Source organism: Panthera onca, chromosome D2, assembly GCF_046562875.1.
Source record: "Panthera onca isolate mPanOnc1 chromosome D2, mPanOnc1 haplotype 2, whole genome shotgun sequence".
Lineage (NCBI taxonomy): Eukaryota > Metazoa > Chordata > Mammalia > Carnivora > Felidae > Panthera > Panthera onca.
This window is the reverse complement of record NC_138349.1, coordinates 83,847,560-84,093,590: the sequence shown is the minus strand read 5'-3', so window position 1 is coordinate 84,093,590 and position 246,031 is coordinate 83,847,560. Positions and strand designations below refer to the sequence as shown.

Sequence of the window (246,031 nt, the reverse complement as noted above, 5' to 3'; positions counted from 1 at the left end):
AATGTGCTCAGGGTCACAGCAAACTTAAGTGACACCTCTGGCATCTGCCCTCCGGTCTGACGGCAAAGACTGTGGTTTTCATCGCCTACTTTTCACTTGGATCCAATTCAATTAAAATAAAAAGTCATGAGGACCATAAGCCAAATACTGTGCGGATTTCAGAGTGAGAACAGAGCAGATGCAGGTTGGTGGGTGCAATGTATCAGGTATGTTCGTCTGCGGAAACAGGGTTTAACTGGTATAAGTGAAGGGCAGTTTGTCAAGCCAGTAAAATATAACTGAATAATATAAAATATAACTAAGTAAGATAGAATATAACTAAGCAATATAAGATATAACTAGGCAATCTAGGATATAACTAACATATAATATAACTAAGTAACATAAAATATAACTATGTAATGTGAAATATAATTATCCAAGTAACATGAAATATAACCAAGCATTATAAAATATAACCAAGCAATACAAAATATAACTAAGCAATATAGAATACAACTAAACAATATAACTAAGTAATATAAGATATAATTAAGTAATATAAGACATAACTAAGTAATATAAGATACAACTAAGCAATATAAGGTATAACTAAGTAATCTAGGATATAACTAACATAACTAACATAAAATATAACTATGGAACATGAAATATAACCAAGTAACATGAAATATAACCAAGTAATATAAAATATAACTAAGCAATATAAAATACAACTAAGCAATATAGAATATAAGCAATATAGAATATAACTAAGTAATATAAGACAAAAGTAAGTAATATAAGATATAACTAAGTAATCTAGACTATAACTAACATATAATATAAGTAACATAAAATATAGGTAAGCAATATAAATGTAAGCAATATAAGCTATAACTTAGACTACAACTAAGCAGTCTAGAATATAACTAACATACACTGTAATGGTGGAAGCCCTGTGGGGAAACCCTAGAGGCTGCCACACAAGGGGCTGTAGGTACAGACAGGCTACACCTTGAGGAGGTCATTGGAAAGCAGATTCTCCATTTTCCTCAGATAACTTTTATTCTGACACTTTACCACCTGAACTAGAACATAAGGTACTTTTCCCATCATTCTGAGATATATACACAGCCTCAGCCATTGTGCCAGTGATCAATCTGTTGCTGCTTTTCTCCAAACCCACCCTTCTTTGCCCTGTAATCCCCCTCTCCTTGGCCAGCTGGCGCAGTGCTCTGTGGGGAGCCCCTGGGTGTGGGGCACACTGCAGGAGGAAGGGGAGACTCTTTCCAGGCCGGTGCTGGATCTCTGACTCAAACAGCTCAGCAGCAAGAGGCCAGAAGGCAGGCGGGCAGGCGGCTCCCCTGCCATCGGTGTGACAGGGCTCCCGAGCGCACGCTTTTCCAAACGGTGCGGCCGCTACAGCCATGGGTGTCTTTCCAGCCTGTCTGGGCCCTCCAGGGCGGGTCCTTCTCACAGCTCCTGCCTGCCTCCTCCTTCTGTGGTCCCTGCCCTGCCTTCACCCTTAAAGCCGAAAGACAACCTCCTCCAGAAATCCTTTCAGGCTCCTAATGAATGGTATTACCTCTATTCTCTAAGTTCCCATTAGCCATTTATTTAAACTTCTCAAATTGTTCTTAGCCCTTTCTTATGTTTTTGGTGTAATAAGTATGGATTGTTTCACATGGCTCAGGGTATGAATAAGACCATACTGTTCACTTCTCACATTAAATGACAACTGTGTTCTAGAAACACAGAACAGGTCTAGACCAGAAAGAAGTCCAGAACCCTATTCTTGAAGCAGCTTACTTGCCAACCTAGAACATCCAGGAAAATGGGCCCAGAAAATAGGTCCCAAGTGTTCCCTCCTCAAGAGGGGATGAGTGAATGCTTACCCTTTACACAGAGTAAGTAGGCAAAGGCTCACCCACCAGCAAAACCGGGGCATCAGCAAGACGAAGAAGGTTCATGTTTTTCTTTTTTTTTTCATCTGAAAATACAGAAAGAGGGTATTGATTTTAGCACACACAAAGTTTTACATTTTACGGCTTAGTGTTATGTTGACTTTGATTTACATATAGGGGAAGTAGGTGGAAGTTTCCTAAACTTTGCAGAGCTCTGGACCCCTGAAGGCCTGACTGGGAAGAACTCTGGCATCATAGTCTGCCCCTGACACCAGCTGCCAGTCCAGCATCACTGCTGAGCTGTTGGGGTCTTCCCGCCTCTGCCCATCACTATTGCTTCACGGTGAATCCCTGCCTCGGCCAGCCTGGTCTTTGGAAGGAGGGCGGCTTTGAGCATGACTTCATTGCCCCATTACCAGCTTGGTTATGACTCACCTTCTGTTCAGATTCCTGAGGCCTGAGCACTAGTGTCAGTCCATCCGGATACCCACACAGCCATCCTCCTCTGAGGCCTTTCTGCATCAGAGCCTCTGAATTCAAGTGGGGTCCAATACCTACCCCCACACTGCAAACTATGTCTCCCTTGCCCTGAAAGATCATCCGACACAGAGGGTTCCTTCCACACTCCGATGATTCATTTGCAAAGCTCGATGGTCATTAGGAAGGACTGAAAGACAGCCCAGCCTTCTTCTAGGAGAATGAGTCACTGCTCCATTCCTTCCAATAAAGTCATTCTTTCCAAGGGTGGCTGTAGAACTTCTTGCAGCAGTAACAACAAGCATACACACACACACACACACACACACACACACACACAGTTCCTGAACGGTCACTGCAGTATTGTTTATGACATTACCTTACCTTTTCTATTAGACTCAAAATCCTGAATGTGAGCTCAGCACCTAATTTATTTCTGTCCTTCCTGCAATATTCAAACTAATATTTTTGTGTGTGGTAAGTGAAGAAAGCATTTGTTGAATGAGAGAGTGAATGAACTACATTATTCTTAATTCTGAGAAATTAGGTTGATTAGCATAAATCACATAATTAACATTCTCATTTTAAAATAATGTATCATTGAGAGTAACAGAAGAGTGACACAGAAATTGCTTACCTTAATTAGAGACAAGCTATAATAATCAATCATTCAAAAAACATTTATTAGGCACCTACTATGTTCTCTGGAAATACGTTCGTTTCTAGGGACATAAAAGTAAATAAGATGCCAGTTCTCACGGAGCCCAATGTCTAAGGGGCGAAGCCAGCACATACACAAATATTCACCTTTCAATGTATCGAGGTCAATAAAGGTGAATAGAAAGTACTAGAAGGACAGAGAACACACAGTTGTGTGGCACCCTGGAATCCCCCCAATATAACACTTTGTGTGCTCTAGGGTAGGGTAACTACCACCTGAATAATTGCCCTCCCTAACAGACCTTAAGCAGGGCGAGGTTAGTGGCTCTGTTTGCTACGTTCACTGCAATCTCCAAGTAGCTGGCAGAGACTGGCACATATTAGGCACTCAGTAATCTTTTGAATGAATGAATGAATGATGATAATACTATTACTACCACTGCTACCCTTGCTCCTAGCTGGGGGAGATCAAGGGAGTATAGGATTTTGCTTTAGGAGATGGGACTCTGGTATTGCACGGACTTAATTTGAATCCTGGCTTTGCTACTTCCTCACCAGGTGGCCTAAGGTACGGCTTTTCTATGCCTTGGTTTTTCTATGCCTTGTAAAATGAGAGCTATGTAAGCCATAGCTTTATTGTGAGGATTACATAAACAGTCACTTAGCACACTGCCTACTAATAGTAATCACAGTAACATAATTACGATTTTTATTAATATTACTATTTCCTGTGTTTTGTTTTTTGTTACTTAGAACAAAAGCAAAGGAAAATAAGTGGCAATATTTCTTCTCAATGTAAATATGATAATAGTGCTTCACGTTTGTTGACAGTAAGGGAAAAGGAATCCCCGAACCCTCCCTTAGAATGCGAATAACAAGTCCTGATATACCAATAAGTTTCACAATTTGAGATTCAAAGTCTATGTCCTTAATCAAAACTTCTGTATAAGTTGATGGTAACAGACAATTGACAGAGCACTGGTTTCAAAGACAAACATGATTTTCATTTCATATTGGAAACCTTACAAAATATGAATATCCTTTGTCCTGACAATTTTTCTTTGAGAGGTTTATCCCGAGAATCAATCACAGGATGGATATATGCAGTGATGTCAATACAAGTTTGCTTATGTCAATGATATTCAACGTAAAATTAGCAATCTAAATATCCAATAATGAGAAGTGGTTACTATAATACCGTTAAAAATGATGGCATCAAGAATGTGACATGAAATGGTGCTTAATAGATTAATCAAGCAGGCTTAAAACTGTACATTCGGTAAATGCATACATGTGAATGTGTCAATGTTTATAAATATCCATGTCTTTATATATGTGTATATATATTATATACATTATATGTTTGTATATGTTATATATACATATTGTATATACATGTATATAAATATATATATATACATATTGTATATGTTATATACAAACATATATAACAAAGAATGCAATCAAAATATTACTAGTTGATATTTAATAAGGATAAAGCCATTTTCTGGTGTCCTTTTCATGATTAACTTATATATATTTGATGGTAAACAGCACTTAAAAAAAAATAACATGGTACTTCTTTCAATTTTATGACTCCAAAGAATTAAAGGCTTTATTTAGAGGCTTCAAAATAATTTTTTCCTCAAAAGTGCCTTTTTAAAAAAGCTTAATTAAGTGAACAATGAGCCCAAAACTGATGACCAATACACTTATATACATTAGTGTAAACATCTGTAACAGTATAATAGTTATTAAGAAAGTTGTTTTAATTCTAAATGCTTTACAATTGAAATTTATATAAAAAGAGCTGATTTGGTAATTCTGCATTTTTATTAAAAGAGTCAACTCCAATCTTGCTTGTTAAAATATTTCTTTTAGAGTATAAAGATATATAAGATAAAAGGCATCTGACTGTATTGTAGCTCCATTCGGTTTTCAAATAGGCATCTATGGTAGGAAGAATAATGCTCACCACCAAATGTCCACACCCTAATTTCCAGAATAAGTGCCCATGTTACCTTACACGGCAAAGGGAATGAAGATTGCATACGGAACTAAGTTGCTAATGAGCCGAACTTACGCAGGCAGATCCCCCTGGATCGTCTGGAGGCAGAGGGTCCGATGTAATCACAAGGGTCCTTCTAAGCGGAAGAGACAGAAAAGTCAGGGAGGTGCCCTACAAGAAGGACTTTGCCCCTGTCGGCTGGCTCTGGGGTGGGAGGAAGGGGCCCCGAGCCAAGGAACGTGGGCAACCTCTAGAGGCTGGAAAAGTCAAGGAAACATTCCTCTGGAGCGCCCAGAAGGAACGTGGTCCTGCCCACACCCCTGCTTTTAGCCCAGTGAGACCCGTGTCGCCTTTTAACCTACAGAACTATAAGATAATACATATGTGTGTGTTAAGCTGCTAGGTTTGTGGTAACCTGTTACAGCAGTAATAGAAAACTAACGCAGCATCTCAGAATTAACGAAGCTAAAATCACATCTGGGACCTTTCACACCTGCTGCTCTTCTGGCCTCGGTCACTTAGGAAGGGCTCCTGCAGTCAGTCCTCCAGCCGCCGAAGCTGTGAATCTTGGAGCCACCCTTGCGTTCTTCCTTCTTCTCACATCCCCTCTGCAGGAATTCTGGTCCCATCGGCCTAAAAATATCCACAACTGAAACACTTCACCTTTTCCAACTCTTCTGCATTTGTTAGAACCATGGTTTCCTCACAGACTGCAGAACGCTTTCTGGTCCCCCTGCCCCTAGCCCTGCCCCATCGTTCCTTGTGCTGCAGTCCAGTCAGAATGATCTCTTCGTGCATGTAAGTCACCGTGGGATACTCAGCAGATTTTTCCCCTGGCTTTCCGCCTTAATGAACTGGAGCAGTCTCCACCATGGCTTACCAGACCCTGTGTGACAGGGCTCCAGAATCCCACCCTTCAGCACACACTCCCCTGTCACTCTGTGCCAGCACGTTGTCTTCTTTACCCTTTCTAGAACTCTCCAAGCACTCTCCCTCTGAAGCACTTTCCCTCGCTGGTGGTGCAACACTCTACCCAGATATCCAGCCTCGTGGCCGTTTCCATTGTTTCCTTCTGATTTTCCCAGACACCCCACGTGAGGTAGCCCACCTCCTTCCCCTGGCACCCAGTGTCCCCTTATCCTATTTTAGGTTTTCTTGGCACTTGCTACCACCTTACCTATGATACTGTTTACGTCCCCCTTTGAATGTTACTGAAAGTAGAGATGTGATCCCCCCCCCCCTTTTTTTGCAGTGTTCTCTACTATACCTTCCTCATCCAAATTAGGGTCTGAGCCACAGAGATGCTCAGTAGATACTTGCTGACGGTCTTCAGTCAGCTTGCTTGGTGAAACTCACAGCCATTCATTTGGCACGCTAGACGAATGGATTCTTTCCATTCAGGGAAGGGAATCATAGCGATCATAGGAGACATTTAAAATCTAACCACAAAAAGGAGGCAAAGGTTCAAATTATGTCAGAGCCTGGACTCTGGGATCAGATCGTCTGGAGTCAAAGCCTGCCTAAGGCTGCTGTAAACTGTGTTCTCTTGGGCAAGTCACTTAACTACCCCTGTGCCTCCATTTCTCATCTATAAAATAAGAATAATAATAGCAGCCTGCCTCATAATGTTGCTATAAGTATTAAATGACCTGGAATTTGTATAATGCCTGGAAAGGTGTCTAACATGTGTTTAAGTTCTATATGATAGGTTTGCAAACAAATAAACCCTCTTATTCCATATAAGTACATATGGAATAATATATACAATATAATATGTATGTGTGTGTGTGTGTATATATTATATATATATATAATATATACACACATACATTTGAGAACAGAGAGAAAGTAAACTTCCTGAATGCTTTTTTAAAGTATAACATTGAAACTAAATCTGACAAAAATACATACTGAAGATCAAACTATAGAATAACTTCACTTTTGAAAATATGTGTAAAAATCACATAGATAAAATATTAACAAAGAGTTTAGCAGTGTATTTAAGGTACGTTACACAATAGTGAAGTAGGATTCAAACTGGGAAAGCAAGAATGATTCAATAGTGTGGAATATAGGAGAAAAAATATCTTAATCAACGATGAGAGGCGCATTTGACAAAACTCGATTTCCAACCTTAAACAATGGGGAAAAAAACATTCAACAGTTTCTAATTACCTCTTCTTCCAGATTTCCTGGCACATATGCCACACTTTATTCTCAAAACCAGACTAGAAATAGGGAAGTGTCAGATGGAAACCTTCATTTAACATGATAAAAATAAAATAATATTTCTGTTAACTTTAAATAAGCAATATTCAACTAGCACTATTACACAATACTAGAAATAAACTGTACTATTTATCTTGATGAAAGAACCTAGCCAAATTTCTGGGTTTTCCAACTTAGACTTGAAAGCAAAATTCACTTTAAATCTATAGTAAATATTATCATTACCGTGTAGGAATAATGGTAGTTTTGACCCAAATTATATTGAAATGCCTAGGATAAGGATTTGGGGTGCAATATGATAATCCAGTTAATTCTTTTGGGGTTTTTTTTTTGCTTTATCCTTGCTATGGAAGAGGTCTTAGTCATGGTTGAAGATTAAGTTCAACTTAATTTTGCTGTGACAACTGAAAATCACTCAGCATTATTATTTTTAAGTATTTTAATGAAGTACATTTTCCCAAACTACAGAAGTAGCACATGATCCTTTGGAACAATTTAACAAGAAAGGAAATGTTGATAAACCGCCCTGATTTCACCCTCCATTTCTGCCTTACGGCCATTCTCCGTGCCGACTGCCTACCCCACGTGCATTCCCGCTGACCCGTCTCCGACGGGACACTGATTTTATGTGGCTCCACACTGCCCCTTCATGTAGTCTACCCGCCCAAGAGAAAACCAACCCCTGGAGTCTATGGAAGGGGTTCCAAACATGCGGTCTCAGGATCCTCTGTACATGCCTCAAATTAATGCATTTCCAAAGAGTTTTTGTTCATCTGGGTCATATCTGTTGATAATTACCATTTTAGAAACTAAAACAGAAATGAAGAAATACATATGTGTTAACCCTTTTAAAAGAGCAATGATAAACCCATTATATTCATTTTTATGAAAAATGGGTCTCAGGGGCCCCTAGAGGTCCCCTAACTGCACTTTGAAAATCGCTGGTCTAAGGTAATTTATCTATGTACTGACCAAAGAGCTCAAAAACACAATCAGCATTTGGCATTCCCAGAGGATTTGGATCATTATGGCGACATTACCCAACTCAAGCCAGTGAATCTCGGGAAGGACTTCACTTAGGGCTTCTGAGAAATTGGTTTTTCCTTTCAGGTAAAGTCAGCATAAAATGCCATCTCTCTTCTCCCTTGCGTGTTGTGACATATGAAGTTGGCCATAGACCCCAGTCTCCCTGGGAGCATCCTGTTGTCTGGCAATGAGTATTCATAGCAACATCTTTCATTCTCCAAACTTCCCCTGTTTAAGTGATGAAGTTAGACAGTCACATAGGCATGTGGACAGGAGACAAAGAATTACAAAAGCAGTGCCCAAAACTTTCAAAGGGAGCAGCCAAAGAAATCAAAGAACAGAGCCGGAGAGATATTGACCTCCAAATCACCCCAGCACTACCAGGTTTCTAGAATAGATTTCTATTCCATTCTCTTTTCTCGGGTTCAGGATAAATTTGAATTGAGATCTCTAGCACTTGCAGCTGAAGACAACCTACCTACGTGTTTCCACCTATGTGAGTGGGGATGGTAGTTTGGGGTGGATCCTTCCACCATTCTCATTGGTCACGTAAACATGCACTGACATGTTTCACATGATACGTTTGGGGTTGCAGTTTGTTTTTGTAAGAAGGGAATTACTATACGTATATTACAAAAAATAATTTAATACATTATGTAGAAAGAACCCTCTGAGTCTGTAGATACATATCTGACACCTTTTTCACAGTTCCATAATACTTCATGATAGAAATGTACCACCATTTTTTCCCCTGTTCTTGGTCATATAGGTTATTTCCAGATTTTGCCACTTTTAATAATATTTAAATGAGGATTTTATTTACATATTCTTTGCACTGTTGCTTTTATTATGATAAAAGAGATTCCTGCATCTGGGGCTCTGTGATCAAAGGGTATATGAGGATTATTATTCTTATAGGTAATGGAAACCCTTTAAGATGGAGAAGCTATGTAATAAAGACCCCCAAGACATACCAGAAGGAGCAGTGATCTAAAATTAGTATACTTCTTCCTTTTGAGGGTAAAGTTGAGGAAGGAAAGAGGTTTGGGATCTCTTTAATTGCCACCCCCAATTTGCCCCGATGTTTTGGGAAGAGAATGTGGATGGGGACCAAAGAGGGATACAGCCCCTTCATTTTGGGAATGTTTTTTTCTCTCCCTTGGCATGTTGAAGAAATCACACAATTGATCAGTATCTATATGAAATATAAACTACTCACTCAATTAATTATATACATATCACATTTTATTTAAAATTATAAAGGACATTTTTGGGGGGCACCTGGGTGTCTCAGTTGGTTGAGCATGTGACTCGATTTTGACTCAGGTCATGATCCCAGGGTCGTGGGATCGAGCCCTGTGTTGGACTCTGAGTTGAGCGTGGAGCCTGCTTAAGATTCTCTGTCTCCCCCTCTGCCCCTCTCCCCCACTTGCACTCTCTCTCTAAAATAAAAAAATAAAAATAAATAAAATAAAATGACAATGGGCATTTTTTCAGCATCTAGAAACGTGATTTTACAAATCAAGAAGTATGTAAAAGATTAAACTCTTGAAAACTGTTTTCCTTAATTATGAGACATATAAGAAGATGTGAGTTTAATAGTGCCTCATTCAAGGCACAAAACTAATTTATTTTAAGATTCTGGCATTGTCAACCCAAATAACCATACATAAATGAGTGGAAGGAAGTCATGAACTGAATATTAGATTGTTGTCCTATTAGTGTTCATGCAAAAAAAAAAAAAAAACAAAAAAACCATGTCCTGGATTTTATAGCAATGTCCACTGTATAAAGGAAATGGTTTTTATTTTTTAATGTTTATTTATTTTTGAGAGAGAGCACGAGAGTGGGAGCAGGGGAGGGGCAGAGAGAGAGGGAGACACAGAGTCCGAAGCTGGCTCTGCACTGACAGCAGAGAGCCCAACACAGGGCTTGAACTCACAAACCACAAGATCATGACCTGAGCCAAAGTCAGATGCTTAACCAACAGAACCACCCAGGTGCCCCTAAAAGAAATGGTTTTAAATCTCTCTCTAATCCCTTTTTTTGCCTCTTCAGTACAGAGTAAAGTTTGTAGAAAGCAGGCAGAAGAAAGTGGAAAGAGAGGTTATACCTATAATAAACACTCACCAATTTCTTTCCTTATTTTCTAATTAAAGGGTTTAAGTGGTTCACCCAATCACCAATTCATTCATTGCTCACAGAGTTCACACTCTTCAGAGTTTCCAGTCTATAAATTTTGGGGAATATAAACACACAGGGCAATTATTATCTTAAGTAGCCTTTCTTTAAAAATTGAGGTATCATTGACATATAATATTCGTTCCGTGTGTACAACATAATGATTTAATATGTTTATATATTGCAAAATGATCATTGCAATAAATGTACTTAACCTTTATCACCGTATAGTTACCATTTTTCTCTCCTGATGAGGAGGGCTTTTAAGAACTGTTGTCTTTTAAGTACAAAATATACCTTTTAAGTATGCAGTGTGTACAATGCACCTTAAGAACACAATACAGTATTATTAACTATAGTCTCCATGCTATATATTACATCCCCAGGACTTATTTATCACTAGAGGGTTATAACTTGACCAGCTCCACCCATGTAGCCCATTCCCACCCCTTACCTCTCTGCCCTTTGTATCTAATTTTTGATTCCACATCTAACACAGTGCAGTTATTAAAACTGGCCCATGCCTTTGAAAGGATAATTTTATGCTAGAATATTTCTGTATATTAAATATTAAATGTTTTGTGCTTACAACTACTTATATACATGTGAATTATGTAAACTTGATATGATATTAAAAATATAAACGGTGGAATGTCTCTCTACCATTTCCTCTTTCCCAAAACCACCACTTTTGTTACATGTTCTTTCAGAGATAGACAAGAATACGTATTATTGCTTTTTTCACAAATGATAGTCTACTGCCGAAAGCATCATGCTTTCTCATGCTTAACACTGTGTCATAGGGTTCTAGTACAGTTCCAATCTATATGTACATATGCTCTATATTGATTTATCTTAGTATCTCTTAAAATTTTAATTCCAGTGTAGTTAACATACAGTGTTATATTGGTTTCAGGTGGACAATATAGTGATTCAACACTTCCATGCATCACACGGTGCTCATCACAACAGGTGCACTCCTTCATCCCCATCACCTATTTCACCCATCCCCCCACTCACCTCCCTTCTGGTGACCATCAGTGTGTTCTTAACAGTTAAGAGTTTGTTTTTTGGCTTTCCTCTCTCTCTCTCTTTCATTTGCTCATCTGTTTTATTTCTGAAACTTCACGTATGAGTGAAATTACGTGGTACTTGTCTTTCTCTGATGACTTGTTTCACTTAGCATGATACCCTCTAGGTCCATCCATGTAGTTGCAAATGGCAAGATTTCACTCTTTCTTATGGATGAGTAATATTCCACTGTGTATATATACCTCTTCTCTATCCATTCATCTATGGATGGACACTTGGGTTGCTTCCATATTTGGCTTTTGTAAATTATGCGCAAAGAAACACAAGAAAGTGTATACCTGTGTGAATTAGTATTTTCATATTCTTTGGGTAAATGCCCAGTAGTGGAATTACTAGATCAATAGGCAATTCTATTTTTAATTTTTTGAGGAAACTCCATACTGTTTTCCAGAGTGGCGGCACATACCAGTTTGCATTTTCCTACCAACGGTGCAGGGGTTCCTTTTTGAACACATCCTCACCAATACTTGTTGTTTCTTATGTTTTTGACTTTAGCTATTCTGACAGATGTGAGGTGGTATCTCATTGTAGTTTGATTTGCACTTCCCCGATCATCAGTGATATTGAGCATCTTTTCATGTGTGTTGGCCATCTGGATGTCGTCTTTGGAAAAATGCCTGTTCGTTCGTTTGGAAAAAAGAGCATGGAATGTCTGCCCATTTGAAATCGAGTTATTCATTTTTGGGGGGTGTTGGGTTGTATAAGTTCTTTATACATTTGGATATTAACCCTTTGTTGGGTATGTCCTTTGCAAGTATCTTCTCCCACTCAGTAGGTTGTCTTTTAGTTTTGGTGACTGTTTCCTTCCCTGTGCTGAAGGTTTTATTTGGATGAAGTCCCAATAGTTTATTTTTGCTTCTATTTCCCTTGCCTCAGGAGACAGAACTAGGAAAACGCTGCTATGGCCAGTTTTGGAAACATTACAGCCTGTGCTCTCTTCTGGGATTTTTACGGTTTCAGGTCTCACATTTAGGTCCTTAATCCATTTTGAATTTAATTTTGTATATGATGTAATAAAGTGGTCCAGATTCATTCTTTTGCAGGTAGTTGACCAGTTTTCCTATTTTTTATTTTCAGTTTTGTTGAAGAGACTGTCTTTTTCCTATTGGATATTCTTCCTGCTTTGTCAAAGACTAATTGACCATATAATCATGGGTTTATTTCTGGGTTTTCTATGCTGTTCCATTGATCTGTGTGTCTGGTTTGGTGCCAGTACCATACTGTCTTGATCACTACAGCTTTGGTAATATAACTTCAAGTCCAGAATTACGATAACTCCAGCTTTGATCTTCTTTTTCAAGATTGCTTAGCTAATCTTTTGTGGTTCCATACAAATTTGAGGGTTCTTCCAGCTCCGTGAAAAATGCTATTTTGATAGGGATTACATTAAATGTGTAGATTGCTTTGGGTAGTATTGACATTTTAACAATATTTGTTCTTCCAGTCCATGAGCATGGAATGTCTTTCCATTTCTTTGTGTCATCTTCAGTTTCTTTCAACAGTGTTTTAGAGTTGTCAGAACACAGGTCTTTAACCTCTTTGGTTAGGTTTATTCCTAGGTATTTTATTGTTTTGGTGCAACTGTAAATGGGATTGTTTTCTTAATTTCCACTTCTGCTGCTTTATTATTAGTGTATAGAAGTGGAAGAGATTTCTGCACATTGGTTTGGCATCCTGAAACTTTACCGAATTTATTTATCCGTTCTAGATTTTGGTGGAGTCTTTAGAGTTTCCTATATAGAGTGTCATGCCATCTGCAAATAGAGTTTTATTTCTTCCTTACCAGTTTGGATGGCTTTAACTTCTTTTTATTGTCTGCTTGCTGTGGCTAAGACTTCCAGTACTATGTTGAATAAAAGTGCTGAGAGTAGACATCCCTGTCATTTTCCTGACCTTAGAGGGAAAGCTCTCAGTTTTTCCCCATTGAGTATGATGTTAACTGTGGCTTTTTCATATATGGCCTTTATTCTGTTGAGGTATATTCCCTCTGAACCTACTTTGTTGAGGGTTTTTATCATGAGTGGATGTTGTGCTCCATCAAATGTTTTTTCTGAGTCTATTGAAGTGATCATATGGTTTTTATCCTTTCTCTTTATTGATGTGATATATCACATCAGTTGATTTGCAAATATTGAACCACCCTTGCAGCCCAAGAGTAAATCCCACTTGATCGTGGTGGATGTTTTTTTTTTTTTAATTTTTTAATTTTTAATTCACATATTGTTGGATTCTGTTTGCTAGTATTTTGTTGAATCTATGTTCATCAAAGATACTGGCCTGTAGTTCTCTCTCTCTCTCATTTTTTTTTTTTTTTTGTTTGTTTGTTTGTTTTGTGGTGTCTTTATCTGGTTTTGGCATCAGGGTAATGCTGGCCTCATAAAACTGGGAAATTTTCCTTCCACTTACATTTTTTGGAATAATTGAGCATAGTGCTTTTAAATAAGCCATATACACTCTATTTAACCATTCTCTTGTTATATATCTACATTGTTTTTCTATTTTTATAAATAATTCTGCAAGAAATATCTTTGCACATGTCTTATACATATGTGGAAAATCCCTAGATGTCAAAGGCTTTCTCAATTTTACATTTTGACAGTATTGCAAAATAGCCTCTGTTGAGAGGGAACCAGTTCCACTAATCGTGTGTGGGTTGTCTGCAAGCCACAAAACATTTTAAATCTTTTGATTGCAAATCTGATTTTAAAAAACACTATCTAACTTCCATTTTGTGTAAATATAAATAAGGTTGAGAATCATCTCATGTATTTTGAGAACTTTATTCTTTCCTGCTGTTTATATCCTTTGCTAATTTTTTTCTTCTTTTGAGGCGTTGGCCACGTTTTTAATTGTTTTCCTCAACCCATTTATTGACTAACATCTGAAGAAACACAAAGGCAAGGCCACTGTGTTTCATAGAATTTATTTCATATAATAAATTACGTAAAGAAAAAATTCACATGTATAAAACCAAAATACGATGTTTTAGTAATCAACCAGGCTAGTCTTCCCAATATTTCTTAATTTTTCGGAACTTTTCTGGCTATGTTTGAGTTTGGGGATGTTCTTCAGAGCAACAAACATAGTGTGTTCTGCGAAAGGATATTTGTGGGAAGGGTAGTAGGGTTTAGAGAGTGTTTATTTAATATAATATAATTCTGTTTAAATTATTTTAAAAATTCAAACAAGAAAAGCTTTTATTAAAAGGAGACGATAAATCACTAGGGGTGCAGACATGACATCAAATTATATAAATCCTCCCCGCCCCCCCCCCAAGAAAAACCCACACATGTAATCACATCCTCACTCCTGTGGAATTCTCCTCAGGAGATCATTTTTGTATTCGGTTATTCGGTTGTTGTTGTTTGGGAAATGTGACATATTATCTGAATCCCTACAATAAGAGAAAATTGTGAGCATGTTTTCTTTTTTTTCCTTTTTGCCATGTTTTCTGATCTAGTTCCCACTAATTAAGCAGCAAAGCTAGCCCCTTACCCTTTGAAGCTCGGCTCATTACCTGGCTTCTGTGTGTCAACAAAAGGCAACATCTAAAGCCCTCGGTATTGGGCCATCACTTTGGGGACTGCTAATTGAATGTAATTACTTTATTTTGCGCCAGGGTTCATACTTGTAACATTGCCTTGTAATAATTTAAATTGTCGGCGTACTGCACGGGGGACTGTTTGACGCCAGAGTGGAGACGGCCAGGCAGCCTCTTGGGTCCTGGAAGCCAAGTCGAAAGCAAGGAGACATTGTCATTTGCTTACCTACTCATTAGCTGCCCTCTCTGTCTGTCTGTTGTTTGGAGTGGACAGGATGTGTAGTGACTAAATCTTGCCCCTAAAAATAACTGCGAAAACATGCATTTGGGATGTACAGTAATTGGTTGCTTAGTCGATCACAGATATTTTTAGACTTTGAGAAAAGGCAAGATATTTTTAAACTATGACCTTGCAATACCACATTACTTTTCTCCCTCCCTCTCTCCTTCCCTCCCTCCCTCCCTCTCTCTCTCTCTCTCTCTGTCTCTAAAGAAAGAAGAAGACAGAAGAATTGTAACACAGCAAAGATCAAAAGGATAAAATGTAGGGTTATCCTTCATTATCTCATTTGAGGAATTTGAAGAACGGGGTGTCCTTGAAGAATAAAACCATGTATTTTTGCCATTTCACTGGCCTGATATTTTGATGATCACCTTACTTCCCACAGGAAGCAGCACCTGAACTGCATATTTTTACTGCACACTGGAAGGAAGTTGATTGTAGACGGAGAAAATTACAAGCTAGAATTAACAAGCTCAGGAAGAGCTCTCTGCCCCACACACTAGGTGCGATCCCAGCCGAATTTTTGCCTCCATTTTCCTGATTAATCGCATGGTGAATCCGCTCTCACTCGCTCTGATAATAGGGCTTACTTTTGGCTTTTTGTGCAGCAGGGAAATAAGAGCATCTTCTCCGAGTGTCAGGATCCTGTGCTTTTGTCCATGGTGCCAGCACGTCTACACCACTGGCAGCTAAAGCTAATGTGAACCTTTTATTCTCAAATTACATTCATGTTTAGAAAGGAAAACAATGCTATAGCTTTGAAAGAAAGGTGAAGTGTATGGTAACAGGGAAAAAAATCACTGAAAGAAACAAAATGAGTTTGAACTGGATAAAAGTAAGTATAAATGTTTGATTTACCTGAATCCCCTGTAATAATTTCTTCAAGATGACTGGAAGAATAAAATGACCACCAAAGTACTAGATGCGTTCTTTCCTGATATGGGTGTATTTAGTGTGTGTGTTTTTCTTTAAATTTTTTTTTCACGTTTATTTATTTTTGAGAGACACAGAAACAGAGCGCAAGCAGGGTTGGGGCAGAGAAAGAGAGGGAGACACAGAATCCAAAGCAGGCTCCAGGCTCCAAGCTGTCAGCACAGAGCCCGACGCGGGGCTCAAACCCACAAAACATGAGATCATGACCTGAGCCGAAGTCAGATGCCTGACTGAGCCACCCGGGCTAGTGTGTGTGTTTTTAAAGATATAATTCTCATGCCATAAAATTCACCTTTTAAAGTGTACAATTGAGTGGTTTCCAGTACATACATAGATTGTATAGTCATGATCCCTAATTCCACATTTTCATCACCCCAATGTGAAACTCCACACCCATTAATGGTCACCCCCCCCCCCCATCTCCCCCTTCCCCCACCATCTCAGGAACCCCCTGTTCTACTTTCTGTCTCTATGAGTTTGCCTGATCTGGACATTTCATAGAAGTGGAGTCACACAGGATGTGGCCTTCTGTGATTAGCTTCTTTCACTCTGCTTCTCTTCAAGGTTCATCCATGTTGTAGCCTCAGTGAGCACTTGATTCTTTCTGTGACTGGACAGTATTTCAGCGTATGGACTGACTGCATTTTGTGTATTCATTCATCACCCGGTGGACATGTGGGTTGAGGATACTTTTTGGCTCTTCTGAATAAGGCCGCTATGAGCATTCATATACAAATTTTTATGTGAAAAAAAAAAATTTTGATTCTCCTTGGCATATACCTAGGAGCAGAATTGTTGGGGCATATGGACACTGTTTTAGTTTTTGAGGAACTTCTAGACAGTTTTCCAAACTGGCTGCACCATTTTACATCCCCACCTGTAGTCTATAATCCAATTTTTACACATTCTCATCGACACTTGTAACTGCCTATCATTTTGATTAGAGTCATCCTCGTGGATATGAATTGGTATCTCGTGGTTTTGCTACGCATTTCCCTTAATGGCTAATGACATTAGCATCTTTTGTTGGGTTTGTTGGCTATTTGTATATTTTCTTTGAAAAAAAAAAAGTCTATCCATGTCCTTTGTTCAGTTTTTAATTGGGTCATTTGTCCTTTATTGTTAAGCTATAAAAGTTTTTTTTTTTTTTATTTTTCATATTCTGGATACCTACCATTATCAGATATATAATTCACAAATATTTTCTCCCAATCTGTGGGTTGTCTTTTCACATTCTCGAGAGTGTTTATTTTTTCTTTAGGTGCTGGTGTTTTGGTGTCTCATCTAAAAAAACATTGCCTATTCCTAGATTTCAAGGATTTACTCTTATGTTTTCTTCTAAGGGTTTTATAGCTTTAGTCTTGACGTGTAGGTCTTTACTTCCATTTCGAGTTAATTTCTGAATATGCTGTAAGACCCAACTTACTTCTTTTGCATGGAAATATCCCGTTGTCCAACCAGAATTTGCCGAAAAAACCATTCTTTCTTACTGGATGGCCATGGCATCCTTGTCAAAAATTAATCGACCGTGTATGGCTTTATTTCTCTCGGTTCTATGCCATCAATCTATGTGTCTGCCTTTTGCCAATACCACACAGTCTTTGTTCCTGTAGCTTTGCAGGAAGTTTTGAAATTGAGAGGTGTAAATCCTCTCTTTCAAGATTGTCTCAAGTATGTGTGTTCGTCTTTAATTATTATTATAATCAAAATGACAACAGAAATTTTTGGCCTGAGAAAACCTGGAAACACAACTGGCTTTTAAAAACATTTTTGAAAAAGATCTTATCATAAAATAAATAGTTTGAAATAACCAGAACATCTCACTCTATAAACCACTCTAGTAATAAAAGAATTTTTTTTTAGTAAATTCCTAATTCATCCACAGGCCAATAAACATTTGTCAAATTAATGTTTTAGAATACTAGATTATTGTAGGAGTAGAGACTGCCATAGAATATTCGACTTACATGCTTCGTGGAGAATTTGGGTCCGAATACTTACTGCTGTCCACTGCTGATGATCTTGAACAAGGCACTTTATATTTCCAGTCTTGCCTTTCTTCTGTGTAATTTGATTGTAAGTCCATGTTCCTGGCAGTTGGGAGGGAGGAGAAGGGAGGTGGTTAAGCACATGCCTTCCACATGGAGTCAATCTTGAGTATTGCACACATCATTGCCCCTCACAGTTACCCAGAGCGTGGTTACAAGACCGTCACTAGCTGAAAGGGAGCTGGAAACAGTCTTACTTCTGGGCATCCTTGCTCTCAGCTACAATTTGGAGGCATTATCTGCTACAAGTGAGATAGCACTGCCATTCTGCTATCAAAATCCTCAGTGAAGTCCCACTAACCCCTCACTTTTATTTGCATGGCCACTTTTGTGTCTCTCTCCAGTCAGAAGGGTTTTCGCATGTTTTTAATGACACACTTGCTGCAATTGCCACACTTTCTCAGACCACGCAAACAATATCCTCAGACATTCCCAATGCATTGTCTGTCTTTATTTTTAGATTCGAGTTTGATCAAAAAACCGTAAGGACTTGATAATAAATCAAATACTACAGAAAAGTTTATAATAAAAAACCACAGCCACTCCCTCTGCCCAGAGCTTGCAATCTGTTTCTGTGCTTGATGCTCATGACTGTTACTTTCATATCTATATATGTTTAGACTTCCGTTTCCTGTTTTACCTACTTTAGACAATACCTATTAATTCTCTGACATGGATGATAAAGATTATACACACCTGCTATATCCCACTCACCGTTTACTCATATCAATGTTTAATATTTGCTTTATTGTTATTTTTTTCACTTTACTCTTTTTTTAATGTTTATTTTTGAGAGAGAGAGACAGAGAGACAGAGCACGAGCCAGGGAGGGGCAGAGAGAGGGAGACACAGAATCCAAAGCAGGCTCCAGGCTCCGAGCTGTCAGCACAGAGCCCGACGCGGGGCTTGAACCCACAAACCGCGAGATCATGACCTGAGCCGAAGTTGGACACTCAACTGACTGAGCCACACAGGCACCCCCAAATTTTTTTTTTATTTTTGAGAGAGAAAGGGAGCGGCAGAGAGAGAGGGAGACAGAATCTGAAGCAGGCTCCAGGCTCTGAGCTGTCAGCTGTCAGAGGGGCTCGAACCCACAAACCATGAGATCGTGACCTGAGCCAAAGTCAGACGCTTAACTGGCTGAGCCACCCAGGTGCCCCATTGTTATTCTTTCATTGGTTACCTTTATAACCTTTGATATACTTATACCTGTGGTTCTTATTCCATTGATTTTCAGAGTATTTGATTTCTGCTTTGTACAATAAAATTATTAGCACCCCCACTGTTTTATCCCCCTTTCCTTTATTTCCCATTTTTCTATCAACTACCTTTTTATTTATACACTATCAAAATTGTGAGCAATTTCATCCTGCCTGGCAACTACACGTCTTTCCTATAAGTTGGCTCTAAAAGTTTGAGATTGATTATAGGACTTACATTATTACTATGTAAACAGCAAGGTAAGTTGGGTCAAGTCATATGCTAGAATTAATTTTCGTGTTTACACATTCATTGTCACAAATATTGGGCAAATCAAAGGAGATTATTCCTAGCATTAGTACCAAATGTTCTCTCATGTCTCATCAATTACTTAAAATTGCCCATCGTTTGAGTTTGTAGCTCAGTTGAAACAAAAATTTCTTGTTCTTGAAATTTCTAATGCCCTCTAATTTATGTCAGTATTTCTGTATCATGAACTATTTTTTTTTTCTAATTCTCTATACTATCATCTTTTTTCTATTTTTCTATCGGCTCTTTCACATACACTGATGTCCTTACAGTCCTTCCCCCAAAACCTCCCTCCCTGTGCTCTAGTCAGCTGGTTGTCCTTGCCCCGTTGCTAGTTGTAAACTTACGATCACTGCTTTCCTGGGTTGAAACCTTTGCCTCTTGGATCAAATTAATTCTACATTTTGCTCTCATTTTGCTGAAACATTTTCACACAACTTTCCAAGAAAATGTGCATGAAATGTAAAAAAAAATCTGAGTCCCTCCTCATATGAAAAGAAAGAATCTTTACTCTGTGCTCAGACTTGAATGGCTAGTTTGAGTGAAGAATCTGGGTTGAAATTATTTTACCTCAGAAGTCAGGATATTTTGCCCCATTGTCTTCTAACGTGCCGAATTAACGGAAGCACACCAGTTTGATTTTCATTTCTTTGCACAGCACTTGATGTTTGCTGTTGGAACTCTTTTGTGATTTTGCTTTTATGCTAGGTGTTCTGAATTTCATTCTTTCAGCTAAGCATTCTCCGGGATCCCAAAGCACTCTCAGAGTCACTTCAGGAAGTGCCTGTGTGCACTGGCATGCCTCGCTTATACGTATCAAATCATCAATTTTGGAAGAACCAGAATAGGAAAATCACAACCGGTATAATCATAATTACCCTAACTATAGTTATATTTCTTGATGATGAACTTTTTCTTCCAAATGGGTTAAACATTTAAATTTTAAAATAACAATAAAATGGGCTGGCATAAAATATAGGGATAGGTAGGTAGGTAGACAGATAGACACATACATACCTACATAGATCTAGAAGTGAGACTTTCTAAGCAATGAGTAAAGGGAGATACCAAAGAGAAAAACTTCGTTCATTTGATTCCATAAATGTGGGAAGCTTCCATGCTGAAAAACATAATTAAGATATTATAGGGCAAATGAAAAACTGGAAAAATTATTTACAAAATAGCCATAAAGTTTTGATATAACTATGATAGTGAACTCATAAATCAAAAAGGTGAAAATGCCCTGAAAGGAAAAAAAAAAAAAAAAAAAAGGAAAGATATGAGATCATTCACAAAGGAAGCAATAGAAATCGGAACTAAATTATGAAATAATATTTATTAAAAAAAACCAAATAGCCAAAATTTTAAGTTTTATGTATCAAATTGCAAAACTAAAAAAATTTTAAATAAAGATGTTTATTTAGGGATGACAGACTGTGAAAAACAGGCACTCTTGTACCCAGCTTGTGCCATTAATAAGACAAAAGCATGTGGCATTCAGTTGACCAATATATATCAAAGGTCATAAAAATGTGCGTTGCCCTTTTACCCAGCAATTCCATTTCAAGGAATTTAATCTACAGGTGGAAAAAAAAAATCAAGTAAGTACGTGAAGATGAAGTTATCAAATAGTGGGTTGTTTATAAGACAATTAAAAACAACCTAAGTGTCCAAAAATAGTGGTTGGATTTATGTTGCAGTCATGTAAAATAATAAAAAATTAGGCTGTATCTACATATTTATTGACACTGAAAGACATCTAAAATATCACCTAGCAAAAAATGCATGCTTCAAAAACAGTATGTACAGTATGATTCCATTTTTTAATTGCCCCATAGCATATTATTATTACGATATTATTATGGAGTACAGAAAAAAATGCACAATAACATTAAGAGTGGTGTTATCTGGACATGATTTTGGTTTTCTTCCTTATAATTTTCTGTATGGTCTACAATTTCTAAGATGAGCAAGTATTTTATAACAACAAAAAAAAGTTAGCTAACGTTCTTCTATTGAAAGATTTTTTTTTTTTTTTTGATGCCTCTTGACAAACAGAGGTCATCAGAATATAGATTTCCAATGGCTACGGTGTGGGATGATCTCCCATTTCTCATACCAGCTTTAACTTTTCTTACCTCACTTTTTATGTAGCCCTTCGTAGTAGACTCAACCACGGTAAATATATTTTCCCCACATGTGATTTTCTTTCTGTGGTTTCATGTTTTCCAATTATTTAAAGACAAGTACTCATTCTTTATTTGGACACAATGTTGTTATCCCCATCATTTGGGATGATGTTTTCACAGGATAGTATATTAGGTTTTTCCTTATGAATTTGACTATTAAAACATAAATAGTTCACACTAAATTTAGATCTAACAAATAACCCATTTAATCAGACCCCATGATGTGATTAAAACTGCTGTTCCGGTAGACAGGGTGTAGGCTGAGTACTTATCCAGATAACCTGATTACTGTAAACAGTCAACTTAGCCTGAATTATCTAGATAATTGCCTCGCCTCTCCATTCGACATAGCCTAAGGTTCTAGGTTTATTTTTGCATCCTATGGGCCACTTTTTGCAGTGATCAGCAATCAGAGAAAATCAGATTATCACTCTGTTTAACCTTCCTGTGCCTTGGGTAATTAAGTCAACAAATTAGCTGAAGGCTCCGATGCGGAAGGGGATTGGTAGACTGTGGTCAAGACACGTATTTATGAATTTTCCCTTAAGCTGCTTTTCTTGAGGAAGCTTTGATAAGAAACATATGATCTCAATTATCATTAACTCTCTGTGGTTTCCGTGTTTGGGAGCTTGACCTAGACTTTAGAAGGCTTAGGACCCCTTCCAGTGTGTGCCTGAGCAGTGCACTGCCAGTCCATTCGCATTTCCCACCATGTCGTGTCACATCCAGAAAGGGCACTTAAATCGCTCTTCACACGCTGATTGAACACTTAGGGGCTACCCTGCTTCTGCAGGCTGCTTTCCCTTGTTTTCCTGCCCTTTGGTAATACGCTTTTCTAATCAACCAAACGTCTTTCTTTAAGGCTGGTTTTCAGTGTAAGATTATTTACATGGAATCCGGTAAGGTCAAAGGGAAAATATGTAGACACAAAAACAATTCCTATCATACCCAGGCAAAGAAGAATTTAGCAAACAAAAATACCATTGCTATTGTTTGAAAATCTAACCCTGTAAAAACGGATTTGGTTTTGTTTTTGCTTTTAGAATTTTGGATTTAGTTTTCCTGTGTGAAAGAAGCTTCGAGGATATCAGAATGTTCAACTGCTGATGAGTCATAAAACCATCTTTGAAAACATATATTGAAATGCTCTCCAAATGTTAACTTTGGATTCAGGACCAGGAATCGGGCTCGTAGTAAGGACTTACAGGGGCTCGCTGGAATGTGCGGGCTGATGGGCCCACTGCACAATTTAAAGGGGGCATTTCTGTCTCCCTAATACCATATAAATATGTACACCATTCAAATTTTAATCAAATAACATGTTCTTTCCAATAGAACCCTACGTCTATATAACAGCTTGAAGGAAAGAGGAGATTAGCTCCCAGAGTAATTATCTTAAACATCTTATTTGTGACCAGAGGTGAATTCTTTACTTCTAAATGTATACATTATAATGCTCCAGAAGTAAGAAAAGGGTTTTAAATATTATCACATGGTCTACTACCTCCAAATCTAGTAAACATTTTATCTTAGATAATGAAAGTCATATATGACATATGACCATTAGGAAATCTTGAAAAATGCATGAAAAGGTAAAAATAGTTGGTCGTGTCAAGTAGAGATATATTTTACATCTTTTCCAGTGGTTTCTGTGACTATGCATTTTCCATTATTGAGAGCACACTGCACCATATAATTTTGATTCATGCTTTCCCCCCACTTAGTATTCTAGCACACCGTGTCTCATTTAGAATTTAGTATGTTTCAAAGATCAGCAAGCCCAACTTCAACTGGCTGACACAAATCCAGGAAATGATCAGCGGTCGAACTGCAAAGTCCTGAGCAGAAACCAGAGGTGCGGTGGGGACACTGGTTCCACGTGCCTGTATTTGTCCCAGACTTGCCTCCTCCGTCAGCTCTATCCTCAGGCTAAACTCCCCTCGAAAAAGCACCAGATCCGTCAGCATCGGTTTACGCCCTCTGACCGCAGTAGCCGACGACAGAGGCTCTTTTCCTAAGGTCTAGGAAAAGCTTTTTGTTCCAACACTTCCAGCCAAAGCGCTCAAGTGCACTCTGATTGCACCTGCTTTAACGTCCTTGAAGGTGCACGTCCTTGAAGCTGTTACCAGGATAAGGGAACACGTTGCTGTGATAGACTTAATTCAGGGCCCAGGTGCAGACCCACCCAGGCCGCGTGGGCGAGAGGACACTTTCATCAACTTTTTACTACCACATGAAAAGCATGTTCCCAAATGTCCTTGTAATGTCCATATGCCATCTCATTTTACTCTAATGCCAACATATTATTTAACATTCTTCCCTTGCTAGACATTCAGTCTGTTTCCTGTTTGTCCCTAGCACACGTTATGCTGGGAAAATACTCCTTTTTACAAACTTTTGGCTGCCTTTGGTTTTAACAAAGGTAGCTGTTAGGCCAAGGAGCAGAGTATTTTTCTTGGTTATGTTGCTTTTCAGAAGAACCAGGTGTCTCAGATGCGAGGCTCCCCAGCGTATCACACCCTTGCCAGCGACGTCATTTACAAGCGTTTGCTAATTTGTCTAGTGCAATGTTGCACATCATAGTTATTTTTTATTCAATTTCTTTAATTTATGAATGGGGTTGATCTTGTTCTCTAATAATAACTGCTAATAGTAATAGATCATTACTATTCCTATGCCAATCACTGGTCTGGGCATTTTATACACATCAGATCATTTAAGCCTTATAAAACATATATAACTAATTAACTTATGAAAAGCACATGACTAGGAAGTGGATGGCCAGCCAGGATTCCACCCCATGTCCTCCTGAATCAATTCTTAGCTTTCAACAGTCATGCAAAGCTACTTCCTGTGTTATGCATAGTGACTATTTGTGTTTCCTACTTGAATTGGTTGAAACATTTACTAAGATGCACTATGAAGAAGTCTAATTTCTGCAACCAACATTGAAAATGGAAAAAAGTCATCAATGTTGAATATGACTATAGAATTGCACTTTTCTAAATAAAAACCAGAAACTCCAGGGGAGAGCCACAGTCGCCAGCAGATTCGGATCACTGAGCCCTTCAGTGGGTGGGCGCTAAAGTAGAGCTCCTTCTGTAACTTCGTATTATTCATGCTTGAAGGTGGGTAAGAAGAAAATAGTTTGTAGCTCTACTCTCATGCCTATATCCTGGCCTCTCAAATCCATGTGGCTTTGGTAACGCTCCATTTTTTTTGTTAATGTTTCCTCCAGATTAGTCTGTTCCAGGCTCGTTTGTCACAGCTGAAAGCAAAGTCTACGAGTGTTAGTTACTTAACCATCTCCCTGTAGTTGGTGTGAACAATGCTTACAAACCCAGAAAGGTAAGGTAAAAATTACGCAAGTCGTAGGTTCAGATGTGCCACAATAAAGGGAAAATCAGAAAACCAGTGGCCGTGAGCTTGTATTAGCTCGAGACAGCACTACACTTGCAGAATGCCTCCACGATGCTGCTGAGGGATATTCAGCACGGCGCCAAGACAGACGTTATTCTGTCCATTGGGAGCACAGGAAGCCGCAGGAAAAAGCTTGTGTAAACTTTCTGGGGCGTCAAGTTGCCCACAGGGTGATGGATCTTTACATCCCAACTCATTCCACTAGAAGTCTGTTGAGCCACCTGAATGACACACAGATGTCACGACGCAGCCTCTGTAGCCATTCGAGACGAAAACCAAGTGACAACGCACCGTTTATCTTCACAGAGCCTTCCTCTTCCTCCCACCAACACACGCATGCACACCACACACACACACACACGGACACACACGGACACCACAGCACACCGTACAGACCACACACACCTACCACACGCACACCACACGTGACCATATACCCCACTAACACACACACACACACACACAAACTATAAAATGTTCCTGGTCACTGCGCCAACACCACTGAGAAGTCAACTCAGTTGAGGAGATTTGCAGGTTCTTCCTGCCATTATGATGTCTCCTCTGTGTCCCTCTGATGCGGACTGATATTAAGCCATTAACTTGGGCAAGTCCTAAAGCTTCTGTCTCAGCCATGTTGCCAGATGCTATCCATGTCCCTTTTCTAAAAACTTAGTTTATCTTCTTCTCCTCGGAACGCCAAGTTCTCATTGCTACCTCTAAACCTCTCATGAGCCTATAGCATTTAATTGAACCTTTATTTCACGGTCTTTTCAATCTGAAACTCATTGTACAGAATTTGGAAGCAAAAACTGACACACACACGTATCAAAAGACAAAACCTTTGAAATTTCACAAACATAATTCATGTGTGGCTAACTATACTCTGGAAGAAATATACTTTGTGACAAATAGAAGTATGCTTTTCTTAAAAAATCAACAAATCTTTCAAGAATTTCTGTAGCAACGGTGACAAAGAGGTGAGGTAACGGTATGCTAACTCCTAAGAAAGATTTTTAATGAACTGAATATTCATTCTATTTGGAGAGTTTGATGTATGTTAGGAAGTCACACACTCAACTCTTAGTGCACTTCTGTCACTTCAAAAAGCCACCAGTAGAGGGAGTAAATAATTTAAAAATCAAATTAATTTTTATCTACTTTATTTTGAACTTGTATAAGGATTAACCTACCTATTTCTGTAAACTATCTGGATTTAAAAGCTCACTAATGTAACTTATGCAAGATCTACAGCTATATAGGAAGCATAGAACAATATAAAATAACTATAAATGTAATTTGCAAATCTCTTCCCAATCTAAACCATAATCACAGTGTTAGGAAAGAACAGGGCCTGGGACCCAACAAACACTAATTATTCTTTTTTTTTAAATTCTTTTAATGTTTATTTTTGAGAGAGAGAGAAAGAGACAGACAGACAGAGAGTGAGCAGGGGAGGGGCAGAGAGAGAGGGAAATACAGAATCCGAAGCAGGTTCCAGGCTCTGAGGCATCAGCATGGAGCCTGATGTGGGGATTGAACCCACGAACTCTGACATCATGAGCTGACGTCAGATGCTCAACCGACTGAGCCACCCAGGCTCCCCCAAACACTAATTATTCTGTTCTTGCCCATTTTTTTTCTAACTCAAGGACTTGGGGAAAACCACCCAACTTCCCTAAACTTCATATTTCATGCCTTAGAAATGCAAATAGTAAATCACAGAGACAGGATATCGCAGAACATGTTTGAGGGAACTAGATATGATGATATATGTCAGGAAATTAGCACCAATAAATATGAGGGTTTTTTACTTCATTAGATTTCCCCATCTAGGTGTGATCCTCCTCAAAAAGAATGTAGATCCCACCCTGAAAACACCTGTCATTTCTGGTTCCATTTCTTAGTAGCCACAACCCTGTTTCATGGTGTTGTTGATATACACCAAACTTTCCTAGAGCATTTACTAACTGAAGGGATATAGTGTGTTGAAGGGAGAAAATCAAAGAAAAGTCTTTAAGTAAATATGACTTTTCCTGAGGTCTAATATAAAGACACCTGTGAAGTTAGATATTCGTCAGTGAAGACAGTCTCAGGAATATCCCCTATTCTTTTATTTATTTTTAGAGAGAGAGAGAGAGCAGGGAGGGGCAGAGAGAGAGAGGGAGACACAGAATCTGAAGCAGGCTCCAGGCTCCGAGCTGTCAGCACAGAGCCCGACATGGGGCTCAAACTCACAAACCGCGAGATCATGACCAGAGCCCAAATCAGACGTTTAACAGACTGAGCCACCCAGGCGCCCCTCAAGTTCTTATGTTTTTGATTCACCGTGAATAATTTCAGGCAATGGCAGGATTAACCATCTATTTCCTGCCACTCTGTGGTTGTAACCTTGGATCACATACTGCTCAGTGAAATTAGATAAAATATGATCTCTTATTTCTTTATGAAGTTTCCTTTAAAAACATAACATTCACATTTCAGAAATTTTTTTAACTGTCACAAATAAATAAAATGGCTATAATTTATAAATAGTTATTTATAACAGATAAAATATACAACCATTGTTTATAATAGACAAAAGTCTATTATTTGTAAAAGTTCTAACAGATAAACAAAAATTAAAAGGTATCGTTCCTTTTATGTTCAATTAATTTTTTAAGTTGCTGCGATCAGTCCCATGAATAAATATTAAAGACGACCAATGTATTTTATCATCTGTTGACTTGCTTTTGGTTCATGTGTTCTGGTGTTGAAGGGTTAAAATATTAAGGCAGGAAAGACAGCCACATTTCTTTGAAGTCCCCAAATCAGATTCACAGTAGAAAACTTCCGTTGGTTTTATGAGACTAAGGGCCATGAAACATTCCTTATGATTGGACTCCCCTTGTTTCATCGATCACGGGAAACAGCATTTTCCTGGGGTATGCCCCAAATAACCTGCGGGAAGGCACCATGGAGCCCAATGCCAGCAGGTGCCATCCAGCCCGGAAAGGGGACGCTTCAGGGCTGGAGGACACCTTACGGTGGCCGAGGAAGCAGAGCAAAGGTTCCTGACATGAAGGGAGACACAGGTACAGGCACAGGGTCGCTTAAGGGCCTCAGTGTAAGACAGGCATGAAAACGGCACCTTATGATTCCAGTTCCCCCACCTAGTCTTAATAAGTTCACGTGGTTCTCCTTTATATATTTTTTCTTTACTAGAATTTTCCCAGAGCAGAACATGCATCTTCCTCTCTACCTAAAATCCACAGAACAATATCACGTTCCTCTTAGGTGCCGGGCACAGCGGCAATCACTGAAACTCTACAAATAAACAAAAACATTGGTGCAGGCCAGAGTCATGTGCTCCTACCCTGATTCTCAGCTGGTCAAAGTCTTACTCCAACCACCTGTGCCCATGGAGGAGGAGGTGGTTCCTCAGGCGGCGACTGGATATGTGGTCACCAGGAGAAGAGGGCTGGAGGGCCAGGTGGCCAGGAAACAAAGTCTCCACTATGCCAGCACAATCTTTCAGCTCCAGGATTCCACCTAACGTACATGATGGGCAAGCTTTTACATTTCCTAAGGTATGATGCTGACATTATCTATGCTTATTACTTCTTAACGACCACCTAACCTTCAGAAGTCTTTCTGCATATCCAAGCTCCATCTCCGAAGTGCTACACTGTGCCTGTCCCATGCTTAAGCAAAGACCATCCAAGTCCCCCGGACCCAGCACAAAGGTGACAGAAGTTATCGGCAAAGGATTCTGAAAGGGGGGGATACAGCTGGAGAAGCTTCAGGGCAGCATCGTGGTATGAAGCTTGAATGAACTGGCTATAAATCGTATTAAAGCTGGCATTTCTTTATACGTAAAAAGAGTCGGAGTCCCTGAGGAAAGAGAGGCTGTCATAGGATTCCCGGAGACATAAAGACCTTGTCAGTGTTTTCATGTTCACTTTCATAAAATCTCATTGCTTTTTCAGGCACAAAACTTGAGCTCTGTTAGTTTGAAATGTCGAACCGTTTCATCTTTTGTGCGCTCAAAACCGTTCGTATGAACCAGCTCCTTCTAAAGGTCTCAGCTTTTTCACTCAAGATCTATAGGAAAATAAATAATACTAGTTCCAAGTATCTTTTGTAAGACAATGTTCAAAAGTTTGTTCATATGCAGGCCTCTTTGTTGTGATATAGGAAACCTCTGACTGCATCACACTATCCAAACATGTTTCTCCCGTCTCTTGGTTTGTATGAGGAAATCTAGATTGGTTTTGTTGGTTGGTTTCCTATTTTGTTTCTCTTAAAGCAAAATGGCATCCAGTTGTCCCTGGGGCACTATGTTCTGCTGAGTCTTTCTCTTATCAATCTACTAGAGGGAAAAAAAAAATGTAAGGATGTTTGTGTTTGCAATAATTAGGAAGGAATTCTACCTTCTATATTCTCGCAGATAGCAGGAAATAGACCCACTGGCCACAATCCTAATCACTAAACTTCAGATTCCTTAAAAGCTCTATTATTTTAACTACCATTCTCTTAAAAAAAATGGCTAGTTGTGGAAACCTCAGGAAATGCACAGGAAACAACTGCCTGAGAAAATGTTAGCCCGAATTGGGTCATATAACAAAGTGCTATGGCATAACTAAAACTTCAGCCAGACACTTTTATGTAACTTCCCAAACCGTCTTTGTGGCGTCACGTACGCGTAAATAAATGGAGATCATGTCGTAGAAATATCATTGCTCCGTTAGGCAGAGAGCCAAGACATCTAGTTAATTGTTGACTTTCAAGGCAAGGGGAAGTGGAGAGCTGAGTCAATTATTCAGGCAATAATCTTGCTACTGAGAGGATTTGTGTTTAAAGATTCCGGAGCGATGGGCCGCGGAGGCGGCCCACAATTCACTGTTCATTTTGATCCTGGATATCCATTTGATCCACAAGTTTACAGATACACGAAATTGTGAAGATAGAGCCTCTGACCCTTTCCCTTACATCTTTTTGGCTGACGCTTTGCACTGGAAAGAGCCAGTGTAAATGTGAGACATTCCTTCTGATTGCTCAAGACCCATCCAGATGCAGGGGGATTCCCAAACAGGCAGACCTGGGGTTAAGTCCCAGCTTCGCCACTAGTGCAGCGTGTGTGAATTTGGACATGTTTTTAAAATCACGAAGGCTCGGTCTCTCCATCTGTAACATGGCAACGATAGCACCTTATTCTTTGGCCCGATGATACATTGAGTTTTACATTTGGATGTTTCCAAATCTTGAATGAGTTCTATAATTAAGTTTAATGTACGACTCTTATTTTCCTTAATGAGAGGGAAGGGAAGAAGTTTACAATCCTCAGAGTGCAGAAACGGACAAAATGGTCCTAACTCATTGTACTTTTGTAAGGATTTAAGAGAGAACGCTTCAACTGTTATGGTCAAGCACAGACTGCCAAGGGAGAGTTGGCTGCCGTGACTACCACCAGCAGGGCACCCGTAACCACGGTGGCTACAGCTACCAACCTCTCGGTCTGTTTCCTCGTGTGTAAACTACAGGCATAGGACACACCTTATCTCAGAGTTCCCACGAAATAACTTACCTAAGACCCCTTGCCTGGTGCCTAGCACATAGGTGCTCATTCGATGTTACCACCACTACTGTTCCCACGTATAACTGTGACCACCGTCTGTACCACCACTCCCACAACAATCTTTATTAACAATTACGTCCTCCTTAATCTCAAAGAGCTTGCAGTCTAATTAGCATTAAATCAAAATACCTCAAAGCACAATTTTCTTTCATTGTTATTCCGTTCGGCTCGGGCGGACACTGGAAAAAATGCAACTCGCAAGGCTTAAAATCACCTAATACTACGGAGCAGATCTCTGCGTCTTTTGTCCGGTGTCCTCAGGACAGAGAATGTCAATGTTACCATGCGCCGAAAAGCCTTATAGAGCACCGTCCATTCAAAACAACTGCAGAGCATTTTCTCCGGCGTTTAAATCAGTACAGCTGGGGGCTCGGGTTCCTATCCTATTTCACCCTTCTCCCGAACCCGCTGCTTGTGCCCTGATGCACTTACACAGATGTACACATACAAATTGGCCAGAGCCGGGGTAGGCAGCAGAGGAAACCCCAAATGAGCAGCATATGACTGATTATACCTTGTAGCACTTCAGACAAAAAAATAGTTTCTGGGATATCTGTCTCCTACCTGCCTTCTCTCATCACTTCTATTCTGCCTTTTTCCTCCTCCTCCTCCCTCTTCTTCTCTTACATTTTTTCAAACCTGCTCTACTCTGTCCTTTTCGTAAAAGAGCTTGTCTTTAGGCCACTGTAAGTACAGTGCTGTGCTTGCCTTGGTGTGAAGGGTGTTGGAAACATGTCTGATAATGTCTAATAATAAAAGGGAAAAGAAGCAGTTGGGAAAGAAAAGAAGAACGTGAAAAGACGCTCCCCGTAAGTTGTATTATTTGTGAAAAGAAATATTTTCCTTTAACTAAATTTCCTGTTAATGGGACCATATTCCAGAAGGACCCAGAACCCAATTCAATAGGAAAAGATAAAAAAGTACATGCTAAGCATAACTATGTTTTTTCGTTCTTTCTACAAAGTCTGCAAACATACACATTATAGTTGTTTATATTAGAACCCATTTCTTGGGAGGGACAGAAATCCAAATCAAAGTAGCTTAGGTAAAGGGGGGACGGTTAGCCTGCATTAACAGACAACCCACAGAGGCTCCCCATCTTCTCTCTCAGTCTGGTTTTCTGCTACCTAACTGCAAGATCTCCTGCCCCATGTCACAGCCTTGCCGCTGCAGAGAGGCTGAGAGGTGCTTTCCGTTGTTTACGTTCAAAAATCCTAGGAAGGAATTCTGAGTAAGCCTAACCGAAGCCGAGCCCCCATTCACTTCTGGTTTGTAATTCATCAGGTCAATCTCCTGAGAATTGACTGCAGTGCAGATGAACTACATTCATCTTCCTTCTTCAGTCTCCTCTGGAATTGTGATAATTAAATCAAGAATTTCCACCTTTAATTATGCAAATCAATGCTTACACAAACCGTTTACATTGAATTAAATCAAGTATCTCAGAAACATAACTTCTTATTTGCACCCATTTCTGTGACTCCTAGTTCTGATCTAGGGACTAGTTCTTACATTGCTTTACTTACCAAACTTTTTTTTTTTTCCTTAAATCAAGATACATAGGAAGAGCCACACTAAACTCAGCCAATCCTGTAATAATAAATGTGTTTTTATATAATTTCTTGAAATCAAGTCACAGAGGTTAACTGTATACAGTGTGGTTTGCATGGTTTTGGAAGAAATTAAAGAAATTAAAATTTTTTATGAAAATCCACTCAGAAACCTATTGACTAAAACCAACAAAAACTTACTTAGCATAAGAAGCTGTTTGCATTGTTAAGAGAACCCAGCTGTGATTCTGTTCATCTTAGTTATTACCAAGACAAATGAGAAGGTTTTAAGTATAAAAGGTGCCTTCTTTTCGTCGACAGTTGAGCATCAATTTGTGTCAACCAATTCTAAGTATGAGATTAGTAACGATTCTGAGGGACTTACTAAAATGCAGGTGGGAAGACAGGATTGGTATACGGGGGAAAAAACCGAAGGGAACTGCTTTTTAACTGGGGACTGGCGGGCACTGGGGGCTGGGTCGCTCCGGCTGCACGGGAGACCATAGCTCTGGACTGTAATTAATCACGTTGACTGCACAGTCTCAAGAGCTGATTTAAATTTCTCATCCCAGCAGTAAGGAAATTATACAACTACAGTCACTGACACCAGCTGTTAAGCAAAACACTTTTTTTTTTTTTTTTACTTGCTTTATTTTGTCCCAAGTACTTCCCATGTTTGCCTGGCAACACATTACAGACAACTTACCTAAAGTTACCTCTTGGTTTAGGGCTGAAGGACCATTTAAGGAAAATGAGGAGAAACCCAGTCTCCTAGAGGGGAGGAATCAGATTGGCAGAGAGCGTTTATTTAAATTACTAAATTACCTTTACAGTGACTTGGGGCCAGGGAGGTACTTATTTGCAAAGCTGTAATAGAATGTCTTTAGCAGGAAATCTTAAATAAGGGCAAAACCACTTCAGGACCTTGGCTGGAATTTTGAACTATGAACATTAAGCAATCAGCAAGAAAATAATATAGCATTATTTCATTGATAGAGACCGTGCTATAAATAAGCAGACATGGAGGAAGGAAGCAGAGTGTACTTCATTGTTTTGGTACTAAATGTCCCTGGCAAGGAAGAAAATAAAATAAGAAAACATAATAATTTGCTTTAAAAGAAGAGCAGTAAAGATATTTTGAAGTGTCCTTACACACACACACACACACACACACACACACACACACACACATCATTAGCACTAAACATCTATCAAAACTGGAAAGCGATGGAAAAAAGAAAAAGTGAAGCACGTTTTTCTTTCTGGGGCTTTTTTTAGTCTCTTAGCATTGTGGCCTTAGAGCAGCAAGCTGAAATGAAAAATTCCTGCCCCCCCAGCTCACAGACAATCCCATGCAGTAACTACTGTGTTCTATTTGCCATAATATTTAGCTCAGATGTAGCCAGCAAATCCCACTACACACACACGAGCCAGCCATAAAAAGAAACAGATTTCCTCACGTTGCTCTCTTATGTTTGCACACGGACACACAGGAAAGTAATATATGCGTATTTTTACACACATCAGTGATTTCCCTTTTATCTTCCTTTTGCTTTGCTTTTCCTGTTTTCAAAAAAAATTTTTTTTGTGACTTTACTTTTACTTTTGAAGTAACTCCTGTAGAAACTTGTCACCTCCTTTCTCCGTCTCGACCCCCTCACCTTTTCTCCTCTCTCAAGACTCGGAACCAGGTAGTTACCTGAGTAATTTAGCAAACAACCACTCATCTCAATGGAATGGTTGTGCCACAAAAGTGGTCTTGTTAAGTGCCGGTTTTCTTTATGTTCCTAATTAGCTGTATTAGGCATGTGGCTAGTCAGGAGAGTGCGGTCTGCTCCGAGACTGTAAATAGTGTGTTTGTGCTGTTATGCAAAGCTAACCGGTATTAAATGAAGAACCACCATTCCCTGGTACATACGAGACCACTGGTGAATCCTTCCACACACATCCGTGTTCAACTCGGAAAACTGTGATGTGCTGTGGAAAAATGAATTAAGTAGAAGGCAGTCCTATACCTCCCTCTTAGCTCTCCATGTTGCAAAGTCTTACACACACAGTCAAATAGAGACTGCTATACGACCATTTACAATCTAACCCGCCAGTAGTTCAGGGGAATGCAAAACCGTCATAAACTGGGAGAATTGGGAACCGTCGGTGAAAATGCAGGATTTCACACGAGTCTGAAGTACAGTTTTGGGTACTAAGACCTTGCATACCATGCATGGCTCCTGCCACAGGGGACTGACCAGAAGTGACATTAGACAGAGCCAGACTTCCATCTTCCCAGGTAACCATATTTTCCCATATCCTTTGGCTCTCTGAGCCCACAAAGTTTGAGAAACAATGAAGTTGTATAGGAAGTGGTATGATAGGCACTCTATGCCTATCATTATAGGGATATTAATTTCATCTCTGCTATAATCTCACTGTGGCTTTTTTGAGAGGCATTTAAAGTAATCTCTGCCTCAGTTTCTTAAGGATAATGATTACATTAGTACCAGTGAGTTGTAGAGGATGGATAAGTGGACAACACAATGGTTCACAGTGTGGGGACAGATATCCCGAGATATGTCTGCCAGAGGGAAACTTTCTAATTATTCCTACAGAAGAGAGTCTTAATTGACATTGTAAAGAGCACCTTTTTTAAAAAGTTTTTATTTATTTATTTTTGATAGAGAGAAAGAGAGAGAGAGAGAGAGAGAGAGAGAGCATGAGAAGGGAAGGGCAGACAGAGAGAGAGAGGGAGAGAGAGAATCCCAAGCAGGCTCCACACTGTCAGCATGGAGCTGGATGCCGGGCTCAAACTCACAAAAAAGGAGATCATGACCTGACCCGAAACCAAGAGTTAGACACTTACCCAACTGAGCCACTCGGGCACCTCTGTAAAGAGCTTTTAAGTCACCAAGCCCATTCTCCTGCCTTTGCTATGCCCGACACATACAACTTGATGAGAATTACTTATTTTAAAGATGTACAGATGGGGATGGGGTTGGGAGTAGTGGACAAGTATATTCTTTATTTCTCATTACTCTTGCTCAGTTAAAAATTGTTTATTTTTCATATTCCTGTATTTAATCCTCAAGAATTTTTTAAGGCCACAGCTAAATTCCAATGCACTTTTCAATGACATATCAGAATGTGTTCCTGCTTGACCTAAAAGCTAATCCTGAGAATGCTTTATGATCTGAGCTCAAGGCAGATAATGTCTACATGATCTCTTGCTATATGAATTTGGAAATCATATTCTTAAGTGTATCTTTCAAGGATGGTTCCATTTTTTGACGACAGTGAATTTAAAATTGACACCGATTTATTAAAGATTTTTGAAATTAACATCTATTTCTTGACATTTTTCTACTCTTTTCTGGTTAACCTAATTCTTTAGTCTCTAAGTTGAATAATTGGACTAGGTAAGAACATACCTACATGCTTTACTTAGCTTTTTTCTATTGAGGGGGAAAGTGGGTCAAAATGGATCCCATTCTCAGGGAAGCAGAGAACAGATCCCTTCAGCCTCTAAAAGGCAATACAGAAATAGGTGTAATCGCTGGAACCCTTTCGGCTGGAAGTGATAAAAACCATACTCAAAATAGCATAAGGAAAAAAAAATAAGAAAAAAAAAAACATTTGAGAATCTCTGAGTGCCATGCCATTAAAAGTCCAAGGTGAGTATGGCTGGGATTCAGGGTTGTAAACCATCTCTTTATCCAGTGGCTCTCTTCACATGGCTGGAGGATGGCCAGCAACCAAGTATTAACCTGCTACCACAGAGAGTGACTTTCTTGATAGTTTTGGACCAGACATTCTGATTAGCGAGGCCTGGGTCATATGCCCATCATGTAGCTTGGCAGACAAGGACTCACTTTCACTCCCAACTGAGTAATGCGGGACGCTGCTCAGATGAAACAGGGGATCTGTTACCAAAAGAAGGAAAAGAAAGGATAGGGAAAAACAATATAAGTCTATTACCATATGGATAAATCCTCAAATATGCTAGGACGTCTACATTCTCGCCGTTAGATTCTGTGGCAGCCCCCTCTCTTCCTAAAAGTTGCATAGAATACCTTTTCCCCCTTCAATTAAAATTTTATTTTTGTTTTGAAATACCTTGAGAGAAACAGAAGTGGAGTATTGTGAAAGATCCATTTGTTTAGGGGCTAATTATACTCCAATTTCAAAAACAACCAACGCTCTATATGAGAACTGCAACATCTTCAAGAATTTCTAAGAAAGTAATAGCTAACATTAATTGAGCCTTTACTATGCGGACATTAAGTGTAGTCTACGTGATGTAGGTATATTACCTCTTTTACGACTCACAACCATCCAGTGAGGTAGGAGTTGTTGTCCTGGTATTATAGAGAATAAAACTGAGTCAGTGAAAGATTAAGTAAATGACCCAAGTGACACAACCAAGTTGGGATTTGAATGACTCTTAACTACCTTGATTAAGTTACAGCACCCAACAGTTTACATAGACTTACGGTTTTCCTTCTTGTTTTTTTTTTTCCCCCAGCTGGAGTTTTTGTTGTTGTTGTTGTTTGTTTCCAGAAAATGAGAATTAATTAAACAGAACAAGCGATACCTGTAGACAAACACTGTCTTCTTCTTAGGGCCTAAACTATATATTCTAGAAAACCTTTATATAAAAAAGAAAGTGCACACATTTCATCCTCAAGCCTTCCGTGGACTTTTCCTAACTAAACTGAGCCCCCCAAAATCTCATTATGGCTTAAACTATTTATTAGTCGAACTCTAAAATTAAAGCCAATGAGTATGAGCCTATATCATTTGTAATATCTGATTATTAGAAAGGCTCAGAGAATGAGTTTTTCCATTTGGAGTCCTGAAGTTGTAAACACGTGGTTTGCTTCTTGTGCCTCAACTCCTAAACAAATCCACATGGACACAGACATAGTCATGTGGCCAGTGAGGAATACCGACTCATCCACTCTCCCTGCAGTACGGAAACAGAGCCCGTCTGAATCAGCCTGCCATAACAGGCACTGGACAGTAGTGGTTACAACTTGCTTGGCTGCAAACAACATAAACTCAAACATAAGCCAGAAGGGGAAGATATCAGAGTGTTCCTCAGGAACGTGAAATGCAGATTTTAAACTGAGCCTCAGGGACAACTGAACCCAAGGGCTTACATACCATTAGGGTATTTGTTCTGTTTCAGCTTTTTGCTTTATTTCCTTACTGCTGAGCAGTATTTTCTGCCATCTGTCTGCACAAGAGAAGAAAACACTACCAATGCCCAAATTTATACCTTCCTCTCCAGCATATCTGTATTCTTAGTCCTGATTCCAAAATCCCAGGGACACTGAGAAGCTCACCTCGGATCAGTGGCTTACCCCTGGTCCACTCAGTCGTCACCAGAGAAAGGACAGGCGTTGGCTCAGATCTGGTCAGCCACCAACTCGTGGAAGAAAGACAGTAATACGTGTGGATTGGGGGAAGGGCAATTTCCAACATAAGAGGATTCTAGCAAGTCAAAACAATAGGTATCCACAGCCCTGATCCTGCTATTTAACGTTTTTAACTGATTTCTACTTGGCTGAAAGAGAACTTGACAATTATTTTCCAATAGTGATTATAAAGGTGGTACATTGTCTGCAGATTCTAAAAGAAAAGAAGCCAAGTGCTTGGGGCGCCTCGGTGGTTCAGTCAGTTAAGCATCCAACTTCTGCCTAGTGACCGTCATGATCTCACGGTTCCTGGGTTCAAGCCCTGCTTCAGGCTCTGTGCTGACAGCTCGGAGCCTGGAGCCTGCTTCGGAATCTGTGTCCCCCCCCCCCCTCTGCCCCTCCCCCATTCATTCTCTCTCTCTCTCTGACTCTCTCTCAAAAATAAAAAGAGAGAGAGAGAGAGAGAGAGAAACCAAGTCCTTAACTCCAGTAACTCATGTACAACACAATGATCTGGATAAGCTGCAGAACGATACAAAGACAACAGTTTACATGGAAAACACCAGAAAATCACCTTGTTCGTGTTCATTCTCATTCAAAGCACACCAGTTGCTAAAGGAGAAAATTTAACGGATGAATTTTTCGCCTTTCTTGTCTCTTTCTAACCATGAGGAGAAAAGAATAAAGAGCTAGGAACCAACCCTAAGAGAAAGAGTGAGGAGGAAAGAGGGGGAGGAGGACATGGGGGGGGGGGGTTGGCTTCCATGGACTGAGGACACTCTATAATGAGATTATTTAAAACTGATTACGATTAAGGTTCTTCCACTGGCAGAACATCGGCTCGAAATGGAAATAAAGTTATACCATACACAGAAAATTGTTTCTTGAACAGTATGTTTGTATGCAAAACTTTGTTAATTATTCCTTGTGTCCAACAGTAAAATTGAGAAAATGATGCCCATTATTTTTCCCTTGTTTTTCCCCAGTGAAGTATGTTTTCTAACACAGAAGTTGAAGATAGTTATGTAAAAAAATTGATCCCCAAGCCTACCAATGTATGTGTGCACATGTGTGTGCACGCGTGTGCGTGTGTTATTATTCTCTCCCTGTGTCTGGAAGCCCTGGGAATCAAGCTTCCTGCAGTTTAATTATTTGGCTATATATTCAAATGGGATGGCTGCATTTGCTAGAAATTTTTATTTGCTCCTTTGGGATTCAGTCCTCATTGGTGTTTAATGTATGACTCTTTCTTCTTTTGTCTACTCAAGTCCTCACTTCCTCCAACCTTTTAGTTTTTGAACAACATCATCAGATTGGGACCTCCTTGTATGTTATTCCTCAGTTTGCCAGTGATAAAAAAGAATCTTTTAAATACACTTCTAGAGGCCACATGTGTACCATACACAGCCTTAATGTAAATCATGAGGAGAGGGCCTCCAGCATCCTAGGAGTAAAATCTTGAACTCGGTATGCTATAGTAGTCTGTCTTTGATCCAAGGAAACCCACAATTGAATTAGCAGAGACGATTTCTTTTTTGGCTTTCTTCCCCTTTTCATGCCCTTGGTGGATCTGCAGCTCAGAAAACTGTATCCCCAGAGACAGAGGAGGAATCATTCCACGGGCACTGTCTGCAGCTTCTCTGACCGACCAAGGGAAAGTGATTAAGCTGGACCCTTCAAGGGAACGAAGTTCATCCTGGCCCTGGGGTAAGAGTCTGTCCTCGTTCCAGGGTGGAGAGCCGAACACAGTGAGCTTCATAGCCAAACGGTGAATCAGATTAAGCCGAGTCCCTCTCTACCACGTAACCTTGAGATAGGCATTTGGCTTGTTTGTGTTCTAGCTCTGCACGGACAGGTAGGACAGTGCTGTATGGAAGACATTCACTTAAAGAAAAGAAAATAAAAGCCCTCCCAGCTTGGGACTTCTGGTCTAAGTCAGCCGTTGACCTCTACTCTGTGTAGTATCAGGCTTCCAGCAAAAAGGGACCAAGAACCCGTGAGCCTATGGGCCCGAGCGTGTGGGGTTATGAATAACAGATCTCTAAGTACCCCACAAGCTCCATGTGAATACCTGGTCCTCTCTTGAGTACCCCCCGACACTTTAATGTTACGTCTGTATTTTTGCTCCATCTTCTTTCCAAAGGATTTATAGTGATACGTAAAATCCTTAAATTAATAGAAATCAGAAATGTGTAAGAAAGAAGAAAAACAAGAGTGCTGGCATATTCAATGAAGTTAGGAATGAGGCTGACTCAAAAATGCGTATCGCATGGTCTTACAAAGACGCATAACATTTGTCTAGCTTGATAACAGGGAAAGGAGAAGGGGACACCTGATGGGTTAGGTGTATCTGATGCGTCACAGTGTTCATCAGTCATAATTATCTGGAAGGAATGAGAGGAAAATCAGAAGGATCCTCATGATCAAAAAAAAATTCTTAGCTCTTGCCACAGTGCTCGATAGGTAGTAGGTAGTGACCCAGTCTCACTGGTTTATACATGACTGAATCTGTGACTACAAACTTCAATTACCATTTCAGATCACCCATATTTTGAAGCAATCAGAAACAACAGTCAAAATGCCTTTTAAAAAAACGCCATTCTTTTTTACTTGTAGCAAATTTGGCACAGACAGATTGAAGGCACAGATGTCTGCCGACACTCCAGCGTGGAGGTGAACCCTCTGTCCAAGGCGGCTTCTCGTACCACACGCTGGAATTAGCTCATATGGAAATTTAGGGAGGCCTGTACTATTAGAGAGTGAAACTGTTCTATCTGAGCTTAAAATCTGGAGGGAACAATGCGGGAAAACTTGAATAGTTGGGAACATGCCTTTCAACTGTCATCATCTGACACATGACTCACTTCTTTAGACTACACCGTGGGCTTACCACGTGAAACTGCCCTGGAATCCTTCACCATCCCACCAGGGAACTGATTTTAGACAGAGCCAAGAAACTGCATTTCAACAGTTTTAGAAAAGTTGATGCAAATCTTTATACTTTTGAAATGTGTGAATGTGAACATAGAACTCGTTGAACTGCCCAACCTGTCGATGAAACTGGTCTGATGGTGTCTATTTTATTGACTTCGAATACAGTCATAGAACAAGTAAGACTCTTTACCCCTCCAAGAGGTAGAGCTTCCTCCTCTCCCATCTCACTTGAGGATAGGCTAGACTCAGTGACTCCCTTTCCAAAAACAGAGCATGGAAAGGAGAAAAAAAATAGTGGGGAAATCTGGCAAACACTGGCGTGACCAAATGACGAAGTCAAACATCCCCACTGATGTCGTGTGAAGATCATCTACCCCTGACATGATGTGAGGAGAAGGCATACCGCCTGCGATGTTCTTCTATAGATTCTTTAACCCCAGCCTAACTGTGACACAGCTTCAGATAAAACAGGAACGAGGGCATTCTTCAGGACACCCGGTCAGTACTCCACAAGAAAGCCACAAAACGACTGAGAAATTGTCACAGACTAGAAGGGACTAAATGGAATACAGTAGCCTACATTAGATCCTGGAGCAGAAAGAGGATGTTAGTGGAGAGGCTGATGAAACCCCAATAATGTCTGAAGTTTAGTTAAAAATAATATAGCAGTGTCAGTCTCTTAGTTTGGCAAATGTACTATGGAACGTAAGATATTAACAAAGGCAGGGGCACCTGGGTGGCTCGGTTGGTTGAGCATCCGACTCCGGCTCAGGTCATGATCTCACGGTTCGTGAGTCCGAGCCCTGCGTCGGGCTCTGTCCTTACAGCTCAGAGCCTGGAGCCTGCTTCGGAATCTGTGTCTCTCTCCCTTTCTCTCTGCTCCTCCCCTGCTTGCGCCCTCACTCTCTCTCTCTCTCTCTCTCAAAAATAAATAAACATTATGGGGCGCCTGGGTGGCTCAGTCGGTTAAGCGCCCGACTTCAGCTCAGGTCGTGATCTCGCGGTCCATGAGTTCGAGCCCCGCATTGGGCCCTGTGCTGACAGCTCAGAGCCTGGAGCCTGTTTCAGATTCTGTGTCTCCCTCTCTCTGACCCTCCCCCGTTCATGCTCTGTCTCTCTCTGTCTCAAAAATAAATAAAGGTTAAAAAAAAAATTTTTTTTAATAAATAAATAAACATTTAAAACATTTTTTTTAAAGATATTAACAAAGGCAAAGCTGGGGAAATGGTATCCAGGAACTCTGTGTTATCTTTGAACATTTATTTCAGTGTAAAACTCATTAAAAATGAAAAGCTAAAAGAAATATTCTTGAGACATCTATTATTAAATAGGCTTGTGATCTATTCATTTTGGATAAAGAATGACATCTTTAAATTTAACAGGGAAAATCAGTGGCAAGAGGAAGAGAATTTTCTAATTAAGCAGAAGTTAGCTAAGAAAATAAACAAGGCATACAAGCCATGGCAAAAAAAACCAAAAATTCTCTGGAACACAATGAATGTGAAAAACAACGTGCTGTAATTTTGTGTAAAGATGAAATTCTCCATATTCTTTTATAATTCCTCAGAGACGCGTGTTCTCCTTATATTTCCTCCCTTGTAACATGACCTTCTTCCTAATATTAACCACATATACTCATCCCCATTATACATAGTCCCCTGGGTCTTTCTTTAGGAAGTTCAAAGGGGATTTTTTGTTCACACCCAAATTATTCTGAGGTATTTTCCTTCTTTCTTCTTCTGGCATGTTTATCTTGTTCTAATCACCTTGCCTCTACCATGAAAACCAACAAATGGTGTCTGACGTCCTGCTCTGTCAAGCTAGTAAGCAGAGCAGGGAAGCTGGGGACCAGCTGTTTTCCATCTCCGCCCTGGAAAGGAGAGCAGAGACCAGTGCCCAACTGAAGGCCCTGCATCCATGGGTTCCGTGAAATCCTCTTCCAATGACCTCTTGCTGCCAGAGCAGGCACCAAAGTGAAAATGGATTCTATTTCATTTCACTTTTTAAAAAAACTGTAAGTTTACTTGAGAGAGAAAGAGAGAGAGAGTACAAGCTGGGGAGGGGCAGAGAGAAGGAGAGACAGAATCCCAAGCAGGCTCCACTCCGTCAGCATAGAGCCCGATGTGGGGCTCAAACTCACAAACTACGAGATCGTGAAGTGAGCCGAGACCAAGAGTCAGACACTTAGCTGACTGCGCCACCCAGGCACCCCTCCACCACATTTTCTAAGTACTGCCACAGGAGCATTTGGAACAAAATTGATACACATAGACTGGATCGATTCATCCAAACTGAAACAGAATGGAAGAATGAATGATTAAAAGGGGGAGATTTTCACGCTATATTTTTCTACAAGAACAGATGCAGGACACTTATTTAACGAAATAATTCAAAGCCTTTCTCTAGAAAGTAGAGATGTTTAGGCGGCACCTGGGGGCTCAGTCAATTGAATGTCCAACTCTTGATTTCAGCTCAGGCCATGATCCCAGGGGTTGTGGGATCTGGCCCCACATTGAGCCCCATGTCAGGCTCTATTCTGAGCATACAGCCTGCTTGGGATTCTCTCTCTCTCTCTCTCTCTCTCTCTCTCTTTCTTCCTATCTGTATTTCTCTCTCTCTACCCTTCTCCCCAGCCTCTAAAATTAAAAAAAAAAAAAAAAATAGAGATGTTTGGAAATGGAAAAGAAGTACAATCAAGAGCTTTCCTTTTGTAGCACATATAAACACGAAAATGTGCACAGCACTGTATTAGTTTGCTGGGGGAAAATGGAGTACGAGCTTCATAAACCTAATGGGAGAAATGACACCAATCTCTTATCCTGAGATACGAGATAAATGTTAATTCTGATAATAATACACGTGATACTGTTCTATGAAAATCACATTGACCTCAGGGCACTACTAAGAACTTGTGTCTCTTTAAAAAAACTAAATACATGACTTTTTTTCATACAATATTTAATAGCTTGAATTCATAGTGGGAACTTGCCATCTACTCATTTCCTGCAGGTGGCAGAATTACCCCGGAGGAAACAGATGGTATAAAGTATGAGGAAACAAGAAACAAAATAAAGCAGAAAAGTAAGAGAAAGTTTGTATCTTTTGGACTTTTTCCAAGTTGGAAAATACATTACCAATTGCTAAGATTAACAAAAATTCTTCATGAAATATTTAGCCAGCCATAGCCTAGCCTTTACCACCAAAGGCAATTTCTCCTAGCTGCTGCTCAGTAGAAAGATTGATCTCATACAGCGCTCCATGAGAGCAATTTCTTACTGCTCCTATAAGTCAAGGAGAATAGTTGAGGCTCTAAAAAAAAGAGAAAATAGTTGAGCATTTTCATTCAGGAGAGTGACCCAAAGCCCTCTAAGCTTGTATGCTTAACTTCTCATTCTGACTTAACATCTGAACTTTGTTGAAAATTATGTTCTTTCTAAATAAGCCTTCACTGAATCAAGTGAGAAGTACAGGAGAAAGTTGTAGCTAGTGGTGTGCTAGTCAATGTTTAACAACCCATCCTCTAGAGGGAGAAAAAAAGTATATCTGTGTGCGTGTAAACATCAGCTTATTATAAAGTTTTAAATCCAAAAAAGAGAAAAAAGAGAAAAAGAGAAATCTATGTGATTTTCATAGAACAGTATCATGTGTATTATTATAAGAATTAACATTTATCTCATATCTCAGGATAAGAGATTGGTGTCATTTCTCCCATTAGGTTTATGAAGCTTGTACTCCATTTTACATACCATGACCAAGTGGGACTTACCCTAGCAAGTCTGGTTCAACATTGGAAAACCTAATGCAAACCATCACATCAACAGACTGAAAAAGAAAAGCTACATGATCATATCAATAGATGCAGTTGATAAAACCCGACACCCATTCACGATGAAAATTTCCAGGAAACTAGGATTCAAAGGGAACTTTCTCAGCTTGATAAATGCTATCTTTTTTTAAGAAGCCTGGGTGCCCGGGGCGGCTAAGTAGGCTGAGCGTCCGACTCTTGACTTCAGCTCAGATCATGATCCCAGGGTTGTGCGATCACAAGATCACACTCTGCACTGAGCGTGGAGCCTGCTTGAGACTCTCTCTTGCTCCCTCTGCCCCTCTACCAGCTTTTGCTCTTTCTCTTTAAACAAATTACAAGGCCTCGTAGCTAACATCATACTACATGGTATAAACCTCTGAAACTTTCGGTACAAGCTTAGGATGTCCCCTCTTACCATTGGCTGTTTGTTTTTTTTTTTAATTTTTTTAACGTTTATTTATTATTGAGAGACAGAGAGACACAGAGCGTGAGCAGGGGAGGGGTAGAGAGAGGGCGAGACACAGAATCCAAAGTAGGCTCCAGGCTCTGAGCTGTCAGCACAGAACCCAACGCGGGGCTTGAACTCACAAACTGTGAGATCATGACCTGAGCCGAAGTTGGTCACCCAACCAACTGAGCCACCCAGGTGCCCCATCTTACCAGTGGTTTTTAACACTGTACTGGAAGTCCTTGCTGATGTAATAAGGCAAGAAAACAAAGTGAAAGGTACACAGATTTGGAAGGAAGACAAAAACCTGTCTTTGTTTGCAGATGGTATGATAGTCTATGCAGAAAATCCAAAAGCATCAACAACAACGACAAAAAACTTCTAAAACTATAAGTGATTATGGAAAAGTTGCAGGACATAGGTGAATATACAAAAGTTAACTGCTTTTCTATATACCAACAATGAACAAATAGAATTTGAAATTAAAAATGCAACCTCATTTATATCAGCACCCCAAAATATTAAATACTTAGGTATAAATCTAACAAAGTATGTACATTATCTATATAAGGAAACCTATAAAAGTGTGATGAATAAAATTAAAGACCTAAATAAATTAAGATATTCCATGTTCAAGGGTAGGAAAACAATATATTGTCAAGATGTCAGTGTTTCTCATTTTGATCTATAAATTCCATTTAATCTCAACAAAAATCCCAAAAAGTTTTTTTTTTTAGGATATCAACAAATTGATTCTAAAGTTTATTTGGAGAGGCAAAAATACCCAGTATAGCTGACAGACTATTAAAGGACAAGACTATTAAATTGAAAGACTAATGCTACTTGACTTTAAGACTTACTATAAAGCTGCAGTAATCAGAGCAGGATGAGATTGGGAAAAGAACACTCAAATAGAACAATGGAATAGAATAAGGAAGGGGCCAAGAACAGACCTTCAAAATATAGTCAATTTGTCTTTAACAAAGGAGAAAAGGCAATACAGCGGAGCCAAGATAGGTTTTCAACAAGTGGTGCTAGAAATAGACATCCACATGCAAAAAAAAAAAGGAAAAAAAAGACACAACTTTACACACTTGACAAGATTTAACTCAACATGGATGATGCACCTAAATGTAAAGCATAAAACTATAAAATTCCTAGAAGATATAGAAGATAACATAGGAGAAAATCTAATCTTTTAATGTTTTATTTTTGAGACAGAGAGACACAATATGAGGGGGGAGGGGCAGAGCGAGAGGGAGACACAGAATCAGAAGCAGGCTCCAGGCTCGGAGCTGTCAGCACAGAGCCCGATGCAGGGCTCGAACTCGTGAACCACAAGATCATGACCCGAGCGGAAGTCGGACGCTTAGCCTACTGGGCCACCCAGGTGCCCCAAGAAAATCTAGATGATTGATGTTGGGTGTAGTGACGAATTTTTAGATAGAATACCAAATATACATGATCCATGAAGAAACAATTGATAAGCTGGATTTCATTAAAATTAAAAACTCTGTAAAAGACAACATGAAGAAAATGAAAGAACAACCACAGACTGAGAGAAAATATTTGCAAGACACATCTGATAAAGGACTAACCAAAATATACAAAGACTTTATAAAACTCAACAAGAAAACAAATAATGTGATTTAAAAAAAATGAGCCAAAGACCCTAAAAGACCCTCCCCAAAGATCTACAGTTGGTAAATAAGCATATGAGAAGATTCCCCAGGCCATATGTCATCAGGGAAATACAAATTAAAACAACAATGAGACACCACTACACATCCATCAGAATGGCCCAAATCTGGAACAATGACATCACCAAATGTTTGTGAGGATGTGGAGTGACAGGAACTCTCATACACCGCTGGTGGGAATGCAAAATGGTGCAGCTATTGTGGAAGACAATCTGGGAGTTTCTTCTAAAACTAAATATACTCTGACCCTATGGTCCAGGAATGGCACTTCTTGATACTGACCCAGAAAGTTGAAAAACTTATGTCCACGAATGCCTGCTCATGGATGTTATGGCAACTTTATTCATAATTGCCAAAACGTGGAAGCAGCCAAGATACCCCTCAGTAGGTGATGGATAAATAAACTGTGGTCCATCTGGATGATGGCGTAGTATTCAGTGCTAAAAAAAAAAAAAAAAGAAGAAGAAGAAGAAAAGAAAAGAGCTTAAGCCTTGGAAAAAAGGAGGAAACTTGAACGCACATTTCTAAGTAAAATAACCCAATCTGAAAAAGCTATATACCATATGATTCCAACTACATGATATTCTGGGAAAGACAAGACTATGGAGACAGAAAAAAGATCAGTGATTACTAGGGGTCCGGAGGGATGCAAGGATGAGTAAGTGGAACACTGAGAGTTTTTAGGGTAGTGAAATCACTCTGTGTGGTATTTTAATGATGAATATATGTCATTATATATTTGTCCAAACCTGTAGAAGATACACTACCAAGCATGAGCTCTAAGGTAAACTACTGAGTTTGGGTGATTCTCATGAGTCACGTAGGTTCATTCTTGGTAACAAATGTACTATTCTGCTAAGCAATGCTGAAAATGGGGAATGCCATGCATGAGTGGGAGCAGGGTGTCCACAGGAAATTCCTGCACCTTCCTCTCAATTTTGTTATGAACCTCAAACTCCCCACCCCCGACAAAAGAGGGTCTTTAAAAAGTTCAGTGCCAAACGCACGAAAATAGGAATGCAGTTAAACTTTATTCCTTTTAGTTCCATTAGTACTAATAGTTATAACAGCATTGGAAACAATTGAATTCGTTGATGAGTCAATATATCAATTTTCTGAACACATCATCATACCTAGTAGTACTTTTGTATTTCCCCCAAATATGACATAATGCATCTATATTCTTGTGTTTCTCCAACACAAAGTGATTTACATTACTCATCACTAATGTAAGTGATTTTTTACGTTCGTATTTTCCAAAACTTTTCTTTCAGTTTTCAGGAGACCTTTACAAATTTCAGAAATTTTCTCTAGCTGCGACATGACGATCATTCTAGCTCGTCTGAGCTTTGCTTCCCGGCCAGCTCCCCGCACAGTTACATCACGGCGCTAGCACATACTGCTGTCCCTTCTACTCACCACAAGGGAATGTTTCCAAACGAGATTCCTGAGATTCATTCTGATTGGAGATATTCAGGCCACATCCTCACCCTCGAAGCTAAGGGTGAATTCTCTTCTGTTGAAACATACGGAATCTATCAAGGAGAGGTCAACAGGTACCCAGAATGAAATTCTCAAGTTCCAATTTCTCTGCTTTCAAATTCGGCCACAGTTTTGTCTCACCCCTTACTCCTCAACTTTATTTCCTACTAAGATCTTTCTAGGAGACAGGCTAGTCTCACCCCCAAGGAATAGAAATGTTTAAACCTGGTTTTGTACTTCGTGGTGATCTTGACATGTGGACGATCTTTTCCTTTTTAATTTCTCCCCAAGCCCCAATTCAAAACCTACACTCTGTTTTTCTTCTTGCCATGAACAATGACAGTTCAATTCAATTAAACATTTGTGCACTAAGTACCTAATGGGTGTGACAGAAGATTTTTGAGGAGGATGTTGAGTTAGAAGTACTTGCAAAGATCTACATGTAGAAATTGATTAAGAAGGTAAATGAGAGAAGATCTAGAATTATTTAACGAGCTGGCAGGAGATGCAGACTTATTTCTATAGAAATTGGAATATAAAAAGTTGTCTAAGCTAAGGCAAGACTACCGAGAAAGAAGGAAGGCAAAATACAGGTACAAGAGTGAGATATGCAGCAAAGAGGGGTGACTGAGCCCTGTCACGTAGAGATGGAGAACAAGACAAATCTGTCCACGTAAATCGATAGGAAACTATTTAAAAAGGAGCATATTCAAAGGTATCTACTATAGTTGAATCAAGTATGATATGAACTCTGATTTACTAGGTCTTACCATTGTCTGACTGCAGCCTTGATGTCTCCTAGTACTAATTTTGATAACACAGGATGGATTTGTCACTGATAAAACTGGCTTATGTCTGCCCCCAATCCTGTTAGCCCGGGAAAGAATGAGACAGGCCTTATACTATAAACACAGTGATCTCTTCTCGTCCACATGGCCTATGTCAGACACCTTCCAAAGAGGGAAGCATGGAGGACGCATGGCACCCCAAAGTGAGTCTTCTCCAGCAATTAATTTGATCCTCTGACCACCCCAGCTGACAGCCCCTTTATCACATACCCATCCCCAAAAGAACAAACGATACCCTTAGTCGGATTTCAGTTTACATTCGACTTAGAGATGGCTCTTCAATCTTTGGTATAATTTGGCTGTCCTATGATTTCCACTGGTCAGACACACTAATTTATTGATACGTATAATATATAATAATAGCCACTATATCACTTCAAACCAAGTAAAAACTTTATTTAGATTTAAAAAAAAAAGACCATCTGATCTTAAACCAACTGATTGCACCCCAGCCCTGCCCAAAAGAAGAAGGAGGAAGAGAAGGAGAAGGAGAGAAAAACATCCAGGCATTAAAAAGATTTTTTCCTTCCCTATCCTGTGAGTCACAAAGCTTGATGCCATAAAAAAGGCACTTTCTCATCCACAGACTGAATGTTATATTACATAATTACAGAGGCAACTGTATTTTCTATTACTTATTTAAACTATTCCCCAAAGTATCTTTATCACAGCAGAAGGCTAGCAAGTACATTTTAAGGGTATTAAAATTATGTCAACTCAACACCTGATTTACCAGGGATACTTATATCTTAAGTGGAAATATTCCCAAATGTACTTCAGGAAGAAAAAGGCATTCATATTTTCACACCAGGGCTGCGGCTGGCTGGCGGGAGAAGAAAGTCAGGAACAAATGGGGTATAAGGGAGCTTTTCTGGCTGATGAAAATATTGTCTTGATTGGTGATGGCAGTTACATGACTATATAAATTTGTCAATATTCATAAAAGTATACATTTAGAAAGGTGGATTTTGCTGTTAGTAACAGTAAATGGGGATGTGAAAATGAAAATAAAATAAAATGTAAAAGTTTATTCTTTTAAGAAATTATTTCCTGGGGCGCCTGAGTGGCTCAGTCAATTAAGCGTCCGACTTCGGCTCAGGTCATGACTTCACGGTTTGTGGGCTCGAGCCCCGCAATGGGCTCTGTGCTGATGGCTCAGAGCCTAGAGCCTGCTTTGGATTCTGTGTCTCCCTCTCTCTCTCTCTCTCTCTCTCTCTGCCCCTCCCCCACTCACGTTCTGTCTCTGTCTCTCAAAAATAAATAAATGTAAAAAAAAATTTTTTTTTAATTATTTCCTGAACCTCTTGGTATAGGGAAAAAAAGGCAGGAGGGAATTAAAACTCACCAAAATCACTCTGAGGAATTTCTGGATTATATGATTGTCATTATACTCAAAAGTTGGTAAATATATATATATCCTTTAAGACATGAAAATACAATAAACTTGGAATATACAAAATATATAGATACAACTTTAAAAAAAACTGAAGGACACAGTAATTCTTCAATCCTCAAAACTTGGATATGAGGGTTTTTTTTCAATCTTTTCATTTAATCAAATAGGTTTTGGGCATAAGCATTCTCATTTTAAGGTACTTTAAAACAACTTCCAATAAGACACTTTGAAATGTCATATAGTAATTCACACAATCCGAAACGTAAAAATTGGTGAAATGATTTAATTCCACTCACTGAATACGAACAACACCTCCTAAGCATGGGAAACAATGTTAGCTGTTTAAACGGTGACTGGGAAGATGAGTAGGCTGATGACTGAATTAATGGAAGAAAAAACACACATAAGACAGAGGCTTTAAGCAAGGCTGAGCCCACACACAACAAAAAGGGATGCTGGGGCTGCTTGAAAGCTTGGCTGCAAGAGCCAGAGTTCCACTAAGCGCAGAGGAAGCAGTAAGCATGGCCTGTCGGGAAGTCTGGAAATAAAACCAGTAGATGGAGGAGGAAGCAGAGTAGAGAGAATCTGTGATTGGAATTCAAAGGCACAACAGCGGCGAATCAAAATCATCCAAGTACGGATGGCAGCATCCAGGAGGAAGGGTTCACCTTGTCAAAGAGCTTGGCTACCTCTCTCTCAGACACAAAATACAAATGACCCAAACGAAATACGCTAATATTGATAATGTGCGAGAAGGCAGGCAGTGCCATGTGATGTATGAGGATGGCCGTTGTGCTCCAGGAGATCAGGGTGGGAGAACTTGGGCAACACCGAACACTGAATCGATTATGCCCTCCACCCCACCCCTAGGCGTCAGTCAAAATCAAAATAATATTAAAAACAAATTACCTGAGAGGCGCCTGGGTGGCTCAGTCGGTTGAGAGCCTGAGGGTGGCTCAGGTCATGATCTCACAGTTCGTAGGTTTGAGCCCCGCATTGGGCTCTGTGCTGACGGCTCAGAGCCTAGAGTCTGCTCCGGATTCTGTGTCTCCCTCTCTCTCTGCCCCTCCCCTGCTCACGCTTTGTCCTGCTCTCTCTTAAAAATAAATAAAAACATTAAAAAAATTTACAAAAAAAAAATTACTTGTAACGAAGTTCAATGAAGTCCTGATACTCCCTTAAGAACAACTTTTGTTGCCTTGCTTTAAAAAGAAATGACGTTCAGTGCTTCTGTTCCGCTGGTGCCCGAAATTCACATGCAGTCTGTTGCTGGCGGCTTGCTCAGGCCATGCGTGTGGGACGGCATCACCTCAGTGAATGCACACAGTGATGGGTTGTTTGCTCAGTCTCCCGGGGATGAATCGGAGTAAACAGGCTCCCAAGATTCTGTTAATGTAAGTGAAAAAGCAAATGCATTAATGTAGTGAGAATGTTACAAACAACCCCGATATTCTAATTTCTAGCCCACCTTCTCCCTGTGCTGTTTAATTCACGCTAGGGATATCCTTTTCCAGGGCTTAATAGTCATCTGTCTGCATTTTTGCCTTTATCAGAGAACCTCAGAAACCAGGCACAGGATTAGAAATGTACATAGGGGCACCTGAGTGGTTCAGCCGGTTAAGCATCTGACTCTTGGTTTCCGCTCAGGTCATGATCTCACGGCTTATAAATTCTAGCCCTGCACTGGGCTCCTGCTTGGGATTCTCTCTCCCTCCCTCTCTCTTTCTGCCCCTCCCCCACTTGTGCTTGCTCTCTCTCCCTAAGTGAATAAATCAACTTATATAAAAAAATGTACATTAAGTGAACACAGAAGCCTTCACATACCAGGAACTACACCAAGCACTGGACACGCACTGAAAAATGAAGGAGGTACACTGTAAACTTCCTATCTTAGAGCCTAGCAGAGGACAGTAACATTAAAACAATAATTATAAAAATGGAATTCTGCAAAACAATAGAGGAATTGATTCAGCTGGTGTGGCCAGTGGAAGCACCTCTGAGAAAATCACATTGTAACTCACCTTTTGCTACATGGTCTCAAAGTACACTCTCCCAGCCCTGATGCTACTTGGGAGAAAAATTAAGAGTCTAAGTGCCAGAAGTTTTGTATCCTGCAGATTGAATGTGACAGCTAGTATTTTAAAAAATGACACTTGGAAGCCATGAGGAAGGCGTGTTCTGGGGTCAAACCATCGAATTGGAGATGCTTGCTGACTGCAAGACCCTGGACTAGTGACTCAACTTGTACTAACATCAGTTCTTCATCTTGTAGAATAGATGTATCACATGCTTCGTAAATGATCATCAACACGAATCAGGGTAATCTGTGAAAAGCAATTAGCACAATGACGAAGTGCTAAGTATTCAATATCTGTCGTCACATTAGGTTTCTTCTCTGTAAATGCTTCACAGACCTTGCCAACTTTTGCTGTTGGGAAGGCGCTCTTTTCCCAATACTCATCGAGACTATTCCTGCTTGTTGACACACTCTTTCTTGAAAAACCTTAGTGTCCGATCAAGTTACAGACTTGGTCTTGAAGACATTCTGTAGTTTAGGTTGACTTCTTCAGAAATCTGATACGTACATCAAGATTTTGATAGGTTAAATGTCTCAAACAGAGGTAGTGTCACATCAGAGATTAAGAGGATGGGTTCCAGACCCCACTGACCTGGGTTAAAAATCCCAGCATTACCATTTATTAGCTAAGTGACTTTGAAATAAATACTTAAACTTTCTGTGGCCCGATTTCATCATATATAAAACAATAATAATAATAGTACCTGCCACATACTATTGTTATAAGGAATAAATAAGTGTGTTACGTAGAGAGCTTAAAACCTTGTCTGGCACTTAAACACTGGTATATGCATTAGCTACTATAATGCTTTCATTAAATCTTCTCAACTATACACTTTAAATGCTAATATTTAATGAAATTGTAAGGTCTGTGGAACCTTTAGATATTGTTCATTGTATCTCCAGTACTTAGAACAGCATCTACTCAACAAGTATTATAAACACAAATTAATATAAGTTAATAAACTAAATTCATGGGTGAATGAAGATACATGAATTCCTATGTTACAGATAAGGATATTACAACTGAAGGTAGTTTGCTGATTTCTCCAATACGTACCGAACATGTAACAGGATCAGCCTATGTCTCTGACTATAAAACACATAGGCTTAACCACATATATTTGTAGTGGAAACATGCAGGGCTCAGCCAAGGGAAAAGAGAAAGCAGATCATGGAAATAACCAGTTTGGGGAACTGCTAATGGTGGGGCTGAAGAACAAAAGGGAGTCCAAATTGACGGAAAATCCTATACTAAAGTGTATTCCAAATCAGAATCTTTTAGGATGGTGCTCCAGAATCTGAATTCCTAACAAACAGCCCGGTAATTCTATGCTCTCAATGCTTGGGACGTCCTTCGTAGAACATACTCCAAAGGGACTGACATGGTGGACGCTGAGGTTAGGAAGTGAAAGGCAAGGATGTAGGAATGTAACCGAGGGTAGAAAATTCAGAGAGGTTACAATCGGGAGTAAAGTACTAGTCTCGAAGGGGATCATCAAGAATCTCTCCAGCGAGAGGGCTGAACTGCTGTTGGAATAAACTCGAAGTATCTTAATGATCTATCAAAAGTATATTTTTATTACCTGGACTATTGAAAGTTGTGGGTTTGTTGTTGTTGTTGTTTGGTTTGGTAAAGATTGGAAGAAATAGGATGCTGAGATTCCAAAGAGTTCTCATGGCGTGCACTTGAACCATCTCCGCAATGCAGTTTACCTTTCCCTCCACGCTTCTGTGCCCTGGGATTGAGGAGGGCAGTGTGGCACCTGACTGTCTGTTAGGAGGAGAACTGCCACTGAGTGTCTCCAACATACTCGCCTGTCCTACGGACAAAAGTCACAGTGTCAAACTCTAGCCTATACCGCACAGAGTCCTAAGTGTAGGTCATGTGTATGAAGCTAGCAAGTAGTTGTAACACTTATCTCTCAATTATCATTGATTATTAGATAACAATACATCTGCCTCTGGGGCACCTGGGTGGCTCAGTCAGTTAAGCATCCGACTTCATCTCAGGTCGTGATTTCACTGTTCCTGAGATCTCACTGTTCGAGCCCCACGGAGGGCTCCGTGCTAACAGCCCAGAGCCTGGAGCCTGCTTCAGATTGTGTCTCCCTCTCTGCTCTTACTCCGCTCATGCTCTATCTCTCTCTCAAAAATAAATGAACATTAATTTTTTTTTATAAATTTCACCTGCTTTTAAGAGTCACCCCTCTTTATGGTACTATCTTAAAAATCACAAGCATAAGTTTAAAAATTAAGTAGTTATCGCTTCAAAAACACATATGTCATATATGTATGATTTTTAAAAAAATACTCAGAAAATGTTGTTTTGATGTTGCCAAGAAACGAGCATTAAGTTTAGCAATAGTGGGCCCACAAGTTTTCACACATGATCCTAATTTAGTCCTTTTCTTTAGGCTAAAGAGGAAATGCATTTCCAATTAATAATTCAATGCATTTGTGCATGAAGAGATGAATATTTTGGATGCCATCCTTAATATAAGAAATGGAAACTATTCCTTAAAACTGCTTCATAAATACTCAGTATGTCTACCAATTACTAAATCTGTTTGCATATGCATCTATCTTTACATATTTCGGTAATGTTAAGGAATTCTCAGAGACAACGATCGATTTCCTATAAATGGAAAGCCTCTAAAGTTGATCTAACGGTGCTTACTCAGCCCATCTTATGTAGTTTAGGTATTTACCTACTCTTTCTCCCATAATGTCATATTGGTAAATATTCAGCGAGCTCTTATTCTAAAGCTTCTTTTGTTGGCTCTCTGATGCTCTGTGGTATGCCATCCATCCACTTTTTACCTTCTTCCAACTTTCTGAAGAGCCTCTGGCTCCCTCACTTCCAGCTCAACATTTAACGAAGCCACTCTCTTGAAAGTTATTACAAAATCTAATACTTTTCCCAGTCCTCATTTTTAAAATGAGCCTGTTCTAACAACTTTGCCCTCATATGATTTCCAGAAAATGGCAAGTTTTTAAAGACATTTTCTCAGTCTCCTTTCATTTTGAAAATTTTATATTATGCAACATACTTAACAGAGATAGAAAATAATATAACAGATCTCTCATGGACTCAGCACTAAAACAGATGTTAACATTTTGTCATATTAAACTCAAAATTCACCTTTCTACCAGAATAAGAAGAAAATGATTCACAGCCAGAGCCCTAACCAGAACCTTTTCCCCCCCTCTCACTTCCCCAAAGGAACGTGTACATCATTTCCATGCATAGTTTTGTACATTTACTGCATGTGTATTCATAAACAATGTACACTATGCCTTAATATTTGCATGACTCTTACCAAATTCTGCACCTCTTTCTGCAACATGCTTTTTAATGATATTATGGGTTTTAAAATTAGCCACATTTACACATGTAACTGAACTCTATTCCTTGTATCTGCTGTATACATCAAGATTTATTCATTTCTCTACCCCATGAAAATTCGTTTTTTCCCTCTTTTTTTGCAACACACAGCCCTGAAATCATAATCTTTGTACATGTCTCTGTGTATAAGAATTTCTCCAGGGTAGAACCTGAGGAGTAGAATCTCTAACGCAAAGAGCATGTGTGTCTTAAGTTTTATTAGTTATCAAGTTGTTCCCTTAAGCGAATGCCCCAGTTTGCACTCCCACCAGTTCTGTCCCACCTCTTCTCCATGTTCTCTCCACCACTTGCCATTACTAGATGCACTAATGTGTTTGGATGTGATGGATGATGGGATGGATAGGACAGAGTATCTCCTTCTTTGGGTTTGTATTTTCCTTATTGCCAGTTAGGCTGAGCATCTTTCCCTATGTTTATTGGTCACTAGTGTTTATCTCTTGTCATTTACATGCTCATAGTCTTTGCCCACTTTCTGTTGGGTTCTTTTTATTAATATATAGAAGCATTTTACTTTGTATATATATATATATATATATATATATATATATATATATATATATATATATAATTTATTGTCAAATTGTTTTCCATACAACACCTAGTGCTCATCCAAAGAGGTGCCCTCCTCTATGCCCATCACCCACTTTCCCCTCTGCCCCACCCCCCATCCACCCTCAGTTTGTTCTCAGTATTTAAGAATCTCTTATGGTTTGCCTCCTTCCCTCTCTGTAACTTCCCCCCCCTTCCCCTCCCCCCTGGTCTTCTGGTAAGTTTCTCAGGATCCACATAAGAGTGAAAACATATGGTATCTTTCTCTGCCTGACTTATTTCACTTAGCATAATACTCTCCAGTTCCAACCACATTGCTACAAATGGCCAGATTTCACTCTTTCTCATTGCCAAGTAATATTCCATTGTATATATAAACCACATCTTCTTTATCCATTCATCAGTTGATGGACATTTAGGCTCTTTCCATAATTTGGCTATTGTTGAAAGTGCAGCTATAATCATTGGGGTACAAGTGCCCCTATGCATCAGCACTACTGTATCCCTTGGGTAAATTCCTAGCAGTGATATTGCTGGGTCATAGGGTAGATCTATTTTTAATTTTCTGAGGAACCTCCACACTGTTTTTCAGAGCGGCTGCACCAGTTTGCATTCCACCAACAGTGCAAGAGGGTTCCCGTTTCTCCATATCCTCTCCAGCATCTATAGTCTCCTGATTTGTTCATTTTAGCCACTCTGAGTGGCATGAGGTGATATCTCAGTGTGGTTTTGATTTGAATTTCCCTGATAAGAAGTGACGCTGAGCATCTTTTCATGTGCCTGTTGGCCATCTGGATGTCTTCTTTAGAGAAGTGTCTATTCATGTTTTCTGCCCATTTCTTCACTGGATTATTTGGTTTTTGGGTGTGGAGTTTGGTTAGTTCTTTATAGATTTTGGATACTATCCCTTTGTTTGATATGTCATTTGCAAATATCTTTTCCCGTTCCGTTGGTTGCCTTTTAGTTTTGTTGACTGTTTCCTTCACAGTGCAGAAGGTTTTTATGTTGATGAGGTCCCAATAGTTAATTTTTGCTTTTAATTCCCTTGCATTTGGAGATGTGTTATGTAAGAAATTTCTGCGGCTGAGTTCAGAGAGGTTTTTTCCTGCTTTCTCCTTTAGGGTTTTGATGGTTTCCTGTCTCACATTCAGGTCCTTCATCCATTTTGAGTTTACTTTGGTGAATGCTGTAAGAAAGTGGTCTAGTTTCAACCTTCTGCATGTTGCTGTCCAGTTCTCCCAGCACCATTTGTTAAAGAGACTGTCTTTTTTTCCACTAGATATTCTTTTCTGCTTTGCCAGAGATTAGTTGGCCATACTTTTGTGGGTCCAATTCTGGAGTCTCTGTTCTATTCCATTGGTCTATGTGTCTGTTTTTGTGCCAATACAATGCTGTCTTGATGATTATAGCTTTGTAGTAGAGGCTAAAGTCTGGGATTGTGATGCCTCCCGCTTTGGTCTTCTTCTTCAAAATTGCTTTGGCTATTCGGGGTCTTTTGTGGTTCCATACAAATTTTAGGATTGCATGTTCTAGCTTTGAGAAGAATGCTAGTGCAATTTTGATTGGGATTGCATTGAATGTGTAGATAGCTTTGGGTAGTATTGACATTTTAACAGTATGTATTCTTTTGATCCATGAGCATGGAATGTTTTTCCATTTCTTTGTATCTTCTTCAATTTCCTTCATAAACTTTCTATAGTTTTCAGCATACAGATCTTTTACATCTTTGGTTAGGTTTATTTCTAGGTATTTTATGATTCTTGGTGCAATTATGAATGGGATCAGTTTATTTCTCTTTCTGTTGCTTCATTATTGGTGTATAAAAATGCAACTGATTTCTGTACATTAATTTTGTACCCTTCAACTTTCCTGAATTCATGGATCAGTTCTAGCAGACTTTTGGTGGAGTCTATGGGATTTTCCATGTAAAGTATCATGTCATCTTTGCAAAAAGTGAAAGCTTGACTTCATCTTTGCCAATTTTGATGCCTTTGATTTCCTTTTGTTGTCTGATTGCTGATGCTAGCACTTCCAACACTATGTTAAACAACAGCAGTGACAGTGGACATCCCTGTCGTGTTCCTGATCTCAGGGGGAAAGCTCTCAGTTTTTCCCCATTGAGGATGATGTTAGCAGTGGGCTTTTCATAAATGGCTCTTATGATGTTTAAGTATGTTCCTTCTATTCCAACTTTCTTGAGGGTTTTTGTTAAGAAAGGATGCTGAATTTTGTCAAATGCTTTTTCTGCACCTATTGACAGGATCATATAGTTCTTATCTTTTCTTTTTTTAATGTGATGTATCACATTGATTGATTTGCGGATGCTTAACCAGCCCTGCAGCCCAGGAATGAATCCCACTTGATCATGGTGAATAATTCTTTTTATATGCTGTTGAATTCGATTTACTAGTATCTTGTTGAGAATTTTTGCATCCATATTCATCAGGGATATTGGCCTGTAGTTCTCTTTTTTGGCTGGGTCTCTGTCTGGTTTGGGAATCAGAGTAATGCTGGCTTCATAGAATGAGTCTGGAAGTTTTCCTTCCCTTTGTATTTTTTGGAACAGCTTGAGAAGGATAGGTATTATCTCTGCTTTAAATGTCTGGTAGAATTCCCAGGGAAGCCATCTGGTCCTGGACTCTTATTTGTTGGGAGATTTTTGATAACTGATTCAATTTCTTCACTGGTTATAGGTATGTTCAGATTTTCTATTTCTTCCTGTTGGAGTTTTGGAAGTGTGTGGGTGCTTAGGAATTTGTCCATTTCTTCCAGGTTGTCCAGTTTGTTGGCACATAATTTTTCATAGTATTCCCTGATGATTGCTTATATTTCTGATGGATTGGTTATAATAATTCCATTTCCATTTGTGAATTTATCTATTTGGGTCATATCCCTTTCTTTTTGAGAAGTCTGGCTAGAGATTTATCAATTTTGTTTATTTTTTCAAAAACCTAACTCTTGGTTTCATTGATCTGCTCTACTGTATTTTTAGATTCTATACTGTTTATTTCTGCTCTGATCTTTATTATTTCTCTTCTTCTGCTGGGTTTGGGGTGCCTTTGCTGTTCTGCTTCTATTTCCTTTAGGTTTGCTGTTAGATTTTGTATTTAGGATTTTTCTTGTTTCTTGAGATAGGCCTGGATTGCAATGTATTTTCCTCTCAGGACTGCCTTTGCTGCATCCCAAAGCTTTTTGGATTGTTGTCTTTTCATTTTCATTTGTTTCCATATATTTTTAAATTTCTTCTCTAATTGCCTGCTTGACCCATTCTTTTTTTTAATTTTTTTTAAACATTTATTTATTATTGCGAGACAGAGAGATACAGAGCGTGAGCAGGGTAGGGGTAGAGAGAGGGGGAGACATAGAATCCGAAGTAGGCCCCAGGGTCCGAGCTGTCAGCACAGAGCACCATGTGGGGCTCGAACTCACAAACTGCAAGATCATGACCTGAGCCGAAGTCATTGGCCCAACCAACTGAGCCACCCAGGGGCCCCAGACCCATTAATTCTTTAGTAGGGTGTTCTTTAACCTCCATGCTTTTGGAGGTTTTCCAGACTTTTTCCTGTGGTTGATTTCAAGTTTCGTAGCATTGTGATCTGAAAGTGTGCCTGGTATGATCTCATTTATTTTATACTTATGAAGGGCTGTTTTGTGACCCAGTATGTGATCTTGGAGAATGTTCCATGTGCACTCGAGAAGAAAGCATATTCTGTTACTTTGGGGTGCAGAGTTCTAAATATATCTGTCAAGTCCATCTGATCCAATGTATCACTCAGGGCCCTTGTTTCTTTATTGATCCTGTGTCTAGATGATCTATCCATTGTTGTAAGTGGGATATTCAAGTCCCCTGCAATTACCACATTCTTATCAATAAGGTTGCTTATGTTTGTGATTGTTTTATGTATTTGTGGGCTCCCATATTTGGCACACAGACAATTATAATTGTTAGCTCTTCTTGATGGATAGACCCTGTAATTATTATATAATGCCCTTCTTCATCTCTTGTTACAGCCTTTCATTTAAAGTCTAGTTTGTCTGATAAAAGTATGGCTACTCCAGCTTTCTTTTGACTTCCAGTAGCATGATAGATAGTTCTCCATCCCCTCACTTTCATTCTGAAGGTGTCCTCAGGTCTAAAATGAGTGTCTTGTAGATAGCAAATGTACGGGTCTTGTTTTTTTGTTTTTTTGTTTTTTTAAATCCATTCTGATACCCTGTCTTGTTGAAGCTTTTGGTCCATTTACATTCAGTGTTATTATAGAAAGATATGGGTTTAGAGTCATTGTGATGTCTGTAGGTTTCATGCTTGTAGTGATGTCTCTGGTACTTTGTGGTCCTTGCAACATTTCACTCACAGAGTCCCCCTTAGGATCTCTTGTAGGGCTGGTTTAGTGGTGATGAATTCCTTCATCTTTTGTTTGTTTGAGAAAACCTTTATTTCTCCTTCTATTCTGAATGAAAGACTTGCTGGGTAAAGGATTCTCGGCTGCACATTTTTCCTGTCCATCACATTGAAGATTTCCTGCCATTCCTTTCTGGCCTGCTAAGTTTCAGTAGATAGGTCTGCACTACTCATATGTGTCTACCTTTGTATGTTAAGGCCTGTTTATCCCTAGCTACTTTCAGAATTCTCTCTTTACCCTTGTATTTTGCCAGTTTCACTATGATACGTCGTGCAGAAGATCAATTCAAATTACATCTGAAGGGAGTTCTCTGTGCCTCTTTGATTGCAATGCCTGTTTCCTTCCCCAGATCGGGGAAGTTCTCAGCTATGGTTTTTTCAAGTACACCTTCACCCCCTTTCTCTCTCTCTCTTTCTTCTAGAACTCGTATGACACAGATATTTTTCTGTTTGATTGCATCACTTAGTTCTCTAATTCTCCCCTCATTCTCCTGGATTTTTTTATGTCTCTTTTTCTCAGCTTCCTCTTTTTCCATAATTTTATCTTCTAAGTCACCTATTCTTTCCTCTGCCTCTTCAGTCCGAGCTGTGGTCACCTCAATTTTATTTTGCACCTCATTTAGAGCACTTTTTAGTTCCTCGTGTCTTAGTCCCTTGATCTCTGTAGCAATAGATTCTCTGCTGTCCTCTATGCTTTCTCAAGCCCAGCGATTAATTTTATGACTATTATTCTAAATTCTTGTTCCATTATGTTGCTTAAATCGGTTTTGATCAATTCGTTAGCTGTTGCTACTTCCTGGAATTTCTTTTGAGGAGAATTCTTCTGTTTCGTCATTTTGGCTAGTTTTCTGTCCCTTATGCATTTTAAAAGCTTGTTGTGTGCTCTGACCTGCGAGCACTGCTATATTGAAGAGGGGTCATACATTGTCCAGGGCCTGGCCCTTCAGAAGTGTTCTTTCGGTGATTGTTAGTTGCTCTCTATGGTTGTGACTTTGGTTACTTTATTACCCTACTCCTAGTGGTATTTTGGACCCTCCCCCAGGTGTGCTTTGATTTGTTCCTTGGAGTAGCCCTGGAAAGGAAAACAGACAAACAGGAGACGAAAACACACAAACACACAAATAACACAACAAAGAAACAAACAAAAGCAAAAAACTAAAAACTAAAAACAAAATACCCAAAACACCAACTCCGTAAGGAAGAGGGTGGAGGTGGTGGTGAAGGAAAAGCACAAAGACAGAATGACAGGAGCGGGGGTGGGGTGGGGGGGCGGGGAGAGAAAATAAACACTGACTAGGCAGAGAGACTAAAAGGCTTAATCCAGAGAGAACGGAAAATGAAGAAGGAGGCGGGGAAAACGAAACGAAGGTACAGTTACCCAGACAGAGAAACTATATGGCTTGATTATTCCAGAGGGACAGAAAAGAGTGTAAAGGAGGTGTAGAACATGTGTCAAGACAGTGGATTAAATACATCTGTTTAGACAGACCAATAGCCAGAGTAACCAGCCTAGGGGCGGGAAGAGATAAGGAGGAGAAACGGGGGTTGGAAGAGAATATATCTATATATCCAGAGTTGACCCAGAGTTAATCCAGGAAATGCTGCATCGCCGGTTGGGAGTAGCTCTTTGCAGGGTCTGTGCCGATCCGGTGCATACGCAGTTACCCAGTGCAAGGGGTGAGCTTTGGGGTGATCTGGACCCACCTCCACTGTGGGCCCCAGGAGCCATCCCTGAGGTCCTGCCTTGGTGGGGGAGGGGGGGCAGGGGATGGTGATCCCTCAGTCTCTTCTCCACGGAGCCGGAAAGGTAGACTCAGTTGGAGTCGTCCTCACTGTGCCCCGGGCGCAGACAGGTTGGTCCTTCTCGCTCCACCAACTCCCCTGACCCTGCGCTTGGCTAGGATTCAAAGTCCCACTCCGTGCACTCAGGCACTGGGGAAGCACCTCTCAGTGTGGAGATGTGTGGTCCGGCTGGCTTTGTCCGTGCCCTTGCACTTCGGGGAGGACCGCCTTCTCCTACTGCGGACTGGCCACTGCCCTTGCTGCAAGCCCCCGGGGTGGCGGACACAGGCAGGCTTTGTCTTTTCCCACAGCACTCCAGGGAAACGGCAGCGTTTTCCTCTACTTTCTGTTTTTTGAGAGAGAGCGTGCGTGTGTTAGCAGGGAAGGGGCAGAGAGAGAGGCAGACAGAGAATCCCAAGCAGGTTCCTTGCTGTCAGAGCAGAGCCCGATGTGGGGCTGGAACTCATGACCTGAGCCGAAATCAAGAGTCAGATGCTCAACCAACTGAGCCACGCAGGTGCCCCTACGAGCACTTTAAGTAGACATTACCCCTTTGTTTACTTACATAGAATGTAAAATATCTTCTGACACTTTGTAAAAAACTTCAAAAAATCTTTTAACAAGGTCTTTGCTTTTTCTATTTGCCATGTAAAAGTTTTATTTCAAATATCATTTTTTAAATGTTTGCTCTGTGTTGTGAAATAATGTTTCCCATGTGTCACTCTATTGGTATAGTATTAACAATATCATTAGGTTACTCTTGTGAGTTTTGTTGTTTGAATCTTAGGGATTATTGTTTGTTTTTTAATCTGATTTATCTATTAATGACTGATGGAGGTGTATAAAAATCTCCCATTACAATGATGACCTTCTTGATTCCTTCTTACACTTTTATCAGGAGATATTTGAAGCATGTTCAACCAAATTTGGAATGACTAAATCTTTCTGGTAAATAAACCTTTTTATCAGTATGTATTAACAATGTTTATGTTAATGCTTTTTTGCTTTCCAATCTATTTTGCCTGATATTATACATTTATACCAGTTTTGTTGGAATATCTCTTCAATTTTTTCCTGTCTCTGTGTTCTCCTTCTGAAATCATGATTAGACTCTCATTCTGTGTATCTTTTATAAGCTCTTTGATATTTTCTATCACTTTCTCCACGCTTCATAAAGGTAATTGTTTATCAGATGAATCTTTAAATTTACTCTTTTATCTTGTATTGAATTCTAATTTCAGTGATACATCTTGTATCTGGAAATCATATGTGGCTCTTTCACAAACCTGTCTGTTAGATTTTGTTATACGCTCTTACGTAGTCAGAATTTTTCCTACTTTTATTGCTTGGTGGTCATTAAATACACTTCTTTAAAAATTCACATCCAGTATCTCCCGTCCCTCCAGGGACTGCTTATGCTGTTTTGTATGTCCTACTCATATGAGATTGCTTCTTTAGAAGTTTGGTGATTTAAAAACGTGAGCGCATATTTCTTGTGACTTTATGTGCATGGACCCTTTGTTGGTTGGGACAAACAGGTGCTCCTTTAGAGGATCCATGTGTGCTGCTGTAAAGAACACTTCCAGCCCAGGGCTGCCTGAAGACACACGGAATGTTAGGTGTCTGAGGAACACATTAGTGCTATGTATCCTGGCTTCAAGTTCACACCTGGACGACATCCACTGTGGACTTCACCTGTCTAGACTCTTCACGCACTTGAGTTTCCTCCCTGACCTAGGCTAAAAATGGCTCTATAACGGGATTGTTGGAAGAGGAGATGGACCTTGAAGAACATGGAACAGAGGGGCAAAAGGCAAAACTCAAAATATTACAGGGATACTGCGTGGCTTTCCCAAGACTGGAAAAACATACATGCTTCTATTTTTGGACGTCAGAGTGTGAGGGCCTTGGGGTCCTGCCCACTTACGTACAAAGCCCCCCAGAGAGGTATGGCTTCAGTGTCCGCAATGCCTACCGTTGGCCCAGAGGGAACAGAGTGCACAAACCTGTAAACAGCAAGCATGGGCCACCCAAGGGACAACAAAAATGTAAATCTTTAAAGGTGTCAGCTAATGCCAAGAAGAGAGTTCCACCCACAAGGAGTTAGGAATGGCACTGGATCCACTCGGAACACATATCCCCAAAAGAATGATTTAAGTAAATTTGTGGTTCAGAGGCTATGAGCAAACAGACAAATAAATAAAAACCCACCACTTGAGAGAGCTGCGGTAGGAGAAAGATCATCAAGGGAAAGCCAGGTTGACGTGAGCGCGTTGACGTGAAGCAGATGTTCAGAGGCGAGTTTGAGGTTGGAAGAGGTTTTGCCGATGATGAATTTGAGGGAAGCACCATGCAATCATCCAGTAGATGGGAGCAGGTGAGACATAGGGCAGAAACAGGCTCGTGTGGAAGCTTAGTGAAGTCAAAACGAGGTAGACACAGGAAGATCTGGGAGACTGCGTTCTGATGGCTTCATAGACAGGGATAAAAAGCTACGGTATTTGCCCTGGTGGATTCACAGTCACGACAGTTGGGGGATGAGGGTGACGTGAAGGTTGGGCGCCCTCTGACCCTTGCAGTGGAGATGAGGGTACTGGGATCACAGCAGAGGACGGGAGATTGAGGGAGCACCATTTAATTTCAGTGCTTAGGACTTGTCTTCAGCCCTTTTGTAAATAGGACAACCTTTTTTTTTTTTAATGTTTGTTTATTTTTGAGAGAGAGCCAGAGCATGAGTTGGGAGGGGCAGAGAGAGGGAGATACAGAATCCGAAGCAGGCCCCAGGCTCTGAGCTGTCAGCACAGAGCCTGACGTGGGGCTCGAACTCATGAAGTGTGAGATCATGACCTGAGCTTAAGTCGGACACTTAAGCTCCCCTAGGCACCCCTAGAAATAGGACAATCTTAATATGAGTGAGCAAGAGGGCAGAGATCATTAGAACCACTAAAATATGAAAAACTCCATAGATACCCCAAAAGTATTCATTGATATGATTCAGGAAATTGTTAAGATTGATGAATTCTGCATCTTGAGATGGCTATATAATGCCATCTAGCAGAATATTTCATACACGTCAATTAACACCAAGATATTCCCTTGTCTAATCTAAAGCTATAGACAATTTTTACAGGCATCGAGGCAGCAGATATTTTTCTACCAGAGGGAAAAACTCAGTCTGGTTTCAGCCTTGTCCAGAGCAAATTTTAACACAGAAGAAAACTGAGCAATTGTCACAGGATTTTCAAGGTAAAGAGGTTGTGCCCCAAGGATTACATCCAGCCACCACATTATTATAAAGGCAGCAGGCAGGTACTCATAAAACTCAAAGAACTCGGGAAACACAGCACTCATGATCCCTCTTGAAACACTGCTCAACAATAAATTCTAGCCACTTAAGAAACAATCTATGAATCAAGAATTGAGGAATGGTGCGGCTGCGTTAAAAGGTTTGTTTCTGAGCTTTGAAACCTATTTAAATAGACTCTAGGGAGTCCGTTATTTTTTTTTTTTTACATTTGGTTTTTGGAACTGCTCTGAGAGAACGAATATATATTATTTGAAGTGTTTGTCTTGAAAACACCTTTCTATCGAGAGAACAGAGGATAGGACCGATCAGGCTGTGATATTCTTTGATAAAAAAAAGTACCAATTTAAAATCAAAAGTACAAATTTTGGAAACCTCAGAGAAAAAAAAAAACACTTCTAAGCTTACTGTTTTTTTTCCCCCCTTTTCCCTAAAAGAACACAAAATCAGCAACAGCGAAATTCTGGGAAGACCCTGGAACCAGATAAAACAATCTTACTAAACACTGAATCACAGTTAAAGAGCAGTTGCCCAGCAACCGACGATCTCATCATTTCCTTTAAATCCTCCACACTGCGTGTTTGTGTGTGTGTGTGTGTGTGTGTGTGTGTGTGTGTGTGTATGTGTGTGTGTGTATGTGTGTGTGTGTGTGTGTGTGTGTAACAATCTCGTAAAACTAGGACAGACTAAGAAGTCATGGAAAGAGGTGGGAAATGAAGTTTGCGGGAGGGGTAAACTGAATACAATTTGACTGCAAATCTGATGCAGATGCTCAAAGGCCCCGCACCAGGTCGAGCAGTTTGGGCCACAAAACCCACGAGATAACTCAAATACCTCCCTCAGCCGAACAACAGGCAATCGGAGAAAAACAAATGCCGCAGAAGCTTCAAAGTCCACGGTTACCAAAGGAGAATCACCCACCACTGAGGCAGGAAGGGTTCCAGGGCTCCCACCGCTTCATTTGGCAGATGAGCCAATGCGCCCAGGAAGGCAGGGGGTGGGGGGAGACTGCGGAGCACGCATCCAGGAGCCGAGGGAAGGGGCCACCCGCCCGGGTCGCACTCCCGGGCCACTGTCCTTTCCAGCAGCCGTACTGTCTCAGATTGAATACAGGTGTCATGTGTCATTAAGCAGTTATTAACTAGTCAGACTTGGCTGCAATATCAATAACTCTCTCTTCTTCTAAGAGATCACAACTTTTAACTTTCTAGTAAACGGCAGCCTCCACTGGGTACAAACTTCTAGAGAACGTTTATCCCGAAGCCTTCTAAGTCATGGTCTCGTGGATGACCACAGACGTCCCCTACTCTCATGCCGAATTTACACCTCCCATTGCAAACACTCCGGCAATGAACATCGGAGGCGCACGTGGCCTGTCTTAAGTGTGAACACTCGTCTCGTGTAGGAATTCAAGCATCTTTAAGGGGACCTAGCACCATACTGATTTCTGACATCGCCATCGAAATGGGTGTGTCAACACAATCACCGGGTGTACAGAATACCACTGAGTGACTATCTTAGTGTGGAGTGTGGGCTGCTATCACGAACCTCCACAGACTGGGTGGCTTAAACAACAAACATTTACTTCTCTGAAGGCTGGGAATCCCGTGCCGGCACGGTCGGCTCCTCAGTGAGGGCCCCCTGCCTGGTTGTCCTCATAAGGCTTTTCCCTGGTGGCTGTGCACCGGAAGAGGGACAGGGGATTAAATGGACACGAATGTATACTTTCTATCATCGCTAGGGGAATCACTCTGTTTCGAATAGGTTAATTTAATCTTTCCGGGAGCTCCTTCTGAGTTAGAGAGTGGTTTGGTATACAGAGTAGGGAAAAGTATGTCCTAGGTGTGGGATATGGCTTGAGAGAAGTCTTAAAGTTGACAGAGGGTAAGATAAAATACAATTATTAATGCCCGGAATTGTCCTAAGTGCTTGGTATAGGTGATTTAATTGTAATCGAAGCCTCTACAAAATGGTTATTTTATTACTGCTGTGTTGCAGCAGAAGCTTAGGCCTAGAGAATTGGAGCCACATGCCCAGGATAAATCCAACAAGGCCCGGGGCCAGGACTCAAAGCCAGGATTCCCGATTCCAGGACCGGGCTCGTCAACACCGTACTCATCAGCCTCTCTCTGGATATCATAATGAGTAAATGTCCCTGTTCACAGTAAACTCGTTGTTTTTAAAAAGACTGCTTGATTTTTTTTTTTTTTACTTTAGCTTTCAATAGCATGCTGGATTTATTTTTCTTTTCATAAAGTTTCTGCTGAATATTTAACACTAATAATTCAATTTGCCATGATTTTCTGAAGACATTTAGAAAATGCTGATTATTTAATAATCAACAGATTATCAATTGAACAGAACATGTATTTCCTTTAGCTCTCTTGTTAGTAAAAGTGGTCCATTTAGAACAAAATATAAAATGGAAAAGGCTTACCTGTACATATCAGTTAATAAAATACTGCACTGAGGAAATTATTCAACTAATGAATCAAGAGCACAGACTTACCTGAAACAGAAAACAGAATTTAATATAAATGCTTAATTTCTGTATGTTAGCTTGAATTTCGCTTTTGAATTGAAGAGATCTCAAATGTGAAAGAAATAAGAACCTGTGAGATCTGAAATTTTTTGCAAATGTAGGGGCGCCCGGGTGGCTCAGTCAGTTGAGCGTCCATTTCTTGATTTCGGCTCAGGTCATGATCTCACGGTTCATGGGTTTGAGCCCTGCATCAGGCTCCGTGCTGACAGTGCAGAGCCTGCTTGGGATTCTCTCTCTCTCTCTCTCTCTCTCTCTCTCTCTCTCTGCTCCTCCCCAACTATCTCTTTCTTTCTTTCAAAAATAAATAAATGAACATTAAAGAAGTTTTTCTGCAAAAACCTCCAATCTGTAAGTTCAATTCTGCCATATTCTACTAAATGCATAAATGACAATCGGGAACACTTGGAAACAAAACAAGATATATACCAGACACTGTGAAAAGTACACTTGACTAGATAATCCACAGTTTTCATTTTTTAGTGATAAATGAAAGCTGAGCCTATTCATAACACAATATTTTCAGTGCTTTTGAGACAATTATTTTCAGTCCCCCCATAAAAAAATCCTTATCAAATCACTATTCAGAAACATAGCTTTCTACACATTTTCATTTCTTCTGCCTACACTGTAGCACCTCATAATAACTCCCTGACAAAATTAAAAACAAAAAATCACAATAGTTTTTCTTAAGGCACCCACACGTACTTGGAAATGGCAAACGGACCTTGTTTGTTATTCCCCCCCATTAGGATCCGACTTTTTACTGACTTCTGGGAAACACCCCTTATGCCTCGAAGACCTTAGCTCCTTACTGGTGTCTCCTCAGACATTACTATCATTAATACTGGCCGACTTCCATGTATACTTGGATGACTGGAGACCTGGTCCATGAGCTTCTTTACTGCCTCTCCTCCAGTGATGCCTCATGGCCACCCCCTGCCCTGTCTTTATCAATCACTACAAATTCTCCACAATCTCAATTTCGAGTGTCTTATTCTCTGACCACCACTTTCTACCCGTCCAGCGTCCTGCCTTTACTTGGCACCCAAAGTCCAATGACCCTTTTGCCACACTGGCCCCTACAACCTACTGATACCACATCCATCCATTAAATTTCATGGTGGATCATTCTTACCGCTTCTTTGCACGCAGCCTAACTCCTTCTCCATCTCTTAAAGATTCATTTGCCAAAACCCAGTCTGTAGCTCAATCCAATGACCTCACTACTCTGCCCAGCTGTAGAAAAACACCGACTTGCCGAACACTTGAATTTCAATGACTGCAAATCCCAGGAGAGCTTTTAATAACACCGGCAGCCATGTTTTATTTCCCTGTCCCATTTGCCCTGCCAGACTCCTCGGTAACGAGAGCCTGCTGTCTCCTCCAACCTGCAACACCTTCTCTCCCACGCTCAGTCTCAGCTCGTGACCATTTTCCTCACAAAGTAGAAGCATTCAGGGGGCGCCTGGCTGACTCAGTTGAATGAATGTCTGACTCTCGATTTCGGCTCAGGTCATGATCTCACAGTTGGTGTGTTCGAGCCCCGCATCGGGCTCTGAGCTGACAGTGAGGAACCTGCCTGGGATTTTCTCTCTCCCTCTCTCTCTGCCCTCCCCTGCTTGCTCTCTTTTAATACACATTTAAAAAAAAAAAGTAGAAGCATTCAGAAAGAGATTTCTACAAATCCCCACACCTGCAGCTACCTGTCTGCCAGCATTAGGACACACGTACTCTGCCTTCTCGCCTGTTACTCCCCCACAGAACTGGCCCTAGTCACCCAAACTGCCGACACCACCAGTCGTGCATGAGACCCCGTCTCCTGTCCTACAGACGCCAATCCACCGCCTTCTCTCCTGCCTCAGTAATTCTCTCTCTCTCTCTCTCTCTTTCCTCCTCACCCTTTCCTGGATCATTTCATTAACATACAAACATTCCCTTATTCCCCCCACCCTTCCCATTTCGACGGGGGTGTTTGCTCAGAAATCTCACGAACGACGTCTCTCCCCAGTTAGATAGCCACATACATTGGATGCAAGTATGTCCATTTCACCTTTGTGCAGATTTAAGCGAGTTGGTCAAAGCTAAGAGGGAACGCGAATTATGGATAAATGGTGTCTCTGTCTCAAAAGGAGAGCCTAACGAGGACATCTACTTCAGAACACCGGGTCCTGGCCCTAGCTTTATGTCACGACACCATGAATGGAATCACCTCACACAGCTGAGTGCTGCAAGATCACCAAGGGGCAATGGGGACGGTCTGCCGGAGAAGCGTTTCCATCTGTGCTCAGGGAGCGAGGCTAACGGGGACAGGCTCTTTCCTCAAGTTGATAGGGACAACTTCTTCGGTCTAAAGAACATCATCGACAAGTGAGGAGAGTTCCAGCAGCAAGGCAAGCAACGTCCTTAAGGCAACGCTGTAAGTTCGTGCAGGCCAAGGGCACACAAAACGAAAACAAGGTAGATGATATAGTTCTAGTCCTGGATCCCTCAGTTAGGTTGTGAAGTTTAAACGCAATCAGCCGGACGGTCATGTCTGGGAGAATGATTTGTCTTTGTCTGATGGCACTTCAGTTGGATTGCAATTCACGCTAATTGTGATGCATTATACACTCATTAATGTCAAGAGAACTAACCTTTTAGGGGAAATGTTACCATTGTCAAACGGTTCAATTCAAATTCTAGAAATGCCCGTATTTCTTCTATATTTCCAAATTATTTTCCGCTTTGCCATTATTTTTCCAACTTTCTTTAATGACTGAGTAAGTCTATCAGAAATGTGTGTTCACAGGGGCCTGGGTGGCTCAGTCAGTCGGTTGAGCCTTCGACTCTTGATCTCAGCTCGGGTCATGATCTCATGGTTAGTGAGACCAAGCCCTCCACTGGGCTCCTTGCTGAGTGTGGAGCCTGCCTGGGATTCTTTCTCTCCCCCTCTCTCTGCCCCTCCCTGGTTCTCTCTCTCTCTCTCAATATAAATAAATATTAAAAAAAGAAATGTATTTTCATGCTTAAATAAGAAAGACCAGACCCATCTAAAGAGGCAGAGGCCATGTGGACTGCTAAGTAGCATTCTTAAGACACGATCTCAAAGTGTTACCTCAGATGTTCGCAGATTAAGCTAGGTAAGAGTTGCTGTCCACATATTACTAAAATAATTAACAAAAAGCCAATAATAACCAATATTTGCAAAATAGCTTATGCCATCCCCTGTATAAAGCTTTTCAAATACTATTTATTTGGACTGTCCGCTGCAGCCACGTGAAAGTCCAGACTCCTGCACGTGGTTTAAAATCATCTGGCCTCCACTTACTTCTCTCCTTATCTTTCCATTCTCTGGCCCAGTTCCCCAAATTTAATGCTCCAAAACAAAAGTGAACTCATTTTTATTTACAAAATATGCCAAGCTCTTTTTTTTTCCTGATCTGTGCATATTCTCCCTCTGAAAATCTCGCCTCTTCATTTACTTGCTTGTCATTCAACTGGTCCAGTTGTCACCTCCCCCCGCCCCCGGGGGGGGGGGGTCTCTGAGGCTCTCTCAGATGCACGTCCCCTAAAATGCTGTACTTGCTCATCTGCAAGGACCCTGTGATCAGGGGTCACCCACTCATCATTGCAGCCTCAGTCCCCAGCCCAAAACTTCCCGACAGATTTCAAAACGGACAGTACGCACTTGATCACCACAACGTTTTTACCAACAGGCAGAATAAATGTGACCATTGGTGCCTCGGTTTGCAAACGAGGAGCCTGAGACCCAGGGAGGCGAAATAAGTAGCCTGCAAAGAGACAGATTAAAAAATGGTAACAGGGGGCGCCTGGGTGGCGCAGTTGGTTAAGCGTCCGACTTCAGCCAGGTCACGATCTCGCGGTCCGTGAGTTCGAGCCCCGCGTCAGGCTCTGGGCTGACGGCTCGGAGCCTGGAGCCTGTTTCCGATTCTGTGTCTCCCTCTCTCTCTCTGCCCCTCCCCCGTTCATGCTCTGTCTCTCTCTGTCCCAAAAATAAAATTAAAAACGTTGAAAAAAAAAATTTAAAAAATGGTAACAGGAGTTTGATTCTAGATCTTCCCGTTATAAATGATATATACTCTTTTCACGCGGGTGAGACGCAAGCTCTAAAGTAATTGCACTGCGGCAATGAGAGCCTTCAGGACACAGGTGGCAAATGTGAAAATGTGCACCAATTCCTGCAAAGTTATCGGTGAAATCAGAAATGAACTAGGATGCAAGGACATACACATACGAGCAATGGCACGGTAACGAAGTTGTGGCAACCCAAAACTAAAAGCATGTTCATTCTACAAAAGCTGCTTAATTGTCATCCCAGAGGACATAAAACTTAGGTGTTGCGTCTATGAAATCTGATCGGTGAGGGGATGCAAAATTCTAACAGGGGGACTCTCTGCCTTTCCCTGGCTATTAAAACACCCACTGCACTTGACCTCAGGTTTTGAAGGGGCATGTGTTGTCCTCCCTCAATGTGCCTCACCAAACATGTCTTCTCCCAAATTCTCCCATCTCGTCAACTAACCAACATTACAAACACAGTTGCTTTAAAAATCACAGAACTAAGTAAACAAAAATACTGAAAAAATACTCTGCCCAGGTAATGTCTTAGGATTTAAAATGAGGTGATATTCATTAGTCTGTGAGAGTCAAATGGCTGGTTTCTGCACAGAAACGCTGGTATAGAAAGGTAGATCTTCATCTGTTCTGAGCAATTCTTTCCCTTAACCTACAGAGCTTCGCTATGTACACCATTTCTTCGGAATCAGTGTAGAAGACTCCAAGAAATTCTGGCACGAGATGGAGCTGCGGCAGAATCGGGGAATGCAGAAACGAGTGAAGCAGGTTTCACTCTCGTTTCCTTCAGCTTCTATGTCAGATAACATCTAGTACAGATGATAAGAATCTGCTCCTGAGAAGCGACGTAGATGTTTGATGTACTAGAATTTGAACCCCAAAGTTTAATGACTTATTAAGGGATGTTTTGTTACACAGCAGATGCTGCAATATTTTTCGTGGTAGGGCTTTCTTCCTATTTCATCAGGCTGGTTGCACCATATTGGATTTATACAGGTGACATGCCTCCAATGACCCTCCTTATGGGATCTGGCAGTGATCGCACGAAGACTAGCACAGGGCACAGAAAGTTTCCTGAACTTGTGACTGGGCTTTCTGACCCCAGAGACATCCAATGTCTTAACAGAAGGTCTGGATTTGGAATCCCGGTGTTACACTGCTCTCTCTTTTTTTTTTTTTTTTTTAACGTTTATTTATTTTTGAGACAGAGAGAGACAGAGCATGAACGGGGGAGGGGCAGAGAGAGAGGGAGACACAGAATCAGAAGCAGGCTCCAGGCTCTGAGCCATCAGCCCAGAGCCCGACGCGGGGCTCGAACTCACGGACCGTGAGATCGTGACCTGAGCTGAAGTCGGACGCTTAACCGACTGAGCCACCCAGGCGCCCCTACATTGCTCTCTTAAAATAATAAAATTGGGAGAACATCAGGATAAGCGAGTTATTAAGAAATCACCTTATCTTTGATCTTCCCTAATGAATAAAAATAGATTTCTCTGAATAAATTTGTTTCGGAAATTCTGCATGCCATAGCAGCCCCAAGTTCTCCAAAGTATTCTGGAATGCTATGGTTTTCGTGAAATGTTTCAATAAAGAAAGCGTTCCGACTTGGTTCCCGAATCTCCTCCTGTCTGCTCACTTGACACATCCCATCTTTAACCATCCCGTGAGGTCACGCTGGGAGGAGTGCTGAACTAATCTAACCCTTCTCCGACAGCTGCACCGCAGAGAACGTTCTCTCTTTACTACTATTCTTCCAAAATGTAGACAAGACGTCTGTGTGTTCCCACCTGGTGGCGGGATACGACAGACTGTCTTAGGAGGCCCTTTCGGCTCTGGGTGGACAGGAAACAGAAAGCGTCTCCTGTCGGAATCTGAAATGCATGCCGTCCCCAGACTCATCCTCCAAGCCCCTGACCAGAGCTGGATTGTGAAGCAACACGGAGGGTAGTCACTACTATCAATTTGGTTTGCCTTTTTGGTTTGGTTTTTTTTGCACCGTGAGTTTCCTCACCTTCCTTCTGGGAACACAACCTGTTCTCCCGACAGATTCAGTTCCTGGCACGTCCTGTCTTCTTCCTTCCCAGAAGCTGTGATGGAACTGAGCATGAGCACATCACAAAACAGGGCCAGTGAGGGTCTTCCTGGGACCACGGGGAGAAGCCACACTCTCCTTCTGTTAAGCTGGGAGGGCATGGTGTCTGTTGGTCCTGATCACCTGCTTGTCTGGCACAGAAAGACGGCCTGTGCTGCAGAGGAAAACACACAGTGGAGACGAACAGAGTCTGGCGAGGTGGGGAGGGCTTCCTGATCTTCAGGCGTGAGGACCAGAGTCTCAGAATACTTTGATACTGTGAGAAGCAGAAGTATGCTTCCCGGTATGTAACCCATAAATAATTTTATTGAGAACATTTAAATAAAACCTATGATTAGGAACATCCTTGTTCACAAGGGTCAGACTGTCAGTGCCTGAGTGATTCAGAGATTTTGCGTACGGAATAAAATCTGAATGTAAATGTTTTATCTGGTAAGTTATTTCGGTTTGGTCCTTACTTTGGCAGTTAAAGATAGTTTATTTCTTTCGGGGCCTAAGAGCAGGCAAAAGCTTCTCTATTTAATCATTTGACATCCTACTATCTGGATTTGGTCTTAGGAAATTGTTAAAATTTCTCGTTGGGATCACCTCAGTGGCACTGAGGAACTGTACCTCCCCGTGAAAACTTCCGGACTTCGTGTTCTGGTGTGCTTGCTGGGGAGGGGTGTGAAGAACAAAGTTCCTTACTCTGACTTCTTTACAACATCCTTCATCAAACACTCTGTACACGACCTAGAAAAAACTGTCCCCTCGCTGCCTGTGCCTTTCCTGCTTGGCAAAAGTCATCCTCAAAGTCAGATGTTATCAACTGAACGGAATGTTTTGTGTCTGGGGCTTTATTTAGGTCAGTGAGTCAAGCGTTGCCACAAGGCAGATCAAAATGGTGCCCTCCTGACTTGAACACCCAGAGCGAGCTCCGCTCCGAGAGCATTTAAGCGGCGGGGCGCCACGATACGTACGCTCGTGTCCTGACGGATGTGCCCAGAGATGCGTTCGGTTCTTGGGTTCCTTCCCACACGGCACCTCCCGCTGCACTTTATTGACACCAGATGTTCTTTGTATCAGTGAGGCTCCTACAATGTCTATTTAAAGTTAAATGGAGTAATTGAAGCCAGAGCGTGGTGCTCGGAATGAAGTAAATCAAAGCACATCACAGTCATAAAAATGCAGACTAGGGAAAGCATGAATGAGAGAAATCCATTATAAAAAAGAAAGCCAGACTAACACAGACCAAAAAGCTCTGATTAGAATTTATCATCTCACACAACACTGATAGGAATCAATTGGTAAGTGCTCAGAGCTCTGACGCCAGAATTAGTGAGCGTGCCTCACCATATAAATCAGGCGAGACTCTTCTGTCACAACGACCTTCCCCACGACAGCTCAAGGAAGACAATTCTTCACTAGGATCACCGGGGGGATCAGATGCAGAAATCCAGCTAATGACAGGAGACACGGACCTGAGGTCCGATCATTTTGCCGACGTAACGCTTTCGATGGAGGTTTTAACAAATCAAGGCTTAACCAATAATTGATGGTAGGAAATGGAGACGTGATTCAAAGTGATTTAAAAGAAAACGAAGACAGGAAGGACAGTGTGATTAGAAGGGCTCAAAGCGAACCGTGAACCGTGAGCATTAATAAATGTGGATTCTAATAGGCATGGGTCTGGCAGCCAGCGGACAGCAAGCGCTCAGACAGACTGAAAAGAACTGAGGAATCACAGTATTACCTCTCCTGAAAGGGATCACCGGAGGCAATCGTACATACGCCAAATTACAATAGTAACTGAAAAGCACAGAAATCAAAACTAAACTAACGTTATAAAGTGTAAGCATAGCAGGATAATGTTTTAATGAAGTTAACTACTGTTTTCCTTTTAAAAAAAAAAATTCCAGGCATTTTCCCTATTTGATGCCCCATGTGGGCAAATACTGGTCTGCATTCATCACTTCAGCAAAGGGATGCGACCAGGCACAAAGCAGAAGGAGCCGCTCGGTCTCTGCCTTTTGTACTCCCAAAGATTAAATTCCTTGGGAGAACTGTAAGGATTTAGAATGAAATGTATGGGAAAAGCAAAGGGAAAAGAGGAGTGTCTCGTGCCAACTCCCACTCAGACTGGAAAAACAATCTGATGGGGGGAGAAGAGAAGAGACGAGACGGTAAGGAAATAATAAGGAAGAGAAACCGTAGAGTCTCTGCGAGAGGGGTCCTGTGCCCTGATGCCGGAACGCGATGCTCAGAGTGGGCTCGGGGAGGGCGGCAAACGACCAGTGAAAGTAAGGGACATCCGTGAAATGGATCCAGCCAGACAGAGCCCTGGACACGGAGAGTTTCCACTGCCACATCACGGGGCGGAAGCCACGGGATGACGCCCATGTCTCCAGTTTGGCTGTGGCGTGGAAGTGGATGCCAACAGACTTGAAGGGGCCTTGAGGACAGGAACCTGGGTTATCTCAGGAGGGATCTTTATGGCCGAATGGCAGGGACTAAATAGGGCACAGGAGGTCTCTGAGCATCCCCGCTGAGGTAGAGGACCCCAGGGCCCGATCGCCACAATATCCGGGTGCCACATAAGCCTCCAAACAACTTCTTAGCATTCCTGCAGAGTTTTGGTATCAGAGTTGGGTTGTGATATAGAAAGACAGACTGTATACTTAAGGTTGAGGACCCACATTTATAATCATTATGAAAGTATTTCAAATGCCTTTGAAGAGAAGAGTACCATATGCGAAATGGAGGGAGGTATGTACAATATTGGAGAGAAGAAAGAAATAGCTGTCACAGAAATATGAAGTGTTTTAGAGAATCAAAATGACACGGTCAGCCAAGAGAAATGTGTGACTCCCGAAATCTGTAGAGCCCTCATCAAGGCAGATGGACACCTAGGGCCTTTTGCTTCTTTTTTGTGTAAAGTTTCTTTATTTTGAGAGAGAGACAGCACAGGCAGGGGAAGGGCAGAAAGAGAGGAAGAGAGAGACCATCCCAAGCAGCCTCTGCGATGTCGGTGCAGAGCCCGACCCGGGGCTCGAACCCACGAACCCTGAGACCACGACCTGAGCTGAAACAAAGAGACGCTTAACCGACTGAGCGCCCCCCCAGGGGCCGCCTAATGCCTTTTGCTTCTTAAAGGTAAGCCTAGCTCCTGGTGTTGGCCACTCTGACTCATGACCCCATCGAACAACTGTCCGCCGTATCACTGCAGCCTGAGAAAACACCGGACAAATCAGCCAAGGGAAGGTGTTCTGGCTTGGAGGCACGCGCATCCGCAGCCGTGAAGAAGTAGGCGTGTGCTACCCCACAGCAGAGGAGAGAGCAGGGCACAGGGTGCGAGGTGAGGCAGCCTGCCGTGTGTAGAGTTGTGCTGAGCCGCTTAAAATTCTAACACAATAAAAGAAAAAGACGAAATAGCCTCTCTCTCAGGCTTTTTGAAACAGTCACAAGATGTACTAGGAAAAGCAGACTTAGGACCCTGTTTAGAAATGTCTCCTACCATTTTCAAGTGGGAACAAACAACCATTTTTAAAAGTTTTTGATTTAAATTCCAGTTAGTTAACATACTGTGTAATATTAGTTTCAGCTGTACAAAAGAGTGATTCAACACTTCCACGCATCACACGGTGCTCATCACGACGAGTGCCCTCCTTCATCCCCATCACCTATTTCACCCATCCCCACCCCCCACCTCCCCTCTGGTGACCAGAGGTTTGTTCTCTAGACTTAAGAGTCTGTTTATTGTTTGCCTCTCTCTCTTTTTTCCGCACTGCTTGATTGTTTTCTTTTTTTTAAATGTTTATTTATTGAGAGAGAAAGAGAGAGTGCACGCACACACAAGTGGGGAGGGAGGGAGGGAGGGAGGGAGGGAGGGAGAGAGAGAGAGAGAGAGAAGCCAAAGCAGGCTGTCAGCACAGAGCCTGAGGCAGGGCTCGAACTCACAAACTGTGAGATCATGACCTGAGCCGAAGTCGGACGCTTAACCGACTGAACCACCCAGGTGCCCTGTTTATTTCTTAAATAAAATTTTAATTTATTAATTAAAATTTATTAATTTTTATTTATTAAATAAAATAAATAATTTAATAAATAAATAAAATAAAATAAATAAATAAAATTAAAATAAATAATTTAATAAAATTAAATTTAAAAAATTTATTAATTTTTAATTTCTTAAATATTTGTCTTTCTCTGACTTATTTTGCTTAGTATAATACTCTCTAGCTCCATCTGTGTTGTTGCAAATGGCAAGATTTCATTCTGTTTATTATTGCTGAGTAATATTCCATTTCATATATACACCACATCTTCTCTATCCATTCATGACTCGATGAACACGGTCGGTTTCCATAATTTGGCTACTGTAGATAATGCTGCTTTAAACATCAGGGTGCATGTATCCCTTTCCATTAGTATTTTTTGTTTTCTTTGGGTAAATACCTATTAGGGCAATTGATGGACCATACTGTAGTTCTATTTTTAACTTTTTGAGGAACCTCCGTACTGTTTTCCAGTTTGCATCCCCACCAACAGTGCACAAGGGTTCTCCTTTCTCCTCAACCTCGCCAACACCTGTTGTTTCTTGTGTTGTTGATTTTAGCCATTCTGACAGGTGTGAGATGATATCTCATTGTAGATTTTTCTGTTTTCCCTGATGATAAGTGATGTTGACCATATTTTCACGTGTCCGTTAGCCATCAGTATGCCTCCTTTGGAAAAATGTCTGTTTGTCTTTTGCCCACTTTTTAATTGGACTATTCATTTTTTGGGTATTGAGTTGTGTAAGTTCTTTAAACATTTTGGACGCTAACCCTTCATCAGATATGTCATTTGTAAATACCTTCTCCCATTACCTACGTTGCCTTTTAGTTTTGTTGGTTCCCTTGGTGTGCAAAAGCTTTTCATTTTGATGAAGTCCCAATAGTTCACTTTTGCTTTTGTTTCCCTTGCCTCAGGAGATGTATCTAGAAGAAGTTGCTACAGCTAATGTTAAAGAAGTTACCGCCAGTGTTCTCTTCTAGGATTTTTATGGTTTCAGGTCTCACGTTTAGGTCTTTAATCCATTTTGAATTTATTTTTTGTGTATGGTGTAAGAAAGCGGTCCAGTTTCATTTTTTTTGCATATTGCTGTCCAGTGTTTCCAACACCCTTTGTTGAGGGGACATTCTTTTACTCATTAGATATTCTGTACTGCTTAGTTGAAGATTAACTGGCCACATATTTGTGGGTTCATTTCCGGGTTTTCTGTTCTGTTCTGTTGATCTATGTGTCTGTTTTGTGCCAGCACCGTACTGTTTTGATGATTACGGCTTTGCAGTATGAAGTCTGGAACTGCAGTGCCTCCAGCTTTGCTTTCCTTCTTCAAGATTACTTTGACTATTCAGGGTCTTTTGTGGTCCCATATGAATTTTAGGATTGTTTATTCTAGCTCTGTGAAAAAAATGCTGTTGGTATTTTGATAGGGATTGCATCGAATCCGTAGATTGCTTTGGGTAGTGTAGACACTTCGGCAATATTTGTTCTTCCATTCCATGAGCATGGAATGAGTTTCCATTTGTTAGCATCTTCAATTTCTTTCATCAGTGTTTTATACTTTTCAGCATACAGGTTTTCACCTCTTTGGCTGGGTTTATTCCTAGGTATCTTAGTGTTTTTGGTGTTGTAAATGGGATTGTTTCCTTAATTCCTCTTTCTGCTGCTTCATTACTGGTGTATTACAATGCAACAGATTTCTCTACATTGATTTTTGTATCCTGTGACTTTACTGAATTCGTTGATCAGTTCTAGCAGGTTTTGGGGGGAGTCTTTAGGGCTTTCTGTACATAAGTATCATGCCATCTGCAAATAGTGATCATTTCACTCCTTTCTTGCTGATTTGGATCCCTTTTATTTCTTTTGTTGTCTAATTGCCGTGGCTAGGACTTCCAGCACGGTGTTGACTGAAAGTGGTGAGAGGGGACATCGCTGTCCCATTCCTGACTGTGGAGAAGCTGTCAGTTTTTCCTCATTGAGAATGATATTAGCTGTGGATTTTTCACATATGGCCTTTATTATGTTGAGGTATGTTCCATCTAAACCTTCTTTTTTGAGGGTTTTTATCATGAATGGATGTTGTGCTTTGTCGAAGGCATTTTCTCCATCTCTTGAAATGATCATATGGTTCTTATCCTTTCTTTTATTAATATGGTGTATCACATTGACCTATTTGTGAATACTGAATCATATTTCAACCCAGGCATAAATCCCACTTGATCATGGTGAATTATTTTTTTAATGTATTGTTGGATTTGTTTTGCTAATATTTCATTGGGGATTTTTTCATCAGTGTTTATCAGGGATATTGGCCTGTAGTTCTCTCTTTTAGTGGAGTCTTTATCTGGTTTTGCTATCAGGGTAATGCTGGCCTCACAGAATTTGGAAACTTTCCTGCCTTTTCTATTTTTTGGAATAGTTTGACAAGAACAGGTATTAACTCTTCTTTAAATGTTGGGTAGGGGCGCCTGGGTGACTCAGTGAGTTAGACATCTGATTTCAGCTCAAGTCGTGATCTCACAGCTTGTGAGTTCAAGCCCTGCACCAGGCTCTTCACTGGCAGTGTGCAGCTTGCTTGGGATTCTTGCTCTCCTCTCTTTCTGCCCCTTATGCACCCTCACCTTCTCTCTCTCTCTAAAAATTAATAAATAAACTTTAAAAAATAAAATAAATGTTATATAGAATTCACCTGTTAAGCCGCCTGGTCCTGGACTTTTGTTTTTTGGAAGTTTTTTGATTAGGGATTCTACTTCATTGCTGGTTTTTGGTCTGTTCAAGTTTTCTATTGCTTCCTGTTTCAATGTTGGCAGTTTATGTGTTTCTAGGAATTTATCCATTTTTACCTGGTTGTCCAGTGAGTTGCTATATAGGTTTTCATAATAATCTAATTCTTTGTATTCCTGTTATGTTGCTTGTTATTTCTCTTCTCTCATTTATGATTTTATTTATTTGAGTCCTTTCTCTTTTTGGTAAGCCTGGCCTAGGTACGTGAATTTTATTAATTTTTTTCAAAGAACCAGCTTCCGGTTTCATTGATCTGTTCTATTATTATTTTGGTTTCTATATCATTTATTTCTGCTTTTATCTTTCGCTCCTTCTGTTGGTTTGGGGTTTTATTTGTTCTTTTTCTAGCTCCTTTAGGTGTAAGGTTAGGTTATTTGAGATTTTTCTTGCTTCTTGAGGTACACCTGTATTGTGTATACTTTCCTCTTAGGACCACTTTTGCTGCATCCCAAAGGCTTTGGACTTTTGTGTTTTCATTTTCATTTGTTTCCATGCACTTTTAAAAATTTCTTCCTCGGTTTCGTGGTTGATCCATTCATCATTTAGTAGCATGTTGTTTAACCTCCAAGTATGTGTGGTCTTTCTAGACTTTTTAATGTGTTTGCCTTTTAGTTTCATAGTGCTGCAGTCAGAAAAGGTTCATGATATGACTTCAGTGTTTTTTATATTTGTTGAGGCCTGTTTTGTGACCTAATGTGTGATCTATACTAGAGAATGTTCCATGTCCACTTGAGAGGAATGTGTATTTTTCTGTTTTAGGATGGAATGTTCTGAATATATCTGTAAAGTCCATCTGGTCCAGTGTGTCATCCACAGTCATCGTTTCCTTGTTGCTTTTCTGTTTAGATGATCTTTCCATTGATGTAAATTGGGTGTTAAAGTCCTCTACTTATTGTGTTATTATCAGTGAGTTTCTTTATGTTTGTTATTAACTTTTTATTTATTTTGATGTCCCCATCTGGGATACATAAATATTTATAATTGTTATATCTTCTTGTTGGATTGTCCCCTTTATTATTATATAGTTCCCTTCTTTGTCTCTTGTTGCAGTCTTCATTAAAGTCTATTTTCTAATACAAGTATTGCTACACTGGCTTTCTTCTGAAATCCATTTGCACGATAGATGTTCTCCATCCCCTCACTTTCAATCTGCAGGTGTCTTCAGGTCTAAAATGAGTCTCTTGAAGGTAGCATAAGTAGGCCTTGTTTTCTGACACCCTGTGTCTTTTGATTGGAGTGCTTAATCCATTTAAATTCAAAATAATTAGATAAGATATGTATTTATTGCCACTTTATTACTTGTTTCGTCATTGTTTCTGGAGATTGTCTCTGATCCTTTCTTGTCTTTCTTTCATGTTTTGCTGATTTGCTTTAGTGACATATTTGGGTTTCTTTCCCTTTATTCTTTGCATGTTTATTAATGTTTTTTTCAATATATGGTTACCAATAGGTTTGTATATAACATCTTCTGCAAATAGTCTATTTAAGTTGATCATCATTCAAATTGGAACCCATTGTTTTCTCCTCTCCTCCCCATGTTTTCGGCATATGCTTTTATATTTCATATCTTTTTTGTGTGTGAATTCCTTGACTGATTTTTGCAGAAATATTCATCGTTACTGCTTTTGTTTCCTGCCTTTTCTGTCATTATTGGTCTCTCCTTTCCACTTAACGTGTCCCCTTTAATCTTTCCTGCAGGGCTGGTTTAGTGGTCATGAATTTGTTTGGTTTTTGCTTGTCTGGGAAGCTCTTCATCTCTCCTATTCTGAATGACAGCCTTGCTGGACAGAATATTCTTGGTGGCAGATTTTTCCCATTCAACACATTGAATGTATCCTGCCAATCCCTTCTGGCTTGCCAAGATTCTTTTGAAAAATCTCCAGCTAGCCTTATGGGTTTTCCCTTGCAAGTTAATGACTCCTTTTGTCTTGTTTCTTTAAAAAATTTTTTCTTTATCACTTTATTTTGCAAATTTAATTACAATATGTCTTGGTGTTGGTCTGCTTTTGTTGATTTTTATGGGAGCTCTCTGTGCCTCCTGGATCTGGATGTCTGTTTCTTTTCTCAGATTAGGTTAGTTTTGGGCTGTTATTTCTTCAAACAAATTTTCTGCCCCTTTTTCTCCGTCCTCCTCCCCCCCTTCTCCTCCTCCTCCTTCTCCTTCTTCTTCTTCTTCTTGGACTCCTAAAATACAAATGTTTTCCATTTGATGGAGTCACTGAGTTCCCTAAGTCTATTCTTGTGCTGCATAGTTCTTTCTCTCTTTTGTTTAGCATTATTGTTTTCCATTGTTTTGTCTTCTAGGTCACTAAGTCATATCTCTGCTTCTTCCAGTCCACTGTTCATTGCCTCAAGCCTGTTTCCAAAGTTGTTTATTGCATTCTTCATCTCTGATTATTTTTTAACCCCTTTACCTTTGTGGTAAGGGTCTCCCTGATGTCTTCCATTCTTTTCCAATGCTCAGTGAGTATCTTTATGATTGTTGCTTTAAAGTCTCCATCAGGCATGTTACTTATATCTGTTTCACTTAGACCTCTGGTCATGGCCTTATCCTATTCTTTTATTTGGGATAAATTTCTCTGTTTCTTCATTGTCTAAGTCTCTGCCTTCTGTGTGTTAGAAAAGCCAGTTATGTCTCCTGATCCTAAAAATAATGGCCTTATGAAAAAAAAGGTGATGTAGTCCCCAGGACTGGTGCTCTCCAGTGTGTGCTGCAAGAACTCTGCTCTTGTGTTTTGGCTGCTCTGTCCTCCAGGCAGGTGGTCTGCAGAGGCTCTCCTTGCCTGCTGTGGGCAGTGTTTGGTCCCTGGCCTGAATGTGGCAAGTTTTAACTAGGTGTGCTCTAGTCTGCTCATGAAATGAGACCCGACACCACCTCCACCAGAACTGAGGCCCTGCAGAACTCTCTGTTTGAGGGACATGGTGTGGGCAGGGGTTTGTGCTGGTCTTCTTGGGGAGGGCCTGTGGCACTAGAGCTGAGGCAAGTTTAATTGAGAAGTGCAGTTCCACCAGAGCACGGGGGGCTGGGGCTTGGTGTAAGCAAGTTAGGCCACCCGTGTTGGCACTGCATTGCTTCCTGTAGGTGGCCCTGTGTTTATGCTGAGGAGTGGGGGAGGGAATTGCTGCTAGCCAGCTCCTTTGTTCTGGAGAGATGTCTCCATGAATACTGCCTCACAGGGATGCCTTCTGAGAAGGGAGAATCCTCTCTCCCCTGTGTGCCCTAGGTTTTCTTCAGATTTCTGTTTCTACTGTGTGCCCCAGGTTGTTTGCCTGCCTTCTCTCCAGGAGCAGTGCACTGCCCTCTGGGTGTTACACCAGCTAAGCCCACTGACCTTTAAAACTCCAGGCTTTAAAAAAATAATAATTAAAAAATAATATAACTCCAGGCTTTACTCTCCAACGGTTGCAAGAACTCATGAAATTCATCCCCTCTTGCTTTCCAAGCCAATGGCTATGGGGAAATGTACTCTGTGTACATCCCCCTGCGTGCTCCTCTCTCCCTCATGCCCTTCTCTCTCCCCTCTGCAACACCTGTGATCCTTTCTCCCCTGAATCATGTCTCACATTTCCTACATTCTCCAATGTCACCTCTTCTCTCCCTTTACTTGTGGAGTTTGTTCTGCCACTTTTAGGGTCAATTTCCGGGGTATTTAGGATAATTTGATAGTTATCTACTTGTGTTAATGGGACAAGATGAGGCTAGGGTCCACCATCTTCCTCTCTCCTCAACATTTATCCATTTTTTGACTGAAACAAATGAAGTGTATTTATAAGATTTAGATTGTAGACAAAATTTTGAGAAGAAATGTAAAAAAATGGGCTGAGACTTAGTAAGAAAAAAAAATCCTATGTTTATGGCTACTCTTTCTTCAATGGCAAGAATGTGAACTCCAGGAAGTTAGGGGAAAATACAGAAAATAACCTTATCACCTTAAATAAGAAAGAATTTCTGAAACAAGATGCGAAACTCTCAACCTTTAAGAAAAGGTACATAATTTCATGTTCATTTAACTTGAAAGACACATTTAAAGATAAAGTGTAAGAGGTAAGCTCTTGGTCAGGAGCCCACATTTACCAGATATGCAGAAGACAAAGGTGAATTCCCAAAATATGCTTAAAGCATGTATTCATATACATGCACAGTGAGATATCACTTCACACACTCATAAGACTATTACGATTAGTAAGTCTAATTAATAGCAAAGGTAGAGGAGAATATGGGGCGAAGGCGACTTAGGTGGGTGGGAATGCAATTTGTTAGAAAAATGTGGACAATTAGTCAGAATCTAGTATGACTGAAAATATATATTCCCTCTGGGCCAGAAGTTCTGCTTCTTAGTTTGTAACCTATGGAAAGCATTTACTGCAGCAATGTTTTTAATAGTAAAATACTGGAAATAACCTAAATATCATCAGTAGGGGAAGAGCGTAAATAAAATTTTCTAAGTAATAGCACATTATGATTATAGAAGTAAACTAGATTTCTCTATCTCAAAGTGATTAGACCTCAAAAAATATTTATTGAAAAAAGCCAGTTGCATAATATGTGACAATATAATATATATATTTGAAAATTCTACAGAAAACATTTAAGAGAGAATTTTGGACCATTAGACCAAAAACTGAACAGATTCCAACTGTCACCATCACTCACACAGTTGTTACCTCAGACCAATTCTTACGTATTTAAATAAGACCTCTTTAAATATCTCAGGAGAATACAATTGCTGATGTTTTGCTAACTTCTTGAGTCATTTTTATTAATTTACTCTTTAAATACCTCAAATTCATGCCAGGTTCCACAATAAACAAAACTTCAATTACTCTGTTTAAATGAAGAAATCACATCTTACCAGGTTGGAGAAAAGGGATTAACCAAAGTAGAGACTTTTTTAAGCCTTAAGAAAATATAAGTTCATTATACTGAACATCCAATACAGAGCAAATCACGTATGTCAGTATTGTATAGGTACGTACACTGTGTTACGTATGACACAGAGTGGATGAAGACTTTCGCTGGGGATAGAAGATATGCAAGCAGAGACCAAAAGCAATTGCATGATGACTGCATTGGTCTCCTAGGATGCCGTAAAAAAGCACCACAAAGTAGCTCAAAACAATGCAAATGTATGTTCAAAGTCCAAGATCAGAGTTGGTTCCTTCCGAACGCTCCAAAGGAGGCTCTGTTCCGGGCCTCCCTCCCTAACTTCAGGGGGCGGGCTGGCCCTTCCTGAAGATGATTACACTACCCCCTCTCTGCTTCCATCTTCACATGTCTTTGTCGGTGTCCAAATCTCTCTCATTTTACAAAGGTACCAGTCATATTGGAGTAAAGCCAATCTGATGATCTCAGCTTGATTAAATCTGTAAGAATTTATTGGAATACAAACTGGTGCAGCCACTCTGGAAAACAGTATGGAGGTTCCTCAAAAAACTAAAAACAGAACTACCCTACGACCCAGAAATTGCACTACTAGGCATTTATCCACGGGATACAGGTGTGCTGTTTTGAAGGGACACATGCACCCCCATGTTTATAGCAGCACTATCAACAATAGCCAAAGTATGGAAAGAGCCCAAATGTCCCTTCATGGATGAATGGATAAAGAAGATGGGGTATATATATATATATATATATATATATATATATATATATATATACACACAATGGAGTATCACTCAGCAATCAAAAAGAATGAAATCTTGCCATTTGCAACTACGTGGATGGAACTAGAGGGTATTATGCTAAGCGAAATTAGTCAGAAAAAGACAAAATCATATGACTTCACTCATATGAGGACTTTAAGAGACAAAACAGATGAACATAAGGGAAGGGAAACAAAAATAATATAAAAACAGGGAGGAGGACAAAACAGAAGAGACTCATAAATATGGAGAACAAACTGAGGGTTACGGGAGGGCTTGTGGGAGGGGGGATGGGCTAAATGGGGAAGGGGCACTAAGGAATCTCCTCCTGAAATCATTGTTGCACTAGATGCTAACTAATTTGGATGTGAATTTAAAAAAATAAAACAAGTTAATAAAAAAATCTGTACGAATTTATTTCCTAATAAGGCCACATTCACAGATACCAGTGTTAGGACTTCAACACATGATTTTCTGGGAAACGCAATTCATCCCAGAATAATGACGTCATTCAAATCCCTGAAAAAGGCTCTGAACGCTGCTAGTGGTGAAGATGACCACTTTAAAGAAGCCAGGGAGAGAACTTTTACCAGCACAGAGCATTCCAGGTCAGACAAACTGCATCTGAAAAATGGCACAGCGACACAAATCACATGCATTTAAAAGAATCGCTTTGTTGCTTGGAAGTAGTGTTTTCGGTGCTCAGAACACCGTGAACGGTAATGGGATAAAGCCTCCTCACTCAACTTTTCATTCAACAATTCGTTCACCTGATAACATTATCACAAGGTTGGGACCTACCTAAGTGCAGAGGCTATAATACTGAGGAAGAAAGGCAGAACTCCTGTCCTCACGGAGGAAACCGAGTTAGTAAAACAATCATACAAACAAACGTGAAGTTTGTAACGCTGGGGTGGAACACAGGGCTACGAGAACAGAAAAAAGGCCCGTTTGATCCAGGCAAGGCAACAATGTTTCCCTGAGGAGGTGACCATTTAATCCACAGTCTGAAAATGGATGAAAGTCCACGAGTCCAAGGAGGGCAAGTTCAGCTTTCTGAGAAGGAAAAGCAGCAGGTGCACGCACCCAGCAGAAGGAGGTTGGTGAGAACGAGGGGCTGGAAGAAGTCTCGCTGTCAGGAGGCAGAGAGGGTGAGAACGTGAAGCTAGAAATACAAGAAAGATCCAGAGATTATGGAGGTGAGGAAGACATAGGAAGAAGCCATGCCTGTACAGTGGAGGCAAGGAGAGGTTTAAGGCAAAACAATGAAATTATTAAATGTAGGCTGTTAATAATCACTCTGGCCACATATTATAATTTACAGGTAGGGACACTAGGAATCAAATAAATTGTTTTGCCAAAGTCAAAGGTTCTTCAGAAGCAGAATGAAGACAAAGCCAAGACCTGTGACCTCATCTGTCATGAAAGAAAACAGCAGGGGTTGCTCAAACACCTGTGCAAGGAGAGGCACCTCCTCCGGCTCCCCCACCCGGGTAAATGCCATGCCAGCCCCAGTCCCTTCCCACGTGCAGCTCTCTCCCTGGACCGTGTCCAGTCCATTGGCAAACACAGCCAGTTCTTATAAGATTTTCTTGAATCCACTCACTGGCTTTGCCACCCTCCTCACTGGCCCACGCCATCATCACTGGTGGCCTGGACGATGACATAGTCTCCCTGAAAAACCTGTTCTCTCTACTGCTACCAAATTGATACCATGCTTTTGTTTTTTTTTTTTTTTAAGAATGTATAGTCTGTCATGTCACTCCTCTAGTGAAATCCCCCAGGGGCTTCTCAAAACTCTTAAATCAAAACACTTCACCATAGCCTATAAAATCCTGCAAGATCTGGCTCCCACTTGATATGAACTCTGAACTTTCTCCTTAACCACACATGGGCCTTATCCATTCCCCACACACCCAGGTCTTTCCTACATCAAGTCCTTTGAACTCGCAACTCCCTCTGCCTACAGTGTTCTTCTACCAGCTATTGTAAGACTGGGCCCTTCTTATACTTTACATCTCAACCCAAGTTTCACCATTTGAGAGCCAAGTTTGTGACCATTCTATCTAAAGCATTTCTAACTCAAAATTCTGTTTGATTTTTTTCCTGGCTCTTCTTACATATCTATCATTCTACCTACCTACCTACCTACCTATCTAGATATGTAATGTATTTCTATTATTACTGTCTACTTCGCCCCATCAGATGTGAGCTCCCTTAGGAAGAAGCTTTGTCTTCCTTGTTTAATGCTGCACCTTTTCCTTTTTCATAGTCAGTGATGGATATACAGAAGATATTCGATCACTCTTGGTTGAATAAATGGATAAATACATACAGAGATCAGCATTTTTTTAAAAAAAACACTAAGAATGAAAACATGAGAAAAATACACAAAAACAATTATAACAATCTCCCTGAATTCTCATCTAAAAGAAATGACTTTTAAAACACTTATCCCCTTAGTTGGGGATTTTTCCTCCTTGGAAAAATGTGTTTTATGGTCAAGTTTAAAAAAAATACTGTTTTTAGTCTTGAGTTTGTCTTTATCATAATGTGCTAATGATTTTCTTTTTTATTTCTTTCTATTTCTTTCTTTCTCTTTCTTTCATTCTTTATCTCTGCTAGAAAAATATGTCTGAGCTTAAAAATGAATGAACACACTAGGGACAGTGTTATAAGGGCAGCTGGCATCTCAGTCAGAGGCATCTTGACATACCGGGTCTAAGGACATAATGCTGCCGCGTTCCATGTAATGAAACAAGGTGTAGAAAACATGTCCAACTGCTAAATGAGGAGAGTTGGGGATTTTTTAACACTTTTAATTAGCAACTTTTCATTGTTTACGACTTAGAAGAAGGACTGCTCTTTCTTATTACTCAGTGAAAACAGACAATTGCTGATTTCATCTGATTCATTTTCCATAATGTAAACTAAAACTAAGTGGACCATTTCAATTTGTTCTTTCTCCAAAGTTACTCTGCCTGTAAAATGACTTGGAAAATAAGAAACCATGAATAGATTTCACATATCTGTGTGACATGTGTTTAACTTCTTCTTATCTGGCTAAAGCATTGTGTCTTACTGATTAGTAGAGTTATTTCTTCATTTTTATCACTTGTTTTCAATACATTACAGACATGTTTACAACGCTAGGAGTTTTTCATAACTTAGCAACAAATATTTATAGAGCAGTTACTATGTCCCAGATCCTATGTAGGATAACAGAGATGCAAATAAACACAATACAGTTTGCTTCCCCCTAGTATAGAGTCTCATGGTAGAGCATACACCTAAGTAGTCAAGAGCACAGATTTTCACATAGTAAACACTGCCCCTAACTAGCTACATGATCTTGGGGGAAGTAGTTAAAAATGATTGGATTTGGGGGAGAGAAATTATTTTTTTCATCAGTAACATGGGCACCTATCTCATAGAGTAATTAAATATTTAGTACATTAGTAGCATTCAGTTAATAACAATGATAATGTAGAAAAGTGAGAGAAATTGTTCTTGAAAGGAAGCAAATTTGAGCCAGTTGTTTTAGGAGAAAGGCAGAATCCCTTTTAGGGAAAGAACCTATTTTAGGATAGGATAGGATAGGATAGATGGATGGATGGATGGATGGATGGATGGATGGATGGATGGGGAGAGAGAGAGACAGAGAGAGAGAGAGACAGAGAGAGAGAGAAAGAGAGATAGCTTACATAGAGATAGCAATTAACAATCAGCAAGGAGGCGTGGATTCTTCATGTTCTACTCTGAGAACTAAGGGGATAATGATCTCAAGACACAAAGCATGGGAAACTCTGGTCCTAGAGACCCAGGGACCTTACAATTCAGTTGTTGTTGTTTTTTTTTTTACACTTATTTACTTTTGAGAGACAGAGAGAGACACAGCGTGAGCAAGGGAGGGGCTGAGAGAGAGAGAGACAGAATCTGAAGCAGGCTCCAGGTTCTGAGCTGTCAGCACAGAGCCCGATGCAAGGCTCGAACCCACGAACCGTGAGATCATGACCTGAGCTAAAGTTGGACGCTCACCTGACTGAGCCACCCAGGCACCCCATGGGACCTTACACTTCATAGTAGATTAGGAAAGGCTAGAGACATTATTTTTATTTTCTACTTAAGGGAGATAATCTCTATATACCTATTTTCTTCCACAAAAAGAAGGCCAAAGACTAAACTACTCTAGCGAAGGGGAGTGAACTAGCCATCGATGAATTCCACTGACCTTTCTTCCTTATTGGATTTGCCTTTTGTCAGGTCTCAGCTGTTCTTCCATGGTAGGATCTCTCCACCACACAGGGAAAGCCACCTCAGTCTGGCTCAGCCATATTTGTATGGATAACTCTGGATAGATGAGCGTGCTTAACCATGGACCTAACCCATGTCCTCCAGTTCCACCTTTATCTGTAATTATAATGATATTTTGATACTCCATTTTCTGACAGTGTTGTAATATTCTTCAAATGAATCAGAACACAAGTGCAAAGGAAGGGTGTGTTTATAGTATTTGCTCCGTAGCAGCACTCTCTGATAGAACATGTTATAGTGAGAGAAATGTTCTCTGCTCTACACTGTCCTATATGGTAGCCGTTGGCCATATGTGGTACTAAGCACATAAAGCGCAATTGGTGTGACTGAAGAAATTATTTGCCGACTATACTTACCTTTTTTTTAACGTTTATTTATTTTTTAGAGAGAAAGAAAGCTCGAGTGAGGGAGGGGCAGAGAGATAGGGAGAAAGAGAATCCCAAGCAGGCTCCATGCCACCAGCAAAGAGCCTGATGTGGGGCTCGATCTCATGAACTGTGAGATCACGGCCTGAGCCAAAATCCAGATAACCTAGTGAGCCACCCAGGGGCCCCATAACTGTATTTACTTTTAATTAAATTTAATATTGAACAGCCATCTGTGGCCACTGGCTGTAATATCAGACCACAAACTCTAGATCCCAATGCTTTTCTTGAACTCTCCGGCCTTTTCATTCCCTCTTTGAACCACAGGGAATATTCATAGTGACTTACAGGGCTGACCAGAGAAGTAATGTATGTATTTTTATGCGAATTCTATCTCGACTCTAACCCATGAATGTACCACAAAGGATTGTGAGGGGTCAGGGGGAGAGCTGGTAGGGAAACGTAAGGGACCACCAAGGACAGGAAATGCCAGTATCCAGAAAGACCCAGAAAGATTTCCTAGAGGTGCGTCACTGAAAAGAAACACTGAGAAGTCCACATTTAGATGCTAAATGATGAGGCCCTCAGTATGAACTTCTATGAGGATGAGACAGATATCACCTACTTTGTAAAGTTAACCTGGGTTTTAATCATTTTTGTTTAGGAGTCAGTGGCTCAGTCAGTTAAGCTTCTAACTCTTGATTTTGGCTCCAGTCATGATAGGGTCTTGGGATCGAGCCCCACAGTGGGTTCTGCACTGGGCATGGACCCTGCTTCAGATTCTCTCTCTCTCTGCTCCTCCCCTGCGTGTGCAAGCTCGCTCTCTCTCTCTCTCTCTCTCTCTCTCTCTCTCAAAAATAAAATAAGCTTTTTGGTTTAAGAAACATGTAAGATGTCATCAGGAAAGAGATGTTACTAAAACACAGGTTATCTCCGTAGGTTCCATGAGGACCACATCTGCCTTATTCATCACTCTTTGCTGAGTGGGGGTGATGCAGTAACACCTGCATGGAAACACGAGCAACACCCCATAAGCACAGAGCTCAAGTTCACCAGCGGCCATGGCATGAACAGTAACTTGAGGAACCTGTCTGCTCCTCAGGCTGTCAAGAGCCTCATGGTTTCTCCTCATCTCAGCTTCTCCCGGGACAACCCTTCCTTCTTTCCCTTCCACAGGCCGACTTCCTGTACTTGAACATGGTGTAACCTCACCCTGCATGATCTGTGCTCCCCCAGGTGAAGAGCCCCACACGAGACACTGAAGAGTGGCTGTGTTCCAATTATGCATTGGTCTCACGGGCTCACCTTAAGCCAAGGGCCCCAAAAGGGGCAAGGCAGGCAAATCACCGCTATAAATACTAGCCCTAGGATTAGCCTTGATGGTGTGATTAAGCAGAAATGGATAAGAATGTAGTATTAGTAGTATGTAGGGAACTATTCCAGGGGTTCCATTCACATTGTTTAATTCTCAAACAAAACAAAACCTCGAAATCTAACTTATATTATTTCCTTTCTACAGATGAGAACGTTGAAGTTCAGAGACGCTAAGGAATATCCAAGCTACTAGGGACAGAAACAGCCAGTGCTTTTTGCACTAAAAGGGTCTGCTTCTATTTCCAATTACATTGCCAATATTCCTTAGCAGGAATTTATATTAGGTCAGAAGTAGGGCTATGCTAACACACACCATGATTTATACCTTGAGTCGCCTCTGAACTGTAAGTTCTTGTAGAAATTCCTTATGCAATAATTAGGCGTGTGTGTGTGTGTATCTTTCACTAGATTGAATATGCCTTCAATACAGCAGGACTTTGAGGGTGCCTGGGTGACTCAGTTGGTTAAGCATCCGACCTCGGCTTCGGTCGTGATCTTGCAATTCGTGAGTTTCAGCCCTGTGCTGGGCTCTGTGCTGACAGCTCAGAGCCTAGAACCTATTTTGGATTCTGTGCCTCCCTCTCTCTCTGCCCTTCCCCGGCTCCTGCTCTGTCTCTCTCTTCCTCTCTCTCTCAAAAATAAAGAAAGATTTAAAAAAAAAAAAAAACTAAAGAAAATACAGCAGGACTTTGAACATTCCATTGTTCTGCTCTTCATGTAGACTTATCCCTTATGGTGTTAACTTTAGAAGAGTAAAAGTACGTTTTTAATTGAAGTACAGGTATTTCCAAAGATAGATTTGGGGTCAAGTACACACATTGCCTTTTGCACCTTTTGGTGACACTTCCAATTATATATGACTAAGTCCTGGAGACGTAATGTACAGCATGGTGACTATAGGTGATAGTACTGAATTGCATATTTGAAAGTTGCTGAGAGGGCAGATCCTAAAAGTTTTCGTCACAAGAAAAAACCTGTAATTATGTGTGGTGACGGATGTTAACTAGACTTATTATGGTGGTCATTTTGCAATACATACATTTGTCAAGTCATAAATGCTGTGCACCTAAAACTAATGCACAATGTCAATTATCTCTCAATCACACACACACACACACAAATGTTCAACATATATTCATATATTCACAAAGCATATATACCTTTCTCATGAGGGGGAAAAAAAATCTCAAAAAAAAAAAAACATGGAGAATTTATTTTTTTTTAAAGTGTTGCCATTTGGCCAAATCTCTCTTCATTTGTTTGTCCTTGAAAGAAATACGGGATGGCCAGCCAAGGGCTATGTGTTTTCGATTTTCATTAAATGCTTGTGGAGGGTGGAGTGGGCGCTGCCTAACAATTCACAGCCTCTGAGTGTGTGGATAAGCAAAGACAGTAGAGAGGACTTTAAGAGCCCTTGGAGGAAAGGAGCCACAGTAAGTGGGAAAAAAAAAAAAATAGTCATCTTAAGTGTCCAAACATACAAAAGCTACCCCCTTCCTGGAAGTCTGTACAGACCTACATTTACCAGGATTTTTGCATTTGCACTTCGAAACTTTGGTTTTACATTTTTTCAAAGGCTCTCAAAATTACAATACCAAGAGACAGTATTTGCTGAGCATTTACTATGTTCAACGCACCATGCTAAGAGACAGCATCCCCATGTTTGCAAAAACCTTTCTAGCTACAGGTGTAATTATTCCCATTTTGTATCCGAGGAAGCTGACACTCACAAGAATGAAATGATTTGCCCTGGATCAAGTGACAGAGTGACCAAGTTAGAGGTTGTATCCGCAGAGTCTGAATGTACAACTACCGTTGTTAATTACTACTCCTGCACAGCCTCCTTGTAGCTGGGGCATCTGCTGACACACGGTATTCAACCCATATTGAATCCAGTCTGACTCACCTGGTTTTTGCTCTGCGCCATGGTGTTTCATTTTCCTTTGCAAAGTGGGCCAAGATACAGTTACCTATGTTTCCCAGCTCAGCTCGTGCTTTGCAGCACGGCACAAACATTGTGAACATCCCTGCCTTCCCCCCTGCCGTGGTCCCCCAAATTTTTGACTCGTAGTTTATCAGTTATCATTGACAATAGCACCCAGTGCCCGTCGTTATATGATTATTTAAATAACTCACGGCTCGTCTGCCAAAGGGGTATAGCCACTGAAGAGCGTATTCTAGAAGAACTGACCTGGACAACATTTCACTCTATGCTTCCAGGTAATAAAACAATATATTCTCTATTACCCCTTTTGGTAAAGAAATATACAAAAACGTCATCATCGGTTACTTTGATCTAGCAGAAGTGCACATGCGTGTTTGTTTTTGCCTGCAAGGAGTTTATGTTGGTTCAGTGGCAGAAAAAAAGTTCTACTTTTTTACAAATCATGGCAAATATTCAATATTAAAATCAATTCCTCTGCTTTTACTGGATCTTTGACAGGTAGCTGTGATCACTCTCTAACCCAAACCCCCATGGCACACAGCGCCTCTGCTATGGCAAGTGGCTTGTTTTGTGATTACTATGTATACACGCTTAACTCTACAGAATAGTAAGAACGTCTTGTACATGCTGTTCTTATCCCCAAAAGCAAACACAGTATTGAGATTTCAGCTAGAAATTGTAGCTCAGGGTTCCCTACTTCCTGGTTAACCTCAGGCATTTACCAGACCCTATCACATAGTTCTCCCACATAATTATTAAATAGATACACATACGTCAGACATTTATAAGTATATCACATACCATATTGGGGTGTGGCAAGACTTATCAAGGCAGCTCTTTAGTCCAGGAAGAATTTATCATTCCAACAATATGGAGGGAAAATTTTAAATGATGAGGATCTAAAGAAACGAACTGAGTAGAGCAATTATTGTATATCTGGACCCTTCGGAGCCCTGGGGGCACTTTCTCCCACAACTCCACGTTTACCTTGGGAAATGTCATAGACTTCCCCTAAGAATCATCTTTTGTTTTTATTAAATTTTTTAGTTTATTTTTGAGAGAGACAGAGTATAAGTGGGGGAGAGGCAGAGAGAGAGGGAGACAGAATTCGAAGCAGGCTCCAGGCTCTGAGCTGTCAGCACAGAGCCCGACACGGGACTTGAACTCACAAACCGTGAGATCATGACCTGAGCTGAAGGCGATCGCTCAACCGACTGAGCCACCCAGGTGCCACCACTAAGATTCATCTTGAAAAACGTATTTGATACCTGTAAACCCCACAATGTTTTTGAAAATACTAGACTACAGACTATAAACATAGGCTATAATCTATATTTATAGAAACATACATAGCTATAGACTTTTACATTTTTATATATTACACTTATATATCTAAATGTAGGCTATAATTCGAAGAATGGAAAATAGAAATTTTCAAATGGTCTGTGTCGGGCAGGGGATGTATGTGGAGGTTAAAGGATTGTCCTGAGTCATCTCCTAACACAAACCATAGCAATCCTCTGGCACGTGTTCAGGCCACTGAACTTTGAGTTCCTAGAACACTGGGCATATTTTGGTATCCTACTTTGCTGGCCAATTATCTTGCGCACTTCACGAGCGTGACAATTATTTTATATATATTCAAAGTGTCAAGGGCGTACGAGCCACTGCTGACAACTGGCAAGCAAAACATGCATAGTTCTTGACTTTACAGAGCTTATGACTTAGTGAGAGACATGAACCCCACAATCACGTGACTAGACCTACCATGACAAGTACTCACAGAAGAAAAACACATGCAACAATAAAAAGGGATCTGACCTAACTCAGGCATGCAGAAAGCTTCCCTGAAGAAGTGAACATTGAGGTAATATGTGGGAAACCAAGAGGAGCTCATCACGCTAAGCGGGGAGAGACAGGGATTCCAGGTGGTGTGGAAATAGCATCGGCAAAGGCCCGGGGAAGGAAGAAGTAAGAACTGGTGAGGGACGGAGGGAGGAGAAGGAGGCGGCCCAGCTGGAGGGGAGAACAAGGGAGTGGAGCCCACCCAAGGCCGAGGGGCAGCCTTGTAGGCCAGGAGAGGGTAACGGATAATTTTTAATAAGAAGGTGGTGCGACCAGCTTTTCCTTTCAAAGGAGCATTCTTGCTTCAGAGCGAGAACAGAGTGGAGGGAGACGAGGGGAGAGACTGGTGATCCATTCCGAAGGCTATTATAAAGTCCCAGGTGAGAAAGGACACCTTGACCGGGGCGATGGTGGAGAAGAGGCCGGGTAGATGGATCCAGAAATATTTAGGAGGTCAAATAATAGGGCCTGGCGATGCATTCCATGTGGGGGTGAGGCAGAGGGAGGTGTGCTGGGTGATGCCAGTGTGCTGACTTGGGGAAGGCAGAGAACAATGGAGGAAAAACACGATTAAGGACGTCCTAAGAGTTATGAGTTTCAGACTAAGACATGTTCAGTTGGAGAAGACATACATATATACCTATCAATATCTATACGTGGATGGGTTGATAGAGATATATAAATATAGACAGAGCTCAGAAGGAACTAGACAGAAGTGTGCAAGGCACCGGTGTAAAGGTGGCATTTAAAACTAACGATCTGAATGAGGCTCCTAGAAGCGGTGATAAAGTCAAAGGAGAAGAGCCCTGAGGCCAAAGTGAACCACAAAGGATTCCAACATAATGACCGGGCAGAAGGACATGTGCCCACAAAAAGAGAAAGAACGTAAGTGCCTAGAAAGGAAACCCGGAGACGATGATCAAAGAAGCCAATGGATAATGAGTGTTTCAGGGAGTAGCTGACAGAGGCAAGTGCTATTGAGAAGTAAGGAAAACGAAGACAGGAAGGTGTCCGTGGAACCCAACAACATTAGAGCCATTACTGCCTTCAAGAAAAACCACGCATGCGGGGCCTGGGGGTGGCCAGGCGGTTGAGCATCCGACTCTTGATTTCAGCTTGGGTCATGACCTCACGGTTGATGACACGGAGCCCTGAATTGGCCTCTATGCTGAAAGCACAGAACCTGCTTGGGATTCTCTCTCCCTCTCCTTCACCCTCCCTCTCAAAATACATGAATAAATTAAAAAAAAAAAAAAAACCCGGTCATGTGAAATGATGGGGGCGGAAATGGGAGTTTAGTGAATAGGGAGCAAATAGAAGGTGGACGAGTCGATGAAAGAGGGTAGAAGCAGTTCGTTCAGGAAATGTGGCTGTGGAAGGAGGAGTGAGGCAGGGCCATATCTGCAGAGGTGAGATTTTTATTTGGTTTGGGTTTTCTCTTTTTTTTTTTTAATGTTTATTTTGGAAAGAGAGCATGCACACGAGTGGGGGAGGGGCAGAGAGAGAAAGAGACACAGAATCCGAAGCAGGCTCCAGGTTCTGAGCTGTCAGCACAGAGCCCAACATGGGGCTCAAACTCAGGAACCGTGAGATCAAGACCTCAGCTGAAGTTGGACGCTCAACCGACTGAGCCAGCCAGGCACCCCTGGTTTTGCTTTTCTTAATGAGAAAAAACAATAGGACAAATCCACATGAGAGGAGAGGGTGCATGCATAAATAAAAGAAGGGATTATCTATAATGTAAACAAAAATATTTCACTAGAATAGGACTTTTTAAAAGGCAGGGATCTTTGTCTAATCTGCCTACAGATCTCTAGAATCTAAAATATTGTCTTGTTCTCAGTAGATACAAAATAAAGAGAGTAAGGCATGACTGTGTAAGATACCTTAAGAGCTGGGATAGGAAGGAATTCAGTGTGTATGTGGAAGGATTAGCCTTTAGAGGAAGAAGGAAAGCCTTTATATTATAATAAAAAGGAACATGACAGTATGGGGGCAAATGTAGGAATATTTCTATGCTTTGTTAAGTTTCTAATAGATGGCTTCTGTTTTTTCATTAAGTGAGTCATGACATTGGGGGTCGGACCTCAGTGAGGGGAAAGAGAGGGAGTTAGTTAGAAGGAGACGATGTTTGCAATGGTCATCGGTGGGTGTGTAAGAGATAATACGGTACAATATGCTGGTCATGACGAAGGGCTTTTTGAGGCTGGTGATCACGAATTCGTGGTGGAAACCATCTCCATTTCTGTGACTTTGTGCAGCAGAAGCCAACTGCTTATCAGAAGCAGATACGGAGACAGAAGATGGTTCGTTCATCCCACGGTGCGAATGGAACCCCACAGCATAATGAGAAAACATTAAATTTCTTTTGGAATTATTCAGAAAACTCTTTGTTCTATCTATTGTCACTTTGTCCTTGTCCAAAAGTGGTAATCAAATGATTGTAAATAATTATATAAACAGGCATGAAATAGTTAAGTTGGATACCTCTCCACCAGCTTCTGTAATTAAGAGGACTTGTAATCATAGAGGAGATAAACTAATCAAATTCAAATAGGTCTTCCTAGTCACGGAGGAGACTTTTCAAGCAATAATATAGTCAAAGCGACAGCAATGATAACGGTAAAATATCCCGGTAGAAATCCCCCAAAGGCCCGGCCAACCTCCTTCACAGGTAAAGGGATTTCTTGGTAGGCATTCTGGGCTTTTGATAATGGCCCTTGCACATCAACCCAAACAGCTAAAACTTTTCTATTACTCTATTGTTTCTTTAAGTGGTGTTGCTGACCATAGACTCGATGACATATAAATAAGAGCTCTGCTGAAGCAGTAACAGATGGTGTGATTAAGTTTAGGAAACGGGCTTAAAAAAGAGCAAGAGAGGCTTTTGTAGTGCAGCACCTCTCATATCTAAACATAGGCCATGGATATCTAAATTTTGATTATAGTTTACAGATTTCCCCAGATTATTTGTGTAGGACAGCATCTGTATGAGAAACAGCTTATTACGATTATCACAAAATACTGCTCGAATTTTAGAACTCCACTTTTCACATGGGAATTCATTCTGGTACAAGTTGGAGTGCAATTTTTTTCTTCTAAATAACCTAAATTCCTCATGCTATCACTTGAAGTTTGTTGAGTGTGGCCCCAGATTACTTGTATCAGCATCCCAAAGCCCCTTGTTAAAACTGCGGATTTTTGTCCTTCACCCAGAATGCAAGAGTCTCTGAGATAGAGCCCAAGAATCTACTTTAAGCTAGTGCCCAATTATCATGTTGAAGTTGCAGAACTGAAGATTTAAGTCTTCTTCTTCTTAACAGTTGTCATCACCCGTACAATAAACTTTTAAATACTCGGAGGCTGATAGGAAGTCTCTTCCTTTTACCTGACCCTGCTTTTCACAGGCTACCCTGGGACCCTGCACTTTCATATTAGCCTCTGGCAAGACATCCTTCTTTACCTTTGTCCGTCTCCAGCTTGCGGTTAATGCTTCACTGGTAATAGGAAGTCTTCTACACATAGAATTTGCTAGAAACGTTACAGAAAAACTTTCCTGCTCGTGGAAAACAGCACCATTTATGTCCATACCAGTAAAGGGAGAGATGAATCATCTAAAGAATTTTATCCATTCAAAAACTCTGGACTGATTTGTTTGATAAACAAATAAACTTGCTTTCTTCTTCCTCAGATGAAGAGTAAAAATGACTAAGTTAAGCAGGTTATGGCATAGTACCTCACTCTGGTTTCCCTGTATAAATGGAGTTAAAACAGAACTAAATTTCAGAGTTTTCTGTTAACGAAGGAACTCACTGAAGGTGTTCTAGTTGATTAAAATTCTCATCAGTTGAGAGAAATTTTTAAAAGATCACAATTTTAAATCCCACAAAATACATTTCACATTAACACTGTATTAAAATCCAATACATGTCTTGATGATTCAGAGTATAATTCAAGCTATTTTATGCATATGAACAAGTTTTCCCATTATCATTGCGTTTAAATAATTTGTTTCGTAAACTTTCACGTAATTTGAAATCTAGACCAACACACAGGAATGAAAAACCGACAGAATTTGGACTTTTGTTCTTTTCTGACACCAACACACGAACCCTTAATACTATGTCTCAATTTCTATAACTGTAAAATGGAATTGTTGATTAGGGTGCATTTAAATTTCCTGCTAGTTTAAAACTCTAATCTCACTGCCTTTCTGTTTTGTACAGGTGCAAGTGTATACACACACACACACACACACACACACACACACATGCCCACACATGCCCGCACATGCACCCACACACCTGTACACACGTGCACACACATGCACATGCACACACGCCTGCACACAGATGCACATACACACACACATGCACATGGACACACGCCCACACACGCACACAGGTGCACGCACACCCCCGAAGACACACACGCACACACATGTGTACACACACATACCCACAAACACACGCACGTGCGCGCACGCCTGCGCACACACAGGCACACCCACACATGCACAGAATTTAAACACACTAGACTGCAAAGCTCTGCACATGGAATGAAAGATATTCCCCATCAACCTCATCTGTGGATGTTACGATGCTCGCTGCCCATCAGCAATTAAGACTAAAGGTTGCTTTTCCCTCCAATGACTCTAGTCCAGTGTCAGGCTAACCTAAGAAAGAAGACCATAGAAGCCATCGAAAGGACAGGGACTTGCTTTCCAACGCGTGCCTTGCTCTCACATCCTGTGCAGTTGGGGCGAGGGGTGCACGCCGGCCACGCTTGTATGGGACTCATTACCATTTGGAATGCGGCGACCTGACTGAAGTCCTAATAACAACACAACTTGTATCGATAGTTGCAGCCACTCAGGAGCCACAGCCCCGATGCTGTGTCTCTTGTCACTGGCATGCACCATTGTGAGCGGGGCGGCCGCACACAGCCTGTCTGCTTACTCACAATAACTCCCCCTCCCCGGGGAACACAAAGGCAGACAGCCGCTTTTCTCCTCCTTCCAGCTGACACTGTGAGGGTCTGTTACTTATTATCTTTGGAAGAAAGGACACAGGTTTGCATGGGCAACTTGAGCCTGTATCAGCTCTGAGATCAGAGAAGATGAGGTAGGTCCCTTCTACAAGACCAACTTTACTGTTGTTGTTGCTGAGAAAAGCAAGGTTCACAAACATTCAGCGACTGGACTGGCTTATTCGTTTTTACTAACATCTTTATGACCATCTCTTCTGTGGCGAAAAGGAGGCTTCCCTGGAAAGAAGCTGGGGACCCACTGCATAGGAAGGGTTTAGAAAGAGAGTGAAAAAGCTTGCTTCCGGGACCCCAGGAACAGTCACAATCTGAGAGATGCCCCTTCACCTCTAACAGCACAACCTGGAGTGACATTTAGCATAACAGACTTCCTTATTTGCATCGGCCAGTTGACTTTCAAGGAGCAATCACACTATTTGTTTTTAAAGACAAGAGCACAGCATGAAGGAAGGAGTCTTGGGCTGGACTGTCAGAGAGCCGGGTTCAAATCTTGGTTCTGATGCTAGAGAACCCTATGATATTAAGCATGTGGTTTAACATCCCTGCAACCTAGTTTCCTTGCCTGGAGGATAAAGACATTCATTAGATTATCTCTAAAGTCTCTAAGAGAAAATTTAGGAAATTTTGGGTCGAAAATACATTAAGCTTATTTTCCTTCTGTAGTCTGATGGATGGAGTTGTAAGTTTCTAATGTTTTAAACTAATACCGATTTACTCAGGCGAACTAGAAGCCCTTCGATTTACTTCCACTTTCCGACCAAATATCTATGCGTCTGAAGAGAAAACTTGTATTTCAACAGGGCCACCTAGGAGCTAGAATGGAAACCAGCTGGAGCACCACACTGTCAAGGACTGGCCTTGGTAAAAGTTCTGAATGTGTCTGTTCGTGATGAAAACCAAAGGGAAAACTGAAATGTTATATTTCCCTTTCAGTGGGTGGAAAGTAGTAATATAGAGAATAAAATAAAGGCACCAACCCAGAGCCTTTCTTCTTTTCTAAGCAGAGCAGCTGTGCGGACATTGTGGAGCCACGAAGGCTGAGTTCCCCAAACCCATCAGCAAAATGCTCATTTGGTCCCGAGTGACGAGCTCTCAGTGGAAGAAAGCGACGTCGAGGGGTAAATCGTGCTGAAAACACACATACGGTCACTGATAGCCCTTGGACACGATCCCACAGCAGTGATGCTTCCAAAGAACCGTCCAGAGTCTATCCCCGTTGGGGCTCTGCTAATGGCATGTTTGTTGTGTGGAATCAACCCCAGCTTGCATTTATCTCTTAAATTTTTTAAACCAACATAAACTTTTACCGGCATTATTATAAAAGAAGATTCAGATTCATCGTGGAGCCTAGAAGGCTGCTAAGTGTGTGCTATCCTAGAGATGCTGAAGTCCTGGGAAGACTCCTGTGCATCGAATTACAGAGCTTCTCCTAACATACCAGCCACCAGCTCACTCTCTCCTAAAAGAGACTCATCAGGACACTGCATGCCAATATTTACACAAAGCCAACTGCTCTTTCCTCGGTGGAACAGAAACACCCTTCCTTTTCTGACACACAGCTCAGATATCATTTCTTGGAACCTACAAACACTCATCACACATCTACAGTTTAACTTTCCCATCATTTCCTACCACTCTGGTTTACTTATTCAGTCAACCGATTTAAATTTCACATTTAAATTTCATTCATCCATTTATCAGATAATTGCTGTTGACTTATTGCTAGGGATTTGGGCCTAAGTCACCCCATCCCCCCTCTTCAAATTCTAAGCTAGTTTGTTAAGGGGTACAGCACTCAATGGGGAGTAAAATGTGGTATCACCTTTACTGGAGTCAAGATAGAACTGAAAAATGTGGCTTGAACACAACAAGTTAGATATCTTAATCCCTGCCCCTTAAACTCATGGAATCAGGTAGAGGCAGAGAAGCAGAATGCCAGCTCTTCACTGTGTGGGGAGGGACGGAAATGTGTCCAGGATGCTTACCCATTTATCACAATCATATCCACCTTGCAGAAATGGACCTCCCACCAATCACCTACCTAAGACTGCATTTAGTTCTTCCTCTTCTATTCTTCCTAGATTACATTGCCTTGTGCCTTTCATTGTTTCAATTCAGCCACAAGAACTGAAGAGTCATCCTGTGAAAATATAAGAGATATTTAGAAAATAATAATAGAATTTGCACAAGTAGGCGAGAATGAGATTTACTAGCCACAGAGTTGTAACCAGGCTCACAGTTCGAAAAAAAGATCCAGAAAAATGTAGAGGGGGGAAAAAAAAAAAGGAACAAAACTATGTTTGAAGTTACAGCTGTTTCAACTTTGTGTTATAGCTTTCTGGAAACAGGCAAAAAGTTCAAGTGTCATTAAAAAAAAGAAAAAAAAGGAAACTACTAGATTTCCTGGTAGACGAAAATAATAATTGAGAAAGTCTTTGAGTAATAGTAGAAATTGGCATTCACCCATCATTTACAACATATTTCCAATAATATGCTGAGAAGCCACCAAAGTGGCATATCAAAACCCTGTAAGAATTTTTTTTTTTAATTTTTTTTTAACGTTTATTTATTTTTGAGACAGAGAGAGACAGAGCATGAACGGGGGAGGGGCAGAGAGAGAGGGAGACACAGAATCAGAAGCAGGCTCCAGGCTCTGAGCCATCAGCCCAGAGCCCGACGCGGGGCTCGAACTCACGGACCGTGAGATCGTGACCTGAGCTGAAGTCAGACGCTTAACCGACTGAGCCACCCAGGTGCCCCGACCCTGTAAGAATTTAAAAAAAATTTTTATAACATTTATTTATTTTTGAGACAGACAGAGACAGGGCATGAGTGGGGGAGGGGCAGAGAGAGAGAGGGAGACACAGAATCGGAAGCAGGCTCCAGGCTCCGAGCTGTCAGCACAGAGCCCGACGCAGGACTCAAACTCACGGACCACGAGATCATGACCTGAGCCGAAGTCAGACGCTTAACCGACTGAGCCACCCAGGCGCCCCAATCCTCTAAGAATTTAAAAATCCCCTATTTAAGATCCTTGTTATCAAACCTATAGTTTTGCAGAGTTTTTGATTCAAGGTGTTTTCATGTCCATTATCTCTCACTATGACCACAGCTGCCCAACAAGGTAGAAGGGCAGGGGTGCAAAGACTACACTATCCGCCATATTTATTCTCTTCTCCTGTCATAACAGGACCTTCCATTTTTAGCTGGACTTACTGCAGTCTAAAATGAAGACCCCATTTCCTGTATTCCTTTGAGTCAGATATGCCCAGGCACGTAAGGCCTGACCAATGTAGGGTGTACGCTTTCTGGGAAGTGTCCTTGAATGCCACGATCTAGTTATCTCCTCCCCTTTCTTCTTGCTGACTGAACAGCAAATGGAATGGCTAGTGCTCAAGCAGCCATCTTATCTTTGATCCATCATGACCTTGGGATCAAAAATCACATAAGACAGGGGCAGCTGGGTGGCTCAAGCTGGGTTGAGCGACCGACTTGAGCTCAGGTCATGATCTCACAGCTCGTGAGTTTGAGCCCCGTGTTGGGCTCTGCGCTGATAGCTCGGAGCCTGGAGCCTGCTTTGGATTCTGTGTCTCCCTCTCTCTCTACCCCTAACCCACTCGCATTCTGTCTCTGTCTCTCTCAAAAATAAATAAACATTAAAAAAAAATTAAAAATACATCATGTAAGACGGAGTCATGAGATAGAAGCAGCCTTGACTCCTGACATCATGCAGCCATCATAAAAGCTCAGAACTGCTTACTTTCTGGCCTTTTGCAGGAGAGAGACATAAACTTCTCATTTGAGCCATTTTTGCGTGTGTTTTCTGTCAACCGAAACCAAATATAATTCCAATACAGATGGGTGGAGAGTTCAGAATCCCTACACAGGAAAAATACAATGCAGAAGATGTACGTTATGTGACACACCAATGGCACCCGACGCAGGTTCCCGTAATCAACTTCATTCATACGTTTTCAGCAACATATCAGAACATTTATGTTGAATGGGATAAATAAAACTATAATAGGTTCTCATCACTTCATGACTGGTTTTGCACATAAATCAGTACAGATTTGGTCAAGTTCCACCACCAAATGAATATCAAAAACCTTTTACTTTTCCGAGATTTGAGGACTTTAGTATTGTGCCAAAAGGATCATATTATCTCGTTTCTACAGGTGAGTGAGCTAAGGTGTAAGACATTGAGTAACTTGCTTCCTATTACATGGTGAGATCAAAGTTAGCGTTAAAATGTCCTGACTTCATCAAGGGTCCTTTTCATTGCATGATGCACATTTCTGTTTTTTCCCAAAGTCCTCATTCATATATTTATCCATTTAAAAAATATATGACTGAGCACAGCCCATGTGCAAAGCCCATCCTGTAGGAAGTATATCCTAGGGAGTATCTTAAGGCCATGATTCTCATCAAGGGTATGTGTATGCTGGTTGCTACAAAGTCACAGTATAAATATGAAACATACGTTCGTAAAAAGACTTGCACATGCGTGTTCACAGAAGCTTTATTTATAATATCCCCAAACTGTAACCCAAATGTCTATCATTAGAATGTGTATCACTCTACTATATGGTATATCCATACAATGGAATAATACTCAGCAACAAAAAGGAATGAACTATTCATGCTCTAACATGGGTGAATCTCAAAATCATCATGTAGGGTGAAAAAGAAGAAAAGAGCACATACCGTTTGCTTTTACTTATATACAACTCTAGAAATACTGACTAATCCAAGGTGACGGAAAGTGGAACAGTGGTTGCTTGTGGGGAGAGGTGCCCAGGGGCGGAAGGGAGGGATTACGAAGGGCACATGGACATTCCTGAGTGATGGACAGATCAACTATATTGATTGTGAGGATGGTTTCGCAAATACATACGTAAGTCAAACCATCAAACTCTACACTTAAAATGGGTGCAGTTTTCTGTTGATTATACATTAATAAATCTGTTCTAAAAGGATGGAACAGCTTCCTGGAGTATGACTTTTAAAATTTTTTTTTTTAACATCTATTTTTTAGAAACAGAGAGAGGCAGAGCATGAGCAGGGGAGGGGCAGAGAGAGGGGGAGACACAGAATCCGAAGCAGGCTCCAGGCTCCGAGACATCAGCACAGAGCCTGATGCGAAATCATGACCTGAGCCGAAGTCAGACACTTAAACCGACTGAGCCACCCAGGCACCCCAAGGGGTATGACTTTTATCAAGAGGCTCAAAAGGGAAACGCAAAGGCTTGATTAGACTTTTTAAAAATATGAAAACAACAAAAATACCATAATATATAAAGTAAAACTGCATCCCTTCTCAAGATGAAAACGAGATGTCAAAATTGAACGCTTACAGTGGGCTAGGTCTAGCTAACCCCTTCAGATACCCCAGAATCTGGTTATTTTCACTCTTCTCTGAAGTTTGCAGAGTCTGGTGGTAAAGTCTGAAACAGTGCTTCCAAGGGGTTCACAAGGTCATACAACAGATGTAGAAAGTCCCCAACACCTCTAACATACCACTGCCTCCCTGTTTCCTGTGGTTTTAGTTCAACCGGTGCATCTTCTCACATCATGGACATCTTGCCTATTTCTATTTAGGAGTGCTGGTCATTTACAATCCACGGAGTAAGCAGAGGAAGTCTCCCTCATGCTACAAGAGCTGTACAATCTTTGGACATGGGGAGAGATACCTATATTTTTGTCCCCAATATTTTTTTTCCCTAAAGAATCACAGGTCAAATGTGAGGAAACTCTTGAAATACTCAGCTGACACTGTGGAGGCCATAATGAGTCCTCCTGATCCAGCTGAATAATCAGGAACATAGGGATTCATCAGGAATTTCTGATTTTAGTCAGATGTTTCATATGAAGAATGTGTAACCTTCTTGATGGGAACGCTACCGTGATTCTATGAAGTCCTAGATTTTATAAAAGCAGAATTTAAAAAATTCAAATAAACTCATACCGTAACCATAGGAGCCAACTCCCCTCCAGAAGGTGGTATATATTAGTATACAAAAGAGGCTGTGGGGTGGGGGGGGGGGGTAGGGGGGAGTGAATGACAGAACTTTCTGACTACTCACGAGAAGGATCCTCAAATCCAAAAGGGTTTAGAAAACATCATTCAGAGGTCATTGAAAGCCACGTTAGCAGAAAAAATGATAGAATGCCTAGTCACCCCAAAACATTGAGGGTAGAGTCCAAATTAGTTCATCTCAGGTACTTGCTTGATACGGTCTTGGAGATCTTGGTAATCTGGGAGAAAAATGGAGGAAAATTTTCTAATCTTCTGAAAAGGGAACAGATAAATTATGGAAACTATGGAGAAGCAAGAACAATGTTTTTACCCCAGAAATACTGGAACCAACTGCTCAATGGGGTCTGTGACCATTTTAGGAAAAAATGTTATTAAAATGTAGCATATACTCATTAACAATTTCTGTCTAAAACTATCTCAGTTTCATCTCATACTAAGTAAGACAAAGATGTGTCTGGGCCATGACAGAAAGTATCTTCAATTCATTCCAATTCAACAAATAACAAATCCATCAAATGAAACAGCATCTTGTTGACAGATGAGGTGAGGACACAGGGGGGCTGTTTCTTGTACCACATGAATCCTAAGTGGGGTCTCTAGTTGTTTTCCACAAGACTGTACTTGGAGAAAGCCTCACACTTAAAAGAAAGGCAAGGCTTAGTATAAAAGTTAAAGTAAAAAATAAAAAAGTTAAAGCAAAGACAATAATAAACTGAAGAGGATTATGGGCAGGAAGGGAAAGGTTCTGGAAACTATTTCAAAGACGACTAGCTGTAATAACTGAAAATGTTTTACATGCAAAGGAAAATATTTAGATGGAGCTTTTAAAAACTATTTGAACGTATGTTACATTGATGAAGGAAAATGCTTATGTTTTGCTCTTCCAAAGGGCATAAACAGGACCAGTAGTTGGAATTTACGATAGCACTGATTCAGGTCCGATATGAGAAAGAATTTATAACAATTGTAAATACTCAACAATTGATTTTTTTTTTTGCTTCAAAATTATATCATATCCTTTGACAGTCTTTCAATATTTCAGTGTTCAAAATAAGCATGCCTTTCACAAAGGATTTCTTTAAAAAACTTTTTTTAATGTTTATTTATTTCTGAGACAGAGAGACAGAGCATGACAGGGGGAGGGTCAGAGAGAGAGGAAGACACAGAATCTGAAGCGGGCTCCAGGCTCCGAGCTGTCAGCACAGAGCCCGACACGGGGCTCGAACTCACAAACCGTGAGATCATGACATGAGCTGAAGTCAGTCGCTCAACAGACTGAGCCACCCAGGTGCCCCAACAAAGGATTTCTACCTCAGAGAATTCATGCTCAAGCTTTAACACACACATTTTCTTTTTTTTTTTAATTTTTTAAAGTTCATTTATTTATTTACAGAGACAGCACACGAGTGGGGGAGAGGCAGAGACAGGGAGAGAGAGAATCCCAAGCAGGCTCCACGCTGTCAGCAGGCTCCGCCTGACGTGGGGCTCAATCCCACGAACGGTGAGGTCATTACCTGAACTGAAATCAAGAGTCGGAGGCCTAACTGACAGAGCCACCCAGGCGCCCCGACACACATTTTCAAAGACATGTGCACCAATACACAGTTTGAAGCACTGTTTATAAAAGCCATCAAAATACGTTACTTTCAGAAATCCATACACAGGCATGGTAGGTGACAGCTGCTAAGAATAAGGGAGATCAGGCAGGCCATGTCATTATCAAGTACAATCAATTACAGAACATTATGCCAAGTTTGATCTCATTTGTGTAAAATTAAAAGGGTATTTGTATTTTACATTATGTGTTTATATATGCACAGAAAAAGTCTAACATGTGTAAGAATCATTGTGCTTTTTTTAGACAAACTGGGAACCTAGAAGAATTACTTTCTCCTTTACAACTTTAGAGATAGTTCCACTTTTTCAAAACCATGAATGTACATTATTTTTTAAACATGTAAACTAATTTTTTTTTTTAATTTTTTTTTCAACGTTTTTTAATTTATTTTTGGGACAGAGAGAGACAGAGCATGAATGGGGGAGGGGCAGAGAGAGAGGGAGACACAGAATCGGAAACAGGCTCCAGGCTCCGAGCCATCAGCCCAGAGCCTGACGCGGGGCTCGAACTCACGGACCGCGAGATCGTGACCTGGCTGAAGTCGGACGCTTAACCGACTGCGCCACCCAGGCGCCCATAAACATGTAAACTAATTTTAAAGTCACTGCTTTTGTTATTGAAAGTCTAATCTAATTATATATATATAGATATATATATCTATATATCTATATATCTATATAGATATCTGCTGTCATTATACCTATATTGCTATATTGTATCTGTGTTATATATAATTATCATATCTAATATGATGATCTAATTATTAATTATTATCCACGACATTATATTTCAGAGGATCTGTTGTTTTGCCAAGAGGACCAGGATCGTCTGCAGCTTTCTAGATGTGGACTCTGAACACTTAACATCTCTGAGCCAAACATTTCTTTTCTGTGATGTAAGGAGAACTGATGAAGCAGAATGAGGCTTAAATGAGACCCAACTGAGAAAGAATGATCTGTTTTACTTAATTCTCCTAACAAGAATTTATTAATGTGTATTAAGCTTAAAAAGGCTTATTAGAACAGTATACCCTGGAGATGAGAAAGAGTCATTTTAATTCTCCAAACTTCTCCCATTCAGCACCTCAAATTTGATCATTCCCTTACAGGCAAAATAAATTATTTAAATTTTCTACGTTTCTAACACTTTTCTTTATTATCTTTCTTTTAGTTTCACCAGGCAATTTCAAACCTTAATGTGACTAAACATTACACTAGAGAGATGTACACATAATATTATGCATGCTATGCTTTATGGGTAACTTAGGGACATTATTTTCTTTTTATATGCTAACTAAAAATCTATTATGAATGTGTAGGTATGTAACAGGTTTTTAATTCGCTTATAAAATATATATTATGATACAATATATATTTATCATATATTATAGGTTTATATGATATTATAATTCTATATGTATATATACATATATATACATATACATATGTACATCTATATGTATACATATGTACATATGTATATATATGTATATATATATACGTATATATATTGTGTGTGTCTATGCAGAGGGTTGAATTTTAGTCTGCAAAAGATATGTCCACCCAAAACCTCAGAAGGTGACTTAATTTGGAATAAGGGTCTTTGCAATATAATTAAGGTAAGGATCTTGAAATAAGATCATTTTGGACTCGGGTGGGCCCTAAGTCCAAGGCAAGTGTCCTTATAAGAGACAAAGACAAGGGCAGAGACACAGAGACGAAGACCGTGTGAAGACAGAGCGACGCCACCACAAACCCAGGCACCGCCAGAAGCTGGAAGACGTCTGGGAAAGCACGGTCCCGCTTCACCCTGACACCTTGATTTCAGACTTCCGGCTTCCAGAACCGTGAGAGAAAAGGCGTCTGCTGCTTTAAGTCCCAGGTCTGTGCTCGTCTGTTAGGACACGCCTAGGAAACTGATACGATATATATGCACACTGGCCATAACACTGTTATTCTAACTGGATCATTTTGGAGAATAAAAGGGGGGCACAATCATTGATGATTTTAGGACAGTAGGGTTAAATAGAGGTGCCTGTGACAAGCTGGGTCACATGCTCATTTACCGCAGGGAACATGAGACTGCACTAGAATGTGTGTAAAGTGTTCACAGAGCATCTGTGACACAACATGTCCTCGGTAAACGTAACTCTTAGGGTAACTACGCTGTGTGTAGTTCTGGTATACAAGGGGCTGACGCCCTAGAAGTGTGGACTATCTGACCAGGCTTATAGGCTGGAGGCTGGGCAGAGGAGAGACAGGAAAAGAGAGACGGAGGGGGGTGATTGGCTTCTTCACCCCAACAGCCAGGCGAGTGTCAAGAATCCCAACGACTACAGCTGTTCCCGGCTCTCGTGAGTCCCCTGATACCTCTTGCACACTGAGTGTGCAATGCAGCGACTGTCTCACTCCCTCCTTAGGGCTAAAGTTCAAATCCTACCCCGGCTGTGTGACGTGGAAAGCGTGTCCCAGGCCACTGCTGAGTTGTAAAAGGTATTATCGCTATTGACTTGAAACAGTAGATGGGAGCATGCCAGGAGGTGTGAGGCCAGATTCCTGGGAGGAATCATTCTCACCCAACCATCTGACTAGAACACCTCGGTCTGAGAACTGAACGGGAGGACCTTGGCTGACCAGCTTCTTTATTTTATAGTTGAAGAAACGGGAGACCCAGCAGCATTACACCTGCCAGGTAAAACAGGATCCGGGACAGTCGTAATAATTATTTATTTTTCGTGTCAAAATATCGGGGTGGATTTTGAACCTGTTTTGGCTTATCCACCTGGAGTGTGAGAAATCAAGGTAGCATAATGGAGGTATCTCATCTTTGCTTTTCTCAAAATAGTTCATACGTAATTCAGAAGTACCTGTCCTTGTTGCCTTCAAGATATCAAATTATTAATCTAGAACAAGAAATCTGTGCTCCAGGGACCTGCGCACATCTGACCGCAGAGAGCGAATGGCCTGCTGTAATTTCTGACTTTAGGAAAAGATATCAGAAATGTGTTTTTTTAAATATTAAGAAACTTATTTTGTGCTTACCCTATGCCAGTTATGTCCAAAGCAGTTTCCATACGTTACCTCATTATAGCCCCGTAAGGTAGATATGATGCCTCCATTTCACAGATGAGGAAACCAAAGCTCGAGGACAGAACACAGTTTGCCCTGGAGCCCACATTCAACCACTGTGCTATCCCAGGATGCTGGACTAGAATTCAAGAGGGTCTGAGTCACAAACGTGAAGAACGACAGGTAAGACTCCTTGTTTTTCTAAGTATCTGCCAGACAACAATCTTGCTAAAATATTTTCCATTTCTAAAACCTAAGAATCCAGAATTCGTAATAACCAGGGTCGATATATTTGAATATTTCTATAATTAATGAATATCTACTTAATACAGCAGAGTCAAGAAGGGTGAGACTCTGTGGAATGTGCTGAAGGTCTAACCCACTTTTTAGATTATTTCTTCACAGGACAACTGACTCTTATGCTCATTACAAATCATTCACTTCAAAGGGAAGATAATTAAGGTCTCACACTATATGCCAGTCGGTCTGGAGACCAATGGAAAAATGAGAATTGAGAACCACTATTTATTTCAGCCCTTTTGATTGGTCACAAATTAATTTATTTTCCTGGGTGGAGTGGGAAAGATGGGTGAAAACACATGTTTTTCTAATACAATTCAGTCTCTTGGCAAGAAGTTATTGTGCGTGTCAGCTTGCATTACATAAACCTCCCCAAGATGTTTGCTGTCCTACACACAGGACCACTGCGGCCGTTCTAAGCAATAGTTCCATTCTATTATCTACCTCTGCTTCCAGGAGAATTAGAGGTGATGGTTTGTCCCCTCCTCCTCCCCTCCTCCACTTTCTAAAACCCATAGAGTGGAACTGCTAAAATAGAAATCAAAACTTAAAATGTTTACTTATCTTGAGAGAGTGGGGGAGGGTCAGAGAGAAAGAGAGAGCATCTCAAGCTGACGGCACACTGTCGGGGCGAGAGTGGGATGCGGGGCTCGATCCCACGACCCTGGGGTCATGACCTGAGCTGAAATCAAGAGGCAGACGTTCAACCGACTGAGCCACCCAGGTGCTCCAAAACTTAACATGTTCTTAAATCAACCAGAAGCAAATATCTAGGCTAACGTAAGCGCTGTGAGCGTTATATTTAGCTCTGAACATCTACTTATCTGGATGAAATAAGAAGCATAACATCTGATATAAAAAAAAATATACGCATTAGTCAAGTGGTAAGAAGTAAGCAACCCACCCCTGGGTCATTTTGCACGAGACATCTGTACAACGTAATATACTATCACCTTTAAAATATCATTAACAATGAGGGGCGCCTGGGTGGCGCAGTCGGTTGAGCGTCCGACTTCAGCCAGGTCACGATCTCGCGGTCTGTGAGTTCGAGCCCCGCGTCAGGCTCTGGGCTGATGGCTCGGAGCCTGGAGCCTGTTTCCGATTCTGTGTCTCCCTCTCTCTCTGCCCCTCCCCCGTTCACGCTCTGTCTCTCTCTGTCCCAAAAATAAATAAAAAACGTTGAAAAAAAAAAATATATCATTAACAATGAACTTTTAACTAATGCATTGTCTACGTTACTATTTCTTACAGTGCACGCATGAATAACTGTCACAACGTTCTTTGACTGCTTTATAGGAAAAAAAATATAGCATGGGGGTTTAAAGAGCTCTTTGCTGGGGCACCTGAGTGGTTCAGTTGGTTAGGCGTCCAACTTCAGCTCAGGTCATGATCTCACGGCTCATGAGTTCAAGCCCCACGTTGGGCTCTGTGCTGACAGCTCGGAGCCTGGATCCTACTCGGGATCTGTGTCTCTCTCTCTCTCTCTCTGCCCCTAACCCACTCGCATTCTGTCTCTGTCTCTCTCAAGAAGTAGAAAAACATTAAAAAAAAAATTAAAGAGCTCTTTGCTAACATACGCTTAGGAGGATGAAGTCATAGAGATATGAAGGTACTTTGAAAATAACAGCAGCTATTTTACCATGAGAATATAATACCCAGTTTCCTTTTTCATCTCTTTCAGTCATGTGAAAAATATGAGTTCCAGGCTTTAGCTCATGACGGGAGTATGTAGCTTTTCATATTTTAGTATTTTTGTGTCCAAGGCAAGGAAAGAAAAGGTTATTTTCTGCATTCATGAACCTCTACGTGTGTCTTCCCTCGGACTAGGCATAGTGACAATGAGCTACTAGATGCCAAGAAGAGGAAGAGTTAATAAGCACACACTCTGGGGCACCCGGGCGGCTCAGTCGGTTGGGCGTCCGACTTCGGCTCAGGTCACGCTCTCGCGGCCCGTGAGTTCGAGCCCCGCGTCGGGCTCTGTGCTGACCGCTCAGAGCCTGGAGCCTGTTTCGGATTCTGTGTCTCCCTCTCTCTCTGCCCCTCCCCCGTTCATGCTCTGTCTCTCTCTGTCTCAAAAATAAATAAACGTTAAAAAAATTTTTTTTTTAAAAAGCACAAATTCTTATTTGGTGACTGAATCCTCAAGGTCCTGAACTGACCACGCTTCTGGGATGATCCACGAAAATCCTCCCTGAAGACAGTGAGCTGACTCTGGAAACTATGAGTGCTGTTTTGATCAAAGGTAGTGGAATGCATTCAACAAGAACATTTCCTTTCCACTTACCAGTTCTTTGATTATGGTGTTCCTGTGTTCGAGAACATGTGAAGATTATTACAAAACACTGTGCCCACGATCTTAAGTGAAATTCCTGCCTTTATTCACTTAGCACAGATTTTTAAATTGGAACCTGTAAGCAGACAATTTTATGCATGCTTTGTTTTAATTAGGTGAATATACAAATTTAAAGGTCACATATTTGAAGGAGGTCCCATTAGGCAAGGAAATGTTTTCTGAGTGTATCAACAACATGCAACAATGATTGAGATTGATCTTAAGAGAATTTGAAAACTAATAGAGATTAATTAAATATTAAATGGTTTTCTAGATTGTTAGTCACTGGGTATTAAATGTCAACCAAGAGAAGGAGACTACTGATGCATAATTATGAGTTTCTCATGGCCTAAATATCCCTTTCTCCAGAAAGCTGTCAGTCTTATTCTCCCTCCACTATGCGTAAAACCATTCATCAGCAGATAATGTGGGACAGGGAGCGACAGAAAGAAATGGTGGCACAGGCAGACCCCCAAAAAGTGGCCTCAGTGTGAGACCCCTGTGTCGAGAGAGAGAGAGAGAACGCACAAGCGAGCTCAAGTCAGGGAGGGGCAGAGAGAGAGGGAGACACAGAATCCAAAGCAGGCTCCAGGCTCTGAGCGGTCAGCACAGAGCCCAATGCGGGGCTTGAACTGATGAACCACGAGATCATGACCTGAGCCGAAGTCAGACGCTTAACATAATGAGCCACCCAGGCACACACCCCCCCATGTGTCATATCTAAAAGCAGGGCACCATAAACTAATGCAAGACTGCCCAAACTCTCGTCAAAATAAAGTTAAATTGGAATGCAGTTAAACTGTCTTGCTTATTTTTGTTCGTACACTTAAATTCAATTTAATGTTTTCAGTATGTTCCCTCTGTACTATATTACTAAGCTATTTACAAGTTGAAACAATGTCAGTGTCTTGGAACCTAACACACTACCTTGTAAGTAATAAGAACTGTAGGAAAAACGACCACAACAGCTAACATGTACTGAAAATGTTCCATGTATTAGGCCCCGTTTAAGCAATCTGATGTAAAATAGCTCATTTAATAGCCATAATTACACAGTGAGGCAAGTATAATTAGTATACCCATTTTACAGATGAAATAAAAAACCACTGAGGCACAGAGCAGCCGGGATCTGGACACAGCAGCCTAGCTTCAAAGCCTATGCTCTTAGGTAATCATGTATAACAATATAACCCAAGCAAAATATAAATTGTTTAGATGCTCATGTTACCTGTCAAATTCACATCCCAAATGTGGGCAACTTCCATTACTTGTATCAGTAGTAATGGATTCATTCACCATGTACCACGGGCTAGGCATTGGCTATGTAGTTCATATAAGCAGTCTCCCCGTTTGACATTCAGAGCAACTCAGGATGTTTAAATTATTCAATTAAAGTCACACAGCCTGTGAACTGAATACATAAGCATTCAAATATGGCCACTTCTGCCTTTCCAATCCTGTCTCCCCTGGTGGATAATCACGAAGTAACCACCACTGGTGGCATCATTACTGGTAAGTAACCTGGTAACTGGTAACAGGTAAGCGATCACTGGAGACAAATAATTTCGAAGTTAATAATATTTAATGCCCGTTTTAGCATCTGGTTATTGCAATCCCTTTTTAATAAATGAAAAGGACAGTTACTCTTACCTAATCCAAATCCCTCCAGATCATTGCCAACTGACTTTAGCCAAACTTCAAAAATGCTTCGTGCAGAAAGGAAAACTTCCAATGGGAAAGAGAAGACCATTTCCTATTTTACTGAGTTGACAGCTTTAAGCTCAAAAGTAAAATAAAAATTAGTCTTGGAACAGGATCAGAAAAGGGGATGATCAGTACTCGGCCTGGCTTGTGGATTTCTGTTAACCCCAGCCAGACAGGACACGTGTAAACACTTGTCAGCTCTGTGGCCAACATTGCTACTTTGTGGAGATTTAAAATCGTCTCTTCCTATTACTTTATTTTCTGTAGACTGTTTCTGACACCAGGTGGCGATAGAGAGTCATGAGTGCTGCCCATTTTTCTAGGCTCTAGGGTTCAAACTAAAAGTACATTTTTTTTAAACTACAGTATCACAAAACTATTGAGTTGTTTCTCTTTCTCTCTCTCTCTCTCTCTCTCTCTCTCTCTCTCTCTCTCTCACACACACACACACACGCAAATGCATCAATCAAGTCCCTCTCCAGAAAAAAAAAAAAAAAAAAACAGTAAACATAAAATCTGCTTACAAGTTTTCTAACCAAAATTTTACCAGAACCATTACTAAGCACCACTACCATTTTCAGACAAGGCAGTCGTGATCTTCCACATGCGTGTTTCTCCAACCCTGTCTACACATTAGAAACCTTAAGAGCTTTAGCAATGTCCAGATTGCACCCCAGAATTTCCTAGGCTGAGGCTGAGGCATCCATATTTAAACAAAAACAACAAACCAACTTCCCAGATAACTCTCATGTACAAGCAGGGTTGAGGCGTGCAGCCAGAGACAGAGAGGTGTTTCTTAACGGGGGTTGCAGATTTCTGGATGGGGTTATCACTGAGAACTGCATCTGGTTCTCAATGTAGTAGGTTTCCAGTAACAAATCAGGTTCTAGAGAACTGATTTATGATGACACAGTCATAACATTAGCACTTAGAAAGTAGAAAGTCAAGGGGCACCTGGGGGGTTCAGTCAGTTGAGTGTCTGGCTTCGGCTCAGGTCATGATCTCACCGTTCGTGAGTTTGAGCCCCGCATGGCTCTCTGCTGACAGCTCGGAGCCTGGAGCCTGCTTTGGGTTCTGTGTCCCCCTTCTCTCTGCCCCTTCCCTGCTCAAACTCTCTTTTTCTCTCTCTCTCTCAAAAGTAAATAAATATCAAAAAAAAATTAAAATAGAAAGTCAATACAGTAACTTACTTTGAGGAAAGAAAGTCCTATATGGGCCACCATCCGGGCTAATTCTATTAGCCAAACAGACCTTCCCAAAGTAGATAGCCATGCAGTCATTCACAACTGAGAAGCAACAAAAACACTGAGAAAACCAAATCCAGATCTAAACTCAGGTAATTTGTTGCATGTAGAAACCCAAGGAAGGACAATAAATAAATAATCTTCAGGGACAATGGTGCCAACCTAAGTATGATGGTCTGAGGGATCTGTCTTTGCTAAAAGGGTTGGTTTTATAGACCGAAATAGCTCTGTCCATCAGTCAAGCCCCCTCTTCCTGGATATGGCCAAAGAACACTAATATTTTTGGACTCTCACTCGTTGTTTTCATTTCATAATCACAGACCCACCTGTGACAGGCTGCAGATGATGAAGGGGTTTGTTCCATTTTCCAAACAAATCAAACCAACACAATGCATGGCGTGCAATCGGGACACCTCGGGGTTGTCAGTACCTCAGCAACTACGCAGTAGGCAGAGCAAACGCAGGGCCAGGAAAATGTGGACGACACTAAGCAGGCTTGGTGAAGGCAGCTGGAAGGCCCCTAGCAAAGTGTCTCAGGAACTGCAACAGAATTAAACATGGCTCAGGTACCAGAACCGTAAAATGAGGGTTTATGATAGGAGTCGCAAAACCTGGTTACAAAGAGCCAGGCCAGATCCAAAAGTCTATTGGTGCACGGTGCTGCCTCATTCTGGAGGGTTCCGAGAGCGTGGGCCGGGCTGCGAGGCAGGTTCTCTGCTGTGTCAGGAACACTGTTTCTGGAATCAGACTACTGTGAACTGACCTCAGCTCTGCCCCCTCCAACCCGTGCGTTTCGAAGCACATTTCTTTTCAACATCTGAGTACTTGTTTCCTCATCTAGAAAATGGAGGATGTAATTATTCCTCTCTCACAGGGCCATTGGGAGAATTGTAGAAGATAGTCCGGACAGATGACCATGGTTTCGAAGCGTTTTCCCTGCGTCAGCAGCGTCGGCCCCACTGGGAGCCCCAAACTTTCCAGCCCCGCTGCAGACCCGCTGAATCAGAACTGAAGCTGGAGCCCAGCAACTCGTGTGTGTTCTAAACAAGCCCTCTGGGTTTTTCTGATGCATACTAACGTTTCTGTAGAAGATCAAACAGCCTGGGAAACTGGAAGCAAACAGAATCTCTGTTCTAATTACGGGGAGAAGGTAGGAAATGCTAGAGTAGCTGGGGCATAGGGCTGGGACATGGGACCTGGGGGCACAGGGCTCGCCAGGCACGCCAGCCCCCAGGTCTGCTTAGCAGCAAAGCCACGCAAGAAAAAGGAGACAGCAAATCGGATCCTAGCTCTTGGAAATGAGTAACCTGCACCTAAGTCTGGGGAACACACTTTGTTCCTAACCTGACAGATTCCAAGCTGCTGACCCATCATCCAATCAGCTATAGTTTGCAGAGTGGGGATCCCATGATAGAAACATATACCCCTAACTGACTATCCTTCAGGAAAAAACTGGACATAATAATTTCCCAGGTAAGGAGGCCCTGCTGGGAAGAAATCCTACCTATATTTACTTCAGTCTTTCTATGCTTCTGTTTTCCTAAGTTACATAGAATTGGTTTCTTCTCAAAACATCAGTATCGGGGCACCTGGGTGGCTCAGTCGGTTAAGCGTCCGGCTTCAGCTCAGGTCATGATCTCACACTCCGTGGGTTCAAGCCCCACGTCGGGCTCTGTGCTGACAGCTCAGAGCCTGAAGCCTGCTTCAGATTCTGTGTCTCCCCCTCTCTCTGCCCCTCCCCTGCTCATGCTCTCTGTCTCAAAAAAAAACAAATTAAAAAAAAAAACCATCAGTATCATCCTTCTGCTCCCCGCAAAGGTCTATTTTCCCCCCTCATTGTCCTCTTAAAACATAACTTGGTGCCCCAAATAGTAAATCCTTAGAACGTACTGATCCCATCTCCATTCCATCACTCCCTATCCACTGGTTGACAGTATTAATTACGTTTTCTCTGGCTGTTCTGCTTCCCTGATTATGTTACAAGGCCCTTGAAGCCCCACAATCTGTCAGTCTCTTATAGGACAATTACAGGACTCTAAACTGAATTCAGGTGAAAAAAAATTGTCCAAGAAAGCTATTGTAAATGATGATCTATACAAACTTTAACCTTGTACAAATAAAAACATATTTTTTTTAGACATCGGGTCACCATAATTAGCTCAGTTTTAACTGAACCACTGAACATTTTGTATTTTTATTCCTGCCAGTTGACTCTAAAATAATTTCTCAAAGAAGTGACTAGCATACATTGGTACACACCTACACATTACCCAAACACGTCTGAGGTTTCAGTTTAATGTGTGAATCCGTGCTATCCTCCTCATTTCAGACGAATGCTGTAGCTGATAAAAATGTCTAAAACTGACATATATTCTGGAACTATAGATAACGCACACAATTCAAAAAAGTCCATCCTACCGGGCAATGGATTACGCATACGACGCATATCACCTTTTTTGAACTTCGGTATAATCTATCACCTCTGAGAGTGAGTATTTTTACAACAGGCTTGCTAGAAAATGCATGCATTTGCCAGCTTAATTATTAACACATTCCTGCCCTCTTCCCTTGGCGTCAGATCTGCTGAGTGCCAGAACACTGCATTCTGTTTATTAGAGTCACTTGCTAAAGTCGATACAGTTGCAGAGCACAGAGAGGGAAAACCTCTGTAAAGTCCTTTCAAACTTTGCCAGAAGCAAGTAAGCCGGGGAACTTTGGGATCACACCTCAAAAAAATAAAGAATTGTAACTTTATCACCCCTCCCCACCCCAAAGCAGATTGAAATAGCAAGATTTGGTGGAAAAAAGCCAAACTAACTCAGGCACATGGTCTTTCTATAGATATACTGGTAACTGAACTAGGACCAGATCGCTGATAATGGGGATTCCCATATATGTACATACGTGTATATATATATAAATTTTAATTAATCAGGTCTCTGTAGGTTTCAGGTTAAAACATCATCCTACTTATTATCTTCTTTTAAAGATAATTTCATTCAGGGGCCCCTGGGTGGCTCAGTCAGTTAAGCATCTGACTTCAGCTCAGGTCATGATCTCACGGTCCGTGAGTTTGAGCCCCGCATTGGGCTCTGTGCTGATGGCTCAGAACCTGGAGCCTGCTTCAGATTCTGTGTCTCCCCCTCTCTCTGCCCCTCCCCTGATCGTGCTCTGTCTCTCTCTCTCTCAAAAATAAATAAATAAACATTAAAAAAAATAAAAGAATAACTTCATACACTTTAGCTACACTTTAGTTACACTTCATACACCTCAATGTCAAACAACAAAAATCAAACAACCAAAGATATTTATCATAGGAGATATTTTTCTTGTAACTAACCTGTATCACCCTGCTGAGTAGTCAGCTCACACCGTTTTGTTCTTTCACAGCATTACACACACACACACACACACACACACACACACACACACCAGCTCCTTTAAAAAACTTCCTTGATTTCCTTGATTTAGTTGGCTTGTGAGAATTTTTTTTTACGTTTATACTTTTCAGGATCTTTCAAATTTTCTACAATAGTCATATAGCAATATAGAAAATATCTTAAATATTTTAAATTGTTCTCATGCTTTTTTTGCAAGTTGATTCTGCCCTAATTTTTTTTTTTTTTTGAGATTTTATTTTTTAAGTAACCTCTACGTGGGGCTCGAACCCACAACCCAGAGAGGAAGACCTGCGCACTCCACGGACCGAGCCAGCCAGGCGCCCCTCAACCTCAACTCTTTCTTATCAGACTCAGTGTCCAACCTTATTCATCTTCACTACTATTTTTTGAACCCTCTCCAAACTTAACACACACCTGTCCACACCTCTTGACTATACTTTTGAAACACAATCCAGTATGAGTTGACATCTCTGTAACAAGTTCGCTGTTTGAGAGAAAATAGCCAGCATTGCTGTTGACTTTAGTCTAGTCGTCAGGGGTGGCACCGGGCACCTGGCTGGCTCGGCAGGTGGGGCACGACACTCTGGATCTCCAGGTTGCGAGTTTGAGCCCCAGGCTGGTGTGGAGATTACTTTAAAGGAAATCTTAAAAAAAAAAAAAAAAAAAAGAATTACATCAAATCTATCAATATGTTGCTTCTCTGAAAAGATGATGGTGTAAGGAAGCTACATAATTTTCCTCTACTTTTTATTATCACTTATTTGTAATGAAAAGCTTGATGACTTTGCTTTGAACTTGTAAATTTCAAACGCCGCTTTAAAGGAAAAGAGAAAGAAAGGAAGGAGGTTTGTGTTAATGCCAAGAGATTGAGGCTCCGCTGTGGACAGAACAGATGGCCAAGTTCAACCTCAATGAGGCACTGGGGATCTGTGAAAACCCCTAATGTAATGAGTTACTCAGTCATCCTTTTAAAGTTAACACACATTTTTGTGGAAGCTCATACTGAAATGTGAAATTGGAAAAATAAATACAGAAGAGCATATACACAAACACAGGAATCCCCAGTTTGGATAAAAGCTGAGTTCTGGAAAGAGCACTAGCTTCTGGAAAGCACCTGTTACATGATCATCATCTATAAATGTCCGAATTGGATTTCTGGTAGACTCACTAATTATGAGCAACTGAGGATTCTCTGGCTAATCAAAGGCATGTGCGTTCCTAAGGCTTCTCGGTTCTAACGCACCGCTGTAAGGTTCCCCAGCAATCTGCACTTGTTGTCGGGGTGGATACTTTGCACCTCTGCCTCTTGGACCAGCACCGAATGCCACCAAGTGGCCAAATGATGATGTGGCCAGGATTTCTGCAGCCTCATGCTGGGGTTTTCAGAACTCCACATTATGTCCATTCATCCTCATGGAGGACAGAACGCTCCCCGGAGAAACCCGCTTTTGAACCTCACCCCCTTATTTTAGCATCCACTCCATTGGACCGTCTCCGCCGCCTTTCTGGCACATGAGCCAGCGCGCGGACTAGCCCATCAGCTCTCCCTAAATCGTGCGTGGCTCTCTGTGCTGCACGGTTCCCTTGCTCTCGCCAAACATCTCCCGCTTTGGGATGGCTTCCGCCTGCCTTTAGCGTGTTTCGGTCCTAGGAAGATTTCTTTTCATTGTTGCCCAGGTTTATTCTGGAACTCTCAACTGTAGCAACTTGATGATTTCTAGACTTTCTTCTTTTTCTTTTAATTTCCCTCCTATTCCTATCAGGTCAAGCTTACAACCATTCTACGATGATGTGCTAAGCCTTAGATCCATGGCATGTTCGGAATACATTTTTCTTTCTTTTAATTTCCTCTATGACCTTGCTACCCAGAGAACTGTGATTCAGTGGTGTATGCATCACCTGGGAGAAGAATCCAGGCCCTGGCTGCTTCCTACAGAAGCAGAATCCACATGTTAATAAAACCGGAGGTGATGTATATGCACATTACCTTTTGAGAAGCACTACTCTATGATGTCACTCACAATGGTAATATCTTCTTGAATACCTTTAGTGATTATTTAATTTTGGGGTGGCTTCCATCATAAAAAAGGCCTTCCAGGGCACCTCGGTGGCTCAATCAGTTAACCATCTGACTTTGGCTCATGAACTCACAGTTCGTGGGTTCGAGCCCTGCGTCGAGCTCTGTGCTGACAGCTCAGAGCCTGGAGCCTGCTTCAGATTCTGTGTCTGCCCCCTCTCTGCCCCTCCCCCACTCTCAAAATAAGTAAACATTAAAAAAAAAAGACCTTCCTTATACTGAAATTTAATTTTTTTTTAATTTTTTTTAACGTTTATTTATTTTTGAGACAGAGAGAGACAGAGCATGAACGGGGGAGGGGCAGAGAGAGAGGGAGACACAGAATCTGCAACAGGCTCCAGGCTCTGAGCAGTCAGCACAGAGCCGGACATGGGGCTCGAACTCACAGACAGTGAGATCGTGACCTGAGCCGAAGTCGGACGCTTAACCGACCGAGCCACCCAGGCGCCCCTGAAATTTAATTTTATGTCTCCATTACACGGAAATTAATTTTATGTCTCTGTGAACTTAACTTGTGGGTCCAAGTTCCTACTTAGAACTGCTTGGGTCAGCCCAACATTTAATCTTTTGGTTACATGACATTCTTTCAAATATGTTAATAAGTATCAAGTCCCCATATTTTTTCTTCTATTTTAAAATAGGTACATCCACTTAACTACTTCAGCATATCACATAATTCCAAGTTTCTTCTCCCCTGAAGACATTCCAGTCTGACTCTACCCCCAAAAGAAACCTTCCTAAGTTTGGAGAATCTCATAGTCCAGCAGGGACCTGGTGATTAGTATCACCTCAAGCTGCTAAGACTGAGCGGTGGGATTTCCTCACTAATATTCTTGCCACCACACGATTTCATCACCCTACTAACCACCAATCCACTAGAACAATTTAGCGTGCCATATGTAGAAAACCACATATTTGTCCAATACAAACTCATGTGCTCACTTTCTTTAAAGGCTTCCTAAGTACACAGAAACCGGAAAACATTCTAGTAAATTCACCTAACTTTTTCATCCTTTAAACATGTCTACTAGGACCACTGCCTTGTATGGAAGCGTTGGGAGTTTTTCCTTGCCCTCAGTAAAAGCATCACCACTAATGGGAGTATGATTTGAATTCTCTGAAGTTGCATCAAATAAAAGAAAACCATTATGTGGACTCAGGGAAGAATACGGGCAGAGAATTGGAAGAAGCCAGTCTTAAAAATAGAAGGCTGTGTTCTCACAGGGGAAAGTGCAATCACAAACTCTACGATGACATTAGCCCTGTGGAAATATGAGTGTCCTAGTGTTCCAGCACTTACACATCGATTCATGGTGGTCTCCAGCTATGTTTTTGTTCTGGCACATTAAACAGAATGAAGACATATGTCTAAATTTAAGACATCCTTTTAGTGTTCTGTGCACGAGAGCCAGCTGAGAAATGTGAACTATTTCAAAGCGCTAGGAAAGGAATTGTAGACACATCCTTTGTTTGGGCATATATTTTTAATTATCCTGCCTTTTAATATTCTTCTCCATTTGAGGATAATCAGACAAAATGGATCCTGCTGGGCATTGTCATGCTTAATAAAAGTAAGCCTGAACATCTGTGCATATGGCGACAGTGTGGCGCATGGGACGCGCCAGTGACTGACCTGCATTCTGATGTAATTATGGCGCCACATGTAGCTGTAATCATGTAATGCCCTGTTTACATTAGTTCTAGCACTTGGAGCAAACTCTTCTTGCGTTAGGTGCTAAGCGACTTCAACCAGGGGAGGCACGTAGACTAATAAACGCGTTGAATGCAGGATGCAGATAATGGCAGGGACAGGCGGATAAAAGGCTGCAGACTATTGTGTTGGGGTCTGCGGACCAGGGGTCAACTCCCTGGGTCTAATCCCACATTCATCAATTACTAGCTGCGGGACCCGATCAAGATCTCGACCTCCATGAAATGGGAGATAGTAACTGTGCTTTTCTCATAAGACGACAGTAAGGCTTACATGGCATAATACACGTCAAGATTTCTCCTGAACTCGTCTTCCCCACCCCCCTTTCCTCCCTTTCTCTTAACTTCTTCAGATAAAGATTTATTGCCTTTTCTCTTTCCTAGAAAAGCCCAAATAGAGTGGGTGGCCCGGAGCTGTCAGCCTCAGGACGGTTGGAGCCAGTGTGCACAGGGAGTGGCAGGCGGGTGGTAGCAGGAAATTGGCTGGGTCCCCCACTGTCGGAGGAGGGAGGTGCAAATGTGCAAGCGGGGAAGCCAGAAGAACCGCGTGGCATTCCGACGGAGCTGGAAGTACCAGCAGACACTCAGCCTTCTGAACGCGGTACCCACAGATAGAGACATGCATACATATACGGACGTATTCCTATATACATAGGTTTCATACGCTGAAACCTAATCCCCAATGTGACGGTGTTAGGAGGTGGGCCTTCAGGAGGTGATTAGCTCATAAGGGTAGAGCCCCCACGAACGGGATTCTTGCCCTTATATAAGAGAACCCACAGAGCTCCCTCATCCCTCCACCAGGTGAGGACACAATGAGGGTCTGTGATCGGGACGAGGGCCCTCACGTGGCCACGCTGGCACCCTGGTCTCAGACTTCCAGCCTCCAGACTGTGAGGAAGAATATTCTGCTGTTTATAAGCCACCCAGTCCACGGTATTTTGCCATAACAGCCCAAACACTCAGACAGTGCATATATGTGTATGGATAGATTTCCCAGCTCAGTGCCCTGAAGGAGCCCGGGAAAGCAATGTCACAGTAGCAATGAGCACATCTACTGTCCAGATGTCGGTGTCCACACAGCGTTCTCCGTGGTAAAGAACCAGGGCTCCTTAGAGAAATGAGTGATTCTGAGGCCGAGTTAGGAAATGAATAGAACGAGCCTAGAACTTTGTCTTGCGCCAGAAGGTAAGGAAACACTCAAAGAATGATGGGAGACTTCTGAAAAGAAGAGACGACTAGGTTGAAGGGATCTAACTGGTCACATGCAGGATAATTATGATCATCAAAATAAATCACGATAGTAGTAAATTATAACGCACTGAATAATAATAGGAACCCGAGTCCACAGGGACGTACGTAAGTAAAGAAACAGACCGATACACAAACGAATAAATGGATAAATGAGGAAGCTCTTCCTTCTCATAGAAGGCCAACTAATAATAAATGTAGAAGAAATGATGACAGTAGAAAATCGCCATTTGGCAACCACGAGGGTAATGATTCGGACAAGAAACAGTAATAATGTTATACACTGATGGGCAAACACGAGGGGAGGGATGGGATTTTGAGTTGGAAGCTTTGACCTGTAGGTCCGGGTGGCCACACGGCTGCCGTGGTTCCTGACACCACGGATGCATGTGGCTGTGCCGGAAAAGCAAGCAGGTCTTTCCTCAGACGAGGGTCTTTAATTAGGAAGAAAAATTTTCCCAGAGGGTGTAAGGGAGACTTTCTCTGAGGTCCGATTTGCTAGAATTAGGTCGCAAAACTGTTTTGAAACCAACCACTAATAAAGGGAATGAGACCATAATTGAATGAAATTTATGATTAACTCCCTGAGGCTAGAGTTTATCTCTTTCCCTGGGTGAAGTGTAAACCCCAAAACATAATCAGGATTATTCCGGAAAGGGGGGGTGGTGTTGAGGGTAGGCGCATGGCTATTGCGTAAGAAACTCACAGGGTCTGACGCATCAGAGGGAGAGAAAAATCCCTATCGCTAGTATAATCTGGACATTCATGAATCATCAACTTCATCGAAACAAAATATTGGTGTAAGCTTCTTAATTTCTAACACAAAAACGTCACTAATTCTAAAAATGCACATTTGGGGGCGTGTTAGCATCTCCAAAATTGAGTCCACCTTAACGGTGTTATGTACATTTTTAATTGGCACTCTCTTCTTTGTGGTCCACAAAATACTAGCACACCTTGTATCTGATGGAGTATTAGATGAGGTAATACGCAAAGAGCGGTTACCTTGGTCACTGTTGGCAAACATTATCTCACTTACTCCTTGTGATAGCCCTAGAATATAAGTAGTCTATTGCCCCTATTTTAAAGATGAGAAGGCTGAGGTATATTAAGGCTGACTTGCCAGATTCCACACTAATTTAAGGGCACAACGGGGACTGGAGTGCACCGTTCGATACCGAAGTTTGACTTTTGCCAACCTCAGTCCTGGTTATCAGTAAGGATGTGCATTTATTCATCCAGTGAACACACATGTGGGGCCCTCGCAGGTGCCAAATACTACATGAGGGCACTGAGTAGGACGTCGTGGGGCTTAAACCAGAATTCGGGCATAACAATAAATAGATCACGAAAGTTATCGTAAGTAATTGACACTGTGCTAGATTTCTCACAAATGTTGATACCCTTCCTTAGGAAGAAGACTTCACTCCCAGTCCCATTAACGGTCAGTTTTGTCCTGGGACATTACGGCCAGCCAACTGTGGGAGAGAGTAGCGTAAATTATGTCCCAGAAGAACTCTAAGCACCAGCCAACGTGGTTTGCTGTGTGTCTTTCCTTTCTGCCACAACGACCCGCACTTTATTTCCTAGACAGAAAAAGTCGCTGTGTCAGCCTAGCTCCCAAGGTGGAGAAGGCATGGAGCTCACTTGCTGTCACCCTGCAGTGTCAGAGGAACAAGAGGCTGAAGTCACTCGTGAGGTTGGAAGCCACCGAGATTTGTGCGGTCACTAGTTACCACAGCACATTCTGCCTCACGCTGATGATTCAGTGACTTCGCTTTCACATAAAAACAAATAAACATGTAATGGTGTGAGCGGCCCCATAATAATAATAATATAATGATAAAAATAAAGAAGAAGAAGAAGAATACAGCAAAGCCTCTGCAGCCAGATTGCAGGAACTCAAAGCCCATCTCTCCCATTTACTAGAAAACCTGCCTTGGAAAATGTGCCCAACATCTCTGCCTCGGTGTCCCACGGGATGATCCCGCACTTAACGCAGAGCATCGTCGGGAGGATTACGCACGTGACTGTTGGCGAACTTCTGAGGACAGGGAGTGACACACAGTGAGTGCTACATAAATGTTCATGAAACAGAAATTCTCTGTTAGGAAATAGTAGAGGGAACTCAGTTCAAAGCGGGGGGTGGGGGGGTGGTTTAGGCAATCCAGAAAGGAATATCCTGCAAAGTTTTAAATTATGCTTCTTAAACCTTCCAGTTGGTGGCAATTCCCCCAAGGAACACAATTTCCTGAGAAGTGCTGCATGTTTAAGGATGACAAGAAAACACAAGGTCGCAGTGAAACGTGCATTCTGGCTGATGAGCGAGTCTACCCCAAGGGATTGCTCCCGTGAAACAGTCTTACAGCTCAGTGTTCAGATGAGTGCCTCCACACAGATACAAATTTCTACACCTCACCGACCTCCTGGACAGCTTCAAATCAGCCAAATATACAAGTGTTTAAAGACCCGAATGCCCCCAAACATTCCATCACTGAACTGATCTCGCATCTGTCCATTTGAAGCTGGAACTGCCAAGAAAGCTAGAAGTTCTCTAGCTGCCTTCCTCGCTGGCAGGTCACGTAGGCCATGATTCTCCGATAGAGCCTTCTGCCCCCACTCCTCAGCCAATCCGGCAGTCTTCTAGAAGGAGAAAAATGCTCGCATTTCCTGAGTAGGGAGGAGGTTTAACATACAAATCTTCCTGATAGGAGTAAAAGCTAGAATTACATTCACAGTAAGTTATAAGTTGCTGACATCAGACGCACACACAGCAGAGGATTCCGTGACACTGGGATTTGAAAGAACGCACGGAACGTGGAAAGGAACGGAGGGCAGATGATCGCCCAGTTTTGCCTCCATGCTGGTCTCTCAGAAGCTTCCTTCGTCCTTCTTTTCAAATTCCTCGTAATTTACTTCAGACACGACCTTCCTCATACAGCAATCCCAGTGTCACCGAGCCTGTGTTGCATTGCACGAGCTCTTTGCCTGAGCTGATTCTACTGGTCGGCGAGTGCTAACGCTCTGGGGCCCAGGCCCTGCCTCTGGAGGTGCTGATTCGGGGTGCCTGGGCATCTGTATTCCACACCGCGGGATGCGCGAGTAGCGCGTGTTACACGCAGAGGAGATGATGCCCTGTGGAGACAGATTCTGTCTCTGCTGGTCTGCACATTCTGCACAACTAGAATTTCTGTTAGTCTCTTTCATCTTTTACCTGCACACTGATACATGTTTATCATGGATCGTGTGGAAAATCACGTAGGCAGTAAGTAATTGTCTCCAATAAACCCAACGCTCAAAGATAACTGTATCATTCATGAACATTTTCCAGTATGTTAAGTTTTATTTAAAAATTCACATATGGAAGATTGTATCTATTCCATTGAACAAACGTTAGCATGATCCCATGACCATGTGAGACAGGTATTTGTTGCCCTCTGATTTTTCTGTATGACTTTTAACAATATTAAAAGCATAGAGTTAAATATTGACTATATCCATGAGGATAAATTCTCAGGTCCAATGAAAAATCTTAGAGTTGGGAGATTATTGCCAAATTGCCATCTAGAGGCAATAACATCTACATTCATTCTTTTTTGTTTTTCTTTTTAAAATCCACATTCTTCAAAGTAGAACATTATAAAGACAACAATGATTTTCTGAGGACTGCCCTCACACTGTCATCTCCAAAGCACTGGGAGTCTCTGGCATTTTGGAATTGAACCCTGAAATCATTTACGACTAGCAGCGTGAGTTTTCATGAGGTGGCCATCTGATTTTGCTGGGGTATGATTTGAACAGCACACCCTGCAAAGAACGAATGCGAGACTCAGTCAAGGGTCCCAACACCGACTCTTCAAATTGGTTTTGTGGTTTATTACCTATTGGTCCATTCACAAAAATCCCACGGTGTGACAAAATGAACGCTACAAGTACACTGAAAATGGAAACTATAATTTGCATAGGATACAATGTCACATAATTCTTTAATACAATGTCACATAATTTTGGCTTCTGTAGGAGCCAGGAGCTTCTACAGATATTTTTCTACTTAAAAATGTAGATATTCTTGAAGGTTTGGGCACAGATTCCACATGAGCATCAAGGGTGTGCTATTCACCTAATTATTGTGCAATTACCTACTGTCTGTGTATAGCAAATTATAATATGTATTAGGTGTTGATAGGAGTTTTGAACTTTATCTTTGCAAGAAAATTTACAGACTACTCAGATGTGATGAAAAGGCAGGTGTCTGGGGCACCTGGGTGGCTCAGTCAGTTGAGTGTCCGACTTCGGCTCAGGTCATGATTTCACAGTTCGTGAGTTCGAACCCCGCGTCGGGCTACCTGCTGTCAACGTGGAGCCTGCTTCGGATGTTCTGTGCTCCTTTTTCACCCACCCTTTCTCTCTCTCTCTCAAAAATAAATAAACATTAAAAAAAATATTTAAGAAAAGTTTTTTTTTTTTTTTTTTTTTTCTGCAGCTCCCTTCTCGCTTTTCCTGTGTCCGCGTGACTGCCCTCACAGGCTGGCTGGTGCATTTCACCTCACTGCATCAGGACCCCTACTATTATTTGCAGATGTTCACAAGACCGTTTACAGGATGTTGCCGAAACATTTACAACAGCTTCAGGTTCTTCTTAAGCACCAAAGCTTTGGCAACAATGTCTCCCAGGTGCACCTGCTAGTAACTGGCCTTCCAAGAATAACTTACATTTCCTTTATGCTATAACTGCTCCCTAACATAAGCATTCCGTGTGTTTTTAAATGAGTTTTGCTTCTTTGTTAGCTTTTCGGGATCTGAGTTTAAATGAAAACCCTACCAGCAAGCCATTAGGCAGAAACATGGCACCATGACACTTCCCATTAACATAAACAAACCTTTCTGTAAAACTTTACTTTATGCCTGAAATAACAGCAAAACGGTTGATTCTCACTTCCCCTACCCTTCCCCACTGTTTGGGGAACTCTTGTTCCTCCAGTGTAATATTTGCCACAGGGCTGCCCCGTTAACCATGTTGCACACTTGAGAGGTACAATGAACTGGGGGGAAAAATCAACAAGAAAATGCCATGTTTCTTTCCAACTTCTGTATACTTTCGTCTGATATCCCAAAGTTCAATACTTTCCAAAGGAACGGGGTTTTAATACCAGCCCTCTAACTGGTGAAACGGGCACTCACGACAAAATCGTACTGACACGTAAACATTTCCTTAGAGTCGGCTACAATCACTGGTGACTTTGTCCTATTGTGGAGACAGTACATCCATTAGTCACTCACCAGCAGTAACTCAGACAATAGAATTCTTAGGCCGAGGCTCGTATTTTAAAATTTCACTTATTTTCAATTGTGCTCACACAGAAATAGGCTCCATATGGATAGGACACTTCCACATAGAGATAATTTCACTTTATTGCCTTTAAACTTTACCATCCGTTCTACCCATGCGTATGGTCAACGTGGGGACCCAGGCAGGGGGGTCCAGATGTCTCGGACAGACAGCTTTCAGTGTGCCTTTTATAATGCCACACAGACAATGTGCACGGTAATTTTCCTCTTTGTGATATAACATAAAACTCACTTTATTTCCTTATTTATTATTTTTTAACATAATTTATTGTCAAACCGGCTTACATACAACACCCAGTGCTCATCCCAACAGGTGCCCTCCTCAATGCCCATCACCCACCCTCCCCTCCCTCCCACCCTCCATCAACCCTCAGTTTGTTCTCTGTATTGAAGAGTCTCTTATGGTTTGCCTCCCTCCCTCTCTGTTTGTAACTATTTTTTTCCCCTTCCCCTCCCCCATGGACTTCTGTTAAGTTTCTCAAGATCCACATATGAGTGAAAACATATGATATCTGTCCTTCTCTGGCTTATTTCACTCAGCATAACACTCTCCAGTTCCATCCATGTTGCTACAAAAGGCCAGATTTCATTCTTTCTCACTGCCAAGTAGTGTTCCATTGTATATATAAACCATAATTTCTTTATCCACTCATCAGTTGATGGACATTTAGTCTCTTTCCATAATTTGGCTATTGTTGAAAGTGCTGCTATAAACATTGGGTACAAATGCCTCTATGCATCAGCACTCCTGTATCCCTTGGGTCAATTCCTAGCAGTGCTATGGCTGGGTCATAGGGTAGATCTATTTTTAATTTTTTGAGGAACCTCCACACTGCATAAAACTTATTTTAGACTCGTGACTTATGGTTTACTGTTTATTCCCCTGGGACAGTTATTTTAAATTTTCGTTTATTAATTTTAAATGAAAACCCTACCAGTATCTTCTTCCTCGATCTCCCTTCTTTTTCCCCTGTCCCTCCCCTCCTCACCCACCTCCATGGCTGCATATATGTTTTAAGAATAATTCAATCTGAAGGTCTGCATCTAGGCACATAAACAAAGGACGCCCCACTGCTCAACCACAGGAGGAGAATCTGCCAGTCCGAGTCCTGCATTCAACCAGCTCTTAGAGAGATTTTATTTGTCTGGTAGGAACCAAAGCTGGTGAATGAATCACGAAGGTCAATCGAGGGCACCGTGGTACCAAAAAATATAGACACCTTCCTTCCTGCTTTTTAACTGCCCAAGCTGGAAATAAGAAAATCAGGGTGAGGCGGCAAATGCCGAGTCAGGAAACATTTCCATCTGATCCAAAATTTCATTAAGAGACGAGGCCCAGGTAATATTCTCTTTTCCCAAATGTGTCTCGCACACATTTCACATCCTTAAGCTGAGAAAGATGTGAAAACACAAGCGGTCACTGTTCACCCACACGCCGAGTTCACCCATGACTTCCAACCTGATCGGGGGGAAAACACACGCAATGAGGACGCTGTGCTTTCTCCAACCACACGATGGCAAATCAGAAAAGACGTTCCGTGGGGCTCTTACGGGAATGATTAACCAGACAGTGTTTACCTTCCCTTCCTGGCTAACCTGCTCGGAGCAAGTAAGGAGCTCAGAGGAAATAAAGCAAATACCGAGCTCCTTTCCAGTCCTTCCAACTGCCCTGCCTCCTCCCATTTCTTTGAATGTTTTCTTACTTGTGTTTGTTTGACCCGAGTGCTCCAGCTGAACTGAGCGAGGGTTTCCAGGAGATGGATGGTTGGGGACGGGCAAAGCAGGTCTCTGTGTTTGTTCGCTGCTGGGAAGGTTCTCGGAGACCTATGTCGGGTCAACCCACTGCCTCCATGAAACGTGTAGCATTTATGTTAGCAGAGCCTTCATTTCACAGCCTTTGGAATACTGCTGGCCAGAGAAGGGAGGTGTTCGGGGTAAGTGCATCCCGTGAGGCCCATGGGTGGCCTGCCTGCCTCTCCCTTCCCCACTGCTGCAGCTCAGTAAAGGAACCCTACCGCTGGACAGGCCAATGAGACGTTTCACTTAACCACCATCAGTCAGGCCATTCTGCAGAAGACAGGGAAGGCCACGTAACTCACCGCTTACTTGGAATCACATCCTCATTTCCCACTGTCGGGAATGCTTTTAATTTCCGATAAAAAGAACACCAGAGATTAATGGCTCTTTCATCAACGTGCTTACTACTTCTCTCTACTGAGGAGAACCCCAATGCATGAAACTCCTTTCATGGCTTCCGGCAAATGGGGGACGGGATGAGGGAAGAGACGACGGACGGAAAGAGGGTTGAAGGGCTGAGGGGCAACCAAAGGCAGCAGGCGTGAATTACCAAGGTTTCCAAGAAGAGACAACATGTGAACGGGAGAAGCAGTCACCTGGCACCTTCCAGCCTTTCTGCTTTCCGGGAGGCCTTCTCGCCCACGGGGCTGAGGCTGAGCCCTGGGCCCTGAGGGTGTCGCACGCACAGTCGCTACCCAAACCCACTCCTCACATGAGCACATTACTTCCTCAGAACTAAAAACTGTGACTGACTGCTTTCACGTACAGAAATACCCTAACTCTCTGTTAGCAAAACTCCTGTGCTGTCTACAGTTGTGAGCATCATTCATTGAAACACTTTTGGAATTTATAATTTGTTATCCACCTTGCCCTCCTTTACACAGCAGTAGTCAATCTAATTTACTGTAATACATCGAATGAAAGCCATTTTTAATACTGTGGCATATTAGGAAATATGCCTATTTGAATGTTCTTTTCAAATGACCTTGTAAACATAGCCAAATTATAATTCTTTTACGTGGCAATAAAATCTAAACATTTAGAAAGTTCAGTTTTCTTATACAAAATCAAGCATAAAAGCCTGAAGGTTATTTAATTTTTTCAATGCATAGGTCTTCCCAGCTGAGATCTTGCCCAGGAAAAGAGAAAAAAAGCTACAGAGAAACTGTAAGCATTAAGATATTTGATAGTAACTAAGAAAGAGTATAATGTTAGTAGTGGCTTTCTCTAAGGGGGTAGATACCATGATGAATCTTAAAATAATTTTATGTCTCATATTTTCTACATTAAACATATACCACTTTTATCATTTAAAATAGCCACTATTGGGGTGACTGGGCGGCTCAGTGGTTAAGCACCCGACTTCGGCTCAGGTCATGATCTCACAGTCTGAGTTCGAGCCCCGTGTCGGGCTCTGTGCCGACAGCTCAGGGCGTGGAGGCTCCTTCGGATTCTGTATCTCCCTCTCCCTCCGCCCCTCCCCACCCACACTCTGTCTCTTGTCTCTCAAAAATGAAAAAATGTTAAAAATGTTTTTTAATGGGGGGTGGGAGGGAGGGGAGGGTGGGTGATGGGTATTGAGGAGGGCACTTTTTGGGATGAGCACTGGGTGTTGTATGGAAACCAATTTGACAATAAACTTCATATATTGAAAAAAAATGTTTTTTAGTTGATTAAAAAATAAAATAACCGTTACTTTTTAATGGAAAGATTTCTTCCTGCCTTAATTCAGATTCAGAGGTCAAGGGAGACAAGACAGAAGGTTTAATAATAGTCATAGTAAAAACATTACAGCCCTTACAAGTTCATGATGACATCAAGCTTACAGGTAGACAATCAAGAGACTGACAGAGGCAGCTTCCTGTATCACTGGCCAGCCCTACAGGGGATGCCATTGTACCCTAAGTCAGTGAATATTCATGTAGCCCAGGCTAGACACCAAATCCCCTCTGTGTGTTTTGCAAACACTAACTCGTTCATTGTGCAGCAAGCTTATGAAACAAACACCGTTATCATCATCCCAGTTGACCGATAAGAGGTCACGTCACTTGGCCCAAGGCCTCACAGCTCGTGGAAACACTGGGACACGGGCAGACTGGCTTCAGAGTGCGTGTGCCTCGCCACCACGCTGAGCAGTGAGCCAACATACGCTCGCGGGTTATGTCAGCAGGCGAGGGCCAGAATCCTTCGGGGCTAGGTTAGCCTCAGGGCAAACTACAGACAACACGCAGGGGTGGAGGGACTGTCGTCATCGTCTTCCCGACCAACCGGCCTGCCCGTACACTTCCTGACCCTTGGGGTCCGGTCTGGACGAACCGATTTCTACCCTGAACTTCTGGGGGGGCTCGGCCCATTTCACGGACAGGGAAACCGAGGCCCACCCTCCGCCCAAGGATTATGTCATTGAACCTCACCACCGTCAGCTGTTACAACCGGCCTAGACGCTTCACAAAACGTGCAACACAAAATGAGGAAACACAAAATGTGCCGCTGTGCTGGGTGGAACTTTCCACCCAAAGGAAGAGCATTCCGGCAGGACTGAGGCTGCCTGGAGGCCCGGGGCTTGCGATGAGGTTGCTGTAAACTATGAAAAAGAAAACGAAAAAACAAACAGAAACAGAGCCCTGGATTCAGTCACACACGCGTGTTGCCCGGGCCGGCCCCCAGGGCGGGCCACTGTCAGGGGAGAGGCCTCCTCGAAGCGTAGAAAGGAGGAGACACGAAGTCGGTTGTTTTATCCTTTTGAAAACTCGTGGAGAAACGTGCCACCCGGAGCGATGGTGTTAACCGGTGTTCGGGTGCGGTGCGGTGGCACGGGGCCCATCTCACGCCGTGTGGCATCGCCACGGGCGTCCCCAGAATCCCGCGTGCTCCTCCCTCCCTTCCCGCGGCCCCGGCGGCCCCCCTTCCACCGTCCGTGTCCTCGGGCCCGACGCCCGGACTGATGCTCTGCGTTCCACCAGCCCACCCGAGGGTGGGCGCCTGGGTCGCGGCTGCTGTTAGCGGCCGTGCGTCCCCTGCCCTGCACGCGGACGTCCCGCTGCGTGTCCAAGCCGCTCTCCCCGGCAGCCGGGGGGTCCACCCAGACGTGCCGCTGCTCCGTCGGACTGCACTTGTTTGGTTTTGGTTTTTGGAGAAAAACACCACACTGCTTTCTGTCGAGGCCGCAGCATTTTCCGGGAAATCGCTTTTAAAGCCAGCTAACGAGTTCCATTTCTCTACCTTTCCGCCACTTCCTCACAAAGGCCAAGCACCCCGTAGGGGCTGCAGGCTGTTCCTCACGTGATGGCCGTCTCTGTCATTTGTCCCCTCAACCCAACCCAGTCCCGGGCCTCCTCGCCTCCCCGACGTGGGTGAGCCACACCGCCACGGACACCGCAGGTCTTAGGGAAGCGTAGCGTCTGGACCACTACCACCCCCCGCCAGAACGGCGTCCTCCGAATGGCAGACGGAATCGCTCAGGAACCGCACGTGAGCTGTTCCATCGGCCCACGAGACCAGCCTCAGAGACCTGGCCCACTTACTACCTTTACGCTACGCTGATTACTGTTGTGACGTCTGGCTCGCGTCCTGCTGTCTCGTGGCAGAGAGGAAACATGATCCACAGAAAGCACAGTGTGCCCCTGTTCTCCAACATCTTACTGAGGAATTTCACGAGCGCTTTACTAGGTGGGTCCGCGCCCTCTCAGCTTTGACGCTCGTCAAAGTCAGTTACAGACCCAAAAGTCCACAGACGTCAACACCCTTCTTTTACTTAAGTTAGTATCTTTTTTCTCGATGTTTATTTAAGAAAGAGAAAGAGAGAGAGAGAGAGAGACAGAGAATCCCAAGCAGGCTCTGCGCTGTCAGCACAGAGCCTGATGTGGGGCTCAAACCCATGAACCACGAGATCATGACCTGAGCAGAAATCAAGAGTCACATGCTCAACCGACTGAGCCACCCAGGTGCCCCAAGTTAATATCTTTAGTAAGGAAATTTTATAGCACTAATATAGATGAGAAGCCAGTATTCCTTGCTATAAGTAAAATAAAAGCACTGACAAGAAGACAAATCCATCCGTGTTCCACCTAAAATCATTTCACGTATCACCAGTAGGAATTCTGGAGTAGCTGACTTCCTATCTGAATGTGAATCTATTAATCTCTTCCCAAAAAGCACAGTAATAAATACCTTGAGGGAAAAAAAATAAAAATAATGGCTGCCTGAGAATAAAGAATTTGGTGTCAGAACGTTAGCGGTGATTATTTCTTGTGGCGCAATTATGGACAATTTTACTTGTTATGGTTCTATAACGGGAATTGGCGATTTACACGAATAGAGCGTGCATGTCCCTATGTGTCTATAGGTGCGTGTGTCTAATGCATTGTAGATAGAGACAGTGGGTGAATGAAAAAGGCACAATGCAGCCACATCCATTAAATGGATGCCTGGAGATCCGTGGGTTGATGGGCGTAGCCAGGGCCCAGCCTTCCGGCAATGAACGGCACTGCATCGGGAAAGGTACAAGACGAAAGGGGACGTGAGTGAAAGCCATGGCCGCCCGGCACAGGCACCTTCTAAGATGCTTCCCTCCACATTTAATCGACAACGTGTGTTAACGGCGGACTCGCCGTGTGCGGGGAACTATATGATACAAGAATTATAGATCACTGTTCTTGCCCCACAGTCTTTGAATGCAAAGGCTGAAGAGATACAGCGCCCGCGGGTACAGGGAGAGGGAAGCAGGAGGAGAAGGTTTCTGGGGCGAAGTGATGTGGAAGGCTGCCGATGCTCGCAGCACGTCAGATTCAAGACCCTTCTCGTCTCGCAGGACGAGCGCTCCCTTCTCCAGGACCACGAGGGGGAGAGCGCTGTGGCCTGGAGCCCCGCATTTCCCTGGGGGAACTGGAGGATGCTAGGAGGGCGAACGGTGCAACGGCCCCCCAAGGAAGGAAAGTGGGCTCGGGGGAAGCTGCGGAACCACGGCATCTCAGGTGACGCTGCAAATGGGAAGAACGGCCTACCGCTCACGCTTGCTTCTCGGAGGCCGGGGCGGCTCCGAAGCCGCCTCGTGTCCCGACCTCCTCCTCCAGCTGGGCTGTCTCCGGGGCTGACAGCCGGGACCCCTCCCGCGGCTGTGGCTTGGCACCCTGAGCAAGAGCCGGTGGCCAAAGTGCCCTCTGGGCTCGTTTCCCGGGAGCAAAGGCCTGCCTGTTTCTGCTACTGAACTTAGCCACAGCGACAGGCACAGGAGGCTTTCTTTAGATGGCCACAGCGAACTGGCCGGCACGTGTGACATTGCAGCGTGTGGCGGCGATCGGATCTGGCGTCTGGGACACCCCAGAGACACACGTGTGGCCTGTAAGGAGCTTCATACTTTCCCTGCTGTGCATAGAAGCTGGCGGCTTCACAAGCGGAAACACTGGAGACACTGAATGGAAACTCCTGCTCCTACATGACAGTTTGGCTGCGGCCAGAAGGAGGCGTAGTCAAGTTGAAGTTCTACAACAAACAGTTGTTTTCTGGTCCCGAGCTCAGGAAGCGACTCTATCTGGATGATGATAAAACAGGTGCGTACATTAGGACCTGTGAGCCCAGCCTGGCCGCCACCCAGTTCTGTGCACCCCGCAAGCTCAGGAGGGTTTTTCTCTATTTTTAAACAGTTGAGGAAAAAAAAAAAAAAAGACCAAAATATTTTGTGACCCACGAACATGATATGAAATTCCAACTTCAATGCCCACGAATAAAGTTTTACTGGAACCCGGCCACACCCGTCCGCTTACATGTGGCCCCTGGCTGGTTTCAGGCTGCAAACGCACAGTCGACTAGCCTGTGGAGAGGCCGTGAGGCCTGCAAAGCCTGGAGTGTGTACTACTTCTAGGCAGTTTTTCAAGCCCTGTGCTGAAGCAGTGGCCAGGGTCGCCAAGGGCTGGGGCAAATGTGAAGTAACGAGTGGAAAACTTTAAAAATGAGGACGTGCTTCCCCCCGTGCCCCACCCGCCACCCCGAGCTGCCTTTTTAAACGCTCCAGCATCCTTGGTTGTAAACCCTTCCGCACCAAGGAAGAGCTGTGTCTGGAGCTCAGCTCTAATACTTAAAATAACGTTTAGATTTCCTTCTTGCTTTTTTGGATATCTCCTCCGCACACACAGGGGGAAAAGCATGGGCAGACTGCTCAGTATCTCCTAAGAGCACAGTCACACGATTGTGCTCACAGAGGCCCCGCGCTAGGAAGAAATGCAAGGAGCAGGGACTTGCGGACCCCCCACGACGGACCCCAAAGGAGGATTAACTGGAACGATTTTACGGGAATGTATTCAGTATGCACGCATGACAAGATGCCAGCAAGCTGTGTCAGTACAGCGTTCTAATTATAGACGCCGCTCTCGAAGTTGAGTCAAGCTTCACAGCGCGGTCCCTTTCACAGGGTGTGGTTTAAACTGACCACTTAAACGCCGGAGAGGACACTTTTGGTTAACAGGCACGATCCGGGGGCTCAAGGGAACACTGTAGCTCTCATCCTATGGGACTGAGGCTTTATTTTTGCCATAAGACCTTTTCTAAGAGGATTCTTCCCAGCCGGAGAGCTGCGATGAACAGTTAACAAAAATCAACATTGTGTTGATCAACAAAAAGACCTCAGGTCTTCTCACACAGAAGCTGGATAAGGAAGGCTCATTTCCAAAGAAGGCAAGCTGAAGTGCTGGCGTGTTGCCGGGCTGGGTGGGCGGTAACAGGCTCGGGTTTGTGGGTCAAGCGAGGAGGAAGAGGCAAGGAAACATGTTCCTTCGAGACACGCTGGAGTGTGGAGGGCCACTTGACACGCTTGGGCACGAACCCAGCTAACCAACGTAGAGAAAGGGCCGAGGGCAGGGAGTGCAAAGTATTTAAATATGCTGACAAATGATGACAGTCTCCATCCACGGATCTGATTCCCCCATGCGATAAAGGTAATACGGTGCCTTGGAAAAAGCACTGGACTATTAAACAACAGTGCAAGTTGCTCCTGAGTGGGTGGGGCCAAAGGGAAGCTAGAACGGAAGCCAGCACGCAGGGGAAAGGGGTCGGTACTGGAGGTGTCCTCGCTTGAGCTACACAGACTTCCGATGGCATAAAAGGGAGGGCGATCTGGCAGAGAACCCGGTCCAAGGAGAACACAGACTTACGAAGGAGGCCTGAGGAGTGGTTCCAGAAAGGCATAGGGCTTACACATTCTCTAGTCACTCTGAGAAATCCCATTTTCTGTGTACATCGGGAGTGAGGACCAGCTCCACAAACTCTAGTTTCCACAGCACTGCAAGCCTCCTCCCTTCCAGGTGATCTCCCTCGATCCCTACCCCACTCGGCAGGTGCACTCAGAGCTGGAAGGCCAGCTCAGCACGGAAGGATTCTGAGAGGGGGGTGGGGGATGCCCTACCCTGTTCTGAATACAAAGACCTATTCGAGTCCACCAGGTCTCAGTGGTACTGGGTTTTCTGCTACTTCTCCTTCACTCGGAGCTGAGGGCCTCTAAGACACTTCACGTTCCTTGTTGCTCTTGGCCTCGTGGAATCATTCTACTACTTTGACCTCAAGCCTATGTGCAGGGACCTCTGGGGCGGGGGGGGGGGGGGGGGGGAACTGGGCCCTTCTTCCTAGAGGCAACAGAGTCCCCCCCAGGCTCTCTGGCCTTTTCAGTCTTTTGTCTTACAGCCATGGCTAGGCCTTAGATTCAAGGTTGGAATTTGATTGTGTTTTACCTGAATTCTTTCATGAGTTTCCGGGAAACTAGCCTCTGCCTTGATTTGGGGGGGGGGGGGGGGAGGGGTATAATAATAATTAATAATTATTATTAATTTATGGTATTGGGGAAGACTTAGCGATATCTCATCACAATCCAACAGCCAACGTTTTATTATTACACGCTTAATATTTTAGAAAATTAGAGAGGGTAATAGTGCTTTCTTTGGCCAAAGATTCAGTAACAGTGCTTTCTTTGGCCAAAATGTTTTAGTGACACTCTTTTATAACTCAAAAATATGTGTGCAATTAACTTCCTCTGTCTCTTCTGATAGTCTGATAAAGAGTGGGTCAACAGAATGGTCTGCGTTGACCCTATATGTTAGAGACAGTGCATTATCTGTGTTTTGAGCCCATTTTATATCCCTTAGGAATCCCAGGAGCCTTTGAACACCTACATGATGCCATTTTTTTTTTTTTTGAGTTAACTCAACTGAGAAGGTAAAGGAAAAACAGCCAATATTCCTCCCTGAAACACAGAGCTTTGCCTTGGTCTGAAAATTCGAGGAGTTGCCAAACTTGACAGCATCCAATCCAGCTAATTTCTTTTAATATGAGAATAACTAAAAATATGAAAAACGTAATTATTTCCCCCCTCCTTGGATTTAAAATTGCTTTGCTCTGTCTGAATCTCTTACTTGGCACTGAACCTGTTTCTTCAGGAAGTAGGGCAGAATTTTAAAGCGCAGATCATAAGAACAAACTCTGCCTTCATTATTAAATATTTGAATATTCTTCATATTCATCAAAGCACTACAGTTAGCAGAAGCTTGTCTTTAACAAGTTCAGGAAGGAAGGTCTAATTTCTGGCTTTCCATTTGAAGAAGATTTTCTTCAGATGTCTTCAGATTTTTTAAGTCAGAAAGATACCCAAAGAATATACGAATAAACACCCCTTCTTGTACATACATCTCGGCAATAATTCAGGTTGACCCTCAACTTGCTAAGGTATTTTTTTTTTATTTTAGCCAACTATTTGAGTCAAAAGAAAATCAATCCAGTACTCTTATTTTTGTATCCCCCCCCCCCTCCAGATTCAGAGCACAAACACATGTGTTTTCTAGGTTATCATTAAAACTTCATATAATTAGGGGCACCTAGTTGGCTCAGTCAGTTAAGCACCCGACTGCAGCTCAGGTCATGATCTTACAGCTCATGGGTTCGAGCCCCATATCAGGCTCTGTGCTGACAGCTCAGAGCCTGGACCCTGCTTCAGATTCTCTGTTTCTCTCTCTGTCTCTCTCTCAGTCTCTCTGTCTCTCTCTCTCTCTCTCTCTGCCTCTCCCTTGCTTGCACTGACCCTCTGTCAAAAATAAACATAAAAAAATTTTAAGTTCATATAATTAATTATAAGATAATAATACCCTTTATTTACATATATTTCTTTCCAAGCCCTCACTGCTTGATTACATTATTTCTCTCTACAACATCCTATCCAAGTAGAAAAGGAAGGGGAATCCCATCTCTGAAGATAACAATGCGTAATACGTATCAGTTTATAAACACTTCCACATAAATCATTTTTTGGTTCCGACCTTCGCCGCACCCTCCGACGTACGTGAGTCAGTCAGGTGTCATTTTCTTCAATTTACAAACGCGAGGCCCAGAATCAGAAAAGTGGAGGGGCTGCCTGTGTTCTGCACGGAACACATCTAAGAGCCAGCTTTGCCAGCTCGTCCGTGGCTTTGCACCGAGGAGCCACCGAAAGACACAGCAAACAACTCTGGATCACAGAAGCAAACGTTGCAATGGTCTTTAGGGCGCACTTTGGAGCTCTGCTCCATTTTCCTTGCGTGGCACTTTTCCAGTGCCGTTATTTGGCCAAATATACTGCGAAGTACCTCCCAGACTACATGGATTAGAAACAGCTCTACGTGTGCCCTTCTCCACAGAACTCCAGGGGCGTGGCTGGATTTGGGGATTATTTTTCCTTCGGTTTTACACTTTGAAAGCCTTGCTCCAACTCTCAAAGGATGCTGTTAAACACAGAATAAATACTGAATTGTCTCTCCATCCTCACGGCCTTTGTGGTAGCAAATAAATGTTTCTGTGAAGGAGTTTGCTCCCTGAGGACCCACAAGGGGGTGGTTAGAAAGTGTCCACAAATTAAAGGCAATGGAAGATCACTAACCACAAGTAATAGATGCTATAAAAAAAAAAGTAAAATACATAAAATAGTTTTTATATGTATACATATTCTGGACTCTGACCAGGTTGGCTACTGTGTGTTTTCCCAATTACGAGCATTTTTGTGTATACAAAGATGCTTTCATAACGGCAATCTGTGTACGATAAATATTATCCACAATTACATGACTTATTTTAACTTCGAACAGTAGAATGGTGTTAACCGGAGAGAAGACGCAACATTTTTTAATGCCTTCAAGTTCCTGAATCGGTAGTCATTCTGAAAGACTTTTCTGATTTTAATAAACAAAAAAGAAAGAAAGAAAATGTAGGATAAAAACATCGATTCAGCCCTGGAAACCATTCCCAGTGAGGGAGGAGACAGGCATGTATCATTTCCAATCATTCCCGTGTCTTCCCTTCATGTGAAAATCCTCAAGAATTTCATGGTCACACACCATCTATCCGGTTATCTTTCGGGCGGGTCAAGACTGACGTGGCAGAAGCAGACATCAAGTCCCCACTCAGAACGTTTCTTCTCTCTGTCCTACCTCACAAACACTCCATGTGCCTTGCCAGGCTCGTTTCAGAACCACTGTCTCCTTCCTCGGAAATCTACCCCTTTGCTCCATCCTGTTGATTCCATGTCCACCTTTTCTCAAACCCACGTCTTTTCTGTCTCCCCTGACGATGTGCCACCTGAGCCTTTATTGCCCTTCAGAGAGACCCCGGGATGCCGCACAGACCGTAGCAATAGCACACAAACTTATCCCTCCTTCACTCAGTGCCCACCCATCCCTCTGAGAACACCTACTGCTCAACGTCCTACAGAACTGTCCATTTTCTGCTTAGAACTTTTCACGGGCTGCTTATTGCCTGCCACATAAAGTGATGACAATGTCATCTTGTGTTGATTTGCCCCGGGCCACCAACAATCGCACATGCAGAACAGATCGGCGCAGACCCCGATCACCGGTATTCCTCAGGTGCCCTGCGTTCCTCCTCTCACATCCAAACCCTATCCAATCCTCGGAGCTCTGCGTGGACGCTGGCTGTCCCGAAGCCTTTCCTGAACCCACACTGCACTACATCTGCCCGTGTCCTGACGCCCATCACCTTGTACCCCAATGCATGTGTGGGGGAGTGCGTGTGTCTGTATAGAAGAATCACTATGTTCTCAGGGTCAAATTTCCTGAGACTTGACTCTGGGCTATTTATGTGACGTGGAGCAGGGACTAATCTTTGGTGTCCCGGTATTATGGGGAAGGGAGGACGGGCAGTAGCAACCCCACAAGGTTTCTGGGAAGCAGATGGGTGAATACACCTAAGTGCTCAGGGTGAGGGGAAGCCTGTATTGCGCACACCTTCCCCTCCCTAGTGCAGCGGGGCCTCAGGAAGGGACTCTGTCAACGTCTCAGCACAGCGGGGAACACATGCATATGGTGGACACATCTGTGTGGAGTAAACCCTGTGATTGGGGGGGGGGGGGGGCGGGATAAGTCCCCCCGTGCACTTTCCAGCATCTTTGCAGAATGCTGTGAAAGACCATCATTTACTGATGATCTCAGCACCTTCCCCACCTTGCTTCACGATGTGGATGGAAAGACTAATGGGACCTGAAGTGTGTAACACAGTGTCCCCTACAAGAATACCTCTGCTCTTGGGGCGCCTGGGGGACTCAGTCGGTTAAGCGTCCGACTTCGGCTCAGGTCACGATCTCATGGTCCATGAGTTCGAGCCCCACGTCGGGCTCTGTGCTGACAGCTCAGAGCCTGGAGCCTGCTTTGGATTCTGTGTCTCCCTCTCTCTCTGCCCCTCCCCTGCTCATGCTCTGTCTCTGTCTCAAAAATAAACAAAAACATTTAAAAATTTAAAAGAAAAAGAACACCTCCGCTCTTGATGAGAATGGGAGTGGTTATTCGTGCTCATTCCGTGTCTCCTCACGTTAGAGCTTTGGTGGCAAGAAACACAGCAGGGGAGACATGGGCAGTGGGTCCAGGGAACCTCATCTCATGGCTGTATTTACTCTTCTCTCTTTTTATTTTTTTAAATTTATTTATTTTTGGGAGAGAGAGAGAGAGAGAGAGAGAAAGAGAGAGACAGAGAGAGAGCGAGCACAAGCAGGGGAGCAGCACAGAGAAGCAGAGACAGAACCCCAAGCAGGTTCTATGCCATCAGTGAAGAGCCTGATGTGGGGTTCAAACTCACAAACTGTGAGATCATGATCTGAGCTGAGATCAAGAGTCGGCCATTCTACCGACTGAGCCACCCAGGTACCCTTGTATTTACAACTATTTTAATCATACTCTGGGGTGACCGGGGGGCTGCATCAGTTAAGTGCCCAACTCTTGATTTCGGCTCAGGTCAGGATCTCAAGGTTGTGGGATCGATCCAGCCCTGTGTGGAGTCTCCTTAAGATACTCTCTCTCTCATTCTCATTCTCTCTCTCTCTCCCTCTCTCTCCCCCACTTGCAATCTCTTCTCTTTCTTTCTCTGTCTCGAAAAAAATGAAAATGCTTTTTGAGTGACCTGCATTCTTGAGCAGGAGAGATGAGGAATTAATGAACGGAGGAAGTATTAGAGTGTATATGTGCCAACCGATGACACCCAACACTTTGGGGCACCTCTCTGTCCACCACTCGACTATGTGCCTTTAAGGGAGGAGGATGCTGACTCTAGGTTGTGCATTGAAATGTATTAAAAGGACTGGCTACAGAATCAAAAAGTCAACATTCAGAGACATATGGTATTTATTTAGGGGATTCTTAGACTCTGATGTGTAACATTAATCCAGGCACAGACAGAATGAAACCTACGATTTCTCCAAATGGCACTCATGTCTAAACACCAGCTTTATAAATACTGAATTACTCATCAACCTGGAATATGTGTATTTTTTAGGGAGTACCTATGTTTAGCATCTCAAGTTTCTTAGGAAAGGACATCCACAGTGGACACATTTTGTCAAATATATGGGTGCCACATACATGTATGTTAAGTTATAAACACTTCCATTTTTGCTAAAATACTGAAGTTCCTTCCCACTGATAATTTTTGTGGTCCCATGTGAAAAAGAAGAGTGTCCCGGGGCACCCGGGTGGCTCAGATCAGTTAAGCGTCCGACTTTAGCTCAGGTCATGATCTCACAGTTTGTGGGTTCAAACCCCGGGTCGGGCTCTGTGCTGACAGCTCAGATCCTGGAGCCTGGTTGGGATTCTGTGTCTCACTCTCTCTGCCCTTCCCCTGCTCATGCTCTGTCTTCCCTTCTCTCTCAAAAATAAACAAACACTAACAAAAATAAATAAAGGTTTAAAGTTTTGTTCTTCTCTGTGTACTTGAGTCCAACTTTTGACACCCTGCCATGGGCTCAGGACGGTGCCTTCCTCTGGCTAACCACCCTACACAGGGAATATTTATCAGAGGCTCCTCAGGGGTCCTCTCCTGGGAGCCTGGATGTAAATCTGCCCAATTAGCTTAAACACTGGTCTCCTGACCCCAGACCCTTTCTCTTCCCCCATCTTTTTTCCAATAATATCGTATGGCCAGGATGCTTGGCCTACGGATGGACACCCAATCTGAATCAACAAGGGAAGAGAAGACATTTTCCGGGAGGGTTTCCTACACTTGCTCAGGAAGAGATATCTTCTCTTCATCTGTTCCAAGATCGCTGTCATGTGTCACCCATCTCATAAAAAATAGTCCCTGCATGAGGAGAAAAGCAGTTGGAGTTTGGACATGCTACTTGGGTTATAAAAGCAATGGTTGAACACCCACGTTCCTAACAGGATTATTCACAATACCAAAGGAGTGGAAGTAATCCAACCATCCATCAACAGATGAACAGATAAACAAACTGTGGATTATACATACACTGGTAAGGAAGGGGATTTTGACGCGGGCTGCATCACAGGTAAGCCTTGACGACATGGTGCACATGATGTAAACCAGTCACAAAAAGGCAAATACTGATTGCCTTGCTGTGAGTAATGAGAGTAGGCACATTCATAGAAATAGAAAGCAGAATGTTGCCGCGAGGGGCTGCGGGGACGGGAAAACAGGGAGTTGTTAAGGGGTGTGGAGCTTGAGTTTTACAAGATGAAAAATGCTGGATATTAGCTGCACAACCATGTGAACATACATAACACCACTGAACTGTGCATTTAGAAATGGTTAAGACGGTAAACGTCATATTATGTGTGTCTTACCACGTTTTTTAAAAAGCAATGGTAAATGTATGAGAAATGTAGTTCTGCTAAATTTCTAAGATTTCAGTGCGTGAGAAGTGAAAGACGTTTGAAGAATACAGACTAACAGAAAACAGTGGTACCAACCCAAGCCCAAAATGAGGATGAGGGGAAGAACCTCATCTAAGCACGTGTTCTTACATCTCTGTTCAGGGAAACAAGCAAGAAAAATGCTTACAGGAACATTTGGCATTTCATACCATTATTTGACACAAATTACTTGGGTAATTGCCATAACCCTTCACACTATCTTAAGAATGGAAAAGTCCATCACCTAGATAGCTTTCTCTCACATAGGTTTCATTTCAACAGGTACAATGATTTCCTTTGAATTAACACAGTAAAGTCCTTCCGGTTGGATGTATTCAGCTATTGGTAATTGGTTGCATTGATTTCACTTTTTAACTGACAAAACAGGTCCGTGACATGATCGAGTTTCCTTCCTATTCTGTGATGTAAATATCTGCTAGTCTACACAGAGGAGTAGTACGGTACTTTGGGACAGAAATGCAACCAGAAGTTCAGGCGTGGGTGGGAGTCCTGCTCTTCCTCAGGGTAACCCTGAAGAGTAACCTAAAATATCCAGGTCCCAGCCTATCTTTCCTCACTATGAAAGAATTCATCGAAAATAGGGCACATTTATTCAAGAAGGGCCAAAGAGTAAATATTTTAGGCTCTTACCCTTTGTGGAACAAAAGGTAAAATCAAGAGGAAACAAATTTCCACAAATGTGTTTTAAGTGACCAAATGCAAAATATAATAAAATAATTGCATATCTATAAATATATATAAATTGGTAACACAGGCTCACTAATGAGAAGAAGGGAATCCCCTTTTTGGGAAAACATTTTTGCTTTCCTGGAGTTCAAAGTCAGTGTTCCTTATCAATTCAATTGCAGATATCTTTTGTGAAAACCATTTTTAGCTCATGGGCAATAGTAAAACCAGCAAGAGGGCAGCTTTTCTGCACTGGCACAGCAATGTTCTAGGATCTAGGAATCCCAAAAGTCTTTTTTACCCACCGTAAGTGTCATGCTTCTGGAATGTTCCTTCTAATCTCTTTTGCTGGAAGTCAATTCCTCTGCTCAATTTAAGCATCAGCTTATCTACCGAATGGTTTTAAAAACCATCTACGCATGATAACTTCCAACTTTTTCTCTCCGCTCTCGGATATATTTATGTATCTACCTCAGCTTTGTTCTCATCATTTACCCTTTGATGTCTAAGAGGTACCTCGAATGAAACAATTCCTAAAATTGTCACCCATCCTGATCGTCGTCTTCTCGGTAAATGACTCCTTCACTCACCCATGCATTGAAGCCAGAAATCTAGGAGCTATCCTAGATCATTCCCGTAAGCCTCCTCCACACCATCAAGCCATCAGCATCGGTTTGAATACCTCTCATACAGCAAATAAGAGAGCATTCAAGGAGGTTGAGAATCTTTAGAGCTGTATTAGACACAGAAGTAATCAAAAGTGTTCTCGTTATACAAGCGATTATAAGTGTTACAAAGGAGCCCACCCAAACAGATCTTGAACACAGCCACCTCCTTCCACCTCCATCACTGTCACCTTGGTCCAAGCCACGCCCGTGTCTTACCTGAACTACTCTTGCTTCCTAGCTGGTGTTTCAACCCTAGCTTCACCCCTCCAACCCACTCTCTCCAGAGGCAAAATGATCATCTGAAACACAAACTAGGTTCTGTCATTCCTTGCTTAAGCTTTTCCATAGCTTCCCACCTATTAATTTGGCATCTCTTATGATCTGCTCATGTTTCTGGTACCGTTCACATTGCTGGGAACTTGGCAGCAACCTAGATGGACAAAAGTCCTGCCAAACGTAAGCCACATTCTAAAGAGGGGAAATCGATAATAAGCAAAGCAGGGGGACGAAAAGGAAATTATGTAGCATGTTATGATAAACGAGAAATGCTCTGGAAAAAAAATAAATCACGGAGGTGTAAAGGAGTTTGGAAGAAAGAGTTGCAACTTTAAATAGGATGCTCAGGGATAGGTCCCCACTGTGAAGGTGCCCTTTGAGTAAGGACCTGAAAGAGAGGAGGCGCCAAGCAGGTGGAGTCTGCTGGGAACAGCCTTGCAGGGAGAGGAAAGACCAGGTGCCAAGGAGCAGAGAGGAAACCGTGAGGGAGGGAGAGAGAAATCAGAGGGGTCAGAGAGATGACAGGCAGGGTTGTGGCACCCTTGCAGACCCTGGACGAGGTGCATGGCAGGAAAGACCAGTGCTCTTAGGCTGGAGAGGACAGGGGCCGCCGTGGGTGATGGGGACCTTCTGCAGGGGAGCAAGGGCCCCCGTGGGACCAGCGAGAACTCTACCGCAGTATTTGTGGGGCGATGTTAGGGTTGAGCCAAAAGATGCTCAGCTTCTGTGAGGCGGGACAGCGAAGAACCCAGAGTGACTGCCTAGTTTTCAGTCTGATCAACTGAAGATCAGAGTTACCATCACCCAGGATGGGAAGTCTGCGGGGAAGAGGGATTTGGGGTACTTATTAGGAGCTTGGTTTTGCTCAGGATGCCTCTGAGATGCACAGAAGACATCCCATCAGCGATGTCAAGCAGGCAGCTGGGTGGGCAGAGAGGAAGAGGCAAGAGATACATGTTTGTTGGCCATTCTTGCACAGAACAGGACCAGCTGGCTGGGGAGGAGCGGTCAGCAGAGGCGGAGGTAAAGCAGGAGGGTGTCCTGTCGGAGAAGCTGAGGGGAGACAGGCTTCCATGAGGAAGGACCAATTAACTGGGCCAAATGCTGCATGGGGGTCGAGTAGACTTGGAAGGTCTTCCCAAGACGGGAGCGCACCCACATGGCATGATCGCCATCAACTCTGACTTCATCTGGGACCATCCCTCCTTCAGCAGGACGGAGCCCCCGTCCACCTGCCTGGTTCTGCTCACCCGTCTCACCCTCTAGCACTCTCCCTCAGCCCCAGCTGCTCTGCTCTCTGTGGCCGCAGCACCTCGACACTGGGTTCCCTGCACAGAATGCTTTCTCCTCTTTATTACTTTTTATCAATACAGTCTGTTTTCATGACCATGCACTCTAAGATCCCAACATTGCCAATATTCTCTCCAGATCTCCCCATTTACTCTGTATCTCACTACTTTATTCCCCTTACTGTATAGGATTTTTTGACACTCCAAAATTACCAGCCTTTTATTGATTTCCTCACATGAGAGCAAAGATCTAGTCTGCCTTGTGGTTTCTTTTTAATTTTTTTAATTTTCGAGAGAGAGAGAGAGAGAGCAAGCATGCACAAGTCGGGGTAGGGAGAGAGAGAGAGAGAGGGAGAGAGAGAGGGAGAGAGAGAGAGGGAGAAAGAGAGGGAGAGAGAGGGAGAGAGAGGGAGGGAGAGAGAGAGAGGGAGGGAGGGAGGGAGGAAGAGAGAGAGAGAGAAAGAAAGAGAGAGAGAGAGAGAGAGAGAGAGAGAATCTTAAACAGGCTCCGTGCTAAGTGTGGACCCCGACATGGGACTCCATCCTACGACCCTGTGATCATGACCTGAGCCAAAATCAAGAGTCGGACGCTCAACCAATAAGCCACCCAGGCACCCCTGCCTTGTTCTGTTTTATCCCAGACTAGAACATGGACTGATGCAATAGGTGTTCAATAAAAAGTTGCTAAATAAACTAATTCATCTATATTTCAGTAGATTAACAAAATTGGGATACAATACTCTGATAAGCAATCCCAACCTAGAAGTACAGAGGAAGAAAGCTGGGATACACTTTCATGCGATAGTATGATGAAGGAGTTTTTCAAGTTATTTTCAATTGCAATGGTGCTAAAAATAGAAACGTTTCTCCACCCATCCAAGGCATGGTTCACCATGTGGAAGACAGCACTTGCACATGCCCTCCAATATGGCCTTCCATCCACCTAAGAACCATGCTGTACGAGGGCCCTGTGCTATTTTTCAAAGTTCCGGGCATCTGTAATAGCAATGGCACTGTCTTCACACGAGTCCCAGCACAGGGAAGGCGCTTTGGTTGTTTACTGACTGAGCGAGCTAATGTTGAACTCTTGAGTGAAGAGTAGCTGGTGAATGGTCAAGTAAAACGTTCTCATCCACTCTTTTCCTAGAGTCCTTCTCAAGAGGGTTTCCTTTTGGGAGGTCCACTTATCGGAGAAATCTCTTCTGGAAAATCTCCCTAATGAAGTTGAGGGAAGGACTAGGCGTGGGGTGTGGGCAGGCTCTGCGTTTGATGGCCTGGCCCACACTTTCATGTTCCTCTGCTGTCTTACGCCCATTGTTTGCTGCTGCTAAGGCAGTAAATGTTGTTGGTCTTAGCTGCAAACCCAAGTCGAGGAAACTTTGAAGTGTTTTCTGCTGCTTACCGTCACCTACTGTTCCTGTCAGCAAACTGAGATAAAGCTGATGGACAGAGGTGTCTGGTCTAATTCCTTTATTGACACACGGTCCTGTCTTCAAACACCAGTGTAAATGAATAAGCACTGAGATAGTAATGTGTCAGTAATAGGCTGCCAGATAAATGCCATTGTTTACGTACTGATCCCTGCTTCCTAAGGCCCAAACAGCTCCAAAATCTTACAAATTAGCACCTCACTGAGATCAAAGAATTGTCTTTTCTCTCTGCAATTACCTGCTTGAGAAGCTGAGCAAGCAAATGAGACTGTTCAAGCTGTCTCTCTCCAGCACAAACCTTTCTTTTGAGAACAAATGGTAGAATTATACACTTTTTTCAGAAGGGGGTGGTTGAGAATAAGAGACTTTTACTTTATTGTGCCATAGGAGAACAAGGGGATTCTGCAGTTTAATTTTTTTTATGTTACTCACAGCTATCCTCTCCCCATTACAACTCTCATTTCAAAAACCAGTGGATGGAGCTATGTTCGTCCTTAACAACCAGTCTTTTGAGATCATGTTAAAGTTTAAGTTACAAAGGTAAAAATGATTTTAAATTTAAATGACACCGTAGTACCTACAGCTTTGAGCAAAATGCATCTTCCCATGTGGGAAAATTAGTATTTTCTGAAGGGTTGAAAATTTAGACTACAAATCTAATTTCATACTTGGTATGTCTTAAATAGACACGTGCACCATTAAGTCTCTCTAAATAAAAATTTTTTTTAAATGCATCATTCCATTTGTTCATTAAGTAAAGTTCCTTGCCTTGACACATATTCTATTAGCCTATGTCCAAAAAGATGTTTTTTGGAGACACTGAGAGATGAGAGAATAGAAATCATGTACAGAACATCACTGACTTTATACTGCTTAGAAATCACGTCTTTCATATAAGCCATACAACCCCAAAACAAGAAATCAAATGGACAAACTGTATGGTTTAGCAAAAGACTAGCTTATTTATAAAAAAAGACAAGATTCTTGGTGGCAGGCTTTATCTTTTATGTAAATGAAGAAAATATGCTTTCAAATTCTAAGGGTACAATGACCAATCTTAGTCAAAGTCTTGAGTCCTACCGAAGAACGGTTTAAAGAAATAAAAATGGACGATTCTCGGGCGCCTGGGTGGGGGGGCTCAACTGGTTGAGCTTCCGACTCTTGATTTCGGCTCAGGTCATGATCCCAGGGTCATGGGATTGAGCCCCGTGATAGGCTCCGTGCCAGCGTGGAGCCTACTTGGGATTCTGTCTCTACCTCTCCCTCGGCCCCATCCCCCCACTCCTGCTCGCTCTCTCTCTAAAATAAAGAAATAAGGGGCACCTGGGTGGCTCAGTCGGTTGAGCGGCCGACTTCGGCTCAGGTCATGATCTCACGGTCTGTGGGTTCGAGCCCCGCATCGGGCTCTGTGCTGACAGCTCAGAGCCTGGAGCCTGTTTCAGATTCTGTGTCTCCCTCTCTCTCTGCCCGTCCCCTGTTCATGCTCTGTCTCTCTCTGTCTCAAAAATAAATAAATGTTAAAAAATTTTTAAAAATATAAAATAAAATAAAATAAAATAAAATAAAATAAAGAAATAAAAACAAAAAAAACAGACTATTTTCCCTAGAATCATAAACTTGGGCATCTTTTTTTCAGATATGTATTTTCCTTCAGTTATTCATAACATCCAAGATTTTCAAAGGAGCATTAAATACACTCCTAATGCCAAGGGGTTTGTGAAAATGACCGTGCACTAAGGGAAATTTTTAATATGCTTTGTCTCATTTTCCTAAAGCCACTATCCTTAGGAAAACAATCCAGCATCCTTGGGAGCAGCCAAAGTTAGAATAAGAACCCCTCCCCTCCGACCTCCCAGGATGCTCGAATCGCCGTATTTCAGGAACGCAGCTGACTCCGACTCACAAACACTGGCCATGGGACCACCACTGAGACTCCAGGAGAACTCGGACAATTGTCATAAAACAAGGAGACTTCTTCAGTGGCCCTTGAAACACCCTTCAATATTTGATTAGATTTGCCCTCTTGATATCCCTGTGAGCTCCTGATGTTGCAGCACAACATGAGGAAAAGGTAGAAAAGTTAAAGTAGCTCAGGGTAATCAGATGGCTAAGTGACCTCTCCGAGGATATGTATCAGTGTGAACACTTTTAACAGATAGCGCTCAAACTTCGGTTTCGTTACTCGAGAAACATTAACTTGTGGCCAAGATGCAGAATTGGCAAAACCGCAGCAACTAGCTATTAACCATTTGGACTGTCCTGTCTTTGAAGGAAGACGAGGTTTCCTGGTACAGATGAAGGTATGTGATGTTTGAAGGCGGAGCGCCCAGGAGGGCGCGTGACCCACGCAAGTCATGGAAACGATCAGAGACTCACAGTGCCGCCATCTGATGTAACCTGCCGCTTCAGGCCATCATTCGACGTTACAGAGAGGTTGTGAGGATCTACCGCGGCGAAACAGATTCGTAGACAGCTCTCTGCCGATAAATCTACTCTGTCTTGGGAGATGTGGCTATGTGATGTCACCAGAGCCTACAGACCTCCTGTTAGCAGCCGAATTACACTAATGAGTCTGAACAATCAAAACAAGAAGCACGCTTGAGGCACCTGGGTGGCTCAGTTGGTTACGTGCCGGGTCTTAATCTCAGGGTGGGTCGTGAGTTCACCCCCTGTGTTGGGCTCAGTGCTAGACGTGAAGCCTACTTAAAAAAAAAAAAAAAAAAAAAGAAGGAAGCATGCTGTATGGACCCATATATTAAGGAACACAATTTTGGCACCGGAGGGGAGATTTTTCTTTCACATGGGCGCTCATTCTCACTTGCCCCGAAACCGAGATTGTGATATGTGCCAGAAATTCTCAAGTTCTGGCTTGGAAACTGGAGAAGGGGGTCCGCGGAGACGTGCACTGAAAGCACCGATGAGCGTCCCAGGGCAGAGACTGCGGTGAGTCACAGATGTTAATCTGCAACATCACCCTGCTATTCAGACTTCAGGCAGTCTGATGGCACTTCCGGGACCTTAACCTTCAGCCTCGACTTAGCAACAACAGAATCTCCACTGTCCTATGCTTCTCAAGACTGCTAGGAAAGTACAGTAAGATCCTGCACTTTCCTATTACGTCTCTGTTCGGTCTCTGCAACACAAAACATGGTGGCACATAAATTCTGGCGAGGCATATGGCAACGTCCACATCTACTTGTAAGTAACAGTGGAAAAGGAGGAAGGCACAACCCGGGATGGCAGTTCACGACTGAACGGGCTGGGCCGCTCCCGCACGAATGGGTCACCTACACCAGCACCTGAATGCAGGGCCGTCAGCCTGGGTCTGCGGCTCGGCCTCCACTGGGACCCTCAAGGCACCTGTTGTGGAAAGCTGGAAACAGGTCCCGGCTTCAAAACTCATGTTGATTTTTGTCACCCTCTTGAGCAAATATCCTTCACAGATCAATAGTCTCCTGGCTTACTTTTAAGAATGTTTTGTTGTGAATTTCCTTTCCTCTCAACGTAGTTTCAAAAACTAATCCATTAAAAATAACCCTTTTCATGAGAAAAATGATGCAATACTGAGTGGTTACATGCTCAGGTTCAAAGATGCCCATTTCTTTTCTTTATTCCGGCAAGACTTATTTTCAGCTAACTGCCTCGAGGCTAATGATGATCCACTCTGTCCCTCTACTGCAACTTTAGATAATTGTCAACATAATATGAACAGTGTCATAATTTGTGTTGTTCCTTAACTGTGTTGAAAAAATAATTCCAAAATGCACCTTTTTAAAAAATTTTATAAAGCTTAAAATTTATTTTACAGTAAAAATAGTAGGAAATTTTGGTTTTGGTCAATTTTGGTTAAGTATCGAGAGATCTTTTTTTTTTTTTTTTTTTTTGGAGAGAGAGCAAGCAAGCAGTAGAGGGAGAAGATCTCATGCAGGCTCCATGCTTGGTGCAGAGCCCACGGCGGGGCTCGATCCCACCACCCTGGGACCACAACCTGAGCCGAAATCAGGAGTCAGACGCTCAACCGACTGAGCCACCCAGGCACCCCTTGAGGGGTCATTATTAAATAAAATTTGCAGCAATTGTGCTTTTCAGTGTTCTTCTGTGAGAGATCTCCAGAGTAACTGAGGAAGGGAGGAGAAAAGGTACATATGGGCCCAGAGGATCCTATGTTTTTCCAGCAGGGTACTGAAAACTCCTTCTTTTGGGGGAGGGCGAGGCAAAGAAGTCCCTCTCCAGTCTCTCCTTACTGTGATTCATTTCTTGGTCTAAGTTCTTGCCCAAACCAGGAGCGGGCTCTCTCCGGAGTCTCTGTTGACTTACCCGGCTGCCAACCGAGGAGGGTCACGAGGCTCCCAGAATCCATATAATTCTCCCCCCGTGGGCACGCGCAGGGAGCCGTCCGCTGTGTCCCTGCACACCCCACTTCGGGGCTGGCCTGTGCCTGCGGGTGCCGAGAGCCGAAAAGAAAACATTTTCTTTACCTACTTCATGCCTCATAAACCAAAATTCATCCCTTCAAATAAGACTCAAATTCCATCTTGTTCACGAGTGCCAAGCTGAATCCAGCCAAATTTTACCTTCTTGTTTACCTCCTACACAGCTGCAGACCATAGTCTTCTCATATTAGAGTTCGTGCAAATACGTCACTGACCATTCGCGACCCCGCAGAATAGGAGGGAATAAAAAACATTAAGAAAGTGAGGGCTTTAACGGTCTTGATTCACATAAGTCCTGACCAAAGGTTTAACCAGAATGTTCCCTCAGTGCCACTAAATAAATGTTTGTTTAGTGATGCATTTATGTAACACTTCTCCTTTGAAGACAGAACTTGAGGTGGTTTCCAGAACTATATACGTATCAACGGAAGAAAAACAGACCAATCTGTGGAAACTCAAGCAAGGGGAGAGACAGATAAGCCGGGGAAGGAACAGTCAGGTGAGGCGAGGCTGGTGCCCACGACGCTGGTCCTGGGGTCTTCCCAGACGTGCCACGTGTGGGTAGCAAGTCGCAAACAGATCATCCTTATAATCCAGGCAAGCACAGCTCAAAAGCACGCTCGGGCCACGGAGGGCACGGGACGAGCCACGCGGACACCGAGTGCTCGGTGGTCTGTGAGTGGGGATGGGGACTTGTGAGCAGGTGAGACAAATGACAGCGTTGAAGGCCGGGGGGGTGGGGAAGATGTCTTTATGGTATTTGACATGCGCTTGCGGCGATTTGCGACCCTGAGGTGCCAGCTCTGAGTGCGTGCGCTCGGGTCCGGTGAGCTGGATGGAGACCAGCGGTCCGTGCGCCACAGGGAGTGGCGTTTTCTGCCAGGGGCCCCGGCCCACCCGGGCTGCACACCCTTCAGAGGAATCCCGCGTGCACCAACCAGTCGGCTCACCGCTTACTGTCCACAAGCCCTCCAGAGCTGCCGGCCAATAGGAGCCCCGGGTTCCTGGATTTCTGGAAACTTCCACGCTTCCTCATTCGGACCGATATGAGAAGGGGTCAGGGATGTGGGGAGACGAGGAGGTTTGTCCTTGACTTCCAGAGGATGGCGCTTTGCAACTCAGAGGCACAGAAGGGCAATTTGAGCTCAGTCGTTGGCGGTCACCTGTCCTATTTACAACAGAGGACTCCGTTTCATAGCCTGCCTGTCATGAGGAACAGAGACTGCCTCTCACTGAATGCCTACTCTGTGCAAGCTGCTGCGTAGACGTGAATATTTCGCCAAGTGAAGATGAAAACGCACAGCGCCCCATGGCTTATATAATTGGGGTGGGGGGTGGGCTTTAAGAAAATTATGACTATAAAATCAGGCACAGGATCGTGCACACAGTCAGCTCCAGTAAGGAGGAGCCTAAGCTTCATTAACGTCACAGAAAATCTCTCCCTGATGTTTTTTTCCCTGTAATCCTCAGAGTAGAGCCAATGATGTAGGTGACTCCATTCACGTGACATATGAGGACACTAAGACCCAGACAGAGATTAACCTACCCAGTTATTGGGGTTACTAGTTTCTGTAAATAAACATAAAAAAAATTCAAATTAACTCTGAATTTCAGATGGACAACCAATGATTTTTTTATGTGTTCCATAAGATATCTGGAACATATTTATATTTAAAAAAAAAATCCACTGGGATCGGAAGTTCAAATTTCACTTGATGCACTGTATTTTCTCTGGCAGTCACTATCAGTGACATACCTCCAGGCTTTGAAACTCAGGTTTGTTGGACACGAAGGTCAAGTGCATTTCATTCCTTCCTTATTGTAATTAACACATGCTTAACAATAATCAAGCACAATAATTTTCTCCTTAAATGAAAATAATCTTCTCATTAAAATGTCTACCTTTAACTAACTGAATTACGTATAACACTCTACTTTTAAAAACTTACTTTTAATTAAACAATAATAGGTATTGCAGAAAAAAATTATAAAAACCAAACTGAAAAAAGAAAATAAAAACCAAAATCTTCTCTTTCATAAATAGTTCCCTTTTGTCACTTAGTTTATATATCCTTCTGACTTTTTATATGAATGGTTATATGTTGCTTTTTTTAAGGAGATATAATCAGTACTATCTATCCTGTGACAAAGTGATCCACCCGTGCCCTAATAAAAACCTTTATTTTCCTTGTGCTGGGCCTAGTTTATGATGACAGAGGTTTGGCAATCAACTATCAGGACTTGGATTGCAAAAATCAGCAAGGAGAATGCCAGATGTGAAAACTTCCCACCGAAATTCTCCCTTCTTTTGAACTCTGAGATTAATTATGTGTATCAGGTAGCTGACCCTACTGCAGTCAGACTTAATGTGAAGTATTTCAGACAGGATGATGCTAGAAGCCCCTCAGAACGGAAACAAACTGGCTTGGTCTCATCCTTAGGACTCACTGTCTCATAGAGAAAAACAAAAACAAAAAGAACTCCTTGACTAACGATTTGAGTGCTTACTGCAGATCGAAAATAAAGTAAAGCCATGACCCTTTCAGTAGGAACATATGTCAAACTCCTGTACCAGAACTGTCATCAATTATACATTAAGTAGATGTTAGGTTTTCTTTCAGAGGAAAGGGGAAAGAGAGAAAAAAGGATAAACTGTCATGAACCTACACCTAGGAAAAAAATGGAGAGAGAGAAGCTTGCAAATGGGCTTTTTATGAGGTAAAGCTTTTTTCCTCTACAAAATAAGCCCAGAGGGACCCAGATCTTTGCTCAAATGCAGAAATTAAAATGTGCTTACATAGAGCTAAAGAAGTGCCAAATAAAGTATTGGCAAGATGTTCTCCCATGCTTGCGTTATCTTATGTGGCCATGTGACTTTGCTCAGGTTTCCTGAGAATTTCCTGGGACTTTTTGCTGCGTGCACCTGCCCAAGCAGACCAGTCGGCGCAGAGGATGGCTCGTGATGGCCTCTAAGGACGACCTACCCTTGACTCCATCCCTGACGTCCATCTGCCAACCAACACCTACTGTCGCAGAAGGAGGGGCGAGGCGGCAACACACGCAGTTAAGAGATGCTCCACCATCAGCCGGTAGAACAGAGGACCCCAGAGACTTGGGATCTAGTCATGGACCGAACAACGTCGACACATAAGCATGTCCTACAATGACAACATAACGTCATTACTTACCATAGATCTCACCTGCCAAATACAGTGGCCAGATTTTGTTGGTTGAGTTCACTCTCTGGATGCTTGGCTCTAATTCTGAGTTATTTCAAAACATTGTGGGGTTTTTTTGTTGTCTTTTCAAAAGTTCCAGATGCATACCTCAGTTTGAAATTTCCCTAGGGTACCTGAGTGTCCCAGTTTGGTAAGCTTCCGACTCTTGATTTTGGCTCAGGTCATGATCTCATGGTTTGTGAGATCGAGCCCCATGTTGGGCTCTGTGCTGACAGTGCAGAGCCTGCTTGGGATTCTCTCTTTCCCTCTCTCTCTGCCCCTGCGTTCTCTCTCTCCCTCTCCAATAAACATTAAAACAAGACATTTTGTTGAGCAGCTTACTTCTGCTGAAAATTTACTACCGTGTGTACAGAACAGTCATCTCTTTGGGAAGCAGGGACAATCCTGGTAGCAAATTCCTGTTGCCATTTTAAAGATTAAACAGGAAAACTTATTTGTACTCTATTCCTGGAATTTCGTATTTGTTAAAATTTCAGTTTTGTTATATATGCCTGTACGTCTTTGCATGGGCGTTTATCTCTACGCACAGACCTGGTGAATAAATACATGTACGGGTGGGCGTGTCTGTATACACTGACAGGTAGCTATACATACAAAGAGACACAGAGTAGCATGGGTACTGAAAACGACGAGCTAACATAAGGCAAACTCTCTCTAATCCACTGCTTCTCAGTCGATAGTAGTTAAGAACCAGATTTTGAAAACTTGCTACTGTTATTTCTTTCTAATCCTTTGGGAAACAGAAGTTTTATATAATATAATTAATATTGAAATTCCTGTTCAAGTTTTTTAACTGTGTATTTTCCTTGCTTCCTTCCTAGCAGACCAGTAACAGTCTGAGGCAGAACACTGCAGGCTAGAGACCACATTCGCATCTTGAGTAGAATGGCTCTGGGGTATGAGATTACATGAAACTTTCATTTTCTTAATATTTCATATGGTGTGATGTTCAATCCAGTATTTGTTTTTATAATAAGGAGAAGATAGTAGGGGCGCCTGGGTGGCTCAGTCGGTTAAGCGTCCAACCTCAGCTCAGGTCATGATCTCGCGGTCCGTGGGTTTGGGACCCGCGTCAGGCTCTGTGTTGACAAGCTCAGAGCCTGGAGCCTATTTCAGATTCTGTGTCTCCCTCTCTCTGACCCTCCCCCATTCATGCTCTGTCTCTCTCTGTCTCAAAAATAAACGTTAAAAAAAAAATTTTTTTTAAATAAAATTTAAATTAAAAATTAAAAAAAGGAGGGGCACCTGGGTGGCTCAGTTGGTTAAGCGTCTGACTCTTGACTTCAGCTCCAGTCATGGTCTCACAGTTTGTGGGTTCGAGTCCCACATCGAGCTCCACACTGACAGTGTGGACCCTGCTTAGGAATCTCTCTTTCTGCCCCTCCCCTGCTTGTACACTCGGCTCTCTGTCTCTCTGTCTCTCTAAATAAACATAAAAAAAAATCTTTAAGGGAAAAAATTAAAAAAATAAAGAGAAGATAGAAAAAGTAATGTTAATTTCAATAAAATAAATTTAGCAAATTTCTATACATTTAAAATAGGATATTTTCTCAATTGTTAATCAGTGGTTAGTCTGAGTTATCTCTGGTTGAAAATAAACAGAAAGTACTTCTTCCCCTTTGGGAGGAAAGTATTTGCATTTATCAGCATTTCACAATCAGTGGGTATTATTACATGCATAATAAGAAGCAAATTGAAGTTATCCGTTAACATCTGTATAAACTCTCATTTAAATTTTTTTAATGTTTATTTTTGAGAGAGAGAGAGACAGAGTGTGAGCAAGGGAGGAGCAGAGAGAGAGGGAGACACAAAATCCAAAGCAGGCTCCAGGCTCTGAGCTGTCAGCACAGAGCCCGGCGTGGGGCTCGAACCCACGGACGGCGAGATAGTGACCTGAGCCGAAGTCGGACGCTTACCTGACTGAGCCACCCAGGCGCCCCTATATAAACTCTAATTTAAAATAGATGTAATTTGCTACCACAAAATACCGCTCATTAACTGTCATTCATCGGTCAACACACATTTAAACAAGCCACAAAGGTTCACCAATAGGTTCCTCAGGGAGCATGTTTGTGTCGCTCTCTGGCAATGGCTGAGCCACACTGCCAAGTCAGCTGATGCTGGTATTCAACAGGCTTTATTTTTCCAGCTAGCATTTGGATATCTGTTTACTAATTTAGCAAATAGCTCCTCGGTAGAGTACTACGAGTCAGGAACCATACCAGTCTCTGAGGGTACAATGCGGAGGGAAGGGAGACCATCCCTGTCCTCCTGGAACTGGTCGCTTGGCAGGGAGGACCGACAGTGGGGGAGCCAGTGACTACAGGCTCTGGCAGCCTGGTGGGGAGGAGAGGGAAGGAGCGCGAGGAGGGTGCGGGGGAGCACTTGAAAGTCGGGATGTTACTGGACGGTTCCCAGCATGAGCAGCGAAGCAGATACTAGCATGATTCATTTCCCCAGAGGGTCTGTTTTACACCACACAGCAGTCACAAGGACATTCCTAACTGACCTCAGATGTTTTTAATTAAAAAAAAAAAGTTTCCCTTGTTTATATGAAAAGCAACAGAGAAAGGTTCGGCCTGTGAGGGTCCCCTGGATCCAGTATCAGGACCCAAAGAGCCGCCTGCAAAGGCTCGAGTGAGGAGGTGGGCGTCCCGGCACCTTCTGTTCTTACTGCTTCACGGCGGACCTGTGTGTGTGCCCACCCACCGGCCCAACACTTCACGAGGGGGGCTTGTGGGTGGTTTTTATCTTGACAGCAGCAGTGAGAGTCCTAGGTGGTCGATACGTGAGGCAGAAATTCAATTTCACCTCAAAGGAACTTCCACCCATAAACCTGAGCTCTGACGTACCCTTTCTGTCCTCCTGTCTTCACGGATTCAGTGCGATGGGCGCACGGTGTGAGCATGTTCTGTGCTCCTCCCGCGTGCCAGGACAGTGCCAGGCTACGCGTGTCCCGGCCCATCGCTTAATCTGTCTGACCTAGTGAAGGAGGTGCTGTTTTTGTCTCATTTTCAGGGAAGGAATCGGGACACGGAGAAAGGGCATAGCGTGTGCACGCTCGCAGAGCTGAGCGCGAAGGACAGCGGCTCGAGGGGACACCGCAGTCTGCTTCCGGACACCTCACCGACGGCCCCAGGACCACGGCCGTGATCTTTTACCGGAGGCCGCGTGCCTCTTCTTGGGGGATCAGGTCCTCTCGTTGGAACACACTCAGCAATCAAACCCACCAATCTGATGGGGTTTAAGTCAATATCAGATACCGGCCACAATAGAAAATAACGAGTGAAGGACCAGGGGCTCCTGGGATCAAGGGACGCCGGGCTGTGACACAGTGAAAACCGTAGCTTGGGCTGCGCAAAGCAGCAGCTGGTCTCTGCGCCCTCGGGCTCGGGGCAGTCACACCAGCTGCCCTCACGGGGCTGGGACCAGGGCCCTTACTTTAAAGGGGGAACCACGGCCGCCGCTGCTCTGTCCAGCTGTCGCTCCAGTCGTCCGGCCTCACTGTGCTCAGCGCGCATGAGAAGAGGTCCTTGCACTGAGCCTCCCTCCACACGTTGTCCTCCACTCCCGTCACCACGTGAGGACGGTGCTGCTTGGCCCAAACCCACAACTGCAACACGTATGAGAGCGAACCAGCTCCAGCCCCCAACCCGATCCAACTAAATCATTCTAAAAATGGTTTACGGTTCTTGGCCTCGGGATTCTCACGCAGGTAACAAATCACCCTCATGAAAAAAGAAACTGAAATAAATAAAAACCGTGGATGGGAATGCAAGCTGGTGCAGCCACTCTGGAAAGCAGTATGGAGGTTCCTCAAAAAACGAAAAAATAGAACGACCCTACGACCCAGCAGTTGCACAACTAGGCATTTATCCACGGGATACAGGTGTGCTGTTTCGAAGGGACACATGCACCCCCATGTTTATAGCAGCACTTTCAACAGTACCCAAAGTATGGAAAGAGCCCAAATGTCCATCGATGGATGAATGGACATAGAAGATGTGCTAGATATATACAGTGGAGTATTACTCGGCAATCAAAAAAGAATGAAATTATGCCATTTGCACTACATGGATGGATGGAACTGGAGGGTATTATGCTAAGTGAAATGAGTCAGAGAAAGACAACTATCATATGACTTCACTCATATGAGGACTTTGAGAGACAAAACAGATGAACATAAGGGAAGGGAAACAGAAATAATATAAAAACAGGGAGGGGGAAAAAACAGAAGAGACTACTAAATACGGAGAACAAACTGAGGGTTTGGGAGGGGTTGTGGGAGGGGGATGGGATAAATGGATAAGGGGCACTAAGGCCTCTACTCCTGAAATCCCTGTTGCACCATATGCTAACTTGGATGTAAATTTTTTTTAAAAATTAAAATTAATAAATTAATAAAAATTAAAAACAAACCATGGAGGACCATGACCTTCTGCAGGCTGGCTCAGAATTCACTACCCCCACACCCTTGGAGACATCCACCTGTGGATCCGTGGCTGCTAGACTGTCATTCTTTTCTTTTTTTAATTTATTTTATGTTATTTATTTTTGATAGAGAGAGACAGAGCACAAGTAGGGAGGGGCAGAGAGAGGAGACACAGAATCCGAAGCAGGCTCCAGGCTCCGAGCTGTCAGCACAGAGCCCGACGTGGGACTCAAACTCACAAATTGTGAGATCATGACCTGAGCCAAAGTCGGACGCTCAACCGACTGAGCCACCCAGGCGCCCCGTGGACTGTCACTCTTGCCTTTCCAGTGAATTCACCAGATGAGGGCACCTGTTACCAGTGTATCTAAAAATGAGGCCACTATCCACAGACACTTATTACCTTCATCACACACTACTTTCTTAGGAAGAAAAAAGGACTATAAGTAACGGATGGGCTGGTTTCCAGTCTCCAGCCTGAGTCCACACAATTGTTACCCCAGATCAGAGCAATGGTTCAGAACCCTTTATCTTTGCTTTACCTGCCTTTTTTTTTCTTAAATAGAAATCACTTAAATAATAACTAACTCATTAGTTGTTGCGATTTAGAAAGTAAATTGCAAATAATATCACTTTGCCAAGCCTGAGAAATACATAATTATTACAGCTATTATCATTCATTCAACAATTATCCCTCTTGAGGACTGACTGCATGCAAAAATATCACCATGTCCCAAGGGGAGAGAAAGAAGAAAGTCACCTAGATTATCCTTCCCACCAGACCCTACCCTAAGCATCGTGCAAGACACAGGCATGTGTCCATAAATACCCATAATGCACAGCATAGTATACGTTCTATAAGAAAATATGAAAATGTTATGAAAATAAAATGTCGGTGAATCAGGAGATCTTTAGTTATAAATGAAAACCGACTCACACAAAGAGGAAGGAGGAGGAAGAGGAGGAGAGAGGGAAAGGAGTATTTATGACTTCCTTAACCACAGAGTTCAAATGCAGATCTAGTTGTAAGCCAGGCTTCTTCCAACAACCGAAATGTTTTCCCCCAGTGGCTACCCTGAATCCCCATGATCCTGCCTTACAGTAGCAACGTGGCTATAAATGTTCCACAGCTCACACGTGCTTACCCCACAATCTAGAAAAGAAGATTCTGTTTCACGGACCCCTCCAGCAGGATCTCCTTCCATCCCCTGGACTGCCTTCAGTGCCCAATCCCAAACCAATAATTTGGACCAGTAGTTCTGGTATTTTAATTGCTTTAGGCTGATCAGGGCCCAGCCCTTGGGTTTGGGAAACCAAAACAAATGGCTGAGGACAGAGAGGTGGCTTCTGGAAGAAATCAGGGTTGTGTCATCCAAAGGGAGGAAGATGGGTGCTGGACAGGCAATGGTAATGTCTTCACAGCAGGAAGCCATCCTGAGAGTGGCTGGAGGGAGGGGGTCCCTAGAGACCCTGCCCAACAGGGGTGTTGACTGCAAGGGAAGAGGCGTCTATGACTGAGGATATGAAGCCAGTCTCTTCCTTCCCTGCTACAGGATCACTTGCCCCCACTAACCACTTGTCCCCTTGTAACTGTCACCGGCACCATCTTTAGGAGTTCCATGAGCCTCCAGGGTCACACACACGGCCACAGCTTTCCTGGCATTGCCAATGATTGGGTTATGGCCATAACAGAAAGAGTTCTCAAGGGACTCCACGTAAGGCAACCAACACCAGGAGCATAACCTACCTCTAGAAATATGACTGGACTTCATGCTCTCCTCACAAAAAGTCACTGGACCTAAGCACACACATAACAGGGATAGAGATACACTCCCATTTAGTTAGAATTTACTGCAAAGGGGAAGGCGCTCTTGCTTTATGGACATTCTACTTATATGACCATCTAATATGCACACAAACTTAGGAGTACTATTTTTGTTCCTTTGATAGATTAAAAAAAAAAAAAGCTGAAGCTTAACGTTACAGAGAGTATGCAGTGAAAATGGAATTTGAACTTAAGGATTTCCAACACGAACACCTATGGTCTTAGTCACCACCGCCTACAACCTCCGAAAATGTGACGGCCGGAAACCCCTAGGCATGCATCTAACTGACAAAATGAGATGCACTTGCTTTATGTTACGTGACACAAAACGCCCCGGGGGGGTTCTGTAGCTGTGGGTCCCTGAAGATTTACTTTTACACAGCAATGGCAATTATAACACAAAAAGATCTCAGCGGTCATTAAAGGAAATATATGTATTTTGATTTGGAAGGCATTATGTTATTTTCCCCCTTACATGGACACTCAGATGTCATAGTAACTGATCGAAAGATGTTTGGGGGCACCTGGGTAACTAAGTCAGTTAAGCATCTGACTTCAGCTCAGGTCATCACGTCATGATCTCATGCTTCGTGAGCCCGCACTGGGCTCTGTGCTGATAGCTCAGAGCCTGGAGCCTGCTTCAGATTCTGTGTCTCCCTCTCTCTATGCCCCTCCCCAACTCATGTTCTGTCTCTCTCTCTCTCTCTCTCTCTCTCTCTCTCTCAAAAATGAATAAACGTTAAGAAAAAATAAAGATGTTTGGATTCATTAGTAATAAAATAAGTTTCTATTTACTTGAATATACACTGATGAAATTGAGGGGTCAATGAGTATCTTTAAAAGGTCTGGGAGATAAACATTTTCAATGAACAATGCAGTAACTTAAAGTAAGCCCAAATAGTCCATCATGTTGCCACAGTCTAGGAGCTGAGTGAGTCTGGTTCCAGCCCAGTCACAGTTCCTTCCGGATGTGGAACTGGGGGCACCATTTACTCTCATTAAACATCACTTTCTGCTTTTGTATAATGAGAACAGTAGTGGCACCTTCCTAATGGGTAGAGTCACATATGCTAAGCGCAGAGTACTGCGTCTGGCACGCGACGTGCACACCACAAACGTCAGCTCTATTTATCAGCTATTAATGCAGACAGCTTTCTCTCCCCTTCCCATTCTCCCCTATGTAAGGCCATCCAAAAGAAGCAACAATTCTATAGAATTCTAGTATTTCTGTAGGAATACCGACACCAGTCTTTGCCTATACACCTTCAAATCATGGTAACATTTATTTGCTGGCTCAAGGCACTTACCGATTCAATCATTTTACCCCAGCTGAACCTGTCAAACACTTTCTCTCTCCACAAAAATATCTATTTACCCTACTTGATGGTGTGTTGATGGCATCATATCCTTCTGATTTCATAAGGGGAGACTTCCCTCAACCAAAACAACTTAACTCATTTAATTTAACCAACAATTTAACAAAACTCATCAGCAAAGTATCTTTCACTTGGAAAACAAGCAAAGACACAGGCTAGGACATTTTGCATCCCAGGGGACATGTGGCAAGGACTGGAGACATGTTGGGTTGGCACAACGGTGTGCGAACGTGTGTGGGGTGGGCGGTGCTATCTTGGCATCTAGTGGGTAGAGGCCAGGGATGTGCTAAACACCCTACAACACACAGACAGCTCCACACAGGAAGAATGACCAGCTCCACACATCAGTAGTGCCAACGTTCAGAAACTCTGGTGCAGACATATCGCCAGCAAAGTTAAGACATGTACTTGGAGTACATTAACAAGACAGAGAGAGCAAGACAGTGGCCAACCATCCCCTCCTCCTCCCCTTCCACAGCACAACCTTCAACTTGATGTATTTCCTTGGAAATATGATTGAATTCACCAGATTTTAAATCACTCTTTTCTACTCCCTTCCTGCTTCTGAAGGATCCACAGGTTTCTCTGAGCTAACTCCGTGGCTTGGGGAGAACCAGACTCGGATCACGCAGGAAGTGCCGTCCTTTCACGTGTGATTTCCACTTGTCAAGTGACGGTTGAACAAGTCACCTGCGTGAAGGCTCCACCATTTCCACTTGTGGAGATCCACGTCTGTGACCACCACGAAGGTCACACAGCGGGAAGCCGTGACTGACGGGGCCTTCGTGGTTCATGGCAAGGCCTTTGGAAATACTCTCTGTATTACCACTGGGACCTGCTGTTTTCATAAACAAGAAGATTTTTATGAAACATACATTTAGCACAAACGAAATTATTCCAGTTCTCAAACTGTTCTACAAGTGCTTGTTTTTTGGTAGGGAATGGAAACAAACGAAATCAAACACATCTGATTGTTCTAGAATATGAAACTCCTCAGCAGACTTTCACATTCTCTGGGTTTCTGTTGCTATTTTGACTTGTCTAGAAGTGTCACATCCTGTATCTCAGTGGTGTGAAACTGAAACAAATTTACACAGCACGTTCCAATTGCAAGAATTTGTAATTTTGAATTCATCACACAGATGACTGAATTGCAAAAATGTTCTTCAGCACAACGTCACAAAAATACCCTAAAAATACAGAGGATTAAATGAAATACATATTGCTACATCAGCTTAGACATTTATTCACCCTCATGTAATTTTCTCATTTATTTGCTTTTTATAGAACTTCAAGAAATATCTTTAAATCTGTAAAACTGCACATGGGGAGACATGTCTACTTTGGCAGTCCGCATCAATGCCTAGGACTTTTCCCCAGTTTGGTTTCAGTTTCAAATAGCCCTGACGTGTGCTTACCAACACTTCTCTACCTGCCAAATTTTCTCTAGGCACACAGTAAACAGAAGGGAATTTAGGGAGAAAAAAAAAGCACCTCCCTTGAATATGATTTGTTAAAAAAGAAAGAAGCTTTTCTTTCTCTTACTTCGGATTTTCATTTGGAAGGCTTGCATTTCACAGCTTTTTCTTAGAACTGCAAAAGTTTTCCTCAAGATGTTTCAAACTTAAAAGGTGTTATTAGGGAAACAGCTAGAAGGTTTGAAAGCTTTTTTTCATCTCCTTTCTCCCTTAATTTGAAATGGATAGATATGTAACACAAGCTGATTTTCATAAACATTTCGTGGCACTTACATTCCTAGAGGTTTTTAAATAGAATTGTCATTTTTACATGAATTCTGAGCGGAAGGCAACCACGACATAAAAAGATGGTTAAAATATGCACTTTCCCTTATTTCAGAAAGGAACTCCTAAAACATAGATTTAGTTGTGTTAAAGAACTTTGGAGTTAAATCATTTTGCAGGTGAATCAGCACAGAAACATAATAAATCAAAATTCTAATGCAACTGCTAATTGCCAGGAGGCCATTTGTCCTTACATGATTTAAGAGCTAACAGTACGGTCTGATCTTACACATTCAATAAAGACTTTACAACTGCCTAAAATATGCAAGTGTATTACTGGGTAATAACTTGTCATTTCTAGGTGAAACAGGTCTGTTATATCTAGTAAATACATGTGCTGCCCAATGCAGATTGTACTTTTGAGTTATGACAAATTCAAAAGAAGTATATCCAAATGCTTCTAAATATATTATCGTATTTCAGGTGGACTTGGCCTTGGAGTCTTGGCTGACGAAGTTACTGATCCTGAAGTTCATATGAAAGAGAGAACGTTCAGGAATAACAAAGCCATTGGATGAACGAATGAAAAATGTAATCAGACTTCTCTAGCAGGTATTAAAACATACCACGATGCTTGGTAACCAAGAAAATATTTACGCAGGCACAGAAAAATTGACCATTGAAAAACACGTAAGAAACTCATCCTTTATATTGGAAATGTAGTTTCAGATAAAGGTGGCATTTCAAATGGGGGGGGGGGGGGTGTTGGAAAGGCAGACTGGACATATCTACAAGAATTTAAAACACGGATATACTTGGATGAAATGCATGTACCTGTAGAAAATTGTTCAAAAGAAAATTTATATAAATGCACAAAAAAGATATGCAAAATGTGATTCATTGTTTGCAACAGAATACTGACAACAGACTATACACACAAAGGGAGATGTCTTAAAAATATGTATACTGTAAGCATAACAGAGTACCGTGACACAATTAAAATAACAGGTAGAGGCATATATGTATAAAGATGAAATCTCTCAGGAAATATCATGTGAATAAAAGCAAATTTCTAAATACAAAAGAATGATACCATCCATATAAACAGCCAGAGAGTAGTATGTATGAATATTCATATGTACAAAGTACATAGACAAAAACTGGAAGAATATATATCAAATTGTTGACAGGGCTTCTCTATAGAAAGTAGAGGGAAGACTGAACCAGGGCTGTAAATGGAGACTGTCAGTGGAAGAAAAACCATGTATCTCCAAATTGTTTGAATGTTCAAAGAGAACAGTGAGACGAAGTCCACAGTTGGGCTGTCCAGTGTGTAGGCCCTAGCTATGCGGAGCTATGCAGCTCATGCAAAGTGGCTAGTGTGATTGAAGAAACACTTCCTTAAAAAAAAAAAAAAATTAACATTTTATTTATTTTTGCAAGACAGAGAGAGATACAGAGTATGAGCAAGGGAGGGGCAGAGAGAGAGGGAGACACAGAATCCGAAGCAGGCTCCAGGCTCTGAGCTGTCAGCACAGAGCCCGACGCAGGGCTTGAACTCACAAACTGTGAGATCATGACCTGAGCTGAAGTTGAACACTAACTGAATGAGCCACCCAGGCGCCCCGAAGACACGCATTTTTAATTTTATTTAATTTTAGTTAACTTGAATTCAAGCTGTCGCACGTACGGGAGAGTCCAGCTCTAGACCACGGGCCATCTGATAAGGGAGTTACAAACATACTCCACAGACCATAATAGTCATGGACATTTCTAAAGAAACGAGACCTGCCGCTGACCCTTACAATCTTGACCTTGAGCAATAACCTCCCTGACCTGAGTCTCCCAACAAGCCTGCTCAAGCTATTCTGTATGATACAGGACCTACTAATCACATATAGAGCTACGTACTTGGGGTGTCATATTTTGCATATGTCAGGTTAGAATAAGATATACTGCTAAATTCGTTTCACTTGTTTGTTTTTACTTTTTAAAGTCACTCCTAGAAATTTAAAATGACATATTTGGTTTACAAGATACATCTTGAATAGTGCTGTTTAACGCAGTCAAGAAGCCTGTGTATTCTTTCTGCCTCAGGACGTTACATACTGTGTGGTTTAGGAGAGTATCACTTAACATCTCTGATCATTGGTTTCCTTATACAGGTCCTGCGAACAGGATTTTAGTGCCATCTAACAAAAAATAGTATCAACGAAAGCATTTTGGAGACGATTTAAAGCAAAACCATCAAATGAGTTTTTTTTCAGGAAATTCAGTAACAAATGCATGCCTCCCAGTGGTTAAGTCACAGCTGAGGTTAAGTCGAAATTTTCACAGTGGTTCATTTTCCCCAGACACTTAATCCAGGACCCTGACATTACAGATGTTTGTCTAGCTAACCCAAAGAGATAATCAAGACCTAAAAATTCCCCTTTTCTTCTACATTCTGGTTAAATTGCGTATGTAGTGTTTTCTCTACTTCCACAGTCTTATATGCAAAATGGGGCTAGAAGTATTTTCCTTAAAGAAAGAAGACTGAACTAGGTCAGTGTTCTTGAAGCGGGGTCCCAGAACCACCAGCCGCAGCCCTGGGAATCTGGTAGAAACGCAAATTCTCAACCACCAGCTCAGACCTACCAAATCAAGAATTCCGAAGTGTGATCTAGCAACATGTGTTTTAATTTTTTTTTTTTAACGTTTTATTTATTTTTGAGACAGAGAGAGACAGAGCATGAACGGGGGAGGGGCAGAGAGAGAGGGAGACACAGAATCGGAAGCAGGCTCCAGGCTCTGAGCCATCAGCACAGAGCCTGACGCGGGGCTCGAACTCACGGACCGCGAGATCGTGACCTGAGCTGAAGTCGGCCGCTTAACCGACTGAGCCACCCAGGCGCCCCTAGCAACATGTGTTTTTACAAACCTCCTAGGTGACTCACACCAAAGTTTGAGAACTAATGAAATGGACAATTTTACAAGGTTCCCTGGGATCCCAAGCTCTGACATTCCAACTAAATTCCATAATTCTTTTTTTTTAATTCCATAATTCTAATCTATCATGTGGTGGTGAGTCTTTCTTGGGAGTGTTTAACTTAGTTTATGAGATGCATTCTTGAGCTCTTGAGACACTGCTCGAATGCTCAAATGGACAATATCACTCAAACCCCTACAGAAAGAAACATAACATCAAGGATGGGGAAGGTTATGCAACTGACAAAGACTCAGAAGAGTAGAGGTCATTTGATTTACTTGCTTAACAGCCTGAAAAGAAAAGCATAATACCATGGTTCTTTTATTGGGGGGGGGGGGGGGGCAGCGGGGAGGACATATTTCTGTCAAACTGAGTAGCTAGAAAACAATAGAAGACAGTGTACTTAGTTCATTCAAGTTTAAGGTTTTTAGCCAAAACTGGAGTGAGCAAAAGGCCACAGAAATGCTCTAAAGAGAGGAGCGGATTATTTTAATAGTTTTGTCAGGAGGCTTTCAGTCAGCTATGCAGCTAGCCGGAAAAACTGAACATCTTTAGTGAACAGCTGGAAGAGGAAGACAGGTAGAGGAAGGGAGACGTTCTTTCAGCTCAAATGTATTTCCTGTCCTTACAGAAGGCGGTTGTGGGAAGAGGAGGAATCACACACACACACACACACACACACACCAGTCCTCCAATGCCGGCTCATGGTACACGACTTCAAGACTGCCTGGGTGGGTGGGCTTAGAGGAAAGGGAGCATTGGTTCTTCAGGTTAGGCGGGGACAACCCAACCCCTGCACCTAAGAGGCACGTCCTGGGAGCCCGACACAGCTCCGCCCATGACGCAGAGCTAAGCCAGCCTGAGGTGGGGGGCTGGTCCTGCAGGTGGAGAAGGGCAGTGTGCAGGCCCCGGGTCCTGCAAGATTTTGTCTTCGCAGCCATGTCACATCTTTGCAGTAGAGCCCAGAAAATGTCAACAGCCGTCAGGTTGGCTTCGTTCTCCTGAGCTAAGGTCGTAGGAGCTGATGACCATTCCAGGCATGAGCCAGCATCAAAATCGCAAACACCTCCCTCTGAAGGCGGTCTGGGGGCTCTGGTAGACATATCTACAGCCGGTCACGTGCCACCACAACTGCTAACGTTTTCTAGTCACTAGAGGGAGCTTTTCATGTATTTTTCTCATTTAATGCATAGAATAACCTTGTAAGGGATGTCCTCCTATTATCCTCATCCTCATTCCTAAGAGAAGCCGGAGATAATTAACATATCAGAGGGCACCACTTTTCAGCAGTGGTTCTGGGATCTGAACCAGGGCCATCTGGCTCCAAAGCCCACCCTTGTGGCTACACCAGTGGTCCTTATCCTCGAGCATACATAAGAAACATCTGGAGGGCTCGGAAGACACACAGCCCCAGTGGATCCGATCCAGACCGTCTGTGACGGGGCCTGAGGATTTACGTTTCTCCCAAGCACCCTGGGCATGCGACGCTGCGCACTTTAGGAACTACCACACAAGGTAGCCTCGTGCCAGGTGAACTACGTTATATCCGGCCTCTTCACTAAGGACTTCTACCGCAAGTACAAAACGCCTTGATCAGTTGAGTTAGCAATTAAAGACATTCCCTAGTGCCTCACAGCGGCGCCTCCCAAATAGTAACGTGTGTTCAGATCACCCGGAGAATTTGGCTGAAATGCAGATTCTACTTGAATAGGTCTGGGGTAGGACTGCAGATCTGGTGCCTCTAAGGACTTCCCAGGAAATGCCCACGCTGCGGTTACCAAGGCTGTGGCTCCAGAGCGGCCCCAGACCAGTGGCACAAGTATCACATGTGCATTTATTAGAAACGCAAATTATCTGGCTCCCTCCTGGACCTACTGAAAGGGACTTGGGACGGGAAGTAGGAACTTTGTTTCAACAAGCCCTTCCAGTAATTCTGATGCAGGCTGAGTACCCTGCTTCTCAATCTGGGCTGCGCATCAGATTCATCTGGGGAGTTCTCATCAAAAGTGTAGATGCCTGGTTCCCATCCACAGGGACTGATTTAATTCATCTCAGATGCTGCCTGATCATTATGATTTTTTTTTTAATTTTTAAATGTTTATTTGTCTTTGAGAGAAAGAGACAGACAGTGCTCGTGGGGGAGGGGCAGAGAGAGAGGCAGACACAGAATCTGAACCAGGCTCCAGGTTCCGAGCTGTCAGCACACAGCCTGATGTAGGGCTTGAACTCGTGAACCACAAGATCATGACCTGAGCCAAAGTCAGACACATAACTGACTGAGCCACCCAGGAGCCCCTGACAATTAGGATTTTAAAGCTTCTGGTGATTTAAATGTGCAGGAGTGTAAGAACGATGATCTTACAGCGTAATGTAAAAAGCTGCTCCTCAAATTATGATCTCTGAACCGAAAGCATTATAACATGGGGACCTCGTCAGAAATAAAAAATCTCAAACCATGCTGCAGACCTACTGAACTGGAATCTTCCTTTTCACAAGATCCCCAAGTGATTTTTATGCACGTTAAAAGCTGGGAAGCACTGGTCTAAAGAAACACTGGAACAGCATTGTATAATGGAAATTTTGGAGATGCTGGTAATACCCCAGACTCATGCCGTCCAATACGGTAGCCACTAATCATATGTGGCTGCTGAGCACTTGAAACGTGGCTAGTGCAACAGAGGGAATTAATGTTTTATTTCGATTACGTGTAACTAGCCGCACATGGCAAGTGGCTACCATACTGGACAGCATAGCTCTAGAAAAAGAGCCATCAGGGTTTGCCAAATGAGACAGCATGGGCCACCACCTCCTCTGTGTAGTAAAAGCCCAGGACTGGACGGTAAGCAACACTGAAAGGTCGGAGAATTTTGTGTTTGACTTTTTCTTTTCTGGGTACTTGGTACCTTTCTTTGATGCACAGGTGTTCCATAATCCCTAACACCCCATTCATCAGGTTCCCCACTCTCTCCACAACTTATCTACTTTTATTTGAGGAAGGTATTGATCCTTTATTAATGAGAAAGGACTAAAGCCAGGATTTAGGACAGAAAAGGACAATGCAGTTAATTTGGGGCGAGACTGAAAGGAGACCGGGTCTAACTAACCACTGGAGAGGGAGGTGTCTGAGAGGACATAAGACTTTAGGAGATACCTCACTTCATACCTACTTCTAGGCCTGACCGTGGCCACGGTGTGATCACATGGATTACGAGCCCAGGGGCCCTGGGAACAAACTGCCCCTAAGACCCTACAGTTTTGTGAGTCGTTCTGCATTGAAGGAGGAGTTGACGACCTAGTAACAGTGTTGTCCTCCTTTCCTTTATGGTAATAGAATACTCTGAATACTCAAATGTTGGGCTGTTTAATGCAAAAGAGTCGGTCATGGTCGTTAAGAGAGCGCTCATTAAGTAGTGAAATGCTGATCTGTAACATATTTTTGAACTTCAAAATTCTATGACCTTGCAGTAATTCTTTTCAAGTGACGGCCAGTCTGCTGATAACCAGCGCAACCACTCAGGTGTAAGCCCGCAGTAAGCAGGGGAAAAGAGCTTCAAAAACTGGTAGCACTCCCTGCCAGTCTTTAAAATCTGCCCATTTTGCTGTATTTGTGGCCACATTAGAGAACAGAAAGCCTTACGACAGGAAAGCTGATTTCATTCCTCATCAGCATGTTCTTCTCCTGGACACTCCCAGGAAGGCAGTACTCTCTGACCTCCACAGCAGTTTCCCGTGGGCAGGAGTGTTTTCCACGGTCAAGCGGCACAAGTCAACAATCAGTCGCAGAACTGACCGTGGCGCGTGTGCAGCCTCTCCCAGGGAGGCCGACGACACAGGGGGCACGCTCAAAAGCAGGGTGACACGACGGCCGAGTCCGCATGGGGATGGAAGCAGACACCAGCGGGGAACTGAGAAGCCCACGGACGGAATGGAGGAAAAGTGCCCAAGCTGGAATCCAAAAACCATGGAAGGATAAACCCCGGGAGTGGGCAGAAACGTTCCAGACTCCGTTTTTCTGCTTCCTAATTAACCGAGCTTTGACGGGTAGCCTGACGCCTGAGGGTCAGTTTCCTTAGATGTCAAACGGGGGCAACAGCGGCACGTGCCCGTTAGGGCTGCTGGGACGCTGGAAGGAGATGGTCCTACAGGTCGCTTACTAGCTACTGTTTGACACGACACAGAAGCAGTATGGACGCGAGCAAGAGACGGGAAGCGCGGGACCGCACAGATGTGAAGGGCAGTGAGAGTGAAGATGTGAGAGACGGCAGCAGGTGCAGGAAAGCCGTGCCGTCTCGTCAAAGTATCTGGACGTTGAGCGAATGGTGGACACAGTTCAGAACAGAAAACTACACGGAAAGACAGAGGATACAAGAACAACACCTACAGCTACTGAGGCATCCAGAACTCAGTCTCTCTCTCCCCTCTGCCGTGACCGGTTTGAGAAGACTTTGGAATTCTTACAAATTTATAGAAACACGTGACAGCATTGGTGTTTAAATAGCGGACAGCCGCAGCTTTGGTCAGACGCTCCAACTGGTCATGAATTATTTAAAAAATACTGAAACCCACCTCTGTCTACTTATATTGTTCTGCAACTGCAACTTGCCTTTTTCACCTGTAGCAGCGTATCTTCAGGTTTCATTTGGATTTCATGAGCCAACCTGTTTCAAAATGTTGAGGGGGCGCCTCGGTGGCTCAGTCGGTTGACTGTCCCACTTCGGCTCAGGTCATGCTCTCACGGTTCGTGAGTTCCGAGTCGGGCTCTGTGCTGACATCTCAGAGCCTAGAGCCTGCTTCCGATTCTGTGTCTCCCTCTCTCTCTGCCCCTCCCCGACTAGTTCACTGTCTCTCAAAACTGAATAAACGTTAAAAAAAAATGTTGAACATATAGATTGCAGTTTACATGTATCCTATCTAGATAGGTATTAATTATCTATTGCCTCATAACAAAAACTCCAAAATAAAAGTAGCTTGAAATTTAAAACAAAGTAGGCAAACAAAAACTGTCGTAAAGGGTTGTAACCTACCCCAGAGCGTCCCTGACTCATTCTAGCAAAATTTACTGGTGCCGACCCTAAAACAAGTCCTCTGGAACTTTTCTTTTTCAGGCCAGGCACGCTCATCAAGAGTCCGTTTGGGAGCCACGAATGGACTTTTCGTGTCTGCCTCACTGTTGTCACACGGAGACCCAGGGAGCCGCACCTGCCACGACTGGGTACCTGATCACATTACTGGAAGGTGGCCAAGGAGCACGTTTTCAGCTACGAGTGGCAGAAATTCTGTCACAACCTAGTTAACCTCAAAGGAGGACTGAGTAGATCCTCTCACTGAAAATCCAGGCTTGTGGCTTCCAAGGGCCCAAAAGATGACAACAGACGTGGGGACGTGACGCGTCCAGAACTCAAGTCTCTCTGTCCCCTCTGCCTTGTGTCGCCCTCTGTTTGGTCCCAGCCACTCCAGACTTGGCTTCCCACACCCCAAGTCAGGCAGAAGGAAAGAATGCCTCTCGCCCCGGAGAAATACCTTCTGCACCAAAGAAAACGTTTCCCACTAGGCTGTGAGATCCACGAGGGCGACAACTCTGTGTTCACCACTGCATCCCCAGAGCCTGTGTGACTGTCACACCATTGCTCAAGGTGGACTGAGTGAATGGCTGAGGTCAGACCCAGCCGAATCAGGCCACTTGTGTTCCCCGAGCCGATCACTGAGGCCAGGGGGATGGAAAATGCCGAGCAGTGCATATGACCACCCAGATCGGGCTCCCCTGAGAGCACAGGCTGAGAGAGGGGATGGCAGGTTTCTCTAGGGCTCTCGGGCCGTCACCAGGAAAGGGGGCTATGGATGCTGGAAGGCCCGAGGGGAACAGATGTCCATCTGCATAAGCTTCCGTCTGTAAGATCACACCGGAAGCTCAGAAGGACTCCTTGGAATTGTTTTCTGAATGACAAAAATGCAAACACCTCTTAGACAAAATGAAAGAAAATTAATGGATGGGAAATTAAGCCTTTATCCCAATGCAGTAACATAGGGGATTTAGACAGATAAAATGTAATTATCTGAGTAGGAATTTGGCAGGGAGCCTGATTTTGAGAGATCTGCTCACGATGATACACATTCCTGGCTGACTTGGAGAAAGGGGGTTCACCTGAAGGATTAGCAGTGCGTTTCTACAGTGCTCTTCCACTTATCAGAACTGAAGTCACCACAAGGTGAGAATCGCTAGAATGATCTTTGCTCACCGTACTAGATGTTTATCTTCACAAATACAAATCTGCGCGTCAAAATGTTCTGAGGCTATTCCGAACGATCAAAAGAGAGAATAAATTATATGCAAGGTCTTTGAAAACTGGTTTGGTTGATGAATGCTCTGGTAGAAACTTAAATTAGCCAAAAGCTTGTTCATCCATCCCTATTTGCTGTGCATGGTTTTATGTACTATCATAGTTCAGAGATGCGTTTTATTACATATACAATTTACATATTTATATATGACCTCAACATGAAATATATGTATATTTATGCAACATAAAAAAATAAGTAAAATTTATGAGGTAGTGGGGCACCTGGGTAGTTCAATCAGTTAAGCGTCTGACTCTTGACTTCGGCTCAGGTCATGATCTCCTGGTTTGTGAGATCGAGCCCCATGTCAGGCTTTGTGCTGACAGTACAGAGCTTGCTTGGGATTCTCTCCCCCTCTCCCCCTGTGCCTCCCCCACTCACTCTCTCTCATGATAAATAAATAAACTTAAGAAATTATGATGTAGTATTTGTATTTATCACATGTTATCATTATATATCTTCTATTGTTCTAAATAGATCGTAAACCACTTGAAATCTAGAACCAATGAATCATTGATCCATGGCACTTTAAGACTGCATGAGGGGCATGTTAGATACTTGCTATGTAAATTTTGAATTGAACAGATAAAATGAGAGTTCTCAGATATTTACCACTAAAAACACTTTTAATGTGTTTGCCACAAACAAATGTTTGAAAGACGTGGTTTCAAGTCAAATAAATGGCATCTGTTATACAATTTGTTTTCCCATTTTTAATTAACCAAAGCTATTTATGTCTGACAAACCTTTCCTGCAACATCCCATTCCACACCTTCCCCCTCAAACTCATACTGATCTGTAGGGCAAGAGGGAAGATTTAATCTTTGCAATGGTTTACAAACTATTTCCTACCAGGTTTTTGAAACACCGGGAAGAGTTCACTCTCTGGATCACCACTGAGAACCTGAGGTTGAACTGGGGTTTCTCTTATGGAAGGAAGAAAGATTCCCCAAATGGGCATAAGAACTGGTCTAGTCCTTTTTAGTTGGGTGTGATTTTTGGTGCGGATTGACAGCTACAAAGTTCAAGAAGGATTCATTTACTTAACAAGTATTTACTGAGTGCTTACTATATGCCACGCTCTGTTCTGGACTCTGAAGAACCAGAAATGAACCAAATACAAACAGTCCTTGGCCTTGTGAAGCCTGTAGTCAAGTAGGGGAGCCAGAAAACAAACAGGACCAACCAATAAAAAAAGTACATGTTGGATGGTGATAAGAGGTGATTAGGAGCGAACGTAATTTTAAACCCATTGTTCAAGGAAAGGCTCTACGGAAACTCTGACATTTTGCTGAAGACTGAACAACATGAGGAAATGAGATATGAGAAAGAGAAGAAAGTGCAAAGGCCCTGAGGCACAAGCGTTCCACGCACATTTGAGGAACAAGAAAGCAGCCAACACCATCCACTGGCTGCTCAGGTTTAAGGTTGAAATTTAAGGTGATTCCTCTTAAAATCACACTTTGTGATTTCTTGTCTTTTCTCACGATTCATCGCTGAGTTATACAGTGGTCATGGGGGCCATCTAAGGCTCAGGGCAGTGGTGAAAACCAACAAAAGTCTTTTCAGAGCCTATGGATTATTTAGATCACAATTTAAAGAGCTCTCTGAAAACCTCAATGCTAGCATGATGCAAAGGACAAAAGAGGTGCTTCGCCAATTCTTTCTGGGAAAGGAGCTACGGAATACGACTGTCATCGATGCTTACAAATTACAACTACAAAGCAGCATCATTTTTAATCATTCACAGCAGCTATAAAGTTATTTACTTGAATCAGAGCCCATGAGATAATCTTGTAACAAAGAACTAGTTTAATGATGTTAGTAAATGTATACCTGCAAGAATGTCGATTCCAGAATTGTAATAGTAAGAAAAAGCAATTTTTAGAAAAAGAAAATAGCCAAAGATGTGATCTCCAAAAGGGCATGTAAAATGACTATATGTATGAATACTTGTATACACACACTCACATGTATGTACTAGATGGATGGATGGATATACAGACTTTAAGATACATGTATATTTATTTCTATAATATATATATTTTATCCACTTATGAAATAAGAAAAGTAATCCTCTAGTCTTAGTATATTAACATGATGTGGTTACCAGTTAGTTTCTCTTATTTTTAGGGATTTGCAAAATAAAGCAGGACAGAAATATAAGCAGCACAGACAGAATGCCACAAAACAAACAGCCTATTTAAGCTAGAGAATACAATTACTGATCTTAGCAGAAACAAAAGCAAGGAAGATTTATCTAGTCGATGCTACTGAAGGTCCAGAGTGGAAGAATCTGACTCTGAAGAGGTAAAACGTAGACACGACAAATTACTGTGTGTAATGGGGTGGAATAATGAAGGAGAGGGTACGCTCTTGGAGATAACGGAAAGCGGAGGGCTTGCACCCCAACAAAACAGGCCCTGGAGTATGAAATTCTAGTAACAGAGCTCAAATACAGTTGGCCCTTGGACGAGGCTGTAAATAAAATGAATGCTTTAAGGGAGGAAAGCCTCAAAACTAGAAAGTTTCCCAGGTAATTTCAGCGGGTATCACCATTTCGATAAGACTGTCCTGGTCAAATTCCCTAATGCATTTACATGGACTTTATAGAGATTTTTACAGAGATTTTAAAAATCACTGCAAGTCTCTATTCATGTAAAAGCTCACAAATTTTACCATCTTAATGTCAATGCCTTCATTGTGAAATGACTCCACCCTCTAACAAAGAACCTTTTATTACAAATGTGTTATTCATTCAGGGACGAGGCAAGACCCTTACAGACATGCCCTTTGGGTTTGGAAGGAGAAGAAACCAACAGATAGAGAAACACAATGAACAGACAATATGATTTTATCATAAGACAAAGCCCAAAGGGAATTTAAATATTTAAACTCAAATATTTAGGCATTCCCCACTAGCAAGAGCCAAGTATATTTTGGCAGAAGGGGATTTCCATATTGTTTCAACTTTGTAAGAGGTGGTTAATTCTTTTTTAATTAGATCTCTAATAAGCAAATGTATCTTGCTCTTTTTTCCTTCATTGGCATTATCCATACCCAAATAATAAGAAATCACTCATAAACACTTTTTAAAAAAATTTTGTTTTGAGTTTAGATAAAACCTCATGAAGTAAAACCAAGTGAAACACACACCACATTTCAAAACTGAAATGTCTCTATCTCCACATGTATTCTTATCATTCGAAAAGTCACATTTTTAGGAAAAGTTTGGAAAGGATACTGATTAAGTTAATGTTACTTTCTGAATATCCCTAGAAAGAAAGCAAAGGGACAGAGTGGGAAAAATGCAGATAGTACTTTGTTAATGTAAGTACTGTAATGAAAATTTTGTGATTCCCTGGAAAGCTATGCATTATCCATGGGAGCTACTTTACAACTCTACATATTGTAGCAAACTGGATGCAATACAAAATTAATTCTTGTCTGCAGACATGCAAATAAATTCCATCCAGTGGAGGTTTATCTACGAAAACCCCTTTTGCTTAGAAAAAAATGGATCATGTAGATGAGAGCTATATACTCAGTTCTTCCAGATAGAATCTTCAATAACAGCTTATATCATGATTCATTTTAAGTGAACTTCCAGAGTATCATGCTCGTTCATACATAAATGCAGGTAACAAAATATCTGGGCTATGCATCATTAATTTGAGGTTATCCTAGAGATCACCTGAGAGCCCCTTTTAAAACCTATTTACCTGTGATGTCTGGAAAACAACTAACTTTCAAGAGGAAGCCTTGAGACCCTTATCCAAAAAAAAAAAAAAAAAAAAAATGCAATGATGGACTCAATGTTAATAATGGACTCAAAGCTCCTTAAAGACAAAGACCACTTTGGAGCGTACTGAAGCACTCTGACTAGGTTTGTTTGAGCAGAGAATCTCACACACTGTGCAAAATGTAATACAAAAGGAAGTCCAATGGCCAGCAGAAAATGTGACTGAGAACACGGCTGGAATCAAAATGCACGAATATTACACAGTTTGAGTGGCAAAATCAAATCCCATGAAAACACGGGAGAAAAGCATGCATTGCACCTAGGTAAGTCAAAACACGGAATTCCCAGGGACCAAAGCTAATTACGAATCACACCTGCCTTGCTACTAATAACTTAATTTACTATTACAAGTACTGCCATCCAATTTTTGCCATCACTATATAGATTATTATGGAAGATTCACATTTAAAAAGTTGTTACACATTAGTTCACAGATTTCTCACAAGCTGTACAGCACATAAGTATTGGCAGTCCGTTCGGCAGCTAATGTGTGGAACATGGTGATTTAAGAGTATAAAGCAGAAGTTGCAAACTGATGCCCCCAGAGAAGGCTGGGCAGGGAGCACCAGGTTAGTAAAGCAGACTGGCTATAAAGCCGTAGGTGGTGGTGGGGCCTGCAATTAAATGCAGACTTTACAACCTACCTGAAGGTGGTGAGCAGTTATCGATTCCAGCTGGGTGTGGTCATGCACCGATGGAGGACCAGCGTTGCTTGATCTAATTTTGGGGAGCTCGCATTCTGAGTTTCGTGTAAAATCTACGGATTTTGGCAAACGATTCAAAGCACAACTCTGAGCATGTGTAGACCAAACAAAACAAGTCTCCTGCCCTGACATGGCCACAGGCTACTCGCTTATGACCTCTGGTTAAGAAACCAGAGAGAATCCAAGAAAAGCATAAAAGCAGACGGTACAGTGGACAGAGGGAGAATTGAGTTAATTGGAAAACCCAGGGCCACTGGACATACCCTGTTATGAAACATGGGGCCAAACATTCACGCTTCAGAATCATTTTATCTTTGCCTCCTCACTATATTTCCAGTAACTATGAAGCGTCTGGAGTTGGTAGTTTATATATATTATTTATGTATTATATACATTAATAGTTTGGACCAATTGATTTCTAGGTTTTCTTTTGGGTTTTACAGTCCTTCAAACAACACGAATGGTATAAATACCTCCCATGAGGAAACATGGTAGAAATTAGGATTCATTTGACATAAAGAATGGAAGTCAAAGGTGTCTTGGAGCCTTAAGAATTTTGAAGGACTGACGGAAGTACTCTAAGCACATTTATATCTCTATCTCTATCTATCTATCTATCTATCTATCTATCTATCTATCTATCTATCTCCTGAGAGCCCAAAACAGAAAAATGGGGGGGGGGGGGATGACAGAATATCTGATTAGCGAGGTAGAATATTTTCTGGCTCATAAGAGTAAATCTGTTAGGGAGATTATGAAAGTTGATGTTGAATACACTATCATCAAACGCTTTTTTGGTATTTAGCCAGGCATCCAACCAAGACAGTTTTATCATTCTTTGGAAATCTACAGTGATTTTCCAATACTTTTTTTTTTTTTTAAGTGTATTTATTTGAGAGAGTACATGCAAGAGAGCAGGGGAGGTGCAGAGACACACAGAGGGAGAGAGAGAACCTGCACTGACAGCATGGAACCCGATGAGGGGCTTGAACCCACAAACTATGAGATCATGACTTGAGTCAAAATCAAGAGTTGGACACTTAACTGAGCCACCCAGGTGCCCCAACACTCTATTTTTAAATAATACACATTAAATCGTATCAGTTAGAGAGCTATAGAGCTGTGGTGGCCGCAGACATGGTGATGTCATCGAGGACAAACCACGAGAGCCCAGGGATGACAGACGAGGAAGCAGTGACTGGCAGATTAGGGAGACTGGTTACTGTGAAAGCAAGTGAGCAAATAAACAACTATGTGGGGTAATCACCTTTCTCACTGTTGGACACAGGGCTTATAAATATGGAAGAGGATAAGACTAGAAAGAACCCCAAGGTTCTCAAATGCAACTGAAGGCATCCATGTGAACTTGCATTTTTTTCCAATATATATGACATAGTAGAAATATGAGTGTGTGTGTGTGTGTGTGTTTGTGTGTGTGTACACACTCATACCTTCACTCTCTCCACTGAGAATATTAAAAGCAAGAAGATCTCAGTAGCAGTGAGCACATTTTTCCCCCAGACCTTTATTTCTAAACACCTTGGAGAAATGGCTGATCCCAAAGCTGGAGTAGGGAACATAGAGGATGATCCTGGGATATCTTCACCCAGATTTTTTTTTTTTAATGCTCAAAGAAGGATGGGAATAGGTCAAGAGAACCCAAGAATCAGCTTGCAGAGATTTCCACTAAAGAGATCTGAGATTATCTGAGCATCAAATATAACCAAATGAGAAAAAAAACAAAGTGGGAAAGAAAAGAAAGTTCTTCCTTAGAGTAGAATGCCAAGTAATTAATGTGGAAGGAATAGTAGAAATAGAAAGGTGCCCATTTGGAACCTATTAAATTGTGGCTAATTCAGGCAGGTCTCATCCATGGATGCCAAGGCTGGTGGGCAGATTTTGATGCAGCACATTGGTGACAATGGATATTATTATCATTTCAGAGCATATCCTTACAAAATACTTACTAGTTACAAAGGAACTGAATGATGACCTTGGGTGGGGAAACATGGCTAACACCAACTTGACCAGTGAATCAAGGTTAATGACGACTAGTGGAGTGAAGGGTTACCAGTGTGTGCCCCCTGATACAAGCCACTAACGAGCAGAAGTAACTAATGCTGTTTTACTGCCAAAACAGGACAGCTCAAGTCCGGTATGAAAGAAACATTGGCTGGGCCACTCTGAAGACGCTCCTCCAGAATGAAAGGCCTGCACTCTTTAAAACTGCCAGGTCATGAAAAACAGGGAAAGAGAGAAATCGTTCCAGACTGAAGGGTACTAAAGCGATATGACAATTAAATGCACAGTGAGTCCCTGAACTAGGCTATACACCAAAACAGAAAGGAGAGATCGTTGGTATAGTTGGAAAAATTTGAATGAGGTCTGTGGATTAGACAGTGGTACTGGATCAGCGTTGATCTCTTGATTTGGATAGTGACGCTGGGCTATGTTGAAGAGTGTCGTTGATTTAGTGAAATGATTCAGCGGAAACACTGAAGTTTTCAGATGTGATTTGGTATCATAGCTACAATTTGCTCTCAAAATTCTTGTAACTTGATGAGCTCTGAGAAATGTACAGAACTGTGAATTACTATACCATCCACAGAAACTAATATAACACTGTATGTTAACTGTATTAACATGTTAATTGAGTATGTTAATACTCAATTAAAAGAACTTTTTCAATTCTTCGGGGGCACTTAGGTGGCTCAGTTAAGCGTCCAACTTCAGCTCAGGTCATGATCTCACAGTTCGTGGGTTTGAGCCCCGCACTGGGCTCTGTGCTGACAGCTTGCAGCCTGGAGCCTGCTTCGGATTCTGTGTGTGTCTCTCTCTCTGCCCCTCTCCCACTCATGCGCTGTCTCTTTCTCTCTTGAAAAGCAAACGTTAAAAAAAAATTTTAATTTTTTTAAAATTCTTAGAACTTTCGGGTAAATTGAAATTATTCAAACTAAACAAAAAATTACAGAAGTTACTTCTAACATACATGGTAAGAGAATAATAGGAAAAGGAGGGTGGTGTGAAAACAGAAAATCTGAACTGCTATAAACTCCAATCTTTTCAGAGAAAAAGAAGGCAGTTTTATTAATTTTACTTGCCATTTATAGCTATAATCGTATGACATGTCATTTATTACAGTAGAAGATATTCTGACTACTCATTCCCTAAAACGGCTCAATTACACAGAAAGGAGAAATGCCAAGATTGGGTTAACGTCAACATTTTTGAGAATTTTCCTCAGCACATGAGAATTTCCCATAGATATGGAATGCTCAGTCTGGACCACCTAAATACTGCTCACAAAGACAGAACTGTAGGCACAAACATCCTTAAAGTAAATGATAAACACATGAATCTACCAAGAGATATTTTCATAGCGCTGTAACTTTAAACTTCTTCATGTGTTGAGAAAGTATCTTTTTAAAATAACTCTGGAACTGTTTAACATTAAAAATGAATGTGTTTATGTGCGGCATTTATGGAATGCTGGCCACCAAAGAGACATTCACACAAATGGTAAATTTGCTTCTGAATTGATCCCCCATGACCCTAATGCATTTTTATTCCTTGCTAATTAGTTTTTGTCTCTTGTAAATAACCCTGCCTTCTCTATAACACTTTACTCTTACTGCATTTTTTTTTTCGCCAAATGCAAGGTTAACTTTACATCTGTTCTAAAAGGTAAAGAGACACTGCAAGTAACTCTTTCTTCGGACCTATATATTCTTGTGCCTACATATTCATGTTCAGTTTTGTCAGACATTCTCCATACCTGGCAGTTATTTAATTCAGTTTAACCAAATATCATGGGCTAATAGGTTAAGATCATACTGGAGTTGCCAAGTATCATAATTTAAGGTTTATGAGGCCACAAATACTGAATTATTTCCAGAAATAACTAGACATGTCACAAAAGAATGTCATTCTCACTGCCTCTGGTATCATCTCACGATATTGCTACTGGCAAGAATATTCTCAGGAATTTCTCATTTAAGAATTATGAAAAACAAAATATATCAGGGAGACCTGGCAGGATATAAAATATTCCACTTATGTGAATATATAATTAACTAAAATGCTCCCCCTTTTGCCAACTGGTGCAGCCACTCTGGAAAACAGTACGGAGGTTCCTCAAAAGGTAAAAATATAACTACCCTATGATCCAGTAATCACACTACTCGGCATTTACCCAAAGGATTGAAAACTACTGATTTGAAGGTATACACGTACCCTGATGTTTACCGCAGCATTACATACGATAACCAGTGTATGGAAGCAGCCCAGGTGCCCACCGACTGATGAATGGATAAAAATGTGGTGGATATATACAATGGAATATTACTCAGCCACGAAAAAGAATGAAATCTTGCCATTTGCAAAACGGAACTGTGGATGGAGCTAGAGCGTATTACACTAAGGTAAATAAGTCCATCAAAGAAAGACAAATCCATGTGATTTCACTCATATGTAGAATTTGTGAAATAAAACAAATGAGCAGAAGGGTTGGGGAAGAGGAGAGGTGGGGGGGGGGGGGGAGAGAGAGAGAGAGAGAGAGGCAAACTAAGAAACACACTCTTAACTATAGAGAACACACTGATGGTCACCAGAGGGGAGGTGGGCGGGGGGGAGGGGGAGGGGGGAAACAGGCGATGGGGATTAAGAAGTGTTCTTGTCGAGATGAGCGCCAGGTAACGTACGGAAGTGCTGAATCACTATATTATACACCAGAATATAATATGACACTGTTGTGTTAACTGTACTGGAATTTAACTAACAACTTAAAAACAAACAAAAACTCTAATAAGGGTGATAGTAAAGACAAAGATGTATTTAAGAAAGTTTAAGACAAAGATAATCTTTGAAATTTCATTAATACAGTATTTTTCTGTTGGCATCTACATAAACAATAATTGAAATGAAAAAAATAACATGTTCCTCCTTTAAGCAGAATTTCAAGCAGTTCAAATGGATCTTACTTCTCAATTACACTCATCACTGATTTCGGTATTTACTTCTATAATTCAGTGTTATCATTATGAACATCAGTGTGAAGACAGTACGAGTATACCCCCAAGTGACATACGCCCCTGTCTGTGGGTTAAGACTCCGGGTTTGGGAGGACTGTATCTCTTAGTCCCACCACTTCCAGGAAGTCCAAAGCAAACTCTAACTGAGTAAGCAGATGGTGAAGATATAGTCTGTATCAGTTATCAACCGGTGCGTAACAAATCATGCTAAAGTTTAGCGGCATAAAACAGCACAGCCTTAGTATCTCACGGTTTCTAGGAGTCCGGACTCGTTCTCCAGCTCAGCAGCTTTCACAAGGCTGCGGTCAAGTGTTTGGTGGAAGTTCACCGTCGACTCAGGGGTCAACAGACAAAGGACCTGCTTGCAAGCTCATCTATCGGTCGTCGACAGGATCCAGTTCCTTGTAGGCTGCTGGACGGAGGTTGCCCTTAGATGGGCCTCTTGAACGTGCCAGCTTGCTTCATCCAAGCTAGCAAGGAAGAGAATCTACCGGTAAAATAGAAGCCACTGTCTTTTATGACTGAAGTATAGAAGGAACATCTCACTTTTGCCTTATTCTTTTCATTCAGGGGCAAGTCAGTAGGTCCAGTCCACACTCAGTTGGAGGGGATCACTCTAGACCACGAATACCAAGTGGCAGGGATCATGCTGGGAGCTGTCGGACTACACGGTTCTTCCTACAGATGAATCAGTTTACATAACTTATATTCACATAATCGGAAATACATTTTTAAGAACTGGAAAAGTATGACATAAAACTTTAATATACATACGTATATTCAAAGTTTATTTATTTTGAGAGAGAGAGAGAGGGAGAGGGAGAGGGAGAGGGAGAGGGAGAGGTAGAGGGAGAGGGAGAGGGAGAGGGAGAGGGAGAGGGAGAGGGAGAGAGGGAGGGAGGGAGAGAGAGAGAGTGAGCAGGCGTGGGACAGAGAGGAGAGAGAGAGAATCCCAAGCAGGCTCTGTGCTCTCAGGGCAGAGTGCAACGCCAACCCAGGGCTCAAACTCATGAACCATGAGAACATGACCTGAGTCTAAATCAAGAGTCAGGTGCTTGACTGACCCACCCAGGTGCCCCTAAAATAAAATTGAATTGAATTTACATTCATATGATATAACTTATATTTATATAATTACAAATATATATTTTTTTATTTTTAAGGAAAGAACTGTGAAAGTATGAAATATCAGCACGTGAGATATATACCCCTATACACAATTATATGAATTCTTACCACGATGGTCCTTCACATTCAAGGAAAGTGTCTCATATCATAAACTATCACAGTAAAAAGGTGACATTTGAATAAAACGTGTGTATATGGTAACATAGTTGATTTTTTTTAACGGTGGGATATGAAATTAAATCATATGTCCCTGTCACTCAACCATGCCTTCTAAAGGGTATTTAAATGAATAACATTAAAGACACGGAAGATAATCTGACGCTAGGTAAAGAATAAGTAAATGCAAACCGACAGGAAATTATAATCATTTTTAACGAAGTGGTGAATATAACAAGCCTAACTTTCAGACCTAAAAGCCCAAGAGCAAATCTCCAGTAAACCATTGGAGGGCTCCTCCCCCGGCTTCTGCGAGGAGAGGCGAGGGCTGTCCCAAACCTAAGGGTGTGTGTCCCCGGGGAACTTCCTGAAGGCATGTCAGAGGAACGAAGAGACCACGAGTACTTCTCGGAACGCGGCAGGACCTTGACGTGTCAATACTGAATATTCAACACATGCCCAACTTTCTCTTCAAAAGACTCTAGTCCCTTTTACAAATACCAGGTGGGAGTGTGTTTGCCTGCGGTTTTCCTTGGCCTGAGTCTGACAGTCAGGGCTACTTTCAAGTACAGCAAAACAACTAAATGTCATATTGAAGGCAGAGAATGCCAACAGACACCGAGCCTCCCTCAAAAACTACTTTGCTCCCCGACCTTATGCTCCAGGCCACCAGGGAATGGAAAAGGGCATCAGGAGGCACATGGAAGCTACCCAGTGCCCAACCAGTAATGCTTACATGTCCTCTCCCTCCCTCTGGTTGTGTGGGGCGCGGAAAGCAGGGAGGAGGGAACCATCTACATCCTTCCCGACATCCACGCCTAGCATCCATCAGTACAGCCCACTGTGGTCTGTGCGACACGAACGGCTCAGGGCAATTGTATCCATTCAACTCTCTGATTGCCAAGCTCCCGGATATGGCACATTCTCAGGGGACAAGGCGGTGCCGTGCCTTGAGGAAAGCGAGACCTGAAGTAGGAGGGTGTCCAGCCAGGGCAAAAACTCCTATGCTCTACTCCTACCTACCACAAACAAGCCTTCAAAGGATTAGCCAGCTTGGACAATGACCATTTCATCACTGACCACTGTGGGCACAGACAGAGGCTTCTCCCTGCTAATCTTATGGATTGCATAAGAACTCCAGGCTTTTGTACAACTTGGAGGACTGGGAGGTGGGGATCCCCCTGTAATGGTGGTGGTTTACTTCCCTGCTTGTCTTGGGGGAAGGGGTCTTGGAACAAATTAAATTTTATTTAGCGAAACAAAAGAATGTGACATTCCTTACACCCATATTGTATATTAAAATTCAAACCTGATGCATATATTCTTAGAGCCAGAATGAAGAAATTGCTGTTTTGGAAAGTTAAGCCACTTACCCCAAGTGAGTAACCCAGGGAGCTGGGACCCAGATCCTGATTCCTGATCCGGCATTTTCCACCCTCTCTAATTATATTAGTTCTTAATTTTACCACTAGACACTTCAAATCATTTCTAGTGAACTAACATCTAAATGATTCAGTATTCATTGGATTAAATGTATACTTGAGAGCAAATTAGATTGTAACAAAGAAGAGATGTTTTCATAAAGATGCTAAATAGATATTAATTTACAAAACAGGATTTATGCACAGGAATTTTTACTAGGTCCTTCTACCAGGTACTAATTAAAAGAAAAAGATGAATGAGATTGGATTCTATCCTTAAAATATACCTAAAACATGGAGTTCCTGGAGGACAGGGGAGGATAAATATCTTAAAAACCGGGTAGAATAATTCAGGGAAACTACCTGATACATGTTTTAAGACTTAGTTCTGTGACTGATATGCTAAATTAAACCACGTGTATTTCCAAAATAAAGACGCATACACCCCCAAACTTACTTGTCCACATAACTCTTTTCCACAAACTACCCAACAGGATCAGTATACATGAATAACTGCTCTCTCACTCCCCAAAAGTAAAAACAAATATCTTCTTAAAATAATTACTAAGGAAATACTATCATAGGTGAAATGTTTTTAACTTTGAGACAACCCATAATAATCTGACATTATGAACTTAAATGAAACACGTCTTTAATACTGACATCCAGATTGATGCTAATAAAACAGTAAGCCAGAAAGTATAATTAGCACCATAATTAAAATCTTATTATTTCAGGTATTGTCAATAATAATCACTGAGTGGACAAAGACACCTATGTACATTAGTTCACAGTGTCTCTTGATGATTCTACTGCACTTGAATTTCTAAAACTATGTTTAAATTTACTATATTTTGACAAAATCCCTCAAAAATATTGCATGTTGGGTGTTCATCTAAGCAAACCTTCAGCAAGTTGTTATTCGGTTCTTACTAAATGCAAAATGTTTCTATAAAACAAGTCATATGTCCATTTAAACATAAGGCAATGTTTTGGGGCGCCTGGGTGGCTCAGTCGGTTAAGCGTCCGACTTCGGCTCAGGTTATGATCTCACAGTCCGTGAGTTCGAGCCCCGTGTCGGGCTCTGTGCTGACAGCTCAGAGCCTGGAGCCTGCTTGGGATTCTGTGTCTCTCTCTCTGCCCCTCCCCTGCTCATGCTCTGTCTCTGTCTCAAAAATAAAGAAAATCATAAAAAAAAAAAAAAAAATTAAACATAAGGCAATGTTTTATTTAAAAAAAAGAAAATAAATTCCCCAGATAAAACTTTAAAAGGTTGATGATGAAGTAGTCAGGTGTCAGCCATTTTCCTGAAACCCTAGATGGAGATCTACCTCCACTGCTGACATCACCTGATCTCAAATCATCCAGAGCCTAGGATCAACTCCCTTCATTCTACAGGCTGCCATTTTATTTTTATTTATTTTTAATTTTTTGTTTATTTATATTTGAGAGAGAGGGGGGACAGAGCACCAGCGGGGGAGGGGCAGAGAGCGAGGGAGACACACAATCTGAAGCAGGCTCCAGGCTCTGAGCTGTCAGCACAGAGCCCGACCCGGGGCTTGAACCCACGAACCATGAGATCACGACCTGAGCTGAAGTGGGACGCTTAACTGACTGAGCCACCCAGGTGCCCCACAGGCTGCCATTTTAAAGTAGTGAGCCTGGTCATGAACCAGTGAAGATCGTGCCTGCAGCAGAAGCTACACGGTTGGAAAATGTGAACAATTTTCTTGCGATCTGGTAGCTGCTCTGAGGAGCTAGAAATTTGGTGGCAATTGGTGTCATTTGCTGGCAGTTGCCAACCAACTGTGCATTTGCCTTGTGGAGGAAAACAGTTCAAGATAGTGGGAGAAGGGAGTGGCTTATATATAAAGCAAACTCTTATAACTCCAGAAGATCAAAGCCTGAACCAAATAGGTGAGAATTGTTCACTTAGAGGGTCATCTAAGGGAGAGTTATCAAGGGGCGTTACAAAGCTTGCTAATTCCATTTGAGATTCAACACTAACCAAGAAAAAAAATATAGAAACCGAGGGGCCTATTTCCAAAGAGTTTAAGGGAATGTGTTACATTTGTCTTCCTTCTGTGGCAAGTACCAGCTAGGTAACCACATTGCTTGAATAGACAGGCCTCCTGACATTCTGGTTTATCAGAAAGGAGGAGTTCCTAAGTAGAATGGAGGGAATAATAATTCAGAGAGGAAATCAGGAAACCATGATTCTGATTACAGAGTCAAGATGCAGACCCATTATTACAAAGGTCACCCAGTAAAAGGACACAGTATAAAATACAGAGAGAAATAAAAAGCCAGTTTTCCTGCAGCCCCTCTCTAAGTGTGCAGAGAAGAGGCAGAGAGAATAAGGAAGCGGCCCCACTGAAGAGTCACTGGAAAATAGAGCACATCTATAAGAAATAAATCTGATATTTAAGAGAAGGGCTCTCTCCTATGGAATCTACATACTGAAGTCCCGTATGTTGCATGAGTAAACGCCAGGTTAATAAGGAGGAACCACTCCTAAATTCTAGGAAATGTGATTTATCTGAGAAGAATAGGTATATGGAGGGTGACTGATGGTGTTGTGGACTAAAGGACCATTGCCGAAGCGTGCTACTTTCCTGAAGCAAATACCCACGAAACAGCAGCTCGCAGCGACCACTGTCCACTCCGGATTGCACTGAGAATCAACACGACCACCAGAAGAGGTCAGGAAGAACATCTAAGAAATATTTAAAAGTATCCAGTGGGAGGCAAACCGTAAGAGACTCTTAAATACAGAAAACAAACTGAGGGTTGATGGCGGTGGGCTAAACGGGTGATGGGCATTAAGGAGGGCACTTGTTGGGATGAGCACTGGGTGTTGTATGTAAGAGATGAATCACTAAATTCTACTCCTGAAACCAATACTACACTGTATGTTAACTGACTTGGATTTAAGTGAAAACAAAACAAAACAAAACAAAAACGTACCCAGTAAGACACATAAGAAATAATGAATTTAGAAGGGGACCAAAAACAATACAGATGCTTATGAACTCAGATCTCCATAGATTAATGGACAGAGCATGGAAAAATAAAGTGAATTTAGGATTACAATACAAGGTAAGAAATACTGACTCCTAAGTCTTTAAGATAAAACTTAAAATTTATATAAGATAAAAATGTGGGCATTATTGAACAGGAATAGATATGGGGGGGGGGGGAAGGGATAGATTGGTGCTACATGTCTAAAATATATCTTCTTACTCCTGATAAGATGTATAGGGATAAATAATCTGACACATTGTAGGTAATTAATACATATCTTCTAAATGGATAAACGAGAAAAGAGAAAAAAATCAATAAGACAAAAGGGATTTTCAACAAATACAAAAAGCCAGCTAGAGAAAAATACACCAAGATGAATGAAAATTTAAAAATGCTCATTTCAAAAGTTCAAACGTAAATGAGAGAACATTTCTGACAAAAAAGTGACAAAGTATTGAAAGCCAATGTCATTGGATATTAGAGAGAAAACAGGGACCATACGAGATATGATCTTGAGATATACTAAATCATCCAAATGAAAATAAAGTGTAAAAATAGAGGATAATTGAAATGAAGAATTTTAAAAAGGAGAGGGAGAAACACAGCCACAGAAAAGCCATAGGGGTCCACAGGGAATTTCTGGGGACAGTCAGACTTCCTGGATTAATAGTTTCCAGCCGAGGCAGCTGGTGAGCATTCTTCCAGGGCAGGGAACAAAGGGGGAGCGAGGCATGTGCTATCCGTATGCCCTTCACCTTTATGCTGGAGCAGAGAATCTCCCATCTCATCCACTGTATCTCTGGTAATTTCATCACTGTAGGAGCCACTGCAGAGGGGCCAGTGCTTATACTGATGCACACCAGGACCCCAAGCCCACCACCGTCATTGTCACCACAGTCATAATAGCACGTCCTCAGGAAATGTCTCCAGGCTCTTGGATCCCTAAGAAAATTAATACACACCATGTAGAAATTTAAGATCAGGGAAGTGGAAGCACACTGGAGGTCATCGTCTAAAAATGGGAACGGGAGTGATACAATCGGACCATATGAAGGAAACGAATCTGTATTTCTATAGAACACCAAAACCGGCATGGAGGAAAGATCCAGCAGCCACGGAGGAATCCGACTCAAGGCAGTCAGCTAAAACCAGGGTCTCAGACATGTTCTTTTTGTCTGCACTTCATTCGTGAGAAAAGTACAAGAATAAGGATACAAAACACTGCTGCACAAGTCAGTTTGTGTTAAAGCTGAATGAGACTGAGTGGCCACGGTAGCCCAGGAATAGGGCAGAAGTGGGGAGTGTTGACTGTTCAGTACCTTTGGATTAAAAATACGTAAATAAAACCTTTGGTTAAAAATAAACAGAATTCTCTGCCTTGAGATTCTAAAATGAAAGGCAACTCAGGTAGAATTTTTTTTCTCTTTATAGGTCTCTACCTGACCTAGAAAGAGTCAGGTGGACTCTTTATGACACAAAGATAAAATTATCTGTAAGAGAAAGAAAGAGAAGGAAAACAGAATCTTAAAAATAATAGTAAGTTCAGAAAGAAAATAAAAGCAAAAACAAAGATAAATTTAAGAAAATTCTCACAGCTTTCACAACAGAGTCACAGAAGCCATGGACCACGGGAGTAACAGCAAGAGGTTATCCAAACCTGAAATTAAGAATCAAACTAAAAGAAAGTAGAATAATGAATGAGATAAGCCACTTGCAGGAAGAGCTCACTCTAACTGATAATCTGTACATGAAATTGCTGACTTGTGTGCCCTTCAGGAACGCACGTCCGGAATGCAATCTCACGTAACAGAAGCTTAAACCTAACCAACTCTACGCATCTGGAGAACCGAGTGCATTAATAGAAAATGGTGACCGGTCAGCCAAGAGCCTAAAACTTATGACCTTAGATGCCAAGTGGTTTGCAATACAGTCCTGTCACCATACCTTGCTCAGATCCAATCATTCTACCTCCTTCGTTCATTTATGGCTCTTTTCCAAGCTCCTTACTGTTTGTGTTCAAAACCCTACGAATTCTCTCTGAAATGTATTTTATGACCCGACATATGTAGGAGCGTCACTGCACTCGGCAGACCAGGATGAAAGTCCCGATTCTGCTTAATTACCGGCTCTGTGGTCTGATGGCAAATCACTTAGCTTCGCTTAAGGTTGTGAGGAACAAGAGAAAAGGTGTGTGTGAAAATATTCTGCAAACCGTAAAGCACTATCCAGATGTAACTTTCTGAGTTGAACATCTATTGCTCTGAGGGGTTTTCTGAGTGTGTGTGTGCCTTTCACAGGTGAGTAGCTGAGTAACACGTTCCTGTGGTGTGAACAAGCCCCACACACTTAACGCTGGAGTTCCGCAGACCTGAGTCAGGCTAGGTGTGGTTGTATGGCTGCTACAACAATGTACTTTTGTGCCCATTTCTAAAAGGAACCTACCTGCAACCCAAGTTAGCCTTCTCCAAAAACACCTCTGCACTGAGAGCTGACACAAGTCACACAGACTCTCTGTCATGAAAGGCACACGGAGCATAGGCTTTGCCTAAGTCATAATTTTCAGGGTTGTTTTTTTCCCTTCTCTGCAGCTGTTGAACAGAGTGGTTCTGATTAAGTCATACCATATCGTGAGAAACGTCGCTTCACAAGGGTGCTACATTCTGTATTTCCCAGCACTTTGATCCCTGCCCACTGGCCCCTTTGATCTCTGAACAGGATGTACAAGGTTGACTAATCAATGCTTCCCCTCATTTTTACTTCTTTGTTCGCTGTTTATATTTAAATCATTGACTAGAATAGGTGAATATGCATGACCTGTGTCTTCACCCATTTGGTGTGTACGTCTTCAAAAGACAGAAGGAAGAAAAAGGCCTTCCAATTTTCAGCTAGGTTCTCGGTGAAGTCAGCGTTAGCCAGGAATGCAGAAACGGTGCGCCCTTCTTCCTCTTTGAAAACGTGGGTCACTTTCCAGAGAGTATAGGAGGACGGCGCAATGGAAGCAGCAGACCCACCTACCCCACCCCAAACCTGTATAAACCAGAGCACAAGTCCCTGTAATCTCAGATGATCATGGCGAGGGATGGGTCTGCAGCAGGTCTGGTGATGAAACTATGACATGTGATACCTCTTATAAACACGAATGCGTCCCCTCTCAAGAGGTAGTTGTGCTCGGGTAGGTAAGAAGCCTATCACTGAGAAGAAAACCAAGAAGATACAAAAGAAAGAAAGAAAGAAAGAGACAGAGAGACAGAAAGAAAAAAAGAAAGAAAGAGGAAGGAAGGAAGGAAGGGAGGGAGGGAGGGAGGGAGGGACGAAGGAAGGAAGGGAGGGAGGGAGGGAGGGAGGGAGGAAGGAAGGGAGGGGAGAGGAGGGGAGGGACGAACAACCAAAACAACTAAATACTAGTGTCGAACGCAGGCACACCGGAAAGTACCATCAGAGTGTAGAAAAGGAAGAGAGCCCTTGAGGGCCGGGTCATCAGGAGAAGACTCCTCACAGGAAGTAGGTTTCGTCGGGTGGGACAGGTTCCAGACACTGGGAACTATGTGCAGAGTTTCAGAGCTGAAAGTGCCTAGTGGCAGGTCTCGGGCCCGGTTGACCAGAGCAAGCCAAGAGCTGGGAAATGACTCGCGCCAACTGCCGAGCAGGTGCTCCTGGAAAGTGAATCATCCACACAGGTAGGCAGGACCAGTTTGGGACCTGAACCCTCATTTTAAACCAGTCATGGAAAAATAAGCAAGTCCCTTTACCCACTGGGAACTGCAACTTTATCTCTAAGGATGGACTGGTTATCACACTCCTCCCCAAATTCTATGTAGTAAGTAAAAGAACGTGTGTCCTCCCTTCCTCTCTCTCTTTCCTTTCCTTGCTTTCATGAACTCAGTGATTTCAATAGCAGCGGCCCAGACAATTGTCAAGGGAATATCTCCGATACATGCAGGTACTTTTAGACCATTCCTACTCTCTATCAACATGTGAGGAATCAATCCTTGTTTGAAGGTGATTTATCTGTTGCTACCATCAACCCCCATCCCGCATCCTTCAATTTTTGAAGAAAATGAGCACGGAGAGCAGCCGTATTGAATTACACATGCAATGTCCTGTTTTCCATATTACCTGTACCAATGGCTCATCAAATCGGACACGACAGAGGGCGGATTATCGGACCTTTCCCCTTGATTTAGCATAGCCACCTCCAAGGTGGCCTGACACCCTTTACCAAAGAAAAAAGAAAGAAAAAATTCCAAACTCAATTCCATATGAAGAATAATAGCAAAAACTACTTAAATTGTCCCATTTCGTACAAACAAAATCATACGTTGTTGGGTCTTGGAAGAGGAATTCAAGATGACACTTGGAACTTCACACAGTCAACTGCATCAATCTGCAGACTAGGTGATGTGATTTGCCCACAACTCCATAGCTAATTAATTCCCGGGCTTTCCATCCTGTGCTCTTTCCTCTGAATCAAGTCTTCCTCATTTATTAAACAAAGGAGTTGTATCCCGGAGGGTTTTTCAGCCTTGCAACCTATGATCTCCTTCTTTGTAAACCTTAGAAAGACCAAAGCCTATGAAACAGATGGCGTCAGTCTAACTTCTGTTCGTAAAGGACCACACCAGACTGGTGCGCTGTGGTTCACATGTTAAGTGCTAAGTGGCAGAACAAGTTAATGCCCTGTTGTTTGCCTTTGGAGGTAAAAATAGACCTGCAGCTCTCAGCCAAGTTCCTGTGGAGATTTGTCCACATCCCCAAAATACCACACATATTTGGCAAGAGTGACAGATTATGTCCAAGCAAGGCCCAGATCTTGAATAGCAAGAGTATTTCGAGTAAAGAACAACACGCAACGGCAAAGCTCTCATTCCTACGTAGGCCACTTATCTCCTGGAATTGCTGTCCTATTCGCTTCCTCTTCCCTTTTCCTGGCTTTCCCTGCCCTGAGTTCCAAAGTCTCCAAGAATGAACTTTCACCTTAAGTTATCCTCGAGATAGAATATTCATCACAAGTCAACAATTCATCTACCCACTGTTTTTTCTTCTTTCTCCCTTTCCATATTTTGCAGATTTTCTCCTGAGATGACCAATCCATTAATGGCAGTATCTTCCCTCCACCCTTCCTTCCATTCTTTCTCTCCTTCTCTCTCTCTCCCTCCCCACGTAAGTGCGTGCGTGGGTGTGTGCGTGCCTGTGGACATCTCTTTGGGTTGACGGGATCGTCCGGATAGGTATCCGTGGTTCGCACACACACAAATCCAGAGAAATAACTTGTACAGAAAGAAACACGTGTGCCTGGGGCCGCCATTTTGTCTTGTTGCACTTATTTTTAGCTCCGGCCGCTGCATCTGCCCGATAAGCACTGAATGCCTTGCCCAAGCCTCCTCGGCTGGTCTGGCTTCAGCTCTCCCAACCCTAACTCCTAGCTCCTTCCCTAACTTGTTATTCCAGCCACGCTCTGTGCCTGTCCTGTGCCGGATCTGTGTTCTTCAAGAACGTTTACTGTGCTCTGCATTCGTGACTCTCTGGGTGTGTTCCAACAAGCAGTCCCTGCAAGGAATGCTTGTCGGAGGACGAGAGGGTTTGGTGGTCAAATAAGCTTGAAATCAAATGTAGGCGCTGAACCCAATCTGACTCCAGAGTCAAAACAGCTGTCGGAGAGATTCTTGCCACAACTGGGGAGATTTTAGTACACGCTGGGTGTTAGATCACATCAGGAATCATTGTTATGTTTTTCAGGTATGCTCATCGTAACACAGCGATAGACAAAATGCCCTTGTTCCTCAGGGACACGTGCCATGTGAAAAGGTGAAGTATCTCGAGTGTCATGATGCCTGAAATTTGCTCTCAGGTGGTTTCAACAAGAGAAAATAAATTTATCCTTTTAATCTAAAACTAGCACATTTACATAAACCATATATGGTTCAGGAAAAAATGCTTGTTATATATTTATACATAATGTGTAAACATATGCGTTATAGATATCACAGGTATAACATTTATACATTATCTATATAGAAGTTTCCACATCAATATTAGTATAAAATATATGTACTAAAATGTTTGTCATATGTAAATCGATACATATATTATAGAGTATATATATTTTTATGTATAATATACGTTATTACCTTAGATATATGTGTATATTATATATAACAAACGTATGAATATCTAAATATATAGTTTTTTTTAACCAGACCATCTGTCTGCACAAATATATCAGTAAATATAGAATGCAAACACATACAAAACATCACCATGTACATTATGCAAATGTGTTTTTATTTTCTGAAATGTATTTACTTATTTTTTGCTAAACCATTTGAAAGCAGGTTGCATGCTAAATTCTGACCAGCCCCGGGCACACAGCAGTCAGGTGCTGGGACCCAGTGTGGATAAGCACGAGGAAGGGCATGGAGCTAGTTCACAGGAGGGAACCTCTTCACGGGTAACTGAGTTGACTTGCAAAGAAAGAAAATGCCCTTTTATGCATTAGACTTCTTGACGCAGGGAAGAAGGTCTCATTTGTGGGGGGGGGGGGGGGGGGCGTCCCACTTGTAGCCCAGTGTGAGGGCTTCCAGACTTCCACAGGAAGAACCTCGCTTCTTACCGCACCCCTTAAACTACTGCCTACAGGGAATGCACTACTAATTGTAGAGTGGTAAGGGTTGGGATGCATGATGAAAAGGTTTGTTTTTGGAAAGAAACTTCCTTATTTCACTTAGGTTCTTGTGAAAGATGTTTCTGATGCGGGCCAAGGAGCCAGACAAAGGCTTTAAGCATCTAGTCCAAAAAGCAGAGCTCGAACAGTAGATAGTCACTCTAAAGACATGCACACAAATTAAAGTGACCCTGTAATGTGACTGATAAGTGAGGCACTGTTATTCCGTTTTACCTCTTTTTTTGTTTTTCCTTAGGAGAAAGAGGGTGAGCCCGTATTTGCTTCTGGAAGGGAGAGGGCTCTGAGGTTCCTCTTTGAAGCCTTAGGCAAATTCTATGACTTAGGTAACTACCTCTGTATCGCCTAACAATACCAATTTAGCTCAGAGAGTCTCTGTGAATTATAAATTACTTATAAAAGTAATTATAAACTACTTTGTCAATACAAAGTGCTATATAAATGCTTAATAATAGTCCTGTGAGCCACATGGCACCCCCTAATGGGAGCTTATTAAGGAGTTCCTGTTTAGCTGGGATTAATTCTAATTTTTTGCCCCTTAAATGAAGCAAGGCGCTATGCCTGAGAAAACAGCAAGCACAGTCCTAGAATATTTTCATAGTTCAGGAAACATGAGATCCGGGATTGTGCTCCATCGGTCCTCGCGATCTCTGCTCTTTCTAAAACAAAACTGAAACAAACTTCAGTCTCAAGAGAAAGATGATTGGAAGGCTGAGCACAGGATTTCCTTGAAATTTCTTAGAGCCAGAGAAAGGAGGGATGTTCAGTGGGACCGAACAAAGTCCCCTACCGAGGTGGCACAGAGAAAGGGACCTACACGCCAAAACACACACGTGTGTAAATTCTCCATTCACACAGTGGGCTTCAAGAAATGCAGGCGGTCCCTTTGTAAGTTACAGGATTTAATCCTCACATCTACTTTTTGAGAGAGATGTTATGTTTCCCAAATTATAGATGAGAAAACTGAGGCTCTGAGTAGACAAGTAATTTACTCAAGTTCGCATGGCTGGTACATGGCAGAGCTCGGACTTGATTACAGGTATTTTCTCTGCACAGAATTTCCTTGGATGAGAACATAAATTAAAAAGCAAACCAAATGTACAAACTAAAGACTCTTCCTCTGGGCATGTTCATAATGAAATCTTCGTATCCTTACCTTTCCAAATAAATCTCTGTGGGTACACGGTAAATATGTCTTGCTGAATGTGATACTGTGACTGAGTATACTTGCTCATTTAGTGGGAACTCCATTGTTAGTTATTTAAATGTTTACATTTCTTTCTTCAAAGTAAAATTCCATAGGATTGTGAAACACTGAGCTTTATATTGACCAGATGTATACTATTTTGCATCTCATAATAATGGCCATCTTCTAAGAAATTAGAGTGGAGAGAAAATACAGTATTTACTCCCTAGAAATGTCCACAACTCAGAGAAAAGGGAACTCTCACGCACTGTTAGTGGGAATGCACACTGGTACAGCCACTATGGAAAACAATATGAAGGGTCCACAGAAAGTTAAAAACAGAACTGCCATACGGTCCCACAATTCTACTTCTAGGTATTTATGCGAAGAAAACAAAGACACTAATTCGAAAAGACATATATGCCCCTATGTTCACTGCTTTACGATAGCTAAGATACAGCAGGAAATTAACTGTCCATCACTAGATGAAGGAAGAAAGAAGACGTGGCATATATAATATATATAATAGAATATTGCTTAGCTATAAACAAGAATGAGATCTTATTATCTGTGACAACATGGGTGGACCTAGGAGGTATCAGGTTACACAAAATACATCAAAGACAGACACCATATTATTTACATGTAGAATCTAAAAACCAAAACATATGAACACACAGAACAAAGCAAAATCAGACTCAAATACAAAAAACAAACTGATGGGTTACCAGACAGGAAGGGGGTAGGGGGCCAGGGGAAGCAGGTGAAGGGGATTAAGAGGTATAATCTTCCGGCTATCAAATCAGTAAGACACGGGATGTAACATACAGCATAGGGAATATAATCAGTAATATTGTTAACAACGTTGTATGGTGACAGATGGTAACTAGACTCGTGGTAACCATCTCATAACATATATAAATATGGAGTCACTATATTATATACCTGCGACGAATACAATATTGTATGCCAATTATTTGTCAATTTTATTATTATTTTTTTTTTCAATACAGTTTTTTTTTTTTTTTTCAACGTTTTTTATTTATTTTTGGGACAGAGAGAGACAGAGCATGAACGGGGGAGGGGCAGAGAGAGAGGGAGACACAGAATCGGAAACAGGCTCCAGGCTCCGAGCCATCAGCCCAGAGCCTGACGCGGGGCTCGAACTCACGGACCGCGAGATCGTGACCTGGCTGAAGTCGGACGCTTAACCGACTGCGCCACCCAGGCGCCCCTTTATTTGTCAATTTTAAAAAACTACAACAGAGATGTCCATGATCTGAAAGATGTATCAGACAAGCTTAAAAATGTCAGGCTCTGTGTCTAAAAGATGTCAGTTAACCAGCTGAGGAAACCTATCTTACAGAGGGTGTAACTAAAACACCAGCCAAAGAAATGCTCCCATTTGCTGGCAGAGATTGCATTAAGGTATGTAATATAATGGCAGAAAAGACATAACTTCCTTATTTTCATTTTTTTCTCTCTTCTCCATTCCAAAGGTGAGTTGTTAATAGCGGTATTCATGCCTATCAATAGATCGGTAAATTCAGGAAATGGTGTCAATCTGGTGAGCCTTGTTTCAGAAACACGGTCATCGAAGTCTAACATCGTTTCTCTGGAATGCTGAAGACCTCTCAGGACCAAGGGAGCGGAGTACATGGTTTCGTGGCCCCACGCTCAGTCTCCGGGTAGGCGCACAGGTGCAGGAGGAGGGTACCGTGTGCGTGAGCCAGGGGTGCAGGCTCCCTCAAAGAAGAGCCGCCCTTTCCTCCAGACGCTTCACTGCCATCTGCCGGTACACAGGACAACCGTGCAAATCTATAACGACCATGACAGAAAGGGCGCCCCCTAGAGGTGTGTGGAGCCCAACGTACACAACCGGAAGCCGAGCCTTGGTGTGAACCTTGGGTCCGAAAGCCCCGGAGACAGAATGCCAGGTACCCTCTACCTACCGCAGTCCTTCCAGCTATTTTCTAAATGAGAAAACATTCATTTCTTTGGCTCAGTGGACTCCTGGCTTCATTTCTGACCCTTTTTAATACGTGTATATTTACTTACAAGTAGAAATGACGTGATGCACTGTATAAAACACCAAAACTTTAAAACGATGAGAGAAGAAATATAAACGTTAAGTTCTAGTATTTTCTTCCCACACTCTACTCTGAAAACTACTGATTTAGATCCTAATGGCAGGAAGAGGGTAATCCTTGTTCTTTCTCAGAAAAAGGAAGGTGTATTTTTTTTTTTAACTGTGACCCCTTCTGTGTGCGTGTGCACGCGTGCACAGGTGCACAAACACCCAAGTGAGAACGTATGGGTGAGGTGAGCGTTCAGGTGGTGTAACGGATGCTTTTCTCGGAATACGTTCCCAGCCAGTCCACAGGGACTTCCCAAACGGGAAATCACATTGGTAAACTATGGGGCTGACTGTTCAGTTATCCACGCTCAATTTTCCAAAGATGGTCTGCTCTCAAACCCTCCTCCAGAGGTTCACAAGCTACCCCAGGCACCGAGCTACCTACACCATTAGTCTCAGACGTGATTCCTACTCTGGAGGGCCACAGACCAGGACCTGCTATTTCCTTTCTTTTTTTTTTTTTTTTTTCCCCAGGTTTATTTTTATCTATTTATTTATTTATTTTTGAAAGACAGAGCAAGCATGCGAAGGGGAAGGGCAGGCAGAGAGAGAGAATTTGAAGCAGGCTCTGCACTGACAGCAGCAAGCCCAATGTGGGGCTTGAACTCACAAACCGTGGGATCATGAGCCGAACCAAAGTCGGAGGCTCAATGACAGCCACCCAGGCGCCCCAGGACCTGCTATTTCTAAGCCAGTTCTCCTCTTCTGTGCCGCTGTGGATGCTTGAAAAGTGCCCTGCAGACACAGAAGACTCTGGTTCTCTGTCACTTACAGGGAGGGCAGGACGAGGAGCCCTCTGGTTCAGTCCACTCTCTCAAGCGTGGTACGAAAAGCGAGCCATATTTACTGTCGCTCTCCAAATCACTGGGTATGCAGAAGGGTGAAATGTTTATATTTTGTCCCTGGTTTTTTGCGTTCTTTTTTGTTCTGAATAATGGCATAGGGAACATGTGTACTATGCAGTCAGACAGCCTAGGACTGAATCCCTCCCCTGTCATTTAAGAAGAAGTGTGAACTGTAACGTTTAGGTTAAATTCCTGCAGCTTCACTTTCCTTTATCTGTAAAATGAGGAATGTTGATACTGCCAAACACGCCCCTGGGGTTGTCCTGGAGGCTCTTCCTACAACGCCCAGGACCGTGGTTCAGTTCAATAAACGCTAGCCCTTCTTCTTGGCAGAGTTCTGGGACCATAGTTATTTGGGTCTCTTATCCAAAAACCTTGGGGCCAGATGTTTTCACGGTTTCCGTATTTTCAGATGAACTCTGTGAACTTCGGAAACGTAGAGAAGAGACAGTGAAACTACATGGCTCTCTGTTTACAATTTTAGTCAAAATCAAAACAGGATTTAAAAAAAAAAAAAAAAACATCTACTCTCTTTCCAATTTGCTCACAGCACCCTTAAACCCGTTTTAAAGCATTCTGGCACCTCTGTTTTCAGCTGAGTTTTATTACTTGCCTGATAAGAGTCATCTGGGTTACTCATTAAAAAACACAGATTTCAAGGCTTAAGAGAGCTTGTAATTCAGTAGATTAAACCCACGCTCCTGGACAGTGCCTGTCACAGATTACATCCGGGAGAGCCCGCATTACTAGACAGCCCAGCCCCGGCTCACCTGTGGACGCACCTGCCAACCCACCTGCTGGCCCTTAACACGGAGTCTGGGGTCTCCCGATATGTGGCTCCACCAGGACCCCACCACCGGGACAAGCCACTGGCTTCCTCCGTCCCCAGCCCTCGCTGCGACGCAAGCTGGCCAAGCCTGAGTGGTGACTCCCTCCTGTTGTATCTGAATCTGTTTTGCCAGAATTTCTACTTTGCTCTGCCATATCTAGGCCTCACTCCCTCCACTGACGATTTGTTACTGGTAGATTCCCGCACATCCTCCTTCCTCTCTGGCCAATCCCATCCCATCCTTCTCAGGGACAAACCAAAGACACAGGACTCTGAAAGATCGACAGTTTTCAAAGCCGTTAGAAGAAATGCCCCTGGAGAGGGTGACTACCAACCTGGAGGAAACTTTAGCACTCGCCCCTTTCTGAACGTAGACGAAAATGAGCAATCGGTACTCTTTCCACACGTGGATGGCACAGGTCGTAGGCACGGAATGTAACGGCACCTGAGAACAGAGTTCAAAATGCTTTCTCAGGCTCGAACGCTGCAAAATGTCCACGAGAGAACACCTGTCAGGGTGACTAGAAACCTCTGCAGCAACGAGGGAAGAACAGGTAAGGGAGACCGGCTGGACACTAACTCATTTATGCACTCAAATAGTTAATGGGCATCTACCAGAAGCCAGAAAGACCTCAGATTACCTTACCAACGAGAGGAGAAATACTTCTCCAGACCATGATTCCAGCAGAAACATCCCATCGAAAAATATATACGCACGCAGGCATACATATTTTCTTATGTATTACATATGAGTGTGGCTGCCAAAACTGTATCACATTTTAAAAACAATTTTTGCGACATAATTTCAGACCCAGAGAAGAATGTAGAGGATTCCCAAATGCACTTTACTCAGATTCACAAATCTTTAACATTTTTAATATTTTTGCTGTATGTATTCTTTCTCTCCATACATGCACATTATATATACATTACATATAGTGTAAAATATATGTATTCTATCTTCTAATTTATATCCTATACAGGCCATTATGCATGTTACATGTTATATATCTATTTAAATTATATAGAAATAGTTGTATCTCTGTAGTATATAGAGCTATATAATGCATGCATATGATTTTTTTGATTCATGATAATACGTTGTATGTTTCTTCATTTCCTAATACTTCAGTGTGTATTCTCTAAGAAAATGATTTTCTCTTTTGTAATGAGAGCCCAGCTATTAACTCCAAAATTTAGCATGAATGCAATAACTTTTAAAATCGAACCGTTCATACATTTCCCAGTTTTGTCAGTTTTTCCAATAATGCACAGTAACCCCCTCTTATGGGGGGGGGGGGCACGTTCCAAGACCCCAGGGAAGGCCTGAAACGGCGCCCACCCCCGCATACCCGGTTCTCTCCTGGGCATACGCACCCAGGATGAAGTTCGATTTATAAATGAGGCACCCTACAAGAGTAACAGCAACAGCCCATAAGACAGACTACCTGGAACGACAGAACGTAATGAGCGTACGGGAAGGTGCCCGCTCACCCTTCTCGCGACGGCGGCGGGAGAGGAGAAAATGCGCTCCTGGGTGCCGAGAGTGTGACTGCGCAGGCGCGGGCGTGCAGCCGTAGCTCAGGCTCGCACCGCCTCTGACCTGCGGGCCGGGGAGGATGATCTGCTTCCGGTCCGAGGGTCCAAGGTAACTGACAGGGCGGAAGCGGAACTGCAGACCACGGGAGATCACGCCCTACAGGAGCCTCGCCCTACGCTCCAGCTGAGGCTTGTATGTGACGTTTAGTTGTCCTGACCTTTTGTTTCCTTTAATCAGATGGGGTTGCTCCGCTTTATTTCTTCTTCCCCAGCCCCCTTCTTTTTTAAATTTTTATGACATTGGCATTTTGGAAGAACACAGACCAGTCATTTTATATTTCCTTCCCTTGGGGTGTTTCTGATGTTTTCTTATGATAAGATTCAGTTGATGTATCCCTGCAGGACAAATCATAGGTGACAATTTCCCGGTTACCACAGTTGGAGGGTACGAGGCCCATCACCTCCTGGATGGCGGTATTCATTTCTGTCACCTAGTTACAGTGTGGTCCTGTTTCTCCACTGTATAGTTACTAATTTCCCCCTTTGCAACTACTCATTAGTCTCTGCAGGGGGAAATGTGACCATAGTATATGTCCTGCTTCTCATCAATCTTTTTCTCTGTAGATTTAATATCCATTGATGATTCGTGCCTAAGAGAATCTACACTGTAAAGGAAAATGGCAATTTTTAACCACTACACCTTCAACAAATTGGTTAATGTTTTACAAAAAAATAAGAGCTTGTCTTCCCCCTGTTTTTCTTGTTTTAATTTTTTTAATGTTTATTCATTTTTGGGAGATAGAGTGTGAGCAGGGGAGGAGCAGAGAGAGAGGGAGACACAGAATCTAAAGCAGGCTCCAGGCTCCTAGCTATCAGCACAGAGCCTGACACAGGGCTTGAACTCACAGACCTCAAGATCATGGCCTGAGCTGAAGTCTGACACTTAACTGACTGAACCACCCAGGTACCCCTCCCTATTATTTTTCTCATTATCTATCAAGCTATTTATTTATAGACCTAGGAATTTCCATTATTTTCCAATGAGTTGTAAGTTCTTTTTTTTCAAATGTTTATTTATTTATTTTGAGAGAGACAAAAAGAGCAGGCCAGGGGCAGAGGGAAAGAAAGACAGAACCCCAGGAAGTCTCTGTTTGAGCCTGACGTGGTGCTTGAACTCAGGAACCACAAGATCATGGCCTGAGAATCAAGAGTTGGACACTTAACCGACTGAGCCACCCAGGTGGCCTGAGTTATAACTTCTTATTGTCTTTAATAATCTCTATATGCAACCTGGGGCTCAAACTCACAACCCTGAGATCAAGAGTCACTCACTTTTTATATTGAGCCAGCCAGGTACCCCGTCTTTGTTTATTGTTTTTTTTTTAATTCTTTTTTAATGTTTATTTATTATTGAGAAACAGAGACAGAACATGAACATGGGAGAGGCAGAGAGAGAAGGGGAGACACAGAATCTGAAGCAGGCTCCAGGCTCCGAGCTATCAGCAGAGAGCCCGATGTGGGGCTTGAACTCACAAACTGCGAGATCATGACCTGAGTCAAAGTCGGACGCTCAACCGACTGAGCCACCCAGGGGCCCCTGTCTTTGTTTATTCTTAATGGCAAGTGTTCCGTGTATTTTTCTTTAACCTTAAATAAGTAATGATAATCACATTGTACATTTGCAGAACTTTCCATGTGTTTGCAGTATTTCCATATAACTAATTAGAGCCTCTAAAAAAGATGTAAAATCCATGAGGAAAAGGGTTTAAATTCATATAAATGCCTCAGGGCAAACAACTTTTAGGTCCTAAGTTAGGAACAAATTTCTTAAAATTGAGGACTGATTTCCTTTTGACTGGTCACAAGACATAGAAATAAAGAAATACCTTTTAGTCTCCCAAGAGTGTAGGGGCATTCAAAACCCTTTTTCTGAAAATGAATATTTCTATTTGCTTTAATAATTTTTGTAAAGCTCTCCATATATGCAAATAAAAATAAATGTTTACATGTGTCTGAGTCAAAAATTATCTCTCTATTGCATTGTTCCAAAATTTTAATTATTTGAATTAAAAATACATGATAATGTATTGTACATTTGGAAGTTACTAAGAATAAATCTTAGAAGTTCTCTTCACAAGAAAAAATCCTCATAACTATGTACGGTGGTGGATGTTAACTAGACATTGTGGTGATCATTTCATAGTATATAGAGGTGTGAGACCATTGTACTTCCGAAAACTAAAATGTTTCATGTCAATTATATTTCAAAAAATAAAAATATATGAGCTTTTAGCCTATAAACATGAATACAGAAGTTGTTTTATTTCTTCATAAGAATCAACAGAGTAGTTCTAAGGAATAAAGCAGGTCATATTATTTACCTTAAAGACTTTGTGCAAATCACCATTTCAGTTACATGATGGCTAATGAACTCTGGACCATCTTTGTTTTTAAAACGATTTTAGGTTCTTTGGGAAAAACATAAAATATCTCCCTTCCAAATAGTGTACTTATGGTGTCTTCTAAACATTTGCACATGTTAGATTTAAATGTTACCAAATCAGAGTGTTGAATCAGGGCTTTAGATACATAATTTACAGGCAACTTTCTGGAAACATATTTCCTGGGTTAACACCCAACCCTGTAGCCTGATGATAAATAGTCATGACACCTTGAATCAGGCTAAGAACCAGGCATTGTCAGGCGTCAGTTGCACAAAAGAAAAAGAAAAAAGAAGAACTTCTCATTGGAGGTTTCCCCTAGAGGAAAAAAAAAGAAAAGAAAATAAATAACAATTTGCAGACAACTAGAAGTGAATCACTATAAGGAATTTCATTTTTTAAGTGTTTATTTTTGAGAGAGAGCCCAAAAAAGGGAGGGGCAGATAAAGGAGAAGAGAGGATCTGAAGGGACTCCACGCTCTCAGCAAAGAGCCTGAAGCCGAGCTCAAACTCAGGAACTGAACCGTGAGCCCATGACCTGAGCCGAAGTCAGACGCTCAACCGACTGAGCCACCGACGTGACCCACTAAAAGGATTTTGAAATGAAACCTGCTAATTGTCATAAAATTATAAAAGTTGCCCAAAAAGTTATAAAAGTAATAGGAGTGCCTATATCAAAAATGATAATTGCATGGACATAGACAACAACTGACCCACACCTGCATGTCCGCAAGACAGGAGAAATTTCCATGGGGGCCAAGCCCAGGAAGAGCACTACTGCCTGGGTTATAATTCATAGAGTCAGCGTGACCGAGAGACAGGAAGTGGGTAGCAAAGAAACTGGCGCTTGGGTAGAGTTAACAGGGTACCTCGCGGTGTGGCACAGTGCGCGTCAGTGAGCGTCAAGGCCGTCCTTTGAAAGGCAGGTCCTTCCCGCGCTGAGCCAAGAATCCAGCCCGGTTCATTCACCCACCGAAGAAAACCTGCTTTAATTTTTTTTTTTTCCCCCACCATCTCCACTTTCCAGTTGCTCACAAAGATTCTGACTGCAATCACTGCACACTAAACATCCCCGGTGTCAGAGACGATAGCGTTGCAAACCAAAGGATTATGACCTCTTTCCGCAGGCTTCCTGCTGGATGGAAGCAGGAAGGAGAGATGGATTACATGGAGAGAAGGCCTCGTTTGAAAACATTAATCTTCGGTAATTAGTAACTGAGGAAGGAAATGCAACCAATACATGAAAGTTAAATTCGCTTCTGCGAAAACAACCGATTGCTAAAGATGATGGGATCTGACAATGTACCGTCTAAAATAAAACACCGAAAAATGTGAAACCCGAAATCGAACAGTTGTCCCGTCAACCTCGTGTGAAACAATCTGCATCAGGAGGGCTGTGAGGGGCCCTTCAGACAACAGATGTGTGCGTTGTGTGTACGAGGGTTTGTTTCTCAGTCAAAACACTTCATACAATTAGTAAGGAGAGAAAAGTAATGGTACCTGGGCCCAGGTGATTGCTCCTTTTAAATGTTTCCCATAAACTTCCTTTCCTTGTTCCCAGTGCTCTTTTCGAAATATATCTCCACACATCACAAAGGGCCCACGTATTTCTCTCAGATTTCATTTCTGTCCGTTTCGTAAGCACACCTTCTGTGTCCGACTGAACCTGTTACAAAAAGAAAACTGAATGCTGAATACCACGTTATTAAAAGAGCATTAAACAATACACCCTTGAAAAGCAGTCCCTTCAAAATGTGAAAATGTAGGCACCCAGGAAGATAAAACCATTGGCTACTAAATTTGCATTTTAAAAAGCCAAATTCAAAACGTGTCAGATTTAACAAACTCACTGCCAGGGGACCCATTTCGGAGATAAAAGATAAAAGGCCAGCAATCCACTTTACCCCCAGCAGCTCAATGAAAGTCCTATGATTCCTATTGCTTCATCAGGTAACTACAAAGTCGTTTCCTCCCAGTGAAGGGACACTTTCTCCCCCCCCCCCCCCCCCCACCGTGGACTCTAAAACTATCTAACTGTGGAATGGAGTCAGAAAAACCAGTTCGAGAAAGAACTTACTTATGCTGCCATCTACTATGTGGAGTAAGGCCCAAATTCAAACATCCATAAAGGGAGCCTTTGGGAGAGCCCTGGGGAATTTGCCTCTTCTCCTGACTCCGAGTTCTTTGCCAAATTCTCCCTTCTCATTATCTGTTTCAATTTACAAGCCGATTATCCGAGTGCTTCAAATTTATCTGTGTCTGGGTGTGTTTAACGTGCTGAGCCACGTTATAATACGGAATTCCAAATGATGCTTCTAATGATGTTTCTGGCAAGTGTTATGCTTGCAGATCACTTTAATTATTTCACTGTCCATGAGTTGCTTGCTCTTGTAGGGAAGCTTCTGAAGTCCTTGCTAAGGTATTGACTAAAATCGTGGGCCAGAGGGCCCCCTTGTTCCTTTTGACAAGATGAGATCCGCGTTCAAACAACAGATGTGGTGTCCAAAGTTCGCATCCGTGGAGCCAGCCTAGGAGACAGATGGGACAGCTGTAAACAGGCCTGCAAATTGCTTTGGCGAGCACAGCTTTACTTTGAAGATTTCACTGAATCTTTTTTGACTTGTAAGCCACTCATGGCACAAGAAAGCGAGTTTACCTTGCAAACCTTAACCAGATACTAGCTACAATGAAGGAATCTCAACAAATTTAGATGTGTGGTTCAGATAATTCCCTTGGAAGTTCAGATAATTGCCCAAAGCTTATTTAAATCTATGGAAAGACTTTACCCTCTCCTCCAGCTCAGCTCATCTTTTCTCCTTTCTTCCATAATCCTCCCCACCCCTCTCTGATCTTTTTGTCATTCTCCAGATCACCCTACTTTAAATCTCCTGGTTTTATCCTGAATTTCCACCTCACTTTTGAAAAGACCCCCCTGTGCTGGCACATTCCTGCAGTAAGAAAGTAATGGCTTTCCTTGTCAGGCATCTCTTAACCATCCAGTGTTTTCAAGAGCTCAGATCCTTGGAAAGTTTGCTAGTAGGTTTCTAGAGAGGAAAAAAAAAAAAAAAAAGCTTCTTAAACAAGATTCTAATGAAAAGGTGTGAGTCAAGAGTGCCTACCTTCCAAATGTTGTTACGAAAAGAGAAATATATTGTCTGGCCGGTGGAAACATTCACAACTATCTGTAAATCCAAGACATTTGTCTTGGCCGTGTTTCAAAATGTCAAATGAGTAACTGTGAATAATGTTCAGGATTCACATTCAAATAATTCACATTAGAATACAATATTCCTCACATTTAACTTTCTGATATATCTTACAACCCGTGGGGGGGGGGGGGTGTTGGCAAAACTCTTTGATCTTTGCGTTCAAAAACAGTCACCAAAGCCTTGGAAAACACAGCAGATAAGAGTCTTACCTTTCTGATAAAAGGAAACACATTTTAATCAGATTCTGTAACTGTCTTTCTTGATAAAGGTGGTTGAACTGTCCTCCTGAAGAATTAGCCAAGTCCCTGGGATTTGGATCCAGATAGCGCAGTCTGTTTGGCAATCAGCAAACTGCTCACTGCGAAGCCTGTAAGGGCATTTATATGTGATATTATTCAGTCACCCATTCATTCAAAAAATGCTGATTGAGGATCAATTAAAAGTAAATCAAACCCTCTCTTCAAAGGACGTCTAACCCCATAATTAATGGGGATAAAGCATTATCAGGAACGCAAAGTAGAAAGCACGGATGCCACCGAGGGGACCGAATCGGAGCCCGTGGGCGTACAAAGAAGCACTAGAGAAGGTTTCTCAGGGGTGGTGCCCTGAAGCTTGATTTTGAAGTTTACTACTCTTTCTTTTTAAGTAATCTCTGCACCCAACGTGGGACTCGAACTCATGACCCCCACATCAAGATTTTCATACCCTTCCATCTGAGCCAACCAGGTGCCCCTGAACCTGGATTTTGAATGAATGGGCAGGATTTAGGAATATGTAGGGAGAATAATACTGTAAGACTAAGTAACCAGCTTGAATGGGACAACACAACACATGCTGAAAATGAAGTAATTTAGGTTAATAGACATATAGAATAATGGAAAGAAGATAGTGACAGATCACACTGGGTGTGAGTAAATTGGGATGAACCCCTGATTTGAGGATGGGAGAGCTTTAATGGCAGGCAAGAAAGAATGGACTGTGGGAGGAGGCAGATGGAACCATCAGAACCTTATTACGAGAGTACAGTAATCTTCAACAAATGGGAAAAGGATAGTCTTTTCAACAAACATACCAGGGACAATTGGATATATATGTGCAAAAAGATGAATTTAAATCTCGACCTCACAAAACTCAGCACAAAATGGATCACAGAGCTTTATTTAAGGGCTAAAACTGTAAAGCTTTTGGAAGAAAACAGGAGAAAAAAATTCATAACTTTAGGTCTAAGTGTTCTTAGGATGCAAAATGTAGGGTACCTAAATGAAAGATATCAACAAGCTGAGCATAATCAAAATTCAAACTTTGTCATTTAAAGTTAAAAACACCAGCAGGGAAATGTAAAGACAAGACAGAGATTGGGAGAACATGTTTGCAAGCCATCAACCCAATAAAGGACTTGTATCTGGTATAAATAATGTGCTTTTACAACCCAGTAATAAGAAGACAACTCACTTTAAAAAAAAAATGCAAAGGGTTTGAATAGATATTTCCCTGAAGAAGATACACAAATGGCTAACAATACAAGAAAAGATGCTTAGCCTCATTAGCCATTAGAGAAAAGGAAATGAAAACCGCAGTGAGACATGACTTCACACCTGCCACAGTGGCTACCGTCAAAAGACGGTCACAAGCATGGGTGATGATGAAGAGAAACTAAAAGTCTCATACATGGCTGTAGGGGATGCAAAATGACACAGCCACCCTGGAAGACAGTCTGGCAGTTCCTCGAATGATTAAGCATAGAGTTACCAAGTGATCCAGCAGCAATTCCACTTCTAACTAGATATCCAAGAGAAATGAAAACGTACGCCTACACAAACACTTGTAAATGTATTTTCATAGCAACATTATTCATAACAGCCCCAATCTGAAAACGGCGTGAATGTCCATCTGCTTCTGGATAGACAAAAAGGGATAGAGCCACACAGCGTAACACTATTAGCTGTTGATAAATTTGACGACATGACCAAATGTTAAAAATATTATGCTAAGTAAAAGAAGGCAGACTGGAATGGCCACCTAGTGTACGATTCCATTTACATGAAATGCCCAGAAAAGGCAAATCTGTAGAGGCAGAATACACATTAGCATTTGCTGGAAGGCCTGGCAGAGTGAGTGGGGATTGAATACAAACACGCAGACATATCTTTTGGAACTGAAAGCACAGTCTAAAACAGAATTTGATGATTGCTGCACAATTCATAAATTATTAAAAATTACCAAATTGTACACTTAAAACTTTTAATTTTGTGGTTTGTCGATTATACTTCAATAAACCTGCTCTAAAAAGTTTCTGAGAGAAATAGATCACAGAACAGCACACCGGGAAATACTCTGGGAGTAAATATGGAGCATCAGTGGCAGTGGGGAAAGCCCAGGACATAGAGATCTGTAGGAAAGATCTCCCAATTGTTCAGGTAAGAGGATGGAGATCTGAACTAGGAGAGGAGCAGTGAAAACAAAAACAGAGATGGGGGCACCTAGGTGTCTCAGTCGGTTAAATGTCCGACTCTTGATTCCATTCAGGTCATGATTTCACTGTTCATAAGATCGAGCCCCACGTCGGACTCTGCATGGACAGCATGGGACCTGCTTGAGATTCTCTTTCTCCCTGTCTCTCTGCCCCTCCCCTGCTTGCACCCTTCCTCTCTCTCTCTCTCTCTCTCTCTCTCTCTCTCTCAAAATAAATAAACATAAAAAAAGAAAAAAGGAGGAATGGGATAGGATATTGCCTAAGGAGGTAGAACAGAGAAGACATCACAAACAATTGGATGGGTAGGGTCCAAGATGGAGAGTGACCAAAGATGTCTGTATAATTTTAAGACTGGATAATTTGGAATAATCCATTGCTTGGACTGGGAAGAAGCAGAAAAAAACTGTATCGTTCCATGTTATTACTGCCTTACAAGCATCCCATTCTCCATGAAAGAATGCTAGCTTAGTAATAACCCAATTATTTGTATCTAGCCTGCTTTATATTTTCCTCATATGCTTTTCCTTCCAAATAAAATTTTCTGGAGTATGATACACATCAGATTATTATTCTCTGGAAGACAGAAGAAGTTACTGCAGAGGGTTGAGGGTGGGATTCCTCTGTCATGTCTCTATCTAATTTATTTTCAACAAATGTGGATTACTTTTGTAGCTAAAAATGATTTTTAATTGTTTTATATTGAACTACTAGTAGAAAAGGATGATGTGGACACACTAACAAAATTCTTAAGTATTTTTGCAATCTTCATTGAGTAATTACCTTTTTCTCATAATTAGGGCGAAATATTTCCTTCTATGGAAGAGCCCAGTCACAACTACTTGTTCATAGAACTGTTTGGAAGGAAGGTTCTGTCATCATTATTGGAAAGTCATAGTCCCCTCTCTGTGGGTGAAAATCCAATCTGTTGCCCTGGTCACTTCTGAAGGTCTCAAATGCTCTGATTCTTTCTTTTCCCCCACGGTCCTTTAGGCCAGGTTCTGAATTCATACATGCTTGTGTTGGAGTCTCAGATCCACCACTCATGGAAAATATATTCATTCCCAGGGCCTCTGTTTTACTCTTCAGTAAACTGAGAGGTGAAAACACATGTTCTGCTGAACTGTTGTGCACACTGTGGTTGGTTGACATGCACAACTCCTAGGAAATGCGTAACGCATATCAGCTGTTAGTATAGTTCTCCTCTGGGCTAAAGAACTAAACCGGGAGTGGCCAACTGGATCAGCCGTAGAGCATGTGTCTATTTATTTTGTGTGACTTTGGGCAAGATACAGGCATCTGCACACTTCTCTTTTCTTATCTGTGAGCTGGGAATAGTAATTCCTGCCTTTTGGGGGTGTTGGCTCTATCAAACACATGAGATCATTTTACCAAGTTCTGAACAAAGGGCCTGACACTTAGCCAGGTATCCCCAATAAATATTATTTCTTCTCTCTTCCTTGGCATTTTTTTTCCTTTTGGGTAATTAAAGAAGGAGGAAGGGGCACCTGGGTAGCTCAGTCAGTTAGGAGTCAGGCTCTTAGTTTTGGTTAAGGTCATGATCTCATGGTTCATGGGATAGAGCCCTGTGTTGGGCTCTGCTCTGAGCTAGGATCTTACTTGAGATTCTCTCTCTCTCCCCCCCTCTCTAGGCCTCTGCTTTGCTCTCTCTCTCTCTCTCTCTCTCTCTCTCAAAAATAAATAAATAAACTTTTTTTTTTTTTTTTTTATGGAGAAGGAGAGAAGAAGAAGGAGAAGAAGGCGAACAACAACAAAGAGAAAGAGAGAGAGGGGAGCATCTGATGATAAACACTTCCTGAATTTTCCAAAATAAATGTAATTATATTTCAAATTGTGCCTATAAATAAACATTCGTATGTGTCATTCCTTAGGGCTCTATCTTTGATTCCTAAACCATGTTCTTGCAACCTGATGTAGTGGGGCTTATTTGCCTTTTTAAAATAATTTCCATGTTCCTGCCTATAGATCACAAAGAAGCCCGTGCATAATGCAGAGTGAAACTACACGAGGTAGAGACGCACAAACCCAGCACCAATCTCCGGCACACCCCCTCCTTCCAATTATAGCCCCTGTGGTCACCCGTGGTATGTGTCCTGTCTTCCTCCTCAGAGACACAGAAACCCACATACAGGGCTTAGGGAGAGGTTTTTTGCTTGTTTTTTCTGGAAAAAGAATAGTTCAAAACACATTATTCTACATCTTGCTCTCTTAAGCTCATGATAGTATGAATTTATTCACAATCCTCGTTTAATTTATTTCTTAAGCCACAGGAGCATGTAACACAATTCCTCCTCTTTCTCTATTTCCCTTCCAGCATTGACCTTTGCTCTCACCTACTGCTTATGTTTTTATGTGACTTACTCTTTAGAAGAATATTCTTCTTTAGAAGCTTTGGCCAAAGATTTTGGGTTATGGGATTGGGGAGGGAGGAGAGTACAGGAAAATAAAGTGTTTCCCATCACCAGATGGAGTGGGCTCATTCCTCTCCAATAATTCTCTACAACATAACATCATTTTATTTCTCTTGTCAACCTCCTTTCTTGGGCTACAGACTTTTTTTTTTTTTAAGGTGAGGGATAACCTGTAATTCATCTCTTATCCTCAATGGCACAAAGCAGACATATAGAAAATTTTAGGAAAGGCAGCTTAAGGTAATGGTTAAGAACCCTAACTTTTTTTTTTTTTAAGATTTTATTTTTACGTAATCTCTACACCTAACATAAGACTTGAACCACAATTCCAAGGTCAAGAGTCACATGGTCCACTGACTTAGTCAGCCAAGTGCCCCAGGAACCCTAAACTTTCAAGGTCAGAGTGATTTGGGTTCAAGTTCTCCCTCTCTTATGAATTACTAAGAAGTGATTTCAGGCAAATCACATAACCTAGTTGCTACATATATTAAAAAATGGAAGTAGAACCAAAGTCATTCAATTATTGTAAAGATTAATTGGAAAGTGAATGTCTACCACTGGGCCAATAAACGATCAAATTAGTAAATGGGAATGAAAAGGATTCCATTTTACAGGAGATCTTGAGAAGTGGGGAGAGCTTCCAGCTCTTCCTAAGCCATTAGCAGTTAAGGCTTTGCTGTTGTTGAATTTCTGCCATTTACAGGAGACCCAGTCGATTCCCTTGTTGTCCTAGATGCTCTCCTTAACCTGTGTTTTCAGATATGTCCAAATTCTTCTCTGCCTTCTTTCAAAAACTTCCTTAAGTCCCCCCGCTCTCCCTGCCACCTCTAAATTTAAGGGAACAATTAATCTGTACTGATGGAAAGTAGACAAAAACCCACCTTTTATGTCTGGCTGAGCAGAAGACAGTGCTCATTTCCCTATAGTTCAAACCCAGAGCTTTGCTGCAGGGGGCCTAAGAGATCACTGGGCTCAGAAATGTGTTTCAGGTCAACTCAGTTCCCTGAGGAAATCGTGGGGAGAGACTGGAGCTGGTAGAAAGGAGTTTATTCCAGTATTAACAGAAGAAAGAAGTAAGGAAGGTTGAGATAAAAGACAAGTGGCTGTTAATTTGAGACCGTGTGACGTGCAGCAAAGTGCACGTGACTTAAATGATCCGTGTTCAGTTTCTTCTCTGGAAAAAGGGGGGAAGTGCTTATTCCCTGACCAATTGTTAGAGCCACACATGATGACTTACATAAAGCGACTTGGATGTGGTCGGCAATCAAAGCACATAAGTAACGTGAAAGGTTTTCGATACTAACATACATTTTTAAAAAATACACAACCTTCCTGGAAGTTAATAAGAAAATAAACACGTGGTAAGTCAAACATATCATTTCTAGTCCTACCTCCTGGGAGCAGTAAGGCACTTGTCAGACATATTTTTAACTTTGCTCAGAAGGGAAAAAGTTTGTAATGCTTAATGGAAATCCCAGAAACCAGAGATGATTCTAGCAGGGACGAGGCAAGCAGGGAAAGGGTAATGAAGAAATTCAAAACAAGCAAAAGAAAGCATTAAGAGAAGACCTAATCAGTGTACGGGCTTCGGCAAGAAAGAGACCAAAGGGGAGATAGGGTTTAAGAGACTGTGGGGCAAGAAGTAAAAGGATTTGGTGACAGCCCGGATAAGGAGGAAGAAAGGGATGCTGTGTGTTTAAGAGATAACGGGTGATAACAAAGTCCCCAGTTGTGGCAGAGGAGCCCAGAAAGTAATGCCTTCTTTAGAATGAAAGTAAGTTTGATCCACAGCAAGCTACCTGTACTGTTCCATGTATCTCGACACCGCTCAGAGAGGGGAGCACACATTTTAGGGGATGCTGGGGACAGGAGAACAATTAATTATTTGCATGTCATCTGCGGAAAGAATTATAGCAAAGTATTCAGACTTAGCCCTATCAATAGTAATTGGCCCTATTAATAGTACTTATATAAAGCTTGATTTGAATAATGGATTAATAGCATAGCACACTATGCTAACTTTAACTTCTTCTTTAAAAAAATTTTTTTTAATATTTATTTATTTTCAGAAGGAGAGACAGAGACAGAGACAGAGACAGAGTGCGGAGAGGGGAGGGGCAGAGAGAGAGAGGGAGACACAGAATCCAAAGCAGGCTCCAGGCTCCGAGCTGTCAGCACAGAGCTCTACACGGGCCTCGAACCCACAGACTGTGAGATCGTGACATGAGCCGAAGTCGGACGCTCAACCAACTGAGCCTACCCACCCAGGCGCAACCCCCCACCCCCTTTTTTTTTTTTTTTTTTTTTTTTACAGATAATACTTCTTATAGCTCTTCAGCAATTGTTAATGCTGTCTTGGAGAAGCCAGGGATGTGGCAGGTGGCAGGAGTTTGTGGCAACTGAAGGCAAGGACTGATTTCCAGAGTTCCATGCTTGCTTGGTCTTGAGTCTGTGTTGTTTTATGTGTTAAAATCCTACATAATCTCAATTCAGCTGAGGGTTAAGTCATTTTACAACAGTGAAGAAGAACCAAAGAAAACATGCTCAGTAGAAATTTATTCACTCTGACTAGCCAGGAAAACCCTTTTTTGACTGAAATCAAAACTTTTTTGATTCATTTCTATAAAATAATAGCAAATTTACAGATGGTTAAGATATCATACCTGCTTACTGAATTTTTTTCTTATTTAAATAGCAAGAACACTGCAATGGAAAATGCACTGTGCCTGATTAGAGAGTCGGCCAGGATCTAATCCTGCATTGGATCCCATGTTTATGCAAAGTCTCCAATCTTTATGAAAGGTAATATAGAAATCAATGAAATCTCACTATTTGCCAGCCTGTAAACGTTAAAATTTTGCTGAACTGTTTCACTTATACAGTTGCAAGTATTTGATTTTGCTACCTTCTCCTCTCCTCCACATTCACACATTTAATAATTAGTTCTTCTGAATTTTGTGGCCTGCATAGTCTTGGTGTGCCGTTCAAAAGAACACACTACTGTACCTATCGACTGGCAAGTTATCTGACTTATCTTTGTTTGTGTTTTCTCGTCTTGATGAAACCTGTCCTTACGTCTCTACAGTGCTGATTAAAGAAAAAAGAAAAAGCATTAGATAAAATGTGTCAACTTTGAAGAATGGCTTGAAAGTCTAGGGTGATGTCACTACTCCTGGCCTCGATGGGATAAAAATATTATCTTAATCCACTAACAACTAATTATAAGTAAATAAATGCCTCCTATATTGCTAGTCTCCTTTGTTAAGTAAGAGAAAAAGAAGACAGAGTACATCAGCAAGACAAGGGTCACAGACCAGAAACGTCAGGCACTAAATGCATTATCTAACCAGCTTGTAACAGTTATCAGGAGCATACCAAAGATTCAAAGCAGAAAGTTTAACTCCTTAATCAGGCCGAGTTCAGTGTACTCGGAAAATACACTGAATAGAAAGAGGCAAGAAATAGTGTTAACAGCCTTCCCTTGGAAAAGCCCAAGATAAATCCTGGTCTCATATGGATTTTATGGCTGTTCTTTTTACGTTTAGATCCAACTACTTTCCTTATCTTATCGTCCCATTTTTTCTTGGTGTGGTCTGCCGCTAGATCTCATTTTGGCTTTCTCCTGCGGTTAAAACCCAGTATCAAAGGACTCATTGGCCCCGTTCCTTGTATTCTGCCGGTGATTCCGTTCATTTTTCTTAGAAGAGAATGCAGAGATTGCAGACCTCGAACAGGATGCCCATAAGTGATTTAGCGGAAGTGTTCCTGAAAATCTGAGAAAGTTTGCACCCTACTTGTGGGGGGAAATAAACTCCATTTCCTTTATCTCTCTACTTTATCTAAAAGAGTTTTCTCCCCCACCAACATGAAGGGTAAGTGTGCGTGTGTCACAAGTTTCCAGGGTTCAGAGATACTCTGCATAATGTCCCTACACCGGAAGTTAATTACCGCTCCCACCTTTTCCTGGGAAAATCAAACTATTCCTTCCCACAAGGCAAATGCCCAGATTCCTACTAATGTAATCTTCTTGATCTCAAAAAACTCTTGAGATATCTCAAAACCCTAGAGTGGCCCAACTCTACCTTTATTAGCTGGGTGGCCTTGGGCAAATATTAGACCTTTCTCAGGAGCGTAATTTTCTAGGTAAAAATCGTTACTACCCGTCTGTTTAGTACTTGTCTTGAGTCATGTACCGATTTTATCCCACACCACCCCCCCCCCCCCCGGTTTACGGAAGCACCGTTGACAATAAAATTGCACAAATTCAAGAGGTATAGTGTAATGGTTTGATATACGTATATATGGTGAAACGGTTGCCACAATCAAATAAGTTCACATAGCTACAATTCGTATTACTCTTCTAGCAAATTTCAAGTACACAATGCGGTATTTTCAACTCTAGTTACCATGCTGTACATTATTTCATCCCCAGAATTTACTCATCTCATCATTGAATGTTTGTACCCTTTGAGAAACATCTCCCCGTCTTTTCCATCCCTCAGCCTTGGGCAACCACCATTCCAATCTGTGTCTGAGCTCATCTTTTTTAGATTCCACATATAAGTGAGGTCACGCAGGATGTGTCTTTCGCTGACTTATTTCACTTAGCATAATGCCCTCAAGTTTCATGCCATGTTGTCCCAATGGGCAGGACTATCCTCTGTTTTATGGATGAATAATATTCCATGTATATGCATCACATGTTCTTTATCCACTCATCTGTTAACAGACACTGAGGTTGTTTCTATGGCATGACTATTGTGACTATAACTGCAGTGAATGTGGGGGTGCAGATCTCTCTTTGAGAAATTGTTCTTTTTATTATCATTATTATTAACGTTTATTCAATTTTTGAGAGAGAGAGACAGCACAAGGAGGGGCAGAGACAGAGGGAGACACAGAATCCGAAGCAGGCTCCAGACTGAGCTGTCGGCACAGAGCCCAACGCGGGGCTTGAACTCACAAACCATGAGATCATGACCTGAGCTGAAGTTGGATGCTTAACCAACTGAGCCACCCAGGTGCCCTGAGAAAATGTTCTCATTTCCTTCAGATATATACCCAGCTGTGGAACTGCTGTGGTCATTCTGGTTTTTTTTTAACTTTATGAGGAATCTCCAGACTATTTTTCATAACGGCGACACCAATTTACCTTCCCACCAACAGTACACAAGGGTTCCCTTTTCTCCACATCCTTGCCAACGTTTGTTATTTCTTCTATTTTTGATAAGAGCCATCCTAACAGGTGTGGGGCGATAGCTCCTTGTGGTTTTGGTTTGCATTTTTCTGATGATGACGGATGGGGAGCACTTTTCATGTAGGCTAATTGCATGCCTTCTTGGAAAAATGCCTCTTCAGTTCCTTCACCCATTTTTTAAATGTGCTATTTTTTTTTTTTTTTTGCTATTAAATTGTATGAGTTATTTATATATTTTGGATATCAACGTCTTTCAGCTATGTGGCTTGCAAATATTCCCTCCCGCTCCGTTGGCTGCCTTTTCGTTCTGTTGACTGTTTCCTTCGCTGTGCAGAGGCTGCTTGGTTTGTTGGCAGTCACTGGCAGGTTTTGCTTTTGCTGCTCCTGAAGCATTGAATCTGCTGGTCAATATGAATGGTATAAAGCGTGCAGAAAATACAATGTAGTCATTTACCCTGATCATTTTTGTTTGTTCACGTTTTGTTTTTTGGTTTTTGTTTGTTTGCTTGTTTTGTTTTTGTTTTTAACCCAACTACTCAGACAGCTCTTCAGAGTCACTGACACGGTTTTGCAGGTTCTCACCAAGAAGACAAAGCATTTATTCGCAAATAAAAGCGAATTTCAGAAATGTGTAGTCTTGGTCAACCTTTTAAAGATTCCAAATAGAGAAAAATCAAACCTAAATAAGAGCATTTCGGTGGGGTGAAAAACAAAGGATTAGCACAAAACACTCACTCTGAACCTTCCTTTCCACTCTCCCCGCCAAGCTTACCTCGCTCACTGTGGCCTGCTGGAAGGGGCTCCCTTTCTTTTGTATAATCTTCTCTAATCCATCCTGGCTTCTGCCAGTAAGCTTTTAAAAATGTGGACTTAATCCTGTCATTCCCCAGCCCTCCCTTAAAATGTTCTGCGCCTACCAATTTCCTTCAGGATGAAATTCAACCTTGTAACCCTGGCACGCAAAGCTCTTGGCCCTGGCACATGGCCAGCCTTGTCTCTTGCAGTCTTCTGTCTCCTTGTGTCCACACATTCTAAACTGTTTTGCAGCGTCCCCTCCAATTTCTCAGACACGCTAGCCTTTCTCTGATCTCTGGGCCCTTTCAATGCTTTCCTTCTACCTTCTTTCTTAACAACCAACCGCTTCAAGACCGGTTGCCTCCTCTGCACAGCCTTTCCTGACACCCTCTCCCGAGACATTGAATGAGGTCATCTCCTCAAAGCTCTCCCAGGGTCTACTGATTTGGGTCTTGTTTTGTAAGAAATCACACTACACTTTCCAGCATGAGAGCATCTTGAGGGCAACAATGACGGTCTTTTCGTGTCTAGGCCTTGTGCAAAACAGAGGTTTAAGAAATACTTGCTGAATGGCATAATTAAGGAGGCACTACCTTAAAATGATTACTATACTGTCTAGGGTGCTTATTAGGTACCAGGAACTGTGCGTGAATTTTCCCATTTAATCCCCTCAAAAATTCTCAAAGCAGTTTGCTGTTATCATCCCCATTTTATAAATGAGAGAAAAAAAATTTTTAAGCAAGGAAGAAGAAGGAAGAGTCGACTTGCATTCTGTGGCGCCTAGATATAGTTTCCACAAAAGATTGCTAATTACAATACACCGAATATACCGTAATGAATGATTTCCTGAAATATATCGCAACCCAAACCCGCCTCAGCTACTGAGAATGACCAACGCCAAACGCTTGACCTAGGTAGAGCACAGTCTTCCTCCTGAACTTGGAGGCCGCGAAGAAAGAGAGGTGGTAGCATAGAAGGTTCCAGAGGAAACATTTCCACTCAGCAATTAAAGATGGAAGCGTTTCTGACGTGGGAGGCAAGAATTACTAGGTAAATATCTGGTGGAATTTTTCCAGTTCTTTTCGGGTTCAGCACCATTGTGAACTCAAATGGACACCTCTTCCTATTTGCTCTTTCATCCCCAAATTCTCTCTTCTGTTTGTGGACTGTCTAGGGTTTGAATTGTTCATGGTAAGCCCTGTGGAAACAATGGTTGAAGCATGAGTTTTGCTGGTAATGAGCTCAAGCTGAAGAATATGGTCTCTCCTGAGCTCCGTGTCACTTATCACGTGAGTATCCGTTTCTGAGCCACACGTAACACACAGCTCAAACTTTCCTAACGAGAGCACCCTTTATACGGCCCCATTACACGTTCGTAAAACAGGATGTGTCGACGATCAAACAGTCACGGACATCACCGTCTGTTTCCCCGAGTTCCATCCACCAAAGTGGGTTGGGTTACATAACCCAAACATTTACACTGTTATTTGTGTCTTACTATGTTTAGTTCGGGATCACACATTTTAGTACCTCAGCCCTCATGTTTTTAAAACAGAAGCCAAGAAAATATTCAAGCAGGTTAGCATTTTGCTGACAGTTGGCAAGCTTAGGGTACTTATTTCCTGCTCTGATTTTCAGCTACTTTTAAATTTGTTACTGTGGTAGGTTGGTAGGAACAGACATCTCCTTGGTTATTGGTGCGGAGGAACCTCGAAGACGGCACAATGTGGTCCTTCTTAGTGCAGTGGCAGGTGGCCTACCTACTGATAGAAGAACAGATTCCAAGTGATGATTTCCTAGTCTTGGAATCCAAGTCCACAATTATTTACCATATGGAAGGCCTGCCTTTTATGTAATTGCTGTCTATATTTTATTTCACACCATGCGAGCAGTAGTAATAGTCATCATTCATCCTTGTGCTGGCTCAGGATCGGTCTGTTTATAACTTGGGTACGTTTCATCCTCACGATTTCCTACAAGGAGAGTATGCGTCTTACCTTCCTCCCCATTTTACAGGTGAGTCTATGATTCTGTGAGGTTAGGGTACTGGCCTATGGCAGCTTGGTAAGTGGATTGAGGTTTATCCCGCCCTAAAACCTGTGTTCTTCGCGTTAAAGAAACGATACAGGGAGGGCAGGACTGTGAACAAAGTGTTACGTCGGCTCAAGTGAGGAGAGATCCTTGGGATATGGGAACTCAGTCGATCTTTGAATACCAGAAGATGGACATTTGTGATATCTTATGAACACAAAATGAGGTGAGGCATGCCTCGGAGATCCACGTGAAGAGCTAGAGCAAGGGTAATGGATGAGAAGAACTCAACGTCTTTTTGGAAAACGGTGAGCGGTCAGACTATTTGGACTACAATGGTGAGCTGTCCGCCGGGGAAAATTAGGTATCCGACTGGAAAGTCAAACTGAAGCCTTGTACCCCTGCTTCACGGAGACCGAACCGGTAAGAGGTGTGGAATGAGGCAGAGAGGGGAGGAAGAGACTCGAAATAGTTCAAACGGTAATGAATCTTTTTTGCCATCAAACCCTCTACCAGAGAAGAATAAAAACACTCTCATTTTCCTTTACTCGCTATTCACAGAATCCTCTGTACTCCAGACGTGTGAGTCTTTTGGCATTTTGGTTTTCCCACACTTAGCAATTCTGTAACACCAGCTGAGTGTCTTACGGTTGTTCGGGTCTGACACAATCTAGCTGGAATTAGTATCAGGTCCCACAGGACCTGACACCATTCGAGTCACCAATCAAAAATCTAGGTTGTTACCTGTGCCTCTGACTCACTGGCTATAAACCAGAGGTTCTCACAACTGCTCCCTTGGGTTGGATTAATTTACTAGAGGAGCTCACAGAACTCAGGAAAACAGTTTACTTTCCAGATTACCAGTTTATTACAAAGGATATTAAAGAACACAAATTTACAATCCAAGGAAGAGGTGCATAGGGGGAGGTCTGGAGGAGTCCCATGCACAGGGTCTTCTGAACTTGTTTATTTATTTTTGAGAAATTGAGAGAGAGAGAGAGAGAGAGAGAGAGAGAGCGTGAGCAGGGGAGGGACAAAGAGAGAGGGCAACACAGAATCCGAAGCAGGCTCCAGGCTCTGAGCTGTCAGCACAGAGCACAATGCGGGGCTCGAACTCATGAACCATCACATCATGACCTGAGCTGAAGTTGGAGGCTTAACTGACTGAACCACCCACGTGCCCCAGGATCTGCTGTACTTGGAGACTTCGTGAGGTACCACTCTCCCAGCATGTGGATGTGTTCCTGTTCACCAACCCAAAAGCTCCTTGAACCCCACAGAGAAAATGGGGCCCCGATGAGACCCAACATGAAATAAGCAGTAGGTATGTGTGGGATGGATTTTTAAAAATGAAAACATCGTCATTTGGCATTTGATGAGACACAGACTGGAGTGGGAGGGAATTATAGCATTAATACCAGAATTAGTGCAGTCCAAAGTGGTATGCCCTGGGCATGCTGCATTCACAGAACGGATGAGTGGCTTAACCACAGCCCCCGTGTTTGGGTCTCCCAACGTGCACTCTTGTGCTCATCTCGGTTCCGCTTTTTTGCCAATCCTTGTCACCATCCTTGGAAAAATCATCTTAAAAAGGTTATATAACATCAATTCCTAAATTGGATGTGGGCCTGATATAGAGCATGACAACAGGAACCTTTAGGGAACCACATATTGCCAATTGCCAAGAAATTTTCAGGAATGTTCCATTTGCGTTCGGTGAGAGACTGACCTCTTATGTTAGAAGCAAATACATTAACAGTGTTTTGAAGATGAGATCTCCAAGTTCAGATGAATCTTTATGGTAGAAAGGGTAAAAATAGCAATGAGAATGCAATGGTTTCGGCTGTATCTGCTTTGTCAATAATCATAACCATGGACAACTCTTGGCTACTTAGGATATTCCAATGTTGTGTGGGCAATGACTCCCTTAATTCTCCTGAGATGGATAGAGGTTTTATCTGGCCCATTTTATAGACACGGCAGCTGAGGTACAGAAATGAGGTAACCTGACTAGATTCTCGTAGCAGGTGAATTGGAGCAGGCTTTGAATCCAGGTGTCTGAGCCCAAAACCTGTTCCATAGCTCATAGCAAGTAAGCTATATAATGCTCACCACTCTTTGGGATTCTTTTTTTTAACTGACATTTTATTGTTGGCCATCTCACTCCGTAACACATTTTTCTGACGGCAACACGCACCGATTTTATTGTCTAGAAGAAAATGATTTGCACTTACTGACTTCTGATGTGACGGGAAAAGGGAAGTGAGCAGCCTTCCTTTTGTTTTTCAAAAGGATTCTGTCTTGAATTATACCAAGATGCTTCTTATAGGATATAAAAGAGAATTTAAAAAAAAAAAAAAAAGACTGTGGTTAACCCTTTGCTTTGATGCATTATTAAAATAAATAGGCACTGAAAGTGTGATCTATATGGATATGCTCTGAAAGCTTTCATTAATAAATCAAATTCATTTATTTAATGAAAAAGGATGCACAGCTTTTCGAAACTATGTTTAATTGAATCATATACATTCAATCGCCTTCTTAAGTCCAACCGAAGTAACAAAACCAAACTTAGGACTCCTCCTCACTGTGATCAGCACAACTTTTCTCCCAGATTGTCGGTGTTTCCCAACATAGGCTGAGTCTGAATTCTAGAGCAATTGAGACCTGTGCAGAAGTCAGCAAGTAGCAATCGCATAAGTAGATATAAGACATCTATGTAGAATATAGAAGGACATGATGGGTTCGTGATGGTTCCCCTTATCGATCAGTCTTTTTATGGAGCCTCAACTAAAAACAATGAAAACAAAAAATGGGGCCTAAGCTTAACTGATCTGTGCAGTGGGGGGTAGAGATGACTCCTTCTGCCCCGTCAATATGTTTTGGATCCTCACAAGAGAAATATACATTTGATGAATTCTTCAACTCAGCCCGATTCTCCTTGTGAGAATTTTTTTTTAAAGTTTTATTTATTTTTGAGAGACAGAGAGAGACAAGTGTGAGCAGGGGAGGGGCAGAGAGAGAGAGAGAGGGAGACACAGAATCTGAAGCAGGCTCCAGGCTCTGAGCTGTCAGCACAGAACCGGATGCGGGGCTCGAATGCACAAACAGTGAGATCGTGACCTGAGCCGAAGTTGGACGCTCAACCAACTGAGCCACCCAGGCACCCCCCTCCTTGTGAGAAGTATTTTAAGGGCAATTCTTTATCTAAAAATTTAGAAATTCTCTTTTAGATCAACTTAGGGGTCATGGGTATATGAAGTGTTTCCCAAAATTGCCTGGTATAACAATCACCCTAAGGTGATTCTTGGGTCCCGCTCTCTGAAGATTTCCTTGTGAATTTATATTTTAACGAAAGGTAAAATTTATGATTAGTCGAGTTTGGGAAATTAGAAACCAGGCCTGGTAAGAAGGACTCTCCAGTTTTCAGGACTAAAACGTATCTTTGTGCTCCAATGAATCAGATAAGAGCATCGTTTGATCCATAAATAAAGCATCCTTGATTATTTTAGAAACGTCTCCTAAGACTTGAGAGTATTGTCTACAATTGTCCATAGAAATGTAAAATCTACAGTCACCCCTTGGAATAGAATATATTTAACCTCTTCGTTTCATGGATGAGAAGCAGAGGGCAAGTGATCCGAGCAGCGATAGGAGTAAACATGCAAAGTAAAGGAACATCCATCTAAGCCATACTTAACGCCACCAAGCACATTCACACCAATACACCATCCATGACGATGGATCAGTGAATGTGTCCCCCAAAACTATTCTGAAATAACTGAAATAGTTATAAAATGTGTTTTCTTTTATTTTTTTTTAATTTTTTTTAACGTTTATTCATTTTTGAGACAGAGAGAGACAGAGCATGAATGGGGGAGGGGCAGAGAGAGAGGGAGACAGAATCGGAAGCAGGCTCCAGGCTCTGAGCCATCAGCCCAGAGCCCGACGCGGGGCTCGAACTCACGGACCGCAAGATCGTGACCTGAGCTGAAGTCGGACGCTTAACCGACTGAGCCACCCAGGCGCCCCTGTGTTTTCTTTTAAAGCTAACTACTCACTCACCCGTTCTTCTTTAGAAACTTCACCCCAAGCCCACTCTCTGCGGATTCTCGACTCCATTTTGCTTGTCAGTAACAAAAGTCAGAGAATCGCTAAATCTCTCATCTTGTTTTCAGTATCTCACTCTGGACTCGCCGAGCAGAAGTGAATGGGAAAAACATCACTGGTTATGGTCCTTAACAGAGACATTTAGAGGAAAACAATTCACAAAAGAAGGAATAAAAGAGCCCTCTTTGGTGTGCAGCATTGGAAAAAGCGGGCCCAGGGGTTTAACAAAGACGGCCCAGCCCCACTATTGTCTTGGAGCCTCCTGAGGCAGCCTGATAACCCAACTGAGAGAGGAACAGCGACATGGTTAATGCAGCAAGACTGTGCACATTTATGGGTGCTGGGAATACAGGCATGAGTAAGGCAGAGCTCTGTCCTTCAACGAGCTGACGTGTAAACTAAGAGATTTCCATACAGTATTAACAGAAACACATGCACAGTATCTATGTAAAGTTTAGGACATGATTTAAATTGGTCATAAATTCTTTGACACTCCTCCCATTGAACTGACCCCTTCCCTTAAACCGGGGCTGGACTGTGACCACTTTGAGTACAAAGGAAGTCTCCTTATATTGTTCCGAGCCAAGTTTGAGGAATACCAGTCTCCTTATATTTTTCTGAGCCTAGTTTGAAGAATACTGACGACTTTCTGCCTTGGTCTCCGGGAACTCTATGGTGCCACGTAAGAGCCTCTGTTGCCATGCTGGAGACTTCACATGGACAGCTGTTGAGACCACACAGGGAAAAAGGGGTCGGTCTGAGCCCTGCCTTTCAGCCACCCCTAATAAGCTGCCCGACCTGTGTGTGCAGTCATGTTGGATCCTCGAGCCTGCCCAGCCACCAGCTGAATATCACCAAGTAACCATGTGTCATGTGAAGAACCAGCCAGTTGAGCCCTGCCCAAATTCCTGACCCACAAAATCATGAAATGTAATAAAATGGTCATCATTTTAAGGACTATGTTTTTTTTTGGGGGGGGGGGGTGTTTGTTACATGGCAATATATAATTGGAACAAAGAAAGTGATTAATTCTGTCTGACTCAGAAAAGACTCCTCAAATGGTATGAAATCTGAGTATGGTTTTAAAAGGCAAACAGGAGAATTACCTAGGCAACCAATGGAGAAAATGCACTCCAGGTTGACAAAAGAATATGAGAGAAGACAGAGGAACTTGAAAGAGTTTGGTGCAGTAGAACTTTCCAGTATTTTGGAGAATAAAATGCAACAGAGGAATGAGTGGGGTTGAAGATTAGGCTGGAGAAAGATGGACCAATAAAGAAAAGAGCACCTGGGTGGCTCAGTCAGTTAAGCGTCTGACTTCGGCTCAAGTCATGATCTCACGGTTTGTGGGTTAAGCCCCGCATGGGGCTCTGTGCTAACAGCTCAGAGCCTGGAGCCTGCTTCGGATTCTGTCTCCCTCTCTCTCTGCCCCTCCCCTGCTCATTCTCTCTCTGTCTCTCTCTGTCTCTCTCTCTCTTTCTCTAAAATAAATAAACATTAAAAAAAAAAAAAAGAAAAGATCTTGTATGTTAATCTTTTTATACTAGACCTAAATCTACATTTTACAGGAAATGGTTAGGTGGTTATTTTAATAATCCAAAGAAAGATGACAAAGGCCTGAACTACCGCAGTGGAAATAAAGATTATAGTTTCAGTGTTAAATTCGGTAGGGAATGGATTGGAGGGATGTAGAAGGAAGGCTTTTAAAAGAGTACTGATTAAATCCCAAGGTTTTGATTTGTGACTCAATGGGATGCCACCATCGGAAAAGCAAAATAGGAAGAAGAGGAGTTTGGACAATTACGTTTCAGGTTCAGTTTGGATGGGTCTTGAGGTGGAGAGAGGTGTCTGGTCAGCAGCCAGATGAACAGATTCCATAGGTTAGGGTAACATTGGGGTTCTCTCTCTCTCTTTGCACACACACACACACACACACACACACACACACAGATATTGGCATCATCAGTGGGTAGTTGGTGGTTCAAAGTGCAAATATGAAACTACCCAAAGGTAGCAGGTAAATAAGGGGTGGGGAGAGGGGAACATCCATACAAATAAATTGAGAAGATCCAGTCTTTAAATATGTCACGGAAGCCATGGTGAGAACTGGCCTGGTCCCTTTACATCTTTAAATCTCATTTCACCCTTTAATCCGAGTTTAATCAACTTCACCCAATAATCTAGACTTTATTCAGTGTACTTGGGGTTGGGCTGCTAACAATATTTAAATGTTGTATAAGTTTACATAAGTATGGATTTAGGTCTGGGGGTAGCAAGACTGTAAACATATATTACATTTTTCTTACACATGTATGTTTATTCTATACCGTTCACACGAATGCTTTTCAAATAGCTTTTCGCCACCATAATGTGAAAAATGACCTACTTGCCTTCACACTAAATTATCACATGACTCATTGCTTCTTTTCGATTCAATACCACAAGCCAAAAGAAACACAAATAGTCAGAGTTTGTTTTACTTTATAAAGTAACAGCATGCCTCAAAAGTTATAAAAGAAGTTAGAAAATTATCAGATTAATGCGTATGGCACTGAGAATTTTTCACAGATGAAGTCGGAACTAAGAAAAAGAACAGCATTTTATTTTATTTTGCTAACAACCGTTTCCCTCTGTCATTCTCAATGGGAAGGAGAATGTTTTGGTTGAGACGCCATTAATAATGAGCATAATGAGTTTGCTTTCATCGCCATGACTGGCAGAAGGGGAAGCCATTTTGCAAAGAGAAAACCGTAAGACGTGACTTAAGATTGCATTTTTCTTAGAGATCGGGATTTGGGAAGAAAAAAATTGCACTTCATTTCTTATTTTTTCCTGAGCCCTTCAATCTCCTTTAAACGGAATATGGTCAATTCCTAGTTGTGGAATAACCACAAGACAATTGGAAGTTAAATTGTCGAGCAGCCCGCATCTAATTGAAGTCTCTCCGTTTTAACTATTTTATTTTTAGCATCTGAAGCAGTCTGCAGCTCTTCTAGGCTATAATCATGTTTATTTAAGAGTAGTGCAGTCCTCGGTGAGAAAATAAAAACCTACCAGCATGGCTGTACTGAACAGAAGGAACCACGGGCATGGGCTGCTTGTGTAGTAACCTTTTCAGGTTACGACTTCCTTCTGTTTACCCTACAGATAATCCAGCTGGAGTTCTGGGACTCCACGTCTGAATGGGATTCCTTTGGATAGTGTCAGGAGCGTGGGCATCTATCTTAAGAAGTTATCGAAGCTTGTTACTTGCAGGAACTTAGTGCCCATGACATTCTGCAGGTGCTAAGTTTTAGTTTGCAAGCCATTCTAGGGAAATTTAGACATTCCATGTCTAAAACTCTGTTTCCCCAAATATACAAGTAGAACACATACGAATGAAGATTCTCTGCCCTAGTACTTTCCAGAGAGGAACAACCATAAGCTAGGAGAAGCGTCCATCTTTTCAGAAGGAAGATCTCCGGATAACACCATCATCATCATGGAATATTAACAAATATTCCTTCCTTGTCTGCTGTGTTCCAGCCCCTGACTTCTACCCCTCCTGTGGATTTTCTTTTTTAATCGTCAGAACAACGCTATGTGTTGGGTCATGTTACAACTATTGTTTTACTTAATAAATAAACTGAGTTTTAAAAGTGGCTAACATATGCTAGTTATTCATTGCCAGAGAGATGTTTTGAATGTAGCCGTCAATAATAATTATAATTTTACACTCTAAGCCACTTCTCAAATTATTTAAAAAAATTTTTTAATGTTTATTTATTTCTGAGACAGAGCGAGACAGAGCATGAGAGGGGGAGCGGCAGAGAGAGAGGGAGACACAGAATCCGAAGCAGGCTCCAGGCTCTGAGCCATCAGCCCAGAGCTCCACGCGGGGCTCGAACTCACGGACAGCGAGATCGTGACCTGAGCTGAAGTCGGAGGCTTAACCGACTGAGCCACCCAGGCGCCCCGACCACACACTTTTTCTTATATACAAATGTTGTTTTAAGTTTTTCTGCTATCAACTTTCTCTCATCCCTGTGAGCTTTTACAGGCAAGACACTTTCTCCATCACTAACGTCCTACAACACAGTGAAGCTATGATAAGCCTGGCTTCCCCGGCATCAGCAATGTTTAGGGTGCTTAGAAAACAAACGCAGATTTCTGGGCTCTACCCCATGCCTACCGCATCAGAATCTCTGGGAATGGTCTCTGAGAATCCAAAGTCCCCACATGCTCGCCGAGTTATTCTTCTGCATGCTGAAGTTTGAGAACTACTGCCTTTTTTTTTTTTCTTTTTAGATTTTTTAAAAGTTTATTTATTTATTTATTTATTTATTTATTTATTTATTTATTTTTGAGAGATACGGAGACAGCATGAGCAGGGGAGGGGTAGGGAGAGAGAGGTTGTTTCCACCTTTGGTCTCATAGGAATAATGCCGTTACAATCATGTACGTATAAGCTGCCTTATTTCTTACAATCACATTACATATTGTGGCCAGACTGAGACTTTTAGGTAGGTTCCCTTCCTATTATTAAAAACAAAATAACAGGGGCACTTGGGTGGCTTAGTTGGTTGAGTTTCTAACTGTTGATTTTGACTCAGGCCGTGATCTCACAGTTCATGGGTTCGAGCCCCAGGTCGGGCTCTGTGCTGATGGCTTCGAGCTTGGAGCCTGCTTTGGATTCTGTTGTCTCCCTCTCTCTCTGCCCCTCCCCCCACTTGCATTCTGTCTCTCTCTGTCTCAAAAATAAAATAAAAACATAAAAAAATTTTAAAAAGAGAGAGATGACAGAGACATGGTAACCAAGTGAAATACATAATTTTTTTTTATCAGACCTAGGATTAAAAGTAAAAGCGATAAAGGGCATTTGGGGGGGGGGAGGGAGGGCAGCTAAGAAAATCTGACTACAGACTGCATATCAGGTCATATTTTTTACCTAGGTTAAATGTATTGGCTTTGCTATTCTGGAGCCTATGTCAGAAGGAGCATGTTCTCATTCTGGGGAAATACCTGCTGAAGTATTTAGGGGCCAAAATGCCACAATATCTTGCAATTTACCTTGAAATACTTCCGCTACATATACAATGGGACGGAGAGAAATCAAATGGTAGAATGTTTACAGTTATGAATCTAGGTTAAAGATATTCGTGGTGGTATTCTCTCAACCTTTCCAAAATAAAAAAGTTGGAAGGAAAGTACAGAGTCAAGGTGAATGTTTTCAAATAGGGGAAATTTGTATGTATTTGTTGACTTGGAACATTAGCAACATTTTGGAGCTGATTTCAGAAAATATATATTATTCTATATATACAATATATATATTATATAACATAAATATATGTACATATATTTATCTATATATGTAAAATCCCACAGAGCTATAAGAAAAGTGATCAATGCTTCTTTTTAGATTAACATTTAAAAAATCACATATTACATCCAGAGAACATTTATTGAGTCCTTACTATGTTCTTACTCCCTATTCAGGGTTATCACAGGTGAACTAAACTCTGTAACATTCTTGTGTGGTAGGTACTATTATTCTTGATGTAAGGATGAGGGAAATGACAGGGAACTTGTGTAACTTGCTTAAGGTCTGGAACTAGTCTGTGTTAGAGCTGGATTCCGATTCCCGTCCAGAGCCTGCGACGGCCCCCATCAAATACTTGATCCAATGAGAAAAGCCTGGAGTCTCAAACTCTAGCTGCTTCTGTCGGCCACTGACTAGTTATCTGATCTTGGGGAAGTTACCCAAAATGAACACAACAATCATAATACGCGCATTGGCAGCTTAGTATGGAAGAGCTAATTCCCCTGAAAACCCCTAGTACGGCACCTACGTTAAGGCCTGATAAACATTAGCCACTAGCAAGGACCATGCTCGCTGCTCTCATGTTCTCTATCGCATCTCCACATACTCCACACAAGGCTTGCAAGGTGGGTTTCTCCCCTCCTACTGAAAGGAGGCGACAGGAACCACACTTCGAGCCAAGAGTCGAACCCAGGTCTGTAATAACGAAGGCCATGTCCTTTCTGCTACACCACGTAGGATTCTCCAAGCACCTTAGCACTGTAGCGTGTTTCTCGAAGTTCCGATTTTTATTCTTCTTTAGTGAAATGGAGTAGACCCAAAAGGTTTCCTTTACTACAGAACAAAAGGTTATCCATAAACCCTCTCTTTGGTTTTAGATCAAGAGAATGATCTCTCACAACAATCTAGGAGTTAGCAGCAGATTTTATAAAGTATAAATTATAGTGGTAATTAACAATTTTTAGGAGAGCTCGTTCTGGCTTAGCCTTTAAATCCAAGAGTACGCAGCACCCATTAAAATGCTTTTAACTCAGAAGCATTGGAAGGCAATTTGGCAGCATTTATTTTATAAACTTAATAGTGAAGGCCAAATAACAATCAAGATTAGAGTCTATAATTAGAAGTTCAAGGTTATCACTAAACATACTTACATCATTGAGATTCACACCTACGGCAACAGAATCAATAAATGTTCTGGTGATCCTCCTTTAGCTGTGAGGCAGTAAATGCATGAAGTTGCCTCTAGGCTCTGGCTTCAGTTTCTGTGCATCTTGTGGCCTCTCCCACGAGACCTCTTCACGGAGCAGCATGAGTGTTTCATTGTAGGTTTCTTCAAACAAGCTGGAGATATTATCAACTCTTTTTTGTTTTTGTTTTTTTCTCCAGTAGTGTTCACAGCAACATTGTATCACCTGTTTTTTGCATTCTATCTCCTGACCCGGGACCTGTTGTTTCCTCCTGTGGGAAGAGCCCAGGCAGGCTTAAAGATACAAGAGATATAAGTATCAGCACATTTGTATAACAATATCAGTGTCAGTTATTAAAAAAACCAATCATAGCAATGAAAGCCTCCTTATGAGTCTATATAATGCCTTGAAGTTGGTGACTTGATACTTCATCCAATACGATCAGGTGGCATATGTTTTCTATCTAATACATTCAGGGCCTTTATCACCTTGTACCAGGTCAGGGCAAAATCCATATTAAAGTTAAGGGCTATTAATGGACGCCTGGGTGGCTCAGTGGGTTGAGCCGCTGACTCTTGATCTCGGCTCAGGTCATGATCCCAGGGTTGTAACCTCACACCCCGCGTCCGATTCTACGCTGAGTGAGGAGCCTGCTTAAGATTCTCTTTCTTTTCTCTCTCTCCCTCTGCCCCTCCTCTGCTTCCACTCACGCCATCTCTCTCTAAAATTAAAAAAAATAATAATAACAAAACAATAAAGTCTAAGGGCTAAGAAATGATGAGGACCGTGAGATTATGACAGCAGTGACAATAAATCACTGATCAGAAGCTAACACTGTTTCAAAATCTTGTCCCCCCCTTTCCAATTTCCTGAGTTTAATTTCTAGGATAATTAATCAAGTGAAAAAATCTGTAATTATAGGACTCACAATTGTCAATGGTTAATACAAAACTATGAGGCAAGAAATGGCACAGAAATGCAAATTAATGTCAGAAGTTACTAAGATGTTAATAAAAGAAAATCACAATAATCAATTGCAATGAAAGGCTCCAATTAGACAGTGTTTACCTGGAAACTGTCCATTTACCATGAATTACAAGACGCGTTCTGCTCGATTTGTTCCGAGTGTGTTTTCCTTACCACTTCGGCCCCCCCCCCCCCCCCCCCCGGGCTTTTGTTTGGTTTTCTTTAGTTTTGAATGATGGTTGTTAGTCCCTCCCCATCCTCTCCCTCTGGCTCCTGTTCCTCACTGACATGCCTCCTGGGCAGATGTCCCCAGCCCTCCCTTCCCTGTCACAGGCTTGGAATCAGGTCTCAGTGCCCCTTCTTACATTCCCAGGACCTCTCTCCAGAGATGTGAATTCTGCTAGCAATTAGCAAGCCACACAGACAATTTTTTCTTTTTCTTTTCTTTCTTTCTTTTTTTTAAGATTGTCTGTGAGATTAGAATGTTTCTATTTATTTTGGGAACACAGAGTTGATCAGCTCTCACAGCAAGCAAGTTATTAGAACATTTTAAAAAGCAAATTTTTGTGTCTAACTTGTTTGCCACTTGGAGAGATCTTGCAAGTGTCAGTGCATTTAATATCTGTGTCTTCTTTTTCTCATGGAAATTTAAGGATTTATGGCTTCTTTAATGCAACATATTCTCCACTTTTATTTTTTTTTTTTAATTTTTTTAACGTTTTTTTATTTATTTTTGAGACAGAGGGAGACAGAGCATGAACGGGGGAGGGGCAGAGAGAAAGGGAGACACAGAATCGGAAGCAGGCTCCAGGCTCTGAGCCATCAGCCCAGAGCCCGATGCGGGGCTCGAACTCACGGACCGCGAGATCGTGACCTGAGCTGAAGTCGGACGCTCAACCGACTGAGCCACCCAGGCGCCCCCATATTCTCCACTTTTAAAAAAATGAGTAGAAATCCAAAGCATATCTAATCAATTCCATATGCATTTACTGTTCATAAGAATTTTCCAGAAGAGTTATTGAAAATGCAGATTTCATGTTCTCCAAGTTTACATTTTAAGTAAGGACCGGGGTAATTTGGACGCAGGTTGCCCTCTTGGGGGAAAACTCACCTCATTAGTAGGGCTGTGAGGTCAATATGAATATTGTCAGATAATCTGATGCTCTAGTAAGTGGCCATGCCTTGGTTCCCGGTAGAAATTTGAAACTTCTGCCAAGGAAATTGGGCTTAATCAGAAAACTAGTGTGGTGACCATTAGCCATAAAAGAGATTAGAGAGCTCAGTTTGATAACAAAGACAGCAAAGGAATATGAGTGGGTAATAAATATTCCAAATAAAGTTAACTTTATTAATAAACAGTGAGCAAATGAAAACAACATGTGAGCTATTTTTACCCATTTGTTTGTTAAAAATTAGAACGAGGTAGTGTCTACCACTAGGAAAGATTCAAGGAGTTAGTTGAGTCTGCATGCAAACATTGATATAGGGATAGAATATGGTAGAACCTATAGGGAGGCAAGTAGCGACATCTACCAAATGCTGAACAAATTGTTCAGTGTTTGCAAGAATGCAGTATTGGAAGCCTATGTCGATCAAGAAGAAAATGACTAACAACCTAGCAACATACGTGCTATAGAATAGTACGAAACCTTCACAGAAGAATGTGGCAAACATCCATACATTTCATTTTGAATATGCTCCCAGACACATTTAGTGGACAAAAAAAGAGATCAAAGCCAATTAGGATAGGACTGTCTCATTTACACAAGGACAGAAACACTCAATAGTTCCAGCTAGGCAAGAGAAGGAGTTTAGGAGATGGGAAGGAAATCATGAAAGACGATTTTTAATCTATTTGTGTTTCAATTTTTTTTTTTTTTACAGCAAAGTCATATTCCCATCTCTCCTCTGAATTAAAAAGAAAAGGAGATGAAAAAAATAAGCAACAGATTCCAAAAGTAAGCAGATTTTAAAATACAGCAAAGCCTCACTAAGTTTAGGAACTGGGGGAGGGGTCTGCTTATGGGACATTTTTAACAACTGTGTTTTCCTCTTGATTTTTCTTTTTTCTTTTTTTTTTTTAATGTTCATTTATTTTTGAAGGAGAGAAAGACAGAGTGTGAGCAGGGGAGGGCAGGGAGAGAGGGGGTACACAGAATCCAAAGCAGGCTCCAGGCTCTGAGCTGTCAGCACAGAGCCCAACACGGGGCTCGAACTCACAGACCGCGAGAGCATGACCTGAGCTGAAGTCGGGCGCCCAACCGACTGAGCCACCCATGTGCCCCTCCTCTTGATTTTTCAACAGTAGTCTCCTATAAACTAAGATGTAAGTATTAATAAATAGAATGAAGCGTATCAATAAAAAGCTTAATCCATGGAAAAGCCAGTTCTATACAAAAATGTATCATCAGAAAGAGAAATTTTGCTTACAGCAACAATTGGTGAAATGTCTGTGGTAGATATGCGGAACGTAACAAAGCCTGAAACTCTGAAGACACCACGTTTCGTGGGAATATCGCTGCCTGTTAAATTTTCTTTCGTTCATTTCAGTTTTTATTGAGAAATGGTGTTTATCCAATAACTACTCTAAAAACATAGCTCGGCCCAGAACTCTCATTGCCTTAAAACCATTTGAAAACAGGGATTTTAGTCTGAATTGTTTTTGCTTTAAGAAATCCCGCAAACTAGAGGCTCCTGGCTGCTGGGTCAAGGCAGCGTGGGACTCTTGATCTTGGGGTTGTAGGTTTGAGCCCCACGTTGGGTGTAGAGAATACTCAAAATCTTAAAAAGAAAGAAAAGACAGAAAGAAAGATCCCACAAACTAAAAGGTCACTTCAAATGCCGTAAGAACTATCTATCTAGATCATTCAGAATTACAGTGTGAATCAGTAAAACCTGAATTAATATAGTTACATGACACTATGCACCATACTTTATTTTTTTTAAGTTTATTTATTTATTTTGAAAAAGAGAGAGAGAGAGAGAGAGAGAGAGAGAGAGAGCAAGCTGGGGGCAGAAAGAGAGGGAGACAGAATCTGAAGCAGGCTCCAGGGGCTACAGGGCTGGAACTCACAGACTGTGAGAACATGACCTGAGCCAAAGTCGGATGCTTAACCAACTGTGCCACCCACGCGCCCCAACATTTCATTTTTGAGAATTGGTTTTCATCAGCAGCTGCCACCTACTATTCTGGCATCTACTGTGCTCTACGGTAAATACATATCCTGCCATATTTCCATTGTGTACGCCCCAAGGCCGGTCTGCAAAAAAAGTAAATGCAATACATTGATAGAACACATTCCCCTGGCTGACTAGGTTGGCAATTCCCTCCTACCGTGTGCTCTCAGTGAAAAGCGGAATCAACCAATATTCATGCGTGCTAGGTCAGAGATGGGAAGGGTCAGCATCGGAAAAAGGAAACAGTATCAAATTCCTAGAACAGTCGTGAACTTTGCAGCATATCGCTATCACCTGGGGAGATGTAAAAACTCCCAATGCCCGGGATTCACCCCATACCAATTACATCAGAATCTCCGTGTGTGGGACCTGCACGTCGGTCATTTTTTAGAGCCACCCAGGGGATCCGATTGGCAACTAAGAGAACCAGACTCCGAAGAACATTAAAGGCTTTCGAATCAGAACAGCCAGAGAAGGTACCATAGACATCACTTTGGATTAACAGGACAGTTGGTGTTTTGTTTAATGGGGGGGAAAAAAACCACCCAAGATTTAGTGTACTAAATGAAGAACCACACTCTTAAGATTTTGACACCTGTGTCTTTCCCTGGGAATGAAATAATTAGAAGTTAGAACACCTGTGTGTGTTTTCCTCGCCTCAAATGAGATCAAGGTTCAATTATTTAGGGACTAGAGTCCAAAGAATCTGAAGGCACTAGAGAGCAGTCTAAGCAGGTTTGTTGGTTTTCTTTGGTACTTACACAACTTTCTACACGCTCTCTGTGCCTTCTACAGCAGGTGTGTCCCCGGCAGCCGCGGAGCAAGGTTTTCACGGTCAAGGAATAGATGTCCTTGTTGCTGCTCCTTCCTCTTCTTTTAAGAAATAGACTTAGAAAGGCTTAGGGCCACAGGAGAGGTTTAAATTCACCACTAGAACAGATTCCAGCCATTTTTATTCAGACCGCAAGCTTTTCAAAAGTTCGATGGCTTTTAAGTGTCCCTTCAGGTGGGTTTGGTGTTTTGTTCGGTTTCTGTTTGTTTTATTGCCGAGTTGTTGCAGAGGGGAGTAAGGGACTGGGGATCAGCCTAGGAAGGTGAGCTCACCTGAATCGCATGGAGGGAGCTGCTTTTTGTCAAGACGGGGTCACCCCTGCCTTTCCTAGAAGTGGAGGGGGCCGCCTCGCTTCAGAGGCCCGGAGAATGGCCAACACAACCATATGTTCTCACTTTCCACTCTAATAGGCAACCACCTGACCTGGCTTAAGGAGTCACCAAGATGCATTTAAATGGTGTGGGGATAAAATCCGGGAGTGGAAAGACCTGTGGCTTGGGAAGGAAGAGGGTTGGCCACGCTTGGCGTGGCTTTTCCAGTCCCTCTTCCTCTTCCTCCCCTGGCCTTCCGTGTTCTGACCTGGAATCCGGAGACCAGCCTCAGGCCCCCTAGATGTACAACCTCCTCACTGCAGGGACATGGGTAAGTCTCCTGCCATCCTCGGGCTGTCCTCCCCATCTGTCACCTTGGGTCTGGCCACATGAACTCGGCTCCTTTAACCGCCTGGCTGGGGTTTGGTCTGGAGTGGAACATGACCAGGGCGCTTGGTGCTTCCTGGTAGGAGCTTGTTTCCTTCTGTGGGTGGGTTTTCTAAACCAGCTACTTGCAACAATTCAGGCTGGGGGTGGCGAAGAACGTTAGCGAACAGGTCTAGGTCCTAGCTTCCTACTTCTGCATCCGACTGACCCTGAGTGAAAGTGTCCGGTTGTTTCTCCCTTTCTCCGTCTCCCCCCTGGGCTTGGTATCCTGGCACTGGGACAATGTGTTTGCGTAGAGATCGCACTACCAGCTTTCCGGAGTCACTATAAAAAATTGGGCGTCAGGAATACTTTGTGTGGGTTAAGGGCCCTTTGTTGGGGGTTGAGACCTCTCTCAAGTGGGACGCAAGAGGAGTTTGGACTCCTTGTTTTAAAATCCTGCTGAAAAGGAGGTCTAGTTTTGAAGCTTGTTTGTTTTTAAAAAAGTCTTTAATCTACATTTGGTGTCCTGGCTGTTAGGGGTCAAACATAGACGATAGTTACTTTGGTTTGGTTTAAGAAACTGTGAGAACACATACTTATTCTCGTTATCTGTGTTCAGATCTCTTATGAGGTTAATCCAGATTAATCTAGCTGAAAAAAGCAGCCTGTCATCATCCAAGAAACATTTTAATAGAATCAATCAGTGGCCACCATAATTACAATTATGAAGCCTCGAGTTAAGCTGATGAAAGTCTTCTTTCTTTCCCACCTGGTCCTTTCCCATTTTCTTTTTTTAATTGAGGTGTAATTGACATACCATGAGTTTCAGGTGTCCAACATAATGATTCTATATTTGTATATATTCCAAGATGATCAAACGCAGGTCTGGTTAACATCCATCACTGTAGATAGTTACCATAGACAGTTAAGTTTTTGTCCAAGTGATGAAAATTTCTAAGAACCACTTTCTTAGCAACTTTCAGATATACAGTCAGCATTATTGACTATAGTCACACACACCTTCCCCCCCACTAATCTGCTCTCTGGATCCATAAGCTCTTTTTTTGGTTTGTCTTCTGTTGTTGTGCTTAAGACTCCACATATAAGTGAGGTCCTACGGTATTGGTCTCACTTCACTTGGCATAATGTCCTCAAGGTTCGTTCAAATTTCCACAAATGGCGAGGTTTCATTCTTTTTTATGGCTGAATTATATTCGACCATGTGCGTTTTCTTTATCCCCTGCACTACTGATGGACCCTTAACTTGCTTCCATAGCTTGGCCATCATACATGTGCTACAAACATGGGGTGCATATATACTTGTGGGTTAGTGTGTTCACTTTTCTTCAGATAAATCCCCTTAAGGGGAATTGCTGGATGATAGGGTAGCTCTATTTTTAATTTCTTTGAGAAATCTCTGTAGTGTTTTCCACAGTGGCCGCACCTGTTTGCATTCCCGCCAACTGTGCACGAGGGTTCCCTTTTCTCTGGGTTCTCATCAACCCTTGTTATTTCTTGTCGGTTGATAATGGCCATTCTGACAGGTATGAGATGGTATCTCATTATGGTTTTGAATTGCATTTCCCTGATAATTGATTGTTGCCACCTTTTCTGTCCTCATCTCTTGTGATCCTTTGTATTTCTGTGGTATCAGTTGTGACCTTGCCTCTTTCATTTCTGATCTTGTTCGAGTCGTCTTTGGGGAGATGAAAGGTTTGTCGATTTTGTTTACCTTTTAAAAAACCAGCTCTTCATGTCACTGATTTTTCTTTTTCTTTTTTTTTTTTCCTATTAAGTCTCTATGGTCTCTAGCCCACTGAGTGGTGAATTGCATTCCATGCTCTGGGAAGAAAATTTTGTGAAGTTTGCACAGAAATACTAATCATGCTAATAGTGTGTGCATTTCCTCTCAGACCATCAATTTCTCGATTACAAAATCCTTTAACTGGTACTTCACTAGAGCCTCCTAGGACTGTTCTCTTCAGTTGACGAATCGCATCATGTTAAACTCCTTTTAAACCCTGACTTTCAACTAATGGTCATAATTCATCCTGCTCAATTCAGCTATGCATTTGGGGGGTTAGAGATGGGAGGGATTAAAAATATCCATATATTCTTTTTTTCAACTTTGCCATTCAGTGGTAAACTTACTACCCAAACTTCTATTGGAATTAGTCTCAGTCTTGGGTCTTGACACATAGGTCATGAAAGATTACCAACTCAAGAAATGCCCTAAGCATACCCCAAGCTGCAATCCTTTGCAGGCAAGCCCAGGAAAGTTAAGGTCTAAATTAGAGTTTCAGAGTCAATATGGCCTTCCATATTCCATCTCAAGACTGAGGTGGAAACATCAATACTGCTACTTTGCCTGAAGTAGACAGAAATTAATGGTTTCCAGACTTGTTCCCATTGGAATTTGACAGGTGATTCTAAAGCTGATACCACACCCTAGACTGAGCCATCATAATCCCTTGGGATGGGTCACAGGTGTTGGTAGTGTTTGAAGCTCCCCAGGGGATCCCACTGTGAAAGCAAAATTTGGAACCACTGATTAATGGCATCCACAGAACTTTAGTTAGTTGGGGTATTGCCTGGATTTCAATCCAGGTGCTGAAAATCTCCTTCCATATCCCTTCAGGAAAGGGATATTCTCTAATAACGACAGTAGCTATTTTATGGTCAACCTATGAAACACATAAGACTAGAGTTCTCTGTGGCTACTTTGTCTCAATGAATGTGAATTACAACTTAGAGTAAAATTTCTTTTTACAAAAGTTTGGAAAAGTCCATCCATCCATCAAGGTCTTAAAACCATCTAATCATTATATAGAAGAAATAGTAAAATGCATAGGATTATTGTACAACAGAGGACATGAAGACATATTTTTAATGCTTTGTGATTATTCCTTTTTTGATTTAAAATTGTATTTATGTAACTAAATCAACAATAACCTATGTAAATCAGGAAGTAATTTTTGTCTGAATTTTAATTGAGTTAATTTTACTACCTAATTCTTTGTAATTGGGTAATTAAAAAAATCTTTTTTTAATGCACTTGAATAGTCTTGTGTGTGTGTGGGGGGGGGGGGTGTAATGTAGTTACTGAACATTGTGGTATACTTAGGTATATTGTGAATAACATAAAGGCATATCCATTCAAGGGAAAACAGCAGGGGAGTTTACTGATGGGTGTAGTCCTTAATGAGCACATCTTACACAGCAAGCCTAGGATGGAGTTCTGTGGCTAGAAAGAAGAAGAAGACTTTTGTACTCCTGAAGCTTACAGTTGAATGGGAAAGACCGCCATTTAATAAAGACCAAGATAGCTCATTAGCATTGGAATAAGAGCTATGAAAAAGAACTTGGGAGAGCACGTGAGCCGTCTAACTCCTAATAAGTGACAGGTCTGGGAAGGCCTCCCTTTAGAAGCCGAGACAGAGACAAAATCGTCATCAGGAGAATAGGGAGGTCTCCTGTGAAATGCTGGAGTTCGTCTGAGTTTAAAACTGAGTAAAACGAGTTTTCACCAAGAAGTATCTGCAAATGTATAAAGTTTACTCGCACGCCTGAAAAAAAAGTTACCATTTTTGTCACCATTGACATCAAGTGGGCTTTGGGGCCACAGGCACCCTGATCTCCACCCTTCTCTGCCACCTTGCAGCTGTAAGAGCTTAAGGACCCTCTTTTGCCTCTCAGCATCTCCTTGTCTCCCTGTTTTGTGG

At 42.1% G+C, this 246,031-nt stretch overlaps 1 long non-coding RNA gene across 2 annotated transcripts; it reads right to left on the bottom strand.

Moving 5' to 3' along the window:
- Positions 1 to 51,396: 51,396 nt before the first annotated feature.
- LOC132685562 (uncharacterized) lies at positions 51,397 to 206,363 on the bottom strand. Of its 2 annotated transcripts, none has more exons than XR_009613204.3 (3): positions 206,277 to 206,363; positions 104,291 to 104,389; positions 51,397 to 52,059 (listed from the first exon to the last, which is right to left on the bottom strand). It is a non-coding gene; the product is annotated as an uncharacterized LOC132685562 (long non-coding RNA). The 2 variants fall into 2 exon arrangements; XR_009613205.3 differs by lacking the exon at positions 51,397 to 52,059 and adding an exon at positions 91,593 to 91,770.
- Between the last annotated feature and the right edge of the window lie 39,668 nt (positions 206,364 to 246,031).